Source organism: Canis lupus, chromosome 5, assembly GCF_048164855.1.
Source record: "Canis lupus baileyi chromosome 5, mCanLup2.hap1, whole genome shotgun sequence".
NCBI lineage: Eukaryota > Metazoa > Chordata > Mammalia > Carnivora > Canidae > Canis > Canis lupus.
In genome coordinates, this window is record NC_132842.1 from 73900947 (window position 1) to 74184813 (window position 283867).

General features: G+C 45.9%; 9 protein-coding genes and 6 long non-coding RNA genes across 37 annotated transcripts; 7 read left to right on the forward strand and 8 right to left on the reverse strand.

Annotated features, from left to right (window-relative positions):
- Window positions 1-3664: 3664 nt before the first annotated feature.
- On the forward strand, window positions 3665-13624 carry KDF1 (keratinocyte differentiation factor 1). 2 transcript variants are annotated; one of them, XM_072827632.1, is made up of 4 exons: window positions 3665-3808; window positions 9462-10529; window positions 10989-11063; window positions 11514-13624. In XM_072827632.1, the coding sequence occupies exons 2-4, from the start codon at window positions 9494-9496 to the stop codon at window positions 11594-11596; spliced, it is 1194 nt and encodes a 397-aa protein (XP_072683733.1). In that variant the 5' UTR covers window positions 3665-3808; window positions 9462-9493; the 3' UTR covers window positions 11597-13624. The 2 variants fall into 2 exon arrangements, with proteins under 2 accessions (XP_072683733.1, XP_072683731.1); XM_072827630.1 differs by having other exon boundaries at window positions 3751-3869.
- On the reverse strand, window positions 13392-27472 carry NUDC (nuclear distribution C, dynein complex regulator). Its single transcript, XM_072827633.1, has 9 exons — window positions 27261-27472; window positions 25080-25157; window positions 16777-16980; window positions 16622-16687; window positions 15440-15559; window positions 15169-15363; window positions 14230-14313; window positions 14029-14147; window positions 13392-13667 (listed from the first exon to the last, which is right to left on the reverse strand). The coding sequence occupies exons 1-9, from the start codon at window positions 27339-27341 to the stop codon at window positions 13616-13618; spliced, it is 999 nt and encodes a 332-aa protein (XP_072683734.1). The 5' UTR covers window positions 27342-27472; the 3' UTR covers window positions 13392-13615.
- A 47-nt stretch (window positions 27473-27519) lies between these two features.
- On the forward strand, window positions 27520-33972 carry LOC140634121 (uncharacterized). 2 transcript variants are annotated; one of them, XR_012031650.1, is made up of 6 exons: window positions 27520-27927; window positions 28906-28993; window positions 29407-29618; window positions 31395-31523; window positions 33184-33244; window positions 33704-33972. It is a non-coding gene; the product is annotated as an uncharacterized lncRNA (long non-coding RNA). The 2 variants fall into 2 exon arrangements; XR_012031651.1 differs by lacking the exon at window positions 29407-29618 and having other exon boundaries at window positions 27527-27927; window positions 33704-33970.
- A 5998-nt stretch (window positions 33973-39970) lies between these two features.
- NR0B2 (nuclear receptor subfamily 0 group B member 2) lies at window positions 39971-41993 on the forward strand. The gene is made up of 2 exons (XM_072827635.1): window positions 39971-40571; window positions 41353-41993. Exons 1-2 carry the CDS (start codon window positions 40031-40033, stop codon window positions 41649-41651), a joined length of 840 nt encoding a protein of 279 aa, XP_072683736.1. The 5' UTR covers window positions 39971-40030; the 3' UTR covers window positions 41652-41993.
- Window positions 41994-47977: 5984 nt separating this feature from the next.
- LOC140634120 (uncharacterized) lies at window positions 47978-58198 on the reverse strand. Its single transcript, XR_012031649.1, has 4 exons — window positions 56127-58198; window positions 54369-54453; window positions 48532-49360; window positions 47978-48332 (listed from the first exon to the last, which is right to left on the reverse strand). It is a non-coding gene; the product is annotated as an uncharacterized lncRNA (long non-coding RNA).
- On the forward strand, window positions 48633-56370 carry GPATCH3 (G-patch domain containing 3). Its single transcript, XM_072827614.1, has 7 exons — window positions 48633-49102; window positions 50478-50899; window positions 53250-53424; window positions 53934-53993; window positions 54776-54897; window positions 55012-55139; window positions 55633-56370. Exons 1-7 carry the CDS (start codon window positions 48667-48669, stop codon window positions 55847-55849), a joined length of 1560 nt encoding a protein of 519 aa, XP_072683715.1. The 5' UTR covers window positions 48633-48666; the 3' UTR covers window positions 55850-56370.
- Window positions 56557-65644, forward strand: GPN2 (GPN-loop GTPase 2). Its single transcript, XM_072827634.1, has 5 exons — window positions 56557-57159; window positions 57731-57887; window positions 60294-60454; window positions 61464-61594; window positions 65010-65644. The coding sequence occupies exons 1-5, from the start codon at window positions 56749-56751 to the stop codon at window positions 65080-65082; spliced, it is 933 nt and encodes a 310-aa protein (XP_072683735.1). The 5' UTR covers window positions 56557-56748; the 3' UTR covers window positions 65083-65644.
- ZDHHC18 (zDHHC palmitoyltransferase 18) lies at window positions 58706-110897 on the reverse strand. Of its 2 annotated transcripts, XM_072827629.1 has the most exons (12): window positions 110114-110897; window positions 108054-108229; window positions 102285-102445; window positions 88740-88889; window positions 88013-88204; window positions 87129-87266; window positions 86961-87009; window positions 86322-86424; window positions 84770-84882; window positions 83410-83509; window positions 63763-63843; window positions 58706-61765 (listed from the first exon to the last, which is right to left on the reverse strand). In XM_072827629.1, exons 3-12 carry the CDS (start codon window positions 102373-102375, stop codon window positions 61661-61663), a joined length of 1122 nt encoding a protein of 373 aa, XP_072683730.1. In that variant the 5' UTR covers window positions 102376-102445; window positions 108054-108229; window positions 110114-110897; the 3' UTR covers window positions 58706-61660. The 2 variants fall into 2 exon arrangements, with proteins under 2 accessions (XP_072683730.1, XP_072683729.1); XM_072827628.1 differs by lacking the exons at window positions 58706-61765; window positions 63763-63843; window positions 88013-88204; window positions 108054-108229; window positions 110114-110897 and adding an exon at window positions 106625-106956 and having other exon boundaries at window positions 81513-83509.
- SFN (stratifin) lies at window positions 73767-75124 on the reverse strand. Its single transcript, XM_072827636.1, has one exon. It carries the CDS (start codon window positions 75013-75015, stop codon window positions 74269-74271), a length of 747 nt encoding a protein of 248 aa, XP_072683737.1. The 5' UTR covers window positions 75016-75124; the 3' UTR covers window positions 73767-74268.
- A 9518-nt stretch (window positions 110898-120415) lies between the features above and the next one.
- PIGV (phosphatidylinositol glycan anchor biosynthesis class V) lies at window positions 120416-130946 on the reverse strand. 12 transcript variants are annotated; one of them, XM_072827623.1, is made up of 5 exons: window positions 130928-130946; window positions 128574-128667; window positions 126696-126830; window positions 122579-123718; window positions 120416-121223 (listed from the first exon to the last, which is right to left on the reverse strand). In XM_072827623.1, the coding sequence occupies exons 3-5, from the start codon at window positions 126771-126773 to the stop codon at window positions 120942-120944; spliced, it is 1500 nt and encodes a 499-aa protein (XP_072683724.1). In that variant the 5' UTR covers window positions 126774-126830; window positions 128574-128667; window positions 130928-130946; the 3' UTR covers window positions 120416-120941. The 12 variants fall into 12 exon arrangements, with proteins under 12 accessions (XP_072683724.1, XP_072683721.1, XP_072683723.1 ...); XM_072827620.1 differs by lacking the exon at window positions 130928-130946 and adding an exon at window positions 130244-130279; XM_072827622.1 differs by lacking the exon at window positions 130928-130946 and adding an exon at window positions 129882-130225.
- Window positions 130947-136434: 5488 nt separating this feature from the next.
- Window positions 136435-206226, reverse strand: ARID1A (AT-rich interaction domain 1A). 7 transcript variants are annotated; one of them, XM_072827641.1, is made up of 20 exons: window positions 205035-206225; window positions 181128-181340; window positions 179339-179791; window positions 178005-178121; window positions 154792-155032; window positions 154413-154502; window positions 153712-153879; window positions 152475-152787; window positions 150274-150419; window positions 150040-150149; window positions 148618-148827; window positions 145890-146097; window positions 144470-144602; window positions 144122-144294; window positions 143612-143762; window positions 143396-143530; window positions 143215-143311; window positions 141841-142732; window positions 141366-141496; window positions 136435-139516 (listed from the first exon to the last, which is right to left on the reverse strand). In XM_072827641.1, exons 1-20 carry the CDS (start codon window positions 206172-206174, stop codon window positions 137786-137788), a joined length of 6852 nt encoding a protein of 2283 aa, XP_072683742.1. In that variant the 5' UTR covers window positions 206175-206225; the 3' UTR covers window positions 136435-137785. The 7 variants fall into 7 exon arrangements, with proteins under 7 accessions (XP_072683742.1, XP_072683740.1, XP_072683741.1 ...); XM_072827639.1 differs by having other exon boundaries at window positions 144122-144297; XM_072827640.1 differs by having other exon boundaries at window positions 154413-154505.
- On the forward strand, window positions 164559-174844 carry LOC140634124 (uncharacterized). 2 transcript variants are annotated; one of them, XR_012031653.1, is made up of 3 exons: window positions 165203-165384; window positions 169200-169330; window positions 172709-174844. It is a non-coding gene; the product is annotated as an uncharacterized lncRNA (long non-coding RNA). The 2 variants fall into 2 exon arrangements; XR_012031652.1 differs by lacking the exon at window positions 169200-169330 and having other exon boundaries at window positions 164559-165384.
- Window positions 193363-197566, forward strand: LOC140634125 (uncharacterized). The gene is made up of 3 exons (XR_012031654.1): window positions 193363-194489; window positions 194661-194802; window positions 196400-197566. It is a non-coding gene; the product is annotated as an uncharacterized lncRNA (long non-coding RNA).
- Window positions 206227-216068: 9842 nt separating the features above from the next.
- Window positions 216069-217196, reverse strand: LOC140633055 (uncharacterized). The gene is made up of 2 exons (XR_012030695.1): window positions 216959-217196; window positions 216069-216836 (listed from the first exon to the last, which is right to left on the reverse strand). It is a non-coding gene; the product is annotated as an uncharacterized lncRNA (long non-coding RNA).
- Window positions 217197-228852: 11656 nt separating this feature from the next.
- Window positions 228853-259321, reverse strand: LOC140634126 (uncharacterized). Of its 2 annotated transcripts, XR_012031656.1 has the most exons (5): window positions 258650-259321; window positions 243890-244002; window positions 241087-241134; window positions 233627-236841; window positions 228853-232146 (listed from the first exon to the last, which is right to left on the reverse strand). It is a non-coding gene; the product is annotated as an uncharacterized lncRNA (long non-coding RNA). The 2 variants fall into 2 exon arrangements; XR_012031655.1 differs by lacking the exon at window positions 228853-232146 and having other exon boundaries at window positions 232516-236841.
- Window positions 259322-283867: the final 24546 nt, after the last annotated feature.

Consider the following 283867-nt stretch of genomic DNA (forward strand, 5'->3'; position numbering starts at 1 on the left):
AAGACTCTAGACTCTCACATTTGTGCTACCTTGAGAACTTTGCAAGTGAAAACACCCTTAATTATTTAGAGCAGGGCAGCCCGAGTGGCTCAGCTGTTTAGTGCCGCCTTCAGCTCAGGGCCTGATTCCTGCAGGAAGCCTCCTTCTCCCTCTGCCTGTGTCTCTGCCTCTCTCTCTTTCTGTGTTTCTCATGAATCAATAAATGAAATATTTTAAAAAATTATTTAGAGTATAAATATCTATTCTTTCATTCATTTATTCATAATAAAACAAAAGGATGTGAACCCATCATCCAACCCAAGAACTACAGCATCACTAAAAATTAAATCTATTTATGGTTTCCCCCACTCCATACCCCACGATATCACTGTTCTAAATTCTATATTCTTCATTCTATTGCTCTTTTTTTAAGTAGGTTTTTTTTCACACATAAATTATGTTGAGCCTTATGAATTTGCCATTTTTATAGGTCAAAACAGGTCACAACCCAGCAACTTCATATGGCTCAATCCAATATTATGCCTAAACATAGTAGTTCTGTTTTTATTTGAATTTTACAAAAAAGAAATCATTCCATCTATACTCTTCTAGGACTTGTATTTTTTTAATTAATTTTAGTAATCTCTATACCCAATGTGGCACTAGAACTCACAAATGCCAAGATCAAGAATCACATGCTCTTCCAACTGAGTCAGCCCCGAGGGACTTAAATTTTTCTTTTTTTTTTTAAGATTTTATTTATTTATTTATTCATGAGAGACTCACAGAGAGGGGCAGAGACAGAGACAGAGGGAGAAGCAGGCTCCCTGCAGGGAGCCCAGTATGGGACTCAATCCCAGGACAGGGATCACACCTTGAGTCAAAGGCAGATACTCAAATGCTGAGCCACCCAGGCGTCCCCAGGACTTAAATTTTTCACTCAATATTATATCACCATGGAGGATCCCTGGGTGGCTCAGCGGTTTGGCACCTGCCTTCAGCCCAGGGCGTCATCCTGGAGTCCCAGGATGGAGTCCCACGTCAGGCTCCCTGCATGGAGCCTGCTTCTCCCTCTGCCTGTGTCTCTCTCTCTCTCTCTCTCTCTCTCTCTCTCTCTCTCTCTGTGTCTCTCATGAATAAATAAAATCTTTAAAAATATATATTATATCACCATGATTCAGCCACATTGCTATTTTTCATTCATTTTCTACTGTTGTATAATTATTCCACATTTCTTTGTTTCCTGTCAATGGCATTTGAGTGTTTTTATTTTGGGGATACCATGAACAATGTTTCTACTACTATTCTTAGACATGGTTCCTAGTGCATGTGTGCATTTTTTTAAGATTTATTTATTTTAGAAATATAGCTCTCATGAGCAAAGAGAGGGACAAAGAGAATCCCAAGCAGACGCCCCCCCTGAGTGCAGAGCCCACTCGGGGCTTCATTCTAGGGCCCTGAAATCATGACCTGAAGATGAAATCAAGAGTAAGATGCTAAACTGACTGAGCCACCCAGGCACCCCATATGTGTGCAATTCTTGTGGTGGTACCCAGGAATGGACTTGCTAGGTCTTAGGATATACAGGTGTTCAACTGTACACAATGTGACTCGCTTTCTGAGCTCCAAATGAGGATATACCATGCCACTTGCCCCCAACTGAGAATGTGGACAAGATATGGTGGGAATTGTGGAGGGTTTCTGGTGGAATTGAGCACCTATTGTGTACACATGGTAGGGGACCCATAGAATGAGATGTTGGTGCCCTGAGAGATAAGATAGGGGAAAAAAGAAACCCAAGTGCCATGGAAATCATCTTCCAAGGAGTGCTCCACCCTGGCTGGACAAGGGGAAGGTTTGAGACCCAAACGGAGCAGACAAAGGACTCTATCCTAGTTGGCAGTATCTCCATCTAGGGTTAGGAGGTTGTGTATCTGGTATATCTGGAGCAGGAGAGGCTTAGGCCATGCTGAATTCCTCCCACCTACCAACCCTTACCCCAAAGATCTCTTTACATATCCTTTATCTCATTTTGCATCTGTTATCTTTTTTCATTCTCCCAATTGGAGAAGATACTATCATCTCCACAAATGAGGCTTAGAGAAGGGAAGTGCCTTGCCCAAAATCATGTGTTTTATTCCAACTGCCTGAACAGAGAATTGTTGCTTCCTTATCCTCAGTTTCCACATTTATAAAATGGGAACGATAACACCTAACCCACCTCACAGACTAGTGGGAAGATTAAATAATACCATTTAAGCTTGAGTCCTGGAGATGCTCCTTGAAAGTCACTTGTTTGAAAAAAAAAAAAGTGGGGCACCTGTGTGACTCAGTTGGTTAAGCATCTGCCTTAGGCTCAGGTCATAATCTTGGGGTCCTAGGATAGAGCCCCACATCAGAGTTCCCTGTTCTGCTTCTCCCTTTCCCCCTGCTCCTCTCCCTGCTTGTGCTCTCCCTCTCTCAAATAAATAAATGAAATCTTTTTTAAAAATAAAAATAAGTTAGGGACGCCTGGGTGGCTCGTGGTTGAGTGCCTCCCTTCTGCTCAGGGTGTGATCCTGGAGTCCCCCATATCAAGTCCCACATCAGGCTCCCTGCACAGAGCCGGCTTCTGTCTCTGCCTGTGTCTCTGCCTCTCTCTGTGTCTCTCATGAATAAATAAATAAAATCTTTAAAAAATAATAAATTAAAAAAATAAAAAATAAAAATAAATTAAAAAGAAAGAAAGAAAGTCACTTGTTTATTGGCGTTACTGCTATTATTAAATTGCTATTAAGGGGAGCAGGAGGGCAGCCTCGGTGGCTTAGTGGTTTAGCGCTGCCTTCAGCCCAGGGTGTGATCCTGGAGACCCAGGATGGAGTCCCATGTCAGGCTCCCAGCATGGAGTCAGCTTCTCCCTCTGCCTGTCTCTCTCTCTCTCTGTCTCTAATAAATAAATAAATAAATAAATAAATAAATAAATAAATAAATAAATAAATCTTTAAAAAGGGGGGGAGGCTGGGAGCAAGAACCCAGAATAGGCGGAGCCTTGACTTCTTGCCACCTTGTGATGTTGCCTCTTGCAGAGACTCCATAGGTTGTGGTAATCAAGGCTCACTTTGGTCGCCTCTGCTGTTCTGCGATGTGTCTTTCAGGACTGCACAGCCGCATCCTCCACCCTGCTTCTAGGCCCCAGAGTAGAGGTAGTTGTCCTCTCCCGCAGATTTCAGCAAACAGAGATGAACTGACCTGCGGGCAGAGGACGCATACCCTCTACTCTACCTCAGGGCAAAGGAAGAAATCAGAGCCCAGCAGTTTATTCCATCGAGAGCACCTAGTATGTGCCAGTCCTGCCTGGGCCCCAGGAGCATCGGGAGCAAGCCTAGACCCCGTCCTCAGGTCAGCAAAGGAGGGGTCAGAAGACAAGAAAACTGTGTGCTAATTATTACAAGACCGAAGTACAGAGAACTGTCCTAGTTAACGGGAAACCAGACAGGCCTAGGGGCCAGAGAAGGCACCCCAGGAGACCCATGCCCTTAGAGCTGGGCCTTAAAGAACTGCCAAGCGCTCTCCAGGTGCGCAGAGATTGCTAGGGCTCCCTGCCTGCAGGAGAGGAGACTGAACGCCAGCGTCGGTCTGCCCTGCCCGCCTCCCTTAGCCGGAGCAGACCGCACCGCCGGAGTCCGTAGGCGGAGCGCCCCAGCCGGGTGCCCCCCCACCGCCCCCCGCGCCCAGGGCGGGGCCTCGGCCCAGGTGCGCGGCGGCGGCGGCGGCGCTTCGCGGAGGCAGGAAGTGTGTCCCCAGCGGCGGCCCGTGCAGCGCTCCCGCGAGACGCTCACCTGCGCTCCAGGTGAGCGGCAAGGGGGGCGGGGGGAGGGGCCGAGCCGGAGGCGGCTCACCTGGCGGGACAGGTAAGCCCCGCGCGGGCCCGTGGGGGCGCGAAGCACGGCGACACTGGTGTGGAGAGACCCCCGAGGCTACACCTGGGCGGGGGAGGGTCCCGGGGCCGGTTCCGCGGGCGCCACCCTCCCACTTCCGGGGTGTGCGGGCCGGGCCGAGGAGCGGCCCGAGCGGGCGCCTGGGCTGGGCGGGCAGAGAGGGGGCCGCGGGCGCCCCCGGGGCTGCGCTGGCGGGCCGGGGCGGGGGGCAGCGTCGGGCCGGGGCGGGGGGCCGTGCACAGCCGGAGGAACGGTGTCGGGGCGGGCACGCGGCTGCGTCTGCCCCCGGGCGGGGGCCCCTGCAGCTGGAGAGGGTGGCGCCCGCCCCCAGGGCACTGCTGGCGTAGGGGCTGTGCTAATCGGAGGGGCAGTGCCGGGGTCTGGTCCTCCCTCGCCCCGGGAGTAGGTGCCCCCGGATGCCGGAGCCGCGGGCTGAGCCTTTGGGGCAGGAAATAGAGGGTGCGGGGATGCCGGGTGCGAGAGCCGAAGGCTCTTCCCCGAGCGGGCTGGGGTGCCCCTGTCGGCTGGGTGTGCAAGACTAGGCTGGGTACGGGGGTGGGGCCTGTCCTGGGGAACATCGGGAGGAGGGGGATGGTACAGAGACAGACCCCCGTGTGTGTGTGTGTGTGTGTGTGTGTGTGTGTGTGTGCGCGCGTGTGCGTCTTCTCAGGGACTAGGGAAGGGGGAAGAGCATCTAGGGAAGTTTGGTGAGGACGGGCTTAGGACCTTCTGACTCTGGGGAAGATCCCTGCAGTGACCTGGGGCGCCCAGCGTCCGAGCCCCTCCCACGTGCCAGGCACCGCACTAAGCAACCTGCAGGCAATATCTCATTTAAACCTTACGGTGACCCAGGATGATACTAATCTCTCCCCTTGTTAAAGTGGAGAAAACTGAGGCCAAGAGTTTTGCCCCGGGTCACAATAGGGTCAAAGGGTCCTCCCCTCACTTAACCAAGTGACCGGTGTTCCTAGGGTTTAAGGGGGGCGGTATGCAGCAACAGTTTGGGGAAGATAGAACCTGGAAAAAATGGACTGAGTTTGACTTCAGGAAGGTTTTGGACCTAGAGGGGTGGGGGAAACTGAAACAAGTTACTGTCCTTATCCTACCTAGGTCTTGGTCCCCACTTCCCTCTATCTCACCCACATTCCAGGTATGTGGCACAAAACAAAGTACATGGGCTCCGGAGTCTGGTAAACCACAGTACAAAATCCTGTTCCATCCCTTTCCAGCTGGGTGTCTCTGGGCAAGTCACTTCTGAGCTTCAGCTTCCCAATCTATAAAGTGGAGACAGAATACTTACAGAGCAATTGTGACTGTTGGGTAAAGTGAAAATCCTCCTGGGCCGGACCCGTTTCTGGCCCATTCACTACTGTTTCCCAGCATTTAGTACAGTGCTGGGCACATGATAGGTGCTCAGTAAACATTTGGTGGGTGAATTTAATGAATAGCAGCAAATCCTTAAGCCTTGGAGGCAGAGGAGTGACCCAGACCATCATCAGTAACCCCTTGATGTTTTTACAAACCCCAGGTACCCCAGAACTCAGTGTGGTTCAAACAGCGTAGAGGCACCTGCCCTCCTCATCCAAGGCCTGAGCCTGGAAGACTTGGGGCTTCCTGTGTGGTCCATCCATGGGTATAGGCTTGTCCATGGGGCTGGCAGCTGGCCACTTTGCCCCCTTCCTCCCAAGTAATAGATGGAATGAGGTAGTGGGTTAGAATCTGGGCTAGGCTGCTTGGGTACAAATAAATGTGTGGCTTGAACAACATATTTAACCTATTTGGGCCTCTCAGTGTATGGTAATAATAACAACAATAATAATACCTACAAATAAAGTTGTGAAAATTGGTTTAATATATTCACAGCACACAAAACAATAACCAACTCATTCACTAGAATACAGACTCCTGAGGTTAGGGAGTTCTGTCTGTTTTACCACTTGTATCCACCAAATTTAGGATAGTGTCTAGCACTCAGTAGGCCCTCACTAAATATTTGTTAACTGAGTGAATGAACGAATGAATCCATACTCATTCCCACATTGCTCAAACCAAGGCAAAGGTTTTTAACCATGGGCTGTCTGGATCATGAGGGACTTTTTTTTTTTTTTTTAAGATTTTATTTATTTATTCATGAGAGACACAGGGAGAGAAAGGCAGAGACCTAGGCAGAGGGAGAAGCAGGCACCAGGTAGGGAGCCCGATGTAGGACTCGATCCCAGGACTACGGGATCATGGCCTGAGCCAAAGGCAGACAGTCAACCTTTGAGCCGCTCAGGTGTCCCCATGGGAGACTTTCAAGTCACCTATTGCAATCTCCTATTTCATCCCCCTCCCCCGAGCCTGCTGCTACCCCCATTCTGGTCAGCCTAGAGCCTAAGTCCTTTTTTTTTGTACCCAATGGTCCTGGTTCTACTCTGAGGTCACAAAGAACATGTCAGTCCCCTGAAGCACTTACTGTGCCCAGCCCTGTTCCCACAATGAGGTGGAAGGGAGTCAGACACAGCCCCTGCCCCTTAGGGTCATATAGGCTTATCTTCAGTTCAAGGCCAACCCAGCTGACAGAGCCCAGCAGAAAGCTATGAGGAGAGGTGTTCCCGTCTGACTTGGGGAGCTGGAGGGGCTTTGGAGAAGGAGTGCCGAATGAGGCCAGGGGGGTGGATTCCATAATTGTAAGAATAGAAACTTCCATATCCTCTTACCCAGACACCATGGCCGACATTCCTTCCCTCCTTCCCCTTCTCTTTTAAGACACATGCACCTTCTGATTTTCTTGGGAAACTTTTGAGATTAGCTTGCTGACATCATGCTCCTTTACCCCTAAATGCTTCAATGTGTACTTCCTGAGAATAGAACATTGTCTTATTTAACCACAGTAATCAAATTCAGAAAATTTAACACTGGCATAATACTATTAAATAATATAGTCTCCTTTTAAATTTCACCATTTATCCACATCATCCAGTTTCCAATTTTTCCTCTTGATCCAGGATCCAGTCCAAGATCACACATTGCATTTATTTGTCATTCTCTTAAGCTGGGCTTGTCTGATGTCTCCTCATGATTACATTCAGGTTACACATTTTAGGCAGAAGCACTCCTTAAGTGATGTAATATCCTCTTGGTAGAGTGTCAGAGGCCCATGATGTCAGTTCATCCTATTATTGGTGACGTTAACTTCGATCATTTGATTACAGTGGAATCTGCCAGGTTTCTCCAGATTTGTTTAAATTTATTTATGATAGTCATACAGAGAGAGAGAGAGAGAAGCAGAGACACAGGCAGAGGGAGAAGCAGGCTCCATGCACCGAGAGCCCGACGTGGGATTCGGTCCCAGGTCTCCAGGATCGCGCCCTGGGCCAAAGGCAGGCGCCATACCGCTGCGCCACCCAGGGATCCCCTTTCTCCAGATTTTTTAAGTTCTCCCTGGCTGCCTCAAGTAGAAGGGAATGGAAGAGGATGAAATAGGAGCCTTGACAATAACCTGGGTGAGAGATGATGGTGGCCCTGTTTAAAGAGGTGGCATTTATTTGTCCACAGAAACACTGTCTGTTAGAGCCAAAACTGGGACTCTAACACAGATATCCTGATGTCCACCACATCACCAGTTCTAGGACCCCAATGCCATTAAATCGAGGATAGAAAGATAAGGGATCAATGTTGCAGAAAATCCAGGTTAAAAAAAAAAAAAAGAAAAAAGAAATCCAGGTTATTCCTGGCAGACCCCTATATGTGATCAAGGACCTTCCACATATTGCTATATAATGTCCCCTGACTCCCTCAGGCATAGTTATTCACTCCCATAATGCCTCGTATATCCTACACGTTCTATCTCAGGAGCTTTTAAGCATCTGTTTTTCCTACAAAACCACTAGTGAGTCACAAAAACAGGATCCATAGTTTATTTGTCTTTGATTTTATGGTGCCTAACATGGGCCTAGGCTCAGTGATTATGGGATGAATGAAATCTTCGCTCTGAGCTTGCTTGCAACCAAGTCAGGAAAGGAAAGAAGGTGTATTTTGTGGCTTGGCTTTCTTGTCTAATCAAAGGAAGCAAAAGAGTGCTTGGCGTTAAATATTGCTAAGAGAGCAAAACCGATCCAAACTGAAACATTGACAGGGGAACTGTCACACTCCCATGTCTGACTTGAAGGAAGAGGGGAAGGCAAGGTAGTGATGGTCAGGTTCTGTAGAAAGTCACATGGAAAGGCATTTGTTGAGAACCTCAGAGACTCTGTTGAGTAGGCTCACCAACAGTGGGAATAAACTGGGGGAGACCATTCCCTGGAAAGTGGTATCTCAGGAGATTGTGATAAAATATACATTGCATAAAATTTACCATCTTAAGTTTTTTAGTACCATTTTAACCATACAGTTCTGTGGCATTAAACACATTCACATTGTTGTGTAATCATCACTACCATCCATCTCCAGAACTTTTTCATCTTCCCAAAGTGGAACTCTACCCATGAAACACTGACTTCCCATTTCCCCCTGCCTCCAGCCCCTAGCAACCACCATTTACTTTCTGTCTTAAGGATTTGACTATCCTAGATTTTTCATATAAGTGGGACCATACAACATGTGTCCTTCGTGTCAGGTTTATTTTACTTAGCATAATGTCTCAAAGCTCATCTATGTTATGGCAGATATCAGAATTTTATTCCTTTTAAGGACTGAATAATATACCATTATATGTATACATCATGTTTTCTTTATTCATTCATCTGCCAATGGACATTTGGGTTTTTTCCACCTTTTGCCTATTGCAAAATATATATATGCTACTGTGTTACCTTGGCATACAGATGTCTGTTTAAGTCCCTGTTTTCCATTCTTTTGGGTGTATATACCCAGATTTGGGATTGCTGGGCCATATGGCAGTCCTGTGTTTAATTTTTTGAGGAACTGCTGTACTGTTTGCCACAGCAGCTGCACCACTCTACAAGGGCTCCACTGTACCCACATCTCCAATGCCTGTCATTCTCTGGTTTTTCAGTAGCAGCCATCCTACCGCATCCCTGGGTGTGAGTCCCAGGGCATTTCTTTTTTCTTACAGGTTTTATTTATTTATTTATTTATTTATTTATTTATTTATTTATTTATTCATGAGAGACATAGAGAGAAGTAGGCAGAGGGAGAAGTAGGTTCCCTGTGGGGAGCTTGATGTGGGACTCAATCCTAGGACTCCAGGATGACCCTGAGCTGAAGGCAGATGCTCAACCACTGAGCCACCCAGATGCCCCGAGAGATCTTTTTTAAGATTTATTTATTAATTTGAGAGGGCGAGGACGGGCAAAGGAAGACGGATAGAGAGAATCCCAAACTTTGCACTGAGCGCGGAGCTCAATGTGGGGCTGGATCTCACGACCCTGAGATCATGACCTGAGCCAAAATCAAGAGTCGGACACTTAACTGACTGAGCCACCCAGGCACCCTGTCCCGGGAAATTTTCACATGTAGGTTGGACCAGAGAGATAATTTCTTTGGGAGAGAGGGACAGTAGGTGAAGGTTCGTGGGCGTAACTGTCCCTTGAACCTGACTCCTTCCTGGCCTCTCCTCTACAGGTGCCTGACTGCAACAAATCTTGCAATGAGCCATGCCCCGCCCTGGACACCCCCGCCCATCATCTGGGCCCCCACGCTTGGGACCCTGGGAACAGCCGACAGAACTATGCCTGGAGACTTTTGATGAGCCGTCCCAACCTCCACCAAGCCGCCGCACCCGCAGGCCAGACCCCAAGGACCCTGGCCACCATGGGCCGGAGAGCCTTACCTTCATCTCCGGCTCTGCTGAGTCGGCTGCTGAGCCCCCAGCCTGTTGCCTGCTCTGGCGACCCTGGGTGTGGGACTGGTGCCGGGCTGCCCTCTGCTTCCGTCGCTGCCGGAGTTGCCTCCAGCGTTGTGGGGCGTGCATGCGGGGCTGCAGTCCCTGCTTATCTGCTGGGGACTCCCCCGAGGGGGCTGCTGAAGCCAACTGGGCCAAAGAACACAATGGAGTGCCCCCCAGCCCCGACCGCGCACCTCCCAGCCGGCGGGATGGCCAACGGCTCAAGTCAACCATGGGTAGCAGTTTCAGCTACCCTGACGTCAAGCTCAAAGGCATCCCTGTATATCCCTACCGCAGCGCCACCTCCCCAGCCCCGGATGCGGACTCCTGCTGCAAGGAGCCACTGGCCGAGCCCCCACCCATGCGGCACAGCCTGCCTAGCACCCTTGCCAGCAGCCCCCGGGGCTCTGAAGAGTACTACTCCTTCCATGAGTCGGACCTGGACCTGCCCGAGATAGGAAGCGGCTCCATGTCCAGCCGAGAGATTGATGTGCTCATCTTCAAGAAGCTGACAGAGCTGTTCAGCGTACACCAGATAGACGAGCTGGCCAAGTGCACATCAGACACTGTGTTCCTGGAGAAGACCAGTAAGATCTCGGACCTTATCAGCAGCATCACCCAGGACTACCACCTGGATGAGCAGGACGCTGAGGGCCGCCTGGTTCGCGGCATCATTCGCATCAGTACCCGCAAGAGCCGAGCCCGCCCGCAGACCACAGAGGGGCGCTCCATGCGGGGTGCTGCCCCTGCTGCTGCCCCTGACAGTGGCCATGAGACCATGGTGGGCTCAGGGCTCAGCCAGGATGGTAGGTGGGGTTCCACACGGCTGAGGGGCAGAGTGGAGGAGACTCTGGCCAAGGGGGGCTGCAATGGGTTGTGGCCACAATGGGCCCACCCCTCAGCCAGTCCCTGCTCCCTGTTGTCTTTTTCCTCCCCTTTCTCAACCCCTCTGTGTCCCCTAAGAGGCCCCTCTGTCCCCTCGCTGTCACCTGCCAGAACTTGCAGGCCTAGCCCAGGAACCCATGTGAATTTGGACCTCTGCCCTGGCCTAACCAAAACCCCCACACCTGCCCACTATCACAGATGCACACATACACGCATGCGAGCACACTCACACACTCAAGTTGTGTCTTTGTTTTAAACATTGGTTCTCTAAGTTGGCCCAGGGGTAGGTGACCCTGCCCTCGTCAGGCAGGGAGCTAAAGTGGGGGGTTGGGCTAAAAGGATGTGATAATGACCACTGCCCCCTCCTGTTCCCTCCCTAGAGCTCACAGTGCAGATCTCCCAGGAGACTACTGCAGATGCCATCGCCAGGAAGCTGAGGCCTTATGGAGCTCCAGGTTTGGTCCTGACCTGAGAGTGCAGTGATGGGAGTGCCCCGGGGCTCCCCCCTCCCCCCTGCATGTCCCCTCTCCCAGAGGGTGGGTGGGGATGGGATCAGAAAGGGGCCAGAAGCCTGAGCAGCCACAGACCCCATCCTAAGCCCCCCAGTCACTGGGGACAGTGAAGAAGGCGGAGGCCATGTGCTAGCAATGAACAGGCACCGGATGTGCTTTCTACTGCTGCCTTCTTGGTCTCCATAAGCCCCCAGGAATGGTGTCATTACCCTTTTACAGACAGTAAGGCTGGGGCTCAGAGAGGTCAAGAAGCTGAGTGGGTCATCCAGCCAAGATTAGACTGACCAGGCTTGAGTCCCACTCTGTTCCTTCTCAGCAGGCTTCTCCCTGCCCATAGTACCTGGATGAGCTCCTTCCCCTTTCTGAGCCTGTTTCCTCTTCCCTTCCCCTTAGGATACCCAGCCAGCCATGATTCATCCTTCCAGGGTACAGACACAGACTCATCAGGAGCACCGCTGCTCCAGGTGTACTGCTAACCCCAACTGGGCCCAGGGAAGCAACCCCTTCTGGGAGAAGTACAGCCCACAGCATGAAGAGGGGAAGCAGGAGCCCTTTTGGAGGAAGCTGGGCCATTAAGACCAGAAGCAGTGGCCACCCTGGCTCCTCCCACCTCGGTTGACTGGTTCCTGAACCATGTGCATTTCACTGGGCCACGGTGCCCACATCACCCTGGTTCCCTTGCTGGCCTGACCCCTGACTGGGCCTGTTCCTTCCTGCTCGGTCTTCAGAAGCCCGAATCATGGAAAGCGAAGACTTACAGTTCCTTTCTGGGATTGAATCCCAGCTCTACCCCAATTACATGCACCCATAATCATACAAAGTTCCTCCTCCCCAGGATGAGGGTGGGGGGAAAGGTGATAGCTCACAGAAGCTTATCTTGAATGGATTGGGTTGGGGGCAGGCAGGGTCTGTCTGGAATTCTGTGGGCAGTGCCCACTCCACATTATGTTCTACTGGTTCTTGGCTGATGTTCTGTATACTAACACGACCACAGTTGCAAGTACAAAAGTAGTAGATGACTGCCTGGTCATCTCGGCTGTGATACTGCCCTTTCTGTCCAATCTGCTGGACTGATACACAGAGTGGGAGACAGGATAGAGTGCCCAGCCTGCCTTAGCGTTATGGGGTCAGTCAGAAGGCTAAAATGAGAGCAAGACTGCCCACCTATGAGGTTCACTGAGTTCCAGGTAAAGAGCCAGTTTCTGTAGTTTCTGTACCTGAGAAAGGTCTAATAAGTGGTTTCCATCACTGTTGAGAGGTTCTTCTAGGCAGGCCTACCAACTCCTGAAGGCTGGCCTGTTCCCAGCCATTCTTGCAGCTTCCCCAAATCCTTTGAGCTTGGTCAGCCCCCACCCAGCCTGACTTGAAGACCCATCCCCCTCTTCCCGGTTCTGACAAAACACTAGGGTCTACTGGAATCTTCATGACCTTCCCAACAACCCTGGAGTGGGCTCATTCTTTGATGGACCGTGAGGCTAGGGCTCTGAGGGGTCAAGAAACTTGGTCACACAGCTAGTAACTGGCTCTGGACCTGGAAGCTGGCCTCTTGGCAGTTTTGCCTCAAAGCTGGCAAGCTGACCTGCTTGGGGCAGAAGTGAGGTCTGTTTGGACACAAGCCTAACTGAGTTCAGAAGGATCCTACTTAGCCCTCCCTCCCACACAGGAGAGTGTCGTCAGCCTCTCCAGTGAGGACAGAGCAAGCCCACCAGCCCATCCTTGCCCAGGATCCCCCTCCTTAGCCACTACCTCACCTAGAGCCCTCACAGCATCCTTCTATTGTCCTCATAGGCCCTTTCGGAAAATGACCAAACTACTTATCTAGCTCCCTACAGACACACAAGCCGGTCCCCTTAGGGGCTGTGACCATAGGCCCCAGTACCAGGGACAAACTGGCCCCTTTCCTGCAGCTCCGCCGTCCCATCCAAGGCCAGGCCTCTCCAAGACTGAGTGTGTCTACAGTGAGACACTGAGAGATGTAAATGGAATCAGGTCCAGCTGGTCTTAAGTTCTGCTGAGTCATGGGCCCCTTAAGAATCTGACGTTTATTCTGGTCCTATAACCAGAAAAACTCACCTATGCTCAGTCACAGAGACTAAAAGCCTTGTTTTAATTCTCCCTTTTAAGTAAAGAGAAACCGCTCCAGAGAGGTGTAAGGACTTGCTCCAGATCACATGGCAGGATCTGGGAGGGACTCCCAGCCCCCAGCAGGCACAGTGAGGCCTGCCCCCCACCCACCCTCCAGGAAAGGCCAGAGGGAAGAGGAGACACAGCTGGAGTAAATAGTTTTAATGTGTAACAGGAGGCCAACTGGGGAAGATAAGGCACCCCCCCACCAAGGCCCCAGCCCTTCTCCCATGATGCCCTGGGACCGGTGTGCCTGAGCGGGTCCCATGCCTGCCCCAGCCTTGAGGCCCCCAAGTCCCAGGGAAGGGTAGGAAAAGAAGGTGGACGGCTGGTGGCTCAGCCCCAAGAGTTCAGGGAGGCAGACACAGGAACTAGTTGAATTTGGCCTTGGAAAAATCCATCTCCGGATGCTGATCCATGAACCTGGGGAGCGAAAGTAAGAAGCTAAAACAGGCTGTCCCGTCCCGCACATGAGCCCCTTTCTCCCAGCTCCCCCACATCAGGTCTAATTTTCTTCAGAACCCTGAGCAACTTGGGAGCCAGGCCAGGCACTGGTAGCACCTCAGGGTCATCCCTTCCTACCCGGAGGTGGCTCTGCCCTCAAGATGACCTCAGAAAGTGACCAGAGTAGGCAAGCTCACACTATAAATCCATAAACCCGGCCACCTCATCCCGGAAGGGGCAGGGCAGCTCCTGTGTCCCGCTCCGTGACCCACTAAGTACTATCATCCAGGTCCAGGCCCAACACCTGCCTCCCCCAAACCCCCATCTCCGCATTGCTCACTTCTTCAGAATCTCCTGCTTTTTCTGCTCATCCGAGGTGGGCAGCCCCATGGACTTCTGCCTCTGGTCATACATCATCTTTTCCACCATGCTGCGGGTCTCACTGTCCAGGTCTGACAGCTGAGGGCAGGCAGTAACAGGAACAGCTGAAGCTCTGGGGCAATCCACACCCCACCCCACACCCTGACCAGCCAGGGCTCACCTTAGAGTTCTCAGGGTTGATCTTCTTGGTATTGATCTCAGGGTCACTGGACACCAAGCGGCTCCACCACTCCATCTTGTTGATCTGTGAAGGGGGGGGAAGGTAGCTCCCTCTGTACCCTAGGAATCACCCCTCCGCCTTTCCAGAACCCAACTCTCCTCCACAGCCTGCACCTGAGACCTGTGAAGACCTGTGTAGGGACCCAGGGTGCAGACGGGAGAGGTCTCTGCCCTCTGCAGTGGCTGGGGGAAACATGCTGACAGTTACAAATCAGTGTCATCAGGGCAAAAATAAGGTACAGAGGGAGCTATGCGTCCAGGGAAGGGGGGAGAGAAGTTAGAGTGGCAGCCGGGCCGGGCCTGAGGGACACTCAACACAGCTAATCAAAAGCATGGCAGGGCACCCTGGTTGGGAGGAACAGCAGACACAAGGGCACCGAGAGGTGAGGAAGAGGCAGGTAGGCTAGGACAGGCCTTAGGTTCCGGGGAAGCCTCCCTTGGACCAATGGCACTTTACAGACACCACGTTTATTTACTGGTGTCTTGTGTCCCATCGCTGTGGGAATGAGCAGAGGCTTTCTGAGGGTAATTCTCTACATTTTGTCCATTGCTCTTTCACCAGCACTTAGAAGAGTCTCTGGCATGTAGTAGGTTTTCAAGTTATTTGCTGAATTTAATGCACGTACAAACCTAACGTAAGGAAGATGCTTTGGTACCAAAGACTTTCAATTTTGATTCCATCCCTACCTAGAGGGAGAAGCCTGGCAAATCTCTGAGTTTCCCTTTTCCTGACTTTAAAACGGGACGGACCTACATTAAAACTCTTGTGCTGATTTCGTATGTCTACAAGGCCCCCAACAGGGTCCCTGAGTGAATGAGCAGAAACCCTCCCCTCCTTTCTCCAACAAGACGCAGACCCAAGAGGCCAGGCCGCTCACACCTTCTCCAGATGCACCGTCACCACCTTGCCGTCCTCAATGAGCCATGAGCTCTCCTCCACCTTCACCTCATTGTAGAGCTCCCCATCAATGACCGCCGGTTGTCCCTTGAGCCCCACCCGGAGGTGCCGCCGATGGATGTCCACCACCACATCCTTCCCCTTCAGCCGGAAGTTCACACGGAAGGGCAAGACCAGCTGCACGGGGCAGGAGAAGTCAGAAGGAGCCCCAGCCTGGCTCCCTAAGCTCCAAACCCTAGCCCTGGCCACTTACGTCCAGCTCCGACAAGGTCTGGGTCCAGCGGTAATTGGGCAGGTCCGCCCCGTTGCCAAGGTTGGGCTTTAGTTTCCCTTTGTCTTTCTCATCCTCCTCTTCCTCGTCCTCCTCAGCCTCCTGCTCACAGTTGGGGTGCTCAGCTACTTACCTGACAGACACAGACTGAACCCCACTGAGCCAGGCCCAGGGGCTGGCACTGGGCATACAGCCACAAGATGAAACAGACCTGGTCCCTGCCCACTCCATGGCCCACTGGGAGCCAAAGGTAAAAAATGGTTCTGATCTCTGGCTGAGAGGAACAGCATACCATGTGAAAAAAAAAAAAAAAAAACAGCTGGGGAAAGTGATAGAGATGGACCCACAGAACCTAGCTAGGGACCCAAGCCATGGGACTCAGAAAGAAAGCTTAGCACAAAAACAAAAAGTCACAAGGTAGCCATGGGCACGGTTGTTTTAAAATAAAACCAGACTGCCAAATGGTCAATTTTCTTTTTCTGTATCTGTAGGGTTGATACCCGTGGTGTCAAACCAGAAACTTTGGAAAGCCAAATGAATGCTCCAAGGATGGTTTGGGAAGCTGGACTTGAGTCAGAGGGAAGAGCCCTGGGATCCCTGGGTGGCGCAGCGGTTTGGCGCCTGCCTTTGGCCCAGGGCGCGATCCTGGAGACCCGGGATCGAATCCCACGTCGGGCTCCCGGTGCATGGAGCCTGCTTCTCCCTCTGCCTATGTCTCTGCCTCTCTCTCTTTCTCTCTCTGTGACTATCATAAATAAATAAAAATTAAAAAAAAAAGAAATAGAACAGATGGACCAAAATTTAAAAAAAAAAAAAAAAAAAGAGGGAAGAGCCCTGATACATCCCCCAGATGTATCAGAGCAGCCCACCACAGAGGGCGAGGCTGGGCTTAGTGACCCCAGCCCACCTGAATGATACTTATCCAGGCACTGCCCTCTCTGGCTCTTGGGCTCTCCTGCCAAGACTTTAAGGCCAGGGTTTTTTTTTTTTTCAAACCTGGTCTTGTGGTCCAATGTCTATGAGTGGGATCTTGAAGTGTGGGAAGGACCCCCAAAGCTGAGGGAGAAGGCATAAGGGAAGGCATTCCAGAGATAGAGAAAGGCTAGAAGGTCCCTGGAAGTTCCCAAGTCCTGACTAGTCTCAGGCACTCCCAGTCCATCTCACCTGCTTCCCTGGTGAGCCAAGGCTGCCATTCTTGAGCTGAGCTTCATGATTCTCTGCGTCCTTTTTCTGTGGCAAAGGGCACAGCAGTTGGAAAGAGTATCCTCATTGCCAGTGCCGATGGGGATGGGGACAGGGCTGGGGGAGCCCACTCTTACCTGGTCAATCTCTAGCTGCAGCCGCTCTGCCTCCTCATCAGTCAGCTCCTTGATCTGGGGCCCAGAGGTCTCTGATTTGGCCTCTTTGGCCAGCCTGGCTGCCCTCTCGGCCTTCTCCCGCCGCTCAGTCTCCTGCCGAGCTCTCTTCTCCCGTCGGGCCTTCTGTGCCAGCTGGTTATGGTGGTTGAAGGTCTGTGTGATGAGCTGGGGAAGGGAGAGAAGGCGATGAGGCACTGGAGCAGTGGCCAGTGTCCCAAGGCCTAGAGTCCCACCTCCATGTGCTAGGGTACCTGGGCAAGGCACTGTACTCAGAACCTCAGTTCCTCACTATAAAACGGGGATCACACTGTACACACGTATCTCAAAGCTATGATGAGAATACCTGCAAAGTACCTGGAGGGATAAACAGTGGCTACTTAAAAAAAAATAACCTATTGACAAAAAACACGGGACAGTGAAGTCGGACAAGCTGAGTTCTAACCCAGGCTATTACATATGAGCTATTATATTTTTGGCAAAGGACTTAACCTGTAAGAGCTTCAGATTCCTCATCTGTGAAGATGAATCCCTATAACCTCATAGGGTTGTGGTGCTCGGAGTCCTTCCCTACAGAGCAGGGCTGTTAGAAGCCAAACTCCACCCTCCGCCTGAGAGCACAGGCCCACACTGCCCAGCTCCTGACTGATCTCTTACCCACCTGTACCCATCTCCAGGATGGCAGGCCCAGCCCTGCAGCACTCAGCACTGCACCCAGGACTGCCATGGTAGCAGGGAGTCAGAAATAGCTTTCTTGAGGGAGGAGCTTAGGTTCCTCCTCTCCTCAGCCTACAGGCCAACAATGTCAAGTCCCTCCTCTCCTACTATCTCCCCAGGATGCTTCCAACCTGCATCCTGCTCCCTGCTGCCCAATATAATAAATATATAGTAATACTACTGCCACTGTCACTATCTGGCTGTGTGGCCTTGGACAAGTGAACAACTTTGACACTTTTTAAGCCCTATTTTCCCACCTGTAATGAGGATTGAACATGACACTTACCAAGAAGCTGGCACAGTCCCTGCCATATCACAGCCACATACTAAGTGTTAGCTGCCCAACATCCCTTGCCTGGTTGAGGCTAAACCAGTGTCAGCTGATCGGGCGAGGGGACAAGCACATTCTCTGCTATAAAAAATGCAGTGGGAGAGACGGCTCACCTGTTTATACCAACAGGTCTCCAAATGTGGTACCCCATACCTACAGCACCAGCATCACCCAGAATTTGCTAGAAATCCTAAACTTTGGCCCTGCTTCAGACTTACTGCATCAGACATTCTGGGTAGGGCTCAGCAGCATATATATATGTGTGTGTGTGTATATATATATATATATATATATACATATATATATATTTTTTTTTTTAAAGACTTTTTTTATTTGGAGAGAGACAGCATCTGTGTGCGAGCAGAGGGAGGGGGGCAGAGGAAGAATCCTGAAGCAGACTCCCTGCTGAGAATGAAGCCCAACACAGGGGGCTGAGATCCTGACCTGAGCTGATATCAACAGTCAGCCAGGTCACGTAACTCTCTAAACCACCCCAGTGCCCCAGCAATCTGTATTTCTTTTTAAAGATTTTATTTATTTATTCATGAGAGACACATAAAGAGAGAGGCAGAGACATAGGTAGAGAGAGAAGCGGGCTCCATGCAGGAAGCCCGATGTGGGACTTAATCTCGGGACTCCAGGATCACGCTCTGGGCCAAAGGCAGATGCTCAACCACTGAGCCACCCAGGCGTCCCAATCTGTATTTTTAACAAGCCCTCCTGCCCAAGTCTCAAGCAGACATGAGAGTCACACCTAGACTAGAGTTCCCGGACTATTCCTTGTTCCTATGTGACCCTGAGGTCATCACTCTGTGCTTCTATTTCATTATTTTCAAAAGCAATCTTGCATAAGCTGTTCTTTGCCTAGAATGTCCTTGTCCCTACTCCCAGGTCACCCGGCAATCTCCCATTCATCCTCTAGGACTAGTTCCAATGTCTCCAGAACATCATCTCTTCACCTTCAGTAGGCTCAGGAATACATCCAACACAGAAAGCCCAACCATGTCAGCCCACACACCTGGAAGAGGCCTTGCAGAGCACTCAGCACATGATCAGTGGTCAATCAGATGGTCAATACCATCTTCCAAACATCTCTGAGCCACAGCTGGAGGGAGGAAAGGGTCTGCAAGAGCTGAGACCTAGGTGGGGCTCAGGGTCACCAAAGTCACGAATGGACTCCTAGATGTAGGTTCTGGTAAATGTTCCCTGGCTTCTTATCCATTTGATGTCAATTCTTCCTGCTACCTCGGAACTCCCCACCTCATGCCACACTGTGGTAATTCCATACTTTGCAAGGCTGAACGGCGCCCAAAGCATCTCCCAAACCAAACGAGTTAACAAAATGGGGTACATATGAAAAATAAGTGGGTCACCCGCAGGCCATTCTGCTATCAATAGAATCAGTCATGAGACAATTACGCCAGTAGATGCTGTTCCACCACAGGGCCTTGGTCCCAAATCCCTAATCAGGAAGACCTTGAACTCAAGCCATTTGCCAACCAGTGGCCAAGGGGAGGCGGGAGCAGGGCCCTCCCTCTTCCCAGGTCCAGTGAATCATGTTACATCCCATTTGTCCTGTTCCTTCCTAGCTCCTGGAGGTTAGCTGAGGGCAGAGCTGAACCACCAGGCACAACCAAGGGCCAATCAGAGCAGCCTCTGACCCCTCCTCCCAATCTCCTCCTCCCAGCTTTACCTAGGCCCAGACCCAGGCAGAGACCCCTGGTGGTGTATAGCCTACTCAGTGGTGTCAACTGGCAGGCTGTCAGAGAGCCAAGCATCTGTCACTGGACACCTCTTTAGGAACCACAGCCCAGCAGAGTGGGGAAAGGATAAGGACAGTTGGGCTAGTTCTAGAAGACAGGTCTCAGACTGTTAAATGGGCATACCTGAACACACAGGTTTTCCCTGACCTAGGCCGGATGATCAGGGAGTAAAGAGTGGTCCCCATCAGCCTTGCCAGGAGAGACACTGAGAGATATTTAACCTGAATATGGCAGGGGCTGGGGTGGGGCAGTGTAACCCAAAACATCTGAAAGAGAGAACACACACTCCTGTTCTAGAACTTCATATAAATGAAATCATTCAATGAGTGCTCTTTTTTTTTTTTTTTTTTTTTAATGATAGTCACAGAGAGAGAGAGAGAAAATGAGAGAGGCAGAGACACAGGCAGAGGGAGAAGCAGGCTCCATGCACCCGGAGCCCGACGTGGGATTTGATCCTGGGTCTCCAGGATCGCGCCCTGGGCCAAAGGCAGGCGCCAAACCCCTGTGCCACCCAGGGATCCCCTCAATGAGTGCTCTTATGTGTGTGTCTTCCTTTAAAAGGCTGAACAATAGGGGATCCCTGGGTGGCTCAGCGGTTTAGCGCCTGCCTTTGGTCCAGGGTGCGATCCTGGAGTCCCGGGATCGAGTACCGTGTCAGGCTCCTGGCATGGAACCTGCTTCTCCCTCTGCCTGTGTCTCTGCCTCTCTCTCTTCTCTCTGTGACTATCATGAGTAAATAAATAAATAATCTTAAAAAAAAAAAAGGCTGAATAATATTCCTTTAGATCCATTATACATATATACGACACTATTTACTCATCCATCGATGGATGCTTGGATTGCTTCCATCTTTTGGCTCTGTGCATAATGCTGCTATAACATGGATGTACAAATCTCTCAAGAACCTGCTTTCAAATCTTTTGGGTATGTACCTAAAAGCAGGACTGCTGGACCATACAGTAGTTCTATTTTTAATTTTTGATGAAGTGCCATGCTGTTTCCTACAGCAGCTGCACCATTTTATATTCCCATCAACAATGCACAAACGTGCCAATTTATCCGCACCCTTGCCAACACTTAGGAGTTTCCTGGTTTTTTACAGAAACCATCCTAATGGGTGTGAGGTGATATTTCAGCATGCTTTTATTTGTATTTCTCTGATTAATGATGTTGAGCATCTTTTATAATAAAAGATTTTTAAAGAGCCACAATAATTCACTTTTACCAGAAATATCTGAAGATTAATTACCCTTTTCTCCACAGCCCTGTTAAGAATTGGTTTCGGGGCGGGGGGGGTTCTATTTGTCACTTTGGCAGGAAAAAAGGGGCATCTCACTGTTTATTTCTCCTAGATTTCCTTGATTACTAGTCAAATTGGAGATCTTTTCAAATTTCTTTGGATCTGCTCTTGGAATGGCCTATTTTTCTGTTTATCCTTTTCTTGTCAATTTACAAGAGTTCCTGCATATTGAATCAGTCATTAAATTTTCTGTCCTCTGCACTGAACATTTTTTCCAAATCTATGGTTTTCCAATGAACTCTGTATGTCTCTTTTGTCAGACCCACAAAATCTTTAACGTTTAAAGAGGTAAAAAGCTACTTTTTCCCTTATGGCCTCCAGGTTTCTTTCCTTTTTTTTTTTTTTTTTAAAGATTTTATTTATTCATTCATGGGAGACAGAGAGGCAGAGACATAGGCAGAGGGAGATGCAGGCTCCCCATGGGGGGCCTGATGCAGGACCCAATCTCAGAACCCTGGGATTATGACCTGAGCCAAAGGCAGAATTCAACCACTGAGCTACCCGGTGCCCCAGCTTCCACGTTTGTAATCTTGCAAAGCCTCCTCCACACAAGATCATACGGTTTCCTAGCTTTCCTTACTAGACCCTTCTTGGTCTGCAATTTATTTTTACATATGAATAAAACAGATGGTATACTTTTGGTTCTTTATAGAAAAACAAAAAAAACAGCCAGTTGTAGCAGCAACGACTTAATCATCTTTTGGGTACGGAACTGAATTACTCTAGCATATTCTGAATTCTCCTGTGTTAGACTTTTTCTGGGTTCTCTATTCTGTTTCACTGTTCCATTTGTCTCTTCCTATGTCAATAACACTGATTTGATCATATGGCTTTCCTCAAATCCACAATCCTTTATCCATAATTCCTAGCCTCAAAAGCTATAAAAAAAATATAAAAGTGTTTTTGGACTTAGAAGTTTGTGACACGAAGGTATTATAGTCTTCATATCTCCCACTTGGTAAGAATATTGATATACATTTCTCTACAGAAATACTAATGCTTCTTTACAGGATGCTGCTCCTAACTCATGGAGCATACATTACATACATTACTCCACTGTTAAACTACTGTAAGTATAGTATATGTAACTATATCACCTCCTAAAATCCAAAGAATTCTAAATCCCCAAACACATCTGGCCCCAAGAGGTTCAAAAAAGGAGGGGGATCCCTGGGTGGCTCAGCAGTTTAGCGCCTGCCTTTGGCCCAGGGCGCGATCCTGGAGTCCTGGGATTAAGTCCCACGTCGGGCTCCTGGCATGGAGCCTGATTCTCCCTCCTCCTGTGTCTCTGCCTCTCTCTCTCTCTCTCTCTCTATCATAAATAAATAAATAAATCTTAAAAAAAAAAAAAAAAGGATCATGAACTTGTGGCTCAGTTGGTTGGGTGTCTGACTCTTGACTGCAGCTCAGGTCACGATCTTGGAGTTGTGGGGCTGAGCCTCACATTGGGCTCCCCACTCAGGAGGGAGTTTGCTTCTCTCTCTTTTTTTTTTAAGATTTATTTATTTATTCATTCAGAGAGAGCGAGAGAGAGGCAGAGACACAGGTAGAGGGAGAAGCAGGCTCCATGCAGGAAGACCAATGCGGGACTCGATCCCGGGTCTCCAGGATCACAACCCGGGCTGCAGGCGGCCCCAAACCGCTGCACCATCGGGGCTGCCCGGAGTTTGCTTCTCTACCTCTTTCTCTGTCCCTCCCCTCATGGACTCTCTAAAATAAATCAATAAATCTTAAAAAAAAAAAAAAAAAAGGACGATGAACTTGTATTCTCAAACGCCACCCACTTCATCTACATGACTTCTTTTTATCCTCCCAATAGCCCTGTAAGGTAATGATTAAGACTTCTTTACAGGTAAGAAAAAGTGAGGCTCAGAGAAAAAAGGATTCACCCAATGCCACACAGTTGTCAAGGAAGGGATGGGGAACTGGGATTCCAACTCATATCTGCCTGACTCCGGAGCCCATGCTCCTAACTAGTGCACTTGAAAATGCTGTATGTGGTGGCCTGTACACAGTAGGCACTCAATATAAAAGTTATTGTGCTACAAACGGAAACCAGGTAGGAAAGCTGGATATGTTTCTGCCAGCCCAAGGGTCTGATCAACCACCTGGGAAAGAGCTTTGTTTCTATGAAACAAAGAACCAAGGAGCATGACAAGGTCTAAGACGGACCAGCAGACATCCAATATGTGGTGGTTTTATCACCCCACACTTGTAAGATACCACTTCCTTTTTTTAAAGATTTTATTGATTGATTGATAGGTGGGGGGAGGAGTAGAGGGAGAGAGACCATGTCAAGCAGATTCCTGGCTAAGCACAGAACTCGATATGGGGCTCAATCTCACAACCCGAGCCAAATCCAAGAGTCAGACACTTAACCAACTGAGCTGCCCAGGCACCCCAATACCACTTCCTCATATCACTCAACACTCTCTTCGTCCAGCTCTTACTCATCCTTCATACTTCGAGCACCAATGTCTCACAAAGTCTCCCTTGAGCCCTCAGCATAGGTTAGTCTCCATTTAATGCTTCCAGGACTTCTCCCTAACACCCATGACTTCACTTTTTAGGGGATGGGGGCAGGGTGCTACACTGTGAGATCCAAGTACACAAAGACCATTTCTGTATTCACCTCTTTATTCTAAAGGGTCTGGCTTAATACCTACCAAACAAAGCATTAGGTGTTCAATAAATATTCATTGAGTGAATGAATAAATGACTACTATTATGCAGTCTGGCCCAAAGAAAAACAAAAGGTGCTGGTGCTGGGATGCCTGGGTGGTTCAGTGGTTGAGAGTCTGCCTTCAGCTTCAGGCATGGTCCCGGAGTCCCAGGATCGAGTCTTGCATCAGGCTCCCCACAGGGAGCCAGCTTCTCCCTCTGCCTGTGTCTCTCTCTGCCTGTGTCTCTCTCTGCCTCTGTGTCTCTCATGAACAAATAAAATCTTAAAAAAAAAAAAAAAAAAGAGGTGCTGGTACTAACACAGGAAGAATATCTGAGCCAGAAGTGGCCTACAGGTAATTCTACCTTCTTCCATTTTGCAGACATGTAGATTGAAAGGACCAGAGAACTAGTGGGAAATCAACAAAGCCATACAGCTTAGCCAAGATCTCGGGACTCTCCATGTCCCGGCTAGTGTGTCTATGACAGAGTAGCCTCAGATCATTAAGATCCAGTATAGAGCACTCCAGTTTGTCAGACCCCTGAAGCCACAGAAAGCGGTTTGCAAAACTCCTTCTTGTTACTATGTCTCTTTAGGTAAAAACAAACATTATGGTCCTAAAAATATTTGTTCAGTGAGGTAACATTTTCATGACTTACCATTTTCATGACTTACCAATCTTCAAAAATATAATTAAAACCTAACGAATCAAAAGGAAGTTCAAGGTCTCAGAGCCTGTAGCACAAAACGCAATCCCCAAATCTATGAACTTTGGGTCACAGTATCTGGGAAGACTGGGATTAAATGGTTTTAAGTTTTCCTGTATTTCCACTCTCAATTTCCACTCTCATCTCCAGCTAGGTAATTAGATAAAACTTCCTCAATGGAAAAGGAACCAGGAAGCATGGTGTCGGGCAGAAGGTAGTTTGACAACAGACTCTGGTTTGAACCCTGGTTCTTCTACAATTCAGCTCAAGATCTTATACAAAATCCTACTCCCTGAGTGGCACAGTTGGTTAAGTATCCACTCTTGGTTTCAGCTCAGGTTGTGATCTCAGGGTTGTGAGATCAAACCTGGCGTCAAGCTCCACATTCTGCTCAAGACTCCCTTTCCCTCTACCCTTCCTACCCAGCTCATGTGCATGCATGAATGCACATGCTCTCGCCCTCTCTCGCTCTCTCAAATAATAAAGCTTAAAAAAAAAAAAGGACTTTGGACAAAGTGCCAAACACCCCTTGAGCCAATTTCATTTGCAAAATGGGAATAGTAACACCTGGCCTTCTCAAGCTGCTAAAGGATCACAGGAAATAGGAGTAGATAAAGTACCTGGCAAGGAGAGGGGCTTCAATACATGACAGCTTGCTTCCTTTCCCTGACTCTTTACCCTTGGCATTTTACTTTTACTGAAGGTTGTTATAATGCCAAAGGAAGATTACATGTGCTTTCCTTATGAAGAAACAGGTTCCAAAGGGACAGCAGGCCCCAACACTCACCTTCTCTGCCATCCCCTCTTCTCCTCCAACAAAAAAATCTGTTTTGCGTCGAAGGAAGCTGAAGAAAGTGTTCACAAGCTGGAAAACAGAGAAGACTGAAGCTGTGGAGATGCCCCCAGGGAGCCCTCAGCTGCCCAGAAACCAGATCCTAGTCCAGGAGGGAGTCAGAAACTTGGTAGTTTCCTCCTAAGCCTCTCATTGGACAAGACAGGCTCCCCAGCAGGCTCTACTTTAGTCACCTCCACTAGGAGGCCTAACCTAACCTGATTTAGGTGGCCAGAAAGGCAGATTTCCATCTCCTGTGTATGTGTGCCTGTGTTTCACATTCCTTGTGGCTCTAGAAACAGCCTAAAGATACAGAACACTCCTCTGCAACCAGGGCTTAAAACACCTAGGCCCAGCTTTCCTTCCAGACAGTGAAAAGTCCATCCAGACTGGCAATGGCTGAGTTACTAGGGCAGAGCCAGAAAGAGGGGAGCCACTTCAAAGGTTAAAACCAACTAACTCTGGCTGGTACAGTAAAGTATCCAAGTGGTTAATTAAGCACATGGGTTTGATTATCAGACTGATAATATATTAGCTGTCACCTTAGGGAAGTTTCTTAACTCTAAAAGAGAAATAGCAGCCAGCCTATTTCTAGGGATCTTGTGAGAATTAAATGAGATAATGGAGGTGAGGGCCTTAGCAATGTCTGGCCCAGAGCAAGAGACCTCCTGCCAGAGTGAACGATTCACACATAGGTACCATGAACTGTGGCTTATTCTGTCTACATCCCCAAAGCCTGGCATCAGATCTGGCTCAGTGTATATGCTCAGTAAATCTTCTGCTGAATGAAATGATCTAGTGGTGTTCTAGAGTTAGCATATACAAGCCCTTTTACTTGCCCAAATGAGTGGTTCTAACTCTGATGCTAGACTTTATCTTCATGGTTTGAGTTTCTACTTCTAGATAATTTTTTGATTCATTCAAAAATGAACTCACTCCGAATCCTATTTGGGATCAACAATTTAGGAGGATGGGAGAGGGAAACTTTACACAAAAGCAAAGTAGTAACTCTTCCCACCTCAAAGGGCTTGAGAGTCCTTGGTCTCCACCGGTGCCCAGCTAAAAGAATGGGAATGGAAAGCTCAAAGAAAACTTGCTCCCAGTGAGACACAGAACCAGCACACTGGCCTAAGGAATCTGGTCCTAATTCAGGAACCTGCTGGGTGATCTGAGGCAAGTTCCTTCAGTTTCTCTTCAGAATTAGAGTTTTGGAACTGATCCTGATAGGCTTTTCTACTTCTAACTTTCCATGGTTTTGGTCCAAAACACCAACTCCAGCATCTATACCAGTACGTCTTTGTGTTATGTGTGGTCAGTACGCATGAACTGTGCTTTTGAAAGGGCCTTTCCAAGCTCCATCAGGGCAAGGATAGACTTCTGCTCACATATACACCCAGGACCCAATCCGGTGAGCATCTGACACACATCACTCAACAAATATTTGTTGAATGAACAAACCTGCTTATTGTGAATTCCTTACTGTCCTTTACTTCAAGACACTACTCTCCTCACTACTCAGAAGAGACTTGTGGCTGCCTCAAAGACAAAAGGAACTGAGGCTTGCTGATATGGAAAGGCCCCTTACTGGTAGGTGGTGGAGATAAATGGTGAACCCAGGCTTCCTATTCCCCATTCTAGGCCTGAAAGGACCACGTGTTAACATCACTCCGCCCCGCCCCACCCCCGCACCCCCCCACAAGCATTCGTCAGCTCGGTCCAGGTCTTGGTAGATGCAAATGCCAAAGTCTGGGATGGTTCATCCTAAGAACTGCTCTTCGGGGGCGGCCATCAGTAGGGATACGAGGCCGGAAGCATGTGTGAGAGCGGGGGGGACGGGATAAGGGGGGCGCTGCGGGTTTTCCAGGGCCGCGTTCGGAGACGCAGGAGTTGCTAAGACAGGAACTCCTGAGTGGCGCCGGGGGGCCCAGCACAGAAACGACTGAGGCCTTAAGGGCGGCGGGGAGGCCAGACCGGAAGCTGGGGGCGCGCAGAGATGGAGGCGGATCCCAGGAACCCGCGAGGCCCAGAGGTGGATCTCGGCCCCCGAGGGTAGGGAAGCGGAGGGAGCGTGCCAGCGCCGCGCGGGCGGGCGAGCGCCGTAGGAGCAGGCCAGGCCGACGCCGCGCGGGCCGTTACCTCCTGCACGCCGCCCTCGTGCTGCTGCGCCATGGCCAGCAACATGCCGTCGAACCGCTCCTCCTCCTGCTCTCCGCCCATCGCGCCGGCCTCTCGCCACACTCCGAGGGCCCAGCTCCGCGCTCGCGTCCCGCGTTCTCCCGGCTCCTTAGAGTCGCGTCCGGCCCAACCGCTCCAGCCGTCCGCCTTCCGCAGCGGAGCCGGAAACACGCACGCGCCGCGCGGCCGGTCCCGCCCTCCCGCCCTCTCTTCCCGCCTCCCTCCTGGCCCGCGACCATTGACCGCGCGGCAAACAGCCCGCGTCTCCCACGATTGGTCCGCCCGCTGAGCCAATCGACGGACCCGTTCAGGAAGCGGTGGGCGGAGCTAAGGGATCCGGAGTTTGGCGTGAGTTGCTATGGTCACCAGATGCTTTGGAGCCTTCCAGAAAACCCTGAGCTACAAATCTGGCGGGTTCGAAGTTAAAAAGGGACAAACTCTGCGCCTCCTCCTTGAGAGTGACTTACCAGCCTGTAGAAGGGCGGGGCTGAACGTGTCCCTCGTCTTCTTCTCCAGCGCTACCATGAGGCAGTGCAGGCCCAGAAGGGAGCCGGGGCTGGCCCAAAGGACAGCCTACCTCCGTCGTCACAGCATACTCGCCAGAACCAGCTTCGTGGGATTACAAACCGTACGGTCGCGCGGGCGTCCGTCTTGGAAGGGCTCCGTGCTTGGCTTTAATGTTCTTCTGATGCAGTCCTGAAAATCTAAATTTTTGAACAAGAAACAGCACGTTTTGTACTGGGCTCTGCAAATTACATAATGGTTGCTGTATTCCACCTTCACTCCCGTTAGTGGGGGACACAACCCAGCCATCTAAAGATGGCCAACCCCTCCACTTTTGCAGTGAATTTCATCATCTTAGTCTTTTCAGGGATTCTAGCCTCGTTATTATCCTTTTTTTTTTTTAATATTTATTTATCCATGAGAGACACAGCTGCAGAGACACAGGCAGAAGGAGAAGCAGGCCCCATGCAGGGAGCACGATGTGGGACCCGATTCCGGGATTCCAGGATCACACCCTAGGCTGAAGGCAGGCGCCAAACCGCTGAGCCACCCAGGGACACGCCCCTTATCCTTTTTTTAATCTCCTACATCACAGATTTCTTTCTTCTGGATCATTCCCTTCAATTTGCAAACCTGTTCTAATGTCCCTTATTTCTTTTTTTATTATTCTGTGACCCCTGCTTTTCTCCTCCTACCACGCCGGTTTTCAGTTCTCACAGCAAAACTTGAAAAGATTACATGTCTCCACTTTGTTACCTAACATCTTTCCTTTTCTGAAAAGACTCTAGCAAAGGGTACAATGACTTTTTTTGGCCAAAGCGCATGAACCACAATTACCTTCCTCAACTTCTTTTTTTTTTCTTAAGATTTTATTTATTTATTCATGAGAGACACAGAGAGAGAGAGGTAGAGGGAGAATCAGGCTCCCTGTGGGGAGCCTGACGTGGGACTGGATCCCAGGACCTAGGGATCACCACCTGAGCCAAAGACAGACAGACACTCAACCACTGAGCCACCCAGATGCCCCATTATCTTCCTCAACTTCTCAGCAGCATTTGACACAGTTTGCCCCTTCTTCTAGACACACTTTTTTTTTCTTTAGGCTTCTGATCTGGATGGAATTGTGTTCCCCGAAATTCATATGTTGAAGCCCCCAATGTGATGTTTTGGACCAAGAGCCATTTAAAGAGGTAATTAAGGTGAAATTAATTCATAAGCATGTGGGGCCCTAATCCCATATGAAAGAGTGTCCTTACAAGAAGAGGGAGAGATCCCTAGGAAATCATAGGTACACAGAGGAAAGGCCATGGGTAGCAGCCTTCCACAAGACAAAGAGAGGACGTGGGAGAAAGCAAACACCTCGATCTTGGACTTCCAGCCTCCTGAGCTGAGAAATTAAGTTTATGCTGTTGAAGTCACAGAGTCTATGGTATTTTATTATACAGCTCTAGCAACCCAATAGAGCTTCTGTGTTACCACAGTGACCTGGTTTTCTTCCCACTGCACTAACACTCTTAGTGTCCTGCACCACCTAGACATTTACTAAAATGCTGGTGGCTCTGTCCTTTGCTCTCTCCTCTTCCTTCTTACACTTTCTCCTTAGGTAATCTCAAATCTCTGGCCCAGAGCTCACCTAAGCTTCTGGTTCTTCTGACTACCTCCTGGAAACTCCACTTAATGATCCGATAGGTATCTCACAACTCACATGGCTTTGGGAAGATGAAAAAGTTCTCGAGATGGATGGTGGCAATGGTTGCACAACAATGTGAATGTACCTAATACCACTGAACTGTATCCTTAAAAATGGTTAAAATGGTAAACTTAATGTCATATATATTTTTTACCACAATAAAAAATGTATAATTTTATGAGACAATTTGAAATTTGAACTATGACTAGATATTTGATCATATTCAAAAATTATTGTTTGGGGGCACCAGGGTGGTTCAGTTGATTAAGCATCTGCCTTCAGCTTGGGTCATGATCCCAGAGTCCTGGGATGAGCTCCACATTGGGGGTCCCAGCTCCCTGGGGAGCCTGCTTCTCCCTCTCCTTCTGCCTGCCGCTCCCCCTGCTTGCGCATCCACGTGCTCTCTCTAAAATCTTTTTTTTTTTTTAATAATTATTGTTTTTAAAAAACTAACATGGGGCAGCCCCGGTGGCGCAGCAGTTTAGCGCCGCCTGAAGCCCAGGGCGTGTGATCCTGGAGACCCTGGATCGAGTTCCACATCAGGCTCTCTGCATGGAGCCTGCTTCTCCCTCTGCCTGTGTCTCTGCCTCTCTCTCTCTCTCTCTCTCTCTCTCTCTGTGTGTGTGTGTATGTCTCTGTGTGTGTGTCTATGAATAAATAAATAAAATCTTAAAAAAATAAAAATAAAATAAAAATAAAAAACTAACATGGCCAACATCAGTACTCCCCCCATGCGCAAATTAATTTCTCCCAAAGTCTTCCCCATGTAGTCTAATGGCCTTTTACCACCAATTTACCAAAGTCCAAAACTCTACTCATCCACCCATTCGCAAAGGCCAAAATCTAGCCTCATCTAATCCTTTAGTAGTTTTGTCAGCTCCTCCTCCAAACTCAATCCTCAGTCCCCTTCTCAGCTTACTATGTGAAGCAAGGTGCTATTGTTATTCTGGTCCAAACCAGCATCATCTCTTGCATCCTAGCTTGTCTCCTTCCCTCCTTTCTCATCCCTTTCTGGTCTATCCTTCATCCAGCAGCCAGAGCAATTCTTCTAAAAGACAAGCCAGATCTTGCCACTCTCTTGCTTAAAATTAAGCCCTCATGGATTGCCATTCAGGACAGATTCCAAACTCTCAACCATGGTCTCTGAGGAGTGACACCAACAAGCCCCTGCCCGCCTTTCCAGGCACATCTTGTCCCAGGCTCCCCTTCAATCAACAGGCTCCTTTCTCATTGGCCTCTTTCACTTCTTCAAATGCTCTGTCCTGGTTCTGAGGCCTTTGCCAGTCAACTCCTTTCTGTCCATCAGATCTCAACTGAGATGCAACATCTTCTGTGAGGCCTTTACTAAACCTGATACATAGATTAAGTCTCCACCTCTGTGATTCTTGCTTTCAAAGGGCCTTGTGCTCATCCTCTAATTACTGACTACACTGAAACAATTAAGAAATGTTGGTTCATCTCCTCTTGCTGAAATATGAATTTCATGAAAGATAGCACCTGCTTGATTCATCTGAGCATTCAGCTCAGAACCTCAAACATTGTAGAGCCTCAGTAAATATTTAGGGAATGGATAAATGGTCTTTGCCTGGTACCATTGAATCTCATTATATCACTTATCAATAAATTCTGGTAAAATGTATTGACATAAGGACTTAGTACTGTATGAGCATTTTAGAAACATTATTTGACTTAACATAGTGCTCCTATGTTATTTTCCTTTGGGGGGAAAAAGAAAATAGAGACAGAGAAGTGAAGTCATGTGCTCAAGGTCACACAACTAAAAGACTAGAGCCAGGGTTCAAACCCACAAACCCAGACTCCAGAGTCCACATACATTACCCACTTCACCGTAGAGTTCTGTCTCCCTGAATTAGCATTCTGATTTTATAAATCACTCCCAGATGCTTATTGGATATGACTGCTCCCTGAGGAACCCAGACCTGATATTGGACCCTGGTGAATTCATTGAGATAATAAATATTGCCCTGGAAGGCCTCTTGGTGACCAGCCAGCAACACCTCCAACAGCAAGTAAGTGGGTAAGATTGTACCACCAGGTGCTAAGCATCGTGTTAGGGTTGTGGGCTGGATGACCTGGGAAATTAGAAAGGCAGCAATTTAGTCTTCTGAAAAGGTGGAGAGAGAAAGATGTGAATCCTGTGCTAGAGAATTAACATTTGTCCAAAACTATGAAAGGTGATAGGGAGCTTACGAGGCAGGCAGAGTAAGGGAAAGGCATTCCAGGCAGAGGGAATAGCATAGCAATAGAATAGCAATAGAGGGCAGAGCAAAAGCTTGCAGGCACGATGATAGATGACATGTCCAGGGAATGAAAAGGTGCCTAGTGCCACCTTCTGATTTCCAGTTCTGATTCTTTTTTTTTTAATTTTATTTATTTATTTATTTACGATAGTCACAGAGAGAGAGAGAGAGGCAGAGACACAGGCAGAGAGAGAAGCAGGCTTCATGCACCGGGAGCCCGACGTGGGATTCGATCCCCGGTCTCCAGGATCGCGCCCTGAGCCAAAGGCAGGCGCCAAACCGCTGCGCCACCCAGGGATCCCCCCAGTTCTGATTCTTAACCCAGGCCCTCTGCACCCCAGGATCTCATGGCTGTCCCCCTCAATTAGTCTGAGGCCTCTGTACACAACAAGAGGGCCAATACTTGCACCCTGGCCATAGGATTGCAAAGCGTTTTCACATACATCATCTTACGAGGAGTGCTTTAACTTCACAGATGACACCCAGCCCAGGGCCTGACACATAGTAAGTAGGTGTTTAATAAGTGTCACTCGTGGCAGCCCCAGTGGCTCAGTGGTTTAGTGCCGCCTTAAGCCCAGGGTGGGATCCTGGAAACCCGGGATCAAGTCCCATGTCAGGCTCCCTGAATGGAGCCTGCTTCTCCCTCTGCCTGTGTCTCTGCCTCTCTCTGTGTGTCTCTCATGAATCAATCAATCAATCAATCAATCTTTGGGGATCCCTGGGTGGCTCAGCGGTTTGGCGCCCGCCTTTGGCCCAGGGTGAGATCCTGGAGTCCCGGGATCGAGTCCCGTGTCAGGCTCCTGGCATGGAGCCTGCTTCTCCCTCTGCCTATATCTCTGCTTCTCTCTCTGTGTGTGTCTATCATGAATAAGTAAATAAAATCTTTAAAAAAAAATAAGTGTCAGTCATTATCATCCTTGGGATGATGATGGTTGTTGTTCCTGCTTGGATAGGAATACCTTCATCCCCCTGTCACTTGCTGATCAACTGAGATCATTGCTGTGAAAGTGCTTTATAAACCATGGAGTGCTGTACAGCGAGAACACTGTCAGGCACTTTTCCCCCAGAAAGCCTTCCAGATTCAAGGTACTCAGCCTCACCGCCCCATTTTATATATTTTTTTAAGATTTTATTTATTTATTCATAAGAGGCACACAGAGAGAGGGGGAGAGAGAGAAAGAGAGAGAGAGAGAGAGAGAGAGAGGCAGAGATACAGGCAGAGGGAGAAGCAGGCTCTCTGCAGGGAGCCTGACGTGGGACTCGATCCCAGGTCTCCAGGATCATACCCCAGGCTGCAGGCGGCACTAAACCGCTAAGCCACTGGGGCTGCCCTTGCTGTCCCATTTTAACTCCCCTGTCTGTCATTGATGTGGGCGTCCCACATCCCCTGTTGGATCTCCTGAAAGCAGGACTGTCTCTCCCTCTCCAGAATGGGGCTCCTCAGTGCTGGCCTGTGTCTCCGCAGCAGACGGAAGACTCCCCAAAGCAGGGTTCGTCTCTTCTCTCTAACTAGGGTCTCTGGGGGATGGTCTGTGTCACTCTAGTTAGATTTGGGATTCCCAATGGCAGGATTACATCTCCTCCCTTGAATGGGGACTCCTGAAGGTTGACTTGTGTCTCCGCCTTCAGACTGCAGGCAGGGCCTGGGCAGAGGGCAGCTGCTGGGCCATGTCCTCCACAGAGAACTCCCAACTCCTTGAAAAATTCCTTGCCCTCTGGGACCTCCAGGACTGACACTTCCACCCTCAGGCCACACACAGGGCTCAGAAAACACAGTGCTCCACAGTGCAAAAAGACACCAGACTAAACCTGGGGGTCCAGCTTTACCATGACACCCCATCCCCGGCTGAGAGATCGCTCTTCTGTGTCTCCTCCTCCTCAACTGCCTCCCCTGGAAAACGAGGGTGAGAACAACAACAATAATAATGACTACTGCCCTTCCTTTACAGAGCACTTGCTGTCTGCTAGACTCTTTGTCTCTTTGAGTCCTGACAAACACATAGGAAGGATGCTATTAGAGGCAGATTTCCTATGAAGCTAATGAAGCTCAAACCACCAGGCCCTTCACCGGCACATTCAAGGCCTTGGGAAAAGCCCAGCAATGTCTGTCTGTCTGTCTGTCTCTTTCTCTCTAGATATATAGATATAGATATATTATATATATTCTTTTATATGTATTCTCTTTAACTTGCACAAATAAAATTTTATTTGTGAAAAAAATAAATAAAATTTTATAACTACAATTGCTTCAGACCACATTTTCTTCCCACTCTATCCCACTTCCCAATACGAATGATTCCCAAGACACCTGGAAGTACGTGGGTGGTGGAAGAGAAAGAAGAATAGGTAAAGAGCAAGAGGCAAATCTGTGCAAAATTCTTTCAATCATCACTAAATTGTCTGTCATTTAATAGTGACACCAACTCAAAAAGGAAGTTCTCTCCTATAAGGGAGATGTGGCATATGCAATTATAAATACTCCATGCATATCTTTCTTTTTTTTTTAATTAATTTATTTATTTATTTATGATAGAGAGAGAGAGAGAGAGAGGCAGAGACACAGGCAGAGGGAGAAGCAGGCTCCATGCACCGGGAGCCCGATGTGGGATTCGATCCCGGATCTCCAGGATTGCACCCTGGGCCAAAGGCAGGCACCAAACCGCTGCGCCACCCAGGGATCCCGCATATCTTTCTTTTTTGATAGAATTACACAAAGTAGAATTTATCAAAATTCCTACTACAAACCTATTGGCACTACTACAAGTGTCAGAAACATCTGTGTGTGAAGTCACATGATTGTGTATCCTGACTCTCAGGAATAAAACAGGTTTTTATTACTAAAAAAGAAAAAAGGAAAAAAACATTTTTAAAAATTTATTTATTTGTTTGTTTGTTTATTTGAGAGAGCTAGCAGTGTGAGTGAGGAGAAGGGCAGAGGGAGAGAGAATCCACAAGCAGACTCCTCACTAAGCATGGAGCCCAACGTGGGGCTTGGTCCCCGCCCCTGAGATCATAACCTGCGCCGAAACCAAGAATCAACTGCTTAACTGACTGAGCCACTCAGGTGCCCTTAAAACATGTTTTTGATCAACCATGCAAGAGGAAAGACTGAATCATCTCTCCATTTTTACTGGAGAAATTTACTTTTAAAATTTATAGACAGTTCTTTTTTTTTTTTTAATCTTCCTTCTCTTCCTAAAAATTTGAGTCCTAAAACTATTAGGTAGAGCAGAACAAAAGGAAAGCATGTGACAGGGGGAGAGAGCCACAGTGGCTGAGAGCAAAAATCAGAGCCCCAGCAGGGTGAGGAGAGTGTTCACATGGCATGGAGTTCAGGAAGGTGAAGAAGGTGTCCCTGCGTGGGAGGGGGCAGCCTGCCAAAAGGTATCAGAGCCCACATGGGGTGAGGAGGGCATTTATAGGAGATGGGATGGCAGCAAAGCTAGGAGATTGTTTACAAACAAGGGCTTGATCCAGTAAGCAAATAAATTGAGAAAAATGGAAGCCAGATTTCTCAGTGTTAAGGAATGGAGGTATAAATATAGAGACGGGGGAGCTAGGATGAGCCCCATTATAGTGGATTAGAATTGCCTGTAATGGTAGGAACCCATGTTTTTAATATCTATAAATAGACATAGAAATAATTGTAACTGTAAATGAGTGTGTGTGTGTACACTCTTTAGCTCTGGAAGAGCCTGGGCACAGTGACACCCTCATAACAGTGAGGTCTTGGTTTCTGATGATCATCCTAGCACCAGATCATGACTTTTAAATACTACGCTCCACAAAAGATTGAATCAGAGATTCTTGGAGGACTGGTTGATTCCCGGGGCTTGAAAAGAGGTATCTTCTTATACCAGAGAACAATGGATGCTCAAAGAATGATGGGACATGTCAAAATGACAGACTCCAGTTTAAAGAAGCTGCCATAAGGCAAATCTGTGACAATCTGAGCATTAAAATAATGATAGTAATAGGTTACAAGCCACTAAACAAAATAGGAGACCATGAGTTCATAACTAAAGACACACATACATACATTCAAACTTTGAGAAGGTATATACCTCCATAGTCTCAAAACACCTCCTCACAAACTACACATCCATTACAAAGGGAAAAGAGTAAGTATAGTGGAGAAGACTGGCAGACATCACCTTAGCCAAGTGACCAAAGTGAAACATGGGACAGATGAAAATGTGTGCTACCTAATAAAATGTATCAAAAAGAACACAGCAGGGACGCCTGGGTGGCTTAGTGGTTGAGCGCCTCCCTTCGGCCCAGGGTGTGATCCTGGAGTCCCGGGATCGAGTCCCACATCAGACTCCCTGCTTCTCCCTCTGCCTGTGTCTCTGCCCCTCTCCCTGTCTCTCATGAATAAATAAAATCTTTAAAAAAAAGAACAGAACAGTGGGGCGCCTGGGTGGCTCATCGGTTGAGTGTCTGACTCTTGATTTCAACTCAGGTCAGGATCTCAGTGTCATGAGATTGAACCCTACATTGGGCTCCACACTCAGTGCAGAGTCTGCTTGTCCCTCTCTCTCTGCACTCCACCCACCCACTCACCATCCCACTTACTCTCTCTCTCAAATAAAATCTTAAAAAAAAAAAAAGAATGGGGCACCTAGGTGGCTTAGTCAGTTAAGCCTCTGGCTCCTGGTTTCAACCAGGTTGTGATTTCATGGGTTGTGAGATTGAGACCTTCGTTGGACTCCACACTCAGCAGGGAGTCTGCTTGAAGAGGCTCTCCCTCTGCCCCCTTCCCCCCTCAAAATAAATAAAATTAAAAAAAATATTTTATTTATTTATTCATGAGAGACAGAGAGAGAGAGGCAGAGACATAGGCAGAGGGAGAAGCAGGCTCCCCGCAGGGAACCCGACGTGGGACTCGATCCCAGGACCCCGGGATCACGCCCTGAGCCAAAGGCAGACGCTCAACCACTGAACCACCCAGGTGTCCCTAAATAAATAAATCTTAAAAAAAAAAAAAAGCCCATGACATCACTTCTGTGATGTTCCTGTTAAAGATACATAATCTGAATCACAAGGAGTCCTTAGACAACCCTAAACTGAGAGCCTTGCCACAAAATAACTACAACTCTTCGAAAGTGTCCAGGTCTTGAAAGGCAAGGAAAGACTGAGAGATTTCCTGACTGATAAAGACTAATGGGACATGACAAAGAACCTCAGTGGGAGATTTTGGCCTGAGTCTAGTCGCTGCAATGGTTTCACTGGAGCATTTGGTGAAACTTAAATGGAGTCTCAGATTATTTATTTATTTATTTATTTATTTATTTTGGAGTCTCAGATTAGATGGTAAATGTTCCATGTTAATTTCCTAATTTTGATGGTTGTATTGAGCTTATGTGGAGGAGTGTCCTTGAACACAGGAATTACACACTCAACATTAACTCAAATTCAAGAGAGTTATGGGCAGCAGGTTGGCAATTTACCCTCAAATGGTTCAAGTTAAAAAGAGTTCCCTGTACTGTACTTGCAACCTTTGTTTGTGATGGTTTCAAAACAAATACCATGTAAATGAGGCAAGCAAAGAATGTGCAGCTAAAACAGAGGCAAATATTGTCAAGCAATTAATCAAAGTATTGTGTTATTCTCCTGTGTTTGTGACAGTGTTTTTCAGTCAGCTTATTTTAATTTATAATTGGTCGTGATTTGTTTTCTCATTTTATTTTAAATATATTTTTTTAATTTTTAAGTAATGTCTGCACCCAACATAGGGCTCTAACTCACAACCCCAAGATCAAGAGTCAACATGCTCTGCCAACTGAGCCAGCCAGGTGCCCCTGTGTTTTCTCAATTTAAATATTCACTTTCATACCTGGTTTTCTATTCCTAAAGAGGGACCTCCAAATTTTATAGGCTTCAGTCCCCATAAAGCCATTATCCACTATTGGCCTTTCTTGTACCCTTTAAAGATGAGGAAACTGAGACACAGAAATATAAAGTGACTCACCCAATGTCACTAAGTGATGAAGCAGGATTTGTTTTTTGTTTTTTTAAGATTTTATTTATTTATTCATGAGAGAGACACACAGAGAGAGAGAGAGAGAAAGAGAGGCAGAGACACAGGCAGAGGGAAAAGCAGGCTCCATGCAGGGAGCCTGACGTGGGACTCGATCGATCGCTGGTCTCCAGGATCAGGTCCTGGGCTGAAAGCAGCACTAAACCACTGAGCCCCCCGGGCTGCCCGGATGAAGCAGGATTTGAAGCCAGGAAGTTTGACTCCAGAGTCCCCTTCCAGGGGAGGGGCACTGAGGACTCGGTGAGATGAAAAGAACTTTACAAATGTGGGGATTAAGATTATTCACAATTAGAATAAAAATGCACACTTGTCTGCTGGAGTTTAGGTTCCTCAGGCAGAGGAAAGGGAGGAGCAAAGTCCTCCTACTGTATGCCAGAAACTGCTTGGAATTTCACATCCAGGACTTCACTTTTTTATTGTCCCAGATTCCCAGATGAAGCTCCTGAGGCCCACAGGGATCAGCCCAAGGTCACACAACTGGAAAATGATAGAGCCAGGAGCAAGTGCCAGGGATGGTGACGGCTGCCCAATAGTGTGCTGGCAGAAGGCTTGCCAAGCTGGGTTTGCCAAGGTTCATGGACATGGCACAGCCCAGGACCTTCCCACCCTCTCTCACACCCCGTGCCCCACCATCCTGAGACAGATGCCCAGGACAGAGTTGCCATGTGGCTGGCGGCAGCGCAACATTTCTACCCAGATCGTAAGTAGGCAACATTGTTGACCAGGCAGCTGCAAGGTGGGGACCCAGGTAGCCACCAGCTCTGGGAAACAGGTCACACAGCTTGGACTGCACCATCAGGAGAGTGGGTCCAGGGGAGCAAGTAAGGACTTTAGAGTCAGACAGATCTGGGCTCTGTCTCCTCTTACTGGTGTGACCTGTTGGGGCCAGGCGGGAAGGGAAACTCCTCAAGATGGCAGATACGCCAAAATGGCTGGGGTTCCTGTCACCACCTCCACTTGGGACGCCAATGGACCAATGACCTGCTGACAGCTTGAGCAGACCCTTACACCTCTCCTTTGGACTTCCCCAACCGAACCCAATGCCCTTCAAACCCCAGAGGAGGAAGTCACCTTTGACTGGTCGAATTGCAATCCTTCCTTTGCATAGTGAGGGTCACTCTGACTGGTTGGATTGCAATCCTTCCTTTGCATATGAGCCAACCAATAGGAAACCGTACTGCCTTACAACGTTATGTAAACCCCCTACCACCTTGTCTTGGCGCGACTTCCTCGACTCACTCTCTTTCCCCCGTGAGTCGTGGAACCTCGCCCGAGGGTGCCTGCAATAAAATCTGTTCTTGGACCCTCGCTTGCCTTGGCGGTCTCATTTCCATCTAGTTACTAAAAAACTTAACATGACCTTGGGCAAGTCACTTCACCTCTTTCAGTTTCAAAAAGTAAGAATTTTGCCTCATGGGGAAGCTCTGAGTATTAGAATGGAAAGTGCCTAGCACACAGTAGGTGCTCAATAAATAGCAGCCAAACTTTATTCTCATTCTGTGAGGGCTTCTCAGCAGAGACAGCCTTTTGGGAACTTTAGAAATCCAGGCTAAGGAGAGAGAAGTTCTTAGGTACCTTATTTCTGGAGGGGCCCCAGAACTGAGTCGGGAGAGGGAGGCCTCCTGGCCTGCACAGTGGGCAAAGTCCTTCCAGCCCCCCAGGGTCCTGGCTCCGTTCCCGCAGCCTGTTCCTTACCAACAACAGGAGCAGAGCCCCAAGGTTAGGCAAACAAGTCCCTGATAAGGCACTTCCAGGTTGGGCCTTGCATTCAAGGCTCGTCCAGCTCCGGGGCTGGCCTCCCAGCTTAGCGCCAGTCTTGCAGGCACCAATAGGGACACCTGCAATGGCCACCTGCTGATTGTGCACCTGAGGCCTTGGTGCCTCGGTACAGCCTGGGTTAATGACCCTGTTTATCCACTTGAGTCATCTGATAAGGGGCAGCCGGGCCAGCGGGCAGGCAGCCTTGTGCCCTGCACAGGCTGCTTCATTGACTGAAGTGATATCAGGGCCACGTGGAACTCCCAAAGCCCCCTCCCCCGCCACTTCCCCACCAATCCTGCAGGGTCAGTGCGTGTTTTTTTTTTTCAATGAACATGACTTCTGGAGTCAAGGTTGTCAGGCCGTCCCTCCTGCCCCCACCCACCGTCCCTCCCACTGGGGAATATAAATAGCACCCAGCACACAGCAGAGGGCAGAAGCGGGAGAGCTGGGAGGAAGAAGGAGCAGATCCCCAACCATGAGCTCCAGCCAGCCAGGGACCTGCCCGTGTCAGGGTGCTGCAGGCCGCCCAGCCATTCTCTATGCACTTCTGAGCCCCAGCCTCACGGCCAGGCCCCCAGTGCCCCCGGTTCAGAGTCGCTGCTTGTGCAGACAGCACCGGCCCGTCCGGCTGTGTGCCCCGCATCGCACCTGCCGGGAGGCCTTGGATGTTCTGGCCAGGACAGTAGTCTTCCTCAAGAACCTGCCGTCCTTCTGCCAGCTGCCCCCTCAAGATCAGCAGCTGCTGCTGCGGGTCTGCTGGGGCCCCCTCTTCCTGCTGGGGTTGGCCCAAGACACTGTGACTTTCGAGGTGGCTGAGGCGCCGGTTCCCAGCATACTCAAGAAGATCTTGCTGGAGGAGCCCAGTAGTGGTGCACACAGCGGCCAGCTGCCCGATCGGCCCCAGCCCTCACTGGCTGCCGTACAGTGGCTTCAGTGCTGCCTGGAGTCCTTCTGGAGCCTGGAGCTGGGCCCCAAGGAATACGCCTACCTGAAAGAGACCATCCTCTTCAATCCTGGTGAGCTTCCAGACATTCCTGGATGGGGACCCAGGCAGGGAAGGCATCTTCTAAGGGCTTGACACCCGTTTTCTCTTTGGGTCCTCATTATCCCCAAAAGTCACCTCCCAGAGAGGTTAAGTGTTTTGCTGAAGGTCACACAGCCTCGGTAGGGGCAAAGCAGGGATGGGAACTCAGGTTTATTCCCTCCAGAGACTGGTCCATGCCACTCTGCCTAAGAAACTTGCCCTGACTTTCAGGGAAGGTGAGCAGACACAACTCTGCCTCTGTCACAGGTAAAACCCTGTGGGTTCAGAAAGACCCCATGGAGAAGAATGAAAATGTGAGATGAGAATTCCTCATCAAAAAGCCCTCGTAGAATGCATAAATGATGGTAATTAATTATAGTGATAGTAATGAATATTCATATTACATTTACCATATATTAGGCCCAATTATAAGGGTTTTGAATATACTAGCTGACTTAAACTTCATAACATGCCTAGGAGATAGGTATTATTATCCCCATTTTACAGATGAGAAAACTGAGGCACAGATATTAACATATCTGAGGTCATACAGCCAGTGAGTGACAGCATGGGATTCAAACCCGGGCTGCCTGGCTCTTAACCATTACTCTGGGCTGCCCCATAAATGGATGGATAAATAAAGTGATAAACACATAAATGGAGGAGGTAGTAATGGGGCCTCAAAGGCCAAGCCAGTGACCTCTGGTCTTGGGCCAATATTGCTGCCTGGGAGTGGGGTACTCACCCGCCCTCTTCACCCTCTCTGCCCACAGGCTTGCCAGGCCTCCACGCCTCCTCCCACATCGGACACCTGCAGGAAGAGGCTCATCATGCGCTATGTGAGGCCCTGGAGCCCTGGTGCCCAGCAGGCCAAGGCCGCTTGGCCCGTGTCCTCCTCACAGCCTCCACCCTCAAGTCCATCCCGCCCAGCCTCCTTGGGGACCTCTTCTTCCGCCCTATTGTTGGAGACATTGACATCGCTGGCCTCCTTGAGGACATGCTTTTGTTGAGCCAACCTGTTCCAGCCCAGGCAGAGATCAAGTGGAGGTTGGGCAAAGGCTGGCAGCACTGATTTGGCCCAGCTGTCCCCAGGGCTACCTGTTGCCCCCAGAGGGAGCAAGTTTGTACAGGCAGCACTCAGCCTCCCTGGAACAAGCCTGTCCTGCCCCAGAGAGATGGGCTAGGGGCACCCCCCACCTCACTCACCACACGGCCCCCACTGGCCTTTCTTGGTTTGACATGGCGCTCCAGCTGTCTGGAACTGGAGTGGTCCTCTGGCTTCTGGGCTAAGACTCCTGACCCCTTCTGAGATGGGGATGGCAGTTAGGTTGCTCAATGGGACAAGTCCTACTGACTTTGTACAGAAATGATTTAAGTTATTGGTTTTTGTAATAAAAGGCATGATACCCTTGGAGCCTGACACTGTAATTTGTACATGGAAGGGACTGTCCCACCTCCAGGGCCCACTCTGCCACTATCAGGAGTTCAGGAGGAAGGAATCATAAGGAGTGCTGGAGCCAGCCCTCAGGGAACTGGGATATTAATTTTTCAGGGCAGGATGATTATTTCATCTTGAGGGATGAGATTTATTTTGCACAGGGACTAGGATCAGTTCAGGCCCCCTTACTTCCTTGCCTTTATCTTTAGGGCTGAGAGTGTCTCTTCTTGATCCCCTTGTGGGGATCGCTAACCCCTCTCTTGGCTTCTGAGCCATACAGGCTCCCTCTCACCTCAACAAAAGTCAGATCACAGCCAGTAAGGAATATGAAGCAGCCCATTCTCAAATTTAAACAGGCAAGGTCAAGGTCACGGGAATTTCTGCAGTTTGGGATCATTCACTTGCCCATTCCTGCAGATGACAGTAGAAGACAGTCCACTGCTGTCCCAATGGGAGGGGCAAGGGAACCCAGGGCTGGCCCCACACAGCTGCCTGGAGCCCAAGGCCCACTGAGGTCTAGCTACCACAATGGCTGTTAAGAGTCTGAGACTCTTCCATGGTAGTTGGTTCACAGCGACTGCCCTGAGTCCCCCCAAGTCCCCTCCCATGGCCTCTCTGTCCCGGCCCTTCACCTGGAATCCATCCTCATTGGCCAACACCTAGAGAGGTGATGGCTGGTATAGCCATGGCCTCCAGCACTGCTCCATTCAGAGCATGGCTGGTGTCTGTTCTGATTGGTCAATGTCTGTGGCTCACTGTTTGTTAAATATTTTGAATATCACACAGGTTCGGGTGACTGACCTGTAAGCAGCAGGGAATGATAACGACACACATGCCTATAGGATCCCCCAGCAAGCCTCCCCCTTCCTTTAGCAATAAGGCTTGTCCTTACCAGTCCCACCCCCTTTGCCATCAGTTTGGATTCTCTTCATGGGGCCAAGTTAATTATTGCTTAATGAGAGGTCATTCGCTCAGGAACAACAGTTGAAGAGCTGCCATTCAGGCCTCTCCCGAAGGCCCCCAGGATAGGACCACAGTTGAACCAGCCATATGCCCATTATAGGCACCCAGTGCCAGCAGAAAGGGCAACCCTGTCCCTTAACCAATCACCTGCTCACCACTCAGACACCCAGAGTGACAGAAACATACAGCTCACACCCCACAACAAAGACACACAACTCAGACCTACAACTCTTACACACATGCACACTAACATATACAAATCAGAGATACCTACACAGACCCTTAAAACAGACCCACCATCTACCCACACACAGCATGGAAATGCACAGCCAAGACACACTCGGTGACATACAGTAGACCCAAACACATGACAGCAGAGACAGCCCCAGAGCCAGATGCTCACACATCCATCCCTATGCTTCAGGGTGGGGCACACAGTATGGAGATACCTTCACACTGGGACATGTTCTCCATTTTCTGTATGTCACAGGAGAAAGAAAAATGGCCCCCAAAGTAAACACACCTATATCTGTACATCTCTTAGGTCGACCCAGAGCCTGCTAATCCCGGCCAAACTGCTCTGGTTGGCATTTGGGTCCTAAGCTCACCAATCTCCCCCATGGTGATCCCAACATCTACCCTCCTCCTAGACAGGCTGTGCCCTGCTCAACAGCTCTCCCAAGCCAGGACCTAATCAAACTCCCAAATAGAAGCATCCTTGAGAGTCAAGAACAGGCCTGGCATTCCTCTGTCCCCTAACCTCCCACCAGAACTCCCAAACTCAGACCTCAGGCCCCCAAGCACCTCTCCCTGCCTGCCCTTCCCAGCACTTAGACACACACTGCCTATCTCACCATGCAGATGCATGAGGTTCTTCCAAGAGCAGATGTCTTGTCTCTCTGTAGGTGTCAAATCCAGAGGATTTGGGGATTTCAGGTTATTCTTTTATGTTCCTTCACCAACTGTCCCTCATTAGTTTATTGGTGTGCCTCTCTGAACCTGCAGGCTGCCCCTCACCCATTCCCTCCTCCAACCTTGAACAGCCACTAGAAAGTGTTCCTCTCCACTATCCACCCCAGCCTTTCCCCTCATCTTACTTCATGTTTCCATCATCCAAATAGCTTCCCTGATTAGCACTACCTTGCTTCTTTGCAAAGTTCTTCCTTATCCCCTCCACATGATTGGGGACCTATACTTCTGTTTCTCGTCTGTACCTCGTGTCATTCCCTGTGCCTTATCCAAACCTTCTGCAAGGAAGATCAAGATAGATCTAGCAAAACTAAGGAGAGTATTATAATACAATGTAATAAGAGCACTAATGTTTCCCCTGTGAGACAAAGGTGGGGGGTTGTGTCTCCATCACCAGCAGCTTAGAAGTGGGACTGTGTCTTATCAACCAGAGAGGGTAGAAGAGGAAACAGGCTCAGACAGGTTATGCAACTTATTCAGTGTCGAGACTGATCCTTATCTGTGCTGAGATTTGAACTCAGGCCTGTATGACTGTAGAGGCCAGGCTCCACCAGCAGCACAGGCTGGCATGAGTTATGGCCAGGATCAGGCTGTCTGGAGCCAGCTTACTAAGGTTTACTGACCATCTACCCTCTCAGCAATAATCTCTATCCTCAGGCCCAGCCAAGGATGACTCACTAGGAATCAGGAGAGGCTGAGACTTTGTGTCAGCCTTGGGTACCATTTTATTATTATCATTATCTCTACCTTCATTAGCCTAATAATTGACTGATTATTAACAAGTCAGGTGCTGAGCTGACATGTGCTGTGCGTTGGCCAACACACCCTGCCTTTGGGTATCCTAGAACCCATGAAGCCAGCAAAAAGCCACATCCACCCTCCATCCTCCATTCATGTCATCATTCACCATCTCTCTTGATTAGCACTTGTACCAGACCCTGTGCTAGGTGCTAAGGGGTGAAAAATACATAAGATAAAGTTCCTGCCTTCACTGAACATGCTGTCTATGGCAGAGAGAGACGTATCAGTAATTGCAACCCAGAGTGATCTGAACTGTGATAGAGGGAGGTTTAGTGGGCAGCAGGAGCTCAGAAAGGGGAGTGATTAAATCCGCCTGGAGGTAGGAAGAATACCTCAGCCAAGTGGTGACTACTCCGAGCTAAAGAGAATGAATAGAGGTTAGCCAGGCAACCAAGGGATGGGCATTTCAGATAGAGGGAATGAGAGGTGCAAAAACACTGAGGTGACATAGAGCAAGGGTGTTCAGCTAACTGCAGCAACTTGGCCTCAGGTCAGCAAGGGATGAGCCTGGAAAGGTGGACAGGGACCAAATCACAGAACAAGGCAGCAGAGAAAGGAAATCTCAGTGAAACTGCTGGAGGCAACAAGGTTAAGTAAGGTCTCAGGGGAATCAGGGTTAACATGGGGAATCACTCATTCCTGGTAGGTTAGTCTGGGTAACTACTAAACAATAACCAGCTAACATTTATTGAGGGCTGTGCTCTAAGCATGTTACAGTGGATTCCGTTATCTAATTCTCACAATTACTGTGCTGGAATTACCATCATTATCTCCATTTTATAAATTAAGAAACTGAGGCACAGAGAGGTTAAGTGACTCGCTCAAAGCCACATGGTTAATAAGTAGTAGAGTCAGGGTTTGAACTTAGGTGGTCTGAATTTAGGGCCTATACTATTAAGCACTACACTGTCTTGGGTCTGTAAATGCCAGGGATGGTCAGCTGGAGAACACGTAACAGTACCTGGAACCCTTCCCTTCCTCACCACACTACAAGGTGGAATGAGAGGTAAACCTCTGAGTCTAAGGTTTTGATGAGAAATCTGGCTTCCCCCAGGTAAGTGGCCCTACTTTCCCTGAAGATGGTCCTCAACCACACCAAATGGCACATCCCCACACTAGTGCCAGGAATATTCATTCAATCAATGGTGGTTTACTGAGTCTACTACATATCAAGCATCATGCAAGGTTCTGGAAATTTAGGCCCACAAATGGCAATTGTGTGGAACCTTAAGTGCATAACTTCTTGGGTCAGCTAACAGCTTTTCCAGAGCACTCATCTCGTTTGCTGTAAAGGACTTATTTTTCTTTTTCCAGATTTTTTCAAAATATAGTTTTAATTCAACCTTTTCTGTACAGTATACAGAGAAGTATACAAATAGTCCATGTACAGTTTGATGAGTTATCAAAATGAACTCCTCTCTGTAATCACCACCCAGCTCAAGAAATAGAGCTTTAGCAACACCCTGGAAACCCTCCCCCATTCCCACACTCTCTCTCTTCCCTAAGTGGCATCGCTATCCCTGATTTCCAACATAAGTGAAATTACTTGCCTTAACCTTTATATAAATGGAAACATACAGCATATATTCTTTTGTGTTTGTCTTTAACTTAATATTATGTCAGTGATTCATTCTGACCCATTCATTTTCATTGTTGTAAAGTATCCCATTACACTACAATTCATTTATCCAAGATAAATGGATGATGATCATTTGGTTCATCAAATATTGCTAGGATTATTCCTGCATACATCTTTTGGTGCACAGATATTTGCAGATCTGTTGTTAAATAACAAGAACTGGAATTACCAAGTCATAGAATGTGTGCTCAACCTAAGATCTTGCCAAATTTTCCAAAGTGGTTGTACCAATTTATACTTCCATCAGATTTTAAAATTCAAGTATGTATAATGATCCTATCTGCAATTACCCAGACTTTATTAGAACTTTTTATTTTTTTCTTTCTCAAATACGTATATATATATGTGATCAACACAAAGTAAACACTTGCCTTATTGCTTTTTGAAGTTATTTTCCCTTTTAAGAGGTTTTATTAAAATTGAGTAAGACAAAATAATATTTGCAATACATTGTTAAGTGTAAAGAATAACAGTACAATGAACTCTCATCATGTCCAACTTTGAGTCCCTTTCTAAATCTATGACCTCCCCTCAAAGGTAATGATTACCCTGAACTTGGAGTTAATCATTTCCTTACTTTTCTTAATGACAATTTAAAGCATACTTATGTATTCCTAAGAAATATTTTTGTATTTTTGAACTTTTAATATAAATGTTTTGACTTACCCTCAATATCATATACCACTTAATAGTACTAAATGCGGGATCTCTGGGTGGCCCAGAGGTTTGGCGCCTGCCTTTGGCTCAGGGCGTGATCCTGGAGACCCGCGATCACATCCCACGTCGGGCTCCCGGTGCATGGAGCCTGCTTCTCCCTCTGCCTATGTCTCTGCCTCTCTCTCTCTCTCTCTCTCTCTCTCTCTGTGACTATCATAAATAAATAAAAATTTAAAAAATAGTACTAAATGCCAATTTTTTGCTCTAACAAACATTGCAGCTATGAATATTCACACATATTGAAAAAAAACAAATCTGGACTCAGTAAAGAGAGGCTTCATTTTAAATGATTATTCCAAGAGAGGAAAGGAACTATTTCAAGGGAGAAAGAAGGTATTGAAATGGGACCATAAGATCTACGTGTGCCTTCAAGGGTTAGGCAAAAGGAGTCTGTCATTCATAGGGAAAAGTAAACAAGGCCAGAAAAAACTGGGTGTGAGGAAGCGGGATGACCAGAAGTGGCATGATGGAACAGTAGATCAGAAAATGTTTTACCCTGCAGCCAGGCTATTCTCAGGAGGGGTTGTGTGCTGGCTCAAACTTGGGGGGTGGATGGGGAAGGCAAAGTTCAGGGACCTGGAGGAAGGAGAGAAGCTTAACCAAAGTTTGGTTAACAAGCATTTTGCTCTGATTGATCAGTGGGGACAAGCAGTTCATCTAAGCGTTTACAAGGCAAAGAATTGGAATTTGGAGTCTGTTGCTAGCCTTGAGATAGGTAAACAAGGGGGCACCTATGAATTTTATCTGTCATATGAGGGAGGGTGTTTCTTTGCAGTAAGCTGTGTTCCAGGACACAAAACGGTGGGATAGGGTTTCTTAACCTTCGCTCTCTTCCAGGATCACAGGGTTGGGTGAAGTTCAACACTGTCAATACAGAGGCATATGCAAGAATTTATTGTTAGTACATGCACAGACATGGAACCGCTGGGTCAGAAGATATGGGTAGCTTCACTTCTACTGGGTAATGTTCAAATTGTTTTTCAAAGTGCTTGTACTAGTTTACATTCCACAACAGTGTATGTAAGATCCAGTTGATCACCGACACTTGATTTAAAATTTTTTGCCAATCTGATGGATGTTAAGTGGGTCTCGCTGCATTTCCTTACCGATGGGACTGAGGCTCTTTCATTGTTAATCCGCTGTTTCTTTTCTGTGAAGTGTCGTCAGTCCACTTTTCAATTGGATTACCTTTTCCCTGGAGGTTTGTGGGAGTGCATGGGTACGCTCTGGAAGAATAAGTGGATGAACAACTGAAAAGGCTCTGAACGGCGAAAGCTGAGATGAGGTGTGGGAAATCCCCAACAACCAAAAAATCTTAAGAACTGCCCTTCTAATTTTATCACTAAAGCCTTGCGAACGAGATCTGTAAACCATTTCTCAGCATCGCCGGCTTCTCATTGCGGGAAAGCGACCCGAAAGACTTACCCCAAACCTCCCCAGCTCCTCAACCACAAACCGGCCGACTAATTGCCGGTTACTCAGCATCGCAGAACAGAAGCCTCTGCGCCACTTGCGATATTCTCGCGAGAGTCGGTCACAGCCATCATGTGACAACCCAAGATGGCGGTGCCCGGCGAGGCGGAGGAAGAGGCGACAGTCTACTTGATAGTTAGCGGTATCCCCTCGGGTTTGCGCTCGGCCCAGCTCCGGAGCTACTTTAGCCAGTTCCGGGAACAGCGCGGCTGTGGCTTCCTGTGTTTCCACTACCGGCATCGGCCTGAGCGGGCTCCTTCCCAGGCTGCTCCCGACTCTGCCCTAACTCCTGTCGGCCAGGTTCTCGCCCAGACTTCCGTCACCGATGCCCACGCTCTCTCCACTCGGGACTCTGCTCCGGCCCAGACCCGCACCTGCTGCTGCGTCATCTCAGTACGGGGGGCAGCTCAAGCTCAGCAGCTTCTTCGCATGTACTCGGGCCGCAGGTGGCTGGATTCTCAGGGGACTTGGTTGCCCGGTCGTTGTTTCATCCGCAGACTGCGGCTACCTACTGAAGCATCAGGTACGAGTGGGAAAGATAATAGACCGAGCCTACTGGCCCTGGATCAGAGACACCTTTCCTAAGAGTTGATGAGGATAAGTCAGGTCTCTGATTATCAGACTTTTTAAGAGTTTAGATTATTTCTGGACGGAGCTTCAGGCTCAACTGCATGTTAGTCTTAGAGGGGAAAGAACAGGAAGAGGCCTAATGGATTGACCCTTCATTTTCCAATTAATTAGATTCTTCTGAGACCCTTTTCTCTGAGAGGTTGATATTGCACTGACACGGAAGGAAGAAAAGTAAATGAGGTTTCTGATTCTCTTATTGTCTGTCTTTATTGCATTCTTTGTCGCTTCTTACCCAGCCTTCTCTTAGCAAGATGCAAATGAAAAGACAATCTTTTTCATCGGGACAGCTCCCATTTTCATGGGAAATCCCTTTGATGGGGGTACAGGAAATACTGCAGAGACCTAACTCATTCAACAGATTGAGTTTATGTGCTACACATAATGTGACTCTAAGCCTTTTATTTTCGTATTGACTCCTTGCAACAATCCTAGAAGGTGGGAGCTATTGTTACCATTTTATAGGTGAGGGTACTGAGGGATACAGAAGTTATGTTACCTGCTCAAAGTTACAGAACTAGTAAGTGGCAGAGTCATACTACAAACCCAGGCACGTTGCCCCAGCACGTATGCTCTTTATCACCAAGTGGTGTGAGATGACAGAGGAGGGAAAAACTGATCTCTTATAGGTATCAGGAAATGTGGCTTTTCATCTGGATCAGAAAGATAACAGGAGTTTGTAGGATGGAACAGTGTTCAAGGCAAATGGCATTTGCAGAGATACAGACAGATGTGAAAACCCATGGAGGGGCATCCCAGGTGGCTCAGCGGTTTAGCACCACCTTCAGCCCAGGGCGTGATCCTGGAGACACGGATCGAGTCCCACATGGGGCTCCCTGCAGGGAGCCTGCTTCTCCCTCTGCCTGTGTCTCTGCCTGTGTCTCTGCATCTCTCTGTGTCTCTCATGGATAAATAAATAAAATCTTAAAAAAAAAAAAAAGAAAGAAAGAAAGCCCATGGAACTTTGAGGGCATGTTAAATTGTTTGGTAGGGTTGAAGCACATGGTATGAGGATATGCAAGGAGTGGGGGTTGGTGGCAGTTGAGAATCAGCAGGAACCAGATTTGAAAGAGACTTGTGTGCCTGGCCTAGGTGATGAGAAATGGCATGTAATTATTGAGTAGTTCTGGTCAGGGAATGGAGGAAGTTACTCTGGAGAAGTCTGAAAGGGAGGAACAGCATTAGGCTAAAAGATTTGAACCAGTTTCTAGCTCAAGTGTTGCTGGAGGCTTCTAGGTTTCAAGAACCATTCTTTCCTCTTGCTTTCCAAGGTTTGGGCTCCTTTCCTTTCAAAACCCGGAAGGAGCTGCAGAGTCGGAAAGCTAAGAGTGAAGCTTTCACTTTGGCCGATCTGAAGCAACTGCCAGAGCTGAACCCACCAGTGCTGATGCCCAACGGAAATGTGGGGACTCCTCTGCAGGTCTTTTTGGAGTTGATCCGGGCCTGCCGCCTACCCCCTCGGATCATCACCCAGCTACAGCTCCAGTTCCCTAAGACAGGCTCTTCCCGGCGCTATGGCAACGTTCCATTCAAGTATGAGGACTCAGAGACCGTGGAGCAGGAAGAGCTTGTGTACACAGCTGAAGGCGAAGAAATACCCCAAGGAACCAGCCTAGCCGACATACCAGTCAGCTCCCATGGAGAGCCAGAGGAGGAAGGGGAAAACGAGGAGGAAGAGTCACACTCAGATGATGTGAGTACGGTGAGCTACCCTGTCTTTGCTGGCAGCTTAGAGAGGGTAATAGAGCATTAATACTATCACTCTTCAACTGCATATTACAATAGTTCTAAACATGCAACCTTCTCAGGAGGGTTCCAGAGTTAGAACTCCCTGACATTGAATATAAAACTGCATTTGCATGTGCATATATGCATTTCTCTGAGGGATTTTTATCAGAAGATTCTCAAAGGGGTCTTCTTTGCATTCTCTTAGAAGGAATGTGAGGAGGTTCCTGTTCTTTTTTTTTTTTTTTTTTTTTTAATTTATTTATGTTAGTCACAGAGAGAGAGAGAGAGAGAGAGAGAGAGAGCAGAGACATAGGCAGAGGGAGAAGCAGGCTCCATGCACCGGGAGCCCAACGTGGGATTCGATACCGGGTCTCCAGGATCGCGCCCTGGGCCAAAGGCAGGCGCTAAACCGCTGCACCACCCAGGGATCCCCTAGGAGGTTCCTTTTCATAGATGAAAATGGACCATCCAAGAGATAAAAGTCTTGTAAGGAAATAGAGGCAGAGCTGAGATGTGAACTTGGTCCCCTTTGCTGCTTGTCTAACCTCTGTGTGCTTTCATTATGTGGCTGAGAAGTCACCTCGATTTTCTGACCTTGAGTCTGTGGCTTGGACACTAGCCTCCACTCTAATTTTATCAATGAAATAGACATTTCTTCTACTTTTTTCCAAATTTGGTTGTTCATCCATAAAATCAGGAAAGGTGTGATTTTTGGGGGGGAAACTTGTGTGTGTGTGCATACTCTGGGTAAAAAAATAATTCATCTGTGTCTTCAAAGCTGCCAGCCTGGGGACGCCTGGGTGGCTCAGTGGTTGGGCACCTGCCTTCGGCTCGGGTCATGATCCCGGGATCCGGGATCGAGTCCCACATTGGGTTCCCTGAGAGGAGCCTGCTTCTCCCTTTACCTATGTCTTTCTCTCATGAATAAATAAATAAATCTTAAAAAAAAAAAAAAGCTGCCAGCCCAGAGTTGCTAACATCTGTACCACATCCTTAGTGTAGTACCATCTGGACTTTTTCCCCAGCAGCTGTTCTGCAGCAGTGATACCTGGGGCCTCCTGGGAGTTTAACTAGGACAGGTGCCCCCAAGATTTCAAGTCCAGAGTCATCCTATCATTCTGCAATTCCTAGCATTTGTACACACAGGCTAGTGCAGGATTCCAGAGACACTCCAAGATCCATTTCCTGCTTTGAAAGAGTCTAAAATCTCCCTGAAGAGAGAGAGAAGCAGTATCTGGAAAGACTGTGTGGCATGGCAACCTGGGTTTGAACCCTGGCTCTACCACTCTCTTGATGTATTATCGTGGATCAATTCACTTTACTCCTCTGAATCCAGGTCTCCTCGTCTGTAGAACGGGAATGATGATACTTACCTCACAGCATTATTGGGCTGATCAAAGGAGCTAAGTTATGAGAAGGGTCTGATACACAGTAGACAATAGGTATTAGTTGTTATCCCCTCTTTTTTTTTTTTTTTTTTTTGTTATCCCCTCTTTATGATGTAATGTATAGAGGCCTAAACAGTGTGTATCAAACTCCTCCAAACTGAGGAGTTCGGAGGCCAGCAAGAGTGCTGTGGGCCTCAGTGAAGGGGGCTTCATGTAGAACTGTACAACTTGAGGGATGAGGATTTGCCAGGTGAAGAAATGGTGGTGGAGGGCAGATATTTCCAGCAGGAAACAACATGGCTAAAAGCAGAGCGGTTAAGAGTCAGTCAGGGGATGCCTGGGTGGCTCAGCGGTTGAACGTCTGCCTTTGGCCCAGGGTGTGATCCCCGGATCCAAGATCGAGTCCCACATCAGGCTCCTTGCAGGGAGCCTGCTTCTCCCTCAGCCTATGTCTCTGCCTCTCCCTCCAGCTGTGTCTCTCATGAATAAATAAATAAAAATTAAAAAAACAAAAAGTCGGGGCAGCCCCGGTGGCACAGTGGTTTAGCACCGCCTGCAGCCCGGGGTGTGATCCTGGAGACCCGGGATCGAGTCCCACATTGGGCTTCCTGCGTGGAGCTTGCTCCTCCCTCTGCCTGTGTCTCTGCCTCTCTCTCTCGCTCTCTCTGAATAAATAAATAAATACATCTTAAAAAAAAAAAAAAAAAGTTGGGCTTGGGGTAGGGTGCCAAGTATGTTGAGGCACAAGGGATGGAGAGATGTGTAGGGCAAGGCCTGGAGGACCAAATATGTGCTGCTTTCTAAGAGAAATTTGGAAGAATGGAGCTGAGGGCCTGTCTCACAAGCCTCCTGTGCCAAGCTGCCCTCCATGCAGGCCTGAGGTCAGGAGGCTGGACAGGCAAGTCACCTCTCCCCACCTTCTCCAAGGACAACGACCGGGGTGAGGAGTGGGAGCGGCATGAAGCCCTGCATGAGGATGTGACTGGACAGGAGCGTACCACTGAGCGGCTCTTCGAGGAGGAGATAGAGCTCAAGTGGGAGAAGGGCGGGTCCGGCCTGGTGTTTTACACAGATGCCCAGTTCTGGCAGGAGGAAGAAGGAGGTAAGGCCAGAGGCAGGGGCAGGAGTGATCCCTGGTGCCTTTAGTCAGGGTTCTCCATTCCACATGGTGGATTCTCTGGCAGTGAGGCCATATAAAGGGCTATGGAAGAGGCTTACCTTGATTGTGTATGAGAGACCAGTCATCTTTTTTAGGGGTGGGAGGTTAGTGGAGTGGAGAAAAAAATGATACCACCCCACCCCCCAGAAGAGACTTAAAAATACAATCAAAAGCTCCAAGATGGGATGGCTGGGTGGCTCAGCGGTTGAGTGCCTGTCTTCAGCCCAGGGCGTGATCCTAGGGTCCCGGGATCAAGTCCCACATTAGGCTCCCTGCATGGAGCCTGCTTCTCCCTCTGCCTGTGTCTCTGCCTCTTTCTGTATCTCTCATGAATAAATAAATAAAATCTTAAAAAAAAAAAAACTCCAAGTTCTAAAACATATGTCTAAATTTAGATTGAATTCTGAACAGAACTGCGAGTCCTTAGCTTACTCTGTGCTTTTTATCTGCAGACTTTGATGAACAGACAGCCGATGACTGGGATGTGGATATGAGTGTGTACTACGACACAGGTACTGGGCCAGGGGTTGCAGTACGGGGAGGTAGAACTGGTGCCCTGGCCTTGCAGTGACACTTATGTGACACCCTGCTTAGCAGAGGCTGGGATGGAACCAGTTCCCTTGGGGTAGCCCACTGAGAGAGTTCCTCTCTTAAAAAATCTCCAGTTGTGTGCATTAAGTGCTGGTTGTGGACAGAGTCTTTTTCCTTTGTTTGTGGAGGAAGGATAGAGTCAGCCCTCAGAGAGCTCTGGTTCTGATGGGCAGGCCCTGGTAGAGTGGGAGGGTCAGGAGCTCAGGCTTTAAGAGTTTAGATTCTGGAGTCAAAAATGACCTAGGTGGGGGGTGGTGGTAGGAAGGGAATTCCTGGGTTCTAATTTCATTTCTCACCTTTTGGCTGTATGACTTTTCTGTACCAATCTCCTCATTTGTAAGATGGGAAAGGCAGGGTTCCTATTCTTGGCCAGCGCCCAGTCTAATGAGAGAAATAATAATAAAGTAATAAAACATGAGGGGCACCTGGGTAGCTCAGTTATTTGAGCATTTGCCTTCAGCTCAGGTCTTGATTCCAGAGCCCTGGGATCCAGCCCTGAGCCAGGCTCCCCACTCAGCAAGGAGTCTGCCCCTCCCCTTGCACGTGCTCTCTCCCTCTCTCTCTCTCAAATAAATAAAAAATAAAAATAAATAATAAAATACCCTAAAGATGAAAGTGTAAATCTTGTGAGGTCCTAGAAACCTGATTTTTCCCCCTTTCTGCTGAGAGAGACCCTTCTGCAAACTGAGCTCTACTTTCTCAGATGGTGGAGACAAGGATGCTCGAGACTCTGTCCAAATGCGTCTGGAACGGAGACTTCGTGATGGCCAGGAGGATGGCTCTGTGATCAGATGCCAAGTGGGCACCTTTGAGCGCCATACCAAGGTAAGTGCTGTGCCTAGCCTGTTGACTTATTTTTCTCCATCCCCATTCCTCACCCCTCCCCCCCACTCCCCACAAGAATCCCATACTCTTGAGTCTTCTCTTTTCCCTGCACAGGGCATTGGACGCAAGGTGATGGAACGGCAGGGCTGGGCTGAGGGCCAGGGTCTGGGGAGCCAGTGCTCAGGGGTACCTGAGGCTCTGGATAGTGATGGCCAGCACCCTAGATGCAAGCGTGGATTGGGGTGAGTATGACCAAGGGACTTGGCCCCAGCTAGCCTTTCATCTGTACCCTGGTTTCCCCCTTCCCTCTGGTTTTGGGATGGGTGCTAGAGACTCCTAGGGAATGAACTTCAAAGCAGAATTAGAAGGAAAAGGTAGATGTGGCACTATTTCTTTTTTTAGAACAAGCCCTAAGGCTTGACAGGATCCCTGATCTCCTGGGGGAGTCATACCCCCTGATCTGAGGAGTCTGGACTTCGTGATTGCCATTAGGGAGTGCCTATAAGTCACAGAATGGTGACAGTTGTTCTAAACTCTGTGTACTATTTAAACTGAAAACAGTATGTGAGACCCCAGGTTGCTGGCACTGTCAGTGAATAGATAAGGAAACTGAAGAGCAAAGATCCAAATTTAAAGGCTCTGTCTTGGGACAAACCAGACATGTAATAGCTGCTTCTCTGTCCTTTCCCAACCTATTAAGAGCAGCCCTCTGACCGTGAGCCCTTTTTAATGCAGGTACCATGGAGAGAAGCTACAGCCATTTGGGCAACTGAAGAGGCCTCGTGGAAGTGGCTTGGGGCTCATCTCTACCATCTATGATGAGCCCCTACCTCAAGACCAGGGGGAGTCGCTGCTCCGACGCCAGCCACCCACCAGCATGAAGTTTCGGTCGGACATGGCCTTTGTGAGGAGTTCCAGCTGTGCCTTGGACAACCCCTCAGAGCCTGAGTGACAGTTTTGGGGCCTTCCTTAGAATCACTCATACCTGCATAGTGGCAGCCCTCTGCCTTGGCCTTACCTCCCACCACAGCGCAAAGAACTTCGGGAGCAGCAATCTCTGCAGTGTGTTCAGGGTGCTTTATTTTGAACTTGCCTTCTGGCTCTCTACCTCAAGGGCATTCTTCCCAAAAGCCCCCCATCCTCCTCTTTTAATATTAGGACTTAAAGACCTTTCGTTGGCCTCCTAACCCAAGGCCGTTTGGTCTTGCCCACGTTGCCTCCCCCAGTACCTTGAAGAGCAGTATTGAATGAAGTTCTCAGCACAATCTTCGTTGGGGGTGGGGGGGGTGTCACTATAAAGGTCAGAAAGGCGGGGTAATGGACCTGGAAAGAGGACTCTTGGGCTTGGAAGAGTCGATCGTGGGGCGGGCGCCCCATCGCCAACCCCCGTAGCTGGCTGGGACCGGCAGCGGCAAGGCCGCGGGACGTGGCCCGGGTCTGCGACCTAACGGGATAATAAAAGTTTACCACCGATCTCTCTTTTTATCTTGTGATTTGGACCGGGGGAAGGACGGGAAAAGCTGGGTTAGGGTCCCCCACCCCACGGCCGTTCGCCGAGCGGGTAGAAACGCTCCGCGTGGCCACGCCCCTCGACGCCAAGTTGCGCCATCACCGTGGGGGCGGGACTTCCTCTCGGGCCGTCGCCGTTTCCGACGTCGTCCGGAAGTCGGGTTCTGATCCGGTGAGTACCGGGCCATTCGGCTCCTTTGCACCGCCAGGTTACCTGCGCTTTTTCTGGGGACACTCGGGCATCGCCGCCGGCCTCCGACGAGGTGCACGACGGGGGTCCTGTCGTCCTCGGCTCGTGTCTTTGCCGAACTTACCGGCTGCGCAGGGGCCCGCGTGCCGCCCATGGCGGGAGCCGCCCCGACCACGGCCTTTGGGCAGGCGGTCATTGGCCCCCCCGGCTCGGGCAAGACCACGTACTGCCTGGGCATGAGTGAGTTCCTGCGCGCACTGGGCAGGCGCGTGGCGGTGGTGAACCTGGACCCTGCCAACGAGGGGCTGCCGTACGAGTGCGCCGTGGACGTGGGAGAGCTGGTGGGCCTGGGCGACGTGATGGACGCGCTGCGGCTGGGGCCCAACGGCGGCCTGCTCTACTGCATGGAGTACCTGGAGGCCAACCTGGACTGGCTGCGCGCCAAGCTAGATCCCCTCCGCGGCCACTACTTCCTGTTCGACTGCCCGGGCCAGGTGGAGCTCTGTACGCACCACGGCGCCCTGCGCAACATCTTCTCCCAGATGGCACAGTGGGACCTCAGGGTGCGTCTTGGGTCCAGCAGGCTCCTTTTGCAGATGGAGGAACTGAGACAGGAAGGACAGATGCCACGCCCCCATGTCACACAGCGAGGTAGGGGCCGAGTCGCTTTGGAGTTTGGTGTGAGTTCGATTTTAGGCTCTGCCACTGACTCGCTGTGTGGTCCTGGGTAACTCAGTTTCTCTCTCTGAACCTCAGTTTCCTCATCTGCAGAATGGATGTGCTAGTACCCAATTTGGGATCATTGAAAATATGGAAGAGGTTATGTAGAAAGTGGTATGGTGATTGTTGTGACTTGCTGGGCAAAAGTAAATGACATAGAGTCATATGCAATCAGAGTTGAGCCAGTTGCCCACTGGGAGGCACCGTGCAAGGCATCTTGTAAGGAAAAATGCTCTATATCACCTGGCAGAAGGAAATGAGAGTCACTACCAGAATGAAGCAGAAACAGGAGGAAACTAATGGGGAAGACTTGCACTCTGTCCTCAGGAGTCCCAGTCTCTTGGGAAAGACTTAGGCTCTGATGTTTCCTGCCTCCCCAGGCCCACTCACCCTATCTCTTCTCTCCCCTTCCAGCTGACTGCTGTCCACCTGGTGGATTCTCATTACTGCACAGACCCGGCCAAGTTCATTTCCGTACTGTGTACCTCTCTGGCCACCATGCTGCATGTGGAACTACCCCATGTCAACGTCCTCTCCAAGATGGACCTCATCGAGCACTATGGGAAGCTGGGTGAGAGCTCCTCTTCTGGGCAGGCAAGGAGTCAGGAGTGAAACAGATCTCAGCTGAAGGGAGCTGCCTCCAGGGACCACGCACGGCTTGGTGATCATAGCCACAGGCAGGTCCTAATCCCTGCCTGTTTATTTTGTGCCACTCTGTGCCAGATACTGTTCTGGGCTTTGGGGACAAGAGAGCTATATAGTTGGTGGTATGTACTGCAAAGGAATTAAAACAAAGTGAGTGGTTGGGATTGAGGGGATTGAGCAGTGCTACCTGAGCTGAGACTGCCAAGGCAGAACTGTTCAAGACAAAGCGACCAGTAGGAAGAAAGTTCCTTAGGGAAAGAGCTTTCTGTGTTTAAGAAGAAAAAGGAAAAGGTAGGGGGGGCAGGGGAAGCCAAGAGCAGCTGAGGTAGTAGTCAGGGGAAGGGTGGTAGGAAACGAAGTCAGAGGGGTGGGCAGGGGCCAGAACCTGTACTGCGGAAGCACCAGGTAAAGCCACTGATGAATATTAAGCAAGGAGATAGCATTAATTAAGATGTCATTGTGGCTATTTTGTGGGGAGTGAATTGAAACGCGCAAGAATGCAAACAGAGATCCTTGAGGTTTTTACAGCAACCCAAAAAGAAGTAGTTCCATCCAAAACTCAAAAAATAGGGTTTGCTAGTGGATTGAACATGGAGACCAAGGAATTAAGGATGACTCTCAGGTTTCTGTTTGAGCCAGTGGACAGATAGAGGTCCCTTTGTCAGGGTGGGAAAGATTGAGGGAGAAGCAGGAGGCAGGGGAGTTGCTTAAGGGCCTCATGGCCAGCACTTTTTTCCCAGCAAAATTAGTGTGCCTAGCCAGGGCATCAGTTCCCTAGATAGCATCTCCAGCCACAAAGAAGCCTGGGGAAGAAAACCTGAAATGACTGGCAGTGAACAGGAAAAAGAGTTGTTAGAATCACGATGTCAAGCCATTGTCCAGGGAAGCCTACTGGCTGCCTGTCTGGACCTGGAGGGATGTCAGCACCCTGGAGGGCCTGCCTCAGCCCGGAGTCCTGGCCCATCTCTTGGTAAGCCCAGAAGCCCTCCCCCCCCCCTTTTAAAAATATTTTATTTATTTATTCATGAGAGACAGAGAGAGAGAGAGAGACAGAGACACAAGCAGAGGGAGAAGCAGGCTCCATGCAGAGAGCCCAATGTGGGACTCAAATCCTGGGTCTCCAAGATTGGGCCCTGGGCTGAAGGCGGCGCTAAACCGCTGAGCCACCCGGGCTGCAATAAACCCCATTTTATCTTTGCCCAGATTTGCAGTCTTCTCAAGCCCCTATCCCCACCCACCTTCACAGACTCCAGCTCAGATGGCTGCATGGTGGTCCTTGACCTTTTTAGCTCTGACTTCAGCCAGTCATCCTTATAAAAGACTGATGTGCAAACCGCATGAGGCCGTTGAGGCCCAGAGACATTACATGAATAACCCAAGGTCAGTCCCACAGCTAGCATGTTAGCTGACATGAAATCTAAGCCCAGGTGCACCTGGCTCCAACTGCTTCATTCCTGGAGAAGAATGTACCAGTCAGGCAATCCAAAAAGTTTTTTGGAATGCCCAGGACATTATTCCTTGCAGGCAGAGGGGTGACCATTTCTGATTAAAATACAGGAGGCAAAAAAAAAAAAAAAAAAGGAATATATATATATATATATACACACACACACACACACACACACATATATGAGGCAGAGGGGTGCCTGGCTGGCTCAGTTGGAGGAGTATGTCACTCTTGATCTTGGGGTTGTGAGTTTGAGCCTTACATTGGGTGTAGGGAGTGCATCAATCCAGCAGCCTGATTGCCTTCACTCACTTTGGGACAGATCAGTTGAGTAGCCCAAGACTCGAGTTTTCTGGCAGAAATGGGCAATGACTGAAAGGCCTGCTTTCTTTCTCTTAGAGGAAGTTTGCATTCATAGAACTCTGAGTCCTCTGGTCTGGTATCCTTATTTTACATTCAGAAGGAACAGGCCCAAAAAGGGAAAGTGATTTACACAAGAGGCACCCTATTAGGGGCCTTACAGGTCCTGGGGTACAACTACCTGCCTGTGAGCTCTGTGTGGTAGGGACCAAGCACTGTTCTTGGGACACATTCCATCTTGTTATTTATTACCATTCAACAAGTGCTTGTGTGTACTAGACACTGGGACTTAGAGCATTTAATCCGCACAGCAGGCCCATCTAGCTAGGAAATGGCAGAGCCAATGGGTAAAACCAAGTATTTTCTTTTGAGTAAGTACATTTCACTGTGTCAACAAATACTTGCTGAATGAATGAATGAATGAGTAAATGAAGACAAAAGGAAGGAAGAAAGGGAATATGATCCCTGTCCTTGGATCTTTTAGCCTGATGTCAGCTGCTCCTGAACACCAATTTCTCTCCTTAGCCTTCAACCTAGACTACTACACAGAGGTCCTGGACCTCTCCTACCTTCTCGACCACCTGGCTTCTGACCCTTTCTTCCGCCACTACCGACAGCTCAATGAGAAACTGGTGCAGCTCATTGAAGACTATAGTCTGGTCTCCTTCATCCCTCTCAACATTCAGGTACTTGGGACTAAGAGGCCTCTTCCCCATGCCTAGCCTATGCTCTGACAGTGCCTGGGATCTCACCAAGCCAAGGATACAGGAGACTTTGAGGGGTCAAACAGTGGGTCTTTGTCCTGGGTCCAACTATCATTCAGTCCCCCTTGGTTTTAGGACCAGTGGCTCTCATGGGGAGGGTTCCAGTAAAGAGAGTGAGCCAAACTTCAGCCCTATCTGTTTTGCTGGGTTCTCTATGCATGTTCCCACATCAGTGCAAAAATGGATGATTTCAGAAAGTTATCCTCAAGGCCAAAGACAGGTCTGTCAGCCTCCTTCAGGATGGGCAACTGCCTATTTGACTTTGCAAAGTAGTTCCCAACCAATGTGTGTGGACTTGAGCAAACTTGTCTCTTCCCTAATGCCACAGTTTTTTCCTCTAAAATGAGAAAGTGAACCCTACAATATTAATCATAACAACTATCACTTCTTGAGCACTTTCTGCACTAGGCATTGTGCTAAGGACTTGTACATGCATTATTTTGATCTTTCCTTCCCATCATGTGGTGTATGGACTGTTCTTATCACTATTCTGGAATAGCAAATAGGTTATATACATATTTATTGGGAGTCTACCATTAAGTAGACTAAGTACTGTGCTAGGCACTGAGGATTACCTCGACAAATAAGTCCCTGGCCTCATGGAGTACAAAGTCAAATAGGGGAGCTAGATGAGTTAATAATTTGTCAGTAGTAAGATGGTAGGATCAGAGCTGTAATAGGATAGATCCAGGAGACTGTGGGTGTGCATAGAGGAGCTTATCTGTTCTGATTTGAGTGGGTTGGTGGACAGGAAAGACAGGATGTAGTCAGGCCTCTAAGGATGTGTAGAACCATTCCAGACACAGAAGCTGCATGTGCAGAGGCTTCATGAGCAAGGTTGAGGGGGGTGTTTGGAGACTACAGGTGATTTGGTACATCAGTTCCACACACCTCTGTTTCACTCAAAGCTGTCTGTCTCCTCCCTGCCCAGGACAAGGAGAGTATCCAGCGGGTCCTGCAGGCTGTGGATAAAGCCAACGGCTACTGCTTCGGGATCCAAGAACAGCGAAGCCTGGAGGCCATGATGTCTGCCGCCATGGGTGCTGACTTCCATTTCTCCTCGTATCCTTGCTGTCCAGCCTCTTGGCTATAGCCAAGGGGAGACATGGGGCTCAGGGATGGCCACATCTACCCTTGTAGGTGACTGACTCCATGTTGACTAGTTGGTCTCCCTGGTGACTGTCTCTCAGGTGCAGAGGCTGGTCCCTTAGAAGGATTCAGCATTGATTGTACCTGAGGACAGAGGAGGATAGACTTAGTCCTCAGGTACAGAAGGAGCAGCAAATACAGATGCTGAGAAACGAAAGGGCCTTGGTCATTTGGGAGAGATGCAAGGGGGTTGGTTTGCTTGGTGTCCTGACTGTGAAAGGGTAAGAGGGATGTATGGGTGCAGGGGCAGTAGTGGACTTGCAGTGGGGGCCTCGTGTGCCCTGCTGATGAGTGTGGACTTCAGCTCGTGGGTGGGTAGGGTGAGCCAGCATAATAAGGTTGTGTGGAGTGTGACACGATCAGGTGTACATTTTTTAAAAAGTCCCTTCAAGTGCAGAAATTGCATTTAAGGGATGCAAGTGGGGGCAGGAGAGTGTTTACAGTCTGCAGATGAGAAGAGATGAAACAGTAAGAATAGGAAGAAGGGTGTGAACTGGATGAAAGGATATGGATTACCGGAGTTCGCAACCAGATGGTTATAGGATAAACGGAAGTAGGGCAGAAGTTAGACTGCCAGGTTTCTGGCTATACAGCAGTATGGTGTGGCAAGAAAAGGAAGAGGAGAGGGCAGGTTTGTCATATGAGTGGAAGGTATGGGCCCTAGCAAATGTGCTGTATTTGAGGGGACTATGGGACAGCCAGAGCTGTCTGGGAGGCAGCTGGACCTTCAGACCGGAGCTGGATTAGTGACCGTTGGGGTGGAGCTAAGGTCCTGTGTAGGCCACATGTGAGGCAAGACAGGGAAATCCAGGCCCATAGGATAGTTTCAGATATTTGCCTTCAGCACACTGGAGGCAAGGGGGGCTCCAGAGTCCTGGATATGGAGGAAACAGAGCTCCCAGGGAAACAGGTTAGAAATGGTGGCAGCAGAGTGCCCAGTGCTCCCTGAAGGGGTCGAGTTGTTACCTCACACCTGCGGTTATTGGCAGCACATTCGACTGCATGTGCTCAGCGCAAAAGGGAAGGGGCCGTTCCAGCAGCACTCTGATTTTTCACACACTGTGCATTACTTTATGCATTCGTACGTGTTATTATGCAAGATTCTCCATATGAAACTGTATACTTTTTAATAGATGATTGAAGGAATTTTCAAGGGTATTTTTAACCATACACTTATGTGCTGGTTTTACATTCTGTCCCCTCCCCTAATCTTCTTAAGGTTCAACTTTAGTCTGTGTATAAGATAATTAAGGATTGGCATAAAGAAGGGGAAAGTCAGCTCTGCCAATGAGTGGGTGGGTAAGGAAAGCTTCATGGAGGTGGTGGCACTTGAGTTGCATTACCTTTTTTTTTTTTTAAGATTTTATTTATTTATTTATTCATTCATTCATTCATTCATGAGGGACACAGAGAGAGAGAAAGAGGCAGAGACACAGGCAGAGGGAGAAGCAGGCTCCATTGCAGGGAGCCTGATGTGGGGCTTGATCCCGGGACCCCAGGATCACGCCCTGAGCCAAAGGCAGATGCTAAACCACTGAGCTACCCAGGTATCCCTGTTTTATTTATTTATTTCAGAGAGAGAGAGAGAACATGAGCAGCAGGAAGGGTAGAGGGGGAGGGAGAAGCAGACTCCGTGCTGAGCAAGGAGTCTGGTGTAGGGCTTGATCCCAAGACCCTAGGATTGTGACCTGAGCCCAAGGCAGACACTTAATCAACTGAGCCACCCAGGTGCCCAAGTTGCATTATCTTAAAGTAAGGATTAACCAGGCTGATTAAAAGGGTAAGAGAATTCAAGGCAGAGAGAACAGTATATACAAAGACGTGGCGGTTTAAAGTTGAGGTATGTCTGGGGGTTTGCAAGTAGAATAGCATGACTTGTGGGCAGGACAGGGCTCTGAGTGGGAGCAGTGGCAGAGCCAGACAGATGGTGAGATAGAATGCAAGGTTTCGTGTGCCCTGCTCAGGAATGTGGGCTCAGGTTGGAGACGAGGCAAGTTTGAGATAATTACATGTCAAGCAAGGTGGTTTCCACTCATCCTGAGTGATCCTCAGGGTCGACTAGCACAGGAACAAGGCATTACCTCCTGAGGAAAAGTGAAGGGGAAGGGGCACAGGTTCAAAGTCAGTTTGAGTAGAGGTGAGATGAATTTGGGTGGAGAGATCTGTAAGAGATGGAGAAGAAGGTCTGTAAGCTGACATCATTTGGTGGGCTACATACTCTGCTTGCAGGATCACATTTAAACCTCATTCAATCCCTTTTTATAGATGAGGCAGTTGGGGCTCTGAGAGTGACAGGTGCAAGGCTTCTCCCTGGATGTGTTGGAAGAACGGTTCAAATCCCAGTCTCCCTGGTTGTAGAACTTTAGTTTCTGAGACTGGAGTCATCTAGTAGAAAAAGCCATGGTGGCCAACCTACCATGGTCAACTGCCATCTCCTTCTCAGACGCACACCCCGACCTCAGGCAGCCAGCCTCACAGGGCTCCCTCAGGAGTATCACAGTCTTTTCCTCTGTGAATCTGATTTGTATCCTTCCTGCTTCACTTTCCTGCTGTCCCACAGAGAGGAGGACGACACCCAATAGCCCAAGAGGAAATTCATTGCTATCTTTGAGTTCCCCTGAATTCCTTCCCATGGCAGAAGAGAAGTCAAACACTTACTGAGCACCTGCTGTATGCCAGGTGCCATACTAGGCATTTTATATTTGTTGTCTCATTTGATCCTCACAACAGCTCCATTTTACAGATGAGAAGAAAGGAAGTGTAAAATCAGGATTTAAACCCCAAAGTGGGGGCACCTGGGTAGCTCAGTAAGCTGGGTGTCTGCCTTCTGCTTAGATCATGATTCCAGGGTCTTGGGATCAAGTCCCACATCAGGCTTCCTGTTCAACAAGGAGCCTGCTTCTCCCTCCCTCTCTGCTGCTCCCCCTGCTTGTGCATAGGTGCTCACAGTCTCTCTCTCTCTCTCTCTCTCTCTTTGTCAAATAAATTAATAAAATCTTTTTAAAAATAAGTAAATTGAATAAACCCCCAGTGGTCTGGCTCTGGAGCATGTGCCCTAACACAGCCACAGGGTTAGTGCTCTCTGGTCCTTTGATTCTCAGCAATATGAGGAAAAGACAAATATAGGAGCATTTGGGCCTGGATGTTTTGAGGGGCTTCTCAGACCCAATTAATTCCTGTTGTGTGGAGCTATAATGGTGAGAAAGGGAGAGGAATGAGAGCAATCTGCCAGACATGGCTGGAGAGCCAGCATCAGTAGAGGTCAGATCCTGCCCAGATTAGTTCCCATCCTTCCCTCTGTTACCAACCTTGACACGCTCTCCCTCAGTACCTTGGGCATCCAGGAGAAGTACCTGGCACCCCCAGACCAGTCCGTGGAGCAGGAAGCCATGCAGCTGTAGCAGCAAGCTGGGCTCTAGAGAATGAGAGGCTTAACCCAGCATTGGAGACAATGGCAGTTCCCACTGACAGGACAGCCCAGCCAACTGCAGATCCAAGAGCAGCCTTCCCAACTAGAGCACCCACCACCCCCTCCGTGGTCAAGAGCTCTGGATGTGTGGCCAGGAATTCAGCATTGGCCCCACTTGGGCTATGAAGGAATATGCTACAAATACAAGAGTTTATTTTCTACTTTTTGTGACTTCTAAACTTTCTTCAACCATCTAGGCCCAGAGAGTTGAGGCAGAACAAAAGAATGTTACTTTTCTCAGAAGAATTCTGTTTGTTTATACAGGGCAGTGTTTCCCCCCAAAGCACAGGATTGTGCTAGAGGACTGACACCCAGTCTCCAGGTGCGCGACTTTGTTAATTTTCGGTTTTAGTCTAGACTCAAGCTGGAGCTTTCACAGGCAACACTTCCTAGCAGATCTTATTTTCATGGTATTTATTTTATGGTTTTGTTCCTTTTTGGGAAGTGTTAACCAGTTTTCCATTTATACGAGTGATTAAAAGTTTACTTTGAAATTGTTTATAAGAAGTGAGTTATTTAAAGAAAAATATTAAGTACATAACGTGACATCCTGAGGAATGTGGCAAACACTAAGGGCTTGAAGTTGGAAGAGTGGTGGTTACTTTTGCTCTTCTTGCAAGTGGTTGGATGCAATTCACGTTTTCAACCAATAGGTGGCATCCCAGGCCTTTTTAATTTTATTTATTTATTTATTGCTTGCTTGCTTGCTTGCTTGCTTGCTTGCTTGCTTGCTTGCTTGCTTGCAGTCACAGCCTGGAGGCAGCAGGGGACAGATGGCAGTTGTGCCAGAAGTCTTATTTGCAGACAGTTGGTCCTGTTAACACACGGGAAGGGCTTGGCATTTTACAAAGTGCTTCCACACACATGGTTCTCATGTGGCTCTCACAGCAACTCCTGGAGATTTAGACAAATCAGGATATTATGAAGCCCCATTTTACAGTGAGGAAACAGATGAGTTTGAACTTTGGTCAACCAATAATTATTCTCATTGTTCGCTTTGCTGACTTCTTAATTTTGAGTTCTTAATGGTGAAAAGTCACATCCCTTCTCCCACAGGATCTATAGCCAATCAGGAGAAAGAATTTAAACACCTATAGAGTATTACTGAATCACAAAGGCAAGATAGGTCACAGGTGGTTTGGGCAGTTGGAAGAATTCCACTTAGGAAAATCTGTTCACAAGTGGCATTGAGAGGGGGATGACTGAGCTTTGCTTCCCAATTGGGGGAGTCAGAGCAGAAGGCAAAAGTAGGGGGGCTATGAGGAGGCTCCTCCAACTGGATAAGTATGAAAGCAGCCAACCTCCACTCCCACGCCTGGCCCTATAGGGGATAATAACCAGGTGCTGCTTCCCCAGCCTCTTTCATCTGAGAAGTTCAAAGCACCACACCCCTATTAGTACCCTACAGTAGGTGGGGAGTATCAACAGAGCAAGCCAGGGAAACTGAGGCCAGGAGACACAGCCTAGGGATGGCTGTGAGTCACTGGTGGGGCCTGAGCCCAAGAATCCTGACGCCCAGGTCGCTGGACAAATCCCTCATCAGGTCGAGTGTGAGGGTGGGTGCTGTTTTTGAACATAGTACCAATAGCTTTGGTCTGGGTTTCTGATGTTTACCCCATCACCCTGGCTCTCACCAGAGCAAACCAGCTGGAAGGAAGGTGTCATTTGAACTTGATGACCTCAAATCCAAGCACTGTCAGCATGTAGTCTCTGCAGTCATGGAGTGAGGAAAGATGGAGGTCATCCAAACCTTAATTTTTCAGGCCTTGGTTTGACAATAAGGGTGTTTTCTACTCCAGTAAATGGAGCTCTATTCACCTTCTACTGATGGCAAAATGATTTTCTGTTCCCTTGCCATGGTGGGGAGGGGACAGCACGATGAAGAAAAGAAGAGACACCTAGGTCGATCTGTTTGGCATGAAACCTGTGGAGTATGAAAAAGACCATCCTCTGATTTGACTGGCATGCGGCAACCATTCTTGAGATTTTTTTTTCTTTCCTGATAGAAAAGTAAAAAACTTGGGAAATGAAAATAGGTCACCTATAATCCTGTAACATATCAATAAGCAAAAATATTTGTAATCTACAATAAATTTTCTATTCAAATGTATAAATACATTTTGGTTTTTGGTCTTATTTTTCTGTACATTCAGAAGGATAGCTATAGCATTTGTATGAGTGGAATATGTTATACTTGCTTTGTAACCTTTTTTTTTTTTTTTTTAGTTAACACTATTTCATGCAATTAAAAACATAAAGACTTTTTTAGTGTCTACATGATAATATTCCATGGTAAGGCTATGACATTGTTCACCTGTCCAGACTCCCGTGGTTATCCGAGTCATTACCAGTTTTTTGCTATTGTTAATAGGGCTGTGATTACATCTTTATACTCAAATCTTTGTCTTGAGTCTCTGATTTTTAACTTATGATTAAGTCCAAAAATGAAACAGCTGATGTTTCCCAGGTTCTGGATTCATATTGCCAAAATGCCTTCCAGAAAAGTGGCACTTTGCATTTCCCAGGCACCGTCTGAAAGCACTCTTCTCACTTCCAGACCTCACTTGGCAATCATGAACAACTTCTGGAGGGAGGAAACGGAAACTATCTCTGAATGCCTTAGAAGGGACCTTATGGGTCATCTCTGCTAACCACTGACATTAAGATATATGCATTTACTGGCTCTGAAGTGAGGATTCCCCCCAAAATTGGAAGATACTGTTTGGAACTTATCAGAGGCCACAGCTAATTGGAAAGGCTTCCAGCCCAGACAAAGAGGCTTAGGAGTGAGTGTGACGCCCTAAAACCCACAGAGCTGAAGCACAGCCAGTCTGCTCTCAGCTGTTTCTGAATTAGCAAAATGCTCATCCACAGTTGGCTGAGAAAGGAAGCCTGATCCCATTAGAGTCTTTGGGAAGGTCTCAGAGATTCTCTCTCCTTTCCCAGGGCTCCTGAGTGATGGCAGACCCATCCCAGCACTGCCAAGATCCATCCTGTTTTTGAAAGCAATATGGAGGCCCAACTACCCAGAATCCTGGAGGGAAATTCTTTTGCAAGCTGAGTAGCCCCCCTACTCTTTTCCCTTTTCTTTTTTTCTCCCTCATCCCTGGCTGTTGAGGCCTCACCTAGCCTTTAGGAGGAAGAGTCCCAGATTAGGGCACACTTCGATGGCATCAGACCTGCTGAGGGTAGGGGAAAACCATACTCATTTCCAACCCATTGTGTCCTTCATTTCCAGCCAAGAATCCAACTTCAGACAGCCCCAGATGTCCAGGTGGCCTAAGACTGAGGAGCTATGGGGGGGATGGGCTGGGGACTTGGAGCCCAAATGAGGTGAGAAAAAGTATTGGTAAAGTCCTCTGGGGGATCCCTGGGTGGCTCAGCGGTTTGGCGCCTGCCTTTGGCCCGGGGCGCGATCCTGGAGACCCAGGATCGAGTCCCACGTCGGGCTCCCGGCATGGAGCCTGCTTCTCCCTCTGCCTGTGTCTCTGCTTCTCTCTCTCTCTCTCTCTCTCTCTCTCTGTGTGACTATCATAAATAAATAAAAAAAAAATTTAAAAAAAAATAAAAATAAAGATTTATTTATTTAGTTATGATAGACACACAGAGAGAGAGAGAGAGAGAGAGAGAGAAGCAGAGACACAGGCAGAGGGAGAAGCAGGCTCCATGCCGGGAGCCCGACGTGGGACTCGATCCTGGGTCTCCAGGATCGCGCCCCGGGCCAAAGGCAGGCGCCAAACCGCTGAGCCACCCAGGGATCCCTCTTTTCTTTCTTTCTTTCTTTCTTTCTTTCTTTCTTTCTTTCTTTCTTTCTTTCTTTCTTTCTTTCTTTCTTTCTTTCTTTCTTTCTTTCTTTCTTTCTTTCTTTCTTTCTTTCTTTCTTTCTTTCTTTCTTTCTTTCTTTCTTTTCTTTCTTCTTTCTTTCCTTTCTTTCTTTCTTCTTTCTTTCTTTTTTCTTTCTTCTTTCTTTCAGATTTTATTTATTTACTTGAGATAGAGAGAGCACGAGCAGAGGGAGGGGCAGAGGGAGAGGGAGAAACAGACTCCTTGCTGAGCAGGGACCACCCCCCACCCCAAGATCATGACCCAAGCCCAAGGCAGATGCTTAACCAACCGAGCCACCTAGGCTCCCCTCTCCCAAAAATTAAGTCCTACCCATGGTCACATAGCATATTCTGAGCTACCTATCAGGCCCCTCTACAGTGAGACAAGGATATTTCAGGTTAACTTTATTTGGGGGAAGAAAGGGGAGTGGGGGATGTGTCTTCCTTCTCTTTTAACAAATACTCATGGCATGACATAATCTGATGTATTAAATATTATACCTAGCCACAGACTGAAGACTCCATGCTTTTCAGAGTCTAAGATTTCCTCTTTTATCTCTAGACAGATAATGAGTTAAATTTCCCAGAGAGCAGTAAGGAGAAGATTGGGTGGAGATGAGAGATGAATCAGCCTCTGACACCCCCAGGGTGACATACCTGTCTGCTGCCCCCACAGACATTCCTGGCTCCTGACTCAGTGGGTAGGTGGGGCTAGGGGGGGTTCTGAGAGGAGCGGCACCTGCCCTGCAGAAACCTGCCTTCCTCCCCCTCTCCTTCACAGCAGGGAGAAGGGGTGCGGGAGGCCCTGTGAACAGAGTGAAGAATTGAAAAGAACAAAGGATGTAACCAGGGTAAGGAAAGTTTAACTTGGTGAATGTGCCAGGAAATTGGCCCACTGCACAGTCTTTTCTCATTGAAGACAATTCCTTTCTGCTGGGCCCTAGGGTGGCATTAGATTAAGAAGCCTTTCTTGATTCTTAGAAAGTCCAAGATACAAGCAGGGTAGCATAACATAATGCGGTTCTTTTCAAACTTATTTTTAACTCATGAAACTCCAGTATACAAAACAGACATATGTGTGGCTATTTTAGCCAAAGTGTGTGGGAACAGGGGAAACCCAGACTGCTGGGCTCCTGCCCTGTGGCAGTTTATAGGGAACCCTCTAAACACAATTTAGAAACAGCTGTTGTCGTTTAAAAATCATGGGCCTTGGAGTTAGATTCGTTCCACTCCCCAGACACACATGTTAATTGTATAACCTTGGTTATTAGGTTATTTAGCTGCTCTGAGCCTCAGTCTCTTCATATGCAAAACAAAGATGATAATATGTATTGCTGCGAGGATCAAGGTATGAAAGTGGCTGGCACATGGCAGTCATGCCAGCTGCTATCATTACTGTACTCTGTTCTCTAGGAAGAAGTGGGGCGTGTTGGTCAGATGTGCAATCTTGGTGCAAGCATCCAAAGTTAAGTTTTTGAGGCACCTGGGTGGCTTGGCAGTTGAGCATCAATCTGCCTTTGGCTCAGGTCGTGATCCCAGAATCCTGGGATTGAGTCCCACATCGGGCTCCCTGCATGGAGCCTGCTTCTCTCTTTGCCTGTGTCTTTGCCTCTCTCTCTCTCTCTCTCTCTGTCTCTCATGAAGAAGAAAGAAAAGAAAAAAGAAAAGAAAAGAGAAAGAAAAGAAACCAAGGACATAGCTGTAAACCCAGAAGTAGAATCAACTAAATATGAAATCATAACTGAATAAATGTTCTTGTATAAATGAAAGGAGTTGGTAGGATAGCATATCCAAAGCTCTGTATATGTGTTAGAAGAAGAGGGGAGGTAGCTAATCATCTTCTGACCTGAAGATGGGTTTTGAAATTTGGAAAACAAGTGGAAAAAGTTAAGCTGAGATAAAATGCACATGCCATGAAATTCATCTTTCTCAAAAGACAAATACCATCTGATTTCACCCATGTAGAATTTAAGAAACAAAACAGATGAACATAGGGGAAGGGAAGAAAAGAATAAAATAATATAAAAACAGAGAGGGAAAAAAAAAAACAGAGAGGGAGGCCAACTCTTAACTATAGGAAACCAAGGGTTGCTGGAGGGGAAGTGGCTGGGGGGATGGAGTCATTGGGTGATGGGCATTGAGGAGGGCATTTGATGTAATGAGCACTGGCTGTTATAATCAATTGATGAATCACTAAATTCTACCCCTGAAACTAATAATATGGTATATTAGCTAATTGAATTTTAAAAAATCCTTCTCAAGTGTACAGTTCAGTGGTCTTTAGTATTTTCACAAAGTTGTGCACATCAACACTTTAAGTTTTTATTTATTTAAGTAATCTTTACACCCTATATGGGGCTCAAACTCACAACTCTGAATCAAGAGTTGCATTCTCTTCAGACTGAGCCAGCTAGGCACCCCAATAACAACACTATTTGAATCTGGAACATTGCCTCACCTCAAAAGAAATTCCGTACCCATTAGCTGTAGGACTGAAAATTTTTAAATGTCAAATTTAGGTCAGGGAGAGATGGCAAGAGATGCTCACTGAGACTCCACCCTGGGTAATAGAAAGTTTTAGAGAGATTATGTCATAAATGAAAAGATCTGGGACTTTCATGGCCAGAAGCTGGTGCCTAAGCCTGCTCACACCTAGCCATCTGATTTGGTGATACTCCAATCCACAGCATCTGCTTTTGAAATCTGTCAACACCAACACATTACCCTGGGGTAGCTCATTTCTTTCCCCATACAGGACAACCAAGAGTGGTATAGGATAGACAAAAGTCAGACTGAGAGAAAAGAAAGAAGTTCCTTTCCCAGGACCTACCTCATTAAGAGAAAGTCACCAGACCTGTCTGGTAAGAGAAACTGGGTCACTTCCAGAGCTGAGAAAGAGTCACTTGCCCTAGCCTAGAATCTCTGCCTGCTTTGGAACCTTGAAACCCAACACCCTTCCAGGAAAGGAGAGGAGAGAACTGGGGACTCAGAAGGCAGCAGAGTGGTCCTGCCAGCTTCTCCTGTAGAATTAGTAGCTCTGATACTTCAATTTCGAGTCTCATGGGTGTGACCAAATTTGGATTCTGGGGAACCTGATGAGGCTGCACTGAGTTCCCCGCATCATGCAGTGAGCATGCAGGCCAGTTTTGGCAATAAAGCTACTTCTCGGAATCCCTGAGATTTGGCCTGAGAATTGGCACAGAGACAGATAAATCCTAGACTACTGATGCTGGAAGGTTCAATCATAGCTAACATATATTAAAGATGCACTGTGGACTACTTTACATGCATTTATTTTTTTCAAATTTCATAGCAAATTTTTATTTTTTAGATTTCATTTATTCATGAAAGACACAGAGAGGCTTAGGCAGAGCCACAGGCAGAGGGAGGGGAAGGCTCCCTGTGGGGGGAGCCTGATGCTTGACTCCACCCCAGGACCCCTGGATCAGGACCTGAGCCAAAGGCAGAAGCTCGGCCACTGAGCCGCCCAGGCGTCCCTTGATCCCCATTTTACAAACGGGGGCACAAACTAAAGCAAAGAGCCTCGGTCTAGGAGGGCTGGGATTCAAACCCGGGCAGTTTGGACACCACACTTTTCGTTAAGACTTTCGTCCAAACCCTTTGATACAGAGGGGGAAACTGAGAGCCAGAGAGACTTAATGGCTTTTCCAAAGTCGCACAGCCCGTCGAGGACAGTCCCAACCCGTGGGGCTCAGGGCTGCCTGGACCCTGCGGCGCCGCGGGGACGCCTCGGGGGCCGCGCAGCCGACCCGCCCGCGCGGCCCGCAGGTGACTCAGAGGGCGGGGCCTCCGCGTCGCGCACAGCCCGCCCCGTCCCGCTGCTCCGCGGACCCGAGCTCTCGGGCCGGGCGGGTGGCGACTTGTCTGAGTGAAACCGGGAAAGCGCTGCCCCCGGCGCTGGCCGGGCGGCCGGGGCCCCTCACGCGGGCTGCGCGTCGCGACGCCGGCGGGGCCGGGCTGGTGGCGGGAAGACGCCCCGCGCGCGTTCCGCCGCGCTCTGCCCCATTGGCCCGCCGGGCCCGGGGGGCGGAACCCCGAGCAGCTCCGTCCCGGGATTGGGCGGCATCGGCCTCGGGCCCGCCCCCGCCCCGCCCCCGCCCCCGGGCCGTGGAGGTGGGAGCCGGCCAGGTGGCCGCGGGTCCCGGCGTGTCGGGGCCGCGGGAGGGGGCGGAGGCGTTGATCTGGCCCGGCCTGGGCGGGCCTCCGCCCCCCGCGGCCCTGCCCACCCCGCCCGCGGCTCCTCCTCGCCGGACCCTTTCTTTCCGTCCCCGAGTCGGAGCGCTGGGGGCGGGGGCATCCCCTCTCAGATACGGGCTTTTAATGGCGGCGCAAGCCTCTACCCAGATTGTGCTCCCCTCCTCTCAGATCTGAGCACTGGATGGGCCTCTAACTCGCTTTCAAGGCCGGGGTGCTCGCTGCGGCTCACTACAACCTGTCCTTGCCGCTCGGACCTCACACCTGAGAGGCTTTCCTGTCCCCTCAGATCTGGACTCTTCAGCCCCCCGCCCTGCAGCCCTAGAGCAGCCTTAGGGCCGCCTTTGCGCTCCCCCGACCGTCCGGGACCAGACCAGCTTGCTGGGGGCCACCCTGATGGAGAGCTGGACCTCCTGCCCCCCAGCCTCTCACCTGGGGTCACTGGCTCCAGAGTCTTGCCTGTGGGTCCCTGAGCCAGCCCCGTGAGAGGTCAAGGCCCTAAATCAGAAGTCAAGGTCTCTAAATCATAAGCCAGTCCTTGTCCCATCGCTTCGCCAATAACTGGAAGAGACAGGAGGAGTGTCACAGGGGAGCTTTATTGAGAGGAAACAGGGTCACACCCAGCAGACATGCTTTCCCTTTCATCCGGGTCTTGCGCGCTCTCACTCGTGCTCTCACTCGCTCTCGCTCTTTCACACACACACACTCATCTCCAGGCTCTGCCATACAGTCCAGCTCTCAGCCACAAGGGTGGGACACTCCTCAATTCCTAAGATTCAGAGGCAACGGGGGGCAGGAGGGAGGCAGGAGGGGGAGGAAGTGGCCCGGTTGGCGGTGGGGTTTCGGGGAGGGGTGCGGAGAGCAGGGGTGGGCGGGCCCCGACAGCGGCAGGAAGAGCGAGTCCCCCGGCCCTAGCCGGCCTCAGCTCTGCTGCTTCCTCTCCTCGGAGCTCTCGTGAGCAGGAGGCAGAGCATTGGGGTAGGAGGGTCGGGCCTCGCACCCCACACTAGTCCTCTCTGCCACGGGCGGGCGGGGTGCTGGAGAGGGCAGGGCGCGGCGGGGAGGGCGCGGTGGGCGGCTCAGCTCTGGGGTTCCTCGGGAGCCTCGCCCCCCTCTTCCCCGGCGTTGTCGGCGGTCCACAGCGTCAGGTTGTCTCTCAGCAGCTGCATGATGAGGGTGCTGTCTTTGTAGGAGTCCTCGCTGAGGGTGTGCAGGTCAGCCATGGCCTCGTCGAAGGTGGTCTTGGCCAGTGAGATGGCCTCCTCGGGGCTGTTGGCGATCTCGTAGTGGAAGACAGAAAAGTTCAGGGCCAGGCCCAGGCGGATGGGGTTGGTGGGTGGCATCTCCTTCTTGCTGATGTCCATGGCCTCCTGGTAGGCGGACCGGGCTGAGTCAATGATGCGCTTCTTGTCGTCACCAGTGGCCACCTCGGCCAGGTAGCGGTAGTAGTCGCCCTTCATCTTCAGGTAGAAGACTCGACTTTCGGCATCCCCGGCCTCCTTGATGAGGTGGCTGTCCAGCAGGCCCAGCACCGTGTCACACACGCCCCGGAGCTCGGTCTCCACCTTCTCCCGGTACTCTCGCACCTCCGGGCCCTTCTCTTCCGAGCTCTCCTCATTGCCTTTCTGCTCGATACTGGACAGGACCCTCCAGGCAGCCCTCTGGCCCCCCACCACGTTCTTGTAGGCCACCGAGAGCAGGTTTCGCTCTTCGCAGGACAGCTCCTCACCCTTTTCCACGGCGCTCTTCATGAAGGCTGCCATGTCCTCGTAGCGCTCAGCCTGTTCTGCCAACTTGGCCTTCTGGATCAGACTGGCTCTCTCCATGGCTCTGGTGACAGACAGGCGGCGGGCTAACTGGCTGCCTTGAAACCGATGCCGGATTCTGTGCCTCTCCTGCTCTCTGCCTGCCTTTTGGCTGGAAGGTCTGGCCCCAGAGAGGGGTGGGGAGGGACCGAGGGCGGGGCTGGGGCCCGGGACCTGCCTCCCTCTGGTCTTCTCCCCACACCCTTTCCGGCTCTTCCTTAAAGGTAAAAGGCTGGGATGTAGGGTGAGTCATCGGGGCTCAGTCTGCGGGAGAACTCCGCCGGGCGTCGGCCCCACCTGCACAGGACACCTTTCCAAGCTCCAGGCTGCCCCCTCTTGTTCGGTGCTTTGATTCCATGAGTGCCCACCCAGATGCCCCAGTTTCTCAAATCAGATCCTCCTTCATGGTGTTCTTCCAGGGGCCAGGGATGGCTTCAACCAAGTGGCCGCTTCAGCCTGGCTAGAGCGCATGAAGACAGGTGCACCCAGGAGGATGGGGTTCTTAATCCTACCAGGTACATTTTCCACCTTGGTTTGGGTGAGATAATTATGTTTAGGTAGGGCTGTAGTTTCCCAAGCACCTTCACAGCCACGATTGGATTGAATCCTTACTATGTCTCTGTGAGATGGGCCAGACTATGACTTTTACTCCCACTTTAGAGGTGGGAATGCTAAGGCTCAGAGAGGGATGAGATTTGCTCAAGGTCACACAGCTAATAAATCCCCTGTATCCTACTTCCTTTGGCTTCTCTCGTCAAGGCCTCTGACTTGTAAGCTCCAGACTGTATTTAGAAGTGAAATCCAGGCTTCTTCCGGAGTCTACCTGAAATGGTTCTCTCCCTTGGTCATCACCCCCCCTCAGGGTTCCCTCTGAGGTCCCAGAATGCACAGGTGGCATCGTTCAGGGTGCCACTTAATGAGGTATTTAATGAGCGGCCCCTGACGCTCCAGCCCAGCCTTTGTAATTAGTCATCCAGTAGGTTTGTTGGACACCTTCCCCATCACAGCACAATTTTCCCTTTCAAGTTGGTGGCCTGTTACCACTTGTTTGAGGACCTACCCTCTGGCTCTCCACGCCAGGTCACCTACCCCCTCCAAGCCGCCTGCCATCATGTATCAGTGGGGCTCACACAGGGTGGGGGCCCAGCTCTCCTGCCTGACTCAGCCTGCCTTCTGTCAAAGGCTGGGAAGCAGGCCACTTGGGTGCTCAGCCCAATTTGGTTCCCCAAGGGGGACGCTAGCACCTGGAGAGAGAGACAGGACCAAGATAAAGAAGGTGGCGGTGACACATACCATTTTGTTTTATAGGGTAGCAGTACCAGGTGAGTGCTGCCTCCCCCAGTCTGCCTCTCAGAAATTTCCCTGTCCCTTCCCTTTGATTATGGCCCCCCCCCCTCTGGCCCCTGGTAGAGGACTCAGAGATGGGAGACTTCTCTCTTGCCAACCTTCTGTCCCTATTTGCTGGGATGCTGTTCTCATTCAGCCAGGAGTTTCACCTGAGGTGTTGGCCCTGTGCCTGTGAGGGTGGGTTCCTGCTTATCTGCCCCACCCCTAGCCAAGGCTCAGATGGGGCTCAGGGGTGGGGCTCCCCTCACTGGGATCCAGCCAGCCTAATCTCTGAGCCAGGGCCATTTCACAGGCCTGTCCCTCCCCGGTTCCTCTCCGTGCCTGAATCCCCACCTTCCCCTCCTGGAGGGAGGCTTAGCCCAGAACTCTGAGGCCCAAAGATGAGATCTGCCTTTTTGAAGGAAAAGTAGGAGCATGCCTGGGCAGATACTACAGGTTTTCCAAGGAAGCAGAAGGTATTTTAGGCTTGACATCTTTAAGGCTTTGCTCAGATGGGATCACTGACAGAAAACGATGGAAATGCACTAAAATACTAATTTAATAGAGGGTATTTTTAGGTGGTGGGATTCTGAGTGATTTTTTTGCTTTTGATTTTCCTACTTTTTTCAATGGTAGATATATATTATTTTTCTATAAGAGATAGAATAGCCTATTATCTTTGGAATCAGACTCTCTGGGCTTAATTTTTAGAAGCTGTATGGCCTTAGCAAGTGACTTAACTTCTGTAAGCCTCTGTCTTCCTAAGTGTAAAATGGGGCTTGTTGTAAAGATTAAATAAGTTGATGGAAAAGCACTTAGCAGAGTGAACGGTAACTATTATTATGTGAAAAAAAATCTAACCAATCTTATGATGATAATCACATACACACAAAGCACTAACATGGGCTGGGTTTTGTGAAATGACAAAGGGCCCCAAACCAAGCCTCAGAGGAGGCCTGAACCCTGCCGAGTTGAGTGTCCCTAGGGAAGGGAAGGCAAGGCAGATGAATGGTCAGATGTGCTCACTCAGCACTGCCTCCTCCCTCTTCATCAGACACTCCTCTGACCTATGCAGGCCCTAGGCCCTCAAGGACCTTCCTTTTAGTAGTCATCCAACCCAGGCTTTCCCAAGTCTGGGGGGTGAGGGTGGGGAAACTGGAGATCCCAGAGCACCAGATACCTGTAAGGCAGGGCCTGGCAGGCCTAGGAATTTTGGAGTTGCTGTGTCTCTAGGAAGGCAGCATCCTCTTCCTATCACTCAAGCCAGGAGACTTGGTGGTGGATCACACCACAAGCTCCATGCCCTCAGCACAGCCAGCAGAGAGAAGGGCATAAGGAAGCCTCTTCACTCCTCCCCCTCTCCTGCTTAGGGGTGAATCTGGGAGCTCGGCTGCCTAAGACCCTGCCCGCTCCAGCCTGTCGATCCTGACTCAGTTCCTGTCTCAGACACCTCCCTTTGCCTCCAGGGCCTCTGTTTCCCAAGTCCAGGAGCCCAGGCAGGCAGGAAGCAGCAGGCCCTGGCAGGGCACAGAGTTCCACCGTCAGCCGTCAGCCGTCAGCCGTCTGAGTCAGCAGGACAGGAGCTGGGGCTGCGGCCCAAGGGGGCTTTCCTCATCCTGCCTGCTACCTTCCCATCCTTCCATATAGCATCCATCCTGCCAGCAGGTCCAAGGCCTCTGGTCCAAGAGGCAACAGATCCTTAGCTGGTAGTCACAGGCTTGTGGCTCAGAGAAGGCAGCAACCAGTTGCTATCTATCTCCACTGAGAACAGAGAACAGGACTCTGAATACAGCAGGAGGGACTCTGATTAGAATACAGAAAGAACTTCCTATGAAATTTTGTAGTCTTGGAATGATCAAATTAAACAGGTGACCGGAGGCAGGCAGGTATGGCACCTCTCCCCTTGCTTAGTTGTAAACAAGACTTCAGTTATCCAGCCAAGGGCTCACTCTACTAGCCGCCTTTAGGAGGGAATATTAGATTACTCTTAAGTGACTCAGCTATCCTGAGTCTTTTTTCTCCTTAAGGCGCTGTTGTTTAGTCTCCTACATCTCTCACACCAGTCCGGTCTAGGACATGGTGTGGAGTTTGTGGAAAGAGATGGAATGTCAGGCTACGGGACTGCATCCCAACTCCATTTTAAGGCATTTTAAGGCCTTGTGGGGAAAGAAGCCTGTTCCCCATCAGTACAAGGAGGCCAGCACAGATCCCCTCTAAGCCCTCTGATGGCTATGAATGACAGCCTCCAACTGGGTTTCTCCCTCTGAGATCCCCTCCTCTTGAGGCAGCCCTATTTGTTCCTTGGGTAGTGCAGAAGGGCCAGAGGTTGGGGCAGAGACTTGAGTTCATATCCTCAACTTGCTGCCTTATCAGCGGGGAGACCCTGGGCAGCTGCTGTGCCTTCCTTGCACCTCGGGTCCCTCATCTGTAAAAAGGCGGACATCACAGGTTCAGGTGAGAAAACGGGCCTGGCACTTGGCTGCTCCTTGCTAAATGGCTGCCATAATGATTTTTTAGCTCCTACATACTGTGTATCTCAATGTGGGGCAGCAGCTGGAGAGAAGGAAAGTTCCATGAGACTGTTAACCTGGACTGGGTTCAGTTCAAGGGGTGACAGTCTCAGCTTGGGTTGGGACTTTTCAGAGATGAAGTCAACTAAGGCTTGAAGGTCTCTGGCACGGAGACCAGATCTAGAGGAACGGAGTGAAGAGCACACTGGCTACTCTTTCTGTGTCACTTCTGCCTTCACGGTGCCCCTTCTTTTAAATCTCTGGAACTGGGCAGCCCTGGTGGCTCAGCGGTTTAGCGCTGCCTTCAGCCCAGGGTGTGATCCTGGAGACCCGGGATCGAGTCCCAAGTCGGGCTCCCTGCATGGAGCCTGCTTCTCCCTCTGCCTGGGTCTCTGCCTCTCTCTCTTTCTCTAATAAATAAATAAAATCTTAAAAAATAATAATAATAAAATAAATCTCCCGGAACCAGTGGGGGTGGTGGCCCCTGGGTGGCTCAGTTGGTTAAGTGACTGACTCTTGGTTTTGTTTTGTTTTGACTTTTTTTTTTTTTTTTTTTTTTTTTTGACTCTTGGTTTTGGCTCAGATCCTGATCTCATGGATCCCAGCCCAAGCCCCGTGTAGCGTAGCATCCAGCTCCGCACTCCGTGGGGAGTCTGCTTGAAGATGCTCTCCCTCTGCCCCACCCCCACTCGCTCAATAAATCAATCTTTCAATCTCTGCAATGGCACGGACCATCTAGATAGAACAAGGCTGGCAGGGAGGGTAAGCCAGATGGTCTGCACACTCATCCTGGGCCTCACCCCTGGACCCCAAGTAAAGGTGGCACCAGACAGCCAAGGATATGGCAAGAAGAGGGAAATCTTTATTTTGGTTAAAAAAGGTACAGGACAGCAGACAAGCAGCCCCCAGCCATGGACTCAGCAGATTTCCTAGGCCCAGCCCAGTTTCCTTTAGTTCCTCCGAAGAACGCAGGGCTGTCAGAGCTCACTCAGTCCCTCAGTGCCTGGGGCAAAGGGTACAAGCATCCTCCTTGCATCTTACCTACTTGGGGTAGTGGGGATGGAGGGGGCTGTGGAAGGCCGTGGGAACAGTGTCAAACCGGTTGTGCTTAGAACAGTTACCGAACTTGTTCAGCAGCGTCATCAACCACCAACAGCCCAGAGGCTCCTGAAGAAACCTGCTCAGCTCCACTATAGCTATGCCTGATTCTGGGAGGGGGCAGGCTGTAAGGCCAGATTCCTGAAGAGTCTTGACACCTTACAGATCTGGGGAAGGGGAAGGGAAGTGGAAAGGGGGCCAAGTTTCAGCATGGTTATTATGTCATTGTGCTGACAGCTGCGTTATGGCTTTCTACACTCTGGCTGGCACGGAGTGGGGGTGGGGGCAAAGAGGCCAGCCCCTGCCCCCTGTGGGGGGCTCTAGAGAGCACACGAGTGGGGCAGGCTTGGGGGCAGACCCTGTAGGCACAGACGGTGGCAGATGGGCCACAGGTTAGGCAGGTGGAGGTGCCGGGTGCCTGGCTCCCCTCAGGCCACTCCTGGAGAGGCAGAGAGCAGCGGTCCTCAGGAGGTCCTTAAGCCCCCGCACACACTGGAGATCCCAGCAGGACAGCAAAGAAGGAGAAGAGAGAGGGTTAGCGGGATTGGGAAGAGAGAGGAGGCCTGCAGGGGTGCTGGTGGGGGGACAAGCACCACCCCAGCACCTGCCTCTTCCTCACAGAAGGGCTGAGGCTTGGGCAGCAGGCAACGAAGCAGGAGAGAAAACGGGCAGGTGAGAGCTCAGCAGAGACAGAAAAGCCAGGACACAAGTGTTAGTGACTGCAGGCTCCTGCACACCAGGACGCCACCAGGACGGGCCCAAGCACCCCAGAGCAGGTATGTCACCCTCTCCCCGACCTCACCCTTCACCTCCTGCTCCAGTGGGAGAGCTGCTCTGTGTGAAGCTACTTCCTCAGTCCAGAGCAGGGCTGGGCTACTAACCCTGCCCTCACGCCCCGATCCTTCTGTTTTGGGGGGGAAGCCCTGGCGGCCCTACCACCGCCAGCACACACACCACACCACACACCAGACAGATGAATGGGCTCCATGGGGTTGGCAAGGCATGCGATGAGGATGAGATGGTGTGTGAGGGAGGCGGGCAGTGCTGGCTGACAGGGGAGATACGGTCTTACCAGCTAACCCTCTGCAAAGAGGCCTGTTAGCTCCCCTCAGGCTGTGCAGGAGATGGCAAAATCCTGACAGGTGTCCTCCTGGGGGAGATACCAGAGAGGCGGGCCAGTGTTATGAGTTGTCTGGCTGTGCCCTGCTGCCCAGGTGGGGCTGGGGCCAGGGAGGCTCTGGCTCACAAACTGGAATCTATTGTCTCAGAAACATTTTCTTAGCGGGGCAGTCACGGTAGGGGGGTGGGGTATCAGGGTGAAAAGACAGCAAGGAAAAAGACCTCGGGGGTCTCCAAGTCCCAGAGGCAGGGGAGGGGGGGGGACCAAGAGGGGACAGGCTGGCCTCTTCTTACATGCCTGGGGGGCCTCGCCCCCTGGCTCGGCCTCAGAGAACTTTAGCCATACCACTGGCCTTCCTGCCTTCTGCCTCCCCAGGAAAGACCAAATTTGGCTGAAAGAATAGAGGGCTGCCAGTTGGAGCCTCAGCAAAGAAAGAGCAAACAAAAACCAAACCAAAGCAAATCAACTCTTAAAAACAAAAATTTTATTACAAGCAGGAACAAAGAATACTGGCTTAAATAAAAGGCAGATGGGAGTCCCCTCCTCTAGGCAGCTCCCTCCTGACTTCCCAGTACCACTGCAGCATGGCCCAGGGGCCTGCCACCAGGGCAGAGCTGCTTCTCCCAGAGGGGACCTTCCGTGGCTGCCATTTCTCAGCTGCCTGTGACCCACTACCCTCTGCAGCAAGGAAAGGCAAGACGTGAGGACTTCCTAGTCACTTGCCAAGGGCTTCAGCCCACTTGAAGGGCCAAGGACAATGTCCTATCTATTTTGACAAGAAGCTAGAGTTTCCAGCTGAGAAGGGACATCCTTTGAGTTTGGGCCCAGATGTAGGCCAACAACCTTCATTTGCCTCTTGGTCCACCCTGCACCTTCCTCTCTTTTCTCTGGATGGAGTCCTCGGTTGGCAGAGACTCCCTGTCCTCTAGCCACTGGCATTAGGTCCCATACTCAGAGCCCAGAGGAGGGAGCACGGCTTGCAGAATGGCAGCCGCTCCCACAGCCATTACCCCATCCACCACACCCAGGCTCAGCCTGTCTGGGCAGGTCCTGGGCTTCCTGATGTCCAAGGAGGAAGGAAAGATAGGAGGACGGGGGTGGGCGCTGAGCTGCAGCAGAAACCCAGGGGTCTCTCGTGATCAAGGCATGGGCTCCTGTGGCCCTGGCTCAGGCTGCTCCTGCTGCTGCCCGCGGCCGCCCGAGGGGGATGGTGGGGAAAGGGGCAGCCCGGGGGATGTCGGGAAGTGGGAGCCAGCCACATTCGTACAAGGGCATATGCGAACACACGCATGCACATACACACACTCACTCACTCACTCACAGCCATTAATTCTCTTATAAATTTATTAAAACCAACTTGCCTTCCGATAATCCTTAACCTGGCACTACACAGAGAGCAATGTGGCTGACTTATTTTCTTCTTCCATTAAAAAAAAATGCTATGTAGAAAAGAGGTCTATAAAATTGTGCAAAATACCCAGCATTAATAAACCCGTTTCAAGTATTGCCAGCATGAGTCTAGCCCACCCAGCCCAAGCACCGACTTGGGAGAGAGGTGGGGGGCCAGACTGGGATCCCTTAGAGAGCCCTCCGTGGGTAGTGAGAGGGCAAGGCCCCCACTTCCTAGTGTGCTGCCCAGGAATCATGCATGAGCTGAGGTCTTGGGTGCCTGGCTGGCTGGTTTAGCTTCCTCTGACACAGGCTGTCCCCCACCCACCCCCACCTCTGCCCTTTCTATCTGGAACCCCAGCTCTATCCTATTGGCCAACCCCATACAAAAAAAAAAAAAAAAAGAACAAAAATGGAATAAAGAACAATGATCATCACGAAAAGAAGGAGCCTACAAACCAAAGCAGCCCACGGAGGAGGCATCCTCTCCTATAACCTGCTGTCCAGAGCCTAACACTCTTAGGCTCTGCTTCACCCCCAGGACCCTGGCTGAGCAGAGCCCAGCAGCTCCCCCACCGGGGAGGTATCACACTCAGCCGGCACCCTCACTCACACAGGGCTTGCCCTGGCACAGATAGAGACTTGGCATTGTCCCCTCATGGCCTCAGGGGCCCTGGCCTCTCTCCTGTCACTCCTGCCACTGATCAGCTGGGGGGTGGGGGTGGGGAACGTGCGGATTTAGGGCCCACGGCTGTGGGAACTTGGGTTTGGGGAGCAGAGGATACAGCCATGGAAGTGTGGGGAAAGCCACGCAGGGTGGGAAATAAATACGAAAGAGTCTTTGGCGGCTCTGCTTCCCTTGGGTGGAATGGGGAGGGTCCCGGCAGGTGTGGAGGGCGGCAGGTGAGTACGGAGGGGTGGACAGGCCAGCAGGTGGCAAGTACTGAGCCCAGTTCAGGGGTGGCCTCCTACCATGCTGGCGTCGGGCTTGGCTCCACAGGCTGGCTCATCGCTTCTGATGGGTGAGGGCAATACGGTGTCGGCCTGCACAAATCCCCTTCGGTCGATCAGGCTTCCAAAACACAAGAGAGGTCACATGAGGGCCCTGCCCAACACCAGTGATCCAGGCCAGGGCTGAATGGCATAGTCCATTTCCCAGCCAAGGAAACACCCAGGCCTACAAAGCCTGAGAAAGGGGAGCTGATCTCCAGATGGGAGCGCGAAACCCTTCCCTTTCAGAAGGGCCCACTCTGCACTCTGGATACCTGGTTTTGGCCACCAGATTTATACACTGTTAATTCAAAGTGGCCCCATTTTGCTGCCTGGATGCCACAAAGCCAGCCTGAGGGTAAGGGAAAAGCAGGATGAAAGGGCATTTGGAAATAGTGTGATTCCCACTGTTACTCACACCCACCCCCCACTGCAAGCATGAGAGGCATATGAGGCAGGAGAAGCTTGTCGGGAGGGTGTGGGGGTGTGGACAGTGTGGGGAAGTCTTGCTTCCCCAGTGTCCACTGCAATTTAACTCCTGTTCTGGCACTCTGGCGCCCCCTGGTGTGAAGACAGGGGCACTTCCTCGCTGGTCTCAGCCACCAGGGAGGATGGAGCCCCACCCAGTCGGCTATCAGCACCAGAGCGGCAGCAGTGGGGCCACGACATTAATCCTGGTGATCCCTGGGGAATAAGATTACACGTGATATCTAATACTCTTCTTTCTAATATTTTGCACTTAATTTTTTTCTACAATGAGCAATGTCATTAACAATTACATAGAATTCTTTTATGTTGGGGCGCCTGAGTGGTTCAGTAGGTTAAGTGTCTGCCTTCGGCTCAGGTCATGATCCCGGGGTCCTGCATCAGGCTCCTTGCTCAGCGGGGATTCTTCTCCCTGCCCCCCTCCCTCCCACCCCACTTGTGTTCTCTGACTCTCTCTGTCGCATCAATCAATCCATCCTTATATAAAAAAAGAATTTTTAAAAAAGATTTTATTTATTTATTCATGAGACACACAGAGAGGCAGAGACACAGGCAGAGGGAGAAGTAGGCTCCCTGCAGGGAGCCTGATATGGAACTCGATCCCAGAACCCCAGGATCACGCCCCGAGCCAAAGGCAGACACTCAACCACTGAGCCACCGAGGTGCCCCAAAAAAGAATTCTTTTATATGACAAATGCCTTGCGTGCACTCTGCAGGGGATGGTGGACAGAGGGTTTCCGTGGTGTGAGCAGAGGTCTCCTGCTTCCAGAACCTCTTTGAGAGTTGTGGACTCACAGCGCTGCCCCCCACTGGTCAGGCCAGGCCCTGTGACCTCTCCTGTTCACCCCTGGCTTACCTGGGAGGTAGGGGGCCGCAGAGCACAGCACAGCAGTTGGTGATAACACTTTTATGGCTGTAGGGATTGACGGAGGCCTCACCGCCCCTCTTGCTGGACCACGAGCCTTTGATCTGCCAGCAGGAAGGAGGTGTAAGTCAGGTATCATTTTCTAGGAGGGAGGCCTGGAGGCTGGTGAATTCTGAACCCAATTCTGGACAGACTACCGGAGGGGATGTGTCTTTAGCCCAGGCTATTCAGTGAGTGTGGGGGTCTGTTGGGCATGTGGGACACCTAGCAAAGAGGAAGTAGCCCTAATCAGGACAGAAACAGAGCGTAGCCAGAGAAGCCTCCCAAGGAAACTTTTTGGGGCCCCCTCTCTTCTCTGGCCAGCCACCTATGAGGGAAGGTAGTACAAGGGGCAGGGCTCAGGCTGACCTGGCTGTAAACCCTGGGCCTGCCACTGACACACTGCATGAGCCCGGATAGAACGCTGCTCTGAATCTCAGTCCTCGTTTGAAAAATAGGGAACTCTGATAGCATCGATGGGGCATTTGATGAAATCCTGCCCATCTCTACGTCTATGAAGCCAGCTATCGAAGGCACCGAGGAGTTTAGCAAGGAAGTATACCTGTTTGACTTGAATCCAGAGTTTTCCAGACTTATTTGGCCTTAATACGTCTTTTTGCTTAACCCCTAGTACATCCTGAAGAACTAGCACCCAGGAAACCGCCTTGGGAGATGTGGGCTAATGTCATTTCTGCTTGTACCAATCATCCAGCACATGATACCCTGTCATGAGTGCTAAGTTTTATTTCCCAGAATGAGAGGCTGAGGTGAAGAAATGTATTTTCTGTTGGTCATGGGCCTCTGAGCAGGATCTGATGGCGGCCCCGGCACAGATGCCATCATTTGCTTTTTTATTGTTTGTGAGAACAGGAAGGAGAGGTCAGGTCTGGCCCAGGGCTGGGCATACAGTGGTGCTCAAACAATGCTTGCTGGTGGAGGTCTGCCAGAAAGCCTTAGGATCCTGTCTTCACTGTCCCCCTCAATAAGGGTGCCTTCAGGAGCCCCAAGGACACCCTGAGAATGGTCACATCTCTTCTGCCTACAAGTACAGTGCGATGGGGGCCCAGCAAGCAGAGCCATAGCTTCCGTTACAACACCGGCTCCATCCCTTTCCAGCTGTGTGACCTCTGAGTGATGGCAAGTCACTCAGCCATCAATCGGGAGAAAAAGCATCCCTTTTCCTTCTGCCTCAGAGTTGGTAACAGGACCTCCAAAGAACTCTGGAAACAGTAACATGCTGGCCAATGTCATGACTTCCAGTGGAGCACTGCCTCTGTGTTAGCGAGAAAGCCCACACTGAGGGGCCGAGGGGCTGAGGCATGTGGGGGCTCAGAAGCTTGCACTGGGTCTCCCATGGCCAGGCAATGTCTGGCTGCCTTCCATCTCCACCCGCGGTACCCCAGCAGCAGAGTCAGGCTGCATTGCGGCAACCCCAGGCTCCCTCAGCCCTGCTTCCTTCCCAGGACCCCTGCCCAGGGACAGGAGTGGCTCCAGCTTTACTCACATCTTCGTTAGTTGTCAGGTTGGAGGCGACGAGGTAAGTATGAAACCCTGAGAGGCCCAGGATGGACCAGATGGAGAAGAAGCAGATCACCAACTCCAGCACAGTGAGCAGGGTGGTCAAGGACACACACGGGGACAAGGCTGGGAGCCTCCCTTGGAGCTGGGAGCTTGCCACGCTCAGCCTTTCTTACCTACCCTTCCACAAGCTATTCCTCAGAGAGAAGTGAGTTCGTAACCCTCCTCAGGTCCACTCACCACTTCTCAGCAGGATCACCTCCGAGGACCTCAGCAAGGTTAGGGAGCCCCTTCAAGAGCAGCAAGGGTGATGGACAGTAGAGGGAAATGAGGATTCCAGGCACCAAGAACCCCACATGGAACATGGTCCAAGGAGCTTGGTGTCTTAAGGGAAGACAGGGTTTGTGGCTCCTGAGAGTTCTTGGCCACCCCGGCCCCATGATCGGGCCATTTAGGATCAGCTCTAGCCTGGGTGGGAACAGAAGCAGCTGGTATATCAGATTATTCTTGAGGACAAACACTGGCTCTACACCCTTCCCTTCTGTTTACAGGATGAGGTGCAGGGACCCACCCCAGCAAGGGGGCCTGGTTCCCACGAGGGCATCCACCAGATAACAAAGGATATCTTGCTGGTGTCTCCTTCAGAGTGGAGAGGAAGTTGCTTCCCTGAGAGCCTGGGGAATTAAAAAACAGGACAGGGCACAGCTCAGAGGGATACTGACCGTGGCCCCTTGACTCAGCTGAACTCCTGGCCCACCCCTCCCGCTCACCCCTGCCCCCACCCCTAACTCACGCAGCGTCAGGTGGGTGACCACACATGCGAAGATGAAGGCCGTCAGGAATGAGAGGGAGAGAATAAACGCATAGAAGAAGCGGTAGTTCCGTCTCCCCACACAGTTGCCCACCCAGGGACAGTGATGATCAAACCGTTCTGGAAGAGGGCCAGGGGAGACAGATTAGTATACCTGGCCTGCAACCAGCACAGGTGTTTAGAGGCCTCATGCCACAGCTGGGGCCTTGCTCCCCCCACACCTCTCTGCATTGGCCCACCCCCAGTTCCTCAGATGCTCCCTGCTTCTGGACCTTTGTGCACAGGTTCTACTGCCTCACACATTCTACTCTGTCTCTTCACCTGGTTAAGGGTAATTCCCCCTTCGTGTCTCAGCTGCAAAGCCACTTCCTTAAGAAGCCTCCTCTGATCCCAGACAAGGTGAGGGCCCTCTGTTATCTACCCCATACTTTGTATTTACATACTTATTTATAATTAGTGGACTGGCCTGCTCGATTGTAAACTCCATGAGGAGGCCTGTGTGGGCCTCACACTGAGCTAACCAACCAGGGTCCAGCAGGGCCTGGTACAAAGATCTACACAAAAGTACTTGTTGCCTGGCCTATGACCCTGGCCACATGCCAACAACCAACGATCCCCATTTCTTGCTCTAGAAGTAGAGGCCCAGGGAGTGGCTGGGAGATCTGGCATGAAAGGCCCGGTCCGAGGCCTGAGCTCACACCAGCACTATGTCCCCAGGGGCGGCTCATACCCAGGCTGGTAGGAAAGTCCTCTGTGAGAATGTGGATCCCAAACCCATTGCAGGCCTCACATCACAGCCAGCACCCTTCGCAGAGGGTGGGTGGGGTAGATTCTCAGGAGTGAATAATGCTCACTGAGTCACCCACCTTGCTGCCTGCTGTCATGGGTGTTCCCTGCTGTTCTCTCACTCGGGGAGTGCTGAGCTGGTGTGATGAGCTCACTGCCTGGGGACCATGCACAGTCACCATGGCTCAGCTTGTCTGGGTCCTCTTGCATAGCAGTTCCCTTATGACACTCTCCCAGGGGCACACCCTCAGCCTGCATCAAGGCTGCCTGGCCTCCGGAGGACAAGAAGAGGAGACAAAACAGCCTTCAGTTCCCCAGCAACCACTGCAGTTGTGGTCAGCAGCTTAGCTTCCAATCCTGCTACATCCTCTCCACCTTACTGGCTTGAACTCCTCTGTTCCCAGCTTCTTATCCCCAAGCCCTGGGAATCAAATCAAAGTCATTCAGTATAGTTGGCCCTGGACCACTGGATGATAAATCATTCTCTTTCTGGCCCCAAAGTATCTAGAATGTTATGGGTCCAGTCTCTGGTTCCTGGAAACTTGGACCTACTGAAGACCCAGGGCTTCTCTGTATCTGCCCCATAGTGCAGAGCTGCGGGAAAGGAATCTACCAATCCTGGGCTGAAGCCAAGACACCACTGGTCACACTCTGAGCCTCTCCTCATAGCCCCTCCTCAGTCAGAGCAAATTTGGGTGAAGCAGACCTCTTGCCCAGCTTTGGTTGATTCAGACACACCTCCATCCCCACAAGTGACTTCCCTGTCCCCAGGGCTCCCAGCATTGCTCCCTGCTGCCTCCCACTTACCCACACAATTGTCACAGACACTGCAGTGTGAGGTCCGGGGTGGTCGAAACATCTTGCAAGTGAAACAGTACTTCAACTTGACCATCTGCCCGTTGATCATCACCTCCCGGGTCCGAGGGGGTGGCCGGTATGTGGAACTGCCTGTGTTATCTGAGGGTGGGAGGAGAGAAAGATGGGGAATGTCCAAGCCCAGAGCCAAGAGCACCAGCTGGGGGGGAGCCAGTGCTGCCTAGCAGGGACAAGAGAAGCCTTAGGAAAACCTCTTCCTGGCAACAAGACTTTGGAATAAAATGTGGCCCATGGTGGGGACAATTATTAAGAGCTGCTACCACCTACTGACATTTGCCTTATGCCAAGCCCTGCACTAAAGCTTTACATACCTGCTCACACACCACTGGCCTTACACAACTTAGAGAAGGAGACCCTGGGAAGACTTGGGGAGGTTTATCTGAATGGAGTCAAGCCCAGCTCTAAGTCCCAGTTTCCAGGAGGCTCAGGATATGGAAGGACAAAGTAAACAACACTGAGAAAACAGTCAGATCCAGAATGCAGGACACCTACAAGACCACCAGCCTGATCTCTAACAAAGTCAATGTCACAACAAGAGAGGGAGATGCTTCTAAATTAAGAGACATGAACATAAATAAAAAAAAAAAGAGAGAGAGAGAGACATGAACAAATATAATGCATGATCCTAGATTGGATCCTGTTTGGTTTTGGCGGGGGGGTGGATCCCTTTTTAAAAAATATTTTATTTATTTATTCATGAGAGACAGAGAGAGAGAGAGAGAGAGGCAGAGACACAGGCAGAGGGAGAAGCAGGCTCCAATGCAGGAGGCCGATGTGGGACTCGATCCTGGGACTCCAGGATCACGCCCTGGGCCGAAGGCAGGCGCTAAATAGCTGAGCCACCCAGGGATCCCACGGATCCTGTTTTGAAAAGCAAAACAACACGGCAACAAGAAAGACATTTGGGGGGAAGCTGGGGAGAAAGGACTATAGATTAGAAATTTGGGGACTATTCATTTTCCTAGCAGTAATGGAATTGTGGTCATGTAGGAGGCTGTCTTCTTTAAAATCTTGAAAAAAAAAAAAAGGATATATGACACAAATAAGAGAAACTAATAACTACTACTAAATCTAGATGGTGAACATGCAGAAAGTCACTGTATTTACAGAAAAGTCACTTTTTGTATGTTTGAAATTTTTCATAATAAAAAAATTTTTTAAAGATTTTATTTATTCATGAGAGACACAGAGAGAGGCAGAGACACAGGCAGAGGGAGAAGCAGGCTCCCTGTAGGGGAACCTAATATGGGACTAAGTCCCAGGACCCCGGGATCATGACCTGAGCCAAAGGCAGATGCTCAACCACTGAGCCAACCAGGCATCCTGTAGCCAAGGATTCTTAAAGGACAAAGCAAATGGACTTAAGTGACTAGATATCAGGACTAATGATAAAGCTCTAGTACTTAAGAAGGCCTGGTGGTCTGGGGCAAGGGTAGAAATGCTGATCAATGGATCAGAAAAGAGAATCCAGAAATAGACCCAATATGTAAATGATCAAGTGGTTATGACCAGGCAACATCACAGTGCCATGAAGGAAGATGGTCTTCTCCAATTAAACAGTAACAGTGCTGAGTCCACTGGGTATACAGATGGGGGAAAATGGATCCGTACCCCCATCTCCCACCAAATGCAAATTCAATTTCAGATCGATTGTAGTTCTAAATGCAAAAGTTTGGGATTAAAAATAATAGGAAAACAACTTTATGACTCTGGAGTAGACACAGATTTCTTAAACAAAACACAGAGGGACAAATCATGAAATAGCAATTTGATATAACTGCATTATATCAAAATTAAGAATTTCTGTTCGGGTCACCTGGCTGGCTCAGTTGGTGGAGAGTGTGAGCATTCACAATGACCCCAAGCATTAATCTCGGACTCATAAGTTTAAGACCTGAGGTGGATGTAGCGATTACTTAAAAAAATTAAAAAAAAAAGAGAACTTCTGTTCATCTAAAGATATAATTAAAAGAATGAAAAGGTGACTCTCAGAGGAGAAAATATTTACAATATGCTTATCTGACCATGGATAAAGGATTTGTAACCAGAATATATAAAGAATCCCTGGGGGATCCCTGGGTGGCTCAGCGGTTTAGCGCCTGCCTTTGGCCCAGGGCGCGATCCTGGAGTCCCGGGATCGAGTCCCACGTCGGGCTCCCGGCATGGAGCCTGCTTCTCCCTCTGCCTGTGTCTCTGCCTCTCTCTCTCTCTATGTCTATCATAAATAAATAAACAAACAAACAAACAAACAAACAAACAAATAAATAAATAAATAAATCTTTAAAAAAAAAAAAAGAATCCCTGTAAGTCGGTAAGAAAAAGCTCAGACAACTCAATTCAAATGTGGACAAAAGATTCAAACAGGTATTTCATAAAAGAAGCTATCTAATGGCTAATAAACACATGCAAAGGGGCTCACGCTCATTAGTCATCAGGGAAATGTAAATAAAAACCATGATGTATTTTTTATATACATGTACCAGAATGGCTAAAATGAAAAAAAAAATTAAAAATCACATGCTGGCAAAAATGTGAAGCAAGTAGAAATCTCATATAACTACTTTGGAAACCTATTTGGCACTAACCACCAAAGTTCAACATAGGAACCCCCAATAAGCCCACAGCTAGGTATCTCCCCAATAAAAATGTGTATGATCTTTTTTTTTTTAATTTTTTTTTAAATTTATTTATGATAGTCTCACAGAGAGAGAGAGAGAGAGGCAGAGACACAGGCAGAGGGAGAAGTAGGCTCCATGCACCGGGAGCCCGATGTGGGATTCGATCCCGGGTCTCCAGGATCGCGCCCTGGGCCAAAGGCAGGCGCCAAACCGCTGCGCCACCCAGGGATCCCTGTGTATGATCTTTTTAAAAAGAAGCAATTTATAAGTAAACTCTATGCCCAATCTGTGGCTCGAACTCACAACCTCAAGATCAAGAGTCGCAGACTCTACTGACTGAGCCAGCCAGGCACCCTGAAATGTGCATGATTTGATGTGCTCCAAAAGACATACAGGAATGTTCACAGCAACAATCCCATGATAGCCAAAATCTGGACCTACCCAAATGCCCATCAGTAGTGTAACAGATTAACATAATGTAGTATATTCACACAATGGAGCTGTAGACAGCAAAGAATGAACGATCCTCAACCACACATAGAAATATGTATATATCTCATTAATATTGCATAAAGTGAAGAAATCACACACATAAGGACACAAAATGTTCAAAAACAACTAAAAGTAATCTATGGTGGTAGAAGTTAGGATAATGGTCACCCTCGGAGGGGTGACACTGACCAGAAAGAGGAACAAGGCAGGGTTTGGGACGCTGCTTGCATAGTGTTGCTTGATCTGGGTGCCGATTACATGTGTGTGTTCAGGTTGTGAATGCTCAACAAACAGACCCCTTATGATTTGTACACATTTTGTAAGCTCATTAAACTTCAGTAAAAACTTAACAAAAAGAAAAGTTTAAGTCACTTGTCCGAGGTCATAAAGCTGCTATGCTGGCACGTGCTGTCGGCCACATGCAAAAGCCCACAATTCTACCCACTGAGCATGCTCCAGGCCTCAAAGGACCAGAGTTCCCAAAGCAGTGGCTCCTACCTGCACAGAATTTTGAGAGTCATATGAGGCTGCTTGTGATCCCCAGCTCTTAGCAATGTGCCCAGCCATTGCTTCCACTGGATCCACTCCCCAGATAATATCTCCAGTTTGGCCACTTGCCTCCAACGATAACTTACTGAGTGCCTACCAGGTGCCAGGCACTACTCTAGGCACTTGGCATGCATCAATGAAGCAAACAGACTTGTGCCTCACATTCCAGTTACCCAGCAGACTCTTGCTAGGCTGTTCACCATCACCCCAACCAGCGCATGTTTACAATGGAACTAAGCGCCTGAACATCTCTTCTTTAAAACCAGCAGCAGGGCAAAGGGCAGAGGGTTTGAGGCCAGTGGACACACTCTGAAACCTGGTTTGCCATAGGCGGCGCTAAACCGCTGAGCCACCCGGGCTGCCCACTAGCTGGGTTTCTCCTAATGATATCATTTGCTAGATATTCGCCAGGGCCTATCACTTAATCTCTCTGTGCCTTTGTTTCCTTGAACACGGAAATGGAATAACAATAGTACCCACATCATGGGGTTGTTTTGAGGGTTAAATGAATTAATACACCTGACGTGGCACAAAGTAAGTGTTCAAGAAGTGCACAGTTATTTTCAGTTCACTGAATTACGAAGAGAAATAAAGAAATAGGCAAGGGAAATAAACCACTTCACCCAGCGCCTCCTATATGCTGAGCTCTTTGCATGCATTATCTCCTTGAATCCTGAGGACATCCCAGGAAGTAGGGTTATCATTACCACCACCTCCAGGTTACACTTAAGGTGACTTTGCAGTGAGATGAGTGAGCGCTCGAGGCCACTCCCAGCTAGGAAGCAGCAGAACCAGGATATGAACCCAAGTTTCCAAAACTGGGGCTTGAGGTCTTTTTGTAAATTTTAAAGTGTCACAATGAGTGTTATTTAACCCTGCCTAGTTCCTTATTTCTGTCAATGACATAATCCAAGAGCTGGAAAGAACCTCAAAGAGCCTATAACAGCCCCTGGCACGTAGCAGACCCTCGGTAATTGTCCCTTCAGTGCCTGCCTCTCTTCTGACCCCTTCAATTTACAACTGAGAAAGCAGGCCAAGAGAGGTTAGGGGATCTGGCCAAGGTCACACAGCCAGCGAGTGGCAGAGGCCGGGAAACTCCATTTGGAGAGCCTTTGCAGACTCTTCCTGCCCCCTTACCCCTTCGTGGCCAGTCACTAGGTCTTGTCAAGATCTTGCTCCATTTTTCACTCTCCTCTCAATGCCTTAACCCGGGCCACGCAGCTAGCACCAAACAGCTTCCCCTGAAGACTCCCTGTCTCTAGCCCCTCTGCCTTCCAACCCCCTTACACACACCACATTTCTCTAAAAAACCTACAGCCCTTTACCGGCCTCCTCTAACACATCAGATAAAGGACAACTTCCTGTCCCGATACTTGGGCCCTGCACGAGTGGGCCCCACCTTCACTCCTGCTTTTCTGCCCCTCTGAGGTCCTACAGCCTTGGCTTCCTGCCCGTTCTGACCAAGCCCTGGCCCCTGCCTCCTCCTTGCTCCCCAGGACTCTCGAGCAGCTTCTCTGAGCACCGTTGCCACAATGCTTACACTGCTGCCTTGCACACAGCGCCTGCTCCCTGCTGGGCTGTGATGGGACTGCTGTGTGTGTACACGGGCTCTCCACCTCGACTGCATGGCCCAAGAGGGCAGGGACAGTGGAATAAGCAGGCAGTCCCAGGCCTATGAACCATGAAGGAGCAGGCAAAGAGGAGAGAATATGCGCTTTGGACTCAGGCAGGCCTAGAGTTCAAATCCTGACCCTTCCATTCATGAGCCAGTGCCGTCAGGGAAGTTACTTAACATCTGTGAGCCTGTTTTTGCATCTGAAAAAGCAGACAAATAGCAACTGCGTAGAAGGCTCATAGAAGGATCAGAAATAATACCAGGAAGGGATTTTGCACTCGGTGAGTACATCTCAGGGTGGTCACAAGGCAGACTCTCTGGAGTCTGCAACACTAGGTTTGAATCATCATTTTGCTACCCACTTACTACCGGAGAAAGTCCCTTCACATCCCGGAGCCTCGGTTTCCTCATCCGTAAAATGGAGAGAAGACAGTCTCAGTCTGAAGGGACTGTGGGGAGCGCTCAATAAGATGCAGACACCCCCAAGCATGGTGCTAGATTCATGGGAGCCTCAGTCCTGATACACAGTTCATGTTGGGACACACCAGCATGCAGAATTCTCTAGCTCTTTCCAAAACTCTTGCTGCTACTCCAAATCCAACCTGTAACCCTACCCCATGGGCCCCAGGTCCAGCTCCTGTCCCTGCCCACAGTTGTCTTCCAGGCTTGGACACAGGCTTTAGAGCCAGACAGACATGTGGCCCAACCGCAACTAGCTATGTGATATGGGTCAAGTGGCTTCACTTTTCTGTGCCCTCATCTGCTAAAAAAGAAAATGGGACATAATCTAACTTGCCTCTGAGTGTTGTTAAGGAAGATGAAGGGAGAACTCAGCAAGTGAGCTTAGCAAAACATCTAGCGCCTGGCAAGAGCTTAATAAACACTAGCCATTATTATTATTGTTCTAGGAAAAACTATACTCCAAACAACTTATTTACCAAACTTCAGAACACAATTCATCCAAGAGTGAAGGAGAGCCACAGACCCACTTCAGGAAAGAGGAGGAGAAAAGTTCTAGAATCCTCACTGGATTCCCATAGGCCCTCCCCTAGGCAGGGAGGGGACTCCTACCAGTACACTGTGGCCTCGGTGGCCAGGCTTCCTCCTAGAACTCTGAGAAAGAGGAAGTAAAGCTCTGCACACCCAACTTCCTTGGGCTGCCAAAAGCCAGGGGTGGGGGAGAGAAAGTGTCACACTGGAGCAAGGGAGCCACCCAGATGCTGAATTGAAGTCATCAATCCCCAGGCCCTAAATAAGATGGGTCAAAGGAGGCTTTCCAGGGATGCCACTGTGGAGACTGGACCCCACGCAGGAGGAAGGCAAGCAGCTGTTCTGCTGTTTATTCTCAGGCCAGACCATGGTGACCAATCACTGCCCTGGACTCCGCCTCAGAATCCTCCTCAACACACGCCTGCCAGCAGCCGGTACCAGTGGTAGCTTATGGAGCAAGTCCATTTGCTGCCATTCCTGACCACAAGGCTCAGCCTCTTAAGCTTCAACAGAGAAAAACAATTTTTGAAGTGTACTGATATTCCCTGTCTCACTCGATGCACCAAAAATGCTCTGGGCTAGGCAAGGGGGTAGGTACCCACATTTTACAGATGAGGAAACAGACTTCATTTCAATAGTATAAGGCAGGGCTGAAATTAGAACTCTTGTCTTCCAAACATTCTCTCAGACATCACCAACCACTATGTCGAGATATTGTACAAGGCCTGGGGGTGGCAGGTGAGGGGAGAAGAGGCAAGTACATACAGGTAAGTCAAATATGTTTCCTTTAAAAAAAAATTCAAAGGGGCTCCTGGTTGGCTTAGTCAGTACAACATGCAACTCCTGATCTCGGGGTTGTAAGTTTCAGCCCCACACCGGGCTTAGAGATTACTTAAAATAAAATAAAATCTTGGGGGCAGCCCGGGTGGCTCAGCGGTTTAGTGCCGCCTTTGGCCCGGGGAGTGATCCTGGAGACCCGGAATCGAGTCCCGCATCAGGCTCCCTGCATGGAGCCTGCTTCTCCCTCTGCCTGTGTCTCTGCCTCTCTCTCTCTCTGTGTCTCTCATGAATGAATAAATAAATCTTTAAATAAATAAAAACAAATTAAATATAAAAATTAGGGAAAAAAGGGGGGTCGCCTTGCTGGCTCAGTCAGTAGACTGTCAGACTCATGAGTTCAAGCCTTATGTTGGGCCTAGTGTCTACTTCATTTTTTTTTTATTATTTTTTTCCTAGTGCTTAAAACAGAAAACCACATTTGCTTTGTTCATCCAGTTCAGAAAATATTTTTTGGAAAAAGAAGGAAGTGGGACACCTGGGTGGCTCAGCGGTTGAGCATCTGCCTTTGGCTCAGGGTGTGATCCTGGAGACCCGGGATCGAGTCCCACATCGGGCTCCCTGCACGGAGCCTGCTTCTTCCTCTGCCTGTGTCTCTGCCTCTCTCTCTCTGTTTCTCATGAATACATAAATAAAAACTTAAAAAAAAAAAAAAAAAAAGAAGGAAGGAAGAGAGAGTAGTAAGATACTTTATTCCTGCCCTAAGGAAACCTAAGATCTACTCCAAGGCTCCTGGGCTTTCCTCTAAGAAGTAAAAAGGCCTGTTCATGCCAGTAAGACCTTCCTGTTGCCTTGCAGATGGGACTCTCCAACCCCTGGCGATGTGGTCATGGAGGGTGGGGGGGAGGCTCCTTCTCACTGAATATCTGTGAGAAGCAAATGATTCTCCCCACACTTTCCCCCTCCCCCAGGGTGTGCTATGGGCGTCTCTGCCCCAACCAGGGCTCAAGGCCCACAGCCCACGAAAGGCAAGCCAGGTGGTGGGGTGTCTATGACCAAAGCCCAGGGGCTAGCACGGAAGTCCTTGAGGGTGGGGGTGGGCCATTGAGCTGGCTTTAGTGAGCGCAGGTGGGGGTCTCCACCCCCTTGCTGGGTCCTGACTGTTGGCCTTGGCCTTCCGTTGCCCCCACCTGTGGAGGAAACAGCTGCAGGGCTGTGGTCTCCCTTGCTTCGAGGTCAGCTCAAGGTCACTGCAGGGCCCAGGCCGCACACACTGGGTCACTGTAATCCCCACCTGACCCTTTCTGTCCATTCCAGGGGTTTATGGAGCACCCACTGCATCACAGCAGAGGGACAGACCAGAGGACACAGGAAGAGCGTGGCCTGAGGGCAGAGCAAGCGGTGAGGTGGCTAATTATGCGGTCGTATAGGAGGCACTGAGTCAGGTATGGGGCCTCCAGGGCCAGCCTGATCTCATTTTGAAACCTGGCCTGGACACCTGTTAGCTTGTGACTTTGAGGAAGCTGCCTAACCTCTCTGAGCCTCAGTTCCTCCCTGGGTAACGATCGTATGGAACTTGTAAGATACTGATGCGAGTGAGAGATGCAAAGGCCTAACCCATAGCTGGTGGGTTAATGGTATTACTGGTGTCCATACTCGACACTGGGGGAGGCGGAATTCAACAAAAGGTGGGGCAGCAATTAAGCTGGGTCAGGAGGAACGGCCCACCGGGCTCACCAGGAAGGAGGGCACCCGGGAGAGGCGGTGGGGGGGTGAACGGAGCAAAGGCACAAGCAAGTCCCCATCACCATCACCTGGCAGGGCTGGGGACCCCGGGGTTGCCTGCACAGGCAAGCGCTCCTCCAAGGGCAAACGTTCAGGAAGGTGGAAGACGATCCGTCTCCTGGCCACAACACTAAGTAACACTGACTCACGGAATGAGAAAGTTAGTCCCTTTTCAATTTTCTTTCAAGCCTTTGACTTGAGGGGAAAACTCTCGACTTCTAAGACCTAATAGCTGTGATCAGTCCTCAGGGCGGCTAAGGTCTGCAGGAAACCATAAACAGCAAGAATTTTGTCACATTGTTATGTTTTGTTTTCATGATTACCTTCTATTTTGAGTAAGAGGCTTTCTGCTGGCACCTGTGATAAAATTTTTCCTTGTAAGACACATTTAAAAACTAGTCACTTGGGCAGCCTGGGTGGCTCAGCGGTTTAGTGCCGCCTTCAGCCCAGGGCATGATCCTGGGGACCTGGGATCAAGTCCCACATCAAGCTCCCTGCATGGAGCCTGCCTCTCCCTCTGCCTGTGTCTCTGTGTCTCTTGTGAATACATAAATAAAATCTTAAAAAACAAAAAACAGTCTCTCAGGGCAGCCCGGGAGGCTCAGTGGTTTAGCGCTGCCTTCAGCCCAGGGCCTGATCCTGGGGTCCTGGGATCAAGTCCCGTCGGGCTCCCTGCATGGGGCCTGCTTCTCCCTCTGCCTGTGTCTCTGCCTCTCTCTCTGTCTCTCATGAATAAATAAATAAAATCTTTAAAAAAAGAACAACAACTAGTCACTTAGAGGAAAATACCAGGAAATGAAGGTAGAAGGTGAGATGCAGAAAGGGTAAAAATCATCAAGGCTGTACTCAAATGACTGATTTTCAGGAAATGCTGCTGAGGTCACGAGGGAGTCAACCAAATTCTAAGCCAGGGAGGGCTGAGGCCAAATCCGGGTCTTGGAGAGACAACTATGCTTGAAGGGAGAAGCCAGGTGTTGGGGCCGGGTCAGCAGAGCCAATCCAGGTAGCAGATAAAGCAGGTCTGCAGAAGGACTGGAGGGGAGTCACTGGGCATAGATAGGCTGCCATTTGTGACCTGCTGGGTGGTGGCGAGGGAGAGGCAGCCTATATATTGGTTCTGTGAGCAGTAAATGTGTCTAGGTCAGTGTCTGTTGCTCAGATTGGGATGTTTCCATCAGCTCCCATCAGACTGGAAGCCTCTTGGGGGGCAATGTTGCCACCTCCTCCCTCTTCCCCAATTTCTCAGAGGGCCTGGACCCTGTATGGCTGGCCCAGTAGGGTGACCCAGCTGCATGGCTCGCCAGTTGACAAATCAAGAGCTCAGACCAGGGTGGCCAACCGCCCTGGTTAGCCTATGACTGAGGGGTTTCCCAGGACATGAGACTGGAAGGAGCTGGTCAGCCTGCCTCAGATGGTCCTTGCAGGGCAGCAGCCTTGGGTTAGAACCTACTGGGCTGGAGTTGCTGGCCTATGGGGCCAAAGGGAGAAGCCTACAGGCTGCAGGGGCCCCGGGCCGCAATAATCATCAGTTCATGTTTATATGAACAGCACCATCCACCTCAAAGCTGGTCCCCAACCTTCTTGAAAAGGCTCAGTGACCTTAGTCCTTTTCAAGAAGATATATTTCACCCTGATTAGAAACCTCCTGGCCCCACCCTCAATCTGGCTCCTGTTCAAGTTTCAGAGTTCAAAGGCCTCAAAGATGTCACTTGCCAGGCTGCCAGCTGTTCTCAAAGCAAAGTCTCTGACGCTGACATTTAGGGTCCCAAGTGACTAATTCCACCCCATTCTCCAACCAGAAGTTCTCTCATTCTCTGGAGCACTCTTCCTGTTCCAGCCAATATGGCCTGTGCAGGGTTCCATGCCTGTCCTCGCTCCTTCCCGCTCTGTCCTCTCCTCTTCTCTTTCATCTGCCTGGAGGGCTCCCTTCACACATCTTCCTGTGCTTGAACTCCACCCCAACTTTAAACTTGGGCTCAAGGCATCTCTCCAGGAAGCCTCTCCATATGCCCCAGGCAGAAGATACTCCTGGTTTCTCTGATCTTCTTCCAAAGCCTAACTATACCTGTGACAGCTGGCCAGGCTTTCTACCTTGCACTGAGCTAGCCTGGAAATCGCCAGAAGGCAGGGTCCACAACAGATTTGTTTTTGGCCTCCCACCTCCTGCCCCCGTACTCAGGAGTCAGTATATAGAATTAACACCTAAATGATTAAACCCACAATGCCTGATTGGGAGAAGCTGCAACTGCCTCTCCATGAGTCACCTGGGGACATCAAGGAAGGCGTCTCGAGAAGCTCACTCACTCAGCCAACATCTCTGGACCCCTAAGCGGTAGACTAGGTGAATAAGACCCTCACTGCCCAGGAGAGAGGCTGCTGGGCCTGCCCAACATTTTTGTAATGATCACCATGTAGCACAGGGCCAAGAAGAGAAGGAAGGACAAGAAGCTCATGGAAGGTGTGGCCCAACTAGGATCATGAAAGCTTCTCAGAATATGGAATACCTGGGTCGAGACATAAGAATGAAGACAGTGTGGCCACCGAAGACTGAAGATGTGTCCCTGTGGCCATCTCAGAAGACATAGCAAAGGGTGTGGGAGTCAAGGCCCACAGTCCATCTCTGTGCCTCCATTCCCTGGCCGTGTGCTCACCTGCCGCAGTTTCTGCATCAGCACAGCAGGACTACTGGGAGGATTTGTGTGGATAATGGATGGGAAGTGTTCAGGACATAGTCAAGCGCTCCCCAAACATGGGGGATTACAGTTGTCATTATTACCCACACAGCTCACGGGAGCCCAGAGGATTCCAGGCAGCCAGCTCTCCAAGCTCAGGCTGAGCTGGACTATAATCTTGTCCCACAATTAGCTCCAACCCGGAGGGAGGAGAAACGGGCTGCCACTGAGCCTCCCTGTTGCCAGGTGGACTGCCCGGGTCAGGCTGCAGGATTCTGAAGGAGCAAAGTCAGGTCTAAGAGGCTGAGTGGTGAGCGGCCGGGGGGGGTTCAAGAGGGAAGGAAGTTGGATGTAGGCAGAGGAAGACAGCAACTGAGGGTGTGGCTGAGGACAGGCCTAGGCAGAGGAATGAGAAGATAAACAAAGAGCAAGAGAACATTCTCCCTCTTCCTGCCCACCCTCCTGAGTTGTTCCAGAGAACCAGTGACATAGCTTCCAGGGATGGATGCAGTGGGCTCCAACATTTACAGGCCCCGGGGGCTCTTCAGGGCCAGTTAGATGTTTAAAAGAGTATCTGAAAGCCACTCCGTTAGGGGAAGGAACCAACCATGCACCGGAAACCCTTGAGGTGTGCAAATAGCCACGTCACTTCTCCCCAGGAAGGAGGTGGGGTGGAGCAAGCTGAGATTAAGGCCCTGGCCCCAGCACCCAGGCTCCCAGGGGGACACACAGCCATCTGGGAGAAATCGAGGGCTGTCTGCGGTGCCTGGGAGCACAGGTTCTTTATAGCCACACCGGCCTTCCTGCTATTCCTTAAACATTACCAGCTTGTTCACCACTCCAGGCTTTTGCCTGTACTGTTTCCAGACTACACAGTACTGGCTCCATCATACCATTCAGGGCTCCTCTCAAGTACCACCTCCTCCTAGAAGCTTTCCCAGATCACCTACTCTAAACTAGTTCACTCCCTACAACCTACTGTGCTCTTCCTCCACATACCCACACAGCTCAATCCCTCATCTTTTCAAATCTTTGCTTCTTTGTTCAGAAGTCACTCCTTCACAGTCTTCTCTGATCACTGTCCCCCCAGCTCTCATCCTTCCTCCATGCTTTCCTCTTTGACATCCCAGATGTTTAATTGTTTTTAAAATATTTTATTTATTTATGCATGAGAGACAGAGAGACAGAGAGAGAGAGAGAGAGAGAGAGAGAAATAGAGAGAGAGAGAGAGGCAGAGACACAGGCAGAGGGAGAAGCAGGCTCTATGCAGGGAGCCCGACATGGGACTCGATCCTGGGTCTCCAGGATCCCAACCTGTGCTGAAGGGTTCACTAAACCGCTGAGCCACTGGGGCTGCCCCACCAGATGTTTAATTGTTAACTGTCCTTCTCCTCCTGCTGGAATGTCAGCTCCAAGAGGGCAGGGGATTATTGTCATATTTGTTCACTACTGTATTGTCAGCATTTAGAAAAGTGCTTGGCACATGATAGGGGTTCAACCAATGTTTGATGAGAAAATGAGTAAGTACAGGAATGTTTAAGAGCAGAGACTCTGGTCAGACTGTATGACATCTCATCCCAGCTCTTCCACTTACTGTGTGATCTTGGACCATATACTTGACTCCTCTGAGACTCGATTTAATCAGTAAAAGGAGAATAACAATAGAGTCTGTCTTATAGGATTACTGGAGGATTAAATAAGATCATGCATGTAAAGAGGTAAAAACCCCGCCTGGCCCACAATGAGCAGTTGGGGCTAAGCTGGCAGCCATCACAGCCTTCATTTGCTAGCATCTCTTGCTTGCTTATTTGCTCACTTGTTTATCACATGTTTCCGCTCTGGTGTCAGCTCCAGCCTGCCTTACTTACTACCATGCCCTCAGTTTCTGGCAAGGCGTGGGAAGAGAAAATCAGGCCTCCTCTCAAATCAAGGAGTGTGGAACTGGGAGACACAGCTCCAGCTGCAGTAGGAGCCTCACCGATCTGCTTCTCCAGGGCGGCTGCCTCACAGACGGTGGCCCGGGGCAGGATCCCAGGGTCGGTGAAACTTGTCTGCAGCAGGCAGCTCATGACGAAGAAGAAGAGGATGGCAGCGATGATGGGGATGGCGAGAGTCAGCTGGCGGGCCAGGAAGGGACAGCTAGAGAGAGAGAAAGAGAGAGGGGGAAAGATGAGCAGACACCCAGAAGGCCCTGTGGGGCACAGGGCTACAGCACTAGGCAGGCGTCGTCAGCCCAGAAACACCACCGCATTCTCTCTAGGAGAGCCTCTCCCTGAGGAAGAGGGACAGCTCCTAGGCAGGTGCAGCCACTCCCCCAGGAGTGCCCCCAGGAGAGCAGACATCACTAATTGATCCTTGCACTTTCCCTGTGAGCCAATAGCAGCCTTAATCACAGATCCCAGCACTTTTTTTTTTTTTTTTTTATGAGCTAAGGAGAGGGCTCTAGATCCCAGCATTCTTCACCCCTGCTCATAGCTGCAGCCTCAGAATCCTGAACACAAAGCTTCAGGCAGCCACTACCAATGAATTGGGTACTCACTTGAGTCGACCATCCATGACAATGTTCACTCATTCACTCACTCACTCCACAAATATTTAGTGAGGGCTTACATACGCCAGGCAACACCTTCACCAAACAGAGTGAATAAGAGTGTTGTTCCCCACCCACCACGAGGCTCTGGTCTAGTTGGGGAAAAAAAGATATGTATACAGAGGGGTGCCACATAGGACTGTGTGTGGTAACACAGGAAAGAGGACAACAGAACAGTCAGGATAGTCTGGCTGAAGGAGATAATGCCTAAGCTAAAATCCAAAGAATGAGTAGGGTCAGCCAGGTGAAGGGGGTTAGGGGAAAGACCATGGTCCAGGCACTGCCACGGTCATCCCAGGGCCAGCATCCCAAGTCCGTGCTTTCAGGTCCCTAGTTGGTTTGGAGAAGAGTCTGTGCACAGGTTGACTCTGAGTCCCGCCCACAGGATTAACCGCTGTCCTCTGCTGCCTTCCCTCCCAGAGCTAGAGTGGCACCTGACGGGGTAAGGAGCTGCTACTTGGGAAATGATAGGCTGCTGGTAGGCCAGAATCGGCCAAGGAGCTGGCACAGTTACAGAAAGCAAACCTGTGGACATCTACACACTGTTTCCAGAGCTTTGACTGCCAGAGGCTCTGGCCTCCGAGAGGCCCTTCCCTTGAAGAGCAGAGACTGCCAAGATCAAGAGCTTCAAATGAACCACACACTCTGCTCCAAACACCTCAGTGGTTCCTGGGTCCGAGCCTCAACAAAGCTGGGCCCTCTGTGTCCCTCACAGGACAATCAATCAGATCATGTATAACCAGACTCTGGGGGATGGAGACTTGAAGTCTGAGACTCATGGAGCCCTCAGACACACTAAGTCCTAGCTCCCTGATTTTACAGAGGCGGACTCTGAGGCCCCACCCAAGGTCACCTAGCCAGCCGACGACAGGACCGGGGCCTCTGGGCCCTTAGCAAATACTCCTTACATTCATTCAACAAATATTTACTATATTGAGTGCCTATTACACACCAGGCCCTGTTCTAGGCACTGAAGACACAACAGTAAGAATGAAGTCCTGCCCTGGTGAAGAGACAGGCAACAAACTAGCAGAAAATATGCACATAGTATGTTCAGATGGTGGCAAGTGCTTCCAGAGAGCAAGTAGTCAGAGAAGAGGGACAGAAGGGGGGGGAGTGGTTTGGTATGTTATAGGGACACTCAGGGAAGGAGGGAAGAGTGAGGGAGTGAACCATGAGACTACCTGAACGAAGGGTATTCCAATCTGTGCAAAGGCCCTGAGGCAGGAATGTGCAAGGAGGCCAATGTGCCTGGAGGAGGATGCATGGGGAGGTGGGGGGAAGTGGAAGGAGATGGACACAGAGGAAGCCCATTATCAGGGCTCTGGCTCTTATTCGGGAGAGCCAGGGAGGATCCCAGAGGGGACAGGGATCTGACTTAGAATTAAAGGGGCACTTTGGCCTCCGTGTGGGGTGGGAAGTGGGGCAGAAGCCACCCTGCTGACAGCCCTGTGCAATAATCCATGAAACCAAACAATGAAGCAAAACCATTCTCAGCAAGAAAAGCCCTAGAGAGCCAATCTATGGTTCCCCAGAACAATGGGAGAGTGTGAGCTCGCTCACTCTCCAGCCTTCCCCAGCGCTGGCCGCTACTGAGGTTTCACCCCAGTTCAGACCCAGGGCTACGCTCAGCCCAAACCCAAACCCTCTTGCCAACCCCACCAGCCCAAGTGAGGAAGGGCACAGACAAAGCGAGATGATTCACACACCCTCCCCAAGCCCAGAAGTCCTCCTCTCTCCTTTCTCTGGGGGACAAATCTGGCACTGGTCAAGATACCCCCACAGCCCAGGGGAGATACTGCTTTTGAATGGACTGAACCCCACGCTACATGGTTGCGGGGGTCAACTTCCTCTTGCCCGGGGTGCAGCCCTAGAGGTACTGGAAAAGGAACTTTCAAAACACTCATGTGGGTCAGCCCAGCGAGATGGATCTGAAACTCTGCCCAGGGAACATGCTGGAGGCTGGGGGCTACCCAGAGCTTCTGCTTGTCATATTATCCTGGATCTTTTTATCCATCCTGACTCAGAAAGGAAGGGGGAAAGGGAGAAGCTAATTTGTACAAAGTCCTCACCTTACTTCAAGGGGAAACCCAAGGTTGCAGATACATGATCTGGCAGCTGGAAAGGGTCCCTGGGGGTGGTGTCTCTGTGGCAGCCTTAGCATGGCCACAGGCCCTTAGCAAGTGCTTTATGGTGAAGACAAGAGCTAAAAGCAGCATCCAGCATCCAGGGCTTGTTCCTGGCTAAAAGCTTACATACATAACCTTGTGCCACCATCACGACAACCTATTATAAACCCCATTTTATAGATGAGAGCACTGGGGCTCCAAGGTGAAGGGACCGGCCCCAAGGTCACGCAGTATGGCAGCGGTGCGTGGTGCACCTGGCATGGGAAGCAGGTCTGCTGGCTCCAGAGATGGAGTCATTCACCACACTGGCCAGTTAAGGAAGACCACAAAGAATGGGGAGAACCAGGAGGGGAAGTGAGAGCGTGTGTGCAAAGAATCACACAGCAGATGGCTCAAGCTACAGACCAAGTTTTCCAAGTTGGAAAACTTCTGATACAAAAACGTGACCCTGGGAAATGACAGGCATCCCCCACCCCCGCAAACCAGAAAACGGAGATACTGTGTGGGCCAATCCTGTGTCACTGGGGATCAAAAGCTCACGGGGGCAAATACGACCTGCCCCACCAAAGCACTCTGGACTCTCTGGAAAAATAACAAGGCGCTGCAGCTGTTCCTGCCACGGGACAGGCCAGAGGTATGCTCCAGAATGTTGAGAAGGCAAAGAAAACCCGGAGGTCAGAGGTTGGGGGGGGGCGGCAGGGGCTTGGCAGAGTCTGAGGGAAGGCTGGGAAGTGTTAGGGAAGCTAAGGAAGGTGCTGGAGAGGGACTGGAGGCCTTAGAGGCCCAAAGCTGTTTGGGAAGATTACCTGAGGGTCTGGAGGGAGAAAGACTGAGGGGAAAGGAAGGCGGAAGGCTCTGAGAGTAGAGGGATAACAGGGGGCCCCAGAAGGGGCCCTGGGGGGACCAGAAGGCAGCTAGGAGATTTGTGATGGGGAGTATAAAGCCAAAGGACCCGGAAGAAATTCAGAAGTTGTCTGGAAGAGAGAAAGAGCAAAGATGCCTTGGGTGGGAAAGAGGCTGGGGGAAAGATGGTCCTGGGGAGAGGTGAGGGCAAGGAGGTCCCGGAGGCTCAAGCCAGGTTCCCAGAGGGCCCAGAGGATGGGAGGATGTAGAGGGACAAGGGAGGGTGGTGCTCCTGGCAGAGGTTGGCAAAGGCAGGGTGCCAGGGAAAGGCAGGGAGGGATGGGGGGCGGGCCGCAGAGGATGGGGTGATGGGTCCCCGTATGGATGGGGCATCCAGATGGCGAGGGAGGATGGAGATTGGGGAAATGTCGGGGTGGGGAGGTGCGGTGCTAGGTGGAGAGGGCCGAGAGGGCAGATGAGACACATGCAAGGGGACTGGGAAGGCCTAGGGGCAGATCCTGAGCAGAGGGCGAGGACGCAGGCCAGGGAGGAGCAGGGAGGGGAGGATGCCTGGCAGGTGCAGAGAAGGGTGGAGCGCCCGGGGTCGCGGGAGAAGGCGGGGGGCCCAGAGGGAGACCAGAGGCGCTGAAGAGCCCACCCAGGATCCGGGCAGGTGGGGTGCGCGGCCAGGGCCGGAGGGGGCCGGAGGGGCAGGGGCGCCCGAGGGGGCGGGGCCGGGGGCGCCGCCGGACTCACTCGAAGACGAAGAAGAGGACGGTGGTGGTGAGGATGAGCAGCAACGTGAGTGCGAAGACGCCGCCGTGGCCGGCCAGCATGAGGCGGCCGCCGCAGTAGAAGCGGTTGCGGCCCGGGAACACCTCCCACTTGCGCCGCGGGCGGCGGCCGAGGCTCCCGCTGCCGCTGCCACTGCTGCTCCAGCGCGGCGCGGCGGCGGGCGGCGGGGGCCCGGGGCCCGGGCCGGGGGGCGCGGCGGGGCCGGGACGGCGCGCCCCAGGGGAGGCGGGCGGCGGGGCGGCCCCGGGGCTGATCTGCTGGTACTCGCAGTCCTTCATGCGGCCGGCCGCGGGCCTCGGCTCGGCGCCCCGCGAGCCGGCCGGGCCGCACCGGGACCGGGGCCGAGCAACGGAGGAGGCAGCGGCGGCGGCGGCGGCGCGCGGCGCTCGCTCGCTGGGGGCGGCCCCGCCGCCGCCCCGCCCCGCCCCCGCCCGGCGCGGCCTCCCGCCGCAGCGCCCCCTCCGCCTGGGCCCGGGATGGCGCTCGCGCCCCGCCGCGGGGTCCCGGCCGGTCCCTGCCCACCCTGAGCCCCGGCGGTCCCCTCTGCACGACGACGCGGCGGCAGATGCGCGCTCCCGGGAGCTTTCTGTTGTTTTGCAAGGAAACCATTTGTGGGGCGTCCCCTGCGTGCCGGGCACCTTGCCGAGCGCCCAGATTCGAGTGGTGCACTTCTTGATTTACTTCTGACAATCTGTAATTCCAGGGCTGCCAGGCTTCAGCCATCTCTGAGGACTGACTGGATAGGTATTTGGGGCGAGGGGGTGGGGGTGGGGATACAATCTGTTGTGAACCCGAGGGGCCTGTTAGCTACTGTCTTGAAGTTCAAAGTGCCCAGTGGATATGTGTGGCACATCTCTGGCCTCCCTCCCAGCTCTGTGATCTGGACCCAAACCAAGGGTTGTTTAGGTATCAGGGTTGATGTAGGGTTGATGCCACAGGGCCCCAGTATTTTTCAAGAATTTTAGGTGTATTCATTTTCCAAATTGCTGTGATTCAAATTATCACAAATTTAATGGCTTAAAACAACATACATTATCTGAGGTTCAGGTCAGGAGCCTCAGCCCTATCAGCTGAATCTTTTGCTCCAGGTCTCAGAAGGCTATAATCAAGGTTATCAGCAAGGCTGCATCCTCACCCAGAGACTCAACTGGGGAAGAATCCACATGCAAGCGCCTTCAGGTTTTCTTGGCAGAACTTATTTCCTTTGGACTGTATGGCTCAAGGCCTGGGGTTTTTGATGGCTGTCAGCTGGTTCCAGAGGCATCCGCAGCTCCTGGGGGTTATGTCATGTGGGCTTCTACAACATGGCTGTTTACTCACTCCATCAGGCCCACAAGGAGAGTCTCTAGCTCCAGTGTGCTAAGACAGAGTTTCACATAATGTAACTTACTATGTATGTAGTGGGAGAGATATCCCATCAGTTTTGCCATGTTCTATAGGCTAGAAGAAAGTCAGAGGTCCACTTGAACTCAAAACGAGGATCACACTTTTATGTGAAAACCAGGAGGCAGGAGTCACTGGGTGTTACCTTAGGTTCTGTCCACCGCACGGGGGTTACTGGAAAACCTAAGGAAAAGTATAGGAAAAGAGAGAGCTAGAAACTAGGAGAGAGTAAGAAACAAAAATCAAAATACAGAATGCAGGGAGGCCTGGGTGGCTCAGTCCATTGAGCATCTGATTCTTGGTTTCAGCTTAGGTCAGTATCTCAGGGTCATGAGATCAAGCCCCAGCTCAGGCTCCAAGCTCAGCATGGAGTCTGCTTGGGATTCTTTCTTTTCCTCTGCCCCTCCCCACTGTGTGCACTCTCTCTTGCTCTCTAAGATTAATCAATCTTTAAAAAAATACATAATGCACCTCAGTGGGAAAAAAAAATACATAATACAGAGGGATAGAAAGGTAACAACAGTGACCTCAAGGATCACTAATTGTTACACATGCCAGAAGCTGCCTAGCCATGCCCTTGATGCCAAAGATTCGGGGTTTGATGAGCCCCACTTTGGAGTGCACACCTACACACACTCTCTCTCAAATAAATAAATCTTTAAAAATAAATAAATAAATAAATAAAAAGCAAAACTAAAATGCCAATAACAGACACAGCATTCCATTTGACTACCTCCTCACTCTAGCGTCAGGTTTATCTTTTTCTCTTATTTAAATAGTAGCTGCAACTTCCATGTCACCTATTCATTTCTTTTTTTTTTTTTCTTTTTTTTTTCACCTATTCATTTCTTTTAACAATTTAACCTCTGTCTACATCACTCCCCTAAAACTTCTATCTTGGGGCACCTGGCTGGTTCAGTTGGAAGAGCATGCAACTCTTGGTCTTAGGGTTTAACTTCAAGCCCCACATTGGGTGTAAAGATTACTTAAAAATAAAATCTTAAAAAAAACCCAAAACCTTTCTATCTTAAATGTCACTAGTGACCCATCTAGTGTGACATAAACTACTCATTCTCACCAACACCCACAGTTCCCAGAGAAGAGAGAAGAGAGAAGCCTCTCTTCCAGATAGGTGTGACCAAGTGACTGAATTCTGGCTAATGGGATATGAGTGGAAATGACGAGCCAGCTCATAAAACTTCCAGGGGCTGATCTTTGCTCCCTTTGCCATCTGCTCGAAGAATGGAGGAGACTGAGAGTCAAGCCAGATGTGCCCATTCCAAGTTTCAGGTCCCACTCCTTCTCAATCACCAGAAATACTTAACAAGACTGAATTCAACTGTTGTAATTCAGCAACATGCATAGTATTTTATTTGTAGCAAATAAGTCTGAGGGCTAGAAGAAATAAGAGATCCTGAAAGCTCTAGGACTCTCTGACCATGACTTAGGCTGAGAGTTTAAAGACCCAAGCAAGCTTGTCATTTTTGTGCAAGGACTCTGATGCATTCAGAAGCATTCCTGTAATACCAGGTCCCCATAGTCATCATCACTGCCATAACAGTCAAGTGCAACAACCATTTGGGCCCCCAAGGCACTTGCTTGAATTGACACGTCATCACAAATAACCACAGGTGATGATTTGATTAATCATGATACCACAGCATGCCTTGGATTAGTTGCATTGTGTTTCTCATTGGCAAAGATCTCAGCACATTGAAACTCAATGACACAACCAAACCAGATCTCTAGTCCCATCTTTTGAGGTGTATTTCCTGGGACCCCCTCCTAGTACCATTTTCTGTATCAGTCAGGATCCAGCCAATGAGACAGAAACCATACCAGTCACTGGACAGAGGGAATTTAATATAAAGAATAGTTGGAAGAGTTAACTAGGTATAAAGCTGTTAACTAACAGCTTAAAAGGTAAAAAGACAACTCTGAGATATCATGGAGGCAGCAACAGCAGGAGGCGTCTATAACTCATAGGGCTAGGAGGACAAAGGGAAGCATTTGGAATTATGATAACTTGGACACTTAAAAGAGGGGCTCCACAGAGCTGAAACAGACCTCATAAGTCTGGTGCTCGTGTCTTGTGTCTCTGAAAGTGGAGGAGGGACCAACAGCGCTGAGGAAGGAGTACCAGCTGGCTGATGCTGGTGTCTCTGACTGGGACACCATGATGCTCGTTCTGCAATTGTCGAAAAACTCTGCAAAGTGGATTCAGCTGCTGTTATAAGAAGGAAAGGCTGCTGCCCAGGTGAAGGAGCTTTGCTAGAGTGACCTCACAGGAAAAGGAAGCAAATGGAGGAAGGGAGCCTTTCTTCCTCTTCTGGACTTACTATCTCCCTCTAGTGGCCCTTATTGGCAGAGCCAAGCGCAGAGCCCGCTGACAAAGCAGAAATGTGATTGCTGAGTCCCAGCTCCAGCATCTCATAGTAGAAAGCAGAACAGTGGATTTAGAGCTGAGAGACAATAACTTAACAACTGGGATGGGTGCTTTTATAAAGCATTAGAAAAAAGAGGTGAACTTAGGTGAGAATTAGCTGGTTTTCAAGCAGAGATGAAAGGGAAATAAAGTCCAGAGATAACGGGTCTTTCAGAATCAGAAAAACTGCTCCTAGAAAACAAATAGTATAAGACTGAAAATGGTCTTGAAAGATGTCAACACCTGTAAGGCAAATATCAGCTGAAGAGTGTGGCCTTCTCTCTTATCATTTCACATGACTTTGGTGTAGCCATCATTACATTAAGAGTGAGATGGGAGGGGAGTGCCTGGGTGGCTCATTCAGTTAAGTGTCCAACTCTTGATTTTGGCTCAGGTTGTGATCTCAAGAGTTGTGAGGTCAAGCCCCGGGTCAGGCTCTGCACTCAGCGCGGAGTCAGCTTGAGATTCTCTCCCTCTCTCTCTGCCTCTCCCCCCACTCACATGCACTTGTGCTCTTTCAATAAATTTTTTTTAAAAAAGAGTGAGGCAAGAAGTGTCAAAGCAAATAAATACATTAGCTTGATAATTCTATCTAGGAAAGAACTTGAGAGTGGTTAGTGTCACATGCATCTGGAAGCAAACAGAGCAGAAACCTGTTGTAATAATTTTGCAGTCAGTCTGGCTAAGCCAGAATACACAGATATGTGGTCAGATATTATTCTGGATGTTTCTGTGAAGGTATTTTAAAGGTGAGATTAACATTTTTAAAAATATTTTTTAAAAGATTTTATTTATTTATTCATGAGAGACACAGAGAGAGGCAGAGACATAGGCAGAGGGAGAAGCAGGATCCTCACAGGGAACCCGATGTGGGACTCCATCCCTAAACTGGGATCGTGCCCTGAGCCAAAGGCAGAGGCTCAACCACTGAGCCACCCAGGTGTCCCTAAAATATTTTTTATTTATTTTTTATTTTTTTTCCTAAATTTTTTTTTAAGGTAATCTCCACACCCAATGTGGGGCTCCAACTCATGACCTCAAGGTCAAAAGTCACATGCTCCACCAACTGGACCAGCCAGGTGTCCCATAAGGTTAGACTAACATTTATTTTATTTTTTTAAAGATTTTATTTATTTATTCATGAGAGACACAGAGATAGAGAGAGGCAGAGACACAGGCAGAGGGAGAAGCAGGCTCCCTGCAGGGAGCCCAACGTGGGACTCGATCCCGGGACTCCTGGATCACGCCCTGGGCCGAAGGCAGGCGCTAAACCGCTGAGCCACCCAGGCATCCCTAGACTAACATTTAAATCAGTAGACTCGGGGCAGCCCTGGTGGCCCAGCGGTTTAGTGCCACCTTCAGCCCGGGGTGTGATCCTGGAGACCCGGGATCGAGTCCCATGTCAGGCTTCCCGCACAGAGCCTGCTTCTCCCTCTGCCTGTCTCTGTCTCTGTCTCTCTCTGTCATGAATAAATAAATAAAATCTTTAAAATAAATAAATAAATAAATAAATCAGTAGACTTTAGTAAAGCCGGTTATTCTTCATAAAGTAGGTGGGCCTCATCTAATCAGTCAAAGGCCTTAATAGAAAAAAAAAAAAAGATTGACTTCCCCTAAGAAAGAGGGAATTCTGCCAAGGAGGCTGCCTTCAGACTTGAATGGCCTACCAACTCCTCCATGGTGTCTAGCCACTGGCCTACCTTGCAGATTTTGGACTTGCCAGCCTCTGTAGTCACGAGCCAGTTATCTCCCCTACGCTATATGCGCACACACACATATATAAATATACAACCCAGGCAACCCTGGTGGCGCCGTGGTTTAGTGCCACCTGCAGCCCAGGGTGTGATCCTGGAGACCTGCCTCTCTTTCTCTCTGTGTCTCTATGAATATAAATAAATAAATAAATAAATAAATAAATAAATAAACAAACAAACAAACAAACAACCCATTTGTTATGTTTCTCTAGAGAACTCTGACTTATATACCAAAAAGATTTTGAGAGGGCAGCCCGGGTGGCTCAGCAGTTTAGTGCCGCCTTTGGCCCGGGGCCTGAGCCTGGAGACCTAGGATCAAGTCCCACGTCGGACTCCGTGCATGGGGCCTGCTTCTCCCTCTGCCTGTGTCTTTGCCTCTCTCTGTGTCTCTCATGATAAATAAATAAAATCTTAAAAAAAAAAAGATTTTGAGGCAATTGTATTGCCAAAGAAACCATGAACCCAAATTTTAAAAAAGCTTTGTCAAAAATTAATTAATTAAAAAGGCTTTGTCTGTCTAAAATTCATATGAAATCTCGAGAGATGCTGAATAGCCAAAACAATTTTGAACAAGAAGAATAAATTGAAGGTCTCATACTTCGTGATTTCCAAATGTACTGCAAAGCTATAGGAATCAAAACAGTATGGTACCAGCATAAAGATGGACATACAGACCAATGGAATAAATTAAAGAACCTAGAAATAAATCCTTGCATATATATATGGTCAGATAGTTTCAACAAAGGCTCCAAGACCAATCAATGGGGAAAAAACAGTCTTTTCAACAAATAGTGCTGGGAAAACTGGAGATCCACATGAAAAGAAGGAAATTAGATTTTTGTCTCACATCACATATAAAAATTAACCCCCAATGGATAAAAGTTCTAAACATAAGAGCTAAAATCATAAAACTCTCAGAAGAAAACAAAGAACAAAACTTCATGACCCTGGATTTGGCAATGACTCTGCAAATAATACTGAAAGCATGGGCAACAAGAGAAAAGTGGATAAATTGGACTTCATCAAAATTAAAACCTTTTGGGCATCAAATGACACTATGAACAAAGTGATAAGGCAGCCAGGCAACCTATGGAATGGGAGAAAATATTTGCAAATCATATATCTGATTAATATACAAAATATATAAACAACTCTAGCAACTCAACAACAAAAAACAAGTGACCTGATTTAAAAATGGACAAAGGAGGACAGCCCCGGTGGCGCAGCGGTTTGGCGCCGCCTGCAACCTGGGGTATGATCCTGGAGATCTGGGATTGAGTCCCATGTCAGGCTCCCTGCATGGAGCCTGCTTCTCCCTCTGCCTGTGTCTCTGTCTCTCATGAATAAATAAATAAATAATATTTTTTAAAAATGGACAAAGGATCTCAACAAACATTTCCCCAAAGATATATATTTCATGTGCCAATAAGCAGACGAAAAGATGCTCAACATCACTTATCATTAGGGAAATACAAAATCAAAATGTCAATGACATACCACCTCACACCCACTAGGATTGCTACTATTTTTTTTTATTTAATTTTTTTAAAAAAGATTTTATTTATTTATTCATGAGAGACACAGAAAGAGAGAGAGAGGCAGAAGCAGGCCCCATGCAGGGAGCCCGACGTGGGACTCAATCCTGGGTTGTCCAGGATCAGGCCCTGGGCCAAAGGCGGCGCTAAACCACTGAGCCACCTGGGCTGCCCCAGATCGCTATTATCTAAAACAGAACAGGCTCAGTGGTTGAGTGCCTATCTTTGGCTCAGGCTGCGATCCCAGAGTCCCGGGATCAAGTCCCATATTGGGCTCCCTGCATGAAGCCTGCTTCTCCCTCTGCCTATGTCTCTGCCTCTCTCTCTCTGTCTGTCTTATGAATAAATTTCTTTAAAATCTTTAAAAAAAAATAAAATGAATAATAAAAATTTTTTTAAAGTAATAAAAAATAAATAAATAAAATAAATAAAACGAACAAAACAGGGGTGCCTGGCTGGCTCAAAGAGCATGCCACTCTTAATCTCAGGGTCATGAGTTCAAGTCCCATGTTGGGTGTGAAGCCTACTTTAAAAAGTAAAACAAGTGTTGGTGAGGATGTGAAGAACTTTGAATCTTTGTGCATTGCTCATGGAAATGTAAAATAGCATAGCTGCTATGGAATATAGCATGACAGTTCCTCAAAAAAATTAAACATAGAATTACCATATGATCCAGCAATTCCAATTTTGGGTCTATACCCAAAAGAATTGAAAGCAGGGACTTGAACAGAAACTTGTCTACCAATGTTCACAGCAGCATCATTCATAATAGCCAAAAAGGTGGAAGCAACCAAACTATCCACTGATCAATGAATGGGTAAACAAAATGTGGTATATTCATACAATGAAATATTATTCAGCCATGGAAAGAAAGGACAATTTGACACATGCTACAGTGTGGATCAACCTTGAAGACATTATGTGAAGTAGAATAAGCTTGTCACCAAAGGACAAAGACTGTGATAGAGCAGTCAGATTCATAGAGACATAAAGTAGAATGATGATTGCCAGAGGCTGGGAGGGTAGGGGAAAAGGGGTGATACTGCTGAATGGGTATCAAGTTTTAGTTTGAGAAGATGAAGAAGTTCCAGAGATGGATGGTTGTGCTTGTTGCACAATAATATGAATATACTAATCCACTGAATGTTACACTTCAAAGTGATTAAAATGGTAAATTTTGTTATGTATATTTTAGTACACACACACACACACACACACAGACATGCATGGGTGCCTCTGGCTGGCTAAGATCTAAAATCACTTTTAGATCCCCTATGCTGGCACCAGGAGGAAGGGAACCGTGATCGCTGCACATTCTCCAAGGAGGTCATCCATCTCAGACGTGGCCATGAAGGGATAGTCAAGAAGCCAGAGGGCTCAGCCAGGAGGCAAGGAGAAGGTTGGATAGAGGAGTCCCTTCCAGAACAAATTAAGGTCTAATCAAGGAATGCCCCCACCCTCAGCCCCAGGGAAGAAGACTTTGTCAGTCTGACCAGGGAGATTCAGAACTGCTTTGGACCAGAGACTGCTATACACCTTCAATTCTTTCCTTTCCTGGCTAGATGTCTGTATTGAGGTTATTCTTGCTCTACCATTATATATTTTGTTTTTTTAGTTCATAAGGAACCATATCAGAAGCTGAGAGACATGGAGCTGAATTTAGTGACTGGATGGGATTTGAGGTTATCTCCTTTAGGAAGGGGTGTGTTCTCTCTGTGAGAAGAGCAAAAACAGGTATTTGGCTTAGAAAGACAGAGACAGACTGGAACACACAAGAAGTCTGTGTTTTCTTCTTCCTAAACCCACATCCAGACTTCATGTCCCGTCCCACTAGAGTTGCCAGATTTAGCAAATAAAAACACAGGATGCCCAGTGAAATTTGAATTTCAGATAAACAACAAAAAATTTCTTAGTATAAGTATATCCTGTGCAACATTTGGGACATAATTATACAGGAAAAAAATATGTATTTACCCAAAATTCAAATTTCACTGAGCATCCTGTATTTCAGCTGGCAACCCTACTTCTCAGCCTCCCTTGCAGTTAGATGTGATGTGTGACTGAGGCTAGGGGCATGAAATGGGACTGATGTCCATTTCTCCCACACCTGGCCTCTTAAAACCTCTGAAAGCAAAGGACTGGGAGCATCTAGATGAGGGGAGAGTCACAAAATGGAAGAAGCCCAGGTCCCAAATGATTGGGTAGAACAGGCCTCCCTCCCCAAACCTGCACAAGCCTACGATGTAAACAAGAAAGGAACTTTTATGATGAAGCCACTGAGTTTTGGAAGTTGTTTATTACAGCAGATAGTCTATCTTGAATAATATCTCTAATCCCTAAATTCAATAGCTCTTCTAATCCTTTCCTTAATAGTATATGACCCTGGTAATCATTTATTTCTTCTTCAAACACTTTCTTCTCTGATACTATTTTTTTCTAGTCCTTTAATGATGATGATGGTGGTGAAAGGAGGAGAAGGAAGAGGAGGAGGAAGAAGAGGAATAGCTACCATTCATGATGTTCTTACTGTGGGCTACGGGCTGTGCTAGTGCTTTATCTAGTGTCTCATTTAATCCTCATAACTACTCTGTGTGGTAGGTGCTATCAACCCCATTTTGGGGGTGAAAAAACAGGTTTAGAGAAGTTAAATCACTTGCCCAAGGTCTCACGAGCCTTCTCTCTCTACATTTTTCCTTTTGACGATCCCATCCAATATCTTGGCGGCTGTAATGTCTGTGTGGATGGCTCACTGACTTTTCTCTTTGTCTCCACTTCCACATTTCCCGGCCTATCGATGTGCTGTTGGCACTGCAAACTCAGCATATTCCAACTATACAGCTACTCCTTTGTCATACTGTTCTAAATACTTTTCATTTGTGGCACCTGGGTGGCTCAGTCGGTTGAGTGTCTACCTTCAGCTCTGGTCATGATCCTGGAGTCCTGGGATGGAGCCCCATGCTAGGCTCCCTGCTCAGTGGGAAGTCTGCTTCTCCCTCTCTTACTCCCGCTGCTTGCATATTCTTTGTGTGTGTCTGTCAAATAAGTACATGAAATCATTAAAAAAATAAAATACTTTTCATTTAATTTCCATGATAACCCTGAGATAATGTTATTCATATCTATGAGGTGGAGTGTTATCCACATTTCACAGATGAGTAAACTGAGGCTCAGAGATTCAGTATCTGGCTCACATTGATACATCAGTCCACAGCAGCTCTCAATGATAATACCTCAGTCCTACTCACACTGAGCTCTCCCTGTCCTGTTCTGCTGCCTGCTTCCTATACTCATTCTCTGCCCTTAACTTTCAAATCCTTTCCATCTTTTAGGGTCTAGCTCAAAGGCTATTTCCCCACCAAGTCTGTTCAGGTATTCTAAGATAGAAGGGATCTCCACCTTGTGTGAATTTACAGAGGACTTATTCTGTACTTATCTTTTCATAAGCATACAAACAAAACTTTAATTCCTTCTCATAAAAAGTTCAAGGAGGGAGGTACAGAGTGAGAAGTTTATGTGGCCCTTTGGTCCCCAGAATTTACCAGTTTCTATTTTTTTTTTTTCTAAGATTTTATTTATGGGGAAGCCCGGGTGGCTCAGCAGTTTAGCACCATCTTCAGCCCAGGGCGTGATCCTGGAGACCCGGAATCGAGTCCCACATCAGGCTTCCTGCATGGAGCCTGTTTCTCCCTCTGCCTGTGTCTCTGCCCGCCCCCTCTCAGTCTCTCATGAATAAATAAAATCTTTTTTTAAAAAAAGATTTTATTTATGTATTTGAGAGAGAGAGTGCACACAAGTGGGGGGCGGAGCAGGGGAGAGAAATAGACTTCCCACTGAGCAGGGAGCCAGATACATGTGGGGCTCAATCCAAGGACCCTGGGATCATGACCTGAGCCAAAGGTAGACACTTAACCAACTGAACCACCCAGGTGTCCCTGTCAGTTTCTTTTCTTTTTTAAAGATTTGATTTACCTATTCATGAAAGACAGAGAGAGGCAGAGACACAGGCAGAGGGAGAACCAGGCTCCATGCAGGGAGCCCAATATGGGACTCGATCCAGGCATTCTGGGATCACACCCTGAGCCAAAGGCAGACGCTCAACTGCTGAGCCACCCAGGTGTCCCGTCCCTATCAGTTTCTATCTTGATTAAAGTTTCTGTGTATCTGCTACTAAATCTATTATATAATTATTTGAGGACAGGAGGTATAGAGTCATCTTTAGTTCCTAAAATAGGCATTCATAAACAATTGTTGAAGGAATTGATCAATTTCAAATCCTGTGAGCCTGCACACTACATTTTTAGATGAAGGTGAGAAGGTCTGTTCAGGAAAAGAAGTGATTTTTTCCCCAAGGGGACTGGTAAAGACATGTCAAACACTCCCTCTCCTCCCACCTTCATTAAAGAACAAAAAAGCATCTACTTCTTAGGTGTATGAAGCGTCTGGTTTCTGTTTTAGCTGGGTCTCAGAAGGAAATGACTTTTCTCTGAAATTGTAGACGCCCAACCCAGCTGCAGCATTGTTAGGCCTCAGGGTAAACAGGAAGCTTCCTGCCTTGGGCCCTTCATGTCCCTCTCCCAGACTATTAAAGACTGTTAATAGGATGGTAAAAGGACAGCTGCTGGCCATAAAATCAGCCCATTCCTTAGATCCTTGGAGAACAGCAACTAGATCCCTCCAAGTTCAGAGAGAGAACTGTGTCTGTCTGCAAGTCACACACCAGGTTAGTCCACCTAGCTGGGGTCCTCAGTTATCTCCTCTATGTTCAACTGTAGCCATAATGGCCTTTGCAGCATACCAGTTTGGTTCCTTGGTATTAGTTGAGAAGGTGGAATTTCTGGTCCTTGAATGTATTTGTGGGAGCAATCTGTCCTGAATATCCCCCAAAAAGAGAGAAAGAGGAGAATCCATGAGAGCGAAGGATCTAGTGCTCCTATCTCTGCAATACAGAGCTGAAACAGGACCTCAAATCTTCCTACACACAGGGTGGAAGTCCCTGGATTTGCAGCTGTTGGTGAGGAGGGAGGGAGCAATTTCTGCCAACTGGAGGGACACTAGGGCAGGGGTTATCCTCTTTTGCCAAGAAGGGCACTCGGGTGTCTTGGCAGAAGGCAGAGGGCTGCCCCAATCTGCGTGTACATTTTCAGAAGCATTTGACTCTGGACCAAATGCTCTCAGCTGTGCTAAAGCTGGGGCAATGGATGGGAAATGCTTATTGGCCAGGCTGACTAGAGGCTCCAACAGAGGGTGTTGGGGCTCAGCCAGGAGCTTCCCTTCAGCTGGCAAGTTTAGCTTTCTGTCATGGTCAGAGGGAGTGTGTCAAAATTCCAATTCTCAGTGCTCTCCAGAAGCTATGATTACCCATCTATTTTGAAGTTTCTGCTTGTTGGAATTTTTGGCTCAAATAGGGAATGAGTGGTGATGATGCAAAGCCTCTTACCTCACTCAAAGAATGAGCAAAAAGAGCTCAGCAGAAGTCAATGCTCTTACTACCAGCACAGTGATGGCCTCATAACCAAATGGGGACCAGGAAGATAACATTTCATTCAACCTTGGACTGCGCAACAATTTATGAATTCATGCTGCCTTGTTGGCATCTCTGACCCATGTCTACCAATCAAGTAAGCACAGGCCCTCGGGCACAGCAGGAAAACCAGTCACGGCTCAGACGATTTACTTGCCTGGAGCAGATTTACTTACACAGAACAAGGAACCTTATTTGCCAGGTGTTGCTGCTTTTCTTCTTTCAGAGGAAAGGTCACTTAAGTTACTCCTCAGAGTTGCACCCAAGGAGGGAGAGTTTCTTTGGAGCACTGAAAGCAGGAGAACAGGGTATTTTCTCCTAAAATCACGTTTGAACTTCTACGTGTTTAGACTGGGATGATTCCATTCTTAAAGCAGCTCTTAAGATCTTAAAGCAGAAAGGGACCTACTATATTACATGGCCCACCCCCTCACCTCTCCCAGTACACTAATATCTCCCCCAGTTTCAGAGGAGGTCACTGGGGCTGTGAAAACTCCGCCAGGGTCACACAGCTGATAAGTGGGGCTCTCCTGAGAAGACTAGAATCCAGGTCTCCTGCCTCTTTGTGCAATGTTCATTTTACCATGACTTTTTCCCTAAGTATTTTTTTTAAAAGATTTTATTTATTTATTCATGAGAGAGAGAGAGAGAGAGACAGAGAGACAGAGACACAGGCAGAGGGAGAGGCAGGCTCCATGCAAGGAGCCCGATGTGGGACTCGATCCTAGGTCTCCAGGATCATGCCCTGGGCGGAAGGCAGGCACTAAACCGCTGAGCCACCCAGGGATCCCTTTCCCTAAGTATTTTGTTTTATTTTTAAAAACGTAATTCAAGGGCACGTGGGTTAACTTGGTTGGTTAAGTGTTCGACTCTTGATCTCAGCTCAGGTTAGTGACGTGAGTTCAAGTCCTGCCCAGTGTGGAGCCTACTTAAAAAGAAGCAAATAAGGGCAGCCCCGGTGGCGCAGCAGTTTAGCGCCGCCTGCAGCCCAGGGTGTGATTCTGGAGACCCAGGATCGAGTCCCATGTCGGGCTCCCTACATGGAGCCTGCTTCTCCCTCTGCTTCTCTCTCTCTATGTGTCTCTATGAATAAATAAATAAAATCTTAAAAAAAAAAGCAAATAAGTAAATAAATTCATTGCACAATCAAAAGTTGTTTAATTTGCATATCAAGATTTTTTCATATAAATAAATGAACAAATCATGACAATAATAGAAACAATATCCCATTTAGAAAAGATGGCCCTACTTTATTTATTACTGCCAGTACACTTGTTCAGGCCTCCACCATCATGTGTCAACTATTATCAGCCTGTCAGCTAGAGCCATTGATGAAACTCATATTCAAATAATTTACATTTAAATTTACATGTGGGTCAGTGGTGAGTTTACAATCATCTCTGCTATGCTTGGTTGACAAGACAAATCCAAGTGTACTTTAAACCTAGAGTAAGATTTCTTCCCTTACAGAGAAAACAGGTACTGCTCTAAAATTTGCCATAGCCAGGACCAGATGGGGGCTCTCCCGTAGCTCACATTCTTCCCATCCCTGATCAACCTTCAGAGAGACTGGAAGTTCCTAAAGGAAAGAACAAGGGTCTCAGGGCAGCACACACAGTTCTAGTGTGTATTTGTACTTCCAGACCCCTGAGATTCCAGGTCATGTCCAAGGTAGGAAGTTGCAATGTAGGAGTAGTCCCAGGAGCCAGTAAGACAGGAAGTAGCTCAGAATACATCGTGTGACTAGTGAACAGGCTTTCCAGTTGTACAGAAGTCCCACAAGAGAATTTCTGGGAACCTTTTGTCTTGCTACAGATTCCCCTGCAAGTGGCTTCCAAGGCACAGTCTCTGGGGATCTCAGCAGTGGCTCTTGATTCTGAAGCAAATAAGCTGGAAACCAGTACACAATAGGAGTGGAGGAACCCAGAAACCTGGTGAGGACCTGGAAATCATTAAGAGGGGGGGAAACCCACACATTTATTAGAATATCACTGCTTCAAATTGGACCAGCCTGGGACTTCCCTGCTGCTGAGGAAACTATAGGCCCATAACTAGAAATGTAGTGTTCTGGAAAAGAGATTTAGCAGAACTTAGAATCTGCCTTATAAAGAGCTGTGTGTGACACCAGCCAGGTGACCTCAATGTTACAAATAAGCAAAGCTACGGCTAAGTACTACAATAATGGGCCAATCAGCACTAAAAACTCTATGGGGTCCAATTTTAGCCTAGGGCCTGGACTCTAAATGCTGTGACGTGGGGCTTTGGGAACCTGAAGTGGTTCCCTCGTCCCCCGGGGATGGCAAAACAGGAGGGAAAAGGGGGCAGAGGATCCTGTGGTTCAACATTTTCCCTCCTAGAGGAATTCAGAGCCAAGTCTCCACATGGCCTCCCTCATCTAAGCTGGAAACTCTAAGCTGCGCTGGCACTCACTCTACTAGTTAATCCAGCTACAAACACAGAATGCTACTTTCTATTTCCCCTGTGCCTCTTACTCATACAACTCAGAAAACTTTACAAACAGTCAATGTGCGCCTCCAAGAGGCAGAAGCTGTTAAGGAGTGGCCAGCATGGAGGAAAAAACTTCCACGGGGTTATGTGGGAACTGGGGCCCTAGCCAGGAATAAAAACATTTAAAGTATCAAAGGCTTCCCATCCCTCTGTCCATCCCCCACCCCACCCCAAACATTGCACAAGGGATCTCCTCAAAGACTGAGCACCTGCCAGAGCTGAGAGTGCCTTGAGTCAACATTCCAGTAGACACTCAGTGTAACAGGACAGGAGGGGAAGGTCCCGAGCTCTCCTCTGTGCTTATTCCTTTATCTCAGTCACATCAGATCCTTCCACAACTCTTGTGTCTCTGCACACACACCCTTCATTTTCCCAGAATGTTCTTCCTCTGCCTCTTAAATGCAATTCCTTCTTACTCTTTAGGACCCAGCCTTAATATGACTCCCTCAACTCCTTCAGTCCATTAGCTACTTTTTCCTCTGCATTTCCACAATACTTTATCTGAAAACAGCAGCTCCTCTTCCATCCCACTGTACTAGAATTTTATCTGTCAAATGTCTATCTCCTCACTTTTACCATGAGACCCACTAGGGCGGCAATCTTATCGCACTCATGTTCCATTCTTCAGTGGTCTGATTAGGGTCTGGACAAGGAAAGCCCCCAAATAGTTGTTGAATGAATAAATAGGTACAGGTCACTCAAATGGGAGAGACTAGCAGCCTTCCTCATCCCTGGTCAAGGGGTTTTGCCTGTATTCACACCTTTACCCCAGCCAGGAACCCACCTCACCTGGACATGCATGTAGACAACACCAAACAGCAACAGCGCTGCAGCGTGGACCAGGTACACAAACACCCGAGGACTGAGGAATCCAGGATGAGATTTCTCTCGGGTCTTACTGTTCTTGCTCCTTCGCATCCCAAGTGTAAGGCAGAGCCATGGGTGGGTGGTCACATATGTCCATGTTGCCCAGGCAACCAGTATAGCCACTGGTGCAGCCAGTAGGAAATTGGGCACCTGCTTGAACTCATAGTATCGCAAAAAGCCAACATTCCAGTAGAGATCCTGGATATAGCTATATATTAAGGGAAGTTTCCAGGAGCACCAAGGTGGCTCATTTCCCTCCACAGTCCGGTAGCCCTTGTCCACAGCTAACTGCAGCAAGGGCTTAGGGATGGGGCGGGCAGAGCCTGGCAGACAGAACTGGGTGTAGGCATAATACTGAAAGAGGGCAAAGGGAAGGCCAAGTGTGAACAAAGACAGGAACACAGAGCCCATCAGCATCAAGAGCTGTCTTAGAGGATTCAGCACCATGAGAGAAGACAGAAATCCCTGGCACTGAGAATACACGAGGAAGCCAATGTTGACCAGTCCATTGGAGCGAACGCCAGTGGCAAGGGCAAAGAGGAGTCCACTAGTCCAGCTTCGGCCCCTTTCCAGCTGCCCCATGGCGCTGAACGTCAGGAGGGCAAACAAAGCTTCTGAGTAACCAGCTGCCAGGAAGACATTGGCGGGGCTGAGGCAGAAGAGCAGGGCTCCATAAAAGGCCTGGCGGGGACAGCGCAAAACCAGACAGCCCAGGTCATGAAGTGCGACAGTGGCTAGCACGGAGAACAAAGAATTGAGCAATGCTACTGAGATTAACAGGCGACTCCGTAGGTTCAGTAATGCCCGCAGGGGTCTCAGCAGTTCAGCTCCCACCAAGAGAGCCAGGGGGAAGCCAGGGAAGAAGGCAAAGTTATGCTCATATAGATAGCCGTGCTCGGCAATGAACAGGAAGTGTTCAGCATCCCAGTGAGACAGGCCACCCAGGAGACCTTCCACGAGTTGGTCCACAACGCCTGAGGGGGTGAGGTGAGGCGGAGAGAAGGCTTCTGCACGGTGATCTGGGATGATGGCATTGAAGAGAGCCTGTGGGATGAAGGAGAGCTAGGATTTTGGTTGAGCAACTGGAAGGCAAGAAGTACCATTTAATAAAATGAGGAAGAACAGATTTGTTAGAGGACAAGCAAGAGTTCGGTTCCAGACTAAGTTTGAGTTATACATTCCAGTGCAGAAGTCAACGAGGCAGTGAGATATAAGTCTGAGGGTCAGGAAAATGATCAGGGCTGGAGACATAAATTCAGGTGTCATAATTGCACAGAAGGTATTTAAAGGCATGAGACTGAATGAGATCACCTGGGAAGGAAGTAGGGCTAGAGACAAAAATTCTGAGGATTGGGCTCTGGGCGTGTCAACATTTAGAGGCTTGAAGCAGAGTAAGGATCCAGAATGAAGATAAAGAAGGAACAGTCACTGAGGTACAAGGAAAACCAAGAGAGCCTGGGGTCTTAGAACCAAGCAAGGAAGTGATCAATTCTATTAAATGCTGCTAGTAGGTCAAGGAAGCTGGGGACTTAAAAGTGACTGCTGGTTTTAGAAGTGTGTAGGTCACTAGTAAGTTTGACAAGAGCTATTTCTCTATCCTCTATGGAGGATAGAGAAGACTGCCTGGACTGGGTTCAGCAGAGAAAAGGAGAAAGAAGACAGTGCATACAGACAACTATTGGATAAGTTTGGCTGTAAATGGGGTAGTAGATGAACAACCATGTGAGAGAGAAGTATCAGTGAATGGGAATAATCCCATGGAAAGGAAACCACTGAGTATGCAGGGGAGAGAGGAGAACTGCTGGCGCAGGCAAAAGGGGGTGGGAACTGCTACACAGGTAGGGGAGCAAGCCTGAGAGAACAGCCAGGTTTAGCCCCACCTCACCGGTGAAGGCACAGAGATACAGAGGTGATACAGATGTGGTGGGAGCATGCCCAGGGTCACTTCTGACTGCATCTATTTTTCTGAGTTTTTGCTCAGGGAAGCAAGTTGGGGAAAAGGTGTTAAGGTCTTGAATAAAAAAACAAACACATAAAATAAGTCATCTATGACCCTAGTTATCAAAATAGGCTGTCGTGCACTGGAATCATCTAGAGAGTTTCAAAAATACTGATGCCTGCATGTCTGGGACCTTCCCCCCGAATTAATGATTTAACCAGTAGGGGATACAGCCTCGTCACTGAGATTTTTTTAAAGCTCCCCCACATTATTATGACGTGCAGAACAATCTGAGAGAATGGCAGGGTGCAAGGGCCAGGGAGATACACTAAGATAGCCAGGTAGCACTAAAGAACCCACTTGGGCCAAAGATCTTGAAGAGAAAGAGACTGGTCAATACAACTATGTGTTTCTCTCTGGGCATGATGCAGAAGTAGAGACAGAATGAAACTGAGCCACAGCTGAGCTTCAGTCTTGTGACTTAGCCAGGGAGAGGGAAGCAAGTGAGTTGTGCACGAATGCCTGGTGGACCATGGAATCTACCTGGGTAAGAAGGGGCACAGTAGCCATAAGGTGGGTGAGACACTGTGAAACGACAGTGGAATCAATGGATTATAAGTCCTGAAGGGGTGAAAGAGCAGTTAGAACTGGGGTACTAGAGGGAGTGAGCTGGGAAGATAGGAGATAGTGATTAGTTGTATCAGCTTTATTAATATTGAAACCACTAAGAAATCAACAGTAGTTGATTGTCAGCTACTTAAAGGAAAAGACACCATAACTTTTCATTCTCACCACCTAGCACAGTTCTTGGAACAGAGCTGGCACTTAATACAATCATGGTGGTTGAAGGAGGGGAGAAGAGATATGCTCCTTTCCAAATCACCCTCTGAATTAGTCTTGGTTCTCTATCCCAGATGCCAGTTCACAGTCCTGCCCTGGGGGGCCTGCCAATCACTCATCTGATGCTATTTGGAGCCATCACTGGGTCAGTTTCCCCAGCCCCACAACTTGGGTATAACCCCATTCTTAGAAGGCTCTTTCTCTTTTTGGTCAGTTTCTTTATCAGGCCACTTTAAACAGTGAAAACGAATGGGACAGGAGTGACAGTAACAGATAACAGCCCCAGTCTCCAAGCTGAAGCTACTGTTGACTAAACCTGGGATGAAATAGAGGCTGCTATGCCTCATAGTGCGGGAAGGGAGAAAGGAGGTTTCCAGAAAGGAAACAGAAAATGGCATTTGTGGGGGAAGAAAGCACACGTAACTATGCTAATATAACATGCCTGCATCGTTGACATACAGTCAACAACAGCACACACTGAGAACATGCTAGGTAAGCACCAGGCTCTATGCTAGGCACCAGACAGAATTCATCTATGTGTGAAACTGGATTAAAATGTGTCAAAGGGAGCCTTGGAGGGCAAAGGGAGTTGCAAAAGTGCAAATGCATTCCAAAGGTTGTGATGAGTGAGGCAGCAAGGGAGACACCCCCTCCCCCGCCCCGGGAAAGAGCTGGAGACATTGCTGACTAGCCGAATATACAGATTGTCTCAGGACAGAGCCGCTCAACTGACTGACACCATGCTCAGTCTCCTGGTAAGAGGACCCAGGGCAAGGCCTTGGGCTGTCGCACCCTACAGGCATCTCTGGTTACAGAACCTCGTGGTCTATTAGAGCACTAACTCAGGAGTTAGGAATGCTGGGGTCTGATTCTGGCCCTTGTCTAACTTGCTATGTGTCTTTAGGGAAGCTATTGAACCTTTCTGGGCCTCTGCTGGTTCACATGTAAAACAAGGGATTAATAAACCATTTCTGGGCGCCTGGCTGGCTCGGTTGGTAGAGCATGAGACACTTGATCTTGGGGTTGTAAGTTCAGGTGCACGTTAGCGTGGAGTTTACTTAAAAAAATAAATAAAATCTTTTAAAAAACACAGACCATTTCTAAGAGTCCTGCCCACCTTTCAATGATCAGGTGTAGGTGTCTATGGTTCCATCCACATGGAAGGGCACCTGGGAGGCAGAAAGACTATGGGGACGGTTCTTGGTGCCTAGCCCCGTCATGTGGCAATAGCATGTTCAGGACAAAAGAGCAGAGACTGACCTGTAGCACCAGAGTCAGGACACGGCAGCTGACTGCAAACCTCAGCACCTCTTTCCTGGACTGGTCCAGGGACCACATCCTCTCACCGCTGGGAACTCAGGGGTGCTGCTGCCAGGGCTGAACTCCCACAGGCTTCTAAACTCCAAAACCCAAGGAAGAAATGTCATACATGGGCTGAAAATAAATTCTTCTTTTTTTTCCCCCCCACCAAAGTAAATTCTTGAAAGCATTCTTCACAGGAGACTCTCCCTTCAGCATTACATGGCAAACTCAACCGCCTAACTGCCTAGATGAACGAAAAGGTGTCACTTGGAAGCACTGTATTGTCAGGAAAGTTCTACACAGATAGGCATGAAGGTGGCAGGTAAGCTCACAGAAAATCTTTAAAAGCCCGCGATGTAGCCCTGTGTGGGAACTAAAGACTTGGGTTCAAGTACGGACTCTGTCACTCACAAGTTCTCATTCAGTCCTACTGGGCCTCGATTCTTTATGTATAAAATAGGATCAGACTGTTTTCTTTTTTCCAGCCTGTTTTCTCTCACAAAATTGTCATGATGGTAAAGTGGCCGAAAGTGTGAAGAAGTACCACCAAACCCATGTTGTGGTTACTATTATTTGGTGTGTGCCCTTTTCCTCTTGCCCAGAATAATAAACTACATCCCAAACCAGAGTCCCAAAAGTGGGGCACAGAACTCAACTGGAAGACCATAATGACTACACACTCTAGCCTCGCTCTCTGATGTGTGTTCAGCTGGTCTGTGAAATTAAGTGGAGAAGGAAAAGAAAACCACCACCCAGCAGGACTTCAGCCAGCTCACATTGCTAAAACAAACTCAGGGGGGGAAGAGAGAGTCGACTACTAGGGATGGGGAAAACTGTTATTTCCCCATCTCTTTGTTGGAATGGCAGCAATCTATAAACAACTGCAAAGCCATTCTGAGGCAAAGAATGAACTTTAAGGCTTTTATTTTATTTTGTTTTGTTTTTAAACACAATTCCTTGGGCTAAAAGAAGTAGCAGTGACTCCTAGAGAACATTCAGACACCAGTCTGGGAAGTCAGAAGTGGTGGCAAGAGCTCCAGAGGCAGCTCACTGATTTGGAGTGAACTATCCCTAAACCAAAGAACATATCAACTGAGAAATTAACAGAAATTTACTATCAAACCTTTAGGTATCATTTGTTTCTGGAATTCTTCTCTGATGCTCACTAGACTATTTGATATGCTCTCATTGTACTCTGCTTCGTCGTCTTTGCTGCTATTGCTTATTTCAGTTGCTTGCGAGGGCAGGGGCTTTGTCTATCTTGCTCCCAACCGTACCCCCAGGCCCTGGCATTACAAACAGGCATTTCAAGCCCGTGTTCTCACTGAGTGGAAGTGGCAAGAACAAGATATGGCATCACTAGTTCACTGGCTCGGGATATAAAGCCACTGCTTTAAGTATTCCTCCCACCATATCTCATGTTAAGATCAAGACCTAAGTCACAGAAGCCACAGGAAAATACAGTTTCACCAGCAAAGGAGCAAGATTGGCCAATAGCAACAGTACGCTTTCCTCCGCACAAGGGGGCGCCCGCTGCCCACTCCACCACCCGGGGCCTGGAGGAAGGGAGGGGCCGTCAAAGCCACACCGGTTTGCTCATCAAAATTCAGTTCAAAGGCAAGCTTTTGAAAACCCCAGTGAGCCGCGGTAGTTTGTTAATCCACCCAACGTTTCCAGCATCTTGACTCGCGGAATGGAGAGGAATTGTAGAAACAAGTACAGCCAACCTCGCACGGCCGTCGATTCTCTATCTTCGGGTGAATTCACTTTTTCCCTTCCTTCACTTCCCACCCACATGCAGAAGAAAAGTTGGTGACAGAAAAGCGCTTAACCCACCTCTGCCTCTTCACCAGGCTTCCATTCTTCCTTTCCTCTCTCCAGAGTCAAGCTCTAGCCCCGCGACCACAGGAGACTTGTAACCTACACTCAGCTTACAGGTAAACCAAGTAAAAAACAAAACAGAGCCAGTGAGTTGTCCCTCTTGGCTAGTTGCAGACCTCACTTCCCAACAAGCCCTTTGCGAAATCAGACACGAATTGGCAGGACACTTAGAGCAACTAGCTTACTCTATTTTCCCGTGAGATAAATATCCCCAGAGTGGTGAGTAATAAAAATCTCCATGGTTTTTACATCAGAGATCTCATTAGACCCTGTGAAGCCAGTATAATTACCATCGCCACTTTATGGATGTGGAAACTGAGGCTCATCGGGGTCAAGGGGCACACCCAGGGCTATATTTAAAGAGAATGTCATTTTTCCCCCCCTTTTAGAACTTCATGGTCTTCCCACCGGCCCTCAACCGGGCCAAAGGGGATGTGCTCTTTCAGAGCCAGGGTAACGACCCAGGTCTCCCAAGTCCTAGCCCAATACTTGTCCAAAGACCGCGCATGCTCTTACTGGGTATGCTTAGGGAAGGGAAGGCCCTGAGACTCTGGGGAAGCCTGAATTGGAGCCCGGCACCCTCGGAGGAAGACCGCGTCCTTCTAGAGTGGGGAAGTCTCCATGACCCGGTCCTCGGGGCCAGAGGCGTCGCTGGCTGCGGCGAGCCAGGGGCCGCGTTCTGCCAGCCCAGCTGGGTCCGGAGACCATTCTAACCCTCTCCTTTCTAACAGAATCCCAAATAGGCAGTGGGAACCTCCTCTCCCCATAGCGGCCACGGCGCTGGGGCTACTCCCGAGGGGGCCGGCGGGGCCTGGCCGAACCTGGCCTACGGGCCGGAAGGCCGGGGAGGGCGGGAGGCTGTAAAGGAAGTGGCGGCACCGGGAGGCCGCTAGGGCGGAGGGGCGGGGCTCCCCACTTCTCGGCGGCCTCCGCCTCATTTCCCTCGGCCTCCGTTTGACGACTTCCCTCCCCCCCCCCCCGCCCGAGAACTCCAAGGCTCCCGAGCTGGCGCCGGGTCCAGAGCGCCGGCCCGTCTCGACCTCCCAGGCGGGGCCCGAACCTCAGCTCCTCCATCCGGGCCCCCAGCAGCCCGCGCCTGCGCACCGGCTCCGCCGAGGCGGCCCCGCCCCCCTCCTGCCCGAACTCGGAGCTGCCCCGCCCCCCTCCGCGGCGGCCATGTTGACTCCGGGCGCGCGGGGCGGGGATGGCTCAGACCCAAGACTCGGAGCTGTGTGCCTTGGCGCTTTCCCGCCTCAGTGACACCTGAAGAGTTCCTTCTGGCCCTTCATGCGCCCCAAGCCCCCTCCCCCGCCTTCCGTTGGCCGTGCTGCTGTGGCAGAGTCGGCGCTCTCGCTCGAGTCGCATCCCGCAAACATCCACTGAGTTCTCGACGCGTGTGCGCGGAGGCTCCCGGAGTTGGGGCCGCCCCGCGGCCTCTTCACAGAAGCCGGAGCCGCACTTTCCCTGCCGTCAGGCATCAACCGCTCATCACGGGGCCCGGCACACAATAGATGGTCTCTGAACAGGAGGAAAAGCTTTGGGGTTTCTGTGGCCAGCAGTGGCACCCTGCGTCCCGGGTGTGAGGAAAGTGGGGGATCCCCCTGCCTTTCCCCTCCTCCACATACCGGGGACCTCGTGTCCTACTTGGATCCTCAGCCCCACCTCAGGTGGCTAATGAGGACTGTGCAGGGCACGCCTCCCCCCCCCCCCCCCCGCCCCCCGGACTCTTCTTCCTCATTCAAGCAGTTGCTCTCGTAGGAAGTGGGGCCAAAAAAGAAGAAGCAGCAGCAGCTAACTCAACAAAACCGGCTGTTAGGGAGGAGCGGCCAGTGGGTACCCCGTAACGGAAACTGTTAGAACAAATTTGCACCCTCCTTTCAAGGAAAGAGATAATAAATCCTTCTCCGTTGGTGGATTTCTTGTTTCTCAGGATTCCAAAGCCTTCTGTGGTTTCAGTTATCGGCCCTCTAAACGGAGCTGGGGTCTGGGTTAGCCTCTGGCCACAGCCCTGGCTGAGGGAGGGGTTTATCTTCTGCCACAGCTACTGATGTGGGTGGGAACAAAGGGATGGTTGCTATCTCTCCAGGCAAAGAAAACTAGCCTATCAGTTGGGGGGGGGGGGGGTTGGGGGGAGGGACAGGGACGGCACTCTTTGATTACAACTCATTTCAGGCTCTGAGACCTAAGCTGCCCTAAGATACTGTTGTGTGTAAGGTGGGTAAGGTAGAAATCACATGTTAGTCCTGAGTTGGAGAAGGGGGAAAAAAAAATGGAGAAGACTCTTGCCCAGTTTTTTCAGTGACACACACTTGTTCTCAGTTCCAGAGGCTTGTGAGTGAACCGGCAAAGCTGTGGTGCACACTCGCCATGGGGGCCTAAGGTTGTGGTTGGGGCCTAAGGTTGTGGCTCGAATCTCTAGAAGTCCATGAGGCTCCCAGCAGCATCCTGTTTTGCAAAGACAAAACTGCTTTGTGAATTCACAAGGGAAAAAGACATGCATTCTTAAGGTTTCCTCTATGCATAACAAATTACCTTAAAAATCTGTTTGTAAAAAAGGACAGAGATCTCTTGTGACAAGTCAGAATGTTTTCTAACAGCTCAACTGCCACCCATTAGAGGTAGAACTTAGTCCAGATCTTCAGCTCTACTTTCCAGCAATTTCTCCTTCCTTTCCTTCTCTGCTGCCCACCCCCCTCCTCTTCCGCTCTGTTTCCTGTTTCATTTTCTGGCTCCTGCTCTGACAGGAAAACAAGAAAGCTGAACCTTGTGCTCTGAAAGCCCTGGCTTGTCAGAATGGGAGAAGACTAGGTGGGGTGGGAGGGGGTTCTAGAAGGATCTCCAAGGCTGTAGGTAAGTAGTTGAGGAGGCAGCTCTCCAGTCTGCTTTTAGAGTCTGCAGCTAAAATGGAGCCTGCATTTACACAGGGAATCAGCTGAGCAACTAGCACTGTGGGAGAGCCAGGGAGACAGAGACGTGTCCAAGGGCTCCAGAAAGACGCTATACCAACCAGGCACTCCCATGAAGAAACAAATACCCCATACCACCAACAAATGATTTCATAATATAAATCCCTGACCTAAGCAATACAAGCAATTCATCACTGTTTCCAGAATCCTAGAAAGTAAGTTACAGCATTTGTTTCTTGAACTTGCCTGGCTCTGCCATTGCTGCTTCCCCTGCTTGAAATGTCTCCCTGCCAGACCACCCTTTGGCCAGCCCACTACCTTCAGGTCTCAGCTGAAAGGTGGTCTCCTCAGAGAGGCTTTCTCCCACTACCCAGTCACAACCAGCACCCTGTACTATACCATCCCCCCTGTTCTGTTATCTTCATAGTACTTATTGTCACCTGATTATCCTATCTATGAATTTTACTGCTTTCATTGTCCGTTTCCCTCTTGTGGAATATAAGCTCTGTGAGAGCAGGGGCCCAGTTCACCAAAGTATTACCCACGCTTACACACCATGTGTACTCAGTAAAGATCTGGTTTATAAATCACTTTGTTTAACCTGATACCTATATTTTATGGACGTGGGAACTAGGGCTCAGAAAAGGGAAGTGGCTAGCCTGAAGTCATATAGTTGGTGGCGAAGGCAGAACTTGAATTCAGATCTCCAGGCTATTTTTTTTTTCTGCCACTCCACACTATTTTAATCTTTCTCAGGTATACCTCTTTCTCTTCCTTTTGTTCCACACAACATCTTTATAGGCTATGCCAAGAATCCAGCATAGGGCACACACCACACCTTAACAGTTCCTATCCTTTCCTCCACTGAATTCCTGTTTTACCCTTTGACTCCTGTGACAGAATGAGGATGTAGCACTTAGCAAGACAAGTCCTTGTCCTCATGGAGATAGTAATATCTACTTCATGGATTCTTTTTTTTTTTTTTTTAAGATTTTATTTATTTATTCATGAGAGACACAGAGAAAGAGAGAGAGGCAGAGACACAGGAAGAGGGAGAAGCAGGCTCCATGCGGGGAGCCCGACATGGGACTTGATCCCAGGTCTCCAGGATCACACCCCAGGCTGCAGGCAGCACTAAACTGCTGCGCCACCAGGGCTGCCCTACCTCATGGATTCTGTAGTGCTTGGCACAAAGCAGTCCATGAAGATGGGCTGTTGTAATTACCTGAACAAAAAGGGGGAAGAGCGATGTTCCCACCGGAGGTAGGAAGTTTGGTAGTTCTCATGGAACACTCACCATGCTGGAGCAACCTGACAACTCATTTCGTTCTGTAGCGGCCTTGCCTTGCTCCTGAACCATATCCGAAGATGGCCTTGGCCCCAGACTGAGCAGAGGAACAGACCAGTGTATCCATTCTCAGTAATTCAGTTTCAGACATTAAACTTTCCATGGCCCCAGTCCTAGGGGAACAATGAAGTAGCTAACCCTGATCTTGGCTTTGAGGCCACATCATTATGGGACAAAAGTGACCACACTGGCTTCTGATTCTGTCACTGCCGGTTGTTAGCAGGCAGGGCTAATGCCTGTGATGACAGGCAGCTATGCCTTCCCAGAACCTCATGCTACATCTTTTCTCTGTGGGCATTCACTGGCAGTTTCCAAGGGGGCTGGGTGAGACATCCATCCTGCAATCTGAGGGGGCACCAATCAAGTTTTGGACATCCCTTTTGGCCTCTGTTGTATCATTTGAAGATGTCTATCCACTTGGGGACAAAGACCCCACCCTGCCTCTCAATTGCAGGAGCCAAACACTGATCCTTTAAAGGCCATGGACACTAAATATTTTTCATCCTTCCTTTGGTGTTTGCCTTTCAGTAGTTAGAAAACCTTGACCCCACTGAGAGGCTTAGTGGGAAGGGCCTTAGCCACTTGGGGGTGGCAGTGGCTGCAAGGCAAAAGAGCCAATGAGGTTGAGAGTATTGTTTAGGCCAGACTTGGCAGCTGTCCAGCTATGAAAGAAGGTTAAGGTCATTTGGGGGGTGGGGAGGGAGGAGCCTGGGAAAAGAACTACTGGCCACACCCCTGGGTTCTCTACTGGAGAGGTTCTATTTACTTCTCAAAAGCAAATTACTCACAGCTCAGTGGCTAGCAGTTCTCTGCCTGTGGTAACTCCAGTCAGAAACTGGAGGCCAGGCTCGGCTCCCCCTGCATTGCAGGGGAGCAGATGAAAGGAACCCAGGAAACCAAACTCCTAGGTAATGCTCCACACATAGCCCAGAAATGCACTTTCTAGACTAGAAAATGGAGTTCGAGAGGCCTGGTGCAAAAATAGTCATTAGCAACACTGCTCACCAAAATATAGATATGAAAAGCTTCCCATGTAGTTTTTTCCCAGAAGAGTCCTAGTAAGGCAGCTTGGTTGACGAAGGTTAGCCATTGTCTCTACACCTCCCTACTCAATCAATAGAGGAATACTGATTATTCATTCCTGTCCTTGACCCAAATATTAACAACCACGCTTAGCTCGATAAACACTTGATTGAAATTCTTGAGACAATTTTTACCTCATGCTGGATACGACAAAAACAAATCATGCCTGCTGAGCTCCACGGCCAGATTCAGTTACTCCTGGTTGTCCTCTGACCCAGGAAGGAGGGCCTTGGTCAGCAGGACCCCGCTTCATGTATGAGCTCAAACCAGCCACTTTCCTCAACTGTATAATCAGAGCCAGAATACTGTCTCACAGGCACAAATCTTGAATCCTCCCTTGTAGGATTATTTGATGTACCACGTAGTCTGGTACACAAGTAGGTACTCACTAGAAAACTGTTTCAAGTTTCATTTTTAAGGTCTACCACAACAGCATTTTTCTGTTACAGCTTCTGGTCTATTGCTGCCCTAAGGAAGGAGATGAAGAGAAGCTGTATATTGCAACATTAGCCTGATAAAAGTAACTGCGTGGCCAACATCTACAATTTCATTCAACAACTACTTAAGTGGCCGCTCTGTGTCTTAGGTCGGGAATGTAGCAGTGAGCAAAATAATGCTCTCAGAGAGCTTACATTCTAGTAGGAGACAACAGAGGAGAGTATAACATACAGTTGATCCTTCAACAACAGTGGGTTTGAACTGTGTGGGCCCACTTAAACAGATTTTTTTGGGGGGAATACAGTGCAGTATTATAAATGTATTCTCTCTTATGATGTTCCCTCTTACTTGATTCTAAGAATACAGTATATAATACATATGACAAAATGTGTTAATCCATTGCTTATGTATCAGCAAGGCTTTTGGTCAACAGTATGCTGTAAGTATTAGGTTTGGGGGGAGTCCAAAGGTGTACATGTATTTCTGGGGGGGGGGGCACTTGGCTGGCTCAGGCCATACAGAATGTGACTCTTGATCTCGGGGTCTTGACTTCAAGCCCCACGTGGGGTGTAAAGATTAGTTAAAAAACAAAAGGTTAAAATAATTAAAAGCAACATTTGTAAAATTTAAAAGTATTTTTGCCTGGGTTGGGGTGGATTGGCCCCCATAGCCTCTGCACTGTTCAAGAGGCAGTAACAATATACATTATATACAATATAGCGGGCAGTAACAAGTGCCACAAAGAAAAAATAAGGCAGAGAGGGAAATAAGGCAGGGGAGCAGGGATTGCTATTTCATTTTTTTTTTAAGATTTTATTTTTATTTATTTATTCATGAGACAGAGAGACAGAGACAGAGAGAGGCAGAGACATAGGCAGAGAGAGAAGCAGGCTCCATGCAGGGAGCCCGATGTGGGACTCGATCCCAGGTCTCCAGGATCACACCCTGGGGTGAAGGCGGCGCTAAACCACTGAGCCACCTGGGCTGCCCGAGATTGCTATTTTTTTTCCCCCGAGATTGCTATTTTTAAATAAGTTGGCCAGGGAAGAGTTCACCAGCACAATTTTTAGGCAAAGACCCAAAGAAGAGGACTTCTGCCACAGTTATCTGGTCAGAGTAATCTGGACAGAGAGGATAGTAGGTACAAAGGCCCAAAGATGGATATGTTCCTATGTGGAGGAATAATGGGGAAGAAGAAAGGGACCCAGAAAGCTAACAGCAAACCAGACACTGAGGGCCTTGTAGGTCATCAGAAGGATCTGGACTTTATTTACTCAGAGTGAGAAGCACTGAAGGATTTTGATCCTAGGTCTTAAAGAGAGCATTTCTGGTTGATATGTAGAGAATAGGTTCAACTAGGCAAAGCAGAAGCAAGGTCAGTTTGGAGGACATTTCAAGAATTTAAGTACAATAGGACCATGTCTTGAACTACTGTGGTGGTGGCTTGACTGAAGGTTCTTTTTTGGAGAGCGCGAACGACTGACATGGAAATGGAAGTAGTTTTGTTTTGCTGTTTTGTTTTGTTTTGCCAAGCAATGGAGTTACTGTTTATTGGGAAAACTATGGGAGAAGCAGGTTACTAGGGGAAAGCAGGGCATTTTAGCTCAAGGGGTGTTCAAATTAAACTTTCAAACGTTAAGTTGGAGGCTGCCTTGAGATAAATGGTTGTCTTATTGTTAAAATTTCTTAGAAAAGCAGATTTCCTCTTAGCTAACTATTTCCAAAAGCTCTTTTTCCCTAGAGTATTGTCAATTTCTTTGGCTATTTATATCCATTATTATTTCAAGAGGCTAATGTGCCTTTTACGCCTAGAACTTCCCCTTACAGGCGAAATCATCACAGATGCTTTAAGTTTACTTATTACACTGTGGAAGGTAAAGTGGAATATGGTGCAGAAAGAAACGGTCCAGGATGCCACCATTCAGGGGAAAAAGCACCCTGAGGGACATTTTCAACCAAGAAGAGGACCAGCAACCCCTGACCCCCTCAAAAAGTCAAGCTTTTGAATAGTCTGAAAACAGTAAAAAGCCTCACAAACGTCTTACCAAGATTTAATGTACATTTATTCTTAACACGTGGAACATATAGTATAAAGATTTCATACTGAATAAATGATATTCATTAAGCCAAAAAAGGAAAAAAGGAGGAATTTACATCAAGTTTTAGCTACATTGTTTGAAATACAAATATGCAGATTTTATCACTGAAAAAATCTCAATTGTGTTTCTTCATCAGGAACTTCAACTGAACCTAGAACTTTTTCACACCTCGATTAGAAAGAAAACAAAACAAAACAAAAACCCAGAAAAAAATAAACTATAAGTTGATTGGCTGCTGAGACAGCAAGGACTTTTTACAGAGACCTGTACAGCATCGCACCAAGAGGGGCGATGTCTGGCAAGAGATTAAATAGCTGTGTCTCGCTTTGTGCAGGTCACCAACTTGTTAACTCGTCATACTATAAAGGGGCAGCTGGGAGGGGGACCAAACTGTGGGGATCCAAGGGTATGTGCAATGTACAACGTCATATATATACACACGTGGCAGCGCAGCCGCTGCAGCTAAAGGTTAAAACCAGTTCTAAGAGGTGATCTCAGGGTTATTCATACAATCAAGGAGGAGAGAAAGAGGTCAGGGTGTTGTAGGTTCACACATGATACTTTGGGGGAAAAGCCTTTTTTTTTTCTCCTCAACATTTAACTAAAAACATTTTTAAAAACTACATCTTGCTGCTGACCCAGCGTTTTCTCTTGTTTCCATGTGAGACATTATTATTACAGTATGTTTACAGTATCAGGTGTACAGTACAGTACATGAAAGGGTCTACACTCTACTGCACAGGCCTCTCCAGTGAACAGGGTCTGTCCACAACTGCGAACTTCTCGGCTCCTGCAAGATTGTGAATGTACAACAATAAACCACACACAGTTCAGCAGTCACCTTTTTTGTCCTTCAGAGGTTTTTTTTTGTATTTTTTTCCTTTTTTTTTTTTTTACCATTAAAAACAGTTATGAAATGTGGCATCCCGTTGATGCAAGGGCCGGGAAAGCCATTTTTATTTTATTTTTTTTCCCCAAACTCACTGTAAACGACAGTAACTTTGGTTAAAATAAAAAAGTCTTCTATGTAGGCAGAGCTTTGTCTTTTCAAATAGGGTGGGGGTCCTGAGGGGAGTAAGGTGAGGACAAGGAACAGAAAGGTGTGAGGTGAGGTGGGGGTGGGGGTGGGAGGAGGAGGAGAGAAACAGGAGAGACTTTTTACCCAAGGGAGAAGCTGGACAGCACAGGGTAAACTGGATTCTGAGGTGGTTTTGCATAAATAAAGGGCAACAGTCAGTTTCTAAGTTCTCCACACACGCACACACACACAGGGAGGGAGGTGTCCCACGGCTGTCATGACTGGCCAATCAAAAACAGTACATCACAAATGACTTGTGAAACCAACGAGTTCATCAACGGTGATACCGAGATGTCCAACAGCCGTGACTCGTACAGCGTGAACTCCGAGTGGTTCTCGTCCACCTTGGCCAAGGCCAGCAGTGCGCGGGCAGCCCGCCGCATCATGTCCACACTCGTTGGCTCGAAGGGCGGGTTCTGCATGTGGAGCAGGCTGGCCTGGCTCTGCTGGAACTGTGTGGCAGCAAGGCTGTCCTCCAGGAAGCCCAGGAGGTTGCCGATGCTGCCCTTCTGCACTGCGATGGCACGAGCTGCCAGGCTGTCGCCCTGTGCCAGGTTGGCCAGCAGTACCACAGCCATCTCCCGGCACACCGGGTTCTTTCGGTCACTGAGGAAGCGCACCATGGTGCTATACAACTTCTCCAAGCGGCTGAAGGGGGGCGTGGCCAGGATCAGGTCCACATTGTTGTCCTGGATGCTGAGTTTGCTGAGGGTTTCCAAGACCAGTCTCTGGGGGGAGAGGACGGCATTGGGGCCCAGGGTGGAGAAGGGGTCCTGGGCTTCAGCGGAAGGGCAGACTGCCCAGTGTAGGAGTCCGTCCAGGACAGGCAGGCAAATGCTCTCAGGGTACGGAGAGAGGTCCAACTGCCCCGAGATGTTGGCGAGCGTGACCAAGGTGTTTTCCCGGAGCATCTCCAAGCAGTCCCACCACCACTCCACTTTGTTGCAGCTCACCCCTTGGTCCTGCTCCTCCTCCTTCTCATAAGTCAGTGGTGCCTGCTTCCGCTCTGGGTGCTTGTGATGCAGGAGGATCAGCTTGCCCAGGATCAGCAGCAGACCCGGGTGTTTGGACATCTCAAAGTCGTTGCCTGGCACAAACGATAGACTTCGGATGGTATTGGAGACACAGACGCAGCGTTTGGCGAGGGAATCCTGCCAGTCCAGAAGGGTACACAGTGGGGTCTCATCTTTACTGTGGGGTTCGTCCTCTAGGATCTTGATGTTCCGGTGGCTCTGTGCCGGGCTGATGCCGAATGGAAACTTGCTGCTCTCCTTGGTGGCCTCTGTACTCTTAGCTCCCTCTTCGGTCAACGTGCTAGACCGAGTGGACAACATGTCATCCATTGTGGCTGTGATCCGTTTCTCTGGAGGGCCATCAGGTGGGGGGCCCTCCTGTTCTGTCGTCCCTGGCGTACCCTCTGGTGCTGTGACATGTTTCCGGGTGACTGGAGGGCAGGGCACATGAGGCCGGTTCGGCAGCAGCTCTGTCTTGCTCTCAAAGTGGGTCTGGATATGCTCAGTGGTGTCCCCCCCACCAATCCGCCAGTGCAGCAGGCCACTGTCAAACTCCTGCACGCGCCCAAGCTTATCTGAGCAGTCCACCACAAACGGGTCATTCTTCTGCACGATCTTTACTGGAAGCTTGTCGAACTTACTAATAAGTTTCTCCTCACTACTCTCTGTGGCTGCCTTGTCCTTGCCCGAAAAGGCCATCTCCTCGTCATTTTCCACTACTTCTTCCTCTTCTTCCTCCTCTAGTTTAGGACCTAAAAGGTCTTCTTCCTCCTCCCCCTCCATGGGGGCTGGACTACACGCCTTGCTGAATCTCCCAGGGTCCAGTAGTGTTCTCTGTCCTGGGTCACCCACCTCATACTCCTTTAAAATGCCAAAGATCTCGATCAGGCAACGTCGGAAATATTCCACAAGGAGCTCTAACAAACCTGGGAGCTAAAAGAGAAAAACAGGAAATAAATGGAGAAAGGGAGCTAAAAGAGAGAATCCTTGACCTTAGAGGCCTCCCACGGTCTGCTACCTAATCTCCCCACTCCCTTTGTAGGCCAGACACCTATATTTCCTGGAAGAGACAGAGTTGCTCCTTTCCCAAAGGCTCACCACAAAGCAAGTCACTCAATCTCTCCTATGCCCAACACACACTTCTTCCTTCTCCTTAGCCTACCTTCCCATAAGAGAAGTGTGTCCATCCTGCCAGAGGTAGGACACATTGACCAACAGCTCTGTACCTCACCATCTCTTGGACTCCTCGTTCCCCACCAATCCCTGCTTTTCTTCACCAGGCCCAGGTCCCTTCCTGCTCATCATTGCTACTGTCCCTCAGGACACTCTACATTCCACTGCCAAGCACAGCCCAACGCTAAGCATGGTGGAATGACCCCTTCAACATGAGCTGAGAGAGGAAGTGTGGACAGATGTTCACCTGCTCTCTTCTCCAAGCTCCCCAACATTGCAGGAGCCTGGACCTCCATGAATCAATCATATAATATAATGAGTGGGATGAGGCTTCAGTCCTCCAAACATTAGTCAAAGCTGGTGCTAGTAGACCTAAATTTCAACTTGGATCTGTAAAGGCCATTTACCTCTAGAAGAAAGTGTTAATCTCCAGTCAGATTAGTTTTTGGCTGAAGAGTATAACAGAATGGAAAAAATAAGGGCTTCAGAATAAGAAAGATCTAGGTTTGCATTCTGGCTTTTCTAGGAACTAGCCATGTGATTTAAACTCTCTAACCTGTGCTGCTTCTATCTATCCATTAAACATGATGGAAATTCCTTTAATTGACACAGTTGTTCTGAGGTCTAAATGAAATATACCAAAAGCCTGGCATAAAGAAATTGCTCAATCAATATCTATTCCCTTTCCTTCTCGTGGGGGAGTGGTGGTGGTGGTGGTGGTGTATGTGTGGCGAATTTATGTAATGGACATGAAGTCAGGCTTTGGAATCAGAAAGACTGCTGACAGTTGTGTGAATCTGGGCAAAGATAAGACTCAGCCTATTTACTCATCTCTAGGAGGCCACAGGTGCCTCTGAAAGCTGCTGCAAGGGTGACATGAAAGAAAATATAAAGGACCTGGCACACAGTGACGGCACCAGAAATGGTTAACTATTAATAACAATGCCCTCTAGCCAGCCAGCTCCTTGATAGATGGGTTGAAAGATACTAAGGATCAAAAGAAAGAGTGGGATGGGGGAGCAGAAACTCTTCCCAGCTGTTGGGAAGACTCAAGGTGCATGTCCTGTGGAAAGAGAATCTTCTGGAGACTCACCTCTGCAAGAACATAATTAAAATACCACCACCACCACCACCACCACCCACGAGCAGACTTTTCTCCATTTCTCCTTCTACACCTTAGGAAAATGGGATCAGTAAAGATCTCCTATATTCACAGTGGATAAAGTGAGGCGGGGAAAAAGAAACTGCCATGCTCACTAATAAAGACAGCAGGTTTTTCTTGGTAGTCTTGAAAATTGGTCTCCTCACTCACATCAACAGAATCTCCATTTCTTACCAATACCAAAAAAGTTTCTCCCAAATTCCCTTTGAAGTCAATCCTGATACCTTACACAAATTATTATTGTTCTCAGTGTTCTGGGCCCATGGCCAGTGGCAAAGTACTGGCATAGAATCAAAGCACTGGCATGGAAGATACCAGGGAGTGAGAGAGAGGGGAGACCATGTTAGCTAGGGATGGCTTAATTCCCTGTGTCACTTAGCACTGTCTACTTCGAGAAGATCCCAGGCCCTCCCATTCTTCCAATCTTTCCCAGGCACCTATACTCACCTGACTGAGGTTGAAGGTCATGATGCTGTTGTCATCATACAGCAGGATGTTAATGGTGTCTAATGCCCATGTGCTCTCTGCCAGCAGCCCAGACTTGAGGGACATCATTACCCGCCATGCCTCCGGGGTTCCTGAAATAAACCTCCATGTCGCCCATCTACCAAGCCCAAGTTGGCCGGATGCTCCCCCAGTGGCCCATCAGTCAGGCTACTCTGAAGATAACACACGGTGGGAGGCAGTTCCTATCTAGGAGAGGACACGCATCTGCTTCTAGGCTCCCTTAGGACATCACTGCATGGTGCTTGCTTTTGGTAAAGCCTGAAATCAGTTGTTTTCCTTATCCAAAGTTCTTTGGCTCTATTTTAGACAACACTGGACCGGATTTTATCCCATCCAGAATATCAGGATGGAGACAGAAAAATGGACAAGACTTTAAGGGGCAGATGAAGCAACCTGATCAGGGAGGTCTCCTTACCGATGTCTTTCATTGTGAGCCGCCTCCTTTGCTTCAACACAGGCTGTGTTGCTTCCACAGAGCCAGGTGGGAAGGTGATGTCCCGCCGAATCATGGGTGGCTGCACGGGGGCAGGTGCTATGTGCGAGGCAGGTACTGGGGGGCCTGCCTTTTGCATCTTCATCCCAGAGTGTAGGAATGGAGACTTGCTAGGAGAGGTGCGGTTCTCCATTGGCCGGGGCAGGGGAGCGGGGCTGGATACCTGAGGAATGTGATTCTGCATGCTTGGCGGGGGCTGGTAGTTGGATGGAGGGGGCCTTGTCATGGGGGGCACGGGGGCAGAGGGACCATATGGGGGCTGACGTGTACCATGGGAAGGCCATGGGCCTTCATGGTTGGCCCTCTGATCCGTATGCAGCATTTCATCTGTTCGGTTCACACCATGATAGGCAGGGCCCTGGGGGGCAGAGCCAGTGCTCTGCCTGTTGGTGTAATTGTAGGTCATGTCATTACGCCCCTGCCACATGGTGCCTTGCTGAGCAACCTCAGCCGATGCTTGTATGGGGCCGCCCATCATTTGCGGTGGCATGTTCTGCTGGGCATTGGAGCCAGGGGGTGCAGAGACACGGTCTCGGCCAAACTGGAATGGAAACTGGTTCTGGGGGCCGCCTGCTGGTCGGCGCTCAGTAGCAGCAGCGGCAGTGGCAGGATAAGCGTTGCCATACTGGTTGTATACATCTTGCTGAGGGGAAGGCTGGGCAGCTTGCTGCTGGCTGGCAGGCTGGGGCTGGGCTGGGGGCAACTGCTGCTGTTGCGGCTGCCCCTGCCCTGTGCTGTATGGCACGCTGTACATCTCCCCTTCGTGCCGCTTGGCGGGAGGGCCGTATGTGCCATCCATTGGCCGTTTGTAATTCTAAGACAGGGACAAGCAGAGGGCAAGTTAATACTCTGCACGCAGGGACACAAGACCCATCACAGATGCCAAGATGGCTACACCGGACACTTGCCAGGCTTACTTCTGTGCCTCCACAAGAGGACACAGACTCCAAGGGAAGAAAGGAATCACCTTTACAATCTTTTGAAGTTGTTTCTGAAAGCAAGAATCATTACCTATTCCCCTCTGGTTCTCCCTTGCTCTAGGTAGAAAACTGTAGAAAAGTTCAAAAATCAAAAGATAAAGTCTGTTTCTAGTCCTTTTAGAGAACTAGAGAGACTGGACTGGAATCTAAACACGGATAAAATGGAGGGCTTGGCTCTTCAGCAGAACTGACTATGTGGGTGGGAGAACACCAAAGTATCTAAAGGAGGCTTCTTAAACTTTTCAACTTAATCTTCTAATGGGCTCTCAAGGGGAATCTGTGTGTCAGTGTACCCTGCTACCCACTCCCTCCTCACCTGCTGCTGCTGCTGATACATTGTGGTCTGCTGGCTGGGGAAGGGGCTGCCGGAAGGGGTGCCTTGAGTGGAGAACTGATTGCCATAGGAATCATGTCTGCAGGAGGGAGAGAATCAGAGGATCAGGGTGGGAAATGGCAAAGCCTGAGCCACAATGACACTAAAACCAGGCTTCACTTACCGTTGTTGCTGCTGCTGCTGTTGCGGGGGGTAGCGGCTGGGAGAATACATCCCCGAGTCTGGGTTGGAAGGCATGAGATTCGGCTGTGGAGCTCCAGTGCCCATGTTTCCCTCGGGTCCTATTCCAGGCTCCGTCCTAAACACAAATGGAGAAGTGGATTGAGTTCACTCTTGCTGTGGGGTGCTGGGGTGGGACACGTGCAGGGGCCATGCTCACCTCACTCTGTCATAAGGACCTCCATAGGGATAGTGCTGTCGCGGTCCCATTGCCACATTTCCCAGCCCAGGGCCAGCAGCACGGCTGTAGGGGTCTCCCATTCCGCCATTGGGGCCCTGCCCTGAGGACATGAAGGGATCGCTCCCTGGAGCTGAACGCAGAAAGGAAGGCAGTGAGCAAACTGGTAAGCCAGGAGGCCTAGCAAACTACACCTTGCCTGCCCCGAACACCAGGCCCTCTTCAGGGCTCGGGTTTGATCCTACTGTTTCCCCAACAGGTTCAAAAGAGATCTAAAGAGACTACCACCAGCAAAGAGCACGTACTGGTTTAGGTGTGCAAGGTGAAGCCAGTGAGAGGGAGACAAGAGGTAGGGATTAAGAGTGGTGGTTAGGACTGGAAAGGCCTTATCTCAGAGAATGGCTTTACAGGAACCCTGAATCACTCTCAACATATCCTCCCCATTTCCCTGGCCCTGTCCTCAAGGGCACAAGGCTAACAGCAACTGGTTACCTTTCCTCATGCTGCCATAAGGATCCTTATTTGGCTCGTAGGACATGCGCCCCATCATGTCAGAGGTATTCATACTGGGCTGGTACCCAGGGTTTGGAGTCATGGAATTCCGCTTCTGGAATGTGGGGTCACTTCCATCAGGAAAGGCATCCTGGATCCCAACCGAATTGCTCCTGCTCCAGAGTGAAGAAAGCCAATTAAACCCCAAATAAAGGAATTCCTCCTGTAGGCAGGGCACATGAGAGTCACTGGCTGAGCAGGCAGAGCAGGGACCACCCTGGGCTGCACAAGAACTCATGCACTTCTGCCCAGATCCTCCAAGTCACCTGCCTCTGTTCCTGGCCTTACCTCATGCCTGGCAAGGGGGGGATCTGACTGTGTGGTGTGGATGCTGGAGTTGGTGGCTTCAGGTCTCCTCCTTCTGCCATGGAACTGCTGGTTGACTGAGGTGTCTGTGGCCCCTGCATAGACCCAGATCCCGCTGTGGACAGAGATATGGGGTGAGCTGGCAAATGTTTAACTCTCACAGAAATACACAAATGCCCTGCCATCTCTGGAAAGGATTGTTGTAAGGCTAAAGCTGGGGTTCTTGAAAGCCTAAATCACCCTTCTCAGCAAGGGATGTGTAAGGCCAGGTAATAAGAAGAGAATCTGAGGGTGGTTCTTCTTCTGACATGGGGCTTGAACTCATGACCCTGAGATCAAGACCTCAACTGAGACCAAAAGTCGAACAGATGCTTAACTGACTAAGCCACCCAGGTGCTCTGGGGAATCTGAGATTTCTATTGCTCCTTGCTACTGTTTCACATTTGGGAGAATAGGAGTAGTGTGGTGATGGCATCACCATGCTAGTGATTTTGTTGAGTTCCTGCCAGTTTCCCTGACTACTTTTTTCTTTATTTCCCCAAGGACCCCTGTCTAACCTACTAAACCCTATAATGCTGGCACACAAGTTCCCAGTAAGAGCCCCTGGAATCCTAAGTAGGAAGGCTCCATCTTGTCCCAAACCTGCAGTGTACTTGAGGAACCTAGGAGCTCCTACTCACAAGTATCTAGCACTGTATCACCACTCAGGTTCCAATATGCCTCCAAGCTGATGAGAGCAGAACTACCAGTAATTAATGTTTCCATTAGTTACCATTCCCAGCAGCAGATATCCCACTGCTTAGGCCTCCCCAGCTGATGAGTCATCTCAGGCACTCATTACATCCTCAGAGGTCAATAGCAGGGCACATGTGTTTACACCCACCTTCTAGGAGCCCTGGCCTTCCTCCCTCCCCATGCTTGCCCTGGCCCCAGCCTCCTCTCAGAAAGGAGGGTGGGCAGAGGCACTCCCATCGAGTTCCATTCATATCCCCCTCTCCCTCCTTCCCATTCATTAGCATCTCAGCTCCCTGGGGAATTTAGGGCTCCAGTCTGAGCTGCATTCTAAGGCGCTGACATCCGTGGGCCAAAGCTCCCAGATGGCCCTGCCTCATTGCGATTTGTCAGATTTCCCCACTCCTCTGATGTCCCTCCCACTCACTAGTTTACAAACATTTGGCAAGTTGCCAGGTGCACAATGAAAATTAAAACTTAAGGGCTGCTGCAGACTACCTCTCAAGGGAGTCGCCACTGCCCGCTCCTAGTGTGCCAACATAGTAAGCCCTGAGGTAGTGCTGGGCAAAGCACACGTCCTTGGAGTCAGGCACTGTTGAATAAGAACCCGGACCCTTGAATGCTACTTGCGAAGGGTGAGCCTTAGTGGGGCGGCTCACCCGATCCTTACCAGGAGAGGGAGGCTGGATCTTGGGCTGGGACTTCTTGGAATCAGAAGCTGCAAAGATGTCTGGGGGAGGGTCTTCTCCCCGTTCAATCTTGCACTCAAAGGCATAGAGACACTGGATGTACTGCTTTTTCAAGGAGCTGGCAGCACTGCTCGAGGTGCCCACATTGAGGTTGGTCGCAAGTTCCCGCCATTTTTTGTTCTTGTTGACCTGTACAACCAACCAGAAGAGTCGAGGTACATCTTCCACCTGGTCTTCCTGCCAATAAGCCCCAAACCCCCACCAGGATACCAGGTACTCATGTTTTATAGAATCGCAGTTCTCAATTAACCACTAAAGTTAACCCCCCTTGAGGCATAGTCCACAACAAACGTTAAATCCAAGGCTAGCTCCCCTCTACCCTCAGCAGGTTCTATCCATAGACCACCGCAACTAGCAAGCTAGCAGACAGTGCTTATTTGAAAGAGCACAAATTTTAGATCACTATTAGTGGGAGAAAACAGAATTCAGAAGGTATGATGCTTTACAAGTATAGTTCTGAAAAATGCTGTGCAAATCAACATCAGATGCAAACCCCTTCAAAGGCAACAATAAAAATCAACCTTTTCCAGAGATGTGGCAATATCAGCTACCACTCTGCTTGACTTACTTTGTCAAACTGGAGGTTTCCACATCTGGGTTGTTTCTTGGTGTGGGGCTCTTTGCCAATTTTACATTCTGTGCCACAGCTGCTCTATTTCTCAGTGACATGTAACTAACTACAAGCCCCCTTCCTATACGAGACACTGTCCTGATTGTCCAGGAGATGCTTCAGGCCCTCTAACTTCTCTGTGCCCTCCCAGTAGCCTACACTAATCTCTATTCCTAAGCTTCAGGATGCACTGACCAAGACCATTCCCAAACCCTACAATTAGATGATCTTTCTGTTCTAGCCAGGCAGGTCCTCCTTTTCCATGTATTTTTATGCTTATTCATCCACCTCAAAGGCTGGGAACACCAGCTTTCCAGTCTAAACCCACAAAGGAAGCTCAGTATGTTGTGGTATCTACTGACCTGGTACCTGTGATACCAGAGAGAAGAGTGATAAGGAAGCAAAGAGAGGGACAACCTAGAAGGCAGGGTGGTGACCAAAGAACACTTCCCAGAGCAGGCTAATATCGGCGCTGAAGCCTGAAGGTTGGAGATGGCGCTGGTCAGGTGTATTCTAGACTCTGTCCCATCTCCATGCCACATAGGCCAGTCAATTGGAATGACCCCTTCCTCTACCTATACCCTACTAATCCTTCACAGAAGCTCAGGACTCATCATCTGCCTTCTTGGAAGCTTCACAAACTAATTTATAATGACACTCTTTCTCCTCTAAACTCAGTCTTGAGCATTCAATTACATCATAGCACCTAAAAGGATGGCATCGTTTCGCAAACTGGAAGACAGCTCAGGCTTCAGGATTCCCTCTGCATCCCATCCTAGGTTCAGTGAATCCAGAAGCCCATCCAATCAAAAGTATGCCGAACCTAACCTGGCAACCCCTCCCTTTCCCTACAAGCAGGAGAAGCCCGATTAGGAGATTTTAATACTGGGGAGAATGGCAGGAGTAAGCCCAGGGTCACCTCAGAAGCCTGCTGTGGCTCTGCTTCCCACGCCAGTTATGTGGCGATGTGCACGTGTCTTGTTTTGTTTTGTTTTCCTTTGTGGGGGAGGGGAATAAAGCCTGAAGGGAGAAGGAATTCATAACTGACTGTTGGTTGGCTTCATTCCAATCACTTTCTTTTCTGCTGGTGACAGCTGTTTTCCTCTTCTGATTTAGAAGGTTTGGAATATGTCTCTCCCTGCCACGCCTCCCCCCGAGCTCAGCCACAAACTCAGATCCAATAGCAGGCTTCTGATCTGATGACTATAGAACACGCATAGGAAGAAAGTTTGCAAAGCACAGCATTGCCTCAACTGTTTGCCTCCTGGGCTGAGTGTGAAGCAAAGCTATAAGGTATCAGAGCAGGGGCAAGGCTCAGGGTCATGTTCAGTTCAGAGGTTTTTAACAAAGATTAAAGCATTCATTCACTTAAGTATGCCATATGGAGTAACTAAACACAACTTCCCCGCCTACTTCATCCTTCCTAAACTCTTTCTATTAAATAGCTCCTGAAATCCCATCTTCACTGGGATTGGAATGAAAGGGTCAGCAACTACTCTGGCTACATCTGTACCATCTTGCAGACCAATTTACATGGCAGAAATCTCGTTGCAAGCTTTGCATTATTATTTTTAGCTTTTGACAGTCTAGCAGGACACACACACTAACCCTACTTTACAAATAAGAGGAGTTAGGGCTAAGAGTGGTCATACACCTTGATTAAGGTCACATATAGTGTTAAGTAACTGAAGAAAGAATTCAAAACCAGACCCATCTCTCCAAACCATGCCCTTGCTTACTATGCCAACTGCCTTCTGTGGAATCAGAATGCCCACATTTTCCCCTATCTTTGTACCCCAGTGAGACCCTAGGCATTCGGTAAGCTCAAAGCTAACACTTCATACTACCCAGGGAGGTCTCGGCCTCTTGTCTTTGTCTTATCTTCTGGAAGCCCTGTGCTTCCAGTCTGTCACAGTATGTGCCTCAGAGAGCAGGAGACGGTGATGTCCCTGTGGGATGCTTGGCACCAGGTGAAGCCACTGAGTACCTAGAGAGAGGCTTGTTGAAACCACAGAGGAAGCCAAGTGCTAGGCACTCACCTGAGTCAATCCACCAATCTCCTTCACAGACACATAGAGGCGATAGAGGTCCAGAGGTTTCCTACCCACAGCAGGCAGATTTGTCATGCCCATGGCCTTCTCCTCCGTGAAGGCCAGATAACGGTCCACCCACATCTTCCTCTCAGGCTCACCACCCAGCTCATACAACTTGGTGATCTTCTCATTGGTTGTAGTAGAAGAACTGGATTTCTGGAAGGGGCAGGTCAAGATTCATAGGAACCGGTCAGATTCAAAGCCTATGCTAAGGGTCTCAGAAGTCCCTTGATTAGGGCAATGGTAAAGCTTATTCTGGGGTAATCACTAACACATACCTTGCCTTTGCAAGGTCAAAAGACTAGAAGGGAGCTAGAAATTCTTCCTGTAAAGGAAGGAAGCTAACACTGCCTGTACATTATGCATTGGGTGCTGTGCTAGATGCCTTTATATGTTAGGTATTGTTATCTTCCTCTTAAAAGATAAGGAAGCAGGCACAAGGAGGCCATTCCTAAAATGTCATAGTTTTTAAGTACCAGAGCTAAGTGTCAAACCCTTATCCACCTGACAACAATGTCACTATACTACTCCCATGCTATTACTGAGGAGCCTTGGCATGCTTTTATAGACTGTTTCAGAGAACTCAAGAAACTCAAAATATGATTTTGAGAAAATGGGATGGACTAAAACGAAAAGAAACTTCCTCCTCTCAAGAAAGGAAGGGTCTCCTACCTGCCTGAAAGGCTTTGGATGTTAATTATCCTGTCCAAGACAGGAGGATGGCTAAAAGGGTCTGAGAGTCAGAGGTGAAGGTCCACAGGAGGGGCAGCTGTATATGTTTATTTCTCCTACTTTATAAGATAGGGAAAATGTGGTATGACAAAGGGCAGAAATGTCTCAAATGATTCAAACACTGAATAGGTCCCCAGACTGCCACACAACCCAACAGCACACTCAGGACCATCCCACAGGGAGGCCAAGCAAGGACCCAAACCCCACCTGCCTCATCTTCCTCTTTATAGAACACAGGGCACCAACCATTCCTGCTGCTCTGAGGAAGGTCCAGGAAGAGAAGAGCAACTAGTTGCCCATGGCACATACCACCTATCAATGCATGAGGACAGGGTACACAATTTCACAGAGGGCAATCCAGAGAATTCTCACTGCAGGCCTCGCATTTCCTCTATCACAGACAGCTGTGAGAACATTGTGTTATTTATATCAGGACCCCTTAGGCTAACTGAAATCTAATTCAATGAGTTATTAGCCTGGGACCCTTCATGACTAGAAGAGGCAAGAGCAGCCTTTTCCAAGACGATCTAGTCCGTGTTATAAAAGGCTCGTCTAGTCACCCTTTTTTCTTTTTCCTTCCTATCCCTGGAAAGGATGGGACAGAGAGTTGAGAGGAGTCAGGATATAAACCATTACCTTGGATTTGGATTCTGTCTTGGGTGTCCCATCTGCCTTGTTGTTCATTTTGGTGGCTGGAGTTAACTTGACATCCCCAAGGCCCATCATCTCTGGGCTGGCTGCCATCCCTATAAAAGAGGAAAAAAAAAAACAAAAAACAAAAAAAAACCCCAAAAAACTCAAGTCCAAAAGTTTGTGACATGAAGATCATTCTGGAAGAAATTCTTGAGGTAAGCAAGGATGTGGACTTACCTGCTGAATTGTTGGCCATAGTCCCACCCATAGGATACGGGGGTCCCTGAGGGTTGATCATGCCAGCCATACTATTAATCCCTTGTCCGTAGGGAGGTCCAGTTCCCATCATGCCCCCCTGATTCATATTGGGGTAGCCTGGTGGCCTGAGGAAAAAGACGGAAAGTGAGAGAGAGAGACAAGAGTTAGAGACACAGAGCTTTCATATTTGGACCTGAGCTAAACAGTTTGTGATCCAAGATCATCAAATGAGGCTTACAAGGAAAAACTTAACGAGTTTCCCAAAACACAACCATGTAACACCTGACCTAGATATTCCTATCTACTACCTCCCATAAAAGGTTCTAAGATGGTTCAGGCTCCAAACAGGAAACCATAGCTCAATTTTAAAGGATACAATTCTTGAAGAGGGGACACCTACTCTGTCCCTTAAGTACTGCCTCTAAGGCACCTCCAATGTCAAAAATGTATTTTTTTTAAAAATTTTTATTTATTTAGGATAGTCACAGAGAGAGAAAGAGAGAGAGGCAGAGACACAGGCAGAGGGAGAAGCAGGCTCCATGCACCGGGAGCCCGATGTGGGATTCGATCCCGGGTCTCCAGGATTGTGCCCTGGGCCAAAGGCAGGCGCCAAACCACTGCGCCACCCAGTGATCCCTCAAAAATGTATTTCCATCTAAGGGCCCTCTCTATGACAAAAAGCCTACATTAAACACTCAACTTTACCACTCTGTCATATCAAAACCCAACCAAATTGGACCCCTCAAGGCATAGAGCACCCAGAAGTGTGTTCTTGATGGACCTACTGCAAACTCCATGCTTCCATCATTCTGAAGTGCTATCAAACCCATCACTTTACCACTGATCACCCTATTAAACCTTAGTTCATCAACATTCCAGTAAGACAAGAGTTACTTGGGATCCCTGGGTGGCGCAGCGGTTTAGCGCCTGCCTTTGGCTCAGGGCATGATCCTGGAGACCCTGGATCGAATCCCACATCGGGCTCCCGGTGCATGGAGCCTGCTTCTCCCTCTGCCTGTGTCTCTGCCTCTCTCTCTCTCTCTCTATCTCTATCTCTCTATGTGTATGACTATCATAAATAAATAAAAATTAAAAAAAAAAAAAAAAAAGACAAGAGTTACTTTAAGAACTGTAAGAATGGGGGATCCCTGGGTGGTGCAGCGGTTTGGCGCCTGCCTTTGGCCCAGGGCGTGATCCTGGAGACCCGGGATCGAATCCCACGTCGGGCTCCCTGCATGGATGGAGCCTGCTTCTCCCTCTGCCTGTGTCTCTGCCTCTCTCTCTGCCTGTGTCTCTGCCTCTCTCTCTCTCTCTCTGTGTGACTATCATGAATAAATAAATAAAATCTTTAAAAAAAAAAAAACTGTAGGAATGGGGTACATGGACAGAGCCTTCAAAAACCAATAGAATAATTAGGTATGCCTGGGTGGCTCAGCGGTTGAGCCTCTGCCTTTGGCTCAGGGCGTGATCCTGGGATCCAGGATCGAGTCCCACATCAGGCTCCTTGCAGGGAGCCTGCTTCTTCCTCTGCCTGTGTCTCTGCCTCTCTGTCTCTTATGAATAAATAAATAAAATCTTAAAAAAACAAAACAAAACAAAACAAACCCATATAATCATATTTACTGAAGTGAACGGCCATAGAAGTTGAGTGTCCAAGGAAGAATGGATGAATATTCGAAGTCAATAAATCAAATCACATGAGCTCTCTGTACTTTACTACTAGACTCAAATACAAAGAGCCACACAGAATGGTTGAGAAATGGCAAACCACAACCCTGTCATCCTCTATTTCTCACACTAGAGATCCAAGTCATGTGTATCATTAAAAATCCTTTTGGAAACCAAAAGACTAGACTGAGAGAAGAAATGGAGAAACTCTTCTTTTACTCATCAAAATAATCTACACTTTATAAAGTTCTTTACATACAACATCCTGGTCGTGAAATTTGATAACAATTGAAGGTGCTTAAGAATCAGCACTTAAAAAAAAAAAAAAAGAATCAGCACTTTTGTTACGTTTTTTTTTTTATTACAAGGAAACCTAGTTTTCTAAGGAGCTCTCAAGAAAATACATATTTACCAAGATGACATGATTCAGATCCAGAAGCATCTCAACAACCCGAATCACTTTACAAATTTATTTCCTTCTGCTGACACCCTCTTCACTTCCCAGGCCTTACCTGTTTTGGATAGAGTTGGCAGCAACATGCATGGCGACAGCAGTTTCTTGAGTTTTCCGGTTCATGCCCCCTGGTGGGGGACACATCCCTGACCCAACCTGAGGTGGCATATTGGCCATGTTAGGGCCATAAGGCCGGTTGCCCATGGAGGCATGACTCATTCTCCCTGGAGGGAGTGTGCCATAAGGTGGGATGCCAGGCTGCCCATGCATCTGACCTCCAGCACCCATAGGGTTCATGCTTCCGGCCATGCCTGCACTAGGGTAGTTAGCATTGGGCAAGGCATTATAGTTTGGCTGCCTGGGGTAGCCTCCTGGGAAGGAAAGTAAAAGAGAAAATGCAGAGACTTGGTTAGTGACTCACCAGCAACTCCTTAATCTCACTCAGCTCTAAAACTCCAAAGATAATAAATGATAGGAATCACTCAGTATTTGGCCTGATAAGAGCCTTCACCCCATTTAAAAACAGTTTTTAATGAAAGGAAAAAGAAAGAAGAGGCCAGGAGCATAGAAAGGCAGGCCTCAGTTGTCCTCTCATCCTAAAGATAGCACAGAACAGGACAAGGCTGGCTGCAGGCAAGAGTGGCTTTGCTGCTACCCAGGCCCCTCAACTCCCAGAACTCCTTCCTTTCTACATATGTAATCCACCGTCTCTCCCACGCTCTGTGTAAAACATTGTTTTAGATCCATCCAGGGCTCATTTTGAGCAAAGATACATTTTATTAGGATTAATTTATACTTTAATTACCATTAAGTGTCTGTGCCCAGTCTTGAGCTAAATACCTTCTCCCCATTTTACTGATGGAAGAGAGGTTCAGGGATATTCAGGGACTTTCCCATGGTGATAGTCCTGCCCTATTTTAGGGCCTGGCTCTGGTGGATTTAAAGCAAAGGGCATGGGCGGCCCGCGTGGCTCAGCAGTTTAGCGCCGCCTTCAGCCCAGGGCCTGATCCTGGAGACCCTGGATCGAGTCGCATCAGGCTCCCTGCATGGAGCCTGCTTCTCCCTCTACCTGTGTCTCTGCCCCTCTCTCTCTCTCTCTCTGTGCCTCTCATGAATAAATAAATAAAATCTTAAAAATAAAAATAAAAATAAATAAATAAATAAATAAATAAAGCAAGCAAGCAAGCAAAGGGCAGTCCTCTTACCATCCAGATCGCAGCATATGAGACAATGAACTATTTTCTCTTTCCACCTCTATATACCTCTATATACTCCTAACTGGGCAGCATACTCACCCTGTGGGCCGTACTGACTCCCCTGGGGACCGTAGCTCCCCATGGAGTTCTGCTGGTAGGAGCCCATGCCTGTGTGCATCTGTCCACCCGAAGGCTGACGCGGAGATAAGGCCGAGCCGGGCTGGGGGGAACTGTACTGGGGCATCTGGGGGTTCCTCTGCATGTAACCTATTTGTAGGTAGTGTTCATATAATTATTACCTCAGTACAATGAGAGCAAATGTTCTCCCTTATTGTAGGACCTCACCATCTACATTTTCTTTAGCAACTACTTGTACAACACGTCTCTATCTTATTTCCTATGTAATTATGTGCCCTTTTAGACACCCTCCACAGTGACATAGCCATTAACCAGGGCATGCCAATTGTTTCTACTAAATGGGGATCTGAAAAGAAAAACAGCAATAACAACAAAATCAGACATGATTTAAAGGGTAAAGATTTGATGCCAAGTCTTTAGTATTTGCTGACCAAATGAGACACAATGTAGGGAGGAATCCATCAGAACACAAACACTGAAAAACAAGACTGGGGGTAACACAATTCTGGAGATACCAAGTTGATCAAGCCCACTCTAACTTCACAATTTATTGTAGCAGTGTCCTAAGCTTCTTGGTCACACAGTTCTCCAAAAGCTATTGCACAGGATAATCAAATGGCTCCCTCAGACTCCTGCACCTCCCTGAAAACCCAGAATCTCACCTCGATCTTGGGCAATGCTCGATTGATTCATGGAAGGATGCATGATGCTGTCCGACTGGCCACTGGGTGGCCGAGGTGGCATCTGGTTGCCTGCTCCAAATACAGAAAGAAGCCAATCATGGCTAAGCCTGGCAATTCTAACTAGGAGGTCATTTCAGAGCTGGAAATGGCTCCTGGCAAGGCCAAACACCTCCCAATACCACATATACAAAAGGGACCCGACCAAAGTGCTCCCATCTTTCTTCTTCAAATGCTGAAGAGAAACCTCGCATATTGTGAACCAGGGATGCTCTTTGTGGCAGTGGAAGGCTGGGGCTCCCTGATATCACTGGGGCCAGTCCCTTTTCCCTCTCCCCAAAGACCCAGTATTTGAGGGTACCTGGCACTGCAGCAGGCGAGAGTGGTCCTGAGCGAGACTGAGCAACACTGGCGGGAGAGCCAACAGGGGATGGGGAGGGGCCTCGGATGCCAGGCAGGTGAGGGGAAGTATGAGGAGAGAAAGGAGACTGAGCTGGATTACTCTGCTCTCCTTGGCTGCTGGAAATCCCTGATGTGCTCACTCCAGGGCTCAGAGCTCCTTCTGTCCCCATGGGGAGATCGTCTATTGAACCAGATAGATCCTGAAACATATGCACAAGGATATGGATTAGTAATATTAGGCAGAAAGACTTCTGTTTCAACAGCTGTACTATACAATTAATATCTTCCTTAAACAAGAGCAAATATACTGCACACGTTATGTAATCATGATACTAAAGCTTACAGATGGCAAACTCCATTCATAGCTAGAAAGGAAATATTTTGGACTCTGTGGGCCATTAGTCTCTGTCACAACTACTCTGTCACCAGAGTGCAAAAGCAGTCACAGGTAATACATAAACAAATGAGTGTGACTTTGTTCCAACAAAACTTTATTTATAAAAACAAGTAAGTAGCCCATAAGCTGTAGACAGCTGACCCACGGTCTTTCTACTAGAAGCAGATCACCTGGTACTTTTGTCTTCTTTCCTGTCCCCAACTTCTACAGTCAAGAAAGCTGCTTTCAGTGAGGCTTCAGTTCTTTTCTGGTGGGGAAACTTTACAAAACATTGCCAGGATGGCACCAGGAGCTAGCTGCAGGAGACTTTTTTTTTTTTTTTTTTTTAATGCGCTGCAGGAGACTGTTAAACAAGTTTGAGCAATGTTCACAGATCCCCTCTGTAACAGATTATTAGAACCTACATTTACCAGGATGCACTTACTCCAAGTTACCATACAGTAAACATAAAGCGTAGGACGTGTGAAAGGGATATACTGTATAGGAAAGACAATTCCTTAACTGCCAAGAAGGTCTGAGACTATGTTCCTAACAACTGGCCCACAACAGGGATGAACGAATGTTTACCAAATGAACAAATCCAGTTTTCCTCCTAGCTTATTTTTTCAGTGAGAACTTGATGTTTATTGGGGGGGGGGGAGGGGTTCACTTACCTTGAATTAATCAGTACAGAGTTCACTCTAGGTCAGCAAGCTGAGATTAGCAACCAGGAGCTCAATATGAAAAATATTCACCACAGGAAATGCACACCCAGCCCCAACTTCATTCTCTAGCAATACTACTGGTTCAACACCACACGTTAATTTCAGGCTGGGGACTAACTGCACCCAGAAGAAAGGATGAGTTTTGGGTATGGGCTCAGGTCTGGGAAAAACCTAATGGTCAAATGGTTAAGAAATAAGTTCTCTTTAATTAATAAAGAGACACATCTGAAGAGATCCAAAATGGCCTGATTTAAGTCTATTCCTATTCCTACAACAAGCTCACTCTGAAAAGAGTAGTTTGAGATGACACTGACCCTGGAGTCTGACAGTAACATTGAAGGTCAGAGGGCACCTCTTAGCCTCTCCCCAAGTATCTGACTTGGTTGGACCTTTTGTAAAACCAGCTGGTTACTTTAAGCTGGGAACATTTCTGCTGAGTTCTATGGGAACAAAACTTGCCCTGAAGGCAAGGCAGGGAGATAAGTATGCATTTGTACCTGTGTCCAGTTCTCCAATGTTAGTTAGTTCAGAAGTCGGAAAATGCTAGCTTTCCTATAAGAAGCAGACCTAGCATACCATAGCATGCTTTATTTAAACATGCAATTAGAATTAGTCCCAGCATGGACAAGAACTCAAGAAGGCCCTCCTGTAGGTAATACCAGAGAGTGTCTTTTCTTCCGAAGGACTAAAGTACCTGGAGCTCTAAGAAGCCCTGGGTTCATCCCAAGAAAGGAGGATTCCACCCTCATGTTGAGGGCTAAGCTTTATCAGGGACACCTGGCTACTGAGCCAAGGAGAATAAACTCAAAGAGGGAGCGAGAGGAGAAGAGAAGCCAACTGTGTGTAGACCTTGAGAACCACTTGTTAGGCCCTGATCTATAACAGAAACCACAGTTCAATGCTCTCTTTTAGGGACCAGTCAGTTCCCTCAGGATTCCTTCCTTCCTTCCACCCCCAGTCCTTATTGATCTGCCAGCTTCCGGTAACAAGAACTACTTGCTTACAGAAAAAAGAAGTCAGTATATTTTGAAATAGAATAGGAATCAAGATCCATCCATAAGAACTTGGCCCTATTCAAATGGCTTTGAAAAATTAAATGTTTTGAACATTTTTGTTTTTACTTATTCTTATTTTTTAGAGAGAGAGAGAGAGAGAATACATGCAGGTGCTCACACGTGCAAGGGGGGAGGCAGAAGCTAAGAGAGAGAGAATCCTCAAGCAGACTTGTTACTGTGGGCAGAACTCAGGGCTCAATCCCAGAACCCCGAGATATCACAACTTGAGCTGAAATCAAGAGCCACCCAGGCATCCCTTATTTTTTTAAACAATTATTTTAAAGATTTATTTAAGTGTGTGTGTGTGTGTGTGTGTGTGTAGGCAACACATGCATGTGGAGGGTGAGAGAGCAGAGGGAGGAGGAGAGAGAGAAACTCAAGCAGACTCTGCTGAGCAAGGTGCCCGATGTGGGGTTGGATCTCATGACCTCTGAGATCAGGCCTGAGCCGAAAGCAAGAGTCTGATACTTAACCAACTGAGCCACTGAGGCTCCCCTGAATATTTTTTTCTTAAAGATTTTATTTATTTATTTGACACAGTGCAAGCAGGAGGAGTGGCAGGCAAAGGGAGAGGGAGGAGCAGACTCTGCTGAGCCAGAGTCCCAGGATCCTGGGATCAAACCTGAGCCAAAGGTAGATGCTCAACCAACTGAGCCACCCAGGTGCCCAATATTTTTGTTTTTAATTAAACAAGTAAAATATGAATATCATCATGGTAAAAACAGTTCAGATAGTATAGGTAAAGCCAAGTTCCCCTTTGCCCTTTCTGCTGCCTTCAACTGAGGAACCCCGGCTCAATTTGGTATCTATCCTTGGAAATCTTCTGAGGAACAGAGGAGGGAAGAAAAAAAGGAAGGAAAAAAACCAACAACAACCCACCAACCATGCTATAGGTGGGGGCAGAGCCTATGGAGGGCTTCTTCAGCCACACTTCTGTTAAAAACCAGGTTCCCCACAGATCCACAAGTGAATGTTCTAGTCCAGGTGAGAGATCCTAGGAGCCTGAGGAAAACAGGCAGCCCCTGGGACTAGGCTTGCAGGACCCTTGAGGTATCTGTGGTGGCAGTGTGGTGGCTTCCTTTACAGAAACACTCTGAGGGTGGCTGTCAGTTTTGTGCCCTGAGCTCCTCAGAGAAAAAGTGCTAAATAAACCACTGTCAACAGTAGCTCCACGTGGGCTGGGACGCCTGGGCATAGAAAATAGTGGGGAAGGAAGCAGCATTAATCTTATCTCTCTGATTTGGCTGGTTTGAGGCCAATCTCTCAAATTGTCATTTTCAGGCGATGGCAAGTTATAGCATGGGGGTAGGTGATTTTAAAAAAAAAAAAAAAAAAGTTTTTTTTTTGTTTATTTTTATTAGAACTAGAATGTTAGCATAGGAAGGGACAGATCGTTTGCCATTTACCATTTGAGCATGTATGATGGGCCTGACACTTTATGGAGTTCCTTAATTTTCTACCATTCTTGAAAGCAGGTACTACTACCATTAACATGTTGAAGATGCGCATGCTGCTGCTCAGAGAGATTAGGTTATGTGCCCAAGTTATCCAGCAAGTAAGTGGTAGAAAATAGATTTCAAACCCTGATTTCCTGAACCCCAAAGCCTATGTTCTTTCTCTCTCCATTATGCTGTGATACTATACTATATGATACCACACCTCTGAGTTAGAAGACCGAGGCCTAGTTCTTGGTACTTATCAGTTGTGGCCCTAGACAAGCTGGCAACAAACTGCCTGGCTTTCTCAGTTATACAATAGGTGGACTGGACAAATTTGAGTTGGTGGTACCCCTGGGCCGTATGCATGAAACTCCCCTGGAAACAAAGGGTTGGGGCCATATAGAATACGCAGTACCAGCAGTAGCAGCCTGGAATGAGAGATTGACAATACACAGCAGTGTAGGATGTAAGAAGTATCAATCAGTTCCAGTAGCTTTATCACAGTATATGTCTTCACTGGGAAATGGGAGGGACTAGTGGGGAGGAAGACTCCAAAAGAAGTGTCTCCCCTCTATCTACATGAACAGATACTGCTCTGAACTCCATATCCTTTTATTACACAGGACACACCTCTGCTTTCTACCCCACAAAAAGCCAGTTTTTCAGGTCTTTTGTTCCACAAAAAGCCGGATGTCTGGTTGTTGAGTCAGACCTCAATGTACCGAACAAGTTTGGCTTTCCACAACACACCTATCACACAAAGTTCAATCAACCCAAGCCCCCACTCTCCCTGGTGGGGGCCACTTTTAGCATTTCAAAAGTCAGGGTGTCTCAATTCTTCCAAAAGGGCCCACCTAACAAGTACCTTCCAGGAGGTCTACTGAAAGAATTGTAGCACTGCCCCTAAGTGGAAAGATCTCTTTTTCCGGGTTTGCTCTCTTCCAAGCATAATCCTGCTGAGAGATGGGAGGTGAGGATCAGCCCACTCAGTGCCCTGCCAGTTCCAAAGAAGCAGCAGGGCCAGGGAGAATTTCCTCACGTGTTTCCAACGTGTTTCATGCATTTTATTGCTCATCTACCATGCAGATCAAAAGCGCTGGAGCAGGTCCAACTATTTCACACAGAATCTCACACTCCAGGCTGGCTACAGCCCCGAAAGCCTTCGTTTCTTCACTTGAAATACTGCCCAATGTTATTTTGGGATGTGACCTGATAGAGGAAGCCCATAGGGACTCCATGACGATAACCGTTCCAGCTGTGATTGGTTGCCCAGCCCCAGCAAGTGCCAGCATGGGTTTGTCAGGCTCTGCTGACAAACAGAACTCGGCAGCTAACACCTTTTCTTCACACCACAACAAAACCATGCCTGAAATCACACAGTCCATACCTCGTTGGGGGGTGGGGTGGGGGGAGGCCTGCTAGTGCTCTCACAGGAAGGGCTGCAAGTTCTAACATGAATTGGCTGCTTGATGAAGTACATTTTTAAGCAGGAAGATACCAGATCAGGGTTAGAGGAAGGGAGTTTAAACAGTCTCCTGACAGAGCCCAAGAATGACATCAGTTCATTTTGCCGAGCAGATTAAATAACATCAACAGGCAAGTCTAAAGAACAGGCTCACGGAAATGCTCAATTCAGAGTTTTCTCATAAATTTGGATGAGTCCTTGAGAAATGGAGCTTTTGTTAACCCCCAGATGGAGTTCTTGTCCTCTTTCAGTTGAAAAGAACTTTTGCCAAGTTGTGCTGACTACTGGCGGGGAAACCACCTACCAAGGGAACCAGGTAAATCCTACATACATACTTAGAGGGTGTGTATGTGTGTGTGTGTGTTGAGAACCCTGCAATTCAGCCACACTTACTTAAATGACTTTTCCTTGAATGAAAAAAGCCCAAATGCACAGACTGAAATCACCAAATCTGCATTGGCATTTATCAAGTGTTTTCCCAGCAGTGTACCTAACAGATCCACAGCCACAGCAGGAGGCTGCTCCCATGCTGGAGAATGGGAGGAAATCCTGAAGAATACAGAAAAGACTGGAAGACCTGACCCTTGAAGAAAGGCAGACAGCAGGAAAGGAGACAAACTTCAAGGAAAAAGTACAGCAAACATAATTACATAGTAACTACTTAAGGTAAATAAGTTTTGGGGAGACCTGGTTTTTCTTTTCTTTTTTTTTTTTTTTGAGACCTGATTTTTCATAATGACTTCCTTAAGCAACTTATTTGTCAAGGGTCAGGGGAGAAGAGGCTATCTCTGCCAAACACTTCTAGAAAATATTCAATATAATAAAGCTTCAGTCGTAGGCCCTCTTTTCCGCAGTCTTTGTTAAATTCAAGTTAAGGGATCTGACCCCCAGACTGGTAGGGACTCCAGAATTACAGAACTGCACTTGCTCCAATGAGTGGTCACAGTTCAACAGATGAGCTGCTGTCCCTGTCCAGAGAACAGGCTATCTGGTGCGGGCTGAAATGCCAAGAATGAATCAATAAACAGAACAAACTGCCTCTTAGTACTGGTGTACTTTTGAGTCAGGGGCTAACAGGTGGTTAAGAAGGGGAAAGGAAAGACACAGAAGCTGGCACTATCTTTCTAGCTCAGGACCAAACACCATCTCCTGCTTGAACTACACCAACAGTTTGGAATAGCAGCAAGTGCTCTGGGAAAGGCTAAGAGAATGTGATTTCCTAACCCCTACCTGAAGTTTCCAAAAGCCCCTCACCAAACCCCCTCTTCTCTTTTTCACAATAGGCTATCATTCTGGGGATAATGGGTCATTTCTTCCCAGTACCTTCTGGCTGCCTGGTGGGGGATGCATAGTAAAGAAGAGTCAGAACTCATCTGGTACCCAGAATGCTTTCTGGGGGCCCACCTCTAAGAGGAAATCCCCTATATATATATACACATCAGAACATAAATAAAACTTAAGGAGACCAAATCTCCAAATTCAAAGGGTGCTGGAATGAAGAATAAAGGAAGTCTCTTTGTATCTCCCTCTTGAAGGGAAACAAATATAGGACTCTCATGTGCTTAACCCTCAGGTACACAGCTGGCTCACATTTAATTCTCACAGCCATCTTCTAGAAGCATGTATCTTCCCTGTTTTTTTGCCAAAGCAGGAGCTCAGAAGTTAAAAAATGTGCCCAAGGACAGAGAGCTATCATACAGAAGAACTGGAGTTCAAACCCATATTCTGATTCCAGAGCTTGCGCTCTTTCTACTATAAGGTAGAAGCTTGCCACTCTCAGAAGCTGGGTTCCATATGCCAAACAAAGCCTGGTCACAACCTGCCTCTGGACATGCTGAGTGACTACTACATCCATGGCTTTAACAAGTAAACCACCCTAAGCCTTGCTTGGCTCCTCTGTAGAAGGAAAGAGTAAAACTAGGTAATTTAACCATGTAAGTCTATAATGCTACACACTTCCTCTTGCATAGTCGCTCCTCCTATAAACCATTTCTCCTTTCTAAACCTCCTTTCGTGATTTATTTCAAATCAGCCCTTTCATCTGTAACTCTCAATTTAAACTTACTTACTTTCACCACACTAAATGGTATAGTACTTTCTCTTACCTCTGGGTCCTTAGAAGGGTACTTTTTTTTTTTAGGATTTTATTTATTTATTCATGAGAGATACACACACACACACACACACACACACACACAGAGGCAGAGACACAGGCAGAGGAAGAAGCAGGCTCCATGCAGGGAGCCTGATGCGGGATTGGATCCCAGGACTCCAGGACCACGCCCTGGGCCGAAGACAGGTGCCAAACCGCTGAGCCACCCAGGGATCCCCTAGAAGGGTACTTAATGTATAGGGAGGGAGAGAGTGACTTAGAATCTAGGGAGACCCTCTGGAAGCTAAGTCCTGTGAAGGTTGGTATCTGGTCTTTGCTGGTATTCACACTGAATGTGCTCTATGCCTATTATCAGACACAGGGGTGTGGCCCAGAGAGAGAAGTCAAAACATCCCTGGCCTCTAGATGGCCTCATCTCAGGCGATTTCAAACCCTCATCCAGCCCTGCAGCTATCATTCCAAACTGCAGGACAATTAGGCCTTGTTTAGGAGCCCCATTCCCCAAACTCTAAGGTGGGGAAGCTCCTTTGTGGAGGGAAGCTAAGCAAGCTTCAACCCTGTGTCCACAGTTGTGATCCACCAAGGCTGGTACCAGAGCTTTCCTATAACACAGCAGGATGGTCCACTTCCAGGTCACCTGAAGAGAACTGGGTGGGAAGACCAATTACTTGGAAGTTGAGCTACAGGTGCAGCAGCTATAGACTAAAATCATTTTTTGCCTTGGAGACTTCAAAGACAGGAAGAGCTTTGTGGGGACAACGCCTCCACAGCCAGCACAGCTTCCCTGGCCCTTCACCTTCACCCTAGGGACAATGCTCACAGCCCCTCCAAGGACTCTTCTGGACCCACCGTGGCAGGACTGATGGCACTGTGCAGATTCTGCCTGTAGGACCAGAGCAGGACCAGGCCAGATCCTCCCCTAAATTATCAGTGAGCAGAAAAACACCAAGCACACAAAAGACAACATGTTTGATGAGTTATTCAATGAATAATCTACTCAAAAGCATCCTCTTTAGACCCATTCTCTAGTAGTCTTCTTTCCTTTAACCTTGATCCCCCACCATAATCCCATACCTGAGCTCTAGACCTCCACATGGAGGGGATTCTTGGGTGCTGGCATGGAGGAAACAAACTCTCCTGTCTAAAACTGCAAAGTACGACCCCCAAATAGGCCCTGGCCACTTGGGTAAGAGCACTTGATAGAACTGCAGTGCAGGGAAGGAACGTCTGGAAAGGAGGCTGTCGGGAGGCGGGGCTCTGTGTCACTGGAGAAATTTCAATCTAATTACAAAAATACAAGAACCCGCTGTTCTAATCTACCTCGGCAAAATCTCTTGAGGTAGGTTTGCCCCTTTGGGTGGGGGCCGAGGGCGTTTCTGAAGTAAGAAAGGGGAGAAGAAAGACCATGGGGCTGCCTGCACTCCCGCGGTGGGAGCCCCTGCGAACAGCAGCTCGGCCACTGCAGCAGCCATTGATTTTCCAGGGGTCGATATTCTGCTCCCACAGATCTGCTCGGCTAGAGGTTTAATCACATTGAGTGCTTCAGCCCAACATCTCCCCTGCACTTCCCACTCCCCAAACCAATAAAACAAACACCAAACACAAGGGGAGTCAGCAATGGGTAGATGTATCTCCCCACAGCTGGCCCCCACCGCCAAAAAATTCTAAATACCAGCTCCAAGGGAGCCAAAGCTATATGGGCAGTTCGCACGAAGCTGCAGGGACAGACCCATAGGTGCCATTGCCTAAGGCTCCCATACAGACCCTACTAATAATTCTGAGATTTTACATTAAAAACTCTAGTTTCCCAACTTGTGGGGGAAAGAGAAAAAGATCCTAGAACTCCCACAGTGTAGCGATTGGTTGAAACCTTGTTTTCCAGTTTGTCACAGTCCCCACCAGGTGTATTACCTACCTGACCTGCCTTGGACACACACCCCTCCCCTGCAAAGGCTTCTCACTTGGGCCAGGAGAGAATGTCTTAACTAGTCAGAAACCACCTCTTGGCCAAAAATGTACAGTGCTTTAAGGGTCACTAGCTAACAGACTCAAATCTGGAAGAAAAAAAAAAATGAAACTGGGTCAGAGCTGGGCCTGAGTTAGAGCAGTCAAGAACAGTGCATATTTATGGAATAGGGCTGTTCTAATCCCAGCAGGAAACGAGCACTGTAAAGCTCAAGAAAGCAAAGAAGTTAGGAACTCCCTACTTTCCCCAAGTTAAGCATTTCCTGTTAGGAAAGCCAACCACACAGACCTTATTCCACCATGATCAGCTGAAATCCTAGAACTTGAGCAAGGAGGGTGGGAAAAGGGGGAGAGGAAGGAAACAGAAAAGAAGTCAGAGTTCTAGATATGAGAAGTCTAAGGGAGAGGGGGTGTGGCCTTAGGCTTCCACCTCCTCTAGCTGCCCCTCAGAATTATAGCAACCAGAAAGCAAGCAAGGATGCAGTGTGCATAAACAGGGAAGGCAAGGTTGGCACTGTGCTGAACACAGCTTAGACCAAGGTCTACAGAGCTCAATGGCCTCCTTGGTTTGGCATTTAATCCCCTAAATTTATATTTGCCAGTGGTCTTCCCTACTATGGCCTACTGGTTTAGATAAAATCCAAAGATTTGGGGGAAGGTATGGAAGAAACATCTGAAAATAGGGAACAAATAGCATCTTAAGCCAGAAAAGACAGGCATCAACCCAAACGCCCAAAACCAGAAGAACAACTCTGAACACAAGACACAGTCAAGTTCTAAAAGGAAAAGATGAGGGGCACCTGGGTGGCTCAGTGATTGAGCGTCTACCTTTGGCTCAGGGCATGATCCTGGGGTCCCAGAATCGAGTCCCGAATCAGGCTCCCCAGGGATCACGCCGAGCCAAAGGCAGATGCGCAACCACTGAGCCACCCAGGCATCCATGACCAACTATTCTTAAGAGTTCCTCTGAACACTGATCCCGTTTGTCCAAACTTTTTCTTCTACCTTCCCCAGAATGTCAGGAAATTACCTTCACTTATCTCCATAAACAATATTCAATATTCCTCCCATATCAAAGCTGGCCTTAAAGGGCAGGTTGGCTGACTCTCAGCTTGAGCCTTCAACTCTTAGTTTCCACTTTCAACAAGACCTGGCTTCTTAGCTTCCTTGGGAAAGGTCAAATGGGAAGCAAGCTAGCCATATGAAGGTGAGCTCTGCCCAATGGCAATCAGTGACTATGTCACAATACCAGCCAATTCCATGTGGATACCAACTGGGGAAGATGGAGAAGTTCAGGCTGTGGAAGTAGATGGCATAAGAGAGCAAGCACTGGCCCCCAAAGGTTGAATGCCAAATATGTTAGAAACATGGGGCGGTAAAGAAAGACAACAGAATTCTATGCCTGATTTATCAGGTATGTTAATATAGCTCCATATACCAGGGGTCCTCCCCTCTGGACCAAGTTTGGTGGAACAGATTCTCACTCTGGTGTAGGAGGGTCCTCATGGCTTCTGAAGGATAGCATTTCTAGGAGGGCTTGGTTTATTACTTGTTTGAAAAGCCCAATACCCCTCTAACCCCCAAGGACAAATGAGAAACAGCTTGGCAATCACACATCTGGGGGCTAGCTTTCTGATTTTGCTGGTCTTTTTAGAGAAGGACAATGGCAGAAGCCAGCGCATGTACTTCACTGAGGTAATCTCCCAAACAGCTTTGCAGAAGGTTATAAAAGCACCAATAGGAGAGAGGGGGAAGTAGGGTAGGGGGTGGAAGAAAGCCATGGTCACCAAGGCAACTGAGTTCATCCATATGTTGACTCAGGAATTGTAGGAAATTCTAGTTTTTGAGGTTTCTTCCTTCCAGAATATTTCCTACATCTTCCCGGAGAGTAGACCTAAATCCAGAAGCTACAGTATCACTACCTTTGCCCAGAAATCTCAGCCCCACATTTCTACACACCTCTTCCTCCTCTCCAAAGAGAAGAGAATATGGCATTTTTTCTTTCTCTTCAGCTTTTTACCTATACTTTTTTTTTTTCTTTAAGATTTTATTTATTTATTCATGAGAGTCACACAGAGAGAGGCCCAGACACAGGCAGAGGGAGAAGCAGGCTCCCCTCAGGGACCCTGATGCAGGACTCAATCCCAGGACCCCGGGATCATGACCTGAGCCAAAGGCAAATGGTCAACCGCTGAGCCACCCAGGTGCCCCTTTACCGATCCTTTATAGGAATTGGTCCTAATAGTGAAAACACTGGACTAGAAGTCAGGGAACTGAACGTTCTGATTTACTAAATGACCTTGGGCAAGTCCATTGCCCTTTCTGGGCCTTCGGTTCCTCATATGTAAGTAAGGTAAGGAATAAGGGGGATGGTTGTAATTTTTGTGTTGGTGCAGTGAATATTCTGTGGACTAGCTCAGGCTACCTCCATCCCACTGAGGTTAAAAAGCTAAAAAAAAAAAAAAAAAAAAAAAAAAAAAAAAAAAAAACCCACATTTCCCAGAATCCCTTGTGAATGGGTTTAGATACAATTCAGGTTCTACTAATTAGAAGCAAACTCAAGATTAGATCAAAGTATGGCAGAGACCATATTTCTGTCTCTTTTACTTGTTCCTACAACAGCATTTTGGCTTCCTCTTCCAGTAAACTGGATGCTGCTTCTGGTGGCAGCAGCTGCTCCTTCTTGACTCTAGCTTACTAATCCCTGGATAGCAGACTTAGGGCAATTAATATGATAGTGGCTCAAAGACAGGAGTTTCCCTGGTGGGTCAAATCTAGTTTTAGGTCCTGCTCCTGAAGGACAAGCCTAGAGCATGCTTGCTTCCTCAATCTTTCTAGCAATTTTGTAAGCTCAACTCCCTATATTAAATCCCTCTCTATTAAACATACCTAGGCCTAGGGTTCGGTATAGAAACCACTCCATCTGACACAGGATTATCAGATGATCCCCCAAAGAGTAGTTGTGAAGAAGAGAGAAGGACAGAATTATTCACAAGGCATATTCTCTACTAAGACATCTTCTGGGGAAAATGGGTAAGATGGAAGAGCCTTAGAACTTTACAATACATTTGTCCAGAACAAGCTCCTTCAATTCTTCCCTTTTTTAAAACCTCCCTGTACTTTCTCCCTCCCACTCTAACCCCAGGGCGGGGGGGGGGGTGGTGGTGGTGGTGGCTATTGAACTGCTCACACAGGATAGAAGGCTGAGTCAGCACATGCTTTCTTTCCATCACTATACTCTGCAAGCTTTTACTCTGCTGAGGATAGCATTACCTGCCCAACCCCATGTAAGTATTCTCTGGACTTTAGGGAGGTTTGGGATAAAAAGGGTACCAAGTGTCTTCTGCAGTAGCAAGAAATAGGCTTGTAAAGCTCCAGGTGAAAAAGAACCAGTCCTGACAACACTGCACAGCTGAGGAACGAAGACAGGTTTGGGTACAAAAAATCCCAGCTCATCTTCTTGTAGCAATTTCTGGTCTAAGCAATGAGCCACCAGCTTCCTGTAGCGGGGCTAGGGACAAACTGAAGAACAAGGTCAAATCCAAGGGGTATGGTTTGCTAGGTGGGAAAGAGGTATACTTCCTGCCAGTCCTCAGAAGGGCTAACTGATCCCAGGAGCCATCATACCAGAAGTAAGGCTCAGTTAGTTTTCAGACTGAAGTTCTTCTGAAGAAAACAAAAGGTTCTAGCAAGAGGAATCTGTGTGAGACACACAGGCAGGAAGCAGAGCTGAGCCACCAGTGACTAGAATAGAAACAGGAAATGGGCCCAGGAACAAGCATACAGTAATGTGCTGCAAGCAGCACAGGCTCTGGCAGGCACCAGGCAGTATCAAGGGCTGGAACAGCGTGACTAAGATGGAGAAGCGGATTGGCTAGCCCTGCCAGAGAACCAGCGTTCTAGAGAAGGGATGGCTACTTGCACAAGGTACACGCTGCTCTGAGCAGTCTGGGCAGATATGACAGAGGGGGTGGGAATTTCCTTTCTGAGACTTTTTAAGAGCACCTGGGCTACAATTCAAGGGGAGCAAGCATAGATACCCAGTCAGATACAAAGAAAACAGGTCACCAACCTCAGAAAGGCCCAGCTTCTCTGAATACCAAAATTGCTAGTGGCATTTTTGTTACCCCCTTGAAAATAAGCCATCAAAAGCCTAGGCAAAAACTGTTGGCCTGTTTCCTTTTACCATGAAATATGACAAAAGGCAACACAGTGTAAAATTTAAATCCTTCAAGCATTTCAATTTTTTATTTTTTTTTTTTTTTTTTTTTTTTTTTTTAAATTTTTATTTATTTATGATAGTCACAGAGAGAGAGAGAGGCAGAGACACAGGCAGAGGGAGAAGCAGGCTCCATGCTCCGGGAGCCCGATGTGGGATTCGATCCCGGGTCTCCAGGATCGCGCCCTGGGCCAAAGGCAGGCGCCAAACCGCTGCGCCACCCAGGGATCCCCGCATTTCAATTTTTTAAACCTTCAGAGGATTTCTGTCACTCCCCCCAGGAAGCCTACACAACAAAAAGCTGGTTCCCAAGCTCAGGTGGGCAGCAAGAACCTGGGTCTGCCCAGCACAGGTTTACCAAGTGGGACTAGCTGCCCTGGCACAGGCACTAGATGCAGACCTGATGTCCAAGCAGAGGTGCCTGCATAATGCTGGGCCAACATGAAGAAACTGGGGAAGAAATCCCAGAGAAAGTATTCCAGCTAGGTTCTGAAGCCACAGTAGGAGTCTGCTGGGTATTCAAAGAGAGTGGGAGGGTAGGTGGGCAGACATCTTTAGCAAGAAGACAATGGCAGGAAGGACCGGGGGTTGTGAGGAGCTTGAGACACACCCAAGAGGCTGGAGAAGAGGCTACACAGGTCTGCTGGGAGCTGCAGATGGCCCCACAATGGGGTCAGGCCTGTAGATACAGGGAACCAGGGCCCCCAGAGCACTGTAGAACAACAGGTGGTGGTCTCCCACTCCTATCCCCCCACACTCAGAGATTCTTGAAATTTTATTAGACACAGTAAAACTCCAAAGTCCCCAGCTTGATATTTCATTTGAAAATTTTACTCTCAGTTCTCAGGGTCTAACTCCTTGCTTCTAAACCATTAGACAAATGAATCACCTGGGGATCTTGTTAACGGTGTTGGGATTCAATAAAGCTGTGCGGGACCCAAGAACCTGCATTTCTAAGACAATTCCCAGGTGATGTCTGTGCTGCTAGATAATGGACCACATTTTTTCAGGAGCAAGGATCTACCTGATTAACATCAGCATTAATCAGGACACTGTGCTCTAAGAAGAAAAGCACTGAACAAGGCTTGCTTCCATCCAACCCAAGGGGAACCAAACTCTAGTCAACTTTTCACATTTTGAGGTGATTCCCTAGTTCCTCTAGCTGACCCGTCCTATCAGTTTGGGCATGTTCCCTCTCCCACCCCTCCCTGTACCTCAGCTGTCCTTTTCATAACTCATCTGTGCCTCCATGACAAGAAATCCAGGGAAAACAAAAGTGAAATCCCTTCAGGACAAGTCTAGTAAATATTAGATGGTATAGGGGTTGAGGCTTTTGGCTGACCTTGAAGAGAGGATTAAGATTGTCCAAGCCTTTCTTCTGCTGGGTGGGATGCTAGAGGAAATACTTAATTTGAAATATCAGATAGAGCTGGACTAAAATCCTAGTTCTGACCGTTAGTTTCCTTCTTTAAGATTTTATCTATCTAAAAAAAAAAAAAAAAGGTTTTATCTCTCTCTGTCTATCAGAGAGAGAGAGAGAAAATGGGCAGAGAGGAGGGGCAGAGGGAGAGGGAGAAGCAGGATGCCTGATGAGCAGGGAGTTTGACATGGGACTCAATCCCAGGACCCTGAGATCATGACCTGAATCAAAGGCAGATGCTTAACTGACTGAGCCACCCAGGCACCCCTCCTCTTAGTTTCTTCTAATACGAAAAAGGAGTGGTTACTAGGTATGTTTCAATTCCTGCTCTTCTAGGAGGATTGGTGTTGCCTGTAAGCTCTGTTCCTGGCCTCACTCCTGCCCTCTTAATATCTGGATTCTACAGGAACAACATAGTTCCCCTCCCATTTCCTCTTTCCAGATCACTGTAACCCAAGTTCTGAGAACATCACAGTAGTAAAACATGAGTGCTAGCTAATAGCTACAGTGTTATTAAGTGAAATCTAAAGGAGGGGCTTGGAAACCCAAGTGATTTAAAGGAAAAAAATTGTAATTAATTTAACGAACATTAAAAATCCTAATCCTCTTCTCCACCTAATATCCAGCATCAATAACCTCCACTCCTACCTAACCAGAAGAAACAAGTATGATCCAGCACTTTGACAGCAGTCTCTAAGACTTTTCCAGTCAAGGGTATAGTGTCCTTTGTGAGCTAACCCAGGGAGTGCCCTTGATTGCTTTCCTTCACAACTCCTGAAAGAGAAGTCTGTTTATACCCTCCTAATATTCTGCCAGCATCTCCACCCTTCTATCTATCTGCCTTATACACATGCGGGTCTTCAGATGAAGTGGAGGAATTTGGGCTGATTCAGCTGCCCCCTCCCTTCAATGCCTTTCAAGAATGCTCTTTGTCTTTATACCTTTCCCGGTTTATTTCCTTTCCTCTAGCCCTCAGAAATCAGGTCCTCTCCACATCTATAAAGGATCCCAATAACCTGCTGCCTGACAAATCCAACTTTATACTCTTTGAAATATAAATGTGATGTGGACCATTCCCCCTTTCTTTTGGCTTTCATAAATATGATAATCCTGGTCCTCCTTCAAGCTCACCAGCTATTTGCTGGGCAAAGGCACTGTCCAGGGCTCTCACTGGCTCCTCTCTCCATAAGCCATGGCCTGGGAGGCCTCCTTCATTCCATTGTTAACTATGAATTACACCACAGACAGACATCTCCCCAACTCGAACCAGACTCCACTCTTAACCAACTTCCAGTCTCCTATCTCCAACTAGCAGCTAAACATTTGTCTTTAAACATTTCACTACATGGAACTTACCTTCTCCTCCAAAAATGTGTTTTCCTATTAACCTTTCTATTTTTGTCAATGAGATCTTTCTCCCCACCTCATCTCAGGTCTATAGTCTTTCCTGCACAAATCAGAGCTGGGACTAGGCTGGCTATGCAAAGAGACAGAGGGGAACAACTCCATACCTCTCGTCAAAATTATTCCAACAGTTGAACTTCTTCCCTTGCTTCCAGACTCTCTCCTTTGCAAACCACACTATACACGAATGGATTGTTTTTTTAACGTTATTTTTATCATGTTACTGCTCCAATAGCCTATCTGCAGGTCTGTAAGATCAAATTCATATGGCTTAGTAGGCCCACTAGGGCCCTAACCCCTGTAATCTAGCTCTCCTTTCTGTTACTCCCTACCCCCTAGAAGCCTAATCTCATCAATCCCTCAGTATCAGCTATACTATACCCCACCCCTATCTGGCCTCTGCTCAGGCTAGATTTTTCCTTTCCAACCTCCCAAGTATGTCCATAACTAAGGTCATTTTAAATTCTGCCATGATGTTTAAATTCTGCCCTCAACTACTCAGACATAAATGATCACCGACTTGACCAAATTTTCAGAAAGCACCCATTGTAACACTCAGGCATACATTCTTCTATTTGTTTTATTAACGAAACAAAGAGGATACTCAAGGGCAGCAACCATGTCATATCACAGGCTACCTCTCAGAAGGCATCAAAGTCTAACCCTTGTCTAATGCCTGTCTGCCTTCTATAGAATACCCACAGCAAACAGTGTGCTAGCTTTTACTCGAGGGACAGGAACCTTATCCACTGTTTTTTGTTTGTTTTTGTTTTAAATATTCTCATCCTCCAGATCACAAAAGAACTTGTATCACCCTTGGGCTTAAACCTATAGGCAACAGGTAGTCAGAGGTTTTGTTTTGTTTTTGTTTTTGTTTTTGTTTTTTAAAGAGAAAGAGAGGCAGAGACACAGGAGGAGGGAGAAGCAGGCTCCATGCCAGGAGCTGGACGCAGGATTTGATCCCGGGACTCCAGGATCGCGCCCTGGGCCAAAAGCAGGCACCAAACCGCTGAGCCACCCAGGGAATCCCCCTAGTCAGAGGTTTTTAAAGCAGTAATGTTAACTTGCCAGATTTCTTTTTAAAGATTTATTTATTTGAGAGAGAGAGAGAGAGAGAGAAAGAGAGAGTGAAGCAGACTCCCCACCAAGTGGGGAGCCAGATGATGATGCAGGGTTCGATCTCAGGACCCTGAGCCCAAACCAAGAAGAGTCACTTAATTAAGCCACCCAGGTGCCCCCAGGGTTGATTTTTTTTAAGATGACTAGTCTGATGATTATGGAAGGAAAATAAACAGAACCACCAGGGGCAAGGCACTAGGTAGGAGGTAAAAGGGGCCTTTAAAAAGGGGGGCAGGGGCAATGGGTAGGACAGGGGAAGCCAGATTCGAAAGCCATTTCTGAGGTAGACTAGGAGGAGATGACCAACTTTTGGAAGGGATCCAGTGATGTGTGCCACATGGAAAACTTCCAGGGTGGTACTGAAAGTGCAAAGACTACACACAGTGTTTCTCTCAAGTCTCTTTTCTTTCCACCATTTTCAAGCCATAGCCTTCCCTCCAGATCACCAAGAGTCACCACTGTTATATTCGGTTACCACTGTGGTTTCCTAGTCTAGTAATTTTTTTTCCTTCTCTTTTCAAAGGGCTACTACCTAAACTCACTATTTTTTTTTAATGTTTTATTTATCTACGATAGTCACACACAGAGAGAGAGAAAGAGAGGCAGAGACACAGGCAGAGGGAGAAGCAGGCTCCATGCAACAGGAGCCCGACGTGGGATTCGATCCCGGGTCTCCAGGATCGCGCCCTGGGCCAAAGGCAGGCGCCAAACCACTCTGCCACCTAGGGATCCCTAAACTCACTGTTATTAAAGTATGGTTTTTGGAACTTCAACACCACCTGAGAGCTTGCTGGAAATGCAAATTCTTAGCTCCCATCCTTATACCCACTTAATTAGAATCTCTCTGGGTAGAGGTCAGTAATCTATGTTTTAATTAATCTCCAGATGATTCTCAGTGCATGCTTAAGTTTGAGAAGCACTGATCTGGTTAACCTTTCCAGATCTGGGCTTTCAATCCTATATCCATTTTCCACCACTGAATGGAAACTCTATCTCAAGCCTAAAATGTAAATTTACAAATGTGCCTCAGTAAGAAAAAAATTGGGAAACATTCACTAGAGAAACCACACATACTTGAATGAATCACTTAAACAGAAGCTTGTATTTTATTTTTTTTATTTTTAATTTTTATGTATTTATGATAGTCACAGAGAGAGAGAGAGAGAGAGAGAGAGAGAGAGAGAGAGGCAGAGACATAGGCAGAGGGAGAAGCAGGCTCCATGCACCCGGAGCCCAATGTGGGATTCGATCCCGGGTCTCCAGGATCGCGCCCTGGGCCAAAGGCAGGCGCCAAACCGCTGCGCCACCCAGGGATCCCTAAACAGAAGCTTTTAAAGATGCAATTCCAAGTCATTCCCGGAAATGATTATAATTGAAAGTCAGATACCAATTTTCAGATAAGACCCTTAAAGATTTTGCCCCACGCTCAAGAAAATTAGAGACTTAATGAAACACCTTGGGCAACTCGGGTGGCTCAGTGGTTTAGCGCTGCCTTCAGCCCAGGGCGTGATCCTGGAGACCCGGGATCAAGTCCCACGTCAGGCTCCCTGCATGGAGCCTGCTTCTCCCTCTGCCTGTGTCTCTGCCGCTCACGCGCTCTCTCTCTCTCTCTCTCATTAATAAATAAATAAAATCTTCAAAAAATAAATATATAAAAGTTAAAAAAAGAAAAAAAGAAAAGAAACACCTAAAGGTTTGTTCACCCATTCCTTACAAGAACTTTCTTACCATAAGGTGAAGTAGTGGCTCTTTATAAGATAGATGACAAACCCTAACCCCTTCTTAAAGCAACTATTAGAAAGCATAAATAAATTCATCTGTCCTCTAAATGAAGTTTGGGCCTTCCTATAAGGCTGTGATACCTGCCTTGCCCTAGCAGTAAAAACAACAATTTTACAATATGGTCAAGCTGTCCCCTGTCAGCCATACACTTTGTGAATGAACAATGTAATAAATACTGCTCAGGTTCATTTGTTCACTGAATTAGAGACTACTTTATGCCATGCACTATGATGGCCAAGAGCAAGACAGAGACAGTCAGCCCACACTGAGCTTGTGTTAAATAATTGAAGTTACACTTAAGATAAATACTGACTGAAAACATGGGTGCTACGATAGTCTGTTTTAGCAAAGGAAGCTGACACAGTTTGGATTATGAATCTCTACCAGGGCTACAAATCAATCACAGCTTCTAACCATAGCAGAGCCCAAGTTCCCCCAGCCCCTCAAATGATTCAGAACTCTGTGAACCCTGGACATTGTTTTTTTTTTTTTTTTTTTTCTTTAAGATTTTATTTATTCGTGAGAGACACAGAGAGGCAGAGACATAGGAAGAGGGAGGAGAAGCAGGCTCCATGCAAGGAGCCCGACATGGGACTTGATCCCAGGGCCCCCAGGATCACGACCTGAGCCAAAGGCAGATGCTCAATCACTGAGCCACCCAGGCATCCCCTGGCCATTGGTTTTGAAAGATCATTTGCTCCTCGGGTAATTCTAAGATGCAGCCAAGGTAGAGAACCACTGGTCTGGGGCATCATGTGATAGGTGTTAGGGGCACATAGATCAGTAACGCAGTGCCTGCTCCCCCAAGCTTACCATCAAATGAAGAGACCCAAATGTAGAGGTATTAGCAAACTGCTCTGGTGACATGAAGCAAACAAACCTCAGATATAGGATAGTATTTTTCTTGGTACACGGGTAGGGAAGTGATCCCAGAGGGCTATATAAGGTGCTTTTACCTATGTTAGCAAGGTCTGCTTGCTTGCTTTCTTTCTTTTTTTTTTTTTTTAAAGATTTTATTTATTTATTCATGAGAGACATAGAGAGAGGCAGAGACATAGGCAGAGGGAGAAGCAGGCTCCATGCAGGGAGCCTGACGTGGGACTCGATCCCGGGACTCCAGGATCATGCCCTGGGCCAAAGGCAGGCACCAAACCGCTGAGCCACCCAGGCGCCCCAAGGTCTGCTTTCTAAAGATGGGTCCTGAGGCACCAAATCATTCTTTACACCTTTTAAGAAGTCTTAAATATTGCAGAGGTTTTTGTTTGTTTGTTTGTTTGTTTTTAGGTAAAAACTGCCTTTAGCCAGTGAGGGCATCAGAGCAGTTATTTAGGCTGAGTTTTGACATTTGATCAGGAAGGAGTTTTCTGAGGAAATAATCTTGAAGATGTAGTCTGAAATATGAATAAGAGGAGTTAGGAGGAAATGTGTATTAGACAAAAGGAAAGGCCTGTGCAGAGATCTAGACGCAGAAAAAAGCATGGGGCTTTACAAAACCTAGACAAAGTCCATAGCAAGGCAAAGGGCAAAGAATTATGAAGTAGATGTTCTCAAAGTGTCACCCCTGGTCTAGTAGCATCAGCAGTATCAAGGAATTTGTTAGAAATGTAGTCTCAGTCCTCCTTCCAGACCTAAATCAGAAGCGGGGGGCAGCTTATATAATATTAAGGATTTTGGATTTTATTCTAAGATTAATGAAAAACAGTTGAGAAGTTTTAAATAGAGGGATAACATAACCAGGATAAAAGCAGCTAAATGGTTTGGCATTAATAGCTGAGCAAACACTCCTCAAAATCTAATTTTTGTAATAATCAGGATCAGAAATCATGAGTCTTTAAATCAAGGGTCACAATCATAATGCCCTTAGGGCTAAATGGATAAGGTGAATGAGCAAAGAGGGGAATGTGAAAATGGGAGAGGCTTAGCTTCTCTTCTGGAGCCAAATACAAAGAGGTGCCCCATATACATCTGCTGAGTGAAGGAATGCACCAGCAAACCTAGGGATTCCTTGACACAACTGCTTCAGAAAAGAATGGGCCTCTTCTAGGGAATCCCGACTTCTTTCTTCAAATGTGACCGTTTCCCAGCCTGGCTAGGCAAATCTGGCATCAAACCAAAATTTCAAAGAATAACCACCTTTTGTTTCTTAGTCCAAGTAGCAGAGGGATAAAAAGCAATTCAACAAACAACATGCCAATAACCCAGCCAGCTCACCTCCCACATAGAGCTTCTACCACAGAGCAAATGACCCATTTGGATGAATCTATAGTAGAAGCCTGAGCTTGGGAATGCTCCTTGTGATAGGCTGCCCAGGAACAATCCTCCCCTGGGCCCACGAAGCTGCCAGTGCCTTCACTTCAGCAGGTCAAATCAGAAGCCCTGGATTTGACAATACAAGGCTCTCAACCCTTAGAAGACATGCAATGTGTTTGTATGCTAGGCTTTCTCAGGACTGAAAAATAACAAATACAGTTCTGCTGGAAGATTACTAGGAGCAAGCAGAAACTTTTTGATGGGGAACAACTTAAAACATTGACAAAAATCCACTGATTTGGTTTCTTGCCACAGTTGCACCTCACTCATTTAGCTACAGACCACAGATGATGAGGGAGTAGTTACATTTCTGACTGAATCAGGTTAAAAAACACATTCCAGTCAAGTTTGGGATGCAGAAAAGGACTGCAACAGTAATTAATGAAAAGGGAACAACAAGGGATTGCCTTATTCAGACATACCCTCACCCAATTCCTTAACTGAGAGTCAACAGTCTCAGGGTCCCATCTGACAGGGGCTATGCACCCTGGCCTGAGATGCCTGTTATAACAGGTACTGAGGGATCCCGTAGACCTTGCCCTATCCAGGTAATGCTCAGAGATCTTCAGGGAAAGCCACAAGAGGCTTTGTGATGAAGAGAGTTCTTGCCTCCTACCTATTCCTTAAAAATCCAGAAACCATTTTCTCCCAAGTCAGAAGAACTAAAGAGAAACCTTTGAGTAGAATCAAGATTTCAAAAGACTTATCTAGACATGTATGGCTGAATTTCTATTTACTAAAGCAGGATTTGTAATGGAAGGTTTGCTACCAACTATCTTATTAGATTTTAGAGTAGCCCATTTCATTCCTGTGCCCAGTAGATTAACTTTCAGAGCCTGTGTAACTTGTTCACATATACCACTAGAGCTAAGACTAGGGGTAAATGTTCCCAGAACCTGTCTACTATTATCTAGTTGGTACTATCTCTCAGGTATCAAATATAGTCCCTATGTCCTCTGAGGAGAGGATGAGAATGTCTGACATTAATGCAGTGCCCACAATGCATGAACACTCTATTTTGATCTATCTCATGTTAATAACCACCCCACAAAGTGGGTTCTTTAGGTTCATTTTACAGATGCAAAAAAGAAGGCATGGGAAGGTTAATAAGTGACTTGCCCAAGGCTACAGAGTTAGTGGCAGAGTCAAAATGCAGACTCAGGAACTCTGGCTCTAGAGCCCAAGCTTTTCATCATCAGACCATACTGCCTTTCTCAGGATACAGTCAGTCCATCCATAAACACCAATCAAGCATCTGGGCACCAAGCACTCCACTAGACAAAAGAACCTATTCACACAAAGGACCAGAAAAACTGCTTTTACTCAGCCCATGATCAGTGTGACATTCCATGCTGGATGCACCCCAGATCCTACCTCCTAGCCAAACATTAAGACAAAACCCTAAAAATTTAGCCCTCAAAAGTAAGGTCAAAATAACCCTAAAACTTCGCTCAACTTTGATGGAGAGCAGACAGAGCTTATAACATCTTCATCTTCTCTGTCCCTTACCTGGTCCATGCCTCAGAGCCCAAGATTTAAAAAACAAAACACAAAATTAAAAAAACTCTACAGAGATCACCAAACCTACTTCCCAGGCAGCAAGCCAAAACAGACATTCCACAAGTTATCCATAAATTTCTATTTAGAATTTTCAACCTGAATTCAAGAAATAGCTCATTGTTTATTTAGGCCACACCACCAAAACATCCAACCAGAAACCAGTTTTCTTTGCTTTTTTTCTCTGCTCCATCACCTTTCAGAGGTTGGCAAGAATACTCACAGGCAAGCTTGAGGGTCTTGACTGAAGACTCAGGTTCATATCTTCTTGTCCTCCCTTACTGGAGGTCATTGAGGGGGCTGAGGATGCCTGAGACCCAAATGAATCTTGAGATAACTCCTAAAATAAGAAAAACAAATGCTGTGAAGGCCTGGTACTGGTAAACCAGGCAAGCTTGCTTCATGGTAAAAGGGCTATAGGACTGACTGTCTCACGGAGGACAGGTGGGAGCAAGAAACTCCCCAAGTGCCCTCTATATTATCTGAAAGCAGAAAAATATAAGGTATGGCTCATAAGACAAGAATATCAATGAATACTGGGTGACATATGGAATTGTTCGATCATTATACTGTACACCTGAAACTAATTTAACACTATGTTAACTGGAATTAGAATAAAAACTTAAAAACAAAGTTGCTGGCTTAATTAAAAAAAAAAAAAGAATGTCAATAGTGGATTAAGACTCTGAACAGCACTGCTGACCATCTATCAGCACAGATAGCTATTCCTTGGGGTTAAATGCTGAAGTATGGCTAACTAGAAGTTTTATCCATCAAGGAATGAAAGCAATTAAAAAACAAAACCAAAAAAACAACCTCATGGTAGAATCTCTGCATTAAAATGAGTACTGCTTCCTTCAAAGACATTGCCTTAGGATAAGATATTTATTCCAATAATGGCCAGAATCATTAGTGGACCTGTCAGGACTCGGGTACTTCTTCTCATTTTTGCTCTTTAAAGAATAAAGCCCAAATTGTTATTTTTAGGCTTCTTCATCTACCTTATTCAGAGACATGGCTACAAACGTATTTTCGCTATTTCCTAAAATCAAATCCACCTTTAACAAATGAAAGGACTTGCCACCACTGAGAATATTCTAAAGAATGTAATGTGAGCTCTGATGGCAATTTCAAATGAAGGGGTCCAAAATATTTTGAGCAATAGCAGAATGTGATGGCAGTTGGAATGAAAGTACAGTATAGCCTCCTAAAGTAACTTTAAAAAAAAAAAAACACTCACTTGGATGATCAAGTTCTGAATGCTAGGTTATAAAATAAAAACAAAAACAGTCCCATTATCTTTAGTTTCTTATCTGTCTATGTAATTTTCCATTGCCTTATTTCTTCATCAGTAAGAAGAGCCACAGGTATTTTATGCAGTTAAGAAGGTTATGCCTTTATTAGTTCAATCAATCTAGTTAGCATGTTTACCCAGAGTTTAATTGGTTTTTAAGTGCACATTAGAGAACCAATTTGTATGGCAAAGTCCTCCTGACACCAAGCCCCGAGCTGCCTGTGGTCACACACGGGGAAGGGCGAGAGGCAGGGCCACCTTACCTGCGGCGGAGGGAAGCGCTGCTGGGAATAGGCAGTTTGCTGTGACTGCTGAGACTGGGGCTGAGGGTATGCAGCCTGCTGGGAGAGCGTCGAGGAGGCTGGCTGCTGAGGTTGCTGCTGCTGGTAGGGAGACTGTGCCTGTGGCTGTGAGTAGGGGGGCTGGCTCTGGGGGTGCTGCTGGGTGGTGGGCTGCTGGGAGGGGTATGGAGTTGGGGACTGCTGATGCGGAGGCTGGGATGGCTGCTGGGAATAGGGAGGCTGAGAAGCCTGGAGCTGTGGTGGCTGAGACTGTGGCTGCTGCTGATAGGAAGGCTGGGCGTGAGGGTTCTGGGACGGTGGCTGCTGGGAGTAGGGCGGCTGCTGCTGCTGGGGGTGAGGACTTTGCTGGTTGTAATATGGAGTTTGGCCCTGTTGACCATACCCACTGGGGCCTTGTTGTCCATAAGGAGGAATCTGTAGAAAAGGAAAGGATACTTTTAGCACAGACTCTTCTGGATGAATAAAGGTATTCCGTCAGAAGCTACAGTCTGAGGAGGAGTATAAAAAGCAGGTATGCCAAGCCTCCCATCTAGAAGATCCATGGTTTTTCCTACTATGCCTTTCTAAACCGAGCCAGGAAGGACAGCCCAGCTGGGTTACTAGTTGGTTTGTCTACAAGTGGACTGCATTCATTCACAGAAAACTTACACTAACATTTGGGCAACTTAACAAGAGTTCAAGAGCAGCCGTTTTCACCAATGAACTTCCTCTTTACCATGGTTTAAGACTGTTCTGTAAGCATTAGGAATCTATATCCTAGCCACAACAAATAGTCAATAGCAGCCTGGCTAAGGCGACTGAAAACCTAGGGTTTAGTAACCCAGACAGCATGCAAATCACTAAGCTACTCTGGTTCTCTTTTCATTCAGTCTTCATTAAAAAAATATCTGAGAGCCTACCTGCTTACTTGTACCAGGCACAATTCTAGCATTTGCAGGGTGGGGCAAGGTGGGGTGTGTGTATTTGATAAATTGGCCAAAAGAAAAAAAAAACATCCAATAATATCCACCCATCTCTCCATCTTCTCATTGGAAAAAAAACCCCAAAAAACAAAAAACTCCCTAAAGTGACAGTATCCTATTTTCCACATTTAAGGGCATATTTTGCTAGAATTCTTAGAAGTAAAGTTAGGCTTTATATTCTATCCATCTCCGTTTTCAGTATGAGTATTACTCAAATATAAATGATAGAAAATGCTGTCAAAACAAAAAATGACAATAAAAAGATAATGGTGCAGATGGCCAGACAAAAGGAGATGAGGGAAATCTTAACATTTTTAACAGCACTGTTAGCATCACTACTGTTCAATCTTCCGCTTTTCTTCTATTCCCAGTCCCTCCTAATCATTTAAAATCAGATGCTATATATTGAAGACTTCAGGAAACATCAAAGGCCCTTTCCATCCCCAGGGCACACAATAAAGGGCTTTTCTTGATTGTAGTAGATAGGTGCCCAGCTCCTGCCTTTTTTCCACACCTCCTTCAGAGATCACTACTCAGTGGGTATCAGCAGGCCAACCAGGTCAAAGGACACAGATATGTACAGCCTGTGGCCAGGGAGCAGTTTTTCTTTGTGCATACATGGGATGATGCCCACAATCTTGGCCTTGTAAGTAGCATTGTAGCCAACTGAGCTCTTGGCCTATGCTCCTTTCGAGACGTTTAGATGCCAAAGACTCATTCTGATTCTACAGCTCAAGACCACATCCTGGACAGCAACAAGGGTTAAGGTAATTGGAGTCATCATCTACCTGCTGTGCATAAGAGAGGCCACCCATGGCACTCTGCGCCCGGCCTTGCATGGCCATCGGGTACCGCTGCGGGGTCTGGGACCCATATGGCTGCCCTGGGTACCCATGTCCTTGCTGCGGTCCTGATGAAGGTCCCTGTTGTTGCGAGTATGGGTTAGTCCCGCCATATGGCTGAGGTCTCATCTTGCCCATCTGATCCATTGGACTGGATGGCTACAAAATAAAAAGCATTTCATTAACCTGAAGCTTTGATAGCCTCTGGCCAATATGAACATAAACCCAAGCGTACAGGTCTGTATGCCACAAAGGAAAACAGTTACTGTGAAAAAGTAGTGGTACAGACCAGTAATCCTTGGGCAAGTCATTTAATCTTCCTCAGAACCTTGATTCTGCCATATGCAAAATGTGAATACCACCATGAAAGCTATGCACTACCTTTATAAGTGTGGTACTACTTGAGATCCAAGGGACAGGCCAGGTGTGGAGCAATGAATATATGTACTCTGTGGTGTAGAAAATCAGAACAAAGACCCTTCATTGGGAAAAGACGGTGCTGTTATACTCTGCCAAGATCTTATTCAACACCACCAAAACTAATGCTTCAATACTATAGTTGGGAATTCCCTTGTTTTTTTTGGGGGGGGGGATTCAAATATATAAGCATGTAGACTTTTCCATTCTTTAATAGTGGAATCTTTTTTCTTGCCTATCTGTAACCTGTTCACACTATGGCACAAGCACTTACATTTGTGCTTTCTTCCAAATAGATACTGTGGCTAAGTTATAGTTGTTGACTCTGAATTTAGAGCCTTGGGCATCTCAACTAAAAAGTTCATCTCCTTTAATATTCAAGAGTTTGAATGTGTACGGAGGATAGAACCTTTGTCTCCTTAAAGGACAAGATATAGAGGTACACCAATAATGGAAGTTCAAAATACAATTCACAAGTATTTGGCTACAAACACAGCTTTCTTTCAGCTCTTTGTGGGACAACAGATTCAATCAGCTCATTCACTTTCTGACACAATTCTATCCTATTGGATCTATATAGGTAGGACAGACCCAGCATGTTTTCCAGCCAGAAATACCTACCTATATCAATGGGGATAAGAGTAGGGGGTGTCTCTAAACACCTTAAATAGATACACCCAAGTTGAAGATTAGGCCTGGACTTGACACAAAACTTGAGAACTGAATCTTAAATTGGGAATGGGGAACAGATATTAATACTCTGGGCCTGAATATCATTAGCCCTGAAATTAAGGAGTTCAGTGGTTCTCAAACTTTAGCAGGCATCAAAATCACCTACAGGGCTTGGTAAAACATAGGCTGATGAGACTCATCCCTAAGGTATCTGATTTTACAGGTTCAGGGTCGGGCCTAGATTATATACTGGTAATAGTTCCATGGTGATTTTGATGCTGCTGGTCCAGAGGCCACACTTTAAGAACCACTGGTCTAGATTAAACTTAAGGTCCCTTCCTGTTACTGCTATTCAGTAGTTAATTTTCTATAACTTAAGGTAGATAAGACCTTAAAAAAACAACAAAAGCCCTCTAAGATAAGTGGAGGGAGGCACATTCAGATAACTGGTTCTCTGCACATTTCTTTTGGGGGCAGAGTACTACCTAAATATTTTTATAATAGAGGGAGAGTTGAACTGTCATGAGGAAAATGGGTAAGACAAAAGCCACAGAAACTCTTCTAAACACCAAGAGGGAAAAAGCAAAGGCAAATTCTTAGGCTGCAGCAAAGTCTGAGCTAAAAAGGTAACAGTGAAGATGGAAGCACCCTTCAAGTTTCTAAACTACCGTGAACCATAGTAATAGTAAATTGTATCCCAAATCACTACTGCATGTCAATATTACTAAAGTGATGTTTCTAACAATCCCACCTAAACAATATTTGCGCAAGTCCTCCCTCTGTATCAGAAGCCCCAAAAAAGTCTGTCATTAATTTTGGAGCTACATGAATTCTTTGGGGACTGTTTAGGAAATTCAAATTTAACAACAACTGGACTAGTGAGTAATAAATAGCATGTGGTCTTCCCCAGATACACTTAGCAATGAAGCCAAAACATCACCAGTCTATCCCATAAAGAGCTCAGGGGCTTACACAGCCACATTATGCTGCATATAACGACCAGATCCTCATCTCATCCCCAACTGCAGCTGCTGTCCATGTGGCCCTCAGGTGAAGAGACTACATTTGCTGAACAGAGAGACTAGCCCACTCTAGGTATCTCTGTCAATCCAGGTCTCCTCATAACACAAGAGGGGCAGTCATTACCATGGTTACTGTGGAGCTTCTAGAGCAGTAGCTATCAACCAGGGCTACAGATCAGAATTTTCTGTGAGGCCGCACAAATGCCTGGGTCTTTCCCCAGAGATTCCAACTTAGTGAAATCTGGAAGGGCTTGGGCTTCCCCACCCCTTCCACCCCTTAAGATTCTTGGCTGACTCTAATGTATACTATTAACTGAGATCTAGAGACACCCTGTCCAATAAAATTTTCTGTGACATGTGACAGGTATTTAAAAATATGGCTAGTGTAACTGAGAAACTGAATTATTTTTATTTACTTTTAATCAAATTCAAATAACCACATGTGGCTAGTGACTGTCATACTGGACCGCACAGTTCTAGAGCAATGCTCACAAATCGTTTTCATCTTTCCCTGTTCACCAATAGCTCCAAACTTCCTATTTATATCCGGTACAGTATTGCATAGAAACAGTAAAGAATGTAGTAAGTCTGTAAACTTGAGCTCAAATCCTAACTCTATCACTGTCTGATCTTGAACATAAGTCCATCTAAACAGAGAAAACTTTTTCACCTAAAATGCACATAACTTGGAGTGCCTGGGTGCCTCAGTCAGTTGAGCACCCAACTCTTGGCTTCAGCTCAGGTCATAATCTCAGGGTTGTGAGATCAACCCCCCCCCCCGCCCCCGGGGCTCCACGCTCAGCAGGGAGTCTGCTTAGGATTCTCTCCCTCTGCCCCTTCCCCACCCTCAATAAATAAATCTTGAAAAACAAAAATAAAATGCACATAACACACTACACACAGTGCCTGGTATTTAAATGTCCAATAAGTAGTAACTATTATCGATAATGATAAATAGTGCTTCTGCCTGGCTCTAAAGCCCTCCACAGTGTGCTCCAGTTCTACACATTTTTCAGTTTCACATCAACCTAGGCATGCCTAGCTCTACACAATGGTATCCTGCCTCGCCCTCCTATCCACAATGGCTTTCACTAGCAGAAACAACCCTTCAACAGGAAGGCACTTCCCATTCTTCAACACACTCTCAATCTGCCACATTTCTAAATGTCCTAGAGTAAATTCAGTCAGAATTGTAAGATTTACCACTTCGTTGTCTAGTTAACTGACTGCATCTCTCAAGACTAGGAAGCCAGAGATTGGGTGTTTTTCCCTTCAAAGTCCTTTAGTGCAGAGCTAGGGGTCAGTAACTCCAATGTGCTAGGCTGCCCTACTGTAAAAAGTAGGTAGGGGACACTATGGGGAGAAAGCCCAGATCAAATCATCTAGCCATAGGGCCAGGGTGCACCCTAAACCAGGCTATGACTTTGAGGGAAGAAAAAAAAATGTGGATTGAACTGAAAGAAAAAAAGAGGGCAGGATGGAACAAACAGCCAAGGGAAAACAAGCACACTTTTGAGAAGATTCTTATGTGCCATCCTACACCAGAGAAGTCTTCAAACTGCAAAGACATCCTCAAACATACTGCTTAAAAACAAAAAGTCACCTTTTGCTCCCTCATATCTAGGTTCCTGTACTCCCAATGGAGGACAGTTACTTAAGAGGGGGATAGATAATAAAGGTTTCAAGGATTCCTCTATCAACTTTAGGAAATCTTTGTAGGCCAAAAATAAATGCAAGTCAAAGAAATTCTTATTCTAAAAATAAAATTAAGACATTTCCCCTTCCTGGACATCAGATTTCTGACCCCTTCCCTTCACCAAACATTTATCACCAACAGAATCAGCAGCATTGCAAACTAAAATATACTCAGTTCAAACAATCTGACTACTCTGGTCTCATGTCAAAGTTAAACATCTGTTCGTATCAGAAGAGGTAGAGACCTAACTCACACTTCTGACATTTAAAACTATTGTGAAAGATTTGTGATTTGTAGTTATAGATGAAATGCCATCTTACAATCTCTCATAACAGAGAAGGGGGCCTTAAATCATCACTAATCAGTTTTATTGAAAAATAGCAATTTTAAGCCAGAAAAATTCCTACTACATACAAGACAGAAAAGCCAGTATCAGCAGTCAAGCAGGCACCAAGGAAGAGGCAGGGGATGGCAAACACCAAACTCTGGTTGCAAAGAGCCAGAGATTCCACTCTGGGAATGATGGAGAAGAAACTCTTTCAATAGGAAACCACAGGAGTAGATTACTGTGATTACACTTCAAAAGCAAAGGCTCTGCCACAAAGACACATAAATGAGAGGAAAATGCTGTCATTTTGATCAGGAAAGTAGGGCCCCTTGCTATATACTCTCCTGCATCCATTAAAAAATAAAAATAAAAAAGAGGGAAAGAGCCATAAGGAAAAAAAAATCCAATTCCATCTACCACTTATCTCTTTCCAGATCACTGGCCATGTCACAAACTGTGTGCCAAATAAAACGCATCAGAAGATGCAGTTTAGGGGCATCAAAGGCAAGGATGCCTAGTAGGCTAGATCCTCTGAATATTCAGAACAGCTTGTTGACTAAGCATTTGCTTAGAGTCCCTCTATTCCAGGCAAAAGAAATTATATGCCCCTCCAGACCAGTGGGCTAATGGTGGGATCCCTTACAACTTCTTATTGCACCAAGGAAAGCCCTAACAACCCTCAGGATTCCTGAGATAGAACAAACTTCAAATTTTTCAAATTCTGACTGTGACTGAGAAGACAGCAGAGAAGACCACCCTCAATGCCCTCTTCCTTCAAACTTCCAAGTAGAAAGATACTATTCACCAAAATGTATCACACCATTCTGTAGTGGCACCAAGAAAGATAAACTTAACTTTCCTGAAATAAAAGTCCAACCTAAGAAAGCTCTGGCTTCAGTCTCAACCCAAAGATACAGAAAGGAAGTGACCAGGCAGCAAATGTTTAAGGAACCAGATTTGGTACCCAAAGACTGGAAAGAACAGGAGTAGAGATGGATGGGCCAGGGCTGCAGAAAAGGTGTCCATCAGAAACAAGCCTGGACTACCATTTGTTCTGTCATCCTAAATGCCAACTAGTTGGGGTCAGTATAAACTTAGTGCCATAACCTGGAATTTGGACATTTAAATATTATTTCTTACTCCTTGTGCTTTCAATTCATTCCTGGCCAGATTTGTTGTATGACTTTTAATAATAACAATAAAAAAAGGCATCCCTGGCTCTTTAACCGAAAGAACCCCCTAATTGATTCCCACAGTAATTAACCTGCATTTTACCTCAGAGAGCGGTAGTTAAGGAAGTCGGCACTGCTATTTATAACTCATCTCAAATTGAGGGCAGACTGCCTAAAATCTAACACATCCCAGCTGTACTCCTGTTTGAACTGGGGCCAAGGGAATTTTTTAAAGCAATCTTGGCACCGAATGAATGACACCAACAGTATGAGAGCGCGAGCGGTTGTGTTGTGGTGACGTAGCACTGGAGGTGGAATGGGAGGGGGCCAGTGTACTGTGATCCCTCTCGTGCACGCCTGCTGCTTGCTGAGTCCCAGTACAGTAAGCTGGGAACCGCCCACTGAGAGCCAAACACAGGAAAAGGCTTTTCCTGTGGAACGCCTTGAAGTGAGAAACACATGGCTAATCTGCATAAACGCGAAGCCACACCGCCCCTGCCAGGAAGGTTAGTGCTCGTAATCTCTGGCCATGAAGCTGGCTGCCTGGGAGGACTTGGACTGGGGCCTGATAACCCAGAAAGAGCCGAGAGAACAGATGGGTAAGGACCCCGGCAGAAAACAGCCCCAGGTCACGTGACTCGCCACATGGCCCCGCCAGCACAAACTATTGTCTGGCTGCGGAGCTCCCATACAAAGGCACCCGGCCTCAGCTTCCTGTGATTACAGGGACAGGCGGCAGCTGTTGATCCAGTTCCCGTTTGGGACCCTCCCCTGTTGAGGAGCATTCCAGGCAGGGACAAATATAAAAGGTAAGGCCTCTCCCAATCAACGCTTTCAGCTTCCCCCAAGCTCCACGTGGCTCCACTGGGATCCTAGGATGGACAGAGTAGACTCCCCTAAAAAGAACTACCCTTTTTACCTTGGTACACAATAATTAACCAGAGTAAATTATTCTCATTGTGCCCTCTTCCCCAGCCACATCTGTATCCAAACCTCTTCATCCTTTTCTTACTCTTCCAGTATTTCATGGCTGGGAAAATTGGTCAAGGACCCCTACCCAACCTGAAGAGAAATTGCCCAGAAACGTGCTTGTTTAGTTCCATCCTCAGATTCTGTCTCCTAAAATAAGGAGACTTCCTTTATTTTGTTTTGCATTTTAAGCAGTCAGGTTTCCCTACTGTTCATGGGCCTAGGATGACAATAAGACATTCCTTAACCTCCAATTTGGCCTCACCCAGAGACAGTATTTAAGATTTTTCTGAAGCTAAGCTGATGATAGGAAAAAAAAAAAAAAAAAACCTCATCAGACCAACACCTGACCCAGGAAATCAAACCCACTCAGCCTAAAATTGTTATCCTCCTTAACCTGAGAATCACACCCCAAAATTTCTACTTTACGAGAGATGAAAAACAATTCATTCTAGTTCTAGTTCATTCAAGTTCTAAGCAACTGGTCATCTGCCTCTGGGAGAGAAATTACCACTATCACTGCAAAGAGGTATAAAAAAACTTACAAAATTCTCTAAGTGTTCAAATTGAATGTAAATTTAAAAATCCAACTCAATGAAAAGTTCTATCAACCCTATTCTGTTTACAGAAATGATTCTAGAAAATTAGGGCGTGTTCCTCCTTTGCAGACTAAGAACTCATTTCAAAGCCATCACCTGAAGCACCAGCCTAACCAAATCCCTAGGAGGGGCTGCACTCAGACATCAGACTTGACCTTCCAAACCATACTTGTCTCTAAAGTGATAGAGAACAAGGTGCCTCTCTCCCTGGCTCAGAGATATTTAGGCTAACTATGCTCTTTCCAAATCAGATGATCAGAGAAAACTCTCTAAGGGTAGAAAAAAAGAGACCAAAGAGGTAAATTATTGAATCACCTAGCAAACTCAAACAGATTATGAGAGCCAACTGTAATAACCACCTCACAGCTGTCCACCCAAATGAGGCATGCCAGAAAAACCACAACCAGGTGGCTGCTATTTTCTTTATTTCTTCTTTGGTTCCAGAAAGAGTCCTTCAAATAATGCAGCAATAGCACCAAACTAAAGAACTCAACAAATGATAAAGTCCTCATCCAGAGCACTTTCATTAGCCACCTTTCACAGAGAATATGCTCTTCTGAAAATGATGAAGATCACTTTTTTGAAAGGCCAAATTTAACCAATCTCTCCCATTTCCAACGAATTACAAAAGCCTCTGAGGAAACCACACAGCTTCTTGAAAAAGAATTCCTCTTTAGGTACTGCTTCAATCCCAGGTTTTAAAAACAGTAAGGCCCCAAGAAGATGATTAAACAGGAACTGAAATGCCATTTGATAAAATTAAACATCCTCTTCTTTACAACTTTTTAATCTCAAGAGTAAGGGAGCAGCACAACATGGTAAAGAGTACTAGACTAAAAGGACACCTGGGTCCTCTCCTAGTTCTCTGACCAACTCCCTGGGGTAGACTGGGGATGGCAGGGTGGGGGGAGGGGAGCGGTAGCAAAGTACTAACCAGGATGTACCTTAACCTCCTCAGCAACACAGTGGAATCCTGCCCTCCAGATTCTGAATCAGCAGCTCTGGGACAAGGCCAGGAATCTCCTCAGGCGATTCTCATGTCCAGTCTGGGAGCATTTGGGCCACATGCCCTCTTTCCAAAACTCCTCCCATCTCCAGTACCAAGGACTCTAGAACTCAGATCCACATTCAGTTTCCTTAACCAAACAATGGTCTAAAGAGGGCAGTGCCTGGCCAATAGAGAAACCACCAGGAATGCACCTCAGATTCCCAGATTCCCAAATAAATAAGCAGCATTCTCAGTCAAAAGCCAAGCTTTCCCAAATTCCTCTACCAAGTCCCTACATTGTCTTGTTCACCTAAACATGTATCACTAACATACTATATACTTATCCTGTTCATGTCTCTATCCTAGGCTAGACTATAAGCTCCAGGTTGGTAAAGACTTGTGTGTAAAACAAACTTTCCTTCTTTAAAAGTAGGAAAAGAAAGAGGACTGTGGAAGAGAAAGTGAAATTCTAGAGGCCTTGCAATTCCTAACCTCATTCTTGCAGAGAAAATGCTTTGGCCCTGGGTGGCCAGTCCTAAACAATGGTTAAGAGCTCTGCCTTTGCAAGGTCTTCGACTTCTCCATCCCTCAGTTTCTGCATCAACAGAATAGAGACAATAGTAGCACTCTTTAGGCTGAATGAACCGAGTTAATACATTAAAACAAAACCCTCTTCCTCAAACCAGTTGGACATACTCTGGCCTCACCCATCTCCACCAGGAATACACTTTCTTTAGGTATATTAGTATAGCTCTCTTCCACATCAAGTAACACTTTAACTTGGCCTTCCCTGGTGAACACATCTAAAATTTCAATCCCGTGGGGCACCTGGGTAGCTCAGTGGTTGAGCATCTATCTGCCTTTAGCTCAGGTCATGATCCCAGGATTCTGGGATGGAGTCCTATATTGGGCTCCCCGCAGGGAGTCTGCTTCTCCCCTCTGCCTAGGTCCCTGCCTCTCTGCGTCTCTCATGAATAAAATTTTAAAATAAATAAATAAACAAAATTTCAATCCTGCACACCTTAGACCTGGTCCATGATTAACTTTTCTCCTGAGCATGTATCACTAGAAGACTATGGTTTACTACTGATCTTGTTTAATGTCTATATCCTAGACTAGAATAGATAAGCTAGTGGGTATGTGTCAAGAGGTACTAGAGGTAGATGTGTGTTTAATTGTTATATCCTCTAGCACCCACAATTTTGCTATCAAGTCCTAAATTTCCAGAAACAAGGGTAGGCAACTAGAACACTTAAGGTCTGGTCACATACTCTCAAGACTAGAAACCCAAAGTGATCAACTAGAGGTTAACTAACAAATAGACTGAGGTTATGCCTTTTAAAAAAGAAAAAAAAGCACAGGCTTTGAAACTACTTTGAGCAAGTCACTTCCCTTGGCACCAGAACCATCCATATAATGGGGATTAAAAACTAACAAAGATATAAGACCATTGAAATGATTAAATATGTGAAATGCTTGTTAAAGTACCAATTCATAAACTACACATACAACAGACATTAGTTCCCTCTACCCTCAATAAGAGAAAAAGCAGAATAAGTTGGAAGCACTTTCAAAATACCAGCTTAAAAATCAAGAACATACAGGTCAGACATCAAAAGGGTTGACCAGTCCAGTTTTCAAGCTCTACCTACTTTCAGTCTGTTCTCCCAAAGGAATCCCAAGGATTCTCCTCCCAAGAATCCTGACAGTAAAGCCCAATAGTTTTCAACCAGGACAATATTAAACCCCTGAGAAGTGTTTGGAAATAAATGTATGCAAGTGCCTTTTTTTTTTGGTTATCACATCAACTCTGTGGTGCTACTGGCATTTATTACCTGGGGAGCAGGATGCCAAATGTCCTGCAATGCATCTCCACACAAAGAAGAGCCTCGATGAGAAACAATGGACTCTAGCCCATTACAAGTCCAATCTTAGATGGAGAATTTCCTGTAACACTTGACCCTGGAGCAGTGAAGGGAAAGGGAATCAGAACTGACCAGTACCCATCCCAAGAGCCCAATATTACAAAGCCACCCAGTAGCCAAGGTAATCATAAATAAAAATTCACTTTAAAAAATAGTTGGAAGATAATTTACTGAAGGTGGTACTTCTCCAGCACATTTATTACAATTATGGTTACTTGTAATTATTTACTTACATCTTTCCCCACTAGAAAGTACTTCATGGAGGCAGAAATTAGGACTCCTATGTTCACAACACAGTGACAGATACATTGTAGAAGTTCAGTAAGTATTTGTTGCATTACTGTAAGCAACCGGCAAATGGAAGGTAGGTACTCACAGGTTTTCCAATAAAAGTTCTGCTATAAGACTTCTTACATTGGCAAGTAAGTCAATACCAGGACTGGGCAATTAAGCGAGCTAAGAGAAAGTTATTTTCCTGAAAATTCCTGAGAAATGGGGAATATGATCAAAGTCTAGGAAATCTTGATGTATGCAAGAAAGATAGGTTGGGTTACTGCATCCCAATACATGCTCAATAATTAAAAACAATGTATAGACCTTGCTACCCACATGAGGTGGTATGAGTTGACACCAGTAAAAGATACTTCCTCCCACAAACCATTCTTTGGTGTTTCTACTAGTGGATGGACCACAAGCCGAACTGAGAGGCACAGGTTTTTAGATATTTTCTGCCCTGCTTACTTATCCCTTATCATTAAGTGAAATGGCACACTTAAGGAATACACGGAGAGACAAGGGTCGTGTAACGTTATAAACAGAGCTTCACCCAGGAGGGTACATAGCAACTTTTCAATAAAGACAACACTTCTAAATCACACCTACTTCTTCTGACCTAGTTTCTAAAATATTCTTCCTTCTCCCATATTAAACTGCTTCGCAGATAACTGCTCAAAAACAAACACAAAAGGCAAAGGCCAAAGCTGCTCCTAGTTGCAAAACTTTAAGGCCTCATTTGCTTTCTCTTTAAAAAGCTCTCATCCCCCCCACACACACACTCCTTTTATTTTATCTCTAACTCCAAACTTGGACTGGTCTTGCATGGGTTATATAAAAAGATCCCAAATTTCTCTAAGTGCACAGTTCTACATCCTGCCAAAATTTCTCCTTCTGTACTAAAAAAGGTATCTGTGACACATCACTGAGCTGTAGGAACTTGATTTACATGCAGTCGGAGATTCCGTTTGTCACCAATCCAATCAAGTCCTGTAAAGACACTGAGAAGCAGCAATGCCACTATGGTTATTTAATTCCTGGGGCTGCCTTGGACCACTTTCCAAATATGAAGGTCTTTCACCTGGTCCCCTTAAGTCTACTCTGAACTGAAACGGGGACAATCAAGTAAGTTAAAGAATGGCCCAGGGCACAGCCAACCTTATTAAGATTAGGTGCCTCCAAATCCTCAGGCTTTTTTAAGGTCAGCAATTCCCCAAATGAAAAGCCGTAGAGTCCTGTATGTTTTCCAGCTCTTTTCAGCTCCAAAAGTACATTGGCACCCACCTCCTCTATACCACTGTTCACAAGAATGTGTCCCAGAGTCCCTGGCTGCATCATTTATACCAGAAATATACTGAACCAGACCAAAGTTACCAGCTATCTTTTCTGAAGCTTATTTGTCTCTCTATTTGCTATCTCTGGCCAGTATAATCAAATTGAGATGGATACTTGGCATGCTAAGTTATATAAATCTAGCTAAAATTTATCTCTTCTTCACCACCACCCCCCTCCCCATCCCCAAGTCTGTTCTGGCTCATATACTCTTTGGAGATAGTCTTATTCAAGACTATCTTGATAGTCAGAATTCCCTTCTGGTGAATGTGTCTGGGTGGATGAACCCAGCTATCTCAATCTCATTTTATTTTAACCCAAAATACCATAATGAGACCACATATTGGTCACTTGAGGTTTTATGTAGGGGTTTTAAAGAAGCCGATTCAACATTGCTTTGGAAAAGCAAAAGATTCAAATCACAGACTAGAAAGAAAAACAATATGTTACAAATCTGTCCTGTACCAACACAACCCCATAAACAGACTAAGGAGGGCTAAGAAACAGTCTGCAGACCAATAAAGTGGGGAAAAGAGAGAAGAGGTAGAGATCATTTAGGAAAACTTCTGTTTATTAGTTAGACAAAGGCCTTTCCTGCCTCTACTTGGGCAAGTACCTCCAACAGAGGTAGAGAGAGACCAGGAATCTTTTCACTGAACTGATGTTGATCTGAAAGTGGTTTAAGTTGCATCTTCAGTACTTTAAAGACATTTTACCAGCTCTATGTGGTAAAACTAGGTCTCCATGTGCTCTGCATTCTACTTAGTTAGACACCACCAAAAGAGAGAATGAAAAAGAGAAAAAATAAGAGAAAAATCAAGCTAGAAGGCAGAGGGATGATAAAGTTTAAAACACACACACAAGCACACACAAAGAACATATGACTCCCTACTAGCATTATTTGTCTGTACCTACAAATGTCAAATCACAGATCAAACTGTCAGCACACTGCCTCCTAGAAGCCTTGGCCTTCATCGCAGCTGGGTCACGGTGATCACACCGTCACTCCTAGGCTAGGCTAGGAGGGAAAAGAGGCCTGGTACAAGGAAACTTGTAATGAGATCGATACAGAAACCACACCAGGCTTTCAGAAAGCACAATTGTACTAGAACACTGGTTCTCCACGAGGTTTTGCATTGTTACTGTTTATTACCTGACCATTTCTCAACTTCCATTTCTATGCCAAGCACAATCATTATTTATTAAGTTATACAACTGGGGACAGGTCTTGGCTCAAACGTTCACTCATCAGAGAGACCTCATCCACTTCAAAGATGGGCAGCTTGTATGGAGTTAATGTACAGGGTTTATTTGTTAGAACTTCACAACAAGGGACACAAAGAAAGGAATCACAGCAAAACTCTGGCTAGCCACTGGGGACTAAGGGGTGAGAGAGGGAGGGAGGTCATTAAGGATGACCTACCGAGAGACCACCAGATCACCACAGGCCCTGGTCTCAGATCAGCTGGCCATCACGAGCAGAAGGGACATCATAACATTTAACCAAAGCTCCCAAACTGGCCTATGAGCAGCATTTTCAAGAATCACTTTCTTAGGCAATTTACTTGGCTGGTCATACCTAGTGACCACACAGTCACCATCCTACAATGAACTTTTCCACCTTCATCAAACAACCAGTACCACAGATTCAGATTATCTTCATGCTACATGTCACCAAAGAGCTAAGAGAAATGCAAGGCAAGGAGTCCCCAAGCCCTATAAAGAAACAGATCTGTTCGGTCACTGGAGTTTATCATTATTGCATAGAAGATCCATCTCAAAAGTATTTCCTTTCTTCTCCCACAACCCCAAACACTTTTAACCTTTTCTCTATCCAGTAACTCTCTCACATCATGAGTGGAGCAGATACATCTGAAATATCAGCCTATGATGTAAACTGGAAAAAGCCCCTCAGGTAATTCAGATATACTCTGTAGCCCAGTTGAGCATAAATGCACCAATGTGGTAGCTCTAACTTGGGTATGCATCACAATGGCCTGGAGGACCTGTTAAAACACCCTGCTAGAGTTCTGGATTCAGTAGGTTTGGATGAATATTTGCATTTTTCTTTCTTTCTTTCTCTTAGCTACCTCCACACCCAGCATGGAGCCCAATGTGGGGCTTGAATTCATGACCCTGAGGATCAAGATGTGAACTAAAATCACGAGTCGGAAGCTTAACTGACAGAGCCACCCAGGTGCCCCTTTACTCTTCTAAACTGGGCCCAGGTAATGCTGATGCTGATGTTAGGAACCCCATAGAGAACCACTGCACTAATCTATTTCTCAAACTAGAACAAGTACTTAATAAAAAAAATTTTTTAAGCATTAATATAACTTATATTTAGCTAAGAACTATAGGATAGGTTTTAATTCAGTGAAGACCAACTGTCTTTAACCCATCAGCACTATCCCACTCTCAAGCAGGGGCCTCTCTACCAACTAGGAGTCATGTTCAAGTTTTATTTGATAATAGTACTTTCATATATCTTTTTAATACTTATTAAAGCCTGGTGTTTTTTACCTCATTATATAGTTGAGGATACAGATTCAAAGAAGTTAAGTGACTTACCTAAAGTCACACAGCCTAAGGGAACTTTAAACTTTGGTTATAGAGCTGTTTCTGCCATGGAACTTTGTGTGAGGTACTTAATCTTTATGTGTTCACTTTCCCCTAATGGAAATTAAGACAATAATCCTTGCCTCTCCTGCAAGTGCTCCAAGTCATAGAAAGTAAAATCACTCTGCAAATACTCCCATAATGCAAGTTACTCTCACTTTGATCTAAGTGAAGGACTCTATGAGCCTCAATCCCACCCCTACCCTCACTCTACTCAAAGATCCCTCTCGAAAAGAAAGTGGCTTGAGGATCAAATGTTGCCAATTCTTACCATTGAGATGACATGGCCATTTATCAGAAACTTAAATAAAATTCTAGATGGACAGAAATTTAGGCATAATGTACAACTGTAACTAAAGGCTTTTAGGGCAGCCCCAGTGGTGCAGCGGTTTAGCACCGCCTGCAGCCAGGGTGTGATCCTGGAGACCCGGGATGGAGTCCCACATCAGGCTTCCTGCATGGAGCCTGCTTCTCCCTCTGCCTGTGTCTCTGCCTCTCTCTCTCTCTGAATAAATAAATCTTAAAAAAATAAATAAATAAAGTATCCGATACTGAAAAAATCAATTAAAAAAAATAAAGGCTTTTAATCTTTCACCCCATTTAAGAGTTCCAGGCTATTACAAAAATAATGTCCCAGTAAGTCTTAGTGCTTAAATAATTTATTTTGAGGAAACAAATTTAGTATTTTATGTTACAGCTCTAGAGAATCAGACAAACCTTTATTCATATCAGAACTCTACCTTTTACTAGCTTTTTGCCCTTGGGCAAATTTCTCATTTTTACTCTATTTCCTCATCTGTAAAGTGGGAGGAGTAACAATACAACCCACCTGTTGTGGTTTTGAAGATTAAATAAGTAAATTCATGGAGAGACCCAGCAAAAACTTGGCTCACTGTTAGGTGCTCAAATGCATGGTCGCTGTCATTAATACTCACCTACATCATGCCATCATTTGAAAACTGGGATCTCAGTGAGATTCTCAGCCTATTCCCAGACCAGGACAAAATTATATATCAACTGCCTATAGAACTGTTCCCCAAATCCTTTATAATAGAGTTATCTCTTGCAGCCAGATTCCTAAACAGGTAAAAAGTTAGAGGCCTATTAGTGGTGGACTAACCCAAGAGCTCTACCACCTTAAGCAATCTGTATGCATCAGACAAGACACAGTAACAAACAGCAACTAATTCTCACATTTCTGCTCAGGTGATTTGTTCACTAAGGACAAGTGAAAGCCATAATAAGGTCTACCCAGAGAGAGGGGGAAATCACTGTTCAAGAAGAGCCCAAAGACATTTTTGTTTCCTCTAAAAGGAAGTGCCCAGCACTATGGAGCCTTTAATCATCTACCACGTGGCTGAACTCACATTCTGCTTAAAGTCAAAGTATACCAGGCGTAAGTCAGTTGAGAGTAAACAGCTGGACCCAGATGCACTCATGCCCAGCAAGCAAGTTGTGACCTCAAGGAAAACAGGAGGCAAAATAAAAACCACCAAGCACACAGCAAAATGGGTTTTTAAATGACTGATATCACACCAACCCCTAAGCTCCCCTGCTGCCGTCATGCTGGTGCTAGATCTTGAGCAGGGAGTTCCTTTTAACAGAGATGTCTATAAACAAGCAAGCTGAAAGCTAACAAGTTTAAGAGGGAAAAAGCATACAAAAATCTTGGCTGCCGGTGATGAGCCACAGAAAATCATGAATGTGCCCGTGCCAAGGGAGGAGGAAGTCTAATATCTAACATCGCAGACTTGGGAACCCAGAAGCAATGAAGCCATAAGGAAGCCCAAATGCAAAAGAGGAAAAAAAAGCACATGGCACATTTCCTCTTCATATGTGTGGCAATTTAAGCAGCACTCGGCCTGCGGAGCACATAGCCCCGGTACCCAAAGCCCCTTAGTATTTCATATCAACATTAGCTTCCTGGAGGGCGACAAAAATCTGTCCTGGATTACTGGGTGATTTCTAATATGTACCATAACCAACACTAAGTCAACATTTTAGGGATCAAATTTCCTACTCTGCAGCATGTTGGAATGCATTCTTGGCATTAGACTTCTCATTGCACTACACCCTTAGAAAATCCAGAAGCCACTGGGAAATAAAGACTCAACCTGTCCCAAGACCATCTTCTAGTATGTATAAATGACTAACAAAAACAAATGAAAGTTCATTCAGATGTCCTTTTACATTCAAAAAACTAATTCCATCCCACTTGAATGGGAGGAGGAACAATTTCAGAGAAGGATACTCAAGGTATGTTAGGTCAACATTCACCCTAACTTGGATTCCTCTAAAACCTAGATGAGACTAAGGAGTTCATCTCAAGCCCCTACTCCCCTGCTATCCACGGCAGATGAACCACTGTGTCCCAATTTCGAGTTACTAGAAACTCGCTTTACAAAATGCCAGAATGGCAAGGCAAAAGAAATTGGAAGAGAGATTTCTAAACTAGAATCTGTATTCCAGACTCCATACTTGCATACTGGAACAGTGTAACCTGGCCTTCTCTTCCAGGTAAAAGCACTGTAGCAGCCTGGCACTGGTCTCTCCATACATCTTCAGCTGTTAAGCATGCACCTACAGCCCTTGAAAAGTGCCAAATCATGTGTGGTCCAGTTGCACATGAACCAGCAGGTAAAGAGAAACCAAAATCACTGCATTTCAGAGGCTCCCGTAAGGAATAAGCATGTGTTTGCAGCATTTATGAGCTTCTTGGCCACAGCCAATCTAATCAAAAACAATATTAAAGGCTACTTCTGTGAACAGATGGGCAAACTGCATATGTGCAGGCTTACCCACCCATCAACCCTCAATATAAGGTCTGATCCAAGCAACTCAGCTTCAGCACAGCTCCCAATTCTTTAGAAATAGCAGCAGCCTAAGTGTCTGGACAGGTACTTCATAGCTCTTGTTTTATTTAAGAAAAGTCAATTAACTCTGCCAAAAAAAGAAAAAAAAACCCAAGCTCTCCAACTAAAGTTGAATCGTCGTCACTGCAGAGTTGTCCAGGACACACTACTCTGAAGGTGACAAGACCTTCCAAACCCAAAATTACTACAAAAGAGCCCCTGAAACTGGCCAAGAACTTGGCAGGTTGTACTAAAGGCCCCACATAACCACAAGAACCACTAAGACCCTGGAGCCACTCTCTTTCACGGAATTTTATAGTTACAGTCCAAATTCTCAAAGTCACTAGAATGAAGCAACTACGGGTCTGGAGATGGTTGTGTAACGTGGTTCCTATAAAAGCCCATGGAACTCAGGGTAGCATTATGAAAAAGCAAATTAATATTTTAACTTTCCCCCTCTTGAACATTAAACTTCATGAAACACTGCCTCTGAAAAGCTGTCCCGGGTTAACCTTGCCCAACTTTGCTCCTTTATTCTTGAATTCCTTCAGCCCATACACTTCGTTTGGTCTATACCAATTTATAAACCCTGCTTTGCAAGTTTTCCAGATGTGTGCATATAAGCATGTTTCGCCAAGAAAATGAAATTCCTCTGAAGCAGTTTCTAAGTCCCTTCCTAGTATCTAACTGGTGTGTTCACACAGGGCTATTTCCTACTCCCATTTGAATCTCCAAATCCCCTTGAGCTAGAAATCATACTCTCAGTGACAAGCCTCATGTTCTAATACTCTTTTAACACCACAACACTGAGAAAGGCCTGGGCAACCAATGTCCATGTCAACCTAAGTTTTTGTATTTTGTTTTAAAACAAGCTGATAGCCTTTGGTAAGTTAGAGGAACCTAAAAATTATGGTCAGGGCCATAATAACATTCATATTCCCTACTACTATGCTAAGTCAAACAGGCATTTCCAGGACTCTGGTCTATAAAAACACTTCTTGTGAAGAAAATTCGTGTCAGAGTCAATGGATTTTGTTTAAAAAGAGACTTTGAGAAGATAAATATGGTTATCTCACAAGGCTACCAAAGCAGAGTACTACAGGCACACAGCTAAAATACTTCTAAAATATTTCTTCCTCCATAAAAAGAATGTTTCACTGAAGGAACCCAGAAATGTTTTTAATCCTAAAATGGCAATTTCAAAAACAAAGATTGAATCTACCCATATAACCCTTCAGGCAGGATCTAGTGAGTCCCCAAACATTTGGACTTTGTACTAAAAACCCAGGAACCTGGGAGCATTAATTTTAATATATGTATGTATGATGCACAGAAGGAGTCCAGTAAAAACTATACAATAAACCCAACCTGTAAAGTGGGCTTATAATTCTGAGAGCCACAGCAAAACAGAAGCCGAGGACGACCCAGAAGCTGCAGTATCTTTTTTTCCCCTCCTTTCTGGTATTCCAAAAACGCAAACCCAACCCTAAAAACATCTCACCAAACTACAAAACCTTTCCGAAAGAACGAGGCTCATAAGTCAAACTCAAAGTCTCATAAACCAAGTTTTTGGAGCACACTTACCTCAATACTGAAACTTAGAATCTTCTTTCCAAACTTCTGTTTATTTTTACTCTGAAACTGCAATCCATTTTGAACAGGGGCTCCATTGCCCTGAACTTAGCCTAGAGCCAGGACCATGGAGGCTTCTCTTCGAGGGCAGCATCTTTTCACTTCCAATCTCTTTTAGATCATCTCTCCGTGTCTCCATAACCCCAGTACTACCTCTTCCCTACCCACATTTCTTTTTCTCCAATGTTATTTTATTCCACCACATGAGAACAGACTAGCATTATCTTTGCTTGAAAACTGTTTATTAATTTGCCTGTCAAACATTCTATAGAGCCGTTTACATCTTACTACAGAAACCTCCTGGGTACATATTGACAGCTCAGCAAGTATTTACACAAAGCTCTGAAACATTTGGTTCCTTCAGAAAGGAAGAAGCTGCTGTGTCAAGCAGAGAATTATCAAACACCTTTTCCTCTACCTTTTCCCCTCTTTTATAAAGGAAAGCTCCCTTCAAGCATACTTCTAACATGCCTAAATTATACTTCTAAACTAACTAAGCTAGGAGGAGAAAGAATGGAAATTCAGGTGTGCTGGAGAAGAGAACATCATTCCCAGGATCACCTGCAAATCACACCATGTAGTTTCAAAAAACCAAAGGTATGAGAAAAGGCAACAGGCCTATGAAATTGACCCTGTAAATGCTTGGCTTTTCCTGTTCCAGTCTCAGGAACTTTTGCTCCTCTCTCAGCAAAACTTACAGGGCAAGTTCAGGCACTCAGATTACAATCAACTGCCCAAACCAGACCTAGACCTGCCCAAACACCCAGAGAGTCTGGAAAACTTAAGGCTATCTCTCCCCCGCTTTCTATCCCACCAAATGCAAAGTGTTAATATTAAGAGAATCTACTCCCTACCCTACCATGAATCTACTCCCAAAATCCCCTCTTGGAGATTCTGAAGCAACTGTTTTTCAAGTCTTGCTTTAATGAAGTCTGCCCAATTTTTCAATTAATGTTTAGTGTTTTAACAACCAGCCAGGTGGAATGATTAATGACAAACATAAAGTTTCAAAGCAAAATAGTCTGGTAGCGCTTTTTCCGTAAAGGGCCACAGATCATTGTGGTACCCACTGTTCAGAGCTTGCTCCTGTAAATCCTTAGGAGAAAAACAGCCTTGAGTTCTTCAGGCCCACAGGAAGAAAGATAAGTCTCAAGACCCCTACCGGTACCTGTACAGGAAGAAGCTGCCCTCATAATTAAGTCAGGTATGAAAGCACAGCCCAATATGTAGCATCAGACAGAAAGAAGGCCATGCAGTCCACCAACTTCACTTTACTGATGAAGAGAAAATAAAACCGAGGTGAATGGCTTGCCCCAAATCACACAGCTCAATCTAGAGCTGCATGTGGAACCAAAGCCTCTTGCTCCTGAGTCTTGTGCTCTTAATCCCTCACCACTATGTCACACACAACTCAGTGTGCATCAATAATGATAATGACCAATCTAAACAAGGAGAAACCCAGAGATAAAAGCCATGAGAATCAGGACTCCATTTTAAAGACCAAGGTATCCTAGCTCACTGGCAGGAAAGAACAATTCAGTCCCAACGTATTTTGAATACCATATTTTAACCAGACATTTGCTTGGTTCAGTTGCTTCTAGAATTTTGGGATTTGAAGCCAACCAATACAACCTTGAAGGGGGGAGCAGGGCAGCGGCGGTGGGGGAGCTATTGGGAAAGGGCCCTGATCATTACTTTGTTAGCCTATTTCCACATTTTAAAAAAGAGTTTCACTAACCTTGCTGCCAAAGCCTACTTTAGACAGCACACCTACAGGAATCAATCCAACAGATGAATGTTTAATGCAATCCAAGACATCTTATTACAGCAGGTGCCACTTGTCATGGTTTACTCTGTGTCACATACAAAGGAAGGAACCTTAAAAAGTCCTTGCAGGGCCTAATACAAAGAAGCCAACCTTGGTTCTGATGCTTTCTCTTCACTTGCCACCATCCCAACCCCCATCATCCCTAGTTCTCTCATGGACAGTAGAGAAACATGAAGCCTCACAACTAAGTGCCGTCTCAGTGTGGTTTTCCTGGTCCCTCCTACTTGAGAGAGCTCCAAGAGTCCTGTATTTTAGCCAGCCCAGAATTTCTGCCAGTAGGCATTCCCATAATAAGCCCAAGATTCTTGTATTTGTTTCCCAGGAGTAAGAAATATCATTTTATATTTCTATACCAAGAACTAACAGCCAAACTTCTACAATCAAATCCATCTTGATCCTGGACTACATATTCTATTTCATTTTTTACTTTGATGAGCTGATACTACTCTCAAGGTATGAGAGCTAACAGCATCCCAAATAAAAAACTTTACATGAGGTTCAAGTGCATAGGTGACCAAAAAGTATTTCAGCAGTAGCAGGATTCAACACCTTGAGACACACTATTAGTTATGGAAAGCGATAAAGGAAAAGTTTGCCTGCTGGGATCCTCCCGCTCCTGTGAAAAAGACAGAGCCACAATACAAACACTTAGCTAATCTTTATTTCATAAAGGAAGAGTCAAATGAGAACATTACCACCTTAGCTGTGTCAATCAATTCTCTGCAAAACAGTCTTAATCCAAGACTGAGAATGGGACAGAGCAAGACCCTATTATTTAAGAATGCTTAAGAATAAGCCATCATCGTCTGACAAGAGATTTATCCCTAAGTAGCAAAGAGGAATTCATATCAAAATCTATCCACCTACATGCCGCATGGAGCCTACCACAAAACTGAAAAAGTTGCACGGTCTCTTCCCACAAGTGAACACTCACCAGCCCATTCTCTGGGTATCAGGGGAGTAAGCAAGTGAACTGAAATTGAACAGGAACTTATGTTGCATGAAGTGCTAAGAACAGTTAGTGTTAAAAGTGAATCCAAAAAATTCACCCAGAGGCAGCACAGACAAGCTTCCAGAGAGGGACTACATCTATTTTTCTACCATTTACTCAGCACAGAGCATAGTACTTAGCACATAAAAAGTGCTCAAATATTTGTTTAATGACTGAAAACCAGAAATCACTATATGGCAAAAGTTGGTTTTATCCCCCCCCCCAAAAACAAAGTGTATGCCTGAATACCCTCAAACCAACATAATTCAAACTAATTTTTGCTTTTAAATGAGTCTGGACCTACCCAAATTACTTCCTCTAAAAATTTAAGAAAGGTAAATGGCTCAGACCCTCTCCCCTCAAGGGGAAAAAGATGTAATAGGTCTCTTATCCAGAGACAAGAGGATACTCTCTTTTCTAAGACAAAACTTAATCCTCTAGCACCAGAAATTCAATTTAAAATTTCCGTTTCTTGCCCAAACACAGAACATTACAGACAATGTAGAGTCAAGGCACAGAGATCTAAATCTGCCATTTAATACAGCTATTTTCATAATTCCCAGCTCAATAGAAGAGGAAAGCAGTTCTAGGATGAGGAAGGAATACGGCTCATCAGTGAACAAAATCTAATAGCAGGAAGGTACAACTGGGTACTGCTAGGGTGGTGGTGGTGGGGGCACAAAGAGCTTTTTCTCTCTGAAAAGATACAGGACTCCACAGAATACCCAATATTCTTGACTAAAGCACTGAAGTAAGAACATGAAGGGATATTAAGAGCAAAATAAACTAGAATGCATAAAAATGTACCTAAATGTTGTCATTTCTAAGCAAGTATCAAGTATCATTATAGGTGATATTTTCATTATCTTGGAACACAGAAAACACAATGGAACATACCTTAAAATGCAAAGAAAAAATTAGTTGACCTCTATCTCAAAGCTCTAAAGTGACTGATGACAAAACAGAAAACTAGCCTTTTTGATATCCCAGGAACAAATGATAAATTTTACCAAACCAGGCCTTTAGGAGAAAGTCCCTCCCAAGATCATAAAAGATATCAGCTTCTCTTTAAATTGAGCTGCTTTCTCAAAGTTCAATTAACAAAAGAGTTAACAAGATTCAACATGTAAACAAAGAATGAGGCCAGTCTTCCTTAAAACAGAACACTTGAACGTAATATGAAATTCTCTCAGGAAGCTTCCAGTTCAAAAAAAAAAAAAAAAAAAGAAAAAGAAAAAGAAAAAAAAAGTTTTCTTCTACCCCCTCCCATAAAGATCCCACATTTGTCACTCAATAAAAATCCCAGTAAAATAATCTCAATTCTGCAACGCGAACAGGGTCAAAATTACTCAAGACAAATGCATCTTCAGAGCCATCAAAGAAGTCATTTATACCACCAGGAAAGTCACAAAACCAAAACAAACAGCAAACCCATTGTAGAGAAAAACTCAGCTACTGTTCTGACAACACAGAATCTATTTCAGGCTGCATAAAACATAACAAGCAAAATAAATCCAAGGTACAAGCAAAATGCCACTGCCTCCTCTTTTGTTTCGGCACAATGTAACAAGGGCAGCCTGTCTGGGGCTCTGCTCCTGCTGATACAGTATTGCTGCTTAAACCTTCCTCCTCAAGGTCACAGCCAATTTCAGCTCTGGAATAAAAGGCAGATAGTGGCAGCGATGGTTTGGGTTATCACTGGCAGAAAAGCAGAGTGTAAAAGTTTATGAGCTCATCAGGATTGTTGTACCATTACATCAGAGGCAATTATAAATGGCCAAGAGCAGGAGATGGGGAGCCAATCAGATCACAGATAGGATGTCAACCTAAGACCAACTGTCTCCTGGCTTTGACAGAAGGATTTTACCTCCATAATTCAAATCCCAAACCAAAGCAATCTGCACTTACTACTCCAATCACTCAGCTGTTTACCAGCACTTCCAGGGAGAAGCCCAGGCCACTGGGCCGACGGAGACTAAGACAGGAGATGGCCCGGGCTGCCCTGGGTGAACCGCAGCCGGCCTTTAGCTGCCCCCAAGCAGGCCCCTGCCCTCCCCCGAGGTACCCCAGAGCCCGAGGGGCCCCTCCTTGAAAGCACAGATGGGGAACGGCCTAGAGGAAGGCAGGAGGGCGGGCAGAGAGGAGCGGCAGGTGAGCAAAGAATTGTTCACTCAACTCCCGAGCTCCTAGCTCTGCACACCCCAACCTGAGCCCCCAACACACCCCTCAACCCCGGGCCAGGCCCTTCCCCGCACATTCTGCCCCGCACCCCCTCGAAGACCCCAGGAGCGCGAAGGGACCAGGGGAGAGGGAGAAGGGGAGCAGACACCTCAGGGAAAGCCCCACACAAAGGCTGAAGGAGGGAAGGAGAGGAAGGCAGACAGGCAGCCATTTTAAGAGAAGAGCCAGACAATGGCAGCTCCCCAGCAGTGGGGGCCCCGGACTGGGGGTAGCCCAAGGCTGTGGCCTGCTCCCCGCAGCCGCCACCCACTCCCAGGACCCCGCTCGCCCCGGCCCCCTCCCCACTCAGCTGTGTACCTGCGGGGTCCGGGCGAGCGGCTGCGCCCCGCCGCCGCTGCTCCCGGGGCTCATGGGCGCGTGGTGGCTCCTTTGTTGGGCCCCTCCCGAGGCGGCTGCTGCCGCCGCCGCCGCCGCCGCCGCAGCCCCCCAGCACTGCGAGGCCATGTCCGCCGGGCCCTTGCCGGCGCCCCCGTCCTGGGGCCCGCCGCCGTAGTCGCCCCCGGGGTAGCCCTGGTAGCCCCGGGCCGAGCTGGGCGACGTGAGCAGTTGGTTGAGGGTGGGGGTGGCGGTGGGCTGGGGGGTTCCCCCGCCGGCCGCTGAGGGGCCGCCTCCCCCCATGGCCCCGAAGCGCTGCTGAGCGAAGGACGAAGACGACGAGGAGGCGGAGGCGCTGGAAGAGGGAGGCGGCTTGGAGCCGGCGGCCGCCGCCGCGCCGGAGCCCGGAGTGCCACCTCTCGGGGAGCTCAGCGCGTAGGCCTGGGGGGGCGGGGGGTAGGCGCTGCGGTTGGGGTAGTAGGAGTTGTACTGGTGGTTGGGGAAGCCGTGGTCGTGCGAGTTCTGCTGGGGCCCCGCGTAGGGCTCCAGGCCCCCGCCGCCGCCGCCGCTCTGCAGCGCTGCCAGGCCAGGGCTTTGTTGTCCGCCATGTTGTTGGTGGAAGACGGCGGCCGCCGCGGCGGCGACGGCAGACGGGCTCCGGCCGTAGGGTTGCCCGAAGCCGTAGGCTGGGGGCGGCAAGGCGGCCGCGGCTGAGTGAGGAGGCGCCCCCACCCCATCGCTGCTGCCGCCGCCGCCGCCGCCGGGCGGCTCCGTGAGGTTATTGTTCAGGGCGGGCCTAGGGCCCGCGTTCCCGTTCGAGTTCTTCAGGTCCGGCTCCGCGCCGGGCCCGCCGCCGGCGCCGGCTCCACCGCCGCCGCCACCCCCATTGCTCTCGGCCCCGTCCTGCAGCTCCTTTCCCAGTGGCTGCGGCGGCCCCACGGCGGGGCCCTCGCTCTCCTGCCCGGCGGCTGCCTTCATTTCCCCGCGCTCGGCCGCTGCCGCCGCCGCCGCCTCGCCCCCCGCCTCCTCCCGCTGCTGCTGCTCCGCTTTCTTCAGCTCCGAGGGCGGCGGCGGCGGGTTGCCCAGGCTGCTGGCGGCGGCGGGGGCGACCTGCGCGGCCATGATCCCCGCTGTCTCGTCCGCGGAGAGACCCGGCCCTGTCTTCGTCTTCTCCCCCCCTCCCACCCCGCCCCGGGGCCGAGTCCCCCGGGCTGCCCTCCCCACCCGCCCGGGCGGGCCTCGCGGGGCTCCGCTGCTGCGCGGCGCTCGCTCGCTCCTCTCCCCCCCGCCCCGCCGGCTCAGGCTCCGGGCTGGCGGCGGCGGAGGAGGAGGAGGCGGCGGCGGCCGAGGCGCCGGCGGCTCAGCTGCTCCCGGCTCTGTAGGCTCGGGACCCGGCTCTCCCGGCTCATTCCCCCCAAGCCCTTGCCTGGGAATGAGGGGGGCGGTGGAGGCTCCGCTCCCCAGGGCCTGGCCCCGCTGTGACTCTCCGCTTTCTGCTGCCGGAGAAAGGAGGAGGGAGGGAGGGAGGGAGGCGAGGGGGAGGGGGCGGGGAGGGAGGGAGGGAGGGAGCGGGGGGAGGGGGACCCGGGACGGGCGGGCTGGAGGGCGCGCGGCAGCAGCCCGGGCGCCGGGAGGCAGAGTCGGAGCGCGGGCCGGGCCGGGCGCCCTGCCTCCCCTCCCCGGCCGCGGCGCGGGCCGAGGCTGCTGCGCGGCAGCGGGCTGGCGGGCGGGCGGGCGGCCGGACTGAGCGGCTAGAGCGCCCCACTCTCCTCCGAGTCCCCCTCACTCCGACACGAGGCTCAGCACTGCCATTTTACCCAGCGCCGTCGCGGCCGCCTGGCAAACCCGGAATGGAGCGCGGAGCGGGCGCAGGCCATGGAACGGACTCGCTCCCTTCCCCTCACAAAGGAGGAGGGGAGAGAACGAGCCGCGGCGGCGGCAGGCCCTCTGCCGCTTTCGCTCGGCAGCGCCGCCGCTGAAGGCTTCGGGGAAAACCCGGCCCGGAGCCCGCGCCTCTCGGAGCCTGCGCCGCCTCCCTTCTGGCGTTCCTATCCGGGTCGGTCCCCTCCAGGCCGCACCGAGGGGAGCGGGCAGCGTGAACTTTACTCGCGGCTGCAAAATTGGCCAGAGCCCGAGACCGCGGCCGCCTCGGCCCAGGCCTGACCCCCTGGCAGCGGGCCTGGTCTCTTGGCTGCTACTTAGCACCTCTACAGCACTTTTCTTCAAAGCCTTTTACAAACCCGGTCTTAAAGACCCAGCTGAGTGAGCGAGCAGGGCCTTACATTTTATCCCCTTTGCAAGCCCAACGGAATGACAGATCATTGTTCAGACTTTCCGTTTTCCCACTCCCCTACCCTCATTAGCCCGGCCTCATAAGGCCCATGGGCCTGGGGGGCCATGAGGTCCGATTATCCCCATTTTAGAGAATTGGAACACAGAGGGAAAGGGACTGCCCTGTCAGAGGGCAGAGGGTGATTTTAAAAAGTAGCCAAGTTCCCCAAGTTTTCCCATCTACTTAGCCTTAAAAAAAAAAAAAAAAAAAGCAATCAAGTCGTGTGCCGTATCCAACAATGGGAACAGAAGAATGGGTTTGAGATCAAAGCTGATCATCTCAACCTTAGATCATCTCAACGCCGACATAAGATGATGACCACTGAAACTACTTTGGGGGCATATGACAGCCTTCTCAGGAGAACTCAAGCCCGATCTTTTCCTCCTGGGAGAACTTAGCCCACAATGACCAATAGTCCCAGTCTCTGAAGACAATACCTATAAGAATGTGAGCAGTGGACAGAAGAGGCTCCAGGGACTGGAGGAAACTGTTCAAAGGCACCAGTGCAGAAGAAGAATGGCTGCTGGGAGGGAATCCGTTTTCTCTCTTATTATTTTAAAGATTTTATTCATTCATGAGAGACACAGAGAGAGGCAGAGGTAGAGGCAGAGGGAGAAGCAGGCTCCCTGCAGGGACTGCATCCCAGGACCCTGGGATCATGACCTGAGCCAAAGGCAGATGCTCAACCACTAAGCCACCCAGGTGCCCCCCATTTTCTCCTTAAAGAGAGAAAAGGGGCAGTCTAACAGGTCACTTAGAAAATGGATGCAACTAAATTTGTTTTCTATCCTCCAGTGTAAAGATTCTTCAAAGTTTACTATTATATTCCAAGAGATGCCAGTTGAGCTAGAGGTATACATAGAAAACTCTAGATAGAGCTACAGGCCCTATCAAATCCCAGCAGCAGCCTTTTCCTCCTCATGCTGACTTGGAATGCTCTGACGTGACAGGCTACAAAAGCCAGAGGGGATTCCAGCTCCTCACCAGGCCCAAGGCTGCCTTAGGAGAGGCCCAGGCTATAGTCACTAGACACCAGAGCCTCTTTCCCCCTCAGATTTTATAAATGGAGACTTCATGGCCACAGATCCATTATATTAGAACTTCCAGATCATGCAGGCCCCTTCGACAAGTTCTAGCCATGCCACTGGTCACCGTGAGTAATTCCAAAAACCTGAAGTCATCCCTACTCTGAAGAAAACATAATATGATCTTACACTACAAAGGCAAAACCTTCTTGTTAATCTAAGACTGGTGGGGGTGGGGGGGTTCTGTCTCAAGCCAAGAATCAAACTATCAGGCTCTGACTGACTGGAATGGGCCAGTGCCCTCGTTTCACTCACTGAAGTCCTCAGGGGCAACTACTCTCCCGGTGCATTAGGTCCTAGAAACCAAATTATAGGCTGCCTCATAAATGGAGCTTGGCTATTTAATCAACTGCTTCTGAGCTGGCAAACAGTCCTGAGTCCTGCACACAAATGAGGACTTTTTACATGCAATTACCCTGCCATTTTCCTCAGAGCTGGAGTGTAATGGGAAACCTGGAGCCCAGTGAAAATCTGGAAGCCAAAATGGATCTGTCTCCAGAGAAAGCCCTCATCCCTTTTTCAATGGTTGTGAAATTCGGAAAGTGCCCAAATCCCTTTCCTACACGTGGGCGAGCTGTTTTGAAAACAGCCACCATTTTTATCTAGCAACAAGGTAAAGTGCATTTAACAATCTATCCACCTGGGCTGGAGGAGGCAATGTGGAATTTCTCTTTTTCCATTTGTCTTAAATCTCCAATCCTTTAGGATTCTCTTCCACCCCTACCCTTAGAGCCCTATGCCACTATCCCAAGGACTCCCGAGTTGAAGGGAACTTTCTTAGAAACTGGCCCATCAGCTTTCCCTAGGGGCAATGGCAGCGGGAAAGGGGGGAGGGGAGGTACTGGGCACGTGGCTGGCCGGAGCTCCAGGACCCAGGTTTGGGGCTGCGGGTTCTCCCCGTGGACTTTTCTCCCCCACAGCCCCAGTGTTTTAACCCCACACCCAGGCAGCTCAGGAATCCCGGCGCAGATTGGAGAACTAGGACTAGGACAGCGCTACCCTCACGAAAGCGCCTCAGCCACCAACAGCCTGATGGCAAATATGGACTGAATCGTTGACATGGAAACCGGACTAAAGTCTTGCTCACTCCCTCACAAGAGAGTTCTTATCGCCATCCCCGACCGCACAGCACTTGGCAAACGTGGACTGGATCTCCCGCCCAACGGATCAGGCGGAGTTTCGGCGCTCAGCTTTAACTCCAGCGGCTGCGGCAGCCAAGGAGGGGGGCAGGGCTGCCAGGGCAAACCGCCTGAAAATGGCAGAGGATGTGCTCTCATTTTATCCGGCTTGTACAGTGTGCATGGATTGGGCCCGAAAATAAAGGAACAACCTATTAAAATCCACGCAGTCAACTGCAAAATGTGGAACCGAGGCCTGGAGGGCTTGCTAAGAGGGGGAAACGTTTGCTGGGAGGACAGCCCTTCCTTTCTCGCAATTTGCTTCCCCTCAGTGTCCGAAATACAAAACTCAACAAACAAACAAAAGATGGGGCTCGGCTCCTTCCTTTCCCCACTCCTTCTGGGGGAAAACGTTTTACGCCGCGGGACCCTAGTGAGGGTTTGCCTTGGTTCTGAAAAAGGCGCAGGGAATCGGAGGAGAGTCGGGTTGTGGCCCCCACACGCGTCCCCGCCGCGGCAAAGCAGCAGACACCCAGCGGAGCTCTCCCGAGTGCGAACTGGAGCTGCGAGTTTGAGCAAAAGGGCAACTATGTCAGTTGACGGAAGCCAGAAGCAGAGTTCAAATCCCGGCGTGGATTTCCGTCTGGAACTGCCTGCTTCTTAAAGTTTGTAACTCCGTGTTCAGAAACAGCCCCAGCGGAGGCTTTGGGAGCAGTGTGAAAGTCTAGCACTACCATCTGACAGCGAGCAGCAAAACTTTGGGCTGCATATTAAGCGAGGAAAGTGGATTGAAGCGAGAGTCAAGGCAATTCATTATATTATCGGCTCCCAGACGGGAGCTGTAAGACACGAACTGGATCGCCACAGAGAAAAATGGAATGGAGTCTAAATGGCGCACAACAGCTCTTAGCGGTAAAATTGTGCCTGCCCGGCACCTAGAATGATAAAGCAGCAACCCCAGAGGCATCGAGTTTGGCGGGCGCTCAACAACTATTTGTGTAGATGCTTTCTTCCATTCATCTCAAAGTTTTAGAATAATTTGGAGGAATTTACATTTAGAATAATAAGGAACACATTTTGAGAAATGTTAATTTCTAAATGAGGCTTTCTTTTTTTCCCCCTCCATCGGAAGAGTAGCTCTGCAAAAATACCTTTGAATGTCCAATCAGCTTGCTTTTTTTGGTACCAACATAAAATGAGAATTACCTTCACTGACACCTCCCCAAAAACTAAAATCAGAAATAAAATAAAGATCCACGCTGGTCTGGTTTGTGGCAGATTTCAAACAAAACCTAACAACCTAGGTTCAATATAACATGAGGAAATGGGTATCAATTCTCACATTCTAATATGTACCTTTTCCTTATCCGCCAATCTCATTGGTGAGCTTGCCAGCTATTCTTTTGGAGAAACCAGAGTACAACTGGTAACAATATTTTAAAGACAAACAAACATACCTGAACTGGAGTTTTATAAAACCATTGGACAGATCAGGAATTTGGACATTTCTGCTGAGCCCCACCAAAGGTTTGTATTCACCAACTGACACAAAAATAGTATATGAGAAACCTACTTCCAAAAAAGATTGAAAGCCACTTTATATTCCATCAGAAGAGAAACTTAATGATTTTGTACTTGGTACATATTACACTAAGTTGTTTTTAGATTTGGAGAGCTAAGTACCAACAATATTACCAAGGAAAGATAAGGTCAGCAATCTTAATATTGAAGGCTATTGCCCAGGAACAGGAAAAGTCTATTATCTTTGACTTCCCATATTAAACCAATGTAGGCTGCTTTTGTTTTTACTTTCCTTTAAAACCAATCGAGGAAAATTTCACACATGTAAAATGATTGTAAGGGAAATTTTTGAAAGTGGAGGGTAGAGGGCAGAAAATCAGAAGGAAAATCAAATATTCTAGGTGGGTATTTCTTTCAGCCCTGATCGGGTAAAGCTTTCTTCCACTGCCATTTTACTGAGATAGGAAAAAGATCCAGTGAGTGGGGAAGTTTCTCGTAGCAACTCTGGAATGGATCTGGAATGGAGTCTTTTGCTCCAACACAAGTTATGTAGAAGAGAGTGGGAAAGAGAAGGAAAAGCTGTGTGAGCACTGACAAAATGGAGGGAGGCCGGCTTGTACAACAGGATGGGAGGCTAAAACAGCCAATATGCTGCCTGTTCTCTGCAACACAGCTACCTCAAGAGAATATTCCAGCATGATCATCCCAGGCTTTTTATGTAAGAATCAAAGAAAATCCAAAGGAACCTATTAGGCATAAGACAGGAAGTGAATGGCCCCTAAGGGAAAGCATTCTAGCTTTAATAGAATTTAAACCCAACTATCCCTACAGAAAGAAAATGGCTTCTTCCAAAGATAGAAGAAAAGTGGGCCAAACAAAAAAGTGATCTGTGGGATACTGTAATGGTAGCGTGGTAGCACTCCAGTGAAATGCAGAGCTTACCAATGACACCAAAGGAAAACTGCCAGGAAAAACTACAGTGGGTTTTGGCACTTTTCCAAATTATCACTTTCTGCCCCAAAATTTACCAACATTGGATTTGGAAGCCATCAGAGGGGCAGGAGGGTGGAAACCAGCAGGTTAGTTCTCATTGTCCTACAGCTCTGAGATACTACTGGAAACCTGTATACATGTGTGTTGTTGTTCTGCCAGTCTTGCTGTGGAGGGAGAGAACAGAAGACAAAGAAGAAACAACTCAACACACTTCATCAAGCCTATCCCCGACAGGCCATTGAAAAACAGCACTGAACCCCCGATCACACACACACATACACATACTCTTGTCTACCGCTGTGTGTTTTCGTTAATAGAGTCCAACCACAAACTACACTCAAACAAAAGAATACGCAATGCCCTATAACATTAGGCACTATTTTTGCCCCAAACACTAAGACCAAGATGTAGATTATACTTCTTGATCATGAGATCCCTTTTGACCTCAGAACAGTCCAAGAGCTCATTTATTTTTTTCCCCAACCAACCACAGCTACCTAAAAATATGGACACTCTGCCCAGCAAAAACTAGAGTTTATGGCTAACGTTGTGTTTCCCCTTTCGCTCAGCTAAAGTTGGAAGGCCAAAGTATTCTAGAAAAGAAATATTATAGTTGACTCCACACCTACTCTCTGTTTTTTATGAACTAAGCAGCAAGTGTTTCTAAGATGGAATCACAGGGATCCCTGGGTGGCGCAGCGGTTTGGCGCCTGCCTTTGGCCCAGGGCGCGATCCTGGAGACCCAGGATCGAATCCCACGTCGGGCTCCCGGTGCATGGAGCCTGCTTCTCCCTCTGCCTGTGTCTCTGCCTCTCTCTCTCTCTCTCTGTGTGACTATCATAAATAATAAAAAATAAATAAATAAAAAGCATTTTAAGATGGAATCATAGGAGACTTGGAGTACTATGTGGCCTTCAAAAAGATCCTCTCTAGGAAAAAACTTAGAGGTAAGGAGGAAGCACTGATTGGCTACTGAGGGTTTTTAGTAATCCATCATTAGCACAATTTGTACCTGATCATGGAGAGGTTAGAAGCCTTTAAAAAAATATTTTATTTATTTATTCATGAAAGACAGACAGAGAGAGAGAGAGAGAGAAGCAGAGACACAAGCTGAGAGAGTAGCAGGCTCCATGCAGGGAGCCCGATGCGGGACTTGACCCCAGGACCGCGGGATCATGCCTCGGGCCGAAAGCAGGCACCCAACCCCTGAGCCACCCAGGCGTCCCAGACAGAAGCCATTTTTATAAACTTAACCAAATATTATAGATCAAGGGCACTCAGTTTCCCCTTTAAATACTCCCTTTTCATGATGAAGCAACTCTACCCTATGCACCTGCCCCTTGAGCAATCCTTGAGTCGCGTGTGCTTTTCTGGCCCAATTTACACCAAAATGGGTCTTCTAAGGCTTAGAAATCTTGTGAGCATATTATTCTTCCAACCAGAAATTAATAGCATGACTATTGCTAATAACAAGATCATTCCAAAGCCATATTGATATACTTCATTAAGTATTTTGTTCCTGGCTTTTTTTTTTTTTTTAAGATTTTATTTATTGGGATCCCTGGGTGGCGCAGCGGTTTGGCGCCTGCCTTTGGCCCAGGGCGCGATCCTGGAGACCCGGGATCGAGTCCCACGTCGGGCTCCCGGTGCATGGAGCCTGCTTCTCCCTCTGCCTGTGTCTCTGCCTCATTCTCTCTCTCTGTGACTATCACAAATAAATTAAAAAAAAAAAAAAAAAGATTTTATTTATTTATTTGAGAGAGAAAGAGAGCACAAATAGGAGGGGAGGGGCAGAAGAGGGAGAATCAGATTTCCTGCTGAGCAGGGAGCCCCACGTGGAGCTTGATCCCAGTACCCTGAGATCATGACCTAAGACAAAAATCAAGAGCTAGACACTCAACTGACTCCACCACCCAGGCACCCCTTTTGCACAGACATTTCTAAAGTTCCACAATAAAACTCACAGGACAGCCTTGCAATAGCAAGAATGCTAGGAGTAAATGCAATAACAAACAGGAACAGTCATGCTGATCCATAACCGTTCATTGCCATCACCTTTTGACTTCCTGTGAGTAGTCCATATTTTCAATGATCTGCTAATTGAAGATTCATTAATTTAGTAGGTTCTTCACCATTGCAAATATTACTATCTGACCTAGTCTCTCCCTTACCTCTACCCCACACATGCACACATACACATACTCTGACATCATGTTTTATTGTGTCATACCAAAACAAGAAATATTTAACAGGAACAGGAGAAACATTCTAAACTAAAACTGTGGAGGGGACTGGATAATAAGAGACATTTGTTTTCTACTTTAAGGTTTTTACTTCTATACTTCAACTGCAGAACACACACATGAATATACATTATATATATATATATATATATATATATATTTTTTTTTTTTTTAAGGGATCACAGATGCTGGCCGGGATTAGCGTTATATCAAACATTATTAAAAATACTCTATACCACCATTTTCCAAACTAAATGAAACAGAACAAAAACATGGAGAAGGCATTTACAGGAATGGAGTGCTACAAAGACGGATGAAAACTGTTAGAGGTCTTCTTTTGGGAAGAGTGGGGGTGGGGATGAGTTAGGGAAAGACAAGATTTAAAGAAGGATAAGTGGGGATCCCTGGGTGGCTCAAGTGGTCTCGGCCCAGGGTGTGATCCTGGAATCCCAGGATCGAATCCCAGGATCGAATCCCAGGATCGAATCCCAGGATTGAATCCCACATTGGGCTTCCTGCATGGAGCCTCCCCACTCCTCTCATGAATAAATAAAGTCTTTAAAAAAAAAGAAAGGATGACCTACCTAATATTCAAGGCAAAGAGCCTACAGTTTGAGAGCTATCTCAGCATTTGAGACAAATGTTCAGACTTTCATTTTAAGTCAGATTTCCAAATGGCTGTTTTTGTTTATAAATTGTAATGATCAAAATTTTAAAGAGATTCACGCAATCTAATCATATGAACTATGTATGCTCAGATGCATCGGAGCGGAGACTCTCTGTGAGTCAACTATCTCTGAACTGAGTCAACTATCTCTGAACTGTGATGCTTTGAAACCAGTCTAGAATTTTCCACTTTTTGATTTTGGATATAAATTCTCTCATTCAGTTTACTACAAATGGGAGGCCCTTTGACATCACTCTGCTATGATGTACAATACTGTGTACACATTACCTTTGTACCTCCTGTAAAGTACATTGCGAGCTATTGTCTACCTACGAGGAAAGACAATGCCTCCGAAATAGCATATAGGCTTTTTTCATTCAAAATTTGTAAGTTCCTACCACTCAGGTCAAGATCCTTCATTTTCAAAGAAAGTTGATGAAGAAAGAGAAAAGAGAAACAAAGAAAAATTTAAGACATGTCAATATTCATTCTATGGGTCCTTGAGATTTTGGTGAGTACAAGAAAATAATGGATGATAAAAGTACTGTGAAATCACTGGCCTCGTTATCAAAGGTATTATTATTAATATTACTAATGCTCATATATGCAGGTTATATTTTAGTCACTCTTTTCTCCTAGTGAGAATTAAGAGAAGTGAATTAAGATAACTTCTGCTCCTCCCTCTTTTCTCTCTTCTCTCTTTTTTTTTATCTCAGTATCACATAGGCTCTTACCATGGGTAAGTGTACTTGGACTAAGTAGTACAAAGATGTCCACGAGGTACAATTTATGCCACACAGCTGCCCTCAAAGCTCAGGCTCCTGTACATAACAACACTTATGACAGAGACTCCTGCATAGATTGGAACCCAGTGCTCCTAAGGCAACTACTACGTGGAATGATGAGATACTTATTCTGCCTACTTGGCTGACTCTGAGCTTAGAATGGTCTTTGGTCTTTTTAATGAGAGAAACAAGTGTCCACCAAAACGAATGGCTAAGATGCACCAAATCAAATAATGTTCTTAATTGGACAGATGAGGAAGAAAAGAACAAGCTGGACTTAGAGTCCATTTAATTGCAACTCTCCCAACAGAGTCCTGGTGCTAGATGAGGAAACAGAATACAGCCTTCCAACATTTTGATCCTTGATATTGAGGACAAGAATTTGATCTTTAGGTCAGTGTTTGGAGGGTTTCAAAATTAGTGACCTGGGAAGTCCCAAGCCAGCAGCTAGCACTTCCTCCCTCCCTGAACACATAGCTATTCCTTTCAGAGGGCTGGTGTCCTCAGTTCAGTCTTTTGGAGCACCTCATGCAGCAGTGACACAAAGCAGAACAGTTAATGGAAGAAATCCTAAATATTCAGAGCTGCATTGAACTACGAACCCCTTGTTTTCTTTTTCAAATTTGAAAATATGTGTTCAGGAGAATTCTTTATAAAATAGGTTTTAAAAAAAGTTCATCTTCAAAACTAGTTTTCTGTTGGAGTGATGTTTACCTTAAAATCTAAACATTATAAAAGTTGGAATGATGTTTACCTTAAACTCTAAACATTTGCCAGTTGACAGCATTAGAGTCTTCTATAATTTAAAAATCAAATAGAGAAGAAAACAAATTCTTGTCTTCATATTGCTTCGGCCTTCATACAGGTAATGCTAAGTACATGGTGATCGAAATCTGTTGGCAAGAGGTTAAATTTATAAAAGGATAAAAAAAAAAGGGAAGAAACAAATTTTACTGATGCTGCATGGCAGGAACTTGCCAATGATAATGTCTGCCACATTTTCTTCCAGAAACCAGGAAAACCAAGGAGATTAAGTCAGCCTAAAAGTCAAAAGAATATGAAAAGAAAAGTAAACACACATATCGGGCAGCCCCTGTATCTCTGTAACTTCCAAAGAATAACCCAAGTGTAACATGGAGGAACAAGGCACCTGAGTACTCACCTAGTGGTGCAGGCCAGGGATCGCCTAGGTCCGAGAGCCTCAAGAAGGAAGGAATGGCTGTCCTGGCTCCAACCTGAGCTGTGTGCCTGTGATGTCATGTCATTTGCAGCAGGAATCCCTCTTCCACGGGGAGCTATTAAGGAGCTGCTCTGTTCCAAAACAGGGTTTTCCAAATTGCCTCTCTCTGTAGGCTTCCCTGAGGGCCAGGCATTAGGAGAATTTGCCTGCTGTACCTATAAAGGAAAAGGAAAATAACAGGCCCTAAAATGAAATTAAGCAACTCCATTTGAAAATTTTCTCAACAAAAGTAAAGATCACTGTGGTTGAATTATTTCAGCTTCACACTTAAGAATCAAGGAGACCAGGGTGTCTGGCTTGCTCAGTCAGAAGAGCATGTGACTCTTGATCTTGGAGTCAAGAGTTCGAGCCCCATGTTGGGTGAAGAGATTACCTAAATAAATAAAACGTAATGGGATGCGTAGGTGGCATTCGGTAAAGCATCTGCCTTTGGCTCAGGTCATGATCTCAGGGCTCTGGGATGGAGCCTGGCATAGGGCTCTGTGCTCAAGAAGGAGTCTGCTTCTCTCTCTCCCTCTGCTCCTACCCGCACTCCCCTCCACCATTTGACTCCCACTCTTTCTCATAAATAAATAAATAAATAAATAAATAAATAAATAAATAAAATCTTTAATAAATAAATAAAACTTTTAAAAAAAGTCAAGGAGACCAAAATTCCTTATTGAAGATCTGAACTTTTACTTTGAATTTTTAAAATTTTTTAAAAAGATTTATTTATTTATTTATGATAGACATAGAGAGAGAGAGAGGCAGAGACACAGGAGGAGGGAGAAGCAGGCTCCATGCTGGGAGTCCGATGTGGGACTTGATCCCAGGACTCAATCCCGGGACTCCAGGATCATGCCCTGGGTCAAAGGCAGGCGCTAAACCGCTGAGCCATCTAGGGATCCCCCTTTGAATTCTTTAATATTTAAAAATAAGCACAAATCTACATATGAAAAATTATATTCCATATGGATTTTACTAGAGCTCTATAGTGCCTTTTTCTTTTCTTTCTTTTTTTTAAAAAGATTTTATTTATTTATTCATGAGAGACACAGAGAGAGAGGCAGAGACACAGGCAGAGGGAGAAGCAGGCTCCATTCAGAGAGCCCTATGCAGACTCAATCCTGGGTCTCCAGGATCACACTCTGAGCCAAAGGCAGATGTTCAACAGCTGAGCCACCAGGCATCCCTACAATGCCTTTTTCAAATGGATAAAGAAAAATAATCTTAAGGAAGCATCTCCTGGAGCACCTGAGTGGCTCAATCAGTTAAGCGTCTGACTTAGGCTCAGGTCATGATCTCAGGGTCCTGGGATTGGGCCATTTCAACTCAGAGCTCAGCCGGCTTGTCTCTCTCCCTCTCCCTCTGTCCCACCCCACCTCATGTGCATTCTCTCTCTTAAATGAATAAATAAAATCTAAAAAAAAAAAAAAAGAGAGAGAAGCATCTCCTATACTGCCAAAATTTCAAGATCTAGGAGATTTAGAAGAAAAAAATGGAGTGATGCAGACATGAAAAAGAAAGAAGGGTAGATCCTCCTATCTCACACATATTTGGTGACAATAATAGTAATCTCATGAGTGACCACTATGTGCACACCATATAGTCTCTAGTACTCACAAAAATCCATTAAGAAAGATAGTGTTATCTCTATAAATCTATAAATGAAGATACTGAAGCTCAGATAAAGTAATCCAAAGCCATGACACTGGTAAATGACAGAGTCAGGATTCTAATCTAGCTTTCTTACAAATTCCAAATCCTAACTTTTCAATAAAAATAGATAATAAATCCCATAATGTACTTTAGTAATGTACTTTTTCAAGATACTGGTATTAACTGTTATTAGAAGAAGCATCGTGTGTGTGTGTGTGTGTGTGTGTGTGTGTCTATGACACTATACATATAAATGCCACTATCAAGTATGAGGTCAAAATAAAACTATTTAATTGGTCTTTTAGGTTTATTATTATTTTTAAAGATTTACTTATTTATTTTAAAGTGAGAGAGTGCAAGCAGTTGCTGGGGTGTAGGCAGAGGGAGAAGGAGGAGAAACTCAAGCAGACTCCAGGCTGAGTGCAGAGCAGGACACGATGTTTGATCTCACCACCCTAAGATCAGAGCTGAGCTAACACCAAGAGTCAGACCCTTTAACCAATTTTGCCACCCAGGCGCCCCAGATCTCTTAGCTTTAGTTCCAAGCTGACATGATACTGATCCCAGTCAGACAATAAACACAATTTCATTGGGTGTCTTAGAGTCTCTTTTTCAAAATGTAGTTCTAAGACTAGAAGCTTCAGGATTACCTAGGACCTTCTTAGAAAGACACAATGTCAGGTCCCATTTCAGACCTTCTGAAACATAATATGCATTCTGACAAGATCCTTAGGTGCTTTGTATGCAACTTCAAGTTTACCATGGCACTGTCTTAGAGATGAGGGATTCCAGAAAAAGAGATGCCCCTCCCCCACACCGAAGCCGCCCTTATTCCGAAGATGGGGAGAGAGAGAATGTTAAAAGCACACTCATATTATTATATTATTACCTTTCCTCTCTGTTTTTAAAATAAATGTTCATCAGTCATTATTTTTCTTTTAGTAACAGCTTTATTGAGATATATTAAAATTGACCCATTAAAGCACAATTCAATGGTTTTTAGCTTACTCAGAGTTGTGCAACTGTCACCACAATCAATTTTAGAACATTTCATCACCCCAAAATAAAACTCCATACTCTTTAGCAGTCACCCCTCATACTCCCCAGCCCCAACCCTAGGCAACCACTAATCTTTCTGTCTCTACAGATTTGCCTATTCTGGATCTTTCATACAATACAATATGATATATGATCTTTTTGATTGGCTTCTTTAACTTACCATGTTCTCAGAGTTCATCCATGTTGTTCATCAAAGCCATCTTAATCTTTCCTCATAAGTGGGAGTTATTCCTTCAACAAAGGTGTGGGTGGGCCCCTCAGCCACTCCTCCCCATGGAACCCCTGAGTGTCACTGCTCCCCTAGGAGAAGCCATGCTCTTCCCATTACTAACTACCCTAATAAAGAGGTCTTTAACAGAGTTCCTTTTTCCCATCTTCTCCCTGGGATTTAGCAGCTCGAGTACAGCTGGCCCTTGGCCAAGTTTTTCTCCACAACACCTGCAGGCACTACCAGTGCTGCCACCTTATGCCCATTTCTTGAAGTAGTGGACACTGGGTCAGGCACTGCCTTCCTCCCCAGAGCCCTGCTCTTTGCTGTTTCCACAGCAATCAAGGTTGTGACTCATGACAGAGTGTGACCAGGAGAGGTCGAGGGTGTGCTGTGTGGGAGCACATGCCTGGTACCTTCAAACAACGAAGAGGCAGAGAAAGAAGCAAGTGCAAACGCACTAGGGGTAAAGGGGACATGATTTTGCAATCTCTCTTCCTGATTCTCTTGGCTGTTTCTTCAGCTACCATTTCTCTTCCTCTCTTTAGCTCACTTTCATTTCCCTATGTTATTCTTCAGAGAATAGGGAACCTAAACATTTCTCTCCTTTCCTTTCTACCTGGACTGTTTTCTCTTGTGCTTACAGCAGCACAACAGTTGTGTACTTAGACATTTGGGCATGCTAAGTTACTTCTTAAAAAAGTAAAAAAAAAAAAAAAAAAAAAAGAGAGAGAGAGTTGGTCTAAACTTTCTGCCCTACTGAATAGCAGAGCAAGGAAAAGGGTTTCTTGTTCTCCAAAATCAAGATGTTCTACTTTAATAAATGAAGACTTCTTGATACGAAACATAAATTATCAGTCCCAAAGAAAAACCAGCATAATAACAAAAACACTTTCCTAGTTGCTGGTGGTTGGATTTGGAACCTTGCCTGAGTTAATTTCGGGGTATGTACTTTGACTACAGATTGTTGTAGGTTATTTTGTACTCCCAAGTAGCCCATATGTGCCGGGGTCGTGCCGTTAGTCCTGAGAAAGGCTTTCCAAACTAAGGCTTTAGGTACCTCAAGCTTTCATTGCCACTCTATCACATTCGTTCAAGAAATGTTTGGATACTACTACACAACAGCCCTGTGCTGTACACAAGGCAGACAAGGATCCAATTCTCAAGGCGTTTTGCACAAGGGGATGTGAAGGAGGAAATACTATGGTACACTGCAGCCCTAACAGACCTGTCATGTGTATGGCGGATTCCCACAGCATATCTTAATGAATCTCACTCTCTCTGAGTGAAGCAGGCAAGGAAGACCTTGGTGTCTAGGACATCAAGGAAGAGAAGCAGATGGGCTCATGTGGTCCTGACTGGTAGCCTTGCAGAACCTTCAATCACTCTGACACTTGAATAACCCTCTGAGAGCCATAAGGTATCACAAAGGCAAAGAACCATAGTATTAATGGACTTCATGATATTATTGAATTCACTTAAATAATAGTTTGTATGTATTACACATTATTTATAAATTCATCTTATATGGGACGCCTAGGTGGCTCAGCGGTTGAGCACCTGCCTTCAGCCCAGGGCATGATCCTAGAGCCTCGGGATCGAGTCCCCTATCGAGCTCTCTGCATGGAGCCTGCTTCTCTCTCTGCTTATGTCTCTGCCTATCTCTCTCTGTGTGTCTCTCATGAATGAATGAATGAATGAATGAATGAATAAATAAAATATTTAAAAAATTATTCATATATATAATCTTTGTTAATTTATGTAGTTCCATATTTTTAAAAAATATTTTATTTATTTATTCATAAGAGACACAGAGAGAGAGAGAGAGAGAGGCAGAGACACAGGCAGAGGGAGAAGCAGTCTCCAGGCAGGATGCCCAACGTGGGACTCGATTCCAGGACTCGAGGATCACGCCCTGAGCCAAAGGCAGGCACTCAATCACTGAGCCACCCAGGTATCCCTATATAGTTCCATATTATTTAGCAGCATAAATAATTTACATTGTGGAGTAGCACGGGGGGCTTAGGGGTTTAGCACCGCCTTCAGCCCAGGGCGTGATCCTGGAGACCCCGGATTGAGTCCCAAGTCGGGCTCCCTGCATGGAGCCTGCTTTTACCTCTGCCTGTGTCTCTGCCTCCTCTCTCTCTCTCTCTCTTTCTCTCTCTTTCTCTCATGAATAAATAAATAAAATCTTAAAAAAATTTTTACATTGTGGGTTTGTTTGTGTGATCATCATTTAATTCTTAGGAACTTAGAACAAGGTGTTGCATACCTTTACTATTTTCTACTTTTTATTTTCCACAGAGCTGGCCCTGCCAATGGGAGCTTGTTAAACTTTTACAGTTAGTCAGCTTGTAGTGGAATGCATTATTTATTTTCTCTTGCTTGGGGGTCAAAGCAACCAACCAGATCTAAAGACGCATTTAGAAGACCTGTCAACATAGGCTGGTGTGTATTTACTCTGACTTTGCTATTACAACTCAGAAAAGCTCCATTTATCTACACGTTTGAAAAATGTGAAGAATCTGAATTTGTTTTCTAAATAATTTAAAGTAGGGCAGCCCAGGTGGCTCAGCGGTTTAGCGCCGCCTTCAGCCCAGGGTACGATCCTGGAGACCTGGGATCAAGTCCCACGTCAGGCTCTCTGCATGGAGCCTGCTTCTCCCTCTGCCTGTATCTCTGCCTCTCTCTCTCTCTCTGTCTGTGTATCTCTCATGAATAAATAAATAAAATCTTTTAAAAATAAATAAATAATTGAAAGTAAGCCCTTTAAGTATAAAACGCTTAAAAATCTGCCTTTAATGAAATATTTTAAATAAAATAAATTTCTGCATTCTTGAAAGGTATAGCAAATATAATTTACCTTCTTACTTTCTTGGTCATTGTTAGCATTCAGAACTAGAGTGCAAAGTGATGCATCCTCAAGAAACACCGAAATAGGGATGCCTAGGTGGCTCAGTGGTTCAGCGTCTGCCTTTGGCTCAGGGTGTTATCCCGGGGTTCTAGGATCGAGTTCCGCATCAGGCTCCCCACAGGGAGTCTGCTTCTCCCTCTGCCTATGTCTCTGCCTCTTTCTGTGTGTCTCTCATGAATAAATAAATAAAATCTTGAGAAAAAAAAGAAACACGGAAATATGCCAAGCTGTTTGCTCTACCCCAAATGATCCAAGATTGATGTGTTTTGTGTTCTTTTATGTCCTTCTAATGATTTTTTCTTCCTTTTTTTTTGCCTTCCTAATCTTCACTTTATTTATTTTTAAATTTTAATTCCAGTAGAGTTAACATACAGTGTTTTTTTTTAAGATTTTTTTTATTTATTTATTCATGAGAGACGCAGAGAGAGAGAGAGAGACAGAGACACAGGCAGAGGGAGAAGCAGGCTCCATGCAGGGAGCCCGATGTGGGACTCGATCCCGGGTCTCCAGGATCAGGCCCTGGGCCGAAAGTGGCACTAAACCACTGAGCCACCACGGCTGCCCAACATACAGTGTTATATTCATTTCAAGTATACAACACAGTGATTCAACAATTCCATATATTATTTAGTGCTCATCATGATAAGTGTACATTTTTCCCAAGATTTTATTTATTAAAAAAATATATTTTATTTATTCACAAGAGACACAGAAAGAGGCAGAGACATAGGCAGAGGGAAGAGAAGCAGGCTTCATGCAGGGAGCCCGTTGTGGGACTTGATCCCTGAACTCCAGGATCACACCCTGAGCTGAGGGCAGACGCTCAACCACTGAGTCACCCAGGCATCCCTGAGAAGTAAGTGTATTGTTAATTCACCTATTTCACCCATCCCCCTGCCCACCATCTGTTCTCTATAGTTAAGAGTCTGCTTTTGGTTTATCTCCTTTTTTTCTTTGTTCGTTTGTTTTATTTCTTAAATTCCACATATGAGTGAAATCATATGGTTTTGTCTTTCTCTGACTGACTTATTTCACTTACCAGTGTACTCTGTAGATCCACTCATTGTTGCAAATGGCAAGATTTCATTCTTTTAAGGACTGAGTAATATTCCATATGTGGGGTGTGTGTGTGTGTGTGTGTGTGTGTGTGTGTGTGTGTGTATCACATCTTCTTTATTCATCTATCAATGGACACTTGGGCTGCCTCCATACTAATAATTTTCCTTTGGCTTTTTGGCCCCTATTTTGTTAAGATATTAGGTAGTACCTCTTATGATGTCCTGATTGGCTGGCTTTGGCAATCCTCTACCTAATCTGTGTCCTAGGAAACCAGATAACCAGGTTTATTAGCATTGTGTGTAAAGTGAGAGCAAATAGGTTTTGAATCTGAGAGTCTTTCCTAAAAGTTAGTAGTACCAGCTTTTCAAAGGCAGTTCAATGTTCCTTTTTACTTGCTCCAGTATTCTCTCTCTCTCTTTTTAAAGATTGTATTTATTTATTCATGAGAGACACAGAGAGAGAGGCAGAGACACAGGCAAAGAGAGAAGCAGAGTCCATGTAGGGAGAGCCTGATGCTAGGACTTGATCCCAGGACTCCAGGATCACACCCTGAGCCAAAGGCAGATGCCCAACCACTAAGCCACCCAGGTGTTCCAGCTCCAGTATTCTCAATTCCCCTACAAATACCCTAGATTGTTAGATAAATTACTTGCTGTGGAAAACTCAGGTATTACCAGAGTACTTTTCTGCTAACACAGTTCAGCCAGATACGATTTTTTTCATCAAAAGTTCTTCCTTGTTTTTAAATTGTTCTTTTTAGCTCTTCCTGATTTCTGATTTGAAACCATTAGTCCTTCCAGTATGGGCATAAAGAAAACCTAAATAACTTAGAAACCTGGTATTTCAAGATCTTCTTATAGATTACAGAGAGATTTCAAAATATGGTATTTTTTTTCTGATAGGAAAAATGTCTGAGTTGTAGTTCTAAGTTAAAACCAATGTACTCGGGGCACCTGGGTGATTCAGTTGGTTAAGCATCTGCCTTCAGCACAGGTCATGATCCAGGGTTCTGGAATTGAGACCCACATTTGGCTTCCTGCTCAGCAGGGAGCCTGCTTCTCCCTCTCTTCCCTGCTTGTGCTCTCTCCCTCTCTCTCTCTCTCAAATAAATAAAATCTTAAAAAATCCAACATACTCAATTTTAAAAATGTATCAACTACCATCTTAAACTTACCATCTTCTTTCCTATACTTATAACATCTCTGCAAAATTTGTAACAATCCTAATTTACATTTGTTGGAAACTGAAGCTAATAGACATTAAGTGACTTAAACAGGGTCACAAGAATAGTAAGAACAAGAGCTGAGACTCAAATCTAATCCTGAATCAAAAGTCTGGATTCTCTTTTCTTTTTAAAGACAGAATAAGAAATTTATTTGTCAAATAACAGCCTGGAAGATTCTTGACTGCAGGTACTTCTGCTCCACCTGGTCAATCAGGACTTGGGTTCCTTTCGTTTTGTTGCTTTGCTCTCTCTTATGGAGATTTCACCTCAGCTGCATGGTGAAAACTCAAGTCTCAGGCACATCTGCTCCAACTTACTCTGGATCAGCAACAGCCAAACAGGAACAGGCAAGGGAAACTTTAAATGGCCATGGGTTGAGGAAAAGAAGAAATAGGGGATCTGGGTGGCTCCGGATGAATGAGGGTTAAGGACAAGGGTTGCCCATCTCCCTACCTCCACCCACCTCCCACTCTCTCATTCCCATTAGAAAGGTACTCTCAGAGTCTGCACATTTTCTATTAAGCCGAATAGCCTTCCTTATACTATTGGTGAGAGGTAATAAGAAGGTATTCAGCATGTATTCTATAATTGTGATCAACTTGACCGTGGACCTATTGGTAATAAATGTAACCAACCAGCTGTATCTGTAATCAGCAATTATTACTTGAAGATACGGTGGAAGTGGTTCTTTTCAGCCACTAGAATCTCCCCCCAAAGGAGAGGTTGGGGATGACTTAGACTAGCCTAGCTTGAGGCAAAGGCCAATATCTTTTAAAGGCCATTATTGGGTTCCATAGAGCAGATCTAAAGCCACCTGAGGAAAGCCAGATGGTCAAATATTAGGCTACCAGGAGCATAAACACCTCATCCAGACTGCAAAGGCAAATATTGGGTTGATGTAATAAAGGGTTGAGATTTTAGTGAGAACAAGTTCAGGGGATCCCTGGGTGGCTCATGCCTTCGGCCTAAGGCATGATCTTGGAGTCTTGGGATTGAGTCCCACATCAGGCTTCTGCATGAAGCCTGCTTCTCTCTCTGTGTCTCTCATGAATAAATAAATAAAATCTTAAAAAAAAAAAAAAAGAGGGATCCCTGGGCGGCTCAGCGGTTTAGCCCCTGCCTTTGGCCCAGGGCGTGATCCTGGAGCCCCGGGATCGAGTCCCACGTCGGGCTCCCGGCATGGAGCCTGCTTCTCCCTCCTCCTGTGTCTCTGCCTCTCTCTCTCTCTCTCTCTCTCTGTCTATGATAAATAAATAAATAAATCTTTAAAAAGAAAGAAAGAAAGAAAGAAACTGAGGCATTGAGTGGCACTCTCATTGCTCTTGGCTTGTATAGCATAAAATATTCACTACCTCGTTCTTTACTGAAAATGTTTGCCAACCCCAAGCTAGAGAAATTAAAGACTGCTTCCCACACAGGTGACATTGGAGATAAGACTTGGAGGAGCCATAAAAGTACTTTTGCTGAAGGGAGCATCATGAGATAAGGTATGAAGGGATATATCATAATACATTGGAGAGGAGTCTTTAATGGAGTAAGACTACACTAGGTTAACCCTCAATCACTGCAGCTTACAACTATTGGAACTTAGGCAACAAGAAACAAATAAGAAAACATTAGACATAATGTAGGGCAGCCCGGGTGGCTCAGCAGTTTAGCGCCACCTTCGTTCCAGGCCGTGATCCTGGAGACCAAGGATCAGGTCCCACATCGGGCTCCCTGGATGGAGCCTGCTTCTTCCTCTGCCTGTGTCTCTGTGTCTCTCTCTCTGTGTGTCTCTCATGGATAAGTGAATAAAATCTTAAAAAAAAAGAAAAGAAAAGAAAACATGAGACATAATGTAAACATGGCACTATAGCTCTTAGCCCACGTCTCCTCCTCCTCACACAAAGAGCCAAAGTGAAACTTTGAAGGGTGAATTTTTTCTTAAGATTTTATTTATTTATTCATGAGAGACACACAGAGAGAGGCAGAGACATAGGCAGAGGGAGAAGCAGGCTCCCTATGGGGAGCCTGATGTGGAACTCAGTCCCAGCACCCCGAGATCATGACCTGAGCCAAAGGCAGACAGACATTCAACCACTAAGCCACCCAGGTGCCCCTGAAGGGTGAATTATTGACCTTGGTTAACTGTTAGTTCAACTGAGATTTGACCACTACTGAGTTTTGACCCAACTTTGATGGGGTAGAGGACCTGAAGAAAGGAGAACCCCTAGAATCCCAATGCTGTGTACCACAATGAAGATGAGATGTTTCACATCTTCTAGGCAAAAGAGTAGTAGGTGTCCAAAAGTCCAAGTAGGAGACAAACTATAAATCTGAAAATCTGAAGGAAAAATATTTCACCCAGGGATCCCCAATGCCTCAGTTTCAATGACTTCACTCTACCATTACAGTGCAAAAGCAGTCATAGACAATAGACAAATGGGAGTGGCTGTACATCAATAAAACTTTATTTAAAAAAACAAGCAGTGAGCTAGATTTGGCTCATGATCTATGGTTTGTTGACCCCTACTCTACTTAGATATTTCTTTTCCAACCTAATTGTTCATGCCTCCATTATCACATTTGTACTGTAAGTTTACCTCCATCAGACCATGAGTGCTTTGAGGGAAACTATTCTATCTTTACACCTCTCTGAACTGAGCAAAACTGAACTCCTAATGATTATAGGTACTCTGTAAACATTTCTGGAAAAGTGGGGAAGAAATTAGGAAGAGGTAGGTTCTTTATTAAGCAGGAAATAGAATCATGCAAATCTTCTACTGATAGGCAAGTGAATGTGAACTTGAACATGAACAGAAGTTGTTTATAAAATACCTGCATTAGATTCTTCTGAAAAGTTTCATTTCAGCAAGTTTGCATTTGGAGATTTATATATGTGTTAGCCAGCCTCCAAGATGGCCCTTAGTAATCCTTACATCCTGGTACTCACGCCCCTTCCCATGCTGAACAGTGATGATCTATGTAACTGATAAGATACTATGGAAATAAAGGTGTATGACTTCTGGGGCAAGTCAAAAAAGACATAAGGCTTCTAGCTCGTTCTCTCTTGGATCACTCTCTCTTGAGGACAAGCAACTATACGGAGTGGTCCATGGAACAAAGAAATAGGGCTTCTTGCCAATAACAATGTGAGTGAGCCATGCTGGAATTGGATCTTCCCATCCTCTGTTAAGCCTCAGATGAGTGTTTCAACTGACATTTTGATTATAAACTGATGAGAGATTCTGAGTTATACTACTTAGACTCTCCTGAAATCCTGACCCATGAAAGCTATATGAGAATGTTTACTATTGTCTTAAAATTTTGGAAATTATTTGTTATACAGGGATAGATAACATACAATATGCTAAGTGGCTCTCATTCTATCTAAAATCCCTATAGTCTTTCAGAACACCTCTTTGGGATTTCTTCTAATATTTAAAATATCTAACTCTATACTTGTTCAATGTCTGTCTCTTTCATTGGGAAGAGACCACATCTAATTTTTCTTTCTTTTTTTAAAATATGTTATTTATTTATTCATGAGAGAGACAGAGAGAGAGAGAGGCAGACACATAGGCGGAGGAAGAAGCAGGTTCCATGCAGGGAACCCAACGTGGGACTCAATCCTGGGTCTCCAGGATCACACCCTAGGCTGAAGGCGGCGCTAAACCACTGAGCCACCCAGGCTGCCCTCTAATTTTTCTTTAAGCACAATTCCCAGCATTCAGGAGGCATTCAAATATATATGTATATTTTTAGTAAATATCTAGTAACAAACAAAATAGAGAATCTTAAACCTAAAAGTGATTTGCTCCCAATGTTTTGTTTCCCTAAAACATATTATAATGATGTCTTTCCAAAAATCATCCTTCACATAGGATTAAAACATTTACGTAAAAAAAAAAAAATTACGTGCCTCTATTGTAGCATTATCACACCAAATAGGAGTTGACCATCTGTGAACTCCATTAGGGCAAGGTCCTTAGCTTATCACGTTGTATTTCCAATATTTGCAAATGCCTCCCCACAAAGATATTTAATAAATGCTTGCTGAATGATAAATTAAGTGATCGATTTGTGGAATGACTAAAGGTGGACTTCCCATGATACTATACGAGACTTGAAATTGTGCCATATCACTCAGTATTGCAGTTTGGATTCTTTGCTTTGTTGTAATATCATCAATTATACTGAATTAAAAAATAAAATCCTCTTGGGACGTGTGGGTGACTCAGTGGTTGAGTGTCTGCCTTTGGTTCAGGGCATGATCCAGGAATCCAGGATTGAGTCTCACATTGACCTTCTCCTGGGGAGCCTACTTCTCCATATGTCTGCCTCTCTCTGTGTCTCTCATGAATAAATAAACAAAATCTTTAATATATATATATATAATCCACTAAATAATGCCTCTTGACCAAACCATATTTAAATAAGAGATTCTACTCAGACAGTAAATCAGAGCAAAGATAGTAGCATCTTTTTTTCCAAATGCTGTTCCAGTTCAGCAGGCAGAGAACACAGGAAATAGACAGTTCATAAGACATGTGGATCTACAGACTAGTCAACCACTATTTATGCTGAACCAGCAAATCCAAGGATACGAAGATTCTGCAATTAGAAGAGCTCTCTTAAAAGACAATGCCATTCAAAATACTAGAAAGTTCAAGTGGTAATAGGATTTGGATAATTAATGATACATGCAATAGTAAAGCCCAGAGCAAAATGCCTTGAGACTGTATAGTATTTACAGTAATTCTTACAAATGGCCATGGATGAAAATACCATTATGATGGTGTCAACAAGTTAGCAGAAATTTTTAAAATTAATTTTCATTTTGGGGCACCTGGATGGCCCCATCAGTAGAACGTGTGGCTCTTGATCTCAGGGTTGTGAGTTCAACCCCACATTAGGTTTACTTTACAAATAAAAAATTAACTTAATTTTCATTTTATTTTATTGTGAAAATTTACAAGAGAACTATTAAAGAAAAGTACATCTAAAGTACACGGTATACCAGAACATAACAATGATCTGTCCTGACTTCAACTAAAGCTGCTTATATAAATTATACAATAAATATACACTCTAATTAAAACTAGCAAGAGTATCAGTTGATTTAGGGATGACTGCAAGCTGAATCAGTTAATTTTCTCCCGTTACTTAGAGTTCCTATTGCAGTGGCTACTAATATAACTTATTCATATTAATGTATCTATATAAAATTCCATCATCAAAATAATGAAGTTATATCTTTCACTAGTGATCCTTCTGTTGATGCCTTCTTGTGCCATATACTACAGGGATGCCTGGGTGGCTCAGCGGTTGAGAGTCTGCCTTCCACTCAGGGCATGATCCCAGGGTCCTGGGATTGAGTCCCACATTGGGCTTCCTGGGGGGAGCCTGGTTCTCCCTCTGCCTACGTCTCTGCCTCTCTCTGTGTCTCTCATGAATAAATAAATAAAATCGTAAAAAAAAAAAAAAGAATTGCTACAAAACAAAAACAAATCTATCTTAAAGGGTCAAAGTGTAATGACCAGTATGAAATACAGATCCTAGTAAAGAACCAAAGACATTTAAGCCAATTCTTTGAGGATACTACCATGCCAAAACATTTTTCATTTAGGTCACTAAAAAGGGGAGAGCACAGTAATGCCAGTGATGGACCACACAGCTTTGAAGATGACCTCCTAACAAATTCAGAGGACCCACCAACATATATCTGGTGTTCGAATAGAACATTCAAGCATGATCCTTTAGGACTGGGCTCTGTTTATATAAAGAGTATCTCAGCCCCAGTTGTGGCTTGCTCACCAAGAATCTTTCATTGCAATGATCACGAGGGAAGGAACTTTGTTAACTGATAAAGCTAGCTAAGCTGTTAATTAATAGTTCCTAAGAAGTAACCATGAAGGCCTGAATTATAACTCACAGAAGTAGCCAACTTCATTATATCCCAATTTATTTATTTTTAAATATTTTATTTATTTATTTATTTATTTATTTATTTATTTATTTATTTATTCATGAGAGACACAGAGAGAGAGAGAGAGGCAGAGACACAGGCAGAGGGAGAAGCAGGGTCCATGCAAGGAGCCCTACGTGGGACTCGATCCTGGGAGTGTGGGATCATGCCCTGGGCTGAAGGCGGTGATAAACTGCTGGGCCACTGGGGCTGCCCTAAATCCCAATTTAATATATCTAATTTCATCACATATTCTCAGGCTACAATGGCAATCATTCATTCAACATTTATTTTTTAAAGGTCTATAATTGGGGCATCTGGGTGACTCAGTCGGTTAATCAACCAACTCTTGATTTCAGCTCAGGTCATGATCCCAGGGTCCTGAGATTGAGACCCCTGTCGGGGTCCATGCCCAGTGGGGAGTCTACTTGAGATTCTCTCTCCCTCTCCCTCTGCCCCTCCATCCACTTGGCTCATGTGTGTGCATGAGGTCTCTTTCAAATAAATTAATAAGCCTTTTTTTAAAAAAATAAAGGCCTATGATTTTCCTGGTACTGTTTTAGGTATTAGGGATACACAGGTAAACAAAGTAAACAGAAGACTCTACCCCTAAAAACTTACATTTCAGTGGCAGAAGACAGATAATTAAAAAATAAAGTATAGGTAGTATATATATCTGATGATATGATGGAGAAAAATAAAACAGGAAAAGGGGATAAAGAATGCCAGGGTTAGGCAAGGTTGCAACTTTAAACAGGCAATGAGGAAATACCTCAGTGAAAAGGAAACATCAAGCAAAAATCTGAAGTGAGTGTGGGAGTTTATTAATCAGTTTAGGCTGCCATAACATAATACTATAGGTTGGGGGGCTTAAACAACATTTATTTTCTCACCGTTTTGGAGGCTAGAAATCTGAGATCAAAGTTCATAGCTGGGTTCTGATAGCTCTCTTCCTAGCTTGCAGATGGTCCTTCTTGCTGTCTTCTCCCATGGCCTTTCCTGGGTGTGTGCACATGGAGCTCTCTGGTGTCTCTTCTTATATGGACACTAATTCCTATTGGATCAGAACCCCACCCTCATGACCTCATTCAACCTTAATTACCTTCATAAAGGTCCTATCTCCAAATAGTTACATTGGGGGTCAGGGCTTCAACATATAAATTTTGGGTGGGGGACACAATTCAGCCCATAGCTAGAAGTGCAGTGAGCAGTGCACCTATCTGGGGGAAGAATGTTTTAGGCAGAGAGTTTGGGCCAGAGATATAAGTCAGGGTATTATTAGCATACAGATGATATTTAAAGCCATTAGGCTTGGGCAGCCTAGGTGGCTCAGCGGCTTAGCGCTGCCTTCAGCCCAGGTCCTGATCCTGGAGACCCAGGATCGAACCCACATCAGGCTCCCTGCATGGAGCCTTCTCCTCCCTCTGCCTGTGTCTCTGCCTCTCTCTCTGTGTGTCTCTCATGAATAAATAAATGAAATCTTAAAAAAAAAAAAAGCCATTAGGCTAGATGAAATCATCAGCAGAGTGACTGTTGAGAAGAGATATAAATCCAAGGTGTGCATCCTGCTGCACTCCATTCCAGTGTTTAATGGTGAGAGAGATGAGGAGGAAGCAGCAAAGGAGACTGAGATGGAGAAGCCAATGAGAGGGGTAGGAGAAAGCCAGGAGGGAGTAGTATTCTGGAAGCTAATGAATATGGCTTAGTATTTGCTTTCAAGAAGGAAGGGGTGAGAGCTCTGTCAAATAAAAATGAAGGCTGAGTCTTGACCATTTGATCAATAATATGGAGGTTACTGGTGACTTTATGAAGAGTAATTTTGATGCACTGGTAAGGGTGAAAGCCTGGTTGGAGTAGGATCAAGAGAGAAAAGAAATTTAAAACATTGAGTAGAAAAGCATCAAAAGAAAAAATAGACAAATTGGACAAATGCAAATGATAGATACCATCAAGAGATGAAAAGACCAGGAACCTGGCTGGGTCAGTCACTGGAGTGTGAGACTCTAGATCTTAGGGTTGTGAGTTTGAGCCCCACGTTGGCTGTAGAGATTACTTAAAAATAAAATCTTACAAAGAAAGAAAGTGAAAAGACAACCTACAACATGGCAGAAAATATTTACAAATTTGATAAGGGACTGGTAAATGGAATATACATTAAAAACTCTTACAAGTCAAGAACAAAAAAACAAGTAACCCAATTTTTTACAAATGGACAAAGAATTTTTTTTCTTTAGAGATTTTATTTATTGATTCATGAGACACACACAGAAAGAGAGAGAGAGACAGAGACACAGGCAGAGAGAAAAGCAGGCTCCATGCAGGGAGCCTGACATGGGTTCAATCCTGGGTCTCCAGGATTAGGACCTGGGCTGAAGGCAGTGCTAAACCACTGAGCCACCCAGGCTGCCCCTGGACAAAGGATTTAAATAGACAATCTCCATATAAGATATGTAAATGACCACTAAGCACATGCATTGATGCTCCACATCATCAGCCACTAGAGAAATGCAAATCAAAACCATAATGAGGGGCACCTGGGTTGCTCAGTTGGTTAAGCAGCAGACTCCTGATCTCAGCTCAGGTCTTGATCTCAGGGTCATGAGTTCAAGCTCCGCATTGGACTCTGTGCTGGGCATGGAGCCTACTTAGAAAAAACAAAACAAAACAAAAAAACAAACCATAATGAGATATCAAATCATACCCATTAGGATGGCTATAATCAGAAAGGCAGACTATAATAAGTGTTCGTGAGGATGCCGAAACTGGAACCCTCATATATTGCTGGTAGGTTTGTAAAGGGATATAGCATTTTAGAAAACAGTTTGGCAATTGCTCACAGGTTAAACACAGAGTTATCCAATAACTAAGCAGTTCTACTTCTAGGTAATATATCCAAGAGAAATAAAAATATATGTCCACACAAAAACTTGTATGCCAAAAGGTATATGTGAATGTTCCAGGAAGATTATTCGTAACAGCCCCCCCAAATAGAAATAATCCAAATATTCATCAACTGATGAATGGATAAATGAAAGTGATATATTCAAATACTAGAATTATTATTCACCAATAAAATGGAATCACAGATTGATATATGTTACGACATTAATGAGCTTAAAGATGTTATGCTAAATGAAAGAATCCAGTTACAAAAGATCACATATTGTATGATTTCATTACATGAAAATTCCAGAATAGGCAAATCTATAGAGACAAAAAGATTAGTGATTATGTAGGGTTCTATAAGATGAGGAGTGATTAATGAACAGAGGATTTCTTTTGAGGAGATGAAAATATTCTAAAATCGGTTGTAGGGACGCCTGGGTGGCTCAGTGGTTGAGCGTCTGCCTTTGGCCCAGGGTGTGATCCTGGAGACCGGGTATCGAGTCCCACATCGGGCTCCCCGCATGGAGCCTGCTTCTCCCTCTGCCTGTGTCTCTGCCTCTCTCTCAGTATCTCTCATGAATAAATAAATAAAATCTTTAAAAAAATAAAATAAAATAAAATCGATTGTAGTGATGGTTGCACAACTCTGTGAATATGTTTAAACCGTTCAATTGTATACTGCAAATGAGTAAATTTATGGTATGTGAATTGCATCCCAAAGAAGACATTTTTTAAAAATTGCATATGATGACTTGAGGAAAAAAAATATAAATCTCTAGTGGATACATACTCAACATCACCACCACTTGGGATTCAATTCTAAGTGTATCTGACTCCAGAGACTGTGTGTTCTTAACCACTCTCTGAACTACCTCCTAAGGATCATTTCCTTAGGTTAGATTTCCAAAAGTAGAATTAATTACTGAGACAAAGAATATAAACAATTTGCTGGAAGGGCTAAAGGAGTCCGTGCAGCCATCTGGACTTGCCAGGTACATGGCCCCCTTCTAGGCAAAGTGATCCAAACTGTTCTTTCCTCTTCAAGTGCTATGACTCATACAACCTGTTTTGAATGAAACAAACCTTGCTATCACAGTTGATTAACACATGAGCCAAAGGCAACAACATATACATTAGCCAACTAATGTTGAGGCAGTAGCAGTAGCTGTTTTCGAAAGCAGCATTCAGTACTAAATAATGGCAAGTCAACCCATTCAAATTCTGTCTTTAGGGACATACAAATGCCAGGTGAATAAAGGGAAAACAAGTAACTGAAGGCTAAGTTGTCGAGACTTTAGCAGGTTTGTGGTAAGTATGGAACATGAATTATTTGTAAAGAAGCTTTCAGTTGTTATCTAAAGAGTGAACCCAAACACCCCTTGAAGACAAGCTCACCCAACAAGGAACCCATGCACAGCACATTAGGGGGAAGTTATTTACTACTACTGATACTAGTAAATTAGTAGTGATACAAATGATAACTACTATGGTATCACCCATATGATACTGTTCTAACCATATGAAGCATTCTTCAAGGACTTTGCAAAGAGAAACCAAGTCATTTCATCAGGTCAAATCATAGTATTAATAAAAATGTTAAATAAATTATCTTTTGTTCAAGAGGAGAAGAAATGAACAGAAGTTAGAACATCTAATCCAACATAGCCTCTAAACCTTCTAAATCTTCATCTCTCCTTAAGCCTTAAACCCTCTTCCTACCCTGAACTTAGTGAATGAATTTGCCTTCTGTGTCACTGAGAAAAGAAAGGCAATCAGTTGGAATTACCTCATTCTGGGATCCCTGGGTGGCTCAGTGGCTTAGTGCCTGCCTTTGGCCCAGGGCGTGATCCTGGAGTCTCAGGATCGAGTCCTGCATCAGGCTTCCTGCATGGAGCCTGCTTCTCCCTCTGCCTCTCTCTGTGTGTCTTTCATGAATAAATAAATAAAATCTTAAAAAAAAAAAAAAAAGGAATTCTCTCATCCTCTCACCGCCAAATCGACCATCCTATATCCATCAGCACTCATATTCTCTGTCTTCTTTCCTGTAACAAAGGGAAAGTGTCCCTATTCCTATTAAAGGCCAATTAATTCATTTAGGCTCTGTGTCCCATCCTCTTTAGTCTAGTCATGGACTTTGCTCCTGAAACTTTCTCTAATCTCTCCTGCATCATTGATTCCTCCCTTTCTATTGAAAATATGTAAATATGTTCTACTAACACCTTCCTCATACTTAAAACAAAAACAAAAAAAAAAAAACTCTTCTGGGAATTTTTAAAAAATCCTTTTGGAATGGGGAAGGTTTTTAAAGTATGATACAAAACCTAGATAAATTCAGCTATGTAAAAATTTTAAATTTTTGGAGAGAAAACATAAATAAAGTGAAAAGACATATCTGTAACTCATATCACAGAGGGCTAACGTGCCTGATATATTAAGAGCTTCTACAGATGAATAAGACCAACAACTCATTAGAAGAATGAATAAAAGGGAGGAAGTGACAATTCAAAGAAATAAAAATAGCTTTTAAGCTTTTGAAAATATATTCAACCTCACTCAAAGTAAAATAATGCAAATCAAAAGTACAAGAAATCATTTTCACTTACTAGATTGGAAAAGATAAAAAAATTGCTAACATATAGTATGGGGAAACAGGCCTCATCATTGCTGGTAGAAAATATATTGGTATAAATTATATAAAAACATTTGGCACCATGGGGATCCCTGGGTGGCGCAGTGGTTTGGCGCCTGCCTTTGGTCCAGGGCGCGATCCTGGAGACTCGGGATCGAATCCCACGTCGGGCTCCCGGTGCATGGAGCCTGCTTCTCCCTCTGCCTGTGTCTCTGCCTCTCTCTCTCTCTGTGACTATCATAAATAAATAAAAATTAAAAAAAAAAACAAACATTTGGCACCATATCTATCAAACTTACAAATGTACTTACCCTTTGACTCAGCAATTCTAAGAAATTTTATCCTATAGATAAGTATTTATACACATGTGAAAAGACCTATGTATAAAATTATTATTTGCAGCTCTATTTGTAATAACAAATTATTGGAAACCCCCTAAATATTGATCAGTAGGTATCACTAGGGGATTAAATAAATAAATTATTGTATAATATTGTATAATAATGCAATTATCTTATTGCAGGGATGTCTGGGTGGCTCAGCAGTTGAGCCTCTGCCTTTGGCTCAGGGCATGATCCTGGAGACCCAGGATCGAATCCCACATCGGGTTCCCTGCATGGAACCTGCTTCTCCCTCTGCCTATGTCTCCTGCCTCTCTCTCTGTGTCTCTCATGAATAAATAAATAATATCTTAAAAAAAAAGCCATATGCAACCATAAAGAAAGCAGAAGACATTTTTATATCCCAATAGAACAATCTTCAAGATATATTGATAAATAGAAAAGGAGAAGAAACAGTATGTACAGTGAGCTACCATTTGTGTGTTTAAAAGGAGGGAAGATAGAAGAATATATATATTCATGAATATATAGAAAATATATACACAGATATATACATAGATGTACATACAATATATAGGATATATTGTATATATGTATGAATATATAGAGAATACATACATAGATATACATAGATATATGTATGAATACATACATATTTTCTATATATTCATACATATATACATATATATTTAAATATAGAACCCTGGGTAAATAGAGATCCCTGGGTGGCTCAGCGATTTGGCACCTGCCTTCAGCCCAGGACATGATCCTGGAGTCCTGGGATCAATTCCCACATCAGGCTGCATGGAGCATGCTTCTCACTCTGCCTCTCTCTGTGTATCTCTCATGAATAAATAAATAAAATCTTTAAAAAATAAATATATGTAAGTATTTTCTCATATATACAGAGAATATTTCCAGAAAGATTTGTGAGAGACTGGAAACATTGAAATGAGGGACGAAAACACTGTGATTGAGGAAAAGGTACGGGAGTGAGATTTTCATTATATACCATTTTGTACCATATAATGTAATCTATTGAAATTTTTGTTTTTATTTAAAAACATTTTTAAAATTTTCCCTGTCCTACCTCCCTCCTATCACCCTATTTCTTTACAAAACTACACAAAGTATGTGTCTATATTTGCTTTTCCTACTTTCTCATCTCCATTCTCTCTTTAATCCATTAAAACATAGTTTTTGTCCCTGCCATTCTTTTTTTTTTTTTTTAAGAGAGGCAGGAGAGGAGCAGAGGGGGAGAGAATCTTAAGCAGACTCCACACCTATCATGGGCCTGCTCAGTCTCACAACCCTGGAATCATGACCTGAACTGAAATCAAGAGTCACTTGCTTAACTGACTGACTCACTCAGACATCCCTGTCCCTACCATTCTATTGAAACTGCCTTTTCCAGGTCATTATAACTTCTATCTTACCAAACCCAATGGCAATCTCTCTACTTTCATCTTAACCTCTCAATAGTATTCAACACTGTTAATTATTCCCTTCTTGAAGTCATTTTTTTTTTCTTGGTTTGTAGAATACTCCATTCTCCTAGTTTTCTTCTTGCTTCCTTGGTCACACTTCAATCATATTGGTTGGATCCTCCTCTTCCTCTAACTATTGAAGTTTAACTCTGCCTTTGGCTCTTTTCTGCTCTATCCATACTTTGCCCTAGGTGATCCCATCTAATTTTACAGTTTCAAATCTTGCCATAGGCTGCCTAATTTATAATCCAGCTCAATTTTTCTTTCCCTAAACCCCCAAACTCATAATTCTTTAGTTTTTCAAGGAACACCAACCTGTTTTCTAAAATATTTTACCATTTTACATTCCCACCAACAATATATAAGGGTTCCAATTTCTCTGTATTCTTACTAATAATTATTACCTCTTTTTCATAGTATAGCCATCCTAGCAGATATGATGTGATATCTCACTGTGGTTTTTATTTGTATCTTCCTAATGAATAATGATGTTGAGCATCATTCATGTTCTTGTTGGCAATTTGTATATCTTCTTTGGAAAAATGTCTATTCTAGTCCTTCGACCATTTTTTAAAAGATTTTATTTATTTCTTTGAGAGAGAATAAGAGAGAGCATGAGCAAGGGAGGGGCAGAGGGAGCAGCAGACTCCCTGATGAGATGGGAGCCTGATGTGGGGCTCAATCCCTGGACCCTGAAATCATGACCTGAGCAGAAGACAGGCACTTAACCAACAGAGCCACCCAGGTGCCCCTCTTTGTCTATTTTTTAATTGGGTTGTTTCAGGGTTTTTGTTTTTTTTTTGTTTTTTTTTTTTTGTTTTTTGGTCCTTGTTGAGTTGTGGAAGTTCTTTATGTACTCTAGATATTAATTCCTTGTTAGATATATGATTCGCAAATATTTTCTCCCATTCTGTGTGTTGTCTTTTACACTGCTGATGGTATCTTTTGATGCACAAAAGTTTTGAATTTTGGTGAAGTTCAATTTATCTATTTTTTTCTTTTGTTGCTTGTGTTTTTGTATCATATCCAAAGAATCACTGCCAAATCCAACGACATGAAGCTTTTCCTCTATTTTTTCTTCTAAGAGTTTTATCATTTTTGTACTTACATTTTACCTCTTTGATCCATTTTTATTTTTTTATTTTTTATTTTTTTAATTTTTTTTTTTAATTTTTATTTATGATAGTCACACACACACACAGAGAGAGAGAGAGAGAGGCAGAGACATAGGCAGAGGGAGAAGCAGGCTCCATGCACTGGGAGCCCGACGTGGGATTCGATCCCAGGTCTCCAGGATCGTGCCCTGGGCCAAAGGCAGGCGCCAAACCGCTGCGCCACCCAGGGATCCCTCTTTGATCCATTTTTAGTTAATTTCTGTGTAGGGTATAAGGTAAGTCTTTTGTATCCAGTTTTCTCACTACAATTTGTTGAAAAGACTGTTCTTTCCCCATTAAATGGTCTTGATACCTTGTTAAAAATCATTTGACCATATATGCAAAGGTTTATTTCTGGATTCTCTTTTCTATTCCGTGATCATGTCCATTTTTATGCAAAGTAGACTTTTAAAATACCATTTTTAATTCTTCAGACTGGCAATATAACAAAACTTTGATGGGGCAGCCCGGGTGGCTCAGCAGTTTAGAGCCACCTTCAGCCCAGGGCCTGATCCCGGAAATCTGGGATCCAGTCCTGCATGGGGCTCCCTGCATGGGGCCTGCTTCTCCCTCTGCCTGTGTCTCTGCCTCTCTCTCTCTCTCTCTCTCCCTGTGTCTCTCATGAATAAATGAATAAAATCTTAAAAAAATTAATAAATTCAGTATTGGAAGAATGTGAAGAGAGGGATGCCTGGGTGGCTCAGTTGTTGAGTGTTGGCCTTTGGCTCAGGGAATGATCCTGGAGTCCCAGGATGGAGTCCCACATCAGGTTCCCTGCAGGGAGCCTGCTTCTCCCTCTGCTTATGTCTCTGCCTCTCTCTGTGTCTCTCATGAATAAATAAAATCCTAAAAAAAAAAAAAAAAAAAAAAGAATGTAAAGAGAACTCTTAAACATTGCTAAAGAAAATGAAAATTGGTAAAGTAATGTGGTAGTGTCAAAACTTAAGATATTCTATTTTTTTTAAAGATTTTATTTATTTGAGAAAGAGAGAGCATAAGCGGGAAGAGGGAAAGGAGACTCCCCACCTGAGCAGGGAGCCCGATGTGGGGCTTGATCCCAGAACCCTGAGATTATGACCTGAGGGGGAATCAAGAGTTGGCAGCTTAACTGGCTGAGCCACCCAGGCACCTCTTTTATGTCACTTTTCATAGTTTCTAGTTGTCTGCCAAGTTTTTCAAGTTTGGTTTTTATCTCCTTGAACATAGTACACAGAATCATTTTATAGTTAGTGTCCAATGATTGCAACATACAGAATCTCTGAGTCTGTTTCTTTTTTTTTTTTTAAGATTTTATTTATTTATTCATGAGAGACACACATAGAGAGAGAGAGGCAGAGATGCAGGTAAAGGGAGAAGCAGGCTCCACACAGGGAGCCTGACGTGGGACACGATCCAAAGTCTCCAGGTCCCCCCTGGGCCGATGGCGCCGCTAAACTGATGAGCCACCCAGGCTGCCCTGTGAGACTGTTTCTATTATCTGTTTTTTCTCTTACTTACTCATGGTGTCTTGTCTCTTTGTGTGCCTGGTTATCGTTGCTCTGGACACTGTATTTGAAAAAAGCAATTTTTCATGTAAATAATTTGAAGCTACGGATGATGATATTTTTCTTCAAAGAGGATTTTTATTTACTCTTGCAACTAGCAATTACAGCCAATTTAATACAAGTTTAGGCCCTGAGATTTGTTTTGTTTTGTTTTGTTTTTTTAAAGAATTTTATCCTAAAGTCAGTATCTAAGAATCTTTTTTTTTTAAGATTTTATTTATTCATGAGAGACACAGAGAGAAAGAGAGAGAGAGAGAGGCACAGACACATGCAGAGGGAGAAGCAGGCCCCATGCAGGGAGATGCAGGGAGCCTGACGTGGGACTCGATCCCGGTTCTCCAGGATCACACCCTGGGCTGAAGGCGGCTCTAAACCGTTGAGCTACCCAGGCTGCCCACCTGAGATTTTTTTGGACTGCTTAGATGACATGAAGTCAGCCTACTCTTTATTTTTAAAACATTTTTAAAGATTTTATTTATTTATTCATGAGAGACACACAGAGAGAAAGAGGCAGAGACACAGGCAGAGGGAGAAGCAGGCTCCATGCAGGGAGCCCGACATGGGACTCGATCCCAGGTCTCCAGGATCACACCCTGGGCTGAAGGTAGGCTAAACTGCTGAGCCACCCGGGCTGCCCCAATAAATCTTTATTTTAAAAAAAGAGAAAATCTTATTAGCTCCAGTCAAGGGCCCATTTCTGCTCTTGTGGCCAGGGGTTGAAGGTCGTTTAATATGCACAGCATTCACTAGCTTTGAGAAGGGCAGTTTCCTAAGAAGGGAATATGAGCATAGAAGAAATGATTGGCATATTTAATATATACCAAATTACATGATGTTCTTTAAATGTACCCTCCTATATCATATTCCTGTGCTTTTTCATGTGCTGTCTCCTCAGCCTAGGATTTGTTCCCCTCTGTTCACTAGGGAAACTCCTTTTTCAACTCTTATCTCAAAAACAAGCAAACAAAAACAAATAAAAAGACACCTCTTCCTCTATATGCTCTTTGTAATGTGCATAAATCTTTTCATAGCAATTATTCTATCCTGATAGATAGGAATTATTATTATTATTATTACTATTATTATTGTTACTATTTTGCTGATATTACCTAAAATTGTACCAGGCACATTCAACAAATATTTGTTGAAGAAATGAATAAATGTGAGTAAAGAACAACTTTTTTCTAGGTTTCCTCAGATCTTACGATACATGATTCCATAAAATTCCAACTCCAAAAAATAACTTATTTCAGTGGTTTGCCCTTCACTAGACCTTATTAAAAGTTATAAAAACCTTTTTCCTGGGATGTCTGGGTGGCTCAGCGGTTGAGTGTCTGCCTTTGACTCAGGGCGTGATCCTGGTCTTGGGATCGAGTCCCACATCAGGCTCCCTGCAAGGAACCTGCTTCTCCCTCTATCTGTGTCTCTGCTCCTCTCTGTATATCTCATGAATAAATAAATACAATCTTTTTTTTTTAATCCTTTTATTACTCTTTTTTAACAAACGGCCCCAGGGATAGGGGACCAGGGGAGGGGGGTGGAGGGGAAGCAAGGCCCCAGCCCCACAACCCCTCCCCACCCACCCCAATAAATACAATCTTTAAAAAAAAAAAAACGTTTTTCCTTTTCCTGCTAAAAATAAATAATACAGATATGCTTTGAGAGTGAGTAGACAATGATATCATTTTAGAGGCAATTTCCTAGTTTCTTTTACTAGAAAAGAAAGTATTAGATTTAGTACTTTCAGATTCTGATTTGTTTTTTTGTTTTGTTTTCATGCTTGGAAAACAAGGCTTCAAATTCATTAGTTAGCTTTATGGCTACTTCACACTTTGCCCACCTCCCTCTCCAGTCCCCTCCCCCCATTTTTACCTCTTTTTTTTTTTTTTTTTAAGATTTTTTAGATTTATTAAAGAAAAACACAGAGAGGCAGAGACATAGGTGGAGGGAGAAGCAGGTTCCCCACGGGAAGCCTGATGTGGGACTTGATCCCAGGACCTTGGGATTATGACCTGAGCCAAAGGTAGACGCTTAACCAACTGAGCCACCCAGGTGCCCTACAATTGTCATTCTTACAAAATTTAACACAGACACAATTTTACCACCAAGTATATGGTCCATATTTAAATTTTCCCAGTTTTCCTCATAATTTATGGCTTTTTTTTCTTTCCTTTTTTTCCCTTTTCTTTCTTTCTTTTTTTTTTTTTTTTTTTTTTTTTTTGATTCGGGATTACATTTTGTCCTCAAGTCTCTTTATTAATCTGATTATTTTTTTTTTAATTTTTATTTATTTATGATAGTCACAGAGAGAGAGAGAGGCGCAGAGACACAGGCAGAGGGAGAAGCAGGCTCCATGCACCGGGAGCCCGACGTGGGATTCGATCCCGGGTCTCCAGGATCACGCCCCGGGCCAAAGACAGGCGCCAAACCGCTGCGCCACCCAGGGATCCCTGATTATTTATTTATGATTAAAGTTAAACATTTCAGGTGCTCCTGGGTGGCTCAGTTGGTTAAGCATCTGCCTTCAGCTCAGATCACAATCATGATCTCAGGGCCCTGGGATCAGCCCTGCATTGGGCTCTCTCTCTGCTCAGCAGTGAGTCTGCTTCTCCCTCTGTGATCTCTCTGGCTCTCATTCTCTCTCAAATAAATAAATAAAATCTTAAAAAAAAAAGTTAAACATTTTGGGAAAAATATTACAGAAGTGGCCAGTTGCTCTTTAAGAAAGAGTGTGTCGGGACGCCTGGGTGGCTCACCGGTTGGGTGTCTGCCTTTGGCTCAGGGCGTGATCCTGGATACCTGGGATCCAGTCCTACGTTGGGCTCCCTTCATGAAGCCTGCTTCTTCCTCTGCCTGTGTCTCTGTCTCTCTGAAATAAATAAATAAATAAATAAATAAATAAATAAATAAATAAATAAATAAAGTCTTTTAAAAAAGAAAAGAAAAGAAAGAGTGTGTTTGGGGATCCCTGGTGGCTCAGCGGTTTAGTGCCTGCCTTTGGCCCAGGGTGTGATCCTGCAGTCCCGGGATCAAGTCCCACATTGGGCTCCCTGCATGGAGCCTGCTTCTCCCTCTGTCTGTCTGTCTCTCTCTCATTCTCTGTGTGAATAAATAAATAAAATCTTAAAAAAAAAAAAAAAAGAAGAAAGAGTGTGCTCAAGGTGTAATCAACCACTTGCTCCATCTCTGGTTTCCTTCCTAACACTTCCTTGCTAGCTATTTGTTTATCCGTCTGCCTGCCACTCTCCCTGCTTGTGCTCTTTCTCTCTGTCAAATAAATAAATAAAATTAAAAAAAAACAAAAAGTGCCATTATGCCTGCCACTTGCAATTTACTTTTGAAAGCTTCTTAGAATATTTTTTATTTTATTTTTTAACCTTTTTTTTTTATTTAAATTTTTATTTATTTATGATAGTCAGAGAGAGAGAGGCAGAGACACAGGCAGAGGGAGAAGCAGGCTCCATGCACCGGGAGCCCGACATGGGATTCGATCCTGGGTCTCCAGGATCGCGCCCTGGGCAAAAGGCAGGCGCCAAACCGCTGCGCCACCCAGGGATCCCTTTTTAACCTTTTTAAAAATATTTTATTTATTTATTCATAGAGAGAGAGAATTAGAGAGGCAGAGACAGGCAGAGGGAGAAGCAGGCTCCATGCAGCGTGCCCGACGTGGGACTCAATCCCAGGACTCCAGGATCACACCCTGCAACGAAGGCAAGCACTAAACCAATGAGCCACCAAGGGATCCCTATTTTATTTTTTTAAAGATTTTTATTTATTCACCCACGAGAGGGAGAGAGAGAGAGAGAGAGAGAGAGAGAGAGAGAGAGAGAGAGAGAGGCAGAGACACAGGCAGAGGGAGAAGCAGGCTCCATGCAGGGAGCCCGACGTGGGACTCGATCTGGGGTCTCCAGAATCAGGCCCTGGGCTGAAGGCGGTGTCAAACCGCTGAGCCACCAGGGCTGCCCTTAAAATATTTTTAAAAGTATATGTGTGTGTATTTTAAATAGATATATACATATACATATATAGTAAATAAGGTAAAATATTAATGCTAACATTGATAACTTTATTTTTTTTTTAATTTTTTTATTTTATTTATTTATTTATTTTTTATTTTTTTATTTATTTATGATAGTCACAGAGAGAGAGAGAGAGAGGCAGAGACACAGGCAGAGGGAGAAGCAGGCTCCATGCACCGGGAGCCTGATGTGGGATTCGATCCTGGGTCTCCAGGATCGCGCCCTGGGCCAAAGGCAGGCGCCAAACCGCTGCGCCACCCAGGGATCCCTTTTTTTTTTTTTTTTTTTTTAATTTTTTTATTTTATTTTATTTATTTTTTATTTTTTTATTTATACATTGATAACTTTAGATGAAGGTATATGGCATGGTCAGGGCATTATTCTCATCTCCATGTAGAATTGAAATTTGTAAAAAGTTAAGGACGTCTGGGTGGCTCAGCAGTTGAGCCTCTGCCTTTGACTCAGCAGGGCATGATCCTGGAGTTCTGAGATCTAGTCCCACATCAGGCTCCCCACATGGAGCCTGCTTCTTCCTCTGCCTATGTCTCTGCCTCTCTCTCTGTCTCTCATGAATAAATAAATCTCTTAAAAAAAATAAAAGATTTGAAATTTGTAAAAAGTTAAAAGTTTGGAAAGAAGAATAAAAGAGTACTTCTCTAGCTCAGAATAAAGATTTACTGACCATACTAGAACTGTCATCTCTTAAAAGCCAGATTTATGGTACAAGGACAGTTACTGCAGAAAGTTTCTTGGAAATCTCAAATCAAGACTAGCAGCATCTGCTGCTCTATATGCCCCACCCAACCCTCATGATGGAAGTGCTACAAGAAGTATCTAATGAAAAAAAATAATAATAAAAATAAAAATAAAAAAAGTATCTAATGTTTCTGAATGGGAGAGTTAAGCAGGCTCTCTATCTTACTTATAATCTGGGGTGGCAAGGAGGTGGAGTGGCCATTTTAAATAAAGCCAGGATGAACTTAGAAGATAAATTTATTTCTGACCTTCTTTCTTCAGACTCATGATCATTTGCATTACCAATAATTCCACCTGCACACATAGGTTCCTCCACATCCTGCCTTTGTGAAGATAAATACAGAGACCATTAACTTGAAAGGTGCTAATATGATGAAAGCCCTCTAGAGAAGAAACACAAACCTAAGATAATAATTTTAAGAAATAACACAAATACTATAAGCAGTAATGGAACAAAACAAATTCAGAGCTCCAGTTAAACTCTCAAAGCTGAAAATGAAGTGAAAGCAATTTCTATATGTCAAGAAAATAAATACTGTGGAAATTCGGAAAACGTGGACTAACTGGCTCAATTCTGTAAAGACACATGACCAAATGGTATCTGTACAAGTGACAATTAACAAAATAATTTTTTTAATATTTATTTATTCATGAGAGACACAGAGACACAGGCCCAGGGAGAAGCAGGCTCCCCGCAAGGAGCCCGATCGACCCAGATCCTAGGATCACAGCCTGGGCCAAAGGCAGACGCTGAAACACTGAGCCACCCAAGTGTCCCAACAAATAACAAAATAAATCAAGGATGTTTATCTGCATTCATATATGTTGTTAATTTAAGGAGAGAACTAGGTAAATGTCTTTCTAGATCCTAATGATAAAAATATAATCAATTACTTCAATTTAATTTTCCACTCATTCATTCAAATATATTTTGTAAAGATTTATTTATTTATTTTAGAGGTGGGGGGAGAGGGAGTTAGGGAAGGGCAGATGGAGAAGGAGAGGGACTGAAGCAGACTCCCTACTGAGCATAGTCCAAAGCCCCGGATATCAAGACTTGAGCTAAAATCAAGAGTCAGATGCTTTACCGACTAAGCCACCCAGGCGCCCCTCATTCAAATATTTTTTTGAGAACATGCTATGTGTAAGGCACTGGGGTTGCCATGGGGTGAGGGGGTTTGAAAATAAAAGGTGAAAATGAGCTTCTAATTTCAAGGTATAGATGTATATACTTTTTTGAATTAATATAATTCATGTACTACAAAATTTACCATTTAAATTTGAAGTGTACAGGGGTGCCTGACTGGCTCAATTTGTGGGGCATGCAACTCTGGATTTTAGGATTATTACTTCAAGCCCTATGTTGGATGAAGAGATTATTTTTAAAAATAAAAATCTTAAAAAATAAATAAATTTAAAGCATATAATTCAGTGGTTTTGAGTATATTCACAAAATTGTGCAAGCATCACCACTACCTAACTCCAGGACATTTTCATTACCCCCAAGGAAACTTTGTATCTACTTTGCAACCACATTCCATTTCTACCTCCCCCTAGCCTGTGTTGGCCACTAATCTACTTTCTGTTTCTATGAATTTTTGTACTCCGCACATTTCATATAAACAGAATCATACAATATATGGCCTTTTTAGACTGGCTTCTTACATTGAACATAATGTTTTCATGCTTTATCCATGTTGTCGCAAGTTTCAGTAGTTCATTCTTTTTTTATTTCTAAATAATATTCCATTGTATTTTTAAAAAAGATTTTTAATTTATCTATTCATCGATACACAGAGAGAGAATGAGAGGCAGAGACACAGGCAGAGGGAGAAGTAGGCCCCATGCAGGGAGCCCGACGTGGGACTAGATCCTGGGTCTCCAGGATCACGCCCTAGGCTGCAGGCGGCGCTAAACCGCTGCGCCACCGGGGCTGCCCTCCACTGCATTTTAAAAAAAATATTTTATTTACTTCTTCATGAGAGACACAGAAAGAGAAGCAGAGACATAGGCAGAGGGAGAAGCAGGCTCCTTGCAGGTATCCCTATGTGGGACTTGATCCCAGGACCCTGAGATCACACCCTGAGCTGAAGGTAGATGCTCAACCACTGAGCCACCCAGGCATCCCCTATTGCTTTTTTTTTTTTTTTTTTTTAAGATTTTATTTATTTATTTATTCATGAGAGAGAGAGAGAGAGAGGCAGAGACACAGGCAGAGGGAGAGGGAGAAGCAGGCTCCGTGCAGGGAACCTGATGTGGGACTCGGTCCCGGGACTCCAGGATTACATCCTGGGCCGAAGGCAGGCGCCAAACCGCTGAGCCACCCAGGAATCCCTCTAAAAGTTTTATTTATCTAAGTAGTCTCTAAACCCAATGTGGGGCTCAAACTCATGACCCCAAGGTCAAGAGTCACATGCTTTCTGTGCCAGCCAGGCATCCTCCATTATATGGCTATACCATATTTTGTTTATCCATTCAATTGAAAGACACTTGGATTGTTTCCACTTTTAGGCTATTACGAATATTGCTGTTATCAACATTTGTGTACAAGATTTTGTATGAACTAAGTTAATGTACTAATTATGTATGAATTACTGTGTATCAATGTATTGACACAGAAGTAATGGAATGTAGTAAGCATCACGTAGTGGAGTTTTATTGGTTTTGGCTTCCCAGTGCCTATTCCTCCTTCTTATTAATAACAGTACCCAAGACACCTGCGTGGCTCAGTGGTTGAGCGTCTGGTTTTGGCTCAGGTCATAATTCCAGGGTCCAGGGAGTGAGTCCCACATGGGGCTCCTCACAGGGAGCCTGCTTCTCCCTCTCCCTATGTCTCTGCCGCTTGCTCTCTCTGTGCCTTTCATGAATAAATAAATAAAACCTTAAAGGGACGCCTGGGTGGCTCAGTGGTTGGGCATCTGCCTTCAGCTCAGGTAGTGATCCCGGATCTGGGGATTGAGTCCTGCATCAGGGCTCCCTGCGGGGAGCCTGCTTCTCCCTCTGCCTGTGTCTCTGCCTCTCTGTTTGTCTCTCATGAATAAACAATAAAATCTTAAAAAAAAAAAAAACTTAAAAAATTAACAGTACCATATTCTCTTATGTGTAATAACATAAAGAAGTTTCCAAGGAAGCTGACTTCACACTCAAATCCAGGGTAGATTATTTGGCTTAAGTCCAGCACATCCTATCTCCATGGACATTGATTAGTTCAGTGACGGGTAAGTGACCTTAATTCAAACCAATGAGATATGAAAAGATCTTTGCTGGAGGCTTCTGGGAAAGATGCATCTTAGTTATTCTGAAGTAGCTCCCTTGAGAGATGTTCTTTTACTACTAGACATGAGGGAAGACATATAGCCTCCTAGAAACTGCTACAGCCATATTGAGATTGAGCATATTAAGCCATCTTGAGCACATTTTGGAAAATCAAATATTTTGAAAAAGAAATGGAAAGAAACCAGGTCTTTGGTAGTATCATGGAGCCTCAATACTGAGGACCAAACTTTGCCTGAGTTTTCAATTGATGACTAGTAAATTCCCTTAATTGTTTTAGCCAGTTTGAGATGAGGTTTCTGTTGCTTACAATCAAAAGATTACATCATAATATTAATAGAAACTAAATTTTTATAGCACCTTATAATGTAAAAGGCGAAAGATTTATATGATCTGAAGAGAAACCAGAATTAGCACTTTAAATGTAACTCTGAGCTATGTGAATTCAGTGGTGGAGACATTGGATACTGCCAGAAGGAGTCATGAAAGTCTTCATGCAGAAAGTGACAGTTGAATTACAACTTGCAATTTAGAAAGTATTTACGAAGTACAATGGACTAAACAAATTAAGCAGATTTCTTTTATTGCAGACCTTCTCAGAGACTTTAATATTCATTCATAATATATTCATATTTGAATTATAAATATATTCAAGAGAGGGATATAATATTTGGTGTTTACTTTATTTCACTCTGAACACCTAGTAGTATCTCAAAGAATCTAGCTGGCTTGATAAACTGCTATGTATAATGTACTGAGTGACTAAAAGAGAAGAAAAGATCATCTTGGCCATCTTATTAGCAAATTTTTGTGAAGATGAAAACATTTGAAAAAGTTTTTTAAGAGATTGGTAAATTCTGAACAAGTATAATGGATGTAGGTAGCTGCTTCACTAAGTCAGGTGCATCAGCTAAACTCTTTAGTCAAGAAGAAATCTGAAAGGGTAGTTATTAACAGTGTCATTCTTTAAAGTTTATTAGTAAAGCTCTTTTTCTCTAGAGTCCTGGAGCAAATTAAACAAATAATTTTTGTAAAAGTACTTTATTTTGTAAAATAAGCTAAAGTGAAAAAAATTTAAATGTATTTTCCACTGTATTTATAGGAAATAACTGCAGAATAGAGGCATGAGTAATGGACAATTGATTCCTTTATATCTGATAAAGCACCTACTAATAAATCTGTTTGTTACATCTCAGTTTCACTACATAATTGTGAAAGAACCCTGAAATAAATACATCTTTGCAGCTCTGGCTATCTAACAGGAACAACTGATAATTGGAGAAAACTCTGCAAGTTCGTAGGTGATAAAATTAGAGAATGAAGGGTTGTTACTTTATTAGACAGAATCATTAAGTGTCTAAAAACCCATTTACAATAATTGATGGTAACACCATTTACCACAGATGAACAATCTTTTCTCGTCTTCATTTTTCCAAATCAGGTATATGAATAACAAGGTGATTAAAGCTCAAAAAGGAAGAGACCAGAGATATTCCATATATGTATCCATTTTTTATTTTCAAAAGAAAATTGTACAACTTTGCCATAAATTGCTTTCAACAAAGGTTTGGTGTACACATAAAAAGATGGCGGGGAGGTGAGAATGAGGGTGAGTTTGGGAATGAGAGTGGGAGATAAACTAATAAAAGAAACCCAAAGACTTGGCAGCCCAGGTGGCTCAGTGGTTTAGCGCTGCCTTGGGCCCAGGGTGTGATCCTGGAGACCTGGGATCAAGTCCCATGTCAGGCTCCCTGCATGGAGCCTGCTTCTCCCTCGGCCTGTGTCTCTGCCTCTCTCTCTCTCTCTCTCCTGTGTCTTTTATGAATAAATAAATAAAATCTTAACAACAACAAAAAGAAACCCAAAGACTGTTTCTAGAAAAACTATATGGGCAGACGGAAGAAAATACAAACACTGGCCTTAAAACAAAGTCTCCATTAACTTCTTACATCCATCAGTCAGGGCTTATCCAAACTCCCCGCTGAACGCAAAACTGAGGAAATAAGGAAGATCCAGGTGATTGAGAATTGAGAACTAAGTAAGATAAGGGTAGGAAAGAGAAAGAGATTGACAGATAGACAAAAGTCCATATAGTCAGGCTGCAGGAAATAGAAGATGCAGATAGAACACAGGTATTGAGATAGAAAGACCAGTGTACTGGGAGTCAGGATACTGCATTCTTGCCACATCTCTCAGATATCAGCTTTATGATGCTAGCTTCTGTTTCCTCATCTAAAGTATAAGGAGATTGAACAAACTGCCTCTGATATTCCATCTCTAACTTTCTAAGAATTGATGGAAGGCTCCCAAGTAGTGGAAGGTAATATAAGCCAAGATGGAAATTTGGAGGAATCTGAGGCCTAGCAAGAATCTCACAGAGAGTGTGAGGACAGGAACAGCTAGGGTAAGAAAAGAAACTGAGAAGCTGAAGACTCAAGAGCAGATACCATATGAACACTCTCCATTTTTCTATTGATGCTGTAAGAAAAGGGAAAATAACCTAATTTAATAACCTAAAATAGACCTAATAATGTGCTCACTGCTATTAGGCTGATACCTAATAATGTGTTCACAGCCCACTGCTGATACTCAGTTGTTACAAAAATGGCAATTTCATATGGTTCAACTTAAAAATTTTCCATTATCCCATTGGAGACAAGGAGTCTTCATATTGATGATAATTAACTTATTTACATATAAAACAATAGATTTGAGTTATTAATTTTTATGAAGCTGATATTACTCAGTAACTAGTAGAACTATTAAATGCCCCCCACCATCTATTATTGTGGTTAGATTACTCTCCTTAAGACTATAACTCTAAGATGCTATATCCCCCTTTTTTCCCCTATATTATGCCTTAATTTTCTACAAGAAAACTGAATCATAGAATCACAGAAATGAAAACCTACAATTTTCTTTAGTATACATAGTATTGAAGAGACATTGAAATGGAGTGGCCTATGGAAAATTTAAACAATAATACACCATCACTCTATAGGAGAAGGGGTACAAATAATATCATATAAAAGAAACCCACCATGTACAGAAAAGGTTGGCAGTAAGATGTTGAACCTACAAGAGTATAGGGGTCCCCCAACTGTACAGCTCAGAAACTTCAAACTGATCCTTGCCTAATCATGAAGGAACTGAAAGAGGCATTTAGTTATGATACTGTGGTTCTCTAGTAGGAGGAACTAGCTCTAAGGAACCAAGACACTAAAAAGAGAAGTAAAAAGGGGTGGCTCAATTTTTGCCATCCAAACACAAACACCAAAGGATTCAGTCGGTGTTGTAAAAAGCAGACTGACTTCTGGAGATCTGAGTTTTGCCCCTAACTCTGTCACTAACTTGTTGTATGACCTTGAGCAAGTCTTCACCTTCCAAACTCTGAATTTTCACCTCTTCAAAGTGAGGAGTTAGAGCAAACGATCTAAAGCAATATAATTCCAAACTGACAGAAAATTTGAAGAATAGTAGAAGTAGCTCCCCTAATTCCTTTATCCTAATCAAATTTTATTTATATTTGCTCCATTTGCTTTATTATTATATCTTTGCATATGAACTTATAAATATATGTATTTTTTTCTGAACCATTTGAGACTTAGAGAACTTATACTCTTTTACTCCTAAATACTTCGGTGTGTTTTTATTTATTTATTTATTTATTTATTTATTTATTTATTTATTTATTTATTTATTTATTTTAAAGGATTTTATTTATTTATTCATGAAAGACACAAGAGAAAGGGAGGCAGAGGCACAGGCAGAGGGAGAAGCAGGCTCCATGCAGGAAGCCCGACGTGGGACTCGATCCCGGGACTCTAGGGTCACGCCCTGGGCCATAGGCAGGTGCCAAACCACTCAGCCACCCAGGGATCCCCCAGTGTGTTATTTATTAAGAACAAGGCTATTCTCTTATGTGGCTATAGTATAGACACAAAAATTAGGACACTTAACACTAACACAATACTATTATCTGATTCACAATCCATGTTAAATTTTGTCAGTTGTCCTAAAAACATTATTTAGGTGTTTTTTTTTTCTTAGTCCAGGATCAAATCTAAGGTCACATATTGCATTTAGTTGTCATGTCTCTTTTGCCTCTTTTAATCTGGACCAATTCCTCAGCTTTTCTTTTCATTTCCTGACCTTGACATTTTTGAAGAGTACAGACCAGTTATTTTGTAAAATGGTTCTCAATTTGGGTTTGTCTGGCATTCCCTCATGATCGGATTCAGTTTGTATATTTTTGGCAGGATTATCAGTGAAGTGATGTTGTGTCCTCAGTGCTTCTTATTAAGAGATACATAAAGTCAGTTTGTCCTCATATCAGTGATGTAAGCTTGATGACTTGGTTAAGGTGGTGTTAAAGAGGGTCCTCCACTATTTTCCCTTTATAACTATTAAATAGTTTATGGAGATATACTTTAACATGTAAATATCCTGCTCCTCATCTAACTTTCACCTACCAGTTTTAGCCCCTACAAATGAGTTTCTTACTCCATTATTCCATTTATATTTATTAGTTGTCATCCTACTGATAGGAAAAGCTTTTGGGTGCCCAGGTGGCTCAGTTGGTTAAGCATCTGACTGGCTCAGGCCATGATCTCAGGGGCCTGGGATTGATCCCCACATTGGGCTCAGTGGTGAGTCTGCTTCTATCTCTCCCTATCTTTCTCCTTCTGCCTTTCCTCCTGCCTATGCTCTCTCTCAAATAGTCTTTTTTTTTTTTTCAAATAAATAGTCTTAAAAAAAAGTCTTCAATTTTCCTACATTTATCTAATGATTTTTTTACTTATTTATAACAGTGTGGAATCATAGACTCTTATTTTATTCAATTGTTTATAATCCATTACTAATACAAGTTATTTTTATTAAAGAAGGGGTTCTTAATCTTTCTTTGTACCATGGATTCCTTTGGCAGTGTGGAAAATCCTATAGACCTCTTGTCAGAATGTTTTTTAATGTATTAAATAATTGCAGAGAATATTACATAGGTTTACAAAGGAAACCTGTGTTTCTGAGTGGCTCAGTTGGTTAAGCTTTGGACTCTTGCTTTTGACTCAGGTCATGATCTTGAGGTCATGAGACAGAGCCCCACCTTAGGCTCTGCGCTCAGCACAGAGTCTGCTTAAGATTCTTTCTCCCTCTCCCTCTACCCACCATCCCCACAAGATAAATAAAGAAATTTTTTCAAAAAGAACTTTGTGGGGCACTTGGGTGGCTCTGTTGGTTAGGCATCTGCCTTCGGCTTAGGTCATGATCCCAAGGTCCTGGAATCAGGTCCCACATCAGGCTCCCTGCTCAGCAGGGAGTCTGCTTCTCCCTCTCCCTCTGCCCCTCCTTTCCGCTTGTGCTCTCTCTCTCTGTCAAATAAATAAACTCTTTTAAAAAATGTTCTTATAAAAATAAGGAAACCTATTATACCAAAACTGTTATCAAAATACTAGAAATTTACAACACAATGTGTTTATTAACACATTAAATAACAAGATCTAGTAGTAAAGAGTGCAAACTATATCAACATGTCCACAACAACTACAGTGTGATAGGAAATGATCTGTGATTTCCATCAGTGGAATTCACAAGTACCAGTATTGCTAATATTGCTGTGATTTTGTTACTAATGTTCATACTAAAAGGAAATGCTAAATTTCAATATCAGTGAAAATAAAGGTGTAATTTCCTCCCCATCTATGTTCATGGACCTAACAGATTCTATCCTGGATGCCAGGTTTAGAACCCTTGATATAAGTCTTATTGTAATCTCCCTAAGGCCCTACCATAACATCACATTATGATTCAAGCCCAAAGTTTCAATCCTCCAACATAAAAGTTATCCCATCAATATATAAAAACTAGATAAAATTTGAAAAGACACCTATTTGAGTAAAAGAAAAAATTGCTTTAGGAGTCCAGAGCCCTGGAGCACCAAGGCAAAAAAGTAGCCTCCTGAAGAATAGCCTGGAGTTGGTTGTGGATCCAGCCAGACTCAGCGTAGAGAAACTGAAGCCCAAATAAGAGGAATGACATAGCCAGGATCCCACAAAGAATGCAGTCAGAGGCAGTAGCCAGAAAAGTCACCTTTAGAAGGTTTGGTGAAGGGTGCCTCCATGGCTCAGTCAATTAAGAAACTGCCTTCACCTTAGGTCATGATCTCAGAGTCCTGGAATCAAGCCCTGTATCAGGTTCCCCACTCAGTGGAGAGTCTGCTTCTCCCTCTAACCTTCCCCACTGCTTGTGATCTCTCACTCAAATAAATAAAATCTTGAGAAAAAAAAAAAAGACTTGGTGAATGAAAAGACTTCATAGGCAACTATTCAAACTGTGGCTTCTAAAATGCCTGAAGAAATGGAAGCCTTATGACTTCTAGCTTGGATGCAGGACCAACAATAAGGATCTGTTTATACTATATGACAAAGAAGTTGACAATAAAGGAGAAGAAAAAGCCCGAATTCCATTAGAATAAAGGAGATGACGTGTGTCAATTTTTCTAGTCTACACTGTGATTTTCCCTTAAGAAATCAGAGAGTGCCACTGTGCTCCCAGATCAGTGCTTATGCACCAAAGCAGCTTGATTCTAATGTCTATGTGGTACCATTGCAGATTATGAGTAACAAATACAGTCCCATACAAGAATTATTTTTGGGGGGTGCCTTGGTGGCTCAGTTGGTGAAGCGTCTGCCTTTTGGCTCTTGTCCTGATCTCAGGGTCCTGGAATCGAGCCCCATGTTGGGCTCTCTGCTTAGCACAGAGTCAGCTTCTTCCTCTCCTTCTCCCTCTGTGATCTCTCTTGCTCTTACTCTCTTTCAAATGATTAAATAAAATCTTCCAAAAAATTTTTTTAAAGAATTCCTTTTTTTTAACATATAGGAATTCTGAAAACCATCTCTAGATTTAATAAAAACTAGTATGTTTTCTTTTGTAATTTTTTCATTTTACTTAAGAAAGACTGTTCTTGAGGTTCTCATAATTTAACTTTCTGAACTTAAAAGTTAGAAACAAAATGAAATTGAGCTGAAAACCTAGTTGCTTATCTTATAGCACACCAATCCCATGAGAGGCATCAGTTTGCAGACTAGGATATAACATCAAGGTGAAGTTGCAGTGAACTCTGGAAGCAAAAGCAAGAGCCCAGCAGACACATTTAGAATAGTTGAATGGAGCTAAAACTTAAAAAAATCATTTTAGAAGAATAACTTTGAATAATAAAGTTCAAATGCAATGCTTTTTAAATTGGTCAAAAGTATTTAAATTTAAGTTACATTTAATCTCTTGACTCGTCATTTATTTTCTTCCCGGGTGGGTGGGTAAGAGTTTTGGGTCTGTCTAAACTAATCAAAGGATTCATCCCACTCCTGCTTTAGGAAGTTTGAATTACACTGGAAACTAGATTTTACTTTTCTACCACTGCTCTTCCTTAAAACTCCTCAGCAAATCTGTGTATGTAGGCAAATGCTTAAATGCAAGACTATTCTATCCTTCGTGAAATAAAAACGGTTTGCGAACACTCATGCAAAGGTAAACAGCATATCATTTCTAAGGCTTTCCTATCTTTCGTCAGCATTTAAAATCTGAAGATCTGGACATCCTTAGACTTAAATTTCTCTTTCCTGCCATTCCTATGATCTTATTTTTCAATATTGGACTGTGTCATTATTCATATTTCCATTAAATCACTGCTCACTCCTGCTCCTTTCTGTTTAGATGGTCCTTTTTTTTTTTTTTTTTTTAAGATTTTATTTATTTATTCATGACAGACACAGAGAGAGAGAGAGGCAGAGACACAGGCAAGGCAAAGGGAGAAGCAGGCTCCATGCAGGGAGCCGGACATGGGACTCCATCCAGGGTCTCCAGGATCACACTCTGGGCTGAAGGTGGTGCTAAACCACTGAGCCACCCCGGCTGCCCTGTTTAGATGGTTCTTAACTATTCATTGCTCCCGTCTCTTGATCCGCATGATCAGAACCTGAGAACTACACATGAATAAAAGGCGAGATTTTTGTAAACCATAAGTTAATATATAACTTATGTTATTTTTAAAAAAAGAATTAATTAGAAATAATAAATTTTCACTAATTTGATCCTATGATAGAGTTTTATCTCCACTACTAGATGGTATTTTAAGAATAGTCCTGTGTTGGGGTACCTGGGTGGCTCAATCGATTAAATCATGTGACGTCAGCTCAGGTCATGATCTTGGGATCCTGGAATGGAGCTCCACCTTAGGCTCCACCATCATCTGGGAGTCTGCTTGTCCCTTTCCCTTTCCTTCTGCCCCTCCCCCTACTTGGTCTCTCTCTCAAATAAATAAATAAAATCTTAAAAAAAAAAAAAAAAAGCCCTGTCTTGTCCAATTTTTTAACCCACAAAATACCTAACAGTGCTATCTACGCACATAGCAATCACCCATTTGCTAAACCTAAGCTCAGAAAGTGTTAGCACACAACACTCTTAGTCTACTTACCAAAAAACTCTTGCAACAAATCTGGACTGGTTCTTAAGACCATGGTTATGCTTAGAAGACATGAACCCAATAAATAACTTAGAAATATTTACAGTAGGGGATCCCTGGGTGGCGCAGCGGTTTGGCGCCTGCCTTTGGCCCAGGGCGCGATCCTGGAGACCCGGGATCGAATCCGACATCGGGCTCCCGGTGCATGGAGCCTGCTTCTCCCTCTGCCTGTGTCTCTGCCTCTCTCTCTCTCACTGTGTGCCTATCATAAATAAAAAAAAAAAAAAAAAATTAAAAAAAAAAAAAAAGAAATATTTACAGTAGAAGAAAATCATGATAAAAGTGTCATTCCAAACAAAACGTAACAAAACATCCATATTTTTAGTGCTTGGAATGAAACAACGTTTGAATCTGAATTAATGAATCTCTCGATATACATAAAATTACACAGATCTCTTATTTCCTTTAAATCAGTCATATCTTTAAAGTCTGTGGTACACCGAAAGTTTACAGTGCTTCAAGATTCTCTGTGATATCTCTTGCAAGCCTCTCACGGACTCAATATTACTTGAATTAGAGCTGAAGTCCATGGAAGAACTGACTTTATGCAGAGGGAGAATTCAGGATAATAATAACCAACCACACGCAGCCCGCGTGGCTCAGCGGTTTGGCGCCGCCTTCCGCCCGGGGTGTGATCCTGGAGACCCAGGATCGAATCCCTGCGTGGGGCCTGCTTCTCCCTCTGCCTGTGTCTCTGTTTCTCATGAATAAATAAATAAAATATTAAAAAATAATAATAACCAACCACATCAACAAAAAGGATAAGTTACTTTTAAAATAAAGTGGTAGTTTTTTTTTTATCGAGGAAACAAATTCCATCAAAATGTTTTCAAAACCTTAAAAAATTATCTCGAATGGGGGGAGGACTAAGAGAATTACAAGAATTACAAGAAAACATTACACAACACGGTAAAAAACGATTTCACTTTGAACAAATAACGTCTTATCACCTTTAAATTCTAATGTGTCTAAAATCTCGAATTGGCCCTTCTGACGTAGCAAACGCTGCATGGTTGACTTGGGGTAAATTGCTTCTATGGCTTTTGCTAACTGGTCTGTTGTGGCTTGCCCTGTAGGACTGAGGGTCCCAAGATCTAGAATGGGCAACTGGCTTTCTTTCCAAGGTTGCTTAAAATTGTAGGAAATCGAAGGTTTATCTTTCCAGTGTCAGTTATGGTGTGATTTGGGGGGAGAATTCGAGGAGTCCTCAGAATCCAGCGTGTCAGAGCTCTGGGCCTTAACTTCCCCATCTGTAAAATGGAGCAGGCGATCGCCACTTAGAGACAGGAAGAATTACAGGATCAAACCCCGAGGCTCCGCCAACGAGAAAGCAGCCATCCAGTTGGGGCAAGGAGTAGGCGGCGCGCTGAGAAGAGCGAGAACAGGGCAGTTCGCAGGAAGTGCTTCAGGGTTGGGAGGGGAAATAGAGGGCGGAGGCGGGAATGTGAAAGCCGAGCGCTAGCTGCGGAGTTTGTACCGAGCTCGGGGGGGCGGGGCGAAGCTGAGGTGAAGGGGTTAGTCAGTGGATAGGCAAGACGGGCCACCTCCCCCGAAAAGAGAGGGCTGGGTGCGGGGGCGGCTCTGAGGTGGCGGCAGAGGAACGTGGGGGGAGGGGGAAGCGAACGCTCTCAGGAAAGGGGCGGGAAGCGCGCGCCACCGCGCGCATGCGCGCGCCCAGCTCCTCCAGCTCACAGGCCTGGGCTTCTGACCGCGCGCGCCCAGCGCCGACGGTGCGGACGTTAGAGAAGGAGGAGTCACGCTACCCCTCCTCGCCCCGCCGGGCCCTGAGAGCCCTGCCGCGCGTACCCCATGGTGGCGCGTCGTCCCTTTTTTTCTCCAGTGGGGCTTTAGGTGGCAGGGAAAGGAAACACGTTTCTCTCCTTTGCTCTTTTCCCCTTCCCCCACGAAAAATGGGACGGGAGGTCCTGGGCGTGTCAGGGAGAGTCCGCTCCGGGTTTTCCCGCCCACTTTAACTCCGTGAGCGCTTCGACCGCGCGGCGCTTCACTCCAACGGGCGCGCCCGAGCCCTCCGCCGGAACTCGTTCCGCCTCCCCCACACGGCTTTCTCCGGCCATGCAGAGTGGGAGCTCAGACCTCTTTTCCTGAGCTCCTCAGGCCAGAGTGTCGCCCCCTATCTTTTGAGGATTGCGACTCTGACAGCCCCTGGCAGCTAGAATTCTCTATTAAGGTTGCTCTGAGGGACTACTTGATGTCTCCGTGCGCTCGGTGGTGCGGCCGCGCTCTGAGCTCTTCCTGGAAACTCCCGCCTCGGGGAGCCAGGAGAGCCCGGCCGAGGGGAGGGGAGCGGAGGGGACGCGCACGCCCCCTGTCCCGGGGGAGGGCTCCGCGCCCCCGCCCTCCTCCCCGCGGGGAGGGGAGGGAAGGCGCGAGAGGGGGAGGGGAGGGAGCGGGGCGCGGAAACGGGGGGGGGCGGCTTCCCGCCCCACCCCCCGCCTCGAGAACAACGGGTTCCCGCTGCTGCCCCCTGCCGCCCACAGCGCCCCGCACCCCGCGCCCCTCCCCGGCCCCGTGAGGGGCGTCAGGGGCGTCGGGGGCGCCGCCGCCGCCGGGGCCGTGGGAACCGGAGCCGAGACTTACAAGAACTGACCGGTTTCCTGTCAGAAAACTTCCAGTTACTTTAGAGAAGCCGGTTGGGCCAACTTGGTCCCAGCCGGAGTTGGCCACATTTCACTACAGCTTGGTGACCTCCCTTCTACTTTAAAACAACGGGGAATAATCTTGGGGGAAGCAGTCGGTTGATAAAACCAAGAGCAACACCACGTTGCACCGCTCCGACTCAAAGGAAATTAAACAAAATCCTGATTGTGAGGAATTTTTAAAGGGCTACCAAACAGAAGGAACTCGGGCTTTTCAAGTTAAAGCCTCCTCGCCCCCGCTACTGTATGTACACAAAGATTTAAGTCGTGAGAGTTGAGTACAGCAGTACATCTGCCTGTAAGCTCACTTGAGTCTGTAGTCTAAAAAACCTTCGTGAACTTTTAAAAAGGCGTTTGTTTCTGAATCCAACAGGGAAAAAAACGAATTCGAAAGAGCCTGAAAAAGTTCAATTAGAATAGCAGCCACATTTCAACATTTCCCAGATTTTGCAATATTAAACTGTGAGGGTTTGTGCCAAATTTTAAGGCAAGAATTCTTACTGCCAAATTACAAATTTCTCAAAATGAGGGGTGTTCAACCAAATTGCTGCCAGACCCCATAAACAGGCACTAACAGCACTGCTATAATTACACCTTATTATCTCTCTGTCTTCGATTCACTGCCGGATAAAATCCTCATCCCGGGTGTCACTAGCTGGTCTTTTTCTGGGGCTGAACAATCATACACCTCCCATTCCTCGGTTCATCCAATGCCTCTTTAGTTGTATAAACTGATCCCTGTCTATTCCATTCTTCATAGCCCATCTCTTCCTAAAATGTAACCCAGTCAGATAGGTTATTTTCACCCCGGCTTCCCTAGGGACTAAGAAATGAAGAAGATGAAAACAAATTTATCGGAATTACAAGAAAAATGTATTCTTTGAAGAAAAGGATTTAGGCCAAGAAACCAAATTTGTTGTTTAACTCAAGCCCCCTACAGGGATTTAGCATAGTGGGTTGAATGCAGTTAAACCAGCTTAATCACTTTCTTTGTTCTGGGCTCTTTGCATTTATTTAATGTGTTTTAACACGATTTGACACAACCTATACTAATTTCTTCTGTTAGTGTAGAATCTACTTTGTAGATCACACAACATTAGCAAACTTAAGTTTCTGTGGAACCTTTGGCATTTTGTAGACTCCTGTACTAAACTCCTATATGACCAAGACTAAAGAAGAGGAGTGGTTGGGGGGGAGGGGGAGAAGGAAGTCATGTTTTCATTTTTTTAATCCAGAGATTTTTAAAGCACAAAAGATTGGTCATTTTATTTATTTATTTTTAAGATTGGTCATTTTAGACCACTTAATTCTTTTGGTAAGATCTGTAGCTACACAGCCCTCACTAGGAGGACTCATATTTACTCATTTTTGTCTGAAAGTTTTGTTGTTGTTGTTGTTGTTGTTGTTTCAATAGGAAGAAAAGAAAGATAACGCTAGATCTCATCCCTGATAGATTTTAATTCTTCTAGCCTTTCTCCCTCTTAAATAACAATTCTACTCTGCTTCTCACCAGCCCCAGATTGAGGGGCATTCATTCACAAATGACTCTTGAGCCTCCTTCTGAAAGTCTGCTTCCTTATAAAGCCAAAACCTCTATACTAAAGCTCAATGAATTAAAGCTTGGAAAGATGCGGGCAGAAAACTTAAATGCCTGCGAGAAATAATCTCCTTTCTGTTTTGGTGTTATCCAACACCCAGGAATATCTGTCCTTCACAATGTTGTGAGCCAGACACTGTTCTAAGCTCTTTATATGAATTAACATCTCACAACAGGCCTAAGAAGAGGGTACAATTGTTGCCAGCATTTTACAGATGAGGAAGTTGAGACACAGAGAAGTTAAGTAACTGGCCCATGATTACCCAGGTTGGAATCTGCAGTCAAGATTTGAGCCCAGGCTGCTTCCATTATTCTTCTCATTATCTGAGCCTAGTTATCAGTTTAATTGTCCATAGAGTGAAGAGCCACCATTTGTTCACCGCCTTTTGCATTCAGGATGTCCCCTATATGACCAAGTCCTGGACCACATTTTTTCCTCTGGAACTCCAGTACAATAAAATTCGTTGCTATCTGCTTAGAAAAAGCATTCCCAAATCAAACTACTCTCTTGGAAGCCAGCCTAAGACTGTTAGCATATGTATTGTAAATGCTAACCAGGATAGACACGTCCAAATGCACCGGATTCAGAACATGCCTACCTCACATTATAAAGAAACAGGATGATTAGAAAGCAATTTGGATTCTCTGATTTTACTCTAGGTAGGAGCCAGGAAGTGGGAAGAGATGAGGTGGTAGAAACCAAGAGAAAATAAATGTAACCTATATGCACACACAGAGATCAGTACTATACTGCAAAGAATAAGGATCAAGGTCATGCAGAAGAAAAGTATGTGCATGTATCATGACAGAATGAGAAAAGGAACATAAACATCAAAACCAAGCACATGGCAAGGGAAGGCAGGAGGGAGTCGGGTTGGGTTTTCCCCCACATGGAGTTCAGATAAATAGAATTTTAGGGTGGATTAGTAGAAATATAGCATCTGGAATGAGGGATGGGGGGGAAAGCTCCACTTTATTCCTTTAGACCACATCTGAGTAATATGTTCACTTTTAGAGGGATATAATAAAGCCAACCAAGATGGTGAGGAGACTTGAAACCCTGGCTTATGAGAAAGAGTTGAAGGGGCGCCTGAGTGGCTTAGTCATGGAGTGTCTGCCTTCTGCTCAGGTCCTGATTCAGGCGTCCCGGGGATCCGGATGGAGTCCCACATCAGCCTCCCTCTAGGGAGCCTGCTTATCCTTCTGCCTATGTCTCTGCCTATGTCTCTGCTTCTTTCTCTGTGCCTCTCATAAATAAATAAAATATTTATTTAAAAAAGAGAAAGCTGAAGAATTCATGAGTGATAATAGAACCATCTTGAAATAATCAAAGGGCTACTGTATGAAAAAGGAATTAAGCTTTTCTTGGAAGGTCCCAAGACTAGAACTGATGATCAGGAGCTTTAGCTCAGAATATGGAAGAAGTCATGTAAATATGAAATAGACTGTCTTAGAATGTAACAGGCCCCACTTCCCTCACCAGAAGCATAGAAAATGCACATTATATAGTCCAGTACCTGGACTATATAATATTCAAGGTGCCTATCATCCTTGCTTTGCCGTTCACTTAGACACTGTAAAAAAGAGGAAAAACAATACAACTCACCTCATTAGTTTGTTGACAAGCACTTAGCACATAGTGATAAGTGATAGTACTCACTAAAAGTCAGCTGATAATAGCATCCCTGAAGTTCTAAGATTTAGTATTTCTAAATTTATCAGTGGGCAATTATTTAAGGCTTGTGTTTATAGATCACCTTTTTGGCATTATCAATATTATCCTGAATGGTGGCTTGGGTAGCACTTAGCAACTTTATGATATCCTGATGCAACTAAAACTTATTTAGTTGCATCCAGGGAGCAATATTGTGATTTTTACACCATCAGGATCTTAAAAGTTGAATTGTAGCACTACACTGCAATTCCAGAGGCAAACAACATGATAAGATAATGTGGGGTGACTGTAGGAAGGGTGGAGAAAATAAAATCTGGCAGACCAAAAGAACTCAAGCAGCACGCTTTTGTGTTAACTGTTGAAAAGCAATAGTAGCTGAGTCAGCCTTACATTTCATATACAAGATACAGAAATGGCTCATCTTGAGCAAGGGATGTCATGGAATTCATGAAACCAACTGGAAAAGATATGTACAAAGACAAAGACAAGCCAGCCAGTGATCTGGTTACCTGCTGGAAACGAGTTCTATAAAGACTTTGCTATTTCACAGAGAATAAGGCTGACCTCAGCAACATCTTCAACAAAAAGAAAATGTGTGTAACTGCTAAAAGGACCAATGAAGTTGTCTTAGCAATCAGACTTTCTTAAGTTTTTGGTTCCTCCAACCCAAAAGGGAAAATGGAGAGGAAGCAGTACAGCGATGGAGCAGGACAAAGCTGGGACTAGAATCCAGGCTCTGCCTCTACTAGATAAGTGACTAGGACAAATGACTTTACCTCTCTAGGCCTCAGTTTTCTCATCTGTGGAATGGAAATAATAGCATCACTGTGAGGATTTTAGCATTTTTTGTGAGGGATTATAGGATCCCCCTCATAGCACTTTTGTGAGAATTATAGGATATGTTATACATAAAATATACTTAAGGGGGCACCTGAGTGGCTCAGTCAGTTAAGTAAGCAACTCCTGATTTTGGCTCAGGTTATGATCCCAGAGTCCTGGGATAGAGCCCTGTGTCGGGGCTCCATTCTCAGCATGGAATCTGCTTGTCCCCCTCTGCTCCTTCTCCTCCTCCTCCTTTTTCTCTCAAATAAATAAATCTTAAAAAAAAAAATGTGTATACACACACACACACACACACACACATAGTTAGGACAGTGTCTGACACATAATAACTAAGACATTATTGAATAAAGTTTTACTGGAGAAGAGGGGGAAGAAATTGTGGCCATATTAGTGTTTGTGATATAAATTCTGCTGTATAGAGATAGCAATATTATACAAAGAGAATTGAGAGCCATGACCACCACACAATCCTCTCAGGTGGTCACTAAAGGTGATGCTTAGAACTTAAAATAATTTATAGAAGGCCAGATGAAATAGAATTTCAAGTGTCCTTGTTCCAAATGCAAGGTAAATAATTTCCCTCTCTCCTTTGGTTCTGTTTTTCTCTTCATGCTTTAATCATTTTGACACCAAGCTGTACAAAAGTAATTTAAAATTAACATGTCTGACACTTGGTAGCTAGCAGAACCTGATTCTGAACCCTGCCCCCTCTCCAGGGCCCCTAAAAGTCTTCTTTGATTGGCTACCGGTCCTGCAGCAGCTGATGAAGGGCCCAGGAAAACACATCCAACAATTAATTTGCTAATTTAGTTTTCTGTTTAATCTGAAACCAGAAAATCCTCAATCACTCAGGAGCTTGGCTTTCTGGCTCGAGCATTGGCTTCTGAAACTTCTTGTACAGTAGTGAGCAAAGAAACAGAAGGGGAGAAATCTTACCTTCATAGGTACACACCATATCCCCTGGATGCCCTTCTTTCCTCAAGATGGTTTTCTATAGGATCACAGTTCACAAGACCTTTTACAAGAAGAATTGGGAGCAATATATTCATAATCAGTGTAAGTAAACTATTTCTCAGTTATGGGGAATTTCCAGCCCAATATGTTTTCAGGATTTAGAAAACTACCTTAGGGGTACACACAGACCCAAAAGGGTTTCTACCATTAGAAGTAAGCATTGCCCTAAATTGTGAAGCAGCTTTCAGGTTCCCTGGGAACTTTCCTGTTGATTTTAAAAGGAAGAGGCAAAGGCAATTTGTATCAGAGATTGAAAAAAATTGTAGAAGAGAGTTTAGTAAGAAAATACACACGGGTCCCTCTGGCAGTTTTCCCTTTCTGGACAGTCTCAGAATTAAGAGGAGGGGCTAGTCTTAGCCATCAAGTGTGCGCCAGAATCCATACCCTTTCTGCCACTTAGAATGGATTTTTGTTCAATGGGTGGTTTAATTTTACTTCTTATTTTCCCACCTCAGTCAGGTTAAACTCTTTCAAGACTTTCTATAATCTGACCCAACCCTACCCATCAATCCCTATTTCTAACTCTTCATTCAACTATGTATTCTAATTTGGTCAGACTCCTGGTTCTAAGAACATGCTGCTGTGTTGCTGCCTCTGAACCTTTATTCATTTCCCTACTGATTTCCCCCACATGCTCCTATTTCCTTTATTCAAATCATATCCAAAACTCAAGATCTTATTTCCTCCACTCAATCTTCACCACCACTGATGTCTCCCCTTCTGATCTTCATATTGATAACATTTATGTAATGTACCACATGTTGATCACTGTGATGAACCCATACTCACGTATTTCTTATTTCTAACTTTCCAAGTAAACGACAAAGTTCCTAAAGTCAGGGTCCATATCATATCCTTGGTATCCCTCACAGGGGTTCTCTAACCTGGTTATTCATGATAATCATCAGATGTTTGTTTTAAAACACAAATTAGGGGCAGCCTGGGTGGCTCAGTGGTTTAGTGCCGCCTTCAGCCCAGGGCCTGATCCTGGAGACCCGGGATCAAGTCCCATGTCCAGCTCCCTGCATGGAGCCTGCATCTCCCTCTGCCTGTGTCTCTGCCTCTCTCTGTGTCTCTCATGAATAAGTAAATAAAATCTTTGAAAAAAAAAAAAAAAACAGCCACAAATTATAAGCTTGTATCCTCCCTGAGATTCCATTTTGTTAGGTCTAAACTGGGACCCAAAAATCTGTATTTTTGCAGGTGCTCCAGGTGTAGTCAGTCCCTTGATAGGAGTTGGAGAATCATTGCTCAAAATACACAGTAAAAAAGTCACTCGCTTGAGTATGGAAATATGTACATATTTATATCACATAGTGACCTAATCAATGGACATTCATACTGCCAAATTTACAGCTCAGGGCATGAATTGGAAGGCAGATGACCTGGCTTACCTTCTATGGCATCAGTCTGGTATGTTTGACATCCATATCTCCTTTCACCTTATGATCTTTTTGTAATTACAATTGCAGAGATCAGGTTGATAGAATGGATGCAGTTGTACCTGGTTAGAAATATAGACTCATTTCCCATCCTTTTACATTAGTTGCAATCTGTAGTATTTGTGGAGTGATATATTTAGGGGCAAGAGGACTTTAGCGTGTGAAAAAAGCTGGTCAGATTCTGCCCCAGAGACAACTGCAAAATTAGTAAAATGTTCTTGCCCAGTCTTCACCCCATATCCTAAATCCGACTCAAGTGTTAAATGATGAAGGATTAAGCTGTGATCCCCTCTTGGGGTACTTGTGTTTCAAAGGGAATCCTCTGGAAGTAAGACGAGAGGATTATATTAATGACTCCCAACCTTATTTGATAGGCAGAGTGCCAGAGCCCAAGATTTGGGAGAACACTTTCTCAGAAGATGACTCCCAGAACACCCCTCTGCTACCTCCTGTACTCTACCATTATCAATAAACAGTGACCATAAAAGTTTCCAATCATTGTTTTCAGAGCTGAGCGAATGAGACCCTTTCTGCTTAAATGTGGACATGTTGGTCTGCTGTGGCTAGTGTTAGAAGAAGCATCTGTCTCACAGAGTCCATCACTGCTTTGTTAAAATGCCATACTCTGGATTTTCCATATTCTTATAATACTAAATTCAAAGAGGGAACCCATGAAGTGTTTTTTTTTAATTAATTCAACAAATATTTATCAATTCCTTGTATCCCAAGTACTGTCCTATATTCTAGAGAGATAGCAATGAATAGATAAACTTCATGGAGGCTACATTATAGTGGGGAACGGGGTCAGGAAAGGGCAAAATATAAACAAAATAAATAATTACATAATATGTTAAATGATAAATGCTGTGGAGAAAAAACAAGCATAGAATGGAAATGAGAAGTGTTGGTGGGGGGTGGGGGGTTAAATTTTAAACTGAGTGAGCAGGGAAGCTCTCACTGAGAGGGTATCATTGGAGTAAAGACCTGAAATAGGTGAGTAAGCAAGCAAGCCATATAGATACCTGACAAAAGAGAATTCCCCATAACTGGTTTATTACCTCTCAGAACATAAGTTAAGAGTAGGTTAAGAGTTAGGACTTACAAATTCTAACCTAACTCAAGCGTCTTTGCTAAATGCACAATAATTGGGACACCTGGGTGGCTCAGCGGTTGAGCATCTGCCTTTGGTTCAGATAGTGATCCAGGGGTCCTGGGATCCAGTCCCACATCAGGCTCCCTGCAGGGAGCCTGCTTCTCCCTCTGCCTGTTTCTGCCTTTCTCTTTCTGTGTGTCTTTCATGAATAAATAAAATCTTTAAAAAAAAAATAAATGCACAATAATTTCCCCTTTGAAGGTTACTCAGCCCTTAAAGTAGTAAAGTCTTCTAAGGTTTAGTTGAAATTTTCATGTCAAAAAGTAAATTTTGCTTTTTTCTCTGAAAGCCAAATAGTACTACTGTTGTTGCTCAGAGGTATAGAGATTTACCCCCAAAGAACAAACAAATAAAACTTCTTGAAATTTTCAGCCAAAAGATTTTCATTTATGGTAATTTAGTTTAGCTAAAACATTATTCACAGAAATAATTAGACATTGGATTTTAAATGGGTTATTTATTTTAAAAAATGAAAAATAGTCTCTTTCATTTGGTTCTCAGAATAAATTGTGCAATGTGCAAGACTGATATTATGTTCAGTTTATACAAGAAAATGCTAAAGCTCAGAGAGATTAAGTGCCTTGCCTTAGGTCACACAGCTAATAACTGGTTGAGCCAGTGTTAAAACTCAGGCCTTTTGACTCTAAATCCCATGTTTCTTCCCTCTATCATAGCTGCCATTTTAGTTCCCAATTTAGGAAAACAGCTACACCACAGTATTTACTTACAGAATTTAAGCAACCTCTAGATGCCCTGTGAAACCACATCTGTCACATAAAAAAGAAAAATATCAACAGTATATTGGAAAAGCTAGTTGTGAAGTTAAAACCAAAAGGACAGACAGCTGGCACCAGTTCCTAAGGCCTCAGTTTTAAAGGCTGGAAGTCTAAATCACAGAAGAAATATTATACCTTTCTACCACTGGGCTCTGATACAAGGAATGCTTTCCACCTTGGTTAGAGTAGATGCTGAGAAACAGCATAATGTTCCATTAAGCACTAAAATTTATCAATACCCTAGTTCAGGCAAAAAGAGATATAGATAAAGAAGTGATTATATTTCTGGAATTTGCTTCTTTCCTCCCATTTCCAAAACCACTATGGTCAGGGCCCTACTCACATATTCCTCACATTTCTGTAAAAGTCTGCTATCTGATTTTCCCAGCTCTGTTTCTCCCCTTTCTCTGACTTGTTTCTTAAACCTTTATTGTACATTCTCCAGATTAATCTTTCTGAAGTATTGTCACCCTTTTGCATAAGAACACTTTATGATTCCAAAATGTAGTTAATTTCAAGAAAAGATTCAGTTCAGCATTCAAGACCTTATCTAATACTACTTATTAAAACTGACACAAGATGAAAGGAAAAATGTGAATTGCCCTATATCTATTACAGAATTTGATTTTGTCGTTAATAATCAGCCCTAAAGAAAGCTCTAGGCCCAGATGGTTTCACTGGCAAATTCCAGCAAACATTTAAGGAAGAAGTAACATAAATCTTACACATAATCTTTCAGAAAATAGAAGAAAGAATATTTCCAACTTGTTAGTCCTTCTCTAGCCAACCAGATCTTTGACACTCCTACTCTAACCACCAAAAACTCTGTGTGTTTCCTAATGATCCTGCATACATGCTGCATGCGTTTGGTGACACCTTCCCTTTCTTGGAAAGCCCTCCCCACTCCCTTTGTCTACAAATACTTTGGATGGATAAGAATGAGGGTTTTAAGATTATCTGAGCTTAGATTTATTCTTGTCATCTGCCTATGAAGAAGGCAAGTACAGCCTTGAGAAGTGAGCATAAAAAATAGAACAAATCAGTGTTAGTACTATACATAGACATGAAGTACAGCATAGTGTACAGAGAAGAAGAGTCAAGGGATTTTTCCTATTCAACAGGGAGAAGTGTTTCCACTCAGCAGTAAAATGCAATATAGAATTGTGCAAAATGCGAAGAAAGTGAGATTTTTAAAAAAGAAAAAGAATGGCAGCAGAATACTAATAAGAGTCTTTTATGTCACTCAGTCTTTTAACAAATACCTATTAAGAGGCTACTATGAGCCAAGCATTGTGCCAGGCATTGCCCATACACTTGGTAGTCCCTGCCTTTTTAGAATTTACAGTCTAGTGGAAGAGACAGGTGATAAACAGAAAAACAGAATTATAAATTGTGATTTACTTTTCTGAATAAAAAGAACAAACCCTGAATGAAAAGAAAGAATAATGTTGGAACCTATTTTTAAATTTATGGTCAGTAGGGATGCCTGGGTGGCTCAGCCATGGAGTGTCTGCCTTTGACTCAGGGCGTGATCCTGGGGTCTGGGATAGGTTCCCGTAGGGCTCCTGCATAGAGCCTGTTTCTCCCTCTGCCTGTGTTTCTGTCTCTTTCTTTCACTGTCTCTTATGAATGAATGAATGAATGAATGAATGAATGAATGAATAATAAATTGATGGTCAGGAAAGACCACTCTGAGGAAGTAGTTTCTTGCAGGCTGAGGAGACACCAACTACTGGGCCATTCCAAGCAGAGAGAAGAGAGTATGTGATAGTTCTGAAACTGGAAAGTTGTCAAGTTCTATTAGCAGCCAGACAGAAGGTCAATGTGGTTGTGTGGTTGGTGGGTTGGACATGGAGGTGAGGCTAGACCATGCAGTCCTTTTTTTTTTTAATTTGTTTTTTTAAAATTTTATTGACCCATCCCAGAAAATAAACCATGCAGCGTCTTCTGGGATTTGGAAGGAGTTTGGATTTTATTCAAAATACAATGGGAAAAACAAACAAACAAACAAAAAACCAAAAAACCAAAATACAATGGGAAGCCATTAGAGGTTATAAATTTAATAAAGACAGAATTGAGGAGAATTGAGAAGACATCTGATCCATAGTATTTTAAAAGGCATATTATTTGCTTACAGTATTCAAATGACATATATTGAGTAATGCCATATCAGGAGTTATTTTAAGAATTTTCGAGAGGCGTGGGGGGCTTAGCGGTTGAGCATCTGCCTTTGGCTCAGGTAGTGATCCAGGGGTCCTGGGATCCAGTCCCACATCAGGCTCCCTGCAGGGAGTGTCTGCCTGTGTCTCTGCCTGTGTCTCTGCCTCTCTCTGTGTCTCTCATGAATAAATAAATAGAATCTTTAAAGAAAAAAAGAAAAAATTTCACATGCCATTCAGTTCTCATCATAGACCTGTGAGAGACATATTACTATCATCATTATCACTTTCTTACTGATAAAGCAACAGATGCTCAGAGAGGTTCAATGACTTGCCCAAGATTACAAAACCCAGAAGCCATGGATTTGAGATTTAGTTTCACCTGATTCAAGGCCTCTGCTTATTCCATTAGATTTTTTTTTTAAGATTTTATTTATTTATTCATGAGGGACAGAGATAGAGGCAGAGACATAGGCAGAGGGAGAAGCAGGCTCCATGCAGGGAGCCTGATGTGGGACTGGATCTCGGGATTCCAGGATCACACCCTGGGCTGAGGCAGGCGCTAAACCGCTGAGCCACCCAGGGATCCCTCCATTAGATTTTCTAATAGATGCTCAGGCCCCAACATCCACAATATACTTGACTCCTTTCTGTTTCTTTATACCCGTCATTTCCCTAGCAATTCCTGGCACCTTTGCCTCCGAAATCTAACCACTTGTTAGCATCTGCAGTGCTGCCATCCTGACCTAAGCTACCATTGTTTCTTGCCGACATTCCAAAATTGCCTCCTAACTGTTCTTGCTTCTGCTCTTGCACTCTTATCTCCTGTTTTCTACACAGCAGCCAGAATAAAGCTTTTAAAACATAAATTATATCATAAAATATGTCATTCTTCTAGTAGCTTTCCATCTCAGAATAAAAACCTACAATGACTTATGACTTACAAGTCCTTACAAAGTCTGCCGCCTGCTCTCCCACTTCCTTGACCTATCTTCTACATCTCACTCTATTCAGCTACACTGGTCTCCTTCACAAGGAAACTCCTGTCTCAGGGCCCTTGCATTTGCTGTGTTCTCCATCTGGGATTCTCTTCCTTGTCATATTTGTATAACTTCCTCCCTCCCTTTTTTTTTTTTAATTTTTATTTATTTATGATAGTCACACACAGAGAGAGAGAGAGACAGAGACAGAGACACAGGCAGAGGGAGAAGCAGGCTCCATGCACCGGGAGCCCGATGTGGGATTCGATCCCGGGTCTCCAGGATCACGCCCTGGGCCAAAGGCAGGCGCCAAACCACTGCGCCACCCAGGGATCCCCTCCCTCCCTTTTTTTTTATGTCTCAGCTCAGAGAGTCCTCTCTGACATCCTTTCTAAACTAAAAAACTGCTTAAACCATAATCCCCATCTCCCTTAACTCTCCTCACTGGTTCTTCATAATCCTTTTTTTTTTCATAATCCTTATTACCGTTTAGTACACTACCTGTTTACTTGTTTATTGTTTGCTCCATCCCCAACCCACGCCCTTTAGAATCAGTCCCATGAGGACAGGAACTTTATTTTCTCTTCTTAGAACACTCTTAGGTACATAGTAGATACTCAACGAATGGTGGCAGGGGACTAAAGAACAAAGCCTATTTGTCCAATAAGTGAATGAACAGAAAATCAGAGTCGATCTTCTGGGGTGCCTGGGTGGCTCAGTCAGTTAAGCGTCTGCCTTTGGCTCAGGTCATGATCCCACAGGCTCTCTGCTTAGTGGGGAGCCTGCTTCTCCCTTTCCTCCCTGGTTGTGTTATCTCAGTCGTGCTCTCTTGCTCTCTCTCTCAAATAAATAAATAAAATCTTTTTAAAAAACAACAACACCAACAGAACTCAAAGTCAATCTTTTGAGGATGGGAAAACACTTTGTAAACTAAAGTGTGGAAGTTTATTTCTTTCAGTTGGTTCTTTGGTTTCTAAGCCTTAAGAACCACTTCTGAAACCCTTAAGTAAATTGAGTGGACCCAAATGATCTTGGTTTATGCAATGCTGCCTTTTGGTAGGCCACCAATTACATAACTGGTATTGCCAGGGAATCCAGTCTTGCCTTCCTTACCTTCTTCAGTTTACTGGCAAAGCCCTTGCATGCCTTTAGATTTTTAGAGTTTTTATTCTGGGCAATGGGAGTGATGGTTGATGCTCTATCTGTGGTTGGGATTCTATACAGAGAAAGTCATTCAATTAAATCAAGCAGTATTGAATTCTTAATTGACACAAATGAGACAGACAGACAGCTGGAGGAGTGGGGGAGGGACAGGGAGCAGGTGCTCTGCATAATGGAGAAAGAAGAGGGACAGAATATAAATTCAAACTGATGTTGGAGAAGCTCACTTGTGAGTCTAGATTTTGTACCATGATAAAGGTAAGTTTTGCCACAGCTTACTTTACATACAGTGGAATGGATCCAGTGGTATCTCTGCCAAGGATAAAGCAACAGGTTTCAGATGCTTGTGCCATTTTGGCTGCTCTAATGGCCAAGTCTGCCACTTTTCAGGTACTGTCATTTGTGAGAATCACTCTTGGTAATGCCTGGTGTGTGTGTGTGTGTGTGTGTGTTTTAAGATAACCTTATCAGGTAATGTTTGAATAAAAGAAAATACTTTCTAAATTCCATTTCTCAAATAAAGGGATTCTTAGTGCATGAGTTAGGAAGGTGAAGGAAAGCGTGTTTCCAGATCTTCAAATACCAGATATGGGGGGCATTCCTGTGGAGAAGGCATGTTCCTTGACAACTCTGGAATTTCCTCTGAGAATGTTGGGGACATTTTTCCTCTCAGCACCCTCTTGATCAGAGCTTTGACTCCCCAGCTTAGACAATTCTTCTCTGTATCCATGGGAATTGCTCCCATAATTAGCAGTGTCTCCTGCCTGGAACACAGACAAGTAAATGTTCAAACCTGGCAGCCGATCCTGGGAAGGAGAGCTGATTAAATCTTCCCCGTTGAGAGGCACCTCTTTGATTTCTATGTGACACCTACATCCTCCACCTCAGGTTTGTCTGAGGGAAGCAGTTTCACAGTTCCATGTCTTCATAACCAAAGACCCTAATATTTAAAGATACATTTAATCTTAAAAAGGAGACTACTGGTTTCCTAACTCAAGCGACTTAAGGAAATGCATGGGTGATTTTTCCTCTCTCCTGGCCCCCTTTCCACTTAATACTACCCTGTATTTGTTATGATGAAAGCTCCTGCTGCACAGGTATCATCAAATGCCAGGGGCCTTGAAAAATAAAAGAAGTTCAGAACACCACTAAGTACACATAAGTATTAACTAGAAATATAAGAGTGAAAGAGTGGGCAAACTATTTCTTTAGAAGTTTTAGTAAGACAGGCTGGAACCATCAAGCTGCAAAGTGAATACTCTTGGTGATATTCTGTTCCAGGAAAGCTTTCTATGGGAAGAGGTGTATTCTTATCTGGATGTAGCTAGGATTATGTACTACCATTCAAACACATTTGGGAGAGACAATATCCATTTTCTTCTGACATCAAGGCAGCCTTTTAAGTTTATCCAGATTTATTTTGGTTAGTGCAATAAAAAAGCCAGGTTGGAGAATTATGTCTAACAAAAATAAAGCCATTGTATGTTTAAAGTTTCCCACTGAAAGCCTGCTTTTAAAGCAGTTTGCTGCTCCACAGCTCCAGCCATCTCGCAATACTTGCATTCATGCAGGTTGGCTGTGAACAAAGCAAATTTGCTTCACACACAACAGCCTAAACCTACACTCTCAGGACAAAAGTTTTCCTTAGCAGTGTTTTGTACATGGCTCTGGTTAAGGGCCATTCACTTACCTCCAACCTCTTTCTCCTAGGAGACAAAGGCACCTTTGGGCTGCAGTGACACGGGAGAGTTAGAATCAGATTTGTTATCGACATTGCAGCCTTCAATTTCAGTAAGAGGCTAAATGTGTCTATTCCAACTACAGGAAGGCAGTCTTTATAACCCCTGGAGCACTTGGCCAATTATGCACCTGCAAATATACCATACAGGACATTTCAGGTTCCTAAGCACTTTGAAAACCGATACTTAAACAGTCTCAAGGGATCCTATCACCCACCTCGAATAATAGCTGCTTTGGAATCTGTTGTTGGCACCAGAAAAAGAGAGCCCTCTGAAGTCATTCTAAAGCCATTTTTATTGTGCATTTTCAAACAAAGAACCTCACCAAAAGAACTTCTGTTACAAAATCAGGGTAGAAAGTCAAACTCATCTCATCTAAGAGTCAATTACCCTGGCAATTTTGTGAAGGGATGGGAAATGAGTGCTAGGGGAGAGAATTGTGGGGAGGGGGTGGGATTGGCTTTTAAAATCCCCTGGGTGAGAAGGGTGTTCCCACTGACTCTAAACTCTAACAATTACAACAGAAGGGCCTCTGTGACTTTCTGGCTATAAACTTTTTTATGATTATTAACTGGGGAAACCTAGAATATGTGTAATTTCAACCTCCATTTGCTTCTTTCTGAGAAATTTGGTTTTGCACAGAGTGTAATAACCTAAGGCTCAGGATTTATATTGGCTACCTTGATATTCCTTGCTGAAAAGCCACCTTCTTACATATCTTACTTTCAATAAGGAGGCAGATGCCCTACATGCTGTTTATCTCAGGAAAGAAATACATGTGGGAAAAGAAGCAATTTTCCTCAGTGCAATTAAATTAAGTCATGACCACCTGTTGTGGGATTATCCTGCCATCTGCTGTTCAAAAGAGAAATAACAGCAGACAAATGGGACGGATGAGGTAAAATGTCCCTCTGTTAATGAAGGCATAGCTAAAATCTTCCTTCTTTTAAGAGTATCACTATTATTGTGAGATAGAGAAAATGGGATTCATAGCAAGAATGCTGAAAATTATACCCAGAAATGCAGGTATAATCCTTTTGAAAAACAATTGTCAATATTGTATTAAGAGTAGTAGAATGTTCTTTACCCTGACTTAATCATTCCACTATGGAAACCTCTTCTAACGGATAAATTCAAAATTCAGAAGAAGCCATGTGTGTGTGAAGTTGTTCATCACAATGATCATTTTATGTTGAAAAAATATGCAACTCAAATACCTACCAATTAGTAAATGATCAAAACCACTCACTTGGTGGAATATTCTGAAGCTATGAAAAATAATTGTATTTTTAAAATTGTGACTACATGGGGATCCCTGGGTGGCGCAGCGGTTTGGCGCCTGCCTTTGGCCCAGGGCGCGATCCTGGAGACCTGGGATCGAATCCCACATCGGGCTCCCAGTGCATGGAGCCTGCTTCTCCCTCTGCCTATGTCTCTGCCTCTCTCTTTCTCTCTGTGACTATCATAAATAAATAAAAATTAAAAAAATAAAAATAAAAAAATAAAATTGTGACTACATGATGAAGTGTTTATATTATTATTTTTTAAGATATTTATTTATTTATTTATTATTTATGATATACACAGAGAAAGAGAGAGAGGCAGAGACACAGGAAGAGGGAGAAGCAGGCTCCATGCCGGGAGCCTAATGGTGCGCCCTGGGCCAAAGGCAGGCACCAAACCACTGAGCAACCCAGGGATCCCCTGAAGTGTTTATATTATAATGCAACATGAAGAAAGAAAAAACTGAAAGAGTGGATTAAAATCTTAGCATAGAAAATATTTTTTTGGGGGTGGGGGAAGCCACACCAACATATTAGCAGTAGTTCTTTGTGAGGCTATAAGGGACTAAACATTTTTTTCCTACTTTTTAGACTTTTCCAAATGGTCTTTCACAAGTATAATGTATAATGGAGGAAATTGTGTAATGGAGAAAAAACTTGTTTCTCCTAAAAGATGCCAAGGTTCTAATTCCACATTTTAATAAAAAACATTAGAAAACCCTTCAAGTCCTGCCATGACCATTGGCAATCCACTTCAGCTCTCTAGGGCTCAGGCCTTTCATCTGTCAATTGCTTCCCTCCCCTCTCAGGCTTGTTCAAGGATCAATCCAATAATGGATGTGAAAGTACTTTAAGGAGTATGATATTCCATATGATTTATTATTAATAATTAATTTTGTCCACAGGTTTTCCCCAATCTTCTCCATTAGTCTGGTTTCCCTGTTGATCTGAAATCAATAGGGAAAATATAAAAACTTTTATTTCCCCTCTCTCTTGGCAAAGTAATAGTTTATAATCTTGGTAAAAGACACCACTCTCCATTCAGTAATCCAAGTCCAACGGATGCCTCCTTTGAGCTCCTAATTTGGCCTGTATTGTCTCCTGTCTGATCTCCCTGTTTGTTCTCTCTTCCTCTATAGTTGCTTACACTAGTGCCTGCCAGAGTGATAATTCTGAAATGCAAGGTTTGGGCACCTGGCAGGCTCATCAGTAGAGCATGCGACTCTTGATCTTGGGGGTCATGAGCTTGAACCTCACTTTAGGGGTGGAGATTAACATTAAAAAATAAAATCTTGGGGATCCCTGGGTGGCTCAGCGGTTTAGTGCCTGCCTTTGGCCCAGGGCGCGATCCTGGAGTCCCAGGATCGAGTCCCACATCAGGCTCCCGACATGGAGTCTGCTTCTCCCGCCTCCTGTGTCTCTGCCTCTCTCTCTGTCTATCATAAATAAATAATAAAATAAATAAATCTTAAAAAAAGTAAAATCTAAAAAATAAAATGCAAAGTTGATCGAACAATTCCCCAGCTCAGAATCCTTCAATGGTTCCCACTGCTTTACGGGATTAATTTCAAACTGCTAGTCCTGGCATCCAAGGTCTCTGTGTTGAACTTTCAAGTCTCCTGATTTGTCAGGCTATTTCATACCTCTTTGATTTTGCTTGGGCTGTTCACTCTCCAGGAATGCCCTTTCTGGCTGGCTGGCTGACAAATCCACTCCTATCTTGGGAGACTCAGTTTAGGCATCAGCTCCTTTTGAAACCTTCCCTGAAACCATGCCCCTCTTATAGAACTAGCCATACTCTCCTTCCTACCACTGGCTCCCTTTCTCCACCATGCTTTAATAATGCCACTTATCATAGAGTCAGGTAATTTTTTTTATTTATCTCACTCTTTCACTAAATTAAAAGTTCCTTAGGAGTTTATAAATCTCATATTAAGGTATATATCCCAACACTTAGTACTATGCCTGATTTATAGTTTTGTTTTTATATATAAAAAACAAAACAAAACAATGTCACCTAACATTTTAACTTTAGAAGGCTTTGATTATATTGTTCTATTTGATCCTGGTAAGTGGCAAAACAAGCAGCTGAGCCCAGCTTTTCTAAAAGTAAGGAAAAAAATCCAAACCCTGTAGCAGATATTATTCTTGCTCATTCCAGATCCTTTCAGATCTCTTACCGGTCCTCCCTTGGTGGCTGCCCTCCCTTGGTTGCCGTTTGCTTTTGCTTCCAATAACAAGTACCTGAGGCTCTTCTGAGGAGGATGGTCCTCAGGCTACCAGAATGGCTTTGATCCTTCCCTCTTCTCTAGTTTCCAGCAAATGACTAATTGGATGTGAGAATTTGAAAGCCCAATTTACTTGTCTCCAGTAGAATTTACACTCCTGAGTTTCCTAAGGGATTAAGCTGCCCTCTGTGGGGCTGCCTGAAATCTTATTTTTGTTTGGTTTCTACTTTCCTGCCCTGCTTTCCCTACGCCCTTACTGGCTTCTGAGAACACTTCTTTAATAAATCTCTTACTCAGTACTCCTTGTCTCAGGGTCTCCTCCTGAGGTTCCCCAGGCATCCAACTAAGCATGTTCTTAGTTCCTACTATATGCTAGAAACTCTTGGATGCTTGTACAAAAGCTAGGTTATTTATACCTCACAAACTTTCTATAAATAAAATATATGCATTTAAAATCTTTTTATACCAGAACAAACAGGCTTAGAAAGGTTGTGTAATTTATACACATTCACACAGCAGTTGGAAGAGTCAGAAGTTAAACCTAGTCACTTTCACTCTAAAGGTGTGTCCTTTCCACCAAGTCTTTTTTTTTTTTTTTTTAGGTTTTATTTATTTATTCATGAGAGACATAGTGAGAGAGGCAGAGACATAGCAGAGGGAGAAGCAGGCTCCCTGTGGGGAGCTTGATGCAGAACTGAATCCTAGGACCCATGGATCACAATCTGAGCCAAAGGCAGACTCTCAACCTCTCAGCCATTCAGGCGTCCCTCCACCAAGTGGATGGATGCCTCTTCTAACTCTAAACTCAGTGTTTTTCTGTTGGTTGCATAAGAGGCTGACTAGGTAAAATCATTTACTGGGAACTCTTATTTTTGGTGTTTATCTACATGTCTGGTTGACTCATTTGCCAATTTGTGCAACTTTTAGTAGAGTCCTATTGAGTGTCAAAAGGAAGTAAGAGACAAAAAGACTTCCATCAAAATAGGCTCTCTTTTATTTCTCCTACTGCAGGATTCCTTAGATTAACCAAAAATCCCTCTAATGACTACATGATCTTTGGCAAGCCTCCTAACCTCTCTGGGTGTCAATTTTCTTATCTTTATTTTTTTTTTAAGATTTTATTTATTTATTCATGAGAGACATACAGAGAAAGGCAGAGACACAGGCAGAGGGTGAAGCAGGCTCCATGCAGGGAGCCCGCTATGGGACTCGATCCCAGGACGCCGGGATTGTGCTCTGAGCCAAAGGCAGATGCTCAACCGCTGAACCACCCAGGGGTCCCATACAATTCATTTTTTAAAAAAGATTTTATTTATTTACTCATAGAGGCACACACACACACACACACACACACACCACACACAGAGAGAGAGAGAGAGAGAGAGAGAGAGAAGCAGGCAGAGGGAGAAGCAGGCTCCATAGAAGGAGCCTGACGTGGGACTTGATCCCTTTTTCAATTTTCTCATCTTTGAAGTGGAGAAATAAGATGATAAGAATACCTACCTTATAGGATAGGTAGTGAAAAACACTTAGAATGGTGCCCAAAGTGTGCACTCAATAAATGTTGGCTGCTATTACTAGTACTACTAGTACTACTACTATTGCCGCTGCTGCCACTTATTCAACAGATTATTCTCCAAAAGGCTATTCATTAGTCCTTCTGTCCGTATGTACATTATAGTGCTCAACCACAGAGACTCAGGATGGACAAAACACTAGCAATGAGTTACTCACATCAGCCCTGGATGTGACATACTAAGAAGCTAGTTGCTCAGATACCAATATTGTTATTTCCAAGTGGGTAGATTAAAAAAAAAATACTGGATTGTTCTCAGTTCACAAGAGTAAATTCTTACTCCCCCTTGTTCTTAGAATCACCATTGCCACTTATATCCTAGACCTTACAGGATCAGATTTGTAAGAGTTCCTAGAGGCCACTGAGAGCCCACATTTAGCTCAGAGGTTATCAAGCTGGAGTCCCAAACCTGTACATGTCAGAGAAGGTACTAATGAATATTTTCAGAATTTCAAAAAAAGGCTAGCTAAAATCCTGTGATAGGGAAAAAATTTTTTTTCACACATAGTAACTCTTTTAATCCTCATAACAATCCTTTGAGATAGGTACCACATTATCATTCTCATTTTACAGATGAAAAAGATGATTCATAGAATAACTTGTCCAAGTAACAAATAGCAGAGATGGGTTTGAACCCAAGCAGTCTGGCTCCAGGGCCTATATACTTAACTATGCTACTGTGTGGTTGCAGTTATACTAGCTCTATTTCCCTAGTACCTTCTATGTGCCAGAACTCAAGCTAGGCTAACACCATATGTCCTCAAAACCGAGCTGCATTTTGCAGATAAAAAAGCTCAGACTCAAAGGGGTATAAGGAAGCTTTTGGCGATAAAGAATACATTCATTATCGACTTCTGAAGATGGTTTTACAGGTGTATACAAATGTTAGAACTCGTTAAATTATTCTCTGTGCAGTTTATTGCATGTCAGTTTTGTCTCAATAAAGCTGCTTTTAAAAACATCATGAAAATATCAGGTTATTACATTAGACTGGCAAAAATTAGAAAGCCAGGTAATGCTAAGTGTTAGCCAAAAAGGGAAGAATATAGGGCTCTAGTGGGAATGTTAAATTAGTGCAGCCATTCTGGAGAGCAACGGCCAGAACACAGTCAAATTCATTTTGGCTATAGCCTAGGTCCCAGTAATTCTATTCCTAGGTCAATATTAAAAAAAGAAGAATCCCATCATAGTGAAACTGCACAAAATCAGAGAAGAGAAAATACAAAAATATGCAAATGAAGAGGACTTAAGCTACCTGATATTAGACCAACTATAAAGCTATGGTAATCAAAACAATGTGATATTATAAAGACATAGACCAATAGAATAAAGTTTGGGAACAGAGGCACAGTCAATTGATTTTCAACAATAGTGCTAAAAAAGGATAGTCTTTAAAAAAAAAAGGATAGTCTTTTTTAAAAAATGATGCCAAAAAATTGGATATACATAAGAAGAAAACTAATATCAACCCTTATCTCATACTGTATAAAAAAAATCAGTTGAGGTGGATCATCGACCTAACTATAGAAGCTAAAACTCTTGCAAGAAAACAGAAGAATTTTTTAACCTTACTAGAAAAAGCTTTCAAAGCTTTTTTTTTACAAAAAAAGAAAACCCTAAAATAAAAAGTTGATAAATTGGACTTGATGTTAAAATCTTCTGCCCTTCCTCTTTTATTTTTTAAAAAGACTTATTTATTTATTTGAGAAAGCGAGAGATATATATAGAGAGAGAGCATGAAGAGCATGAGCAGAGGGAAGAGGCAGTGGGCAGGGAGCCTGATGCGGGACTCAATAGCAGGATCCCAGGATCATGACCTGAGCTGAAGGCAGATGCTTAGCTAACTGAGCCACCCGTCACTCCCCTCTTTTTTTTTTTTTTTAATATTTTATTTATTTATTTGAGAGAAAGAGAGAGAACATGTGTGAAAGGGGTGGGGGAGCCAAAAAAAAAAAAAGAAAGAAAAAAGAAAGAAAGGGGTGGGGGAGGGGCAGATGGCATGGGATAAGCAGACTTTCTACCAAGCAGGAAGCCCAATGGAGCAGGAGTCTATCCACCTGAGCTTTCAAAGGCTGATGCTTAACCTCCTGAGCCACCCAGGCACCCAAAAATCTTCTGCCTTTCTGAAGACAGCATTCAAAAAATGAAAAGGCAAGCGGTAGACTAGGGAATAATATATATATTTCTTTTTTAAAAAAATTTAAAAGATTTATTTACTTACTTGAGAGAGGGGGGCAGGTGGATGTACAGAGAAGCCGACTCCCCCCTAAGCTCAGAGCCTGTTGTGGCACTCAATTCCCCTGATTCTGAGATCATGGCCTGAACCAAAATCAAGAGTTAGATCCTCAACTGACTGAGCCACCCAGGTGCCCCTGTAACATATATTTCTGACAAGGAATCAGCATCCAGAATATGTAAAGAATTCATCAACTCAATAATAAGAAAATCCAATGAGAAATAAGCAAAATGTTTGTACAGACTCTTTTTTTTTTTTTTTAAGATTTTATTTATTTATTCATGAGAGACACAGATTGAGAGAGGAACAGGCACAGGCAGAGGGAGAAGCAGGTTCCATGCAGGGAGCCAGACGTGGGACTCGATCCCAGGTCTCCAGGATCATACTCTGGGCTGGAGGCAGCACTAAACCACTGAGCCACCCAGGCTGCCCTGTACAGACTCTTTTCCAGAGAGGATAGATGAACATCCAATAAGCATATGAAGAGATGCTCAACATCATTAAGCATTAAGGAAATGCAAATTGAAATTAAAACGAGGGGCACCTGGCTGGTTCAGTCAGTAGGGTATGTGACTCTTGATCCCAGGGTTGTAAGTTTGAACCCCAGGTTGGGTGTAGAGATTACTTATCTTCAAAAAAAAATCTTTTAAAAAGATTAGAATGAAGGGGCGCCTGGGTGACACAGTCAGTTAAGCATCTGCCTTCGGCTCAGATCATGATCCCAGAGTCCCAGGATCAAGCCCCACATCAGGTTCCCTGCTCAGCAGGGAGTCTACTTCTCCCTCTGACCCTCCCTTCTCTCATACTCTATCAAATAATAAGTAAAATATATTTTTAAAAAAGACTTATTTATTCATGAAAGACACAGAGAGAGGTAGAGGGAGAAGCAGGCTCCCCACAGGGAGCCCAATGCAGACTCGGTTCCAGGACACCGGGATCACGGCCTGAGCCAAAGGCAGGCACTCAACCACTGAGCCACCCTGGTGTCCCAAATCTTTTTTTTTTTAAAGTAAAATGAAATATCTGTATACATCCATCAGAATAGTTATATATTTTTTAAGATTTTATTTATTTACTTGAGAGAGCATAAGCAGGGAGGGGAGGTGCAGAAGGAGAAAGAGAATCTCAAGGGACTTCCCCATGAGCACAGAGCCCCACTCCGGGCTTAGCACGGGGCTCAGTCCCACAACCCTGAGCTGAAATCAAGAGTCCGAGGCTTAACTGAGCCACTCAGGTGCCCTAAAATAGCTATAATTTAAACAGACTGATAATACCAAATGTTGGTGAGAAAATCAAACAACTAGAACTTTCAAATGTCGCTGGTGTGAATTGTAAAATGGTACCTACAGCTATTTTAAAAAACAGTTCCATAGTTTCTTTTCTTTTTTTTTTTTTTAATACTTATTTATTCATTCATGAGAGACAGAGAGAGAGAGAGAGAGAGGCAGAGACACAGGCAGAGGAAGAAGCAGGCTCCACGTAGGGAGCCCGATGCAGAACTCGATTCCAGGTCTCCAGGATCACGCCCTGAGCCGAAGGCAGGCGCTAAACCGCTGAGCCACTCAGGCATCCCCAGTTCCATAGTTTCTTATAAAATGACACATACACTTATGACTCAGCAATTCCACTCCTAGATATTTACCCTAAAA

What these genes read in the sequence shown, in the direction of transcription:
- GPN2 (XM_072827634.1), top strand. Translation starts at nt 56,749, where the DNA reads ATGGCGGGAGCCGCCCCGACCACGGCCTTTGGGCAGGCGGTCATTGGC. An exon ending in CGAGCACTATGGGAAGCTGG is followed by an intron (nt 57,888 to 60,293) that starts GTGAGAGCTCCT and finishes TTCTCTCCTTAG; the next exon opens with CCTTCAACCTAGACTACTAC. An exon ending in TCATCCCTCTCAACATTCAG is followed by an intron (nt 60,455 to 61,463) that starts GTACTTGGGACT and finishes CTCCCTGCCCAG; the next exon opens with GACAAGGAGAGTATCCAGCG.
- GPATCH3 (XM_072827614.1), top strand. Translation starts at nt 48,667, where the DNA reads ATGGCGGTGCCCGGCGAGGCGGAGGAAGAGGCGACAGTCTACTTGATA. An exon ending in CCTTTGAGCGCCATACCAAG is followed by an intron (nt 54,898 to 55,011) that starts GTAAGTGCTGTG and finishes TTCCCTGCACAG; the next exon opens with GGCATTGGACGCAAGGTGAT. An exon ending in AGATGCAAGCGTGGATTGGG is followed by an intron (nt 55,140 to 55,632) that starts GTGAGTATGACC and finishes TTTTTAATGCAG; the next exon opens with GTACCATGGAGAGAAGCTAC.
- NUDC (XM_072827633.1), bottom strand. Translation starts at nt 27,341, where the DNA reads ATGGGCGGAGAGCAGGAGGAGGAGCGGTTCGACGGCATGTTGCTGGCC. An exon ending in TGACGGTGCATCTGGAGAAG is followed by an intron (nt 14,314 to 15,168) that starts GTGTGAGCGGCC and finishes CCCCCTTCACAG; the next exon opens with ATCAACAAGATGGAGTGGTG. An exon ending in AAGCAGGAGATTCTGAAGAA is followed by an intron (nt 13,668 to 14,028) that starts GTGAGCAATGCG and finishes TTCGCTCCCCAG; the next exon opens with GTTCATGGATCAGCATCCGG.
- KDF1 (XM_072827632.1), top strand. Translation starts at nt 9,494, where the DNA reads ATGCCCCGCCCTGGACACCCCCGCCCATCATCTGGGCCCCCACGCTTG. An exon ending in CTCAGGGCTCAGCCAGGATG is followed by an intron (nt 10,530 to 10,988) that starts GTAGGTGGGGTT and finishes TTCCCTCCCTAG; the next exon opens with AGCTCACAGTGCAGATCTCC. An exon ending in GAGGCCTTATGGAGCTCCAG is followed by an intron (nt 11,064 to 11,513) that starts GTTTGGTCCTGA and finishes CCTTCCCCTTAG; the next exon opens with GATACCCAGCCAGCCATGAT.
- NR0B2 (XM_072827635.1), top strand. Translation starts at nt 40,031, where the DNA reads ATGAGCTCCAGCCAGCCAGGGACCTGCCCGTGTCAGGGTGCTGCAGGC. An exon ending in GACCATCCTCTTCAATCCTG is followed by an intron (nt 40,572 to 41,352) that starts GTGAGCTTCCAG and finishes CTCTGCCCACAG; the next exon opens with GCTTGCCAGGCCTCCACGCC.
- PIGV (XM_072827623.1), bottom strand. Translation starts at nt 126,773, where the DNA reads ATGTGGTCCCTGGACCAGTCCAGGAAAGAGGTGCTGAGGTTTGCAGTC. An exon ending in TCCTGACTCTGGTGCTACAG is followed by an intron (nt 123,719 to 126,695) that starts GTCAGTCTCTGC and finishes CCAAAATCCTAG; the next exon opens with CTCTCCTTCATCCCACAGGC. An exon ending in TTGTCTACATGCATGTCCAG is followed by an intron (nt 121,224 to 122,578) that starts GTGAGGTGGGTT and finishes AATGATTTCCAG; the next exon opens with GTCCTCACCAGGTTTCTGGG.
- ARID1A (XM_072827638.1), bottom strand. Translation starts at nt 206,174, where the DNA reads ATGGCCGCGCAGGTCGCCCCCGCCGCCGCCAGCAGCCTGGGCAACCCG. An exon ending in CAAGACCCTCAAGCTTGCCT is followed by an intron (nt 155,033 to 178,004) that starts GTGAGTATTCTT and finishes CATATGTTTCAG; the next exon opens with GATCTATCTGGTTCAATAGA. An exon ending in CAGCAGCAGCAGCAACAACG is followed by an intron (nt 143,312 to 143,395) that starts GTAAGTGAAGCC and finishes TCCCTCCTGCAG; the next exon opens with ACATGATTCCTATGGCAATC.
- SFN (XM_072827636.1), bottom strand. Translation starts at nt 75,015, where the DNA reads ATGGAGAGAGCCAGTCTGATCCAGAAGGCCAAGTTGGCAGAACAGGCT.
- ZDHHC18 (XM_072827628.1), bottom strand. Translation starts at nt 106,941, where the DNA reads ATGAAGGACTGCGAGTACCAGCAGATCAGCCCCGGGGCCGCCCCGCCG. An exon ending in GTCCTCTTCTTCGTCTTCGA is followed by an intron (nt 102,446 to 106,624) that starts GTGAGTCCGGCG and finishes CTCTCTCTCTAG; the next exon opens with CTGTCCCTTCCTGGCCCGCC. An exon ending in TGCGGCCCCCTACCTCCCAG is followed by an intron (nt 83,510 to 84,769) that starts GTAAGCCAGGGG and finishes GTGTTTTGGAAG; the next exon opens with CCTGATCGACCGAAGGGGAT.